The sequence below is a fragment of the Pan troglodytes genome, chromosome 6 (assembly GCF_028858775.2).
Source record: "Pan troglodytes isolate AG18354 chromosome 6, NHGRI_mPanTro3-v2.0_pri, whole genome shotgun sequence".
Taxonomy (NCBI): domain Eukaryota; kingdom Metazoa; phylum Chordata; class Mammalia; order Primates; family Hominidae; genus Pan; species Pan troglodytes.
The window spans coordinates 108,772,301-108,998,386 of NC_072404.2; the positions used below are offsets into that span (position 1 = coordinate 108,772,301).

General features: G+C 48.8%; 11 protein-coding genes, 2 long non-coding RNA genes, 2 other non-coding genes and 1 pseudogene across 108 annotated transcripts; 8 read left to right on the top strand and 8 right to left on the bottom strand.

The window, feature by feature from the left end:
- Positions 1 to 2,131: 2,131 nt before the first annotated feature.
- ARPC1B (actin related protein 2/3 complex subunit 1B) lies at positions 2,132 to 24,041 on the top strand. 5 transcript variants are annotated; one of them, XM_063814784.1, is made up of 11 exons: positions 2,173 to 2,708; positions 5,317 to 5,414; positions 13,697 to 13,773; positions 14,677 to 14,781; positions 16,030 to 16,252; positions 17,895 to 18,002; positions 18,885 to 19,091; positions 19,170 to 19,245; positions 20,661 to 20,866; positions 22,025 to 22,115; positions 22,447 to 22,679. In XM_063814784.1, the coding sequence occupies exons 3-11, from the start codon at positions 13,710 to 13,712 to the stop codon at positions 22,483 to 22,485; spliced, it is 1,119 nt and encodes a 372-aa protein (XP_063670854.1). In that variant the 5' UTR covers positions 2,173 to 2,708; positions 5,317 to 5,414; positions 13,697 to 13,709; the 3' UTR covers positions 22,486 to 22,679. The 5 variants fall into 5 exon arrangements, with proteins under 5 accessions (XP_519230.3, XP_063670854.1, XP_054511995.1 ...); XM_054656020.2 differs by having other exon boundaries at positions 2,612 to 2,708; positions 5,317 to 5,398; XM_063814785.1 differs by lacking the exon at positions 2,173 to 2,708 and adding an exon at positions 4,383 to 4,524 and having other exon boundaries at positions 5,297 to 5,414.
- Positions 23,991 to 36,643, bottom strand: PDAP1 (PDGFA associated protein 1). The gene is made up of 6 exons (XM_001137719.7): positions 36,531 to 36,643; positions 32,853 to 32,944; positions 31,390 to 31,497; positions 28,304 to 28,425; positions 25,862 to 26,013; positions 23,991 to 24,740 (listed from the first exon to the last, which is right to left on the bottom strand). Exons 1-6 carry the CDS (start codon positions 36,541 to 36,543, stop codon positions 24,682 to 24,684), a joined length of 546 nt encoding a protein of 181 aa, XP_001137719.2. The 5' UTR covers positions 36,544 to 36,643; the 3' UTR covers positions 23,991 to 24,681.
- A 212-nt stretch (positions 36,644 to 36,855) lies between these two features.
- Positions 36,856 to 47,611, top strand: BUD31 (BUD31 homolog). 4 transcript variants are annotated; one of them, XM_001138119.6, is made up of 6 exons: positions 36,856 to 37,000; positions 38,029 to 38,164; positions 39,061 to 39,183; positions 44,141 to 44,263; positions 45,440 to 45,606; positions 47,386 to 47,611. In XM_001138119.6, exons 3-6 carry the CDS (start codon positions 39,090 to 39,092, stop codon positions 47,434 to 47,436), a joined length of 435 nt encoding a protein of 144 aa, XP_001138119.1. In that variant the 5' UTR covers positions 36,856 to 37,000; positions 38,029 to 38,164; positions 39,061 to 39,089; the 3' UTR covers positions 47,437 to 47,611. The 4 variants fall into 4 exon arrangements, with proteins under 4 accessions (XP_001138119.1, XP_009451972.3, XP_001138290.1 ...); XM_001138290.8 differs by lacking the exon at positions 36,856 to 37,000 and adding an exon at positions 37,103 to 37,241; XM_009453697.4 differs by lacking the exon at positions 47,386 to 47,611 and having other exon boundaries at positions 45,440 to 45,750.
- LOC112209931 (small nucleolar RNA U13) lies at positions 41,992 to 42,092 on the bottom strand. The gene has a single exon (XR_002944917.1). It is a non-coding gene; the product is annotated as a small nucleolar RNA U13 (small nucleolar RNA).
- PTCD1 (pentatricopeptide repeat domain 1) lies at positions 47,130 to 75,766 on the bottom strand. 7 transcript variants are annotated; one of them, XM_063814754.1, is made up of 10 exons: positions 66,257 to 66,509; positions 65,568 to 66,002; positions 62,699 to 62,813; positions 62,335 to 62,550; positions 60,806 to 60,946; positions 57,114 to 57,332; positions 56,629 to 56,730; positions 52,777 to 53,598; positions 51,753 to 51,935; positions 47,130 to 48,144 (listed from the first exon to the last, which is right to left on the bottom strand). In XM_063814754.1, the coding sequence occupies exons 4-10, from the start codon at positions 62,422 to 62,424 to the stop codon at positions 47,962 to 47,964; spliced, it is 1,740 nt and encodes a 579-aa protein (XP_063670824.1). In that variant the 5' UTR covers positions 62,425 to 62,550; positions 62,699 to 62,813; positions 65,568 to 66,002; positions 66,257 to 66,509; the 3' UTR covers positions 47,130 to 47,961. The 7 variants fall into 7 exon arrangements, 6 of the variants coding, with proteins under 6 accessions (XP_063670824.1, XP_063670825.1, XP_054511982.2 ...); XM_063814755.1 differs by lacking the exon at positions 65,568 to 66,002 and having other exon boundaries at positions 66,257 to 67,163; XM_054656007.2 differs by having other exon boundaries at positions 62,335 to 62,813.
- On the top strand, positions 66,612 to 84,974 carry CPSF4 (cleavage and polyadenylation specific factor 4). Of its 7 annotated transcripts, none has more exons than XM_519234.8 (8): positions 66,612 to 66,747; positions 72,369 to 72,419; positions 75,699 to 75,851; positions 77,855 to 77,950; positions 78,302 to 78,395; positions 79,968 to 80,040; positions 81,562 to 81,732; positions 84,033 to 84,974. In XM_519234.8, the coding sequence occupies exons 1-8, from the start codon at positions 66,645 to 66,647 to the stop codon at positions 84,099 to 84,101; spliced, it is 810 nt and encodes a 269-aa protein (XP_519234.3). In that variant the 5' UTR covers positions 66,612 to 66,644; the 3' UTR covers positions 84,102 to 84,974. The 7 variants fall into 7 exon arrangements, with proteins under 7 accessions (XP_519234.3, XP_001137776.2, XP_009451967.1 ...); XM_001137776.7 differs by having other exon boundaries at positions 81,637 to 81,732; XM_009453692.5 differs by having other exon boundaries at positions 81,640 to 81,732.
- LOC736852 (SAP domain-containing ribonucleoprotein-like) lies at positions 70,366 to 71,219 on the bottom strand (annotated as a pseudogene).
- Positions 84,975 to 85,803: 829 nt separating the features above from the next.
- ATP5MF (ATP synthase membrane subunit f) lies at positions 85,804 to 93,979 on the bottom strand. Of its 2 annotated transcripts, XM_001139119.6 has the most exons (4): positions 93,784 to 93,979; positions 87,750 to 87,857; positions 86,808 to 86,924; positions 85,804 to 85,964 (listed from the first exon to the last, which is right to left on the bottom strand). In XM_001139119.6, exons 1-4 carry the CDS (start codon positions 93,794 to 93,796, stop codon positions 85,936 to 85,938), a joined length of 267 nt encoding a protein of 88 aa, XP_001139119.3. In that variant the 5' UTR covers positions 93,797 to 93,979; the 3' UTR covers positions 85,804 to 85,935. The 2 variants fall into 2 exon arrangements, with proteins under 2 accessions (XP_001139119.3, XP_001138702.3); XM_001138702.6 differs by lacking the exon at positions 86,808 to 86,924 and having other exon boundaries at positions 93,784 to 93,955.
- A 3,383-nt stretch (positions 93,980 to 97,362) lies between these two features.
- On the top strand, positions 97,363 to 97,434 carry TRNAW-CCA (transfer RNA tryptophan (anticodon CCA)). Its single transcript has one exon. It is a non-coding gene; the product is annotated as a tRNA-Trp (tRNA).
- A 170-nt stretch (positions 97,435 to 97,604) lies between these two features.
- On the bottom strand, positions 97,605 to 99,452 carry LOC134810470 (uncharacterized). Its single transcript, XR_010158626.1, has 3 exons — positions 99,212 to 99,452; positions 97,870 to 97,993; positions 97,605 to 97,783 (listed from the first exon to the last, which is right to left on the bottom strand). It is a non-coding gene; the product is annotated as an uncharacterized LOC134810470 (long non-coding RNA).
- Positions 99,453 to 100,479: 1,027 nt separating this feature from the next.
- ZNF789 (zinc finger protein 789) lies at positions 100,480 to 114,985 on the top strand. Of its 10 annotated transcripts, XM_063814782.1 has the most exons (6): positions 100,532 to 100,726; positions 103,786 to 103,863; positions 105,661 to 105,743; positions 107,048 to 107,174; positions 111,115 to 111,519; positions 113,856 to 114,985. In XM_063814782.1, the coding sequence occupies exons 5-6, from the start codon at positions 111,429 to 111,431 to the stop codon at positions 114,866 to 114,868; spliced, it is 1,104 nt and encodes a 367-aa protein (XP_063670852.1). In that variant the 5' UTR covers positions 100,532 to 100,726; positions 103,786 to 103,863; positions 105,661 to 105,743; positions 107,048 to 107,174; positions 111,115 to 111,428; the 3' UTR covers positions 114,869 to 114,985. The 10 variants fall into 10 exon arrangements, with proteins under 10 accessions (XP_003951130.4, XP_009451977.4, XP_003951131.4 ...); XM_003951081.6 differs by lacking the exon at positions 105,661 to 105,743 and having other exon boundaries at positions 100,480 to 100,726; positions 111,406 to 111,519; XM_016957806.4 differs by lacking the exon at positions 105,661 to 105,743 and having other exon boundaries at positions 100,483 to 100,605; positions 111,406 to 111,519.
- Positions 114,050 to 128,035, bottom strand: ZNF394 (zinc finger protein 394). Of its 2 annotated transcripts, none has more exons than XM_024357930.3 (3): positions 127,324 to 128,021; positions 126,397 to 126,523; positions 114,050 to 114,343 (listed from the first exon to the last, which is right to left on the bottom strand). In XM_024357930.3, exons 1-3 carry the CDS (start codon positions 127,777 to 127,779, stop codon positions 114,321 to 114,323), a joined length of 606 nt encoding a protein of 201 aa, XP_024213698.1. In that variant the 5' UTR covers positions 127,780 to 128,021; the 3' UTR covers positions 114,050 to 114,320. The 2 variants fall into 2 exon arrangements, with proteins under 2 accessions (XP_024213698.1, XP_519235.4); XM_519235.8 differs by lacking the exon at positions 114,050 to 114,343 and adding an exon at positions 120,642 to 122,029 and having other exon boundaries at positions 127,324 to 128,035.
- Positions 128,036 to 128,092: 57 nt separating this feature from the next.
- LOC129135543 (uncharacterized) lies at positions 128,093 to 129,242 on the top strand. The gene is made up of 2 exons (XR_010158625.1): positions 128,093 to 128,312; positions 128,413 to 129,242. It is a non-coding gene; the product is annotated as an uncharacterized LOC129135543 (long non-coding RNA).
- Positions 129,243 to 132,276: 3,034 nt separating this feature from the next.
- Positions 132,277 to 161,162, top strand: ZKSCAN5 (zinc finger with KRAB and SCAN domains 5). 16 transcript variants are annotated; one of them, XM_009453252.5, is made up of 7 exons: positions 132,281 to 132,383; positions 133,591 to 134,109; positions 140,101 to 140,239; positions 147,493 to 147,575; positions 147,835 to 147,970; positions 153,506 to 154,111; positions 158,806 to 161,162. In XM_009453252.5, exons 2-7 carry the CDS (start codon positions 133,696 to 133,698, stop codon positions 159,945 to 159,947), a joined length of 2,520 nt encoding a protein of 839 aa, XP_009451527.1. In that variant the 5' UTR covers positions 132,281 to 132,383; positions 133,591 to 133,695; the 3' UTR covers positions 159,948 to 161,162. The 16 variants fall into 16 exon arrangements, with proteins under 16 accessions (XP_054543215.1, XP_009451527.1, XP_054543212.1 ...); XM_054687237.2 differs by having other exon boundaries at positions 147,838 to 147,970; XM_009453255.5 differs by having other exon boundaries at positions 132,284 to 132,383; positions 133,594 to 134,109.
- A 12,825-nt stretch (positions 161,163 to 173,987) lies between these two features.
- FAM200A (family with sequence similarity 200 member A) lies at positions 173,988 to 186,550 on the bottom strand. Of its 5 annotated transcripts, XR_010158623.1 has the most exons (3): positions 186,297 to 186,540; positions 182,323 to 185,467; positions 173,988 to 176,199 (listed from the first exon to the last, which is right to left on the bottom strand). XR_010158623.1 is itself a non-coding variant. In XM_063814772.1 (2 exons), the coding sequence occupies exon 2, from the start codon at positions 176,098 to 176,100 to the stop codon at positions 174,379 to 174,381; it is 1,722 nt and encodes a 573-aa protein (XP_063670842.1). In that variant the 5' UTR covers positions 176,101 to 176,199; positions 180,182 to 180,237; the 3' UTR covers positions 173,988 to 174,378. The 5 variants fall into 5 exon arrangements, 2 of the variants coding, with proteins under 2 accessions (XP_063670842.1, XP_001139775.1); XR_010158622.1 differs by lacking the exon at positions 182,323 to 185,467 and having other exon boundaries at positions 186,297 to 186,550; XR_010158621.1 differs by lacking the exons at positions 182,323 to 185,467; positions 186,297 to 186,540 and adding an exon at positions 177,491 to 180,208.
- ZNF655 (zinc finger protein 655) lies at positions 186,431 to 204,789 on the top strand. 45 transcript variants are annotated; one of them, XR_010158599.1, is made up of 7 exons: positions 186,554 to 186,797; positions 188,544 to 188,706; positions 189,899 to 189,984; positions 190,379 to 190,505; positions 200,042 to 200,146; positions 200,599 to 202,858; positions 203,647 to 204,789. XR_010158599.1 is itself a non-coding variant. In XM_063814756.1 (6 exons), the coding sequence occupies exons 2-6, from the start codon at positions 188,571 to 188,573 to the stop codon at positions 201,936 to 201,938; spliced, it is 1,794 nt and encodes a 597-aa protein (XP_063670826.1). In that variant the 5' UTR covers positions 186,554 to 186,797; positions 188,544 to 188,570; the 3' UTR covers positions 201,939 to 204,789. The 45 variants fall into 45 exon arrangements, 23 of the variants coding, with proteins under 23 accessions (XP_063670826.1, XP_063670829.1, XP_519237.3 ...); XR_010158615.1 differs by lacking the exon at positions 189,899 to 189,984 and having other exon boundaries at positions 186,431 to 186,797; XR_010158607.1 differs by having other exon boundaries at positions 186,431 to 186,797; positions 190,252 to 190,505; positions 200,599 to 203,905.
- The last annotated feature ends 21,297 nt before the right edge of the window (positions 204,790 to 226,086 follow it).

Here is a 226,086-nt window from a genome sequence, read left to right on the forward strand (position 1 = left end):
AGGAGTCTCGCTCTCTCACCCAGGCTGGAGTGCAGTGGCGTGATCTTGACTCACTGCAATCTCCGCCTCCTGGGTTCAAGTGATTTTCCTGCCTCAGCCTCTGGAGTAGCTGAGATTACAGGCGTGCGCCACCACACCCGGCTAAGTTTTGTATTTTTAGTAGAGACAGGGTTTCACCATGTTGGTCAGGCTGGTCTCGAACTCCTGACCTCAAACGATCCGCCTGCCTTGGCTTCCCAAAGTGTTAGGATTACAGGCATGAGCCACCGTGCCCAGCCTATAAAAATTTTAAAAATTAGCCAGGTGTGATGGTGCACACCTGTAGTCCCAAGTGCTCGAGAAGCTAAGGCGGGAGGATCACTTGAGCCCAGGAGCTGGAGGCTTCAGTGAGCTGTGATTGCGTCACTACATTCCAGCCTGGGTAAAAGAGCGAGACCCTGTCTCTAAAACATATTAATTAATTAAGCGGATAACTTGGCTCACATATCTGAATCTTTGGAGGCAGGTTGGGCTCAGACCTGCCAGTCAGAGGTGACCAGAGCTCCGGTTACTTCTCTGACCTTCTCTCGGCTCTGCACTCTCCCTGCAGCTTTCCTTGTTGCTGTTCCACTTCCGCGTTCCACTTACGAGTCCAGATTCCTGCAGCTCGCCCAGAAGGGGCTTTGTGCGCTGGATCATCAGCTGAAGTCCTGGGCTTTGCTTTGATTGGGTCATCTTAGGTCACAAGTGCAGCAGGACAGGGAACACCGTGAGCTGATTTAGACCACTCAGGGCCACTTGGGGTCATTCCCTGGGCATCTACAAAGCGGCAGAAGAGTAGGATGGAAGCCAGGGAAGCAGCAACAGGGTCACCTCAGTTACCCTACACTTGTCCCTGTGGGAAGAGGGCTGCCGGTACAGACCCCTTGAAGCTTTTTATCTGCTTGAACTAAAACCACCGCCTGTGTTTGCTGAGGTTGCCGACATCTGTCTGAGAAAATATGCAGGAGCAGCAAGGTTGGGGGGGCTCACAAAAGTTCGAGCACTTCCTGTGTGCACACTGTATGACCCGATTCACACACTTGGACACATTTAATCCTCCCAACCACCCTAGGGGGTCGAATTCAGTGGAAAAGAGAGCGGCGGCTAAGGGCACCTCCAATGGGGAGGGTGTCGGGGCAAAGCGACCTGAGACCCCCAGCCACATCCTGCAGGACAAACCAATGTCGGCAGGTGAGGACGGGGTGGGAATAGTGTTCCAGGCAGAAGGAACAGCGAGTGTCAAAGCCTCTAAGCCTGACAGGGTGGGAGTCTGGCCTCGGATCTCCAGAGATCCAGGAAGACCCTGCACAAATACTAGAGAGAGGGGTCTGAAGGAGACAAGAGGAGGGAAGGTTTTTGTTGTTGTTTGAGAGGAAGTCTCGCTCTGTTGCCAGGCTGGCGTGCAGGGGCCCCATCTTGGCTCACTGCAGCCTCTGCCCCCGGGGTTCAAGCAATTCTCGTGCCTCAGCCTCCCGAGTAGCTGGGATTACAGCAGCGCTCCATCACGCCATGGGGCTCCTTGCAGCTAATTTTTTTTTTTTTGAAACAGAGTCTCACTCTGTCGCCCAGGCTGGAGTGTAATGGCGCCATCTCGGCTCACTGCAACCTCTGCCTCCTAGATTCAAGCGATTCTTCTACCTCAGCCTCCCGAGTAGCTGGGATTACAGGCATGCGCCACCACGCCTGGCTAATTTTTGTATTTTTTAGTAGAGACGAGGTTTCACCGTGATAGCCAGGATGGTCTCGATCTGAGCTCGTGATCCTCCCGCCTCGGCCTCCCAAAGTGCTGAGATTACAGGTGTGAGCCACCGCGACCGGCCGAGGTAAGGTTTTCACTGGGGTCTCTTCCATCTGCCTGGCCGCCAGGCCACGTATCCACTGAAGAGGCAGAGGGTCAGGATGGGAAGACTCCGGGGACCACCTAGCCCAAGACCCGCAATCAGGCGGCTGCAAGGCTAACCGGGTAACTTAAAGAAGTGAAGCCGATTGACGTGAAACAGAAAGGAAAGAAGTTAACTGGCCGGCCAGCGTCAGCAGGGGCGGCCAGTGTCACCCTGCCCGGGGACAGCACCCCTGTTTCGTGGCGAGGACACGGAGGGCCAAGGGGGCGGGGCCGGGCTGCCCTGGCCACGCCCGGACCGCCTGCTCCCCGCCCAGGGCCTGCACAGTTGGCGCCCACCGGCATCAGCGTGAAGGGAGCTCCTCGCCGGCTGGGGACGGGGCTGCAGGGCTCGCTAGCCGCTCACCTGCGTGTGAGCGCGGAGCCCGCAGTACCCGCCGTCCGGGCTCAGAGGACGTGACTCCCCGACCCTGCGCCCGGCAGTCCCCGGGGGCCGTGCGCCCGGCCCAGGCTCGGAGGTCCAGCCCAGCGGCGGCTCAGGCTGCGCGCCTGGCTCCCAGCCTCAGTTTCCCCATTGGTAAAGCATTGACGGTGGTTGCGGACGGCTTCTGCGGACAGAGCCTTGGGCTCCGACGTCTGCGCGGGTACCGGCAGCACCCCCACCCCGAAGGGAGGGCGGGACCTGGATCTCGCGACCGCTGCCCCAGGTCCCCGCCCCCGGGCCCTACCGGGCTGAGGTCGGCAGGCCCCGCCCCCCGCCCACGAGGAAGTGGCTGCTGCTCCGGCGCGGAGCCCAGAGCCGGTTCGGCGCGTCGACTGCCCAGAGTCCGCGGCCGGGACGCGGGAGGTGAGGGCCGTGGGGGCGCCCGGAGGTGGGGGTCAGGGGAGCCGCCCGGAGGTGGGGGTCAGGGGAGCCACCTGGAGGTGGGGGGACGCGTAGATGTGGGGCGCCGCCTGGGAGTGAGCGGGACTGGAGGGATGAGAGGGGGTGCAAGGAGGGGACCGGGGGGCGCCTGGAAGTGAGGACGCATAGATGTGGGGCGCCGCCCAATAGGGGCACGGGGATGAGTGGGGGCACATGGAGAGGAGGGGGCGCGGGGACGAGGGGCTCACGGAAAGGAGAGGGAGCCCTGGGATTGGAGGGGGCGCGGGGGTGGCCTCAGGGCCAGACTGTGGAAACGCGGGCTCCCAGCGCACCGGGCGCCCTCGGGGCGTCCCCAGCCCCCGGCCCCAAGCTTCCGCCTCGTGCCTTCCGCCCCGGCTCCCCGGCCCCCATCCCCAGCCTTGCCCCGCGGTCGGTCTGTGTCGCCCCGTTACTTCGGGCCGGCGGGGCCCCACGCCCAGTCACTTCCCCTCCATCCCCGGAGCCTTCCGGGTTGCAGCCGCCGGGAAATGAGCTGGCGTCTCCTGCCGCCCCGCCCCTGCCCTCCTGGCCGCTCCCGCTGCTCCCACCCGCCTCCCCCGGGCCAGGTCCGAGGGGTCCCGTACGGGGCGGGCCTGGCTGGCGGGGTCCCGGAACGCACCCCCTCAGCTGCAGGGCTCCGCGGCCAGGGCAGATCCGAGCAGCCCCTCCCTTTCCGGAGGCGCTGGGAGAGCAGCCTGGCCGCCTAGGGCGGGGCGGGGCCGGGCTGCACCCGCGGGCAGTGAAGGGATCAGGAGTGCAAGCCCTGGGGAGTCAGACCTCCCCCTGCCTCCTCTGCCAATGCAGCCCGGAGGCTACCACCACCCATCCCGGCCGGGCGCGGTGGCTCACACATAGAATCCTAGCATTTTGAGAGGCCCAGGCGGGAGGATCGCTTGAGGCCAGGAGTTGGAGGCCAGCATGGACAGCATTGCGAGACCCTTTCTCTATTAAAATAAATAAATAAAATGTAGCCAGGCGCTGTGGCTCATGCCTGTAATCCCAACACTTTGGGAGTCGAGGTGGACGGATCACTTGAGGTCAGGAGTTCGAGACTAGCCTGACCGACATGGTGAAACCCTGTCTCTACTAAAAATACAAAAATTACCCAGGCATGGTGGCACGCACCTGTAATCCCAGCTACTCAGGAGGCTGAGGCAGGAGAATTGCTTGAACCCGGGAGGCAGAGGTTGCAGTGAGCCGAGATCACGCCATTGCACTCCAGCCTGGGCAACAGAGCAAGACTCCGTCTCAAAAAAAAAAAAGCCGCGTAACATGCCTGTAATCCCAGCTACTTAGGAGGATGAGGCAAGAGAATTGCTTGAACCTGCCTTGGCAGTGAGCCAAGACTGTACCACTGCACTGCAGCCTCAGCAACAGAGCCAGACTCCGTCTCTAAATAAATAAATAAAATCTTAGGGACCTAGGTAGGAGTGCCAGCTTCTCCCTTCACTGGCCAGTGACTGGTAAGCCACCCAACTCCTGCCAGCCTCAACTTTCCTTATCTGGAAAATGGGAACCTTAAGGACTGGGAGGCTGAAATGCAATACTGCAAGACACCTGGCAGCGTGTCAGGCGCTGACAGTATAAACGTGCGTTTGTTGCTCACCTTGATCATAGTGTTCCCCCAGGTGAACCTAACTTCCTGGCCTCCAAGATTTGGGGTCAGAGTCCCAAGCTGCGTCATTTAGTAGAAGCCGAGTGACTTTGAACAAATCGTTGCTTTTGTCTGAGCCTGGGTTTCCTCCTGTACAAACTGAAGGTAAAAAGCAAACAGGCTGGGCGCGGTGGCTCACGCCTGTAATTCCAGCACTTTGGGAGGCCGAGGCAGGCAGATTACCTGAGGTCGGGAGTTCGAGACCAGCCTGACCAACGTGGTGAAACCCCGTCACTACTAAAAATACAAAATTAGCCAGGTGTGGTGGTGGGCACCTGTAATCCCAGCTACTCAGGAGGCTGAGGCAGGAGAATCGCTAGAACCTGGGAGGCGGAGGTTGCGGTGAGCCAAGATCATGCCGCTGCACTCCAGCCTGGGGTTACAAAGCGAGACTCTGTCTCCAAAAAAAAAAAAAAGGCAAACAAAAAATGTCTCAGGCTTGCTTCAGGGGGAGAATGGTGAAAGTTCTGGGTAAAATCGCCCTGATAGATGCCAGTAAAGTTTGTTTCTTACATATGTCTGTACATAATCCATTGATAGGTCTTTTTCTTTTTTTCTGGAGTCCGGGTCTCATTGTGTTGCCCAGGCTATAGTGCCATGGCTTGATCATAACTCACTTTAGCCCCAAACTCCTGGGCTCAAGGGATCCTCCTGAGTAGCTGGGATTACAGGTATGTTCCTCCATGCCCAGCTAATTTTTAAATGTTTAGTAGAGGTAGGGTTTTGCTGTGTTGTCCAGGCTGGCCTCAAACTCCTGGCCTTAAGCGATCCTCCTGCCTTGGCCTCCCAAAGTGCTGGGGTTACAGGCATGAGCCTCCACGCCTGCCTTATACGTGTTTTCTTTTTTTTTTTTTCCTTTTTTTTTTTTTTGAGACAGTGTCTTGTTCTGTTGCCCAGGCTGGAGTGTGGTGACACTACCTTGACTCACTGCAGCATCTGCCTCGCGGGTTCCAGTGATTCTCCTGCCTCAGCCTCTCAGGTAGCTGGGATTACAGGTACATGCCAATATGCCCGGCTAATTTTTATATTTTTAGTAGAGATGGGGTTTCACCATGTTGGCCAGGCTGGTCTCGAACTGCTGACCTCAGGTGATCCGCCCACCTCGGCTTCCCAAAATGCTAGGATTACAGGCGTGAGCCACTGCGCCCAGCTTCTTCTTCTTTTTTTTTTTTTTTTGTTTATTTGGAGGTGGTGGAGTTTCACTCTGTCGCCCAGGCTGCAGTGCAGTGGCACAATCTCAGCTAACTGCAACCTCTTCCTCTCGAGTTCAAGTGATTCTCTTGCCTCGACCCCCCGAGCAGCTGGGATTACAAGTGCCCACCACCAAGCCCAGATAAATTTTGTATTTTTAGTAGAGAGGGTTTTACCATGTTGGGCAGGCTGGTCTCAAACTCCCAACCTCAGGTGATCCACCTGCCTCCGCCTCCCAAAGTCTGGGATTACAGGTGTGAGCCACCGCACCCGTCGGCTGATAGGTCTTTTCTAATATTAATAATTACATAGCATCTCAACATGTTAATGTCACAATTTACTCTTTCCATATTGTCACCTGGTTTTTCCACACTGTCACCATTATAAAGACAGCTATTATAAACATGTTTGCTTTATTTTTTAGATGAGGTTTCACTCTGTCACCCAGGCTGGAGTACAGTGACGAGATCTCGGCTCACTGCAACCTCCACCTTCCCAGCTCAAGGAATCCTCCAGCCTCAGCCCCTCAGATAGCCAGGACTACAGGCGTACAGCATCACATCCCGCTAATTTTTTTTTTTTTTGGTAGTTTTTATAGACACAGGGTTTTGCCATGTTGCCCAGGCTGGTCTCCGAACTCCTGGACTCAAGTGATCCACCTGGCTTGGCCTCCCAAAATGGTGGGATTACAGGCGTGAGCCATGGCACCCCACCTGTTTGCTTTTAAAAAAGAAAAATGGGGCCAGGCGTGGTGGCTCACACCTGTAATCCCAGCACTTTGGGAGGCCGAGGCGGGTGGATCACAAGGTCAGGAGTTCGAGACCAGCCTGTCCAACATGGTGAAACCCCATCTCTACTAAAAACAAAAACAAAAATTAGCTGGGCGTGGTGGCGGGCACCTGTAGTTCCACCTACTGGGGAGGCTGAGACAGGAGAATTGCTTGAACCTGGGAGGCGGAGGTTGCAGTGAGCCGAGAATGTACCACTACACTCCAGCCTGGGCGACAGAATGAGACTACATCTCAAAAATAAAAAAGAAAAAGAAAGAAAAATGTGTTGCTGTTTTCTTAGGACCAAATGGGTATATGTGACCAAAGAATGTTAATTTTCTTTTTCTTTTTTTTTTTTGAGACGGAGTCTCGCTCTGTCCTCCAGGCTGGAGTGCAGTGGCGCAGTCTCGGCTCACTGCAAGCTCCGCCTTCCGGGCTCACGCCATTCTCTTGCCTCAGCCTCCCGAGTAGCTGGGACTACAGGCGCCCGCCACCACACCCAGCTTAATTTTTTGTATTTTTGGTAGAGACGGGGTTTCACCGTTTTAGCCAGGATGGTCTCGATTTCCTGACCTCGTGATCCACCCACCTCGGCCTCCCAAAGTGCTGGGAGTATAGGCGTGAGCCACCACACCTGGCCAGAATGCTAATTTTCAAGTTCCTGTTAGTGTTATTCTGTTCTATTAATATTTGGTCCCACCCACTTGTTGAATTGAGTGCCCTTCAGAAGAATTAAACCAATTAGCAACAAATGACAATTTCTCCACAGCTCTGCTAGCATTGAATTTTGTGTGTTTTTGTTTTGTTTGGATGACTAACCGGTGCTTTAATGGTACCTTACGATTGTTTTCATGTGTGTTTCTTGACTTCACTCTGCGTGGTTGGTAAGACTTCAAGAGCAGAGCTGGAGAGGGAAGGATAGGGGTAGCAAGGGCTCTGACCCAGCATAGGAAGTTGAGTAACCGCTTAGCACGGTGCAAATTAGCCTGCTGGCTGCTCTATCCAAGAACTGCCTGAGCTGGGTGGAGACTTCCCGGAGCGCCTGTAATGCTGAGATCTTTCCTCCAGGCAGCTCCTCCTTGGTTTAGCCTCTGATACAGCCAAACCTCTGGATTCAGGGAAACCTAGGGAAGCCAGGCAAGAAGGGTCCCGCAGCCTGTGCCTAGTCTAGCCCCAGCCTCATCTGGATTAAGATAGGAGGGAAATATTGGCTGAGGGCACCCAGCCAGTATGAAGACAGCTAGAATGTAAACCCAGCACAGTAAGGGAGAGAGTATCAAGGCCCAGGACTTTAGAGTGCCTCACCACCACCACCCCGCCGCTGGGCAGCCTGAGGCTTTCTTTGCCTGGCACCACCATGCCTGGCTAATTTTTTTTTTTTTTTTCAAGTGGAGACGGGGATTTGCCATGTTGGCCAGGATGGTCTCGCCATGTTGGCCAGGATGGTCTCAAACTCCTGACCTCAAGTGATCCACCCGCCTCGGCCTCCGAAAGTGCTGGGATTACAGGCGTGAGCCACTGTGCCCGGCTATCCCTTCCTCTCTCTGGTTCCTTAACATCAAACAGGCCCACAGTGCTGGCTCACAGGGCCACAGTGATAGTGGGTTGGTGTCCTGGATCCCTCCCCCAGGAGCCATCACTGAGACCTTATGCTGTCAACACTGGTGGGTGAAGCAGCCCTCGTATTTTTCTCCTGAGACATCCATAGCATAGCAGGGTAATTGGCAGGCGGGGGTGGGCACACGCTGGCTCACGCAGGCTTGGTAGGTGAGAGGTTTTCCTGGGGATGATGAAGTTGGAGTGTCCCCGGCTAGAATCCCTGAGGCAGGAGACTGGAGCCCCGTGGCAGCATTGGCTGAGAGAAGCCACTCCCTTTTTGCTCTCCCACTTCCTCACTGGTAAGATGTGGGGTTTGGGGAGTTATCGCAGAGGCGCTTTGGGTTTCAGCTGCTTTGCAGAAGTTATGGAAAAAGGGAAATGAGTCTTCCTCTCTCTCGCCCCCTTAACACTTCTCCTTTGCCCCATTTAAGGGGTTTGTTCAACAGATTAGGAAGTATTTCTGCTAATTCATGCTGAAGTGTGATTGGCTGATAGGCGTGGTCTCAACCTCCCTCCTCTGCCAGTCACTAGTGTACCACTGTGGCCATCTTTTCCAGCCCCTCCTCTGCCCCTTGAGTATGTCTGGGTCCTAGAAACAGTGGTCAGGGCTCTTCAAGTCCTCTCGGTTGCCCTTGCCCACTGGCACACGTGGGGGTTGCTGTCTTCAGCAGAGCCAGCCACTCCGTCTTCACAGCCAGGGCAGAGATGTGGCTGGGCACACAGCAAGCATGTGACCACTGATGCTGGGATGTCAGAGTCTGTGCATCAACCCAGGGTTCTGAGTCTGGGCTCTCCCACCCTCATCCCCGGAGGTTCCTTCAGTCTGGGCCTCCTGGGGCTGAAAGGGAGGGAAAAATTGGCCTCAGCTGGAGTCCTGGGGCCAACCAGAGCCTGGGTGGAGTGTGAAAGTGGGCTTCTGGCCTTCACCCTGCCCCTGCCCTGCTGGTGACCTTGGACCATGGGGGTTGTCGGGGTGTAGATGAGCACCATGAATCAGTCACAGGCCTTGAGCTTCTCTCTGCACAGTGTTGGCATCAGATGTGGGTGGTGATGTCCCAGCCCGGGAACACAGGAAACGCTCAGGGAAACCCCCATCAGACCTGCTGACATGGCTGAGGGCGCTGAGGTGGTGCTTCCGGGGCCCTCACCTTACACAAAGAGGCCTTATAAGGAGAGAGAGGCTGCAGAGGCAGCCCCAGTGGGTGCCGGGTGCTTGTTCTGGGTAAGGCTGCCCACACGTGCAAAGTGTGCTTGTGGACACAGTGCGCTTGCATGTGTGCAAGGCTGAACATACGTGTGTGCAGGCCTGCAGTGTGCCTGTGTGTGAGGCTGAACACGCATGTGCATGTGGGCAGTATGGTCATGTGTGCAAGGCTAAACGTGCTTAAAGTGTGGGGAGGTGCAGTGTGCATGTGTGTGTGCAAGGCTGAACATGCAAAGTGTGCTTGTGTGTGTGAGGCTGAACACGCATGTGTGTGTGTGTGTGTGTGGCCTGACCCTGCGCTGCGTGTGTCTACTTGCTCAGCAAATGCTGACTGGGGACCCACCGGGGTCCTGTTCTAAGCATGAAGGAAACATGAGGTCCCTGCCCCACGCAGGTACACGTGCACGTGTGTGTGTCCTGTGCTGCTCCAGGAATCTTCCAGGACATCCTGTTACAAGTGAAAGCAAGCGGTTTCGATCTGGAGTGAGCAGGAGGTGGACAGGGCCTTCCAGGCAGTGAGCGCAGGGGGCTTTGTGTTGCGACCTCGGGCAGGCTGGTCACTGAGCCCTGTGGGGCCAAACTGCAGCCCCAGGCAAAGGTTGTTCTGCCTTTCCCTTGTGCCTGGGCCCAGATGCAGTGCAGGATGGGCCGGCCCCTGGGCAGGGCAGTGACGGGGCAGCCACCGGCCTCCTGGGGCATTCAGGGTTCCCAGTCCTGGTTGGCTCCCAGCCCAGGCCCTGAGACCCAACACAAAACTGCCAGTCTGGTGAGGGAGGCAGCCACGTTATCTAATGGCTGTCACTGGTGACTCTGGGCAGGTGGCCTCGGCCCCCACATCTGTCATCTGGAGCTGACCTGGAGCCTGGCATCCCTCCCCAAGTGCAGCCAGGCCTCCCTGAAAGTCCAGGGCTGGTGGGAGTGTTGAAGTCAAGAATGTATACAGAGCACCTGGCCGGGCGCGGTGGCTCACGCCTGTAATTCCAGCACTTTAGGAGGCCGAGGCGGGCGGATCACTTGAGGTCAGGAGTTCGAGACCAGCCTGGCCAACATGGTGAAACCCTGTCTCTACTAAAAATATAAAAATTAGGCATGGTGGTGCGCACCTGTAATCCCAGCTACTCAGGAGGCGGAGGTTGGAGTGAGCCAAGACTGTGACATTGCACTCCAGGCTGGGCAACAGAGTGAGACTTCATCTCGAAAAAAAAAAACAAAAAAGGATACTTTTTTTTCTAGAGCTGGCAAGGAGGGAGTATCCAGAAAGTGCTGGATGGTACGAGTTAATACATTTTATTTTAGAGACAGGGTCTGGCTCTGTCACACAGTGGTACAATCATAGCTCACTGCAGCCTCAAACTCCTAGGCTAAGCAATCCTCCTGCCTCAGCTTCCTGAATACCTAAGAATACAGATGTGCACCACCACACCTGCAAATTTTTTTATTTAAATTTTTTGTAGAGATAGGGTCTCACTGTATCGCCCATGCTTGTCTTGAACTTCTGGCCTGAAGCAATCCTCCTGCCTAGGCCTCCCAAAGTACTGGGGTTACAGGCATGAGCCACTGTGCCTGGCCCTATTTAATAAAATTATTTATTTATTTATTATTTTTAAGTTATTTTTTCACACACATTCATTCCTAACCTTTTTTTTTTTTTTTTTTTTTTGAGACAGAGTCTTGCTCTGTTGCCCAGGCTGGAGTGCAGTGGTGTGATTTTGGCTCACTGCGACCTCCGCCTCTCAGGTTCAACAGATTCTCCTGCTTCAGCCTCCCAAGTAGCTGGGACTACAGGCGTGTGCCACCACGCCCAGCTAATTTTTGTATTTTTAGTAGAGACAGGCTTTCACCATGTTGGCCAGGCTGGTCTTGAACTCCTGACCTCAGGTGATCCGCCCGCCTCGGCCTCCCAAAGTGCTGGGATTACAGGCATGAGCCACCGTGCCTGGCCTCATTCCTAACCTATGTAATAATATTTTTGAGGGCTGGGTAGGGTGGCGTGAGCCTGTAGTCCCAGCTACTTGGGAGGCAGAGGCAGGAGGATCACTTGAGCCTGGGAGGTCGAGGCTGCAGTGAGCTGTGATCACAACACTGCACTCCAGCCTGGGCAACAGAGCGAGACCCTTTCTCAAATATACACACACACACACGTTTCTGAGAATGTACTCTGTTGGTCACTAATGGCAATGAAAAATTTGTTCAGCGGATATTTCTTGAGCACCTACTATGTGCTAAGCATTTAAGCAGTGGAAATAGAAACGAGAACAAGAAAGAACAAAAATGTGTCTCTGCCAAGCTGGTTCTATTCCAGCAGGGGAGGAAGGCAGCGGGCCAGATCAGTGAGTGCATGTCTGATGGTGACTGCTGAGAAAATTTAATCGGAAATAGGGAATTACGAAGTGCCGGACCGTGGGAGGTGCTGCAGTTTCCAATGGAGGGGGTCAGGGAAGGCCTCCCCAGAAGTTGACATTTGAGCACAGACTTGAGTGGCAGCACCAGAGCGAGAGCCGTGTGTGCCGGTATCTGGGGGAAGAGTGTCACAGGCCTAGGGAACAGCCAGCACGGAAGCCCGAGGCAGGTGCATGCCTGTGTGCCCCAGGATTGGCCTCTGGTCGGCTGGGGAGGCCTGCTCCTCAAAGGGCTGGTATATCACATCCATCACAGGCTAAGAGTAACCGCCTCGTGGTTCCTCCTCATAGAGGCCAGGTGCGGTGTGTCATCTGCTTCCAGCTCTCAGCATCTCTGCTGGGAGGCAGGATTCCTGTTCCCATTTTACAGATGAGAAAACTGAGGTTAAAAGAAGGCAGGTGATGTGTCCCGGGGCATGTGGCTGGGCAAGCAGTGCCACTGGGCTCCTCCACTTCCAGGTCCCTGTGATGCTGGGAAACTGAGTCACGGAGGCGGGGAGAGATGTGTTTGAGGAAGTGGGCTGAGACCGTGATCTCACCCCCGTCAGGCCTGGTGGGCTCCTTTGACACTCAGCGGCAGGTGGAGGAGGCTGGGGACAGGCTGGCAGGGGCTGAGCTGGGCTGACGGGAGGATGAGTCGCTTCCCTCTGCCAGGGTTCCCCTTCAGTGCTGGGGCTAGTCTAGGGGGCTGCAGTCAAACATCTCCCTCGTTCTGGCCGAGTGTAGTGGCTCACACCTGTAATCCCAAATACTTGGCAGGTGAGGAGGGAAGATCTCTTGAGCCTAGGAGCTTGAGACCAGCCTGGACAGCATTGTGAGACCCCCCTCTCTACAAACAAATCAAAAATTAGTTGGGCACAGTGGCACATGCTTGTAATCCCAGGAGTTCATGGCTGCAGTGAGCCATGATCACACCACTGCACTCCATCCTGGGCCACAGAGAGAGACCCTGTCTCAAGAAACAAAAATCTCCCTCCTTCAGTTCCCCAAGGCTGGGTCACCCTGGGGCCTCCCCAAGAGCCATCACCCAGGCCCCGCCTAGCCCTGTGCCTCCTCCCAGCCCTGGGTGCAGCCAGTGGATGTCTGGATGGAGAATGGGATGTATCTGTTAAATATCTGCCTTTGCCTCAGCCATGAACCCCTGCAGACCGGCCACCTCCCCTCTCCCCGTCTGAGCAGTGTGGGGGAAGACCAGGGCTCTGGGCACGGCAGGGCCAACTGCCATGTGCTGGACACCTTTCTAGGTGGTTTATGAGATTACTTCATTTCTTTTTTTTTTTTTTTTTTCTGAGATGAGTCTTGCTCTGTCACCCAGCCTCCTGAGTAGTGGGGATTACAGGCAGGCGCCACCACACCTGGCTAATTTTTTTTTTTTTTTTTTTTTTTTTTTTTTTTTGAGACGGAGTCTCACTCTGTCGCCCAGGCTGGAGTGCAGTGACGCGATCTCGGCTTACTGCAAGCCCCGCCTCCCAAGTTCACGCCATTCTCCTGCCTCAGGCTGGGACTACAGGCGCCCGCCACCACACCCGACTAATTTTTTGTAGTTTTAGTAAAGACGGAGTTTCACCATGTTGGCCAGGCTGGTCTTGAACTCCTGGCCGCAAGTGATCCGCCTGCCTCGATCTCCCAAAGTGTTGGGATTACAGGCATGAGCCACCGGGCCTTGCCTGGATGACTTCATCTTCATCCCATCCTTAATGGGGCAGGGGAAGTTGGGTGGGGGTGGGGGGGTCGTCCATCCTATGAGGAAACCGAGGCACAGATGACAAGTGAGGGGCCTGTCCAGCTTGGAGTCCTAGCACCCCACCCCGCCCCAGGGAGCATCTCCCCTGTAGTACCGTCTCCTCCACCCTGTCCCTGGAGCCTCAGAGACATCCTGTGAAAGCTGCCCTTTTATAAGGAGGGAAACTGAGGCCCCAGGAGGGGAAGCAACATGTCAGGCCAGTTGGGAGCCAGGGCTGGCCCCTGCTGCTCCTCTCTGCAAACTGCTGCCCCTCTAAACTGAGGGGCCTCCCTGGTGTGAGGCCTGTGAGGATCATCTGGGGCCTGGTATGGGTGAAGTCAGGGGCAAGGTCGGGGCTGACGTGGATTCTCTCTTCCTCTCTCGGGCACAGGAACCAAGCCGCTATGGCCTACCACAGCTTCCTGGTGGAGCCCATCAGCTGCCACGCCTGGAACAAGGACCGCACCCGTGAGTGCTTGCTGGGGGCCGGTGGGTGGCTGCTTCCACCTCCTGGGATGGGGACCAGCCAGAGCACACATGGGGACTCTGGAGCAGCCAGGCCCCCGGACCATGGGCTCCATGTGGCTGTCCCCTGGCCTCACCCCTGGGTCTTCCAGCTGACCAGGGGCCTCCTGGGTTAAAGTTTAAGGAGGGAATGGGCCAGTTGAGGTAGCTCATCCTGTAATCCCAGCACTTTGGGAGGCTGAGGTGGGTGGATCACTTGAGGTCAGGAGTTCCAGACCAGCTTGGGCAACATGGTGAAACCCTGTCTCTACTAAAAATACAAAAATTACCTGGGCGTGGTGGTGGGTGTCTGTAATCCCAGCTACTCGGGGGGCTGAGGCACGAGAATTGCTTGAACCCAGGAGGCGGAGGTTGCAGTGAGTCGAGATTGCACCACTGCACTCCAGCCTGGGCAACAAAGCGAGACTCTGTCTCAAAAAAAAAAAAAAAAAGAGAAAGAAAGAAAAAGTGACCAAGAAAAAGCCTTTCGGAGGAGATGACATTTTGACATTTACCCAGAGACCCAGAGGAGGAGAGGAAGGGAACTGTGCCCCAGTTGGGGAGGGGCTGGCAGGTGCAGGGGCCCTGAGGTGTCAGCAGGAGCAGCGAAGGGTTCCTGGTTGGCCAGAGCGATAGGGTGGGGAGAGGTCCCAGGGTTCATTGCTGCGAGTAAAGGACAGCCAGTTCCAGGAGAAGAGAGGGTGGCCTAGCAGGGCCTGAAGGACTTCAGGGGGCCCCTGCAAGGCAGAAGAGGAGAGACTGAGTCATGAAAGGTGAGGTGTTGTTGCCTAGGTACACTGTGTAGTGTGTCCTGGCAGAGGGCAGTCATGGAGAGGGCCCCTCAATCTCCCTCCATCTCCCCTTCAGAGATTGCCATCTGCCCCAACAACCATGAGGTGCATATCTATGAAAAGAGCGGTGCCAAATGGACCAAGGTGCACGAGCTCAAGGAGCACAACGGGCAGGTGACAGGTATGTCAGGGTGGCTGGGACCACCGTCCTGAAAGGAGGTGGTGGGTTGGGGGGGTGGTGCAAGGCAGGGCATGGCCACTCATTGTGGAGCATCTACCCACTCACCGTGAAACCCGGATTCAAACTGGCTTCAATTTTAAGGGGACCGTGTTGGCTCATGTTACCAAAAACTCAGAGGGTTGAGGGCTTCAGGAGAGGCTTGATCCAGCAGCTCCACATGACCAAGAACCCATCTTTTCTGCCTCTTGGCTTTGCCCTCCAGCATGTTTGCTGATAGCATGGAGGGCTCTGACACTCCCTCATAAGCTCTAGGAGTGCCCCCTGGTGTCACTCTAAATAAGCACTGGATCTCAGTAAAAAGTGCTTGCTGGGCCGGGTGCAGTGGCTCATGCCTGTAATCCCAGCACTTTGGGAGGCCAAGGCGAGTGGATCGCTTGAGGTCAGGAGTTCGAGACCATCCTGGCCAACATGACTAAATGTTGAAAAATACAGAAATTAGCCGGGTGTGGTGGCACGCACCTGTAGTCCCAGATACTCTGGAGGCTGAGGCAGAAGAATCGCTTGAACCCAGGAGGCGGAGGTTGAAGTGAGCTGAGATTGCACCACTGCACTCCAGCCTGGATGGCAGAGCGAGACTGTGTCGCAATAAAAACAAAGAAAGAAAGAGGCCGGGTGCGGTGGCTTGCGCCTGTACTCCCAGCACTTTGGGAGGCGGAGGCGGGCGGATCACCTGAGGTCAGGAGTTCAAGACCAGCCTGGTCAACATGGTGAAACCTCATCTCTACTACAATACAAAAATTAGCCAGGCATGATGGCGGGTGCCTGTAATCCCAGCTACTTGGGAGGCTGATATGTGAGAATTGCTTGAACCTGGGAGATGGTGGTTCCAGTGAGCTGAGATCGCGCCAGTGCACTCCAGCTTGGGCGGCTGAGCAAGACTCTGTCTCAAAAAAAAAAAAAAAAAAAAAGATTGGTGGTACACGCCTGTAGTCCCGGCTACTCAGGAGGCTGAGGCATGAGGATTGCTTGAACCTGGGAGGCAGAGGCTGCAGTGAGCTGAGATCATGCCACTGCACTCCAGCCTGGGTGACAGAGCGAGACTCCGTTTCAAAAAAAAAAAAAAGTGCCTGCTGGGCAGATACAGCTTCCACCTGGATGGTGGCCTTTCAGCCTCTCCCATGTGGCCACCATACAGCCACCTCTGCCTGAGTGTCATCAGCCTCCTGTGTTCCCTCCATCCCCCCACAGGCATCGACTGGGCCCCCGAGAGTAACCGTATTGTGACCTGCGGCACAGACCGCAACGCCTACGTGTGGACGCTGAAGGGCCACACGTGGAAGCCCACGCTGGTCATCCTGCGGATCAACCGGGCTGCCCGCTGCGTGCGCTGGGCCCCCAACGAGAACAAGTTTGCTGTGGGCAGCGGCTCTCGTGTGATCTCCATCTGTTATTTCGAGCAGGAGAATGACTGGTGGGTACCTAGGCAGGGCCAGAGTGGGCTGTTAGGGACCGGGGGCAGGACTAGAGTGTCCCCGGGAAGCACCAAATGGGATGTCAGGACCCCTGTTCCCATCACCCTGGGGGAGTCCATCCTCTCCTCTCTGGGCCTCATTCATGAGGCAAGGGCCTCTCTGCAGCGCCCGGATGTTCTCACTGCCAGTGACACCCACCACACCAGAAACACATCTGGGGGCACCTCACTAAGCCCTGCACACACATTAGTCCTGACTTCCCTGCAGCTCCGTGGACTGGGCATCGGTCACTGTCCCCACTTTACAGATTAGCAAAGGCCCTGTAGCAGTCACTTTCTCAAGGCACCACTCACGAGCTCGCAGCCACATCTTGTTCCTTTTTTTTTTTTCAGATGGAGTCTCACTCTGTCACCCAGGCTGGAGTGCAGTGGCACGATCTTGGCTCATGGCAGCCTCTGCCTGCCGGGTTCGAGCAGTTCTCTGCCTCAGCCTCCCAAGTAGCTGGGATTACAGGCACCTGCTACCATGCCCGGCTAATTTTTATATTTTTAGTAGAGATGGGGTTTCACCATCTTGGCCAGGTTGGTCTAGAACTCCTGACCTCATGATCCACCCACCTCGGCCTCCCAAAGTGTTGGGATTACAGGCGTGAGCCACCGTGCCTAGCCAATTTTTTTTTTTTTTTTTTTTTGAGACACAGTCTTGCTCTGTCGTCCAGGCTGGAGTGCAGTGGCACAATCTCAGCTCACCGCAACCTCCGCCTCCCAGGTTCAAGCAATTCTCCTGCCTCAGCCTACTGAGTAGCTGGGACTACAGGCACGCACCACCACGCCAGGCTAATTTTGTATTTTTTAGTAGAGATGGGGTTTCTCCATGTTGGTCAGGCTGGTCTTGAACTCCCGACCTCAGGTGGTCGTCCTGCCTCCGCCTCCCAAAGTGCTGGGATTACAGGCGTGAACCACTGCGCCCGGCCATATATATATTTTTGAGACAAGGTCTTGCTCTGTCGCTCAGGCTGGAGTGCAGTGTTGTGATCATAGCTCACTGCAGCCTCAACCTCCTGAGCTCAAGTAATCCTACCACTTCAGCCTCCTGAGTAGCTCGGACTACAGGCCCAAATCATTTATTTATTTATTTTGTAGAGATAGGGTCTTGTCACGTTGTCCAGGCTGGTCTTGAACTCCTGGCCTCAAGCAATCTTCCCACCTCAGCCTCCCAAAGTGCTGAGACTACAGGTGTGAGCCATGATTGCCAGTCCACGTCTTAGTTTTTAATCTCCCCTGCATGGCTGAGGGCAGAGGCCAGCCAGGAGCATCTGAGAGACCCAAATTTGCATCCCACCATGGCCAGTTAGTAGTTGTGTGACCTCTGGTGATGGCATCACTTCGCTGAGCCTGCTCTGAGGGTGACTGTGTGGCCTAAAGGATAGAGGGCACAGAGTTCCCACTCCAGAAGCGACACAGCACATCCCTGCCGCCCCAGGGCCCTGACGGCCTTGTGGGCTGGCAATGCCCAGTCGCCTCTCTCCTGGGTCTTTGGTGGGCTGCAGGGAGCAGTGGGAGCCTGGAGTCCCTGGTGCTGAGGTCCATGAGTCCCACCTGCCTGTCCCTCTCTCCCTGTCTGCCTGACCACCATGCCCAGGTGGGTTTGCAAGCACATCAAGAAGCCCATCCGCTCCACCGTCCTCAGCCTGGACTGGCACCCCAACAATGTGCTGCTTGCTGCCGGCTCCTGTGACTTCAAGTGCCGGTGAGACAGGGCGCCATGGGGGAGGGTGGGGCTGACGTCAACTGACTGCTGACATCATAGCGGGGAGCCGCACCTGAAAGCTCTACACCCCAGCTTCTAGACCCGCTCCAGACCTGCTACCAGTGGACGACCTGGGCGTCAGTTGAAGGTTCTAGTTCCTGGGGAACCCTTCATGTCTCAGCTGGATGGGCCTCTGCCCACCTCTTTTATTTTTTTTGAGCTAGGGGCTTGCTCTGTTGCCCAGGCTGGAATGCAGTAGTGCAATCATAGCTCACTGCAGCCTCCAAATCCTGGACTCAAGCGATCCTCTTGCTTCTCAGCCTCCCAAGCAAGACTACCACGCCCAGCTAGACAGGATTTTTTTTTTTTTTTTTTTTGGAGACGGACTCTCGCTCTTTCGCCCAGGCTGGAGTGCAGTGGCGTGATCTTGACTCACTGCAACCTCCGCCTGCTGAGTTCAAGCGATCAAGCGATTCTCCTGCCTTAGCCTCCTGAGTAGCTGGAACTACAGGCGCATGCCACCATGCCCGGCTAATTTTTGTATTTTTAAATGTAGAGACGGGTTTTCACCATGTTGACCAGACTGGTCTCGAACCCCTGACCTCAAGTGATGCATCTGCCTCAGCCTCCCAAAGTGCTGGGATTACAAGCTTCAGCCACCACGCCCAGGCACCTGTTAACCCTTTAAAAATTTTTTTTTTTTTTTTGAGACAGTCTCACTCTGTTGCCCAAACTGGAGCACGGTAGCGCAATCACAGCTCACTGCAGCCTTGACCTCCTGGGTTCAAGCAATCCTCCCGCCTCAGCCTCCTGAGTAGCTGAGAGTACAGGTGCACACCACCATGCCTGGCTACTTTACCTCTACTTTGCCTATCCCGGTAGGATCTTTTCAGCCTACATCAAGGAGGTGGAGGAACGGCCGGCACCCACCCCGTGGGGCTCCAAGATGCCCTTTGGGGAACTGATGTTCGAATCCAGCAGTAGCTGCGGCTGGGTACATGGCGTCTGCTTCTCAGCCAGCGGGAGCCGCGTGGCCTGGGTGAGCCACGACAGCACCGTCTGCCTGGCTGATGCCGACAAGAAGATGGCGTGAGTCGAGGCCATCCCTGGGGGAGGAGGTGAGTGCAGAGGAGTGGGACACCGTGACTCACAGCTCTCTCCCCTCAGCGTCGCGACTCTGGCCTCTGAAACACTACCACTGCTGGCGCTGACCTTCATCACAGACAACAGCCTGGTGGCAGCGGTGAGGAATAGGGAGGGGAGGGAGGGTGTGTGGTCACAGCAGGCCTCCGAGAGAGCCCAGCAACTCTCATCTCCTCCCTCCTTTCTCCTGCCTCCCTCCTTTTTTTCTTCCTTGCATTCTCTCATGTACCAGAATTGGGCAGAACAGGTTGGGTTATGCTGCAGTAACCAAAAGTCCCTGGCTGCACTTGCTTAACAGAGTAAAGATTTGGCCAGGTGCGGTGGCTCACACTTAAAATCCCAGCACTTTGCGAGGTTGAGGTGGAAGTATCACTTGAGGCCAGGAGTTTGAGACCAGCCCGGGCAACACAGTGTGAGACCCTTGTCTCTACAAAAAGTTAAGAAATTAGCTGGGTGTGGTGGTGCACCTGTAATCTCATAATCCCAGTTACTTGGGAGGCTGAGGCAGGAGGATAACTTAAGCATGGGAGGTTGAGGCTTCTGAACTGAGCTATGGTCGTACCTCTGCACTTCAGCCTCGGCGACACAGAACCTGTTTCAAAAAAAAAAAAAGAGCCAGGCCCGGTGGCTCACACCTGTAATCCCAGCAATTTGGGAGGCCAAGGAGGGCAGATCACCTGAGGTCAGGGGTTGAAGACCAACCTGGCCAACATGGCAAAACCCCATCTCTACTAAAAATACAAAAATTAGCCGGGTGTGGTGGTGGGCGCCCATGGTCCCAGCTGCTCGGGAGGCTGAGGCAGGAGAATTGCTTGAACCCAGAGGCAGAAGTTGCAGTGAGCCAAGGGTGAGCCACCGAGACTCCATCTCAAAAACAGAAAAAAAAAATATATTTACTTCTTGCTCACATTTTATGTCCAGTGTGGGTGTTGTGAGGGGCTCTGATGGAGGCTGTCCCCAGCATGCTGTCCCAGATGCCACGAGGGAGCCGGAACCTGCGGAATCATGCCCTGGGTCTTAACATTTCTGCCCACATTTTATTGGCAGGTGCAATGGCAAGGCCACGCCTAATGCAAAGGGCGAGAGTTCGGGGTGTGCGGTTCCTCCAGGTGTCCAGGAAGGGCACTGCTCTCCCTCCCCTCCGCCCACATCTGTCAAGTCCCTTTTCACCCCTCTGCAAACATAATGGGGGTGCCAGGGCCAGGTCAGGCTTGCTTTTTGCCTAGAAAAGCAACCAGCTGCAGGGGTCTCCCCTAGAGCAGGTGTAACTGGCTGGGCAGGACAGAAGGCGCCTGAGCTCCCAGGGAGTCCCAACGCTGGCCTTGCTGGGGGAGGTGGCAGCCCCCAGCATCACCCCCGGTTTTGATACACCTGCAATTCGGGCCTCCCTCGCTGTGGCCCGTCTGTGTCCTTGAGCTGGCATCTGCCTCCCGGGCGGCCAGACGCCCGCCTGGCCTCCCCTCCGGCCTCGGTTTCCCCTCCGCGGCGCTCCAATGGCCCCCGCCCTCCGCGCAGGGCCACGACTGCTTCCCGGTGCTGTTCACCTATGACGCCGCCGCGGGGATGCTGAGCTTCGGCGGGCGGCTGGACGTTCCTAAGCAGAGCTCGCAGCGTGGCTTGACGGCCCGCGAGCGCTTCCAGAACCTGGACAAGAAGGCGAGCTCCGAGGGTGGCACGGCTGCGGGCGCGGGCCTGGACTCGCTGCACAAGAACAGTGTCAGGTGAGAGCGGGAGCCGGGCCGGCGGGTGGGCGGGGCCTCGGCTCGCCCAGAAACAGCGTCGGGTGAGGAAGGGGCCTGGAGTCTTCCTCCTGGGGCGTTGTGCTGGGACCGTGAGGACTGGGGACCCGGAGGGAGGGTAGGCGTGCCCTCAACTCGCTGCGCCGGAACGGCGTCTGATGAGCGGCGGGCCCGGACACGAGGGGACGGGGCCGATTTGTGGGCGGGGCCTCGGCGCCGTACTAAAACCGCGTGGGGCGGAGGCCGGCAGAGGGCGCGTAGCGGGCCCAGGGTAGGGAGTGGCTTTGACTCGCTGCGGAATAACGTCGTTAGTTGTGGGCGGGGCCCATCTTCATCTCACCATAGCAGCTCAGGTGCTAGTGGAGCCCGGGAGGGACACGGTGCGACCGACATAAGACGGGGTCGACCTCTTTAGGTTGCATAAAAATAGCATCAGATGGGGCTGAGCAGCTAGCCTCGCTCTGCATTTCCGGGACTTAGCTAGGTGGGAACTGTCGTAGGGCTGGCCCCTGCGGTGCTGTGGGGTGGCCAGGCAGTGACCAGCGGGCTTCCTGGGCGGGGTCACAGCTGGGGCGGGTCTATTGCTAGCACTTAGCGAGGTGGGGGCGGAGCTGAGGGTCTCTCTGCAGCCTTCTATGGATCTAGGGTGGGATGGGGAAGAGGCTCTCCAAAGCCCAAAAGCTGCCAGCCACACGTGTCCACCCCGCGGCGAATCAGAGGGAGCGGGAGCTGTATGGCAAGACTGGCCAAGCCCTTCGGTCTGTAAAACCTCCTGTGTCCGCCAGATCCGATGGCTTCCTCAGATGAAACACCTTTGTCCAGCTATCAGCTTAGTCCCTGGCTGCCCCCACCCCCATCTCCTTTTTTGTCCTGTCCAGCTGCACTGCTGGCACTGTGTACACTCCGCAGACACACGTGTCTTTCCTGCCTCCCAGGACTTGAGTGTCCTGTCCCATTTGCCTGCACCTCGCATGCCACTGTCCCCAAGGCAGAACTGACTTCTAAGCCCACTACACCCCCTCTCGGTACTTCTCACTAAAGCCCGCTCCCCAAGAAGTCTGGGAGCGCCTGGTGGACAGGGTGGGCCTGAGCCCAGCGCCAGCACAGGTTGAATTCATAAGCTCCTCTTCCTCTTTGCAGCCAGATCTCGGTGCTCAGCGGGGGCAAGGCCAAGTGCTCGCAGTTCTGCACCACTGGCATGGATGGCGGCATGAGTATCTGGGATGTGAAGGTGAGGCTTGCCCCTCCTGGCTTCCCGCCATGCCCCCCAGGTCAACCCTTTCCCCCCATCCCCACTCCCTGGAGATGACCCCCATCCTTCACTCCTGCAGAGATGGCACTGCATGGGGATGAGAGGTGGGGGCGGCCCCTTGACATCTGGGCCTTGGTGCTCACTGGGGCACCCGTCTTCAGGGCCGGGATTCAAACCCAGTTGACAGACTCCAAAACTGCAGGTTCTCTGCCCTCTGCTGTGCTGGGGCTGAGATGGGTGATCAGGTCCCTGGGAGTGGGGTGCCTGCAGGACAGCTGAGAACCAGCCTGTCCGTTCTGCCTCCCTGCAGAGCTTGGAGTCAGCCTTGAAGGACCTCAAGATCAAATGACCTGTGAGGATTATGTTGCCTTCATCCTAGCTGCTGGGGAAGCGGGGAGAGGGGTCAGGGAGGCTAATGGTTGCTTTGCTGAATGTTTCTGGGGTACCAATACGAGTTCCCATAGGGGCTGCTCCCTCAAAAAGGGAGGGGACAGATGGGGAGCCTTTCTTACCTATTCAAGGAATACGTGCCTTTTTCTTAAATGCTTTCATTTATTGAAAAAAAAAAAAAAATGCCCCCAAAGCACTATGCTGGTCATGAACTGCTTCAAAATGTGGAGGTAATAAAATGCAACTGTGTAAAAAAAAAGAAAAAAAAAACAACAAAAAAAGTAATTATGGACATGCTTGCCTATGTGGAAGGAGAGGTTTTTTGTTATTTCCTTGGGGTCTTGCTAAGTTTTCCAGGCTGCACTAGAACTCGTGGGAGCAATCCTTCTGCCTCAGCCTCCCAAGTAGCTGGGACTCCAGGGAGAGATTGGTGTTTGCACGGCCATAGGTAGATAGCTTATTTTTACTGCTTGCCAACAAAATTGATCCTGAAGCCCAACGGCCTTATGCCAAATGGTTCCCTCCCCACTGCTGTCCATCCTGGGCTGCCACTCCCAAAACTGCCAGTACCAGGTGTCACTGATTGACTAGTCAAATTCCTGGACAAAGGGGCTACACACTCCAGGCTGGTTGTGGAACTTTTGTTTTGAGATGGAGTTTTGCTCATCACCCAGGCTGGAGTGCAGTTGTGCGTTCTCAGCTCACTGCAACCTCTGCCTTCCTGGGATCAAGCGATTCTCCTGCCTCAGCCTCCCAAGTAGCTGGGATTACAGGCATACGCCACCAAGCCCGGTTAATTTTTGTATTTTTAGTAGAGACGGAGTTTCTCCATGTTGGCCAGGCTGGTCTTGAACTCCTGACCTCAGATGATCGACCCATCTCACCTCCCAAAGTGCTGGGATTACAGGCATGAGCCACCATGCCCGGCCTGGTTGTGGAACTTCACGGGAATTTATTTTGTCATTACAATGTTGGCAAGATATTTTTTTCCTGTGCTGTAAACTGAGGTTCTGTCTTGGAGTTGATGTCATGTCACCAGGTCCTGTGCTGAAGGGCATTTGCACATCTTTTGTGGCTTCTCTCAGGAAAATGTGGGCCTTGGCGACATCCAATGCTAGTGCTATTCCCCTTCTCCCCTAGAGTTACAGAATTATAACCACCAGGGGACACCTACAGGCCAGGCCAGGCCAGGATCCTGGTGCTGCTTCAGCCTACTGTGGCCTGGAAGGGTCCCTGCCTGCTGAGGCCTAAGATCCCGACTTGGCTAAAGGAGGGGAGGGGGCAGGCTGTGGTATCTAGGGTCCATCCCCGCATCCTGCTCGGTGCCACCTGACAGATGTCATGCCCCAGGTAGGTATGTGCCCTGAACCTTGCCGGGTGCACGTGCCTGAACGTGGCACCATACCCAGCTGGGTAAAAACGGCTCGAGCACGGAAGCCAAAGGATGGATTGCCAAAACAAAGATTACGATAATGTCAAGTTTAATCTGCCAAATATACAAGTTGAATTTGTGGAGCATGTTTTGCCTGGGTGCCACACAGTAAACAGAGGTTTCTTGAAATGATCAATGGGTAGGGTTGAAAATGGGCACTGGCCCTAGCCAGGTGAGTAGGAACCGGGCAGGGAAGGGCAGAGAGGTGAGGCCCTGAGGTCAGTCAGACAGGACTGACCAGGGACAAGCCATGACCCTCGAGGACCCAGGGGCACAGGCTCCCAGATGACAGCCCCTCTCTGAATGAGCACCCAGGCAACACAGTCCGGGGCTGGGTGTAGCAAACCTGTCAGCAGCTGCCTCCTGGGACAACCACCCCCTTACATGCTATCTATCTACCAGACAAATGAAAGCTCTTCTTACCCCATCTCCCAGGCACCCCCCAGCAAGGGCTCTGAATTCTAAAAACATTCAAATGGTTACATATGAAATGCTGTCCTGCATCTTTCTGTCTCAAAGATAGCAGCTACCCCTCCCCCAGCCCCCCCCCCCCACATCCCCCAAACAATTTCTGTGCCAAGATGAAGAGGAGGCCCCAGGCCATGGGGGGCTCCTGGCCATGAGGGGCTGTTGCAGCGGCGCCAGGGCACAGGGTGGGCGAGACACAGCAGAGGTCCTGGCAGCGCGGCCCAGGTCCCCGGCATCTCCTCCCACGGGTCGCGGTTACTTATTCAGGGAGAGTGACTGCATTCGTTTTCCTGACAATGTGGCATCGTCTTTTGCTGAGGGGTGGGAGAAGGGCAGGGGTTAAAACAAAGCAACCCCCCACCCCCTCCCAACACACGTGCCAGAACCCTAGAACTTTAGGTCTGAAAGGCTGCAGAAAACATTCTGTGCAACAGAGAAGAGCCGAGGCGTGGGAGAGGATTTCTGCTGCAGCTGTAACCCCGGGCCCCCCGACATTCCCGACATGCTTCAGTGGCCAGACCACCTTATAGAAAGCTGTTCCTTCCACAAAGCCCCGCCAACACACACTCTTGTGGACAAACGGAAACTTCTCACCCCACCTCCCAGCAGAACCCTGTAATTCTAACCTCCCTCCACGGGTTCTGAAGTCTAAAATTTAAACATTCCAACAGTTACATGTGAAGTCCTTTCCTGCTTGGGGTTTGTGAAGCAGGGTTGAATGGGAAGTTGGGATCACTGGATTTCTGGTGCGGGTGACAATGTCCCTGGGCAATTGGTTTCCCCTTTCCAGGCCTGCTTCCTCATGGTCTGGTGAGGAGGCAGGACAGATGGACATGTAGGGGCTCTCACAGACCCCCGGGAGATGGAAGGTTGCAAGTTGAATGCTCCTATAAACTGGACCAACTCCCATAGCCACCCTGGCCTAGAGGAACCTCCACCATCTCTGGCCTGCCTGGAGGGGAGAGCACAGGAAAAGGGATGCCTGGGCTGGATGTCAAGCCAGTCTGCACTGCTGTGTATCCAGCTCACCCTCCCAAGCCCTGCAGATGGACAGCGGTGACCTCAGGCATCTCTCCTGGGTTCCCAAGGCACCAGAGACCTTAGTGGGACCTGTGAGCCTCAGGCAAGGTCTGTACTAGGGGCATGGTTTCCTGTGACCTCCCGCTGTTGGGAGCAGAAGTGACTGTCCACCTACTGTGGACGGTGCTCTGCTGAGACTTCAACCTACATCCGACCCCATGATGTCGCTGGACCCTCCTGGTTCCCGAGGGAGTGGCAGGCACAGGGAGGGTGGGCCTCTCCTGAACGACCTCCTAGGCAGCAGTCACTCCTCACCTCATTGTCACCTCGCGGACAACGACACGAGTTCAGTGCTTTGTGGCTGGCCCAGGACCAGAGTTGGGGCCTGTCCCTGTGTGCACAGCCCAGCCCTTACCTTTCCTTTCCTCTTCCTTCTTCCGGGCAGCCTCCTCCCGCTGTTTCCGGATGATGGCCAGCCGGGCCAGGTCAGCCTTGGCTTGCTCTGTCTTCCCGGCCAAGTGCATTTTCATGTAACGCTCTTTTGCCTTCTGCTTCTCAATCTCTTCTCTGTGTGGATAAAATGGTGTCACGGGGACATCTTTCCTACCACTGTTTGCCAAACTGGACGGGAGTCAGAATAAAGGCCAAGGATTCGGCCTAGGGCCGAGGTGGAAGGGGTGCTCTGGCTGTGAGTCCCTGCCTCCATGAACCCCCTGCTTGGTGGACGTTCACCAAGCAAGTGAGCAGGAGGGAGAGGCCCAGGGAGAAAACATCTGCGATGTCCAGAAAGCCTCAGCGGGAAAGGGGACAATGTCCAGCTACAACAGGGAGGGGAGGATGCCTGAGGGCTTCATGATCAGGCTCTGGTGGCCATGGAGAGAAGGGGGACCAGGCCAAGAGTGTTCCAGAGAAGATGACCAGGAGGATGAAAGCAGTGGGGACCACATCCTACAAGGAAGGAAGGGCTGGGCATGGTGGCTCAGGCCTGTAATCCCAGCACTCTGGGAGGCCAAGACAAGAGGATCACTTGAGGCTGTAAGTTTGAGACCTGCCTGGGCAATATAGCAAGACTCTGTACAAAATAGAAAATTTAAAAATTAGCCAGGTATGGTGGCACACATGGCTAAGGCAGCATGGCTCCCAGCTACATGGGAGGCTGAGGCAGGCGGATTGCTTGAGCCCAGAAGTTCAAGGCTGCAGTGAGCTACAATTGCACCACTGTACTCCAGCCTGGGTGACAGAGTGAAATCCTATCTCTAAAAAATACAAACAAAAAAAGGAATGAAGAAGTGGAGGAAGCAGCCACAGGGCATAGGATGAGGACCACAGTGGGAAACAGACACACCCAGTCTCAGGTCAACACCACATGGCCCATTCTTAGAGCAGCTCAGATGTGCACGGTGCTGCCCCCCAAGGGGACAGCCCCCATCAGTAGGGAGATGGGAATAATTGCTGGGCTCCCATGGGACAAAGTGTCAGGAATGAACCCCCTAAGTAGAGTCAGTGGTGAGGGTCATTAGCTTCCTTTTGAGGATCTTCCCAAGCTTGAGATTCTGAACTGGAGTGGATGCCCTTCAGGATGAGATCGGAGGGCCTATTTGCACTGGGTTCCTGGAAGAGCCAAGTGTTGGAGGAGGGGAGGGCCCTGCCTGGCAGGAGGCTGGGAGAGAGACTTGGCCTCCCAGAGGCCTTCAAGGTACACAGAACTGGGGAGTAATGAGAAACCAGGCATGGGAGCTAGCTAGAGGGGAGGGAGAGGGACTCCCAAGTGGGAAGAGCAGATGCCTCACTACAGAGCTGAGGAGATAATACCTAGCGAACCGCAGATCCTAGCTCAGGAGGGATGTGCCACACTCAGAAGCCTCTAAGCTGAGCCTCAGGAATGATGACTAAGGCAGCCCAAAGACTCTGCAGGGCCCTTCAGTGAAAGCAAAATGCCAGGCAGGGTGTCTCTGCAACCCCAAAGGACAGAGGGAGGGAGCAACAGGATCCCTTTTACTGGAGAGGACACTGATGCCCAGAAAGGGCACAGCCTTATCGAAGGCTGCACAGCTGCCAATGGCAGAATACCACAGTGGCAGAACACGCAGGTTGCTGGGTTTTTGAAGTCAATGCCAAGAGGAAGCTACTGAAGGGGGACAGAAGGGTCCTTAGCAGCTGCAATCACACCCAAGCTCATGGCCTTCCCCACGAGGCTTTCACAGACACACCCCTCAGCCATTATCCTAAATGCCCAGTCAGGAGAGAAACCAGCAGGCTTCAACCTCTTGTAAGGCCCTTGAGGTCACCTGGTGGCTGCCAAAAGTCAGGGCACCAGTCAAGGACTGATCCTGTGCCAGGCACTTCAGTACATGATCTTGATCCTCATACGACTCTTGAGGAAGATATTTACAGCTTCATTTTCACACAGGACTTGCAGAGGCCTGGGACAGCTGGCTGAGCTGCGCTGGGCTGGACTGCCTTCTGGCCGGCACAGGCTCGCAGCCCCCTTCCAGTCCCCATGGCCACGACATTACAGATGGATGCAGGTCAGGAATGGTCAGATCAGTGGGGTAAGGGAAGTCTCCCCAGGGTGTGGTGCTCTGGAAGAGGGGAATGGAGGGCAACCCTCTGTATCCTGCACCATTACCTCAAGTGTTATGCTCAGGTCTGAGACTGTTGTCCTATTTCCCCTGATATCATGTATCAATTGGTGAAAACAAATTCTGTGTGGCTTTTTAAAGGCTACTGGAGGGCCATTGGGGAATGAGACAGAAATAAACAGCCACAGCTCCCAGCCACCTGGGGACCTTAGCATCCCACAGGCCAACTGCTAGCCTGTATTCCCCGTGACACAAGGCCCAGCCAGTGATGTTACCGTTCTCTCCTCGAAAGCTCCTTTGGCCCGTCCAGATCCAGTTGTGTGACCTTTTTGGTTGTCTGTGCCACCCGGTTGGGGTTCTCGATGTCGATGAGCCCTTCAACGCCTTTGCGCTTTTGCTAGAACAGGGCAAGAAGCTGGTTGTTGGAGTTCAGGTCCTGTGGAGCCCCTGAGGGCCACTCCTGCCATCTCTCAACAGCCCATCTGGATGAGGACAAACTCCTGCTCCACCCCAGCCCACGTAGTGCTCAGCCCAAGTCTCACAGTGGGTATAGCTCTCTGGAGCATCTTCATCAGCCTGGGAAGAGCCCACAGAACGGCTGCTCGGGGTCGAATAACTTGCCCAAGTCAACCAGGAAGTAGGTGGTAGATGAGAGGTGCGCCCTACCCCGACTTGCAAGCACTCACACAGCAATACTCCCCTACTTCAAGCTTGGCTTCCAAAAGCAGTTTTCCATGGAATCCCATGCCTGATTCTTCTTGCAAAAAGCGCTGGGCTGGAATCCCCAGGGCAGGGTGGGACAAGTGTGTGCTGTCATGACCAATTCCAATTCCCACCCACCTTAGCTGATGGACTGGACTTGTAACCCAAGAATGAGCTACTGGATCACACACTCTACAGGTTTGGGACGCTGGCCCAAAAACCTGGAATCTGCACCTTCCACCTCCCCTGCAGAAGTTCCAGAAGAAGGGAGTGTGTTCTCAATGCAGCAGGTTTGGTCAAAGTTTCAGGCCCTGTCAATTCCATCAATTCTCCTTAAGGGGGCAGGGAGACAGCTTCCACTCCACAGAGCTCCCTCCACACACTTCCAGTCCAGCTGCACACTTACACCTCCACTCAGATGCCTGGCACTGTAAACTTAACATGTCCAAGACAGAACTCGAGATTCATCCTTTACCCAACCGGACCCTCCCTGCAATCCTAAGCATATCCTTGATTCGTCGTTCCTTCAGCAACCCCCAAATACAGCTTAAATTTGTCCACTCTTCTCCACTGCCATTGTCACCATCCTAGGGCAAGCCACGATTTTTTTTCTTTTGAGATGGAGTTTCGCTCTTCTTGCCCAGGCTGGAGGGCAATGGCACAATCTCGGCTCCCCACAACCTCGGTCTCCTGGGTTCAAGCGATTCTCCTGCCTCAGCCTGAGTATTTGGGATTACAGGCATGAACCACCACCCCCGACTAATTTTGTATTTTTAGTAGAGACAGGTTTTCTCCATGTTGGTCAGGCTGGTCTCGAAATCTCGACCTCAGGTGATCCGCCCGCCTTGGCCTCCCAAAGTGCTGGGATTACAGGTGTGAGCCACCACACCTGGCCCAGGATTTCTGATCTGAACACTGCTCTTACTCTCAACATCCTATCATTCACTCTCCATGAAGAAGCTAAAATAATCTTTTTTTTTTTTTTTTTTTTGAGACGGAGTCTCACTCTGTCGCCCAGGCTGGAGTGCAGTGGCATAGTCTTGGCTCACTGCACTCCGCCTCCCGGGTTCACGCCATTCTCCTGCCTCAGCCTCCCGAGTAGCTGGGACTACAGGCGCCTGCCACCACACCTGGCTAATTTTGTATTTTTAGTAGAGACGGGGTTTCACTGTGTTAGCCAGGATGGTCTCGATCTCCTGACCTTGTGATCCACCCACCTTGGCTTCCCAAAGTAAAATAATCTTTTAAAAGCATGTCTGGAGGCCGGGCGCAGTGGCTCACGCCTGTAATCCCAGCCCTTTGAGAGGCCAAGGCAGAGGCAGATCACGAGGTCAGGAGATTGAGACCATCCTGGCTGACATGGTGAAACACTACCTCTATGGTAGTCCCAGCTATTTGGAAGGCTGAGGCAGAAGAATGGCCTGAACCCGGGAGGCGGAGCTTGCAGTGAGCCGAGATCGCGCCACTGCACTCCAGCCTGGGCAACAGAGAGACTCCATCTCCCCGCAAAAAAAAAAAAAAAAAGCATATCTGGTCATGTCTCTCAATCCCTTCAAGGCCTCCCCCAGCTGCCACTACCTACCATAAAGAAACCCCATGCCAGGCATGGTGGCTCATGCTGCTGCAATCTCAACACCTCAGGAGGGTGAAGTGGGAGGATTACTTGAGCCCAGGAGTTGGAGACCACCTGGGCAATATAGTGAGATCCCTATCTCTACAAAAAATTTAAAAATTAGGTAGATGTGGTGGCGTGTGCCTTTGGTCCCAGCTACTTGGAAGGCTGAGGCTGCGGTGCTTCACTGCAGCTTCACTCCACTCCAGCCTGGGTGACAGAACGAGACCCTGTCTCAAAAAAAAACCAAAAAAAACAAAAAGGGGCTGGGCTAGTGGCTCACGCTTATAATCCCAGCACTTTGGGAGGCTGATGCGGGTGGATCACGAGGTCAGGAGATGGAGACCATTCTGGCTAACACAGTGAAACCCTGTCTCTACTAAAAATACAAAAAATTAGCCCGGCGTGGTGGCAGGCGCCTGTAGTCCCAGCTACTCAGGAGGCTGGGGCAGAAGCGCTTGAACCTGGGAGGCGGAAGTTGCAGTGAGCTGAGATCGTGCCACTGCACTCCAGCCTCAGTGACAAAGCGACACTTCATCTCAAAAAAAAAGAAAGAAAAGAAACGCCAACCCCTTCAACAGCTACACAGGAGGTGCCCTTGCCAATTCTCCTCCTGCATCTGGACCACTCCGCTCCTTACCCACTAACTCACAGCTACACTTGGCCCCCTTCTGGTCCTTGAACATGCCAAGCTTATTCCCACCACAGGACCTTTGCACTTGCTAATCCAGTTTCTCAATTGCTCTGCACGCCAATTTTCACATAGCTGGCTGCATCTTGTTTTTTCAGATCTCAGTTTATAAGTTGCTTCACCACCACAACACTTTTCAAAGTCCCCTCAATCACAGTCTGTTTTGTTAGTAACACTTCTCATTACTTGAAATGACACTGTCTGTTTACTTCTTTGTTGTATCTCCCGTAGAGTGTAAACCCTCAAGAGCAAGGACGTTGTCTGCATCTACCTTTGGGACTAGTACTAAACGGTCACTCAACGTTTGTTTGTTGAATGAATGAGTCCAGGCTCTAGGCCCTCAAAAGACTCAGTACCTGGTAGTCATCTTCTTCATCCTCACTCTCATCTGAGTCTAGAGATTTCTTCTCCTTTTTGGGGTCACCTGCAGCCCCATCTCCACCTTCTTTTTGCTCCTCTTCTTCCTGTTTCAGAAATGGACAACCTGCAGAATCAAAAATGCAAAACAAATCCCCAAGACTGTGACCCTATCACCCCCCAGACTGTGGATCTTGAGAAATCAAGCCTCTGGAAGGCTGGAACCAAGGATGACAAGGGTCCTACTGTGACCCTGGCCCCCAGGGAATGGGACCTGGGCCAGACACAGGCAGCCTATGCACTTAGCACCGCAGCTTAGAGGCCATTCCCATAGTCCAGGAAGCCCCTCACACAGCCGCCGAAGGCCCTGCTCCCCTTCCTAACGCAACCACCTCAGCAGCCAGGGTGAGAAGCTTATTTCCTGGGGTCAGAAGGACTCAGCCACCAGGCTGAAAACCACCATCCTACTCAGCTCCCACCTGCCGCATGCAGCTGCCAAATCATGCTGGCATTCCCAGGCGAGTCCTCTCCGCACTCCACTCCCACTCCATGGCAAGCCATCCCCCGACCCACCCACACAGGTGACCTCCTGCACCAGCTCCCCAGAACAACACCTCGGAAGGCTGCTTCCCTCCACCTTTCTTGCCTTCCCACCAAAAATGTCCCTTATAGAAACCTCATGTCCCTTCACCTCTTGGCACCTGCCCACACATTCTCCATGTCCTGCTCAGCTGCTGGCTCCCCCAAGGACCCCTCCCAGACCCCACAGCTGGATGTGGCCTTTCCCTTCTTGAGACTCCTGGGGTACGTCACAGCTGTGTACCCATCTGGCCCTGACTGCTCCCTTAGGCCCTTGATCCAGGCATCAATCTAATGATATGGTAAGATGCAGATGCTGACGATGGGAATGTATTCTATTTCCTAACGGTGGCCTGGACAATGTACTATGGGAGCAGAGGAGAGGGAACTACTAAATCAGCTCTGGCTGGAGGTGAGGCGTGAGTCACAGAGGAGGAGAGGCTAAACAACGTCTCCAGGGATGGAGAGCATGCTGATGCTGGGGGTGTGGGAAGGCAGGGCATATGTCATGTGCAGTGTGGCACATCATCCTGTGTGGCTGCAGCAGACAAGCAGGGGTGCTGGGAGCTCGAGCTGTGAATGGACAGGGCCTGCAGGAGGGAGATCCTCCTGAAAGTAGGTGCACAAGACCAAGAACAGGGCCCCACTAAGGCAGCTGCTGCAGAGCAGCCACAGTTCTTTCTAACCCATCCAGGCAGAGGATGCCCACGCCCCGACTGTCATTGGTTGTTCTGAGACTCACACCTGGGGCTCACTGCCCGCCCGACCCCCACGTGCTGGCTTGTCCCTGCGAATGGGTAGTCCTTGCCTGGCCTCTCTATGAACCAAATTGGCAGAGCGCCACCCTGGGCCACTGGCGTGGCCTGGACAGGCACGTACTCACCCTGGCCTTCTGCTTCTCAGCCTGCAGCTGCGCGTCGATCTCCTCAGGGCTTGTATACTGCCTCGCCCGGCCTTTGTGGCCTCCCTTTCTTCCTGCAGAGACCCGCAGTTTAGGTGAGCGGAAGCAGCTGCCTTGACTGCTCTGACCCCCAGAGGGCTGTGTCCTGCTTGGAGTGCTCTCATCAGAGGCCTCACCTACCCCTCACCCAGCACCACCCAAACCGACACCTCCGCCACCCTCATGTGTTCAAAGGCACGCAGGAAGCAACTCGTGACCATCTGATGCATCACCAAACTGTGTACTAAATGCTGGCTCCTACACAGAAGACCGGAGGGGAGAACATGGCGGACGGTGCACTGCAGTGACTTGCTACATCCCCTGGTCCCTTACAATCCAAGCATAGTGGACTCAGATGCAACCACAGAAACATGTACCACTTACATCCCTGCCGTCACTATAAGGGCTTTTTACGCAATGTTCTGTCACAGCCAGGGGCACTTTTTTTTTTTTTTTTTTTTTTGAGACGGAGTCTCGCTCTGTCACCCAAGCTGGAGTGCAGTGGCGCAATCTCGGCTCACCGCAACCTCCACCACCCTGGTTGAAGCGATTCTCTTGCCTCAGCCTCCCGAGTAGCTGGGACTACAGGCGTGCGCCACTATGCCCAGCTTATTTATTTATTTTTAGTAGAGATGGGGTTTAACCATGTTGGTTGGCTAGAATGGTCTTGATCTCTTGACCTCGTGATCTGCCCACCTCAGCCTCCCAAAGTGCTGGGATTACAGGTGTGAGCCACCGCGCCCAGCCAGCCAGGGGCACAGTTGATCCTCGGAACAAACCTATGGTACAGGAGTGATAGCTGGTCCCATTTCATAGACCAGGAGACTTAGACCAAAGCAGACTGCGAAACACCACGAAGTTTAGAGTCCAACTCCCAGGTTCTACGCTTACTGGCTTGATGACTTTGGGCAGGTATTTAACCTCTCAGTCTCAGTTTCCTCATCTGTGTCCCTACCTTACAGGGTTGTCACAAAGATAGATGAATTAATCAATATACAGAAAGCTGCTGGAACAGTGCCTGCTACTGAATAAGCACTACAAAAATGTTCGCTAATATCCAGGCACAGTGGCTGATGCCTGTAATCCCAGCACTTTGGGAGGCCAAGGCGGGCAGATCACTTGAGGCCAGTTCAAGACCAGCCTGGTCAACGTGGTGAAACCCCCTCACTACTAAAAATACAAAAATTAGCTGGGCATGGTGTCACATGTTTGTAATCCCAGCTACTTGGGAGGCTGAGACAGGAGAATCGCTTGAACCCAGGAGGCAGAGGTTGCAGTAGCCGAGATTGAGCCACTGCACTCCAGCCTGGGCCACAGAGCGAGACTCCGTCTCAAAAAAATAAAAAAATCGCTGATCGTTACTTTTCCCTCTAATCTAGTATTTGGTGGAAAAACAACAACAAAAGCACCACTGAGCACATAAGCAATTTACTGCAGATGTCGGAAACACAATAAAATACCTTGTGTTCACCTTAGTAGTATGGCAAAAAGAGAATACTTAAGGGAGAAAAAAGAAACCCAAACCTACAGGCAAAAACTTTGTGCTTAGACTAAGAAATGACTGGCAAAGTACAGACGAAAACAAACCTGACTACACAGTCTAAAAGTTAAAAATGTGACTAGCAGTTAAAGTGTCAGTTTTATAGTCTGACCCTCTTCAGCCAGAACACCAGGCTGACCCTTGCTTAAGCCATCAGCCAGTTTTAAAGCAAGGTGGCATCCCCCTCTGCTGGTCCCCAAGTATGCAGGGGTGGCTGTGGCCTCAACTTCCACACAGGAAGCTGAGGCCCACCTGATTCCCATAGTCTGTCTCTGTGAGCAGAGACTCTGTAATCAGCCAGAGTTGCTCTGCACTCCAGAGGCGGTAGCAGAGATACTGGCCTCCTCTGATGCCTTACAGCAGCTGCAAAGCCATAATTGGGCTGCTACAGATCACACCACCCATTTTTAATGACTACCTAGGTTCCCAGGGGTGTCTAAGTCTATGCTTATTAAAGTCCTATTGTGAGAGAGCAAGTTTGCCAAGAAAAAAACCAACACCCTTTCTTGCTCTCTTAATACACCAGGCAACAGTAACAACTCAAAATTGATTACTATAGGCTCTCCTCTCATGCACTTGGCTATGGGACCCTGACCTTAGCTTGGTCCACAGTAATTTTATAGTAGACTCTTCAAGACTTTAAAAAACGATTTGCACTTAACATAATGGAAACAAGCGTTGGTCCTTTGCTCTTAGGGAGTTTGATACTTTTAACACCTTCACGGTTTTTTGTGGTTTTCAGATTAACCCAAGAAAATGTAAACCTTGTCTACCCCAAAAAGCTTTTCACAAGCCCAAAGACCATTTAGCTATGAATTCATATTTAAGGTTTTATCGTTGTAACCTCCAACCTTTACCCAAAGTATCCATTAAGTAAAACTTCGGAGGGAGGATGGCTCATTCAGCAACCTCCTTTTACAGATGAAGGGACTGGGGAACAATAGCAGAGAGACTTTTCCAGCCACAGAATAAATCAGTAGAGAGCTAGGTTTAAACACATTTAGCTCTGTCATGCCCAATTATCTCTGGAGTCAGGAAGCGATTTAGGTTTGAAAACGCTCCAGGCAGATGTTTCTGTGGGTTGAGTGCATTAACCAATATAACACATGAGCTACCAATATAAATATATTTGTTCTGTGCCAGGAGATGGCCAGGCACTTTATGAGCGCTATAATTTTACCACCCCGGCCCCAATTCACCAAGCTAAGGATTAGCCCAGTGTTTCAGATGAGGAAGAGGTTAACTTGTTCAGGGCCACAGAATTAGACGTGACATAGCTGGGATTCAAACTGGGGACTATCGATTCTAAAGGGGGAAACAGGATAGAGAACGGGCTAGAAGATAGAGGACGGGCTACAATGGACTGGGCAGTCATGAACCTACTTACAAGACCAAGAGCTGGCAAAGCCTTAAAAATAAGAATAGTTATTGCTTCACTGGGCACTTTTAACGACTGCCTGGCACTGTACTGCGCACTCCACGTGGATTACCTAGTTGAAGCCTCCCAACAGTACTAAGAGGTAGGTACAATTGTTATTCCCATTGGCAAATGAGAAAACGGAGACACAGGAGGTGGAGCGACCGGCTCAAAGGAACACACCGAGCCGCTACCGAACGGGGGAGTCGAAACCAGGTCTGGAAGGCTCATGGGCATCTCCTTAAGTCCTCCTAGGCAGGCCTGGCTGAACCGAAGCCAGAAAAGGCCCACGTTTTACGGGAGAGGCGGGTGGGCCCGGCACAAGCGCGGGACGCGGTGACTCAGTTCCTAGCCAGCCAAAGAGTGGGATAAATTCCAGAACCCCTAGACCCGGAGAAGCGCATCCTAGATCCGGCTTTCTAGGCCGGCGAGGACCCAGAGCTTCCGAAACTCCTCAGACCACTGACGGAGTGACTCTGGGACACCACAGTCCTCAGTTTCCCCATCGGGACAATTGGGCGTCGAGGCCCAGGCCTGGCTCTCAGCCGGTGCGGACAGCCTCCCTCTGCGCTGCTCTCAGAGACGCGCACGGGCTGAGGGGACAGCGGAAGCCGGACCTGGGCCGCCCCTCCAGGCCTGCGGGCAACGCGCACCCGCCCCTCACCTCCTTTAGGCATTGCGGCTCCGGCGGCTGCGGCGGCGGCGGCGGCGCCTCGAACTGACACCGGAACCGGAAATAGCTTGGGCTCGACTTCTTCCTCCTGGGCCAGCCGCCGCCGCCGCTTCAGTGGCCGCAGTGGCCGCAAGGACCCGGACCTCAGGGAGGCCTCCGCACGAAGTCGGACCGTCCTGCGCGCCGCCTAAGTCCAGGCTTGCCCGTCTGCTGCCAGGCAACAACGCCCCCAGTCTCTCCGTTCGGGAAGACGCGTGGCCCTGCCTGCCACCCACCGGAAGTGAGGGCAAATGGCAACAGCGGCTCTGGAATTCTATACAGGCATTGCTGAGGACACCTAAGATGACGCAATCTCCGCGCGGGGGGGGGCAGGGCTCCGCAAGGACCTCATGCCTTAGAGATCGCCTGAAGAGCGGAAGCCTTCAGTCGAGAAGCAGCTACCCAAGGTCCAGGAGCTTCTGGTATGTGTTTTCCCTCTGTTCTCGATTACCTTGGCAACGGCTGAGGCGGGAGACCGGTGGTCTGCACCGTCCTGGAGGGAGATATGAGTGGCTGGACTCTCAGCCAGCCACTGGGATGTGTTCGGGCTTTGGACCTTGAGGCCGGAGAGAGCTCCCGAGAGGAGGCGGCGCCACGTTCGTTCTTCTGAGGGGACGGTAGATTTGGGGGTTTTCCTCTAGGATTCTCGCGCCGTTTCCTCTGGTAGGAACGTCTTCTGTGTTCTGATTGTTTTTCTAAGCTGGGTTCAGATGCTGTCCTTTTTATGAGTTTTCCCTACAATCCTGCACTATCTTCCTTCGCTCCCCCTCGCCTCCTTCCCCTAGCGCCCCAATCTCTCTTAATCCTCCCGGCACATCTTTCTTCTCGATCTGATTACCTCCTACCTCCTCTTTCTCCTCGATCTGGTTACCGCCTACCATTTTCACCTCCGGGAGGCCTCTTCTGACTTCCAGGCTGGATCAGGGCCCTCGAATTTCCCTGGGTCATAGAAAAGCGATCATTCTCTTGTCACAGACTATGCGCCTTGGGGCCGAGACCAGAATTCACCTATTTCTAGCTTCAGCGTAGGGGAGACTAGTGCGAAGACCACTGATTTGGGAGTCAGGAGCCCTCCAGAGTCAGGCTTTGCAAATTCTCAGCTGTGTGACCCTGATTCTACCTTATAGAGTTTGATTCCTCCTCTATATGGTTGTTTTAGAGAGTTCATGAGAGGAGGCTCTGTGGGCGGGGTGGGGGGGGGGTTTGTAAAGTGTCAGTACAGAAGGGAGTGACTGAATGAATTTGAGAGAGATGAATCTGTTATGCTGAAAGGTAAATACTTAACCTGGGTTCTCTCTGGCAGCAAGGGAATGCTGTGTGGTTTGAAAAACTCTTTGCTATTTAGATTGGGATCGGCCTCTTGTATGGGAACTACCTGACTTTATGTAATACGTTGTTTGGTGTGAAAGAGACCTTGGCAATCAGCCAATCCACTGCCCTCATTTTACAGAAGAAACAGGACCAGAGAGGGAAGGTGACCTGAAAGTCACAGAATAATTTTTTAGAGCTGAACAAGAATCCAAGCCTGCAACTGCAGAGACGAGAGATCTTTCTGCTGTCTATACTCTTGGAAAGCACATCCTAAGGTACTTTGATTTTACAGTCATCTTTCCCTTTTTATTTTATGTTTTGTTTTGTTTTGTTTGTTATTGAGACATGGTCTCACTCCGTCACTTAGGCTGGAGTGCAGTAGTGTGAACATGGCTAACTGAAGACTTTCAACCTCCTGGGCTCAAGTGATCCTCTTGCCTCAGCCTTCCGTGTAGCTCAGACCACAGGCACCCACCACCATGCTCAGTTAATTTTTTTGATTTTTTTTTTTTTTTTGGTAGAGATAGGGTTTCACCTCATTGCTCAGACTGGTCTCAAATTCCTGGGCTCAAGTGATCCTCCCATCTCAGCCTCCCAAGGTGCTGGCCAAGACCAGAATTACAGGCATGAGCCACCGTGCCTGACCTTCCATCTTTGCCTTTTTAAATACTCACCCCCATGGCTCCCCGAGTCACAGCCCTCCTTATACTCTATTGTAATTGCTTTTTCTCTTGTCTGTCTCTTTGCTAAAATGTCACCTTCTAAGGGGCAAAGGCTTAACTTTTGTTCTGTGTTCCCAACATCCAGTATAGGGTTAAGCTTTTAGTTGAAGTTAGCTAATGACAACAGCAAATGTCTCTTAGGCACACATTATACACCAGGCATGATAGATACAATTATAATGAAGTCTTTGCAATGACCACATAAGGTAGCTTCCATTATCCCCATTTTACAGATGAGGAAACAGAGGCTTAGGAAGGTTAAGTACCTTTCTGAAGATCACAGCGGGTAAGTAGCAGAGCCAGGATTTGAACACAGTCTGGGTGCTGAGCCCTGTCCCATAGCTGTGACCCTATGCTGACTCAAGGAAGTCAGCCTGTACCAAAATAATGGCTGGCAAAGGCCTTTGGGGATTTGAGACTCAGAAACCAATTCATTTTTTTTCCCCCAGATCTTTGCAGATTATCCTGTGGAAGGAAAATGCCTAAAGTCAAAAGAAGCCGGAAAGCACCCCCAGATGGCTGGGAGTTGATTGAGCCAACACTGGATGAATTAGATCAAAAGATGAGAGAAGGTGAGTAGGGGAGTTCCTGTCTGGGTAGGCTGGGTCCAAGGGTCACAGGCTTAGATGCCCCCAGGGGACAGGCATAAATGCAAATATAAAAAGAGAGTGGTCTACTAACACTGACATGTTGTGTTTGCTTATGAACTTGGGGAAATACTGTAAGTGCCCGAAAATAAGATAACATTAATGAAAAGGTCCTCAGAAAAGGTGTTTTTTTTGTTTTTGTTTTTGCCAACTCGAATATAAAAGGTTATGAAATATAGATCAAATAGTCTACCTATAGTTATTTACTATTTTGGTTAGATATATATTTAAAATCATACAAAACATATTTACTTGGAAGTGCTATTCCTTTTCAGTATCATCGATTAGTCTTTGCCGCATCTGTTTTCTGTCACTTCCTTGTAAATGGCGTGTGATCCTGCTTTGTGAACCCGTGTCCTATGCTGTCTTTGGAAATTTTATCTGAAGCCACAAGCATCTGTTGGCCTTATATGATCACAGTGTGGCCACTTACCAATTGACTTTTTTATTTTTATTTTTTGAGTTGGAGTCTTGCTCTGTCTTCCAGGCTGCAGTGCAGTGGCGTGATCTCGGCTCACTGCAACCTCTGCCTCCCGTGTTCAAGTGATTTTCCTGCCTCTCAGCCTCTCGAGTAATTTGGATTACAGGCATGCGCCACCATGCCCGGCTAATTTTTGTATTTTTAGTAGAGATGGGGTTTCTCCATGTTGGCCAGGCTGGTCTCGAACTCCTGGCCTCAAGTGATCCACCCACCTCGGCCTCCCAAAGTGATGGGATTACAGGTATGAGCCACTACACCCAGCTGAAGTTACTTTTTAAAGTAGCTTTTGAAATGCTTGCTTGTAACTAACCTAATCATGGTTATTATGAGGTCGTACCTCCAGCAGTAATTACTAAATTAAATCAATGTTAAATTACTTTGCCCCTTTTTAAAAAAACTGTTGGTACCAGATAACTTCTATTAAATACTCAGTACTTGTTTTGCAGTTTAGATTTGGATGGGCCTATTGCAGTAATCACGGTCATTTTGGGCTGAGAGATTTCTTCCCGAAACAGCTCTTTATCAAAATAAAGGAAATGGGAGCATGCTGGAATAGAAGAGATTTTGCGAGTCCTTGAAAGTAAATTAACTTCATCTTCTAAAGGGTGACTTTTGAGGGAAGGAGGAACCCTACTTTGTGTTTAGATATTCTTTACCTCCAGACAGAAATATTCTTTGTTCTGTTTTTCTTCTTTTTGTTTTTGTTTTGAGACAAGGTCTCACTTTGTTGCCCAGGCTGGAGTGCAGTGGTTCAATCACAGCTCACTGAAGCCTCCACCTCCCAGGCTCAGGTGTTCCTCCCACCTCAGCCTCCCAGGCAGCTGGGACTACAGGCATCCACTAACACGCTTGGCTAAGTTTTCTTTTCTTTTTTTTCTTTTTTTTTTTTTTTTTTTTTTTGAGACGGAGTCTCGCTCTGTCACCCAGGCTGGAGTGCAGTGGCGTGATCTCAGCTCACTGCAAGCTCCGCCTCCCAGGTCCACGCCATTCTCCTGCCTCAGCCTCTGGAGTAGCTGGGACTACAGGCGCCCGCCACGATGCCCAGCTAATTTTTTTTTTTTTTTTTTTTGTATTTTTAGTAGAGACGGGGTTTCACCATGTTAGCCAGGATGGTCTCGATCGCCTGACCTTGTGATCCACCTGCCTCAGCCTCCCAAAGTGCTAGGATTACAAGCATGAGCCACCGCACCCGACCAACGCTTGGCTAATTTTTTGTAGAGATGGGGGTGTGTTAGTCCATTTTCATGCTACTGATAGGCATACCTGAGACTGGGCAATTTACGAAAGAACGAGATTTAATGGACTTACCGTTCCATGTGGTTGGAGAGGCCTCACCATCATGGCAGAGGCCAAGGAGGAGCAAGTCACGTCTTAACATGTGTACCTGCTGAATCTTTACTACCTGCTTTTCTGCTTGGATCACAGCATTCTGTTTGTTGAGCTGAATTGTAATTCCTAGGTAATAGAATGGCTTAAAAGCTGGAGACAGGGAGGGATAGTCTTCTTGACCACTCTTCGCCCTTCTGTTCTTCCCTAAAAACTGAGGAGGTCATAGACAACGATGAACTTGTGACTGCTAAGAGAGAGAGAACTGCCTTGTGGCAAGTATGAGCGCCACCTGATCCTGCGTGTGTTGAAGGAGCAGCTTCTGCTGTGGCCACTTCCCTCGGAACCTGTAGACTGGTCTAGTTTATTTAGCTTTTCCTCAGCCCTAAAGGACTTTGGCTGGGAGATGAAATTAGAGGTGCCTTCAAGATGATTAGGATGCCCATCTGTGGGCCTAGAATTATCTTGATTAATTATTACGCTGTAGAAATAGATCTGAAAGCATAGGGACCAAGGTTGGTTTTTTGGCTTTTTTTTGTTTGTTTTGTTTTGTTTTTTTTTGAGACAGGGTCATCTGTCATCCAGGCTGGAGTGCAGTGGCACAATGTCAGCTAACTGCAACCTCTGCTTCCCAGGTTCAAGCACTTCTCGTGCCTCAGCCTCCCGAGTAACTGGGATTACAGGCATGTGCCACCATGCCCAGATAATTTTTGTATTTTCAGTAGAGACAGTGTTTTGCCCTGTTGGCCAGGGTGTTCTCGAACTCCTGACCTCAAGTGATCCACCCACCTCGGCCTCCAAAAGTGCTGGGATTACAGGCATGAGCCACTGTGCCCAGCCGGGACCAACCTTTTAACAGAAGTTACCATTGAATGTCTTTAAAAATCTATGTTTTCTAATTCTGTAATTAAAAAGACTTTTTTTCTTGTCACATGGGTAATGTGCCAACGTTGTGACAAGGTTTGAGAGTGGCATGTCTCACACATGGATGTGAACACCCAATCACACTCATGAATTACAAAAGGATCCAAAAATAGACATTTTTAATTTAAAACAATTATGTTTAAATTACTTAGCTTATTTTTTATTTTTTATTTTTTTTTGAGACGGAATCTCACACTGTTGCCCACGCTGGAGTGCAGTGGTGCGATCTTGGCTCACTGCAACCTGTACCTCCCGAGTTCAGGCAATTCTCCTGCCTCAGCCTCTTGAGAAGCTGGGATTACAAGCGTGCACTACCACGCCTGGCTAATTTTTTAATTTTTAGTAGTGATGGGGTTTCACCACGTTGGTCAGGCTGATCTCGATCTCCTGACCTCGTGGTCCGCCCACCTTGGCCTCCCAAAATGCCCGGCGGCTTATTCTGTTTTTAAATAACAGCTTTATTGAGATATTAATCATATACTGTAAAAGTGAACCTGTTAAATTATCCAATTAAGGGGTTTTTAGTATATTCACAAAGTTGTACGACCATTGCCACAGTTAGTTTGATGTTTCAAGGTTCATCTGTGTTGTAGAATATATCAGTACTTACTTCATTCCCTTTTTTTTCTTTTTTTGAGACGGGAGTCTCGCTTTGTTGCCTAGGCTGGAGTGCAGTGGTGTGATCTCAGCTCACTGCATCCTCCGCCTCTGGGTTCAAACGATTCTCCCACCTCAGCCTCCCAAGTAGGTGGGATTACAGGCATGCGCCACCATGCCCTGCTAATTCTTTTGTATTTTTAATAGAGATGGGGTTTCACCATGTTGACCAGGCTGGTCTCAGACTCCTGACCTGAAGTGATCTGCCCATCTCAGCCTCCCAAAGTGCTGGGATTACAGGTGTGAGCCACCGAGTCCGGCCAGCCCTGTTTAACTTCTTGAGGAGCCACCTAACTCTTCTGCAGTGGCTCCACCATTTTACATTCCCACCAGGAATGTAGGAGAGTTCCAATTTCTCCACATTCTTCCCAACACTTGTTATTGTGCCATAATTTTGATTATAGTCATCTGTAGGGTCCAGCCCCACAGGGTCGGTGGGTTTCTCCCCGTGTGTGGAGACGAGAGAGCGTAGAAATAAAGACACAAGACAAAGAGATAAAAGACAGCTGGGCCTGGGAATCCCACCAAGATGCGGAGACCAGTAGTGGCCCCAAATGCCAGGCTGCACTGATATTTATTGGATACAAGACAAAGGGGCAGGATAAGGAGTGTGAACCATCTCCAATGATAGGTAAGGCCACATGGGTCACATGTCCACAGGACAGCGGGCCCTTCCCTGCCTGGCACTGAGGCAGAGAGAGAGAGACAGCTTATGCCATTATTTCTGCTTATCAGAGACTTTTAGTACTTTCACTAATTTGCTATTGTTATCTAAAAGGCAGAGCCAGGTGTACAGGATGGAACATGAAGGCGGACTAGGAGCGTGACCACCGAAGCACAGCATCACAGGGAGATAGTTAGGCCTCTGGATAACTGCGGGCGGGCCTGACTGATGTCAGGCCCTCCACAAGAGGTGGAAGAGTAGAGTCTTCTCTAAACTCCCCCGGGGAAAGGGAGATTCCCTTTCCCGGTCTGCTAAGTAGCGGGTGTTTTTCCTTGACACTAACGCTACTGCTAGACCAAGGTCCGCTTGGCAACGGGCATCTTCCCAGATGCTGGCGTTACCGCTAGACCAAGGAGCCCTCTGGTGGCCCTGTCCGGGCATAACAGAAGGCTTGCACTCGTTTTCTGGTCAGTTCTCACTATGTCCCCTCAGCTCCCATCTCTGTATAGCCTGGTGTTTCCTAGGTTATGATTGTCGAGCGAGGATTATTATAATATTGGAATAAAGAGTAATTGCTATAAACTAATGATGAATGATATTCATATGTAATCATATCTAAGATCTATAGTATAACTATTCTTATTTTATTTATTTTATTATACTGGAACAGCTCGTGCCCTCGGTTTCTTGCCTCGGCATCTGGGTGGCTTGCCACCCACAGCCATCCTAGTGGGTATAAAGTGGTATTTATTCATTATCAGTAGTTACTTACAAAAAGAAAATCCTGCGCAGACCGACCCTATTCCCCCAAACACACTGTTTCTCGCCAGCTGAAACAGAACCGCATGAGGGAAAGAGGAAAGTGGAATCTCTGTGGCCCATCTTCAGGATCCACCACCAGAAAACCCGCTACATCTTCGACCTCTTTTACAAGCGGAAAGCCATCAGCAGAGGTAATTAGTCAGTCTCTCTTGGACTTTGAAGCTCGCGTCACTTTTGGAGTTACTGAACTAACCACAATCCTTATTCTCGCAACCTGTGCAAGTCATGGTTTTTCTTACCACGAAAATTAGGGGGAGCCAACGTTGGCTGAGTTTTGTGTGTGTGTTTTTTGTTTGTTTTGAGATGGAGTCTCACTCTGTCACCCAGGCTGGAGTGCAGTGGCGCAATCTTGGCTCACTGCAAGCTCCACTTCCTGGGTTCAAGCGATTCTCCTGTCTCAGCTCCCAAGTAGCTGGGATTACAGGCACCTGCCACCACACCTGGCCAATTTTTGTATTTTTAGTAAAGATGGGGTTTCACCATATTGGTCAGGCTGATCTTGAACTCCTGACCTCAGGTGATTCACCCGACTCGGTCTCCCAAAGTGCTGGAATTATAGGCGTGGTCCACCGCTCTTGGCTTTTTTTTTCTTTTTCTTTTCTTTTTTTTTTTTTTTGAAACGGTCTTGCTCTGTTCCACAGGCTGGAGTGCAGTGGTGCAATGATGGCTCACTGCAGCCTCAACCTTCTGGGCTCAAGGGATCCTCTCACCTCAACCTCCTGAGTAGCTGTGACTACAGGTGTGCACCACCACACCCAGCTAATTTTTAAATTTTTTGTAGAGATGGGCCCTTGGCCCAGGCTGGTTTCTTAACTCAAGTGATCCTCTGGTGTTGGCTTCCAAAAGTGCTGGGATTACAGGTGTGAGGCACCTTGCCTGGCCTAAGTACTTTTTTTTTTGTTCCTCCTCCAAGGACTGTCCCGTTGCAATACTGAATGCCTTTTTTTTTTTTTTTGAGATGGAGTTTCGCTGTCACCCAGGCTGGAGTCCAGTGGCACGACCTCAGGTCACTACAACCTCCGCCTCCTGGGTTCAAGTGATTCTCCTGCCTCAGCCTCCTAAGTAGCTGGGATTACAGCTGCTACCACGCCCGAGTAATTTTTGTATTTTTAGTAGAGACGGGGTTTTACCATGTTGGCCGGGCTGGTCCCGAACTCCTGACCTCAGGTGATCCGCCTGCCTCGGCCTCCCAAAGTGCTGGGATTACAGGCGTGAGCCACTGCACCCGGCCTGAATGCTCTTTTTGATCAAGGGTGGGGAAGATTTTTAGACCATGGCCTGATGCTCTTTCCCCATCTTTTTGACAGAACTCTATGAATATTGTATTAAAGAAGGCTATGCAGACAAAAACCTGATTGCAAAATGGAAAAAGCAAGGATATGAGAACTTGTGCTGCCTGCGGTGCATTCAGACACGGGACACCAACTTCGGGACGAACTGCATCTGCCGCGTGCCCAAAAGCAAGCTGGAAGTGGTAATGTCTGACACTCAAGCTTGGTGTTGTTTTCAGCTCAAAATTCTGCCTTAGTCGACTGCAAGGGATCTTATGTTATTTGGTTGGGCTGGAATGTCGTTTTGTCCCTGGATGTCCTGCTGGCTCTCCCTCATGGGAGTGGGTCCCTGTATTCAGGAATCCATGTGAGGCAGCGTGTGGCTGTGTGTTTGTTAGGTCTGGGGTCAATCTCAACTCCACTTTTGGGCAAATTACTGAACCCCTTTCCTCACTTAGGAAATGGTGGTGAGGAGCCCTAATCCCAAGGTGGTGGCAGGGTGACATCAGGGAAGGACAACCAGTGAGTTCCTGTCCCTTTCAGTCCTCACAGTGATACTTTAACATTACCATCACTATCTTTCCCGCCCCCCCAAGACGGAGTCTTGCTCTGTCGCCCAGGCTGGAGTGCAGTGACGCCATCTTGGCTCACTGCAACCTCCACCTCCCGGGTTCAAGAGGTTCTCCTGCCTCATCTTCCTGAGTAGCTGGGACTACAGGCATGCACCACCACGCCTGGCTAATTTTGTATTTTTAGTAGAGACGGGGTTTCTCAATGTTGCTCAGGCTGGTCTCGAACTCCCGACCTCAGGTGATCCACCCGCCTCAGCCTCCCAAAGTTCCGGGATTACAGGCATGAGCTACTGCGCCCAGCCCACTGTTTCTTCTTTCAGAACTTTCTGTTCCAAGCACCACTCCTAGGCCAGGCGCCTCAGGAGTGGTGCTGAGGGACAGGAGCTGAGCTCCATCCGGTTCCAAGCCCCTCTGAAAGGCAGCTGTGGCCCGAGGCAGAGTCACAGCAGTGGCCGCTCAGTGCAGCCCCTCAGCACAGTTGTTGGCCCCACCGCCCATCTGCCAGCCTGGCCTTCTTTTCCCCAGCTCCACACAGGGGCCTCTTCACATGAGTCCCCTTTATGCTGCAGTGAGACTGACGATGGAGAGCTGTGGCTGGATGCTGAAGACTTGAGTACTGAGCAGTGGGGGCGAGCAAGGGCCGCCTCCCCGACGGAAGACTGGGGTGTTGGTTTTCTGATGGAGGCAGGGACGGGTGGCAGAGTGGCAGAAGCCCCCCTCCTCTGAGTGCCCAGATTCCACAAGGAGTCCAGGTCAGGGGCTGGTGGGCTGGGGTGCTGCTTCAGCCCTGTGGCCAAAACAGCCTGCTGTAGACTTAGCTGGGTTTCACCAGAGGATCCTGTTTACTTCAACAGGATCTTGCTCCTCCAAAAAAAGAACTTGAAAAAGTAAAATAAACACAAGCCACCGTTCTAGGGCTTTCTGGCTGGCCAAGTGTTGGGCCGCACCAGGCCTGGGGGACAAGACCCTTCTTTCTGGGGGGCTCTGGGCCAGAAGGGTGTGACTCAAGTGCATAGTCTCCTGCCCTCTTCCCCCACCAGAGTGTACCAGCCCAGAGGCCCCCCTGAAGTCCCCAAACAGTAGCAGAGCCACCTCTGCTCATCGCAGGGTCTGTCATGCTCACTTAGCAGAATAACGAGACTCATTCACACCGATTTCTTTTTCTTGATTGGCAAACGTGTTGGATTTGCAGAACATATTATAAATAGACATACAGATGTAATCAACAGCAGCTGGTTCTACCTTCATGAGGGAGCCAAATTTTCCCTGTCCAGAGCTGTCAAGGAAGGGTTTCTGAGGTGTGTCCCTATATGGCATGGTGGCAGGTCCTTCGTGGGAGGGTTGCCACGTATGTGAGTGTGCAGGGGCGAGCGTGGCGCAGTGGCATCGTCTCACTGTCCTCTGTTGCAGGGCCGCATCATCGAGTGCACACACTGTGGCTGTCGTGGCTGCTCTGGCTGAGGCTGGCGCGCTCCACCCTGGACTCTGGACTTCGCAGGTTCCTGCCTGTCACGCCACCCCCTTCCTGGGAGCAGCGAGCAGTGCCCCAGGCCCGAGTTGGAGCACGGTCTCTATGGGGAAGGCTTCGCTGTCTATCAGCTGTGATTTGTAAAAATAAAATCTTTAAACCTCTCGAGCCCCACGTCTCTTCTTTCAGAGCATCAGCCTATGGAACCCAGCGGGGCGGCCCAGGCCCCAGGGACCAGATGCCCCAGCCCCCTTGTGGTGTGCGAGGTGACACACAAAGGTAGCTGGAGCTGGAAGTCCCGTGAAGGTGACACGCAAAGGTGGCTGGAGCTGCACTTGGACCTGCTGGGAGCACAGGCACCTTGGGCCTAGTGTGTGTCCTCACCAACACCCGTGACACGCTGCGGCTGTTCCTCAGGGCCTGGCTCTTCCCCCAGGCAGGAGGTGACACCAGCTCACTTGTCCTGGGGCTCCCACAGAGCACTGGGGGCCGAGCACATTGTTCCAGCTGTGCTCCCATCACCTGCCCCCAAGGGCACATCCGTCATCAGCCTCCTTGCCGGTGTCCTGGTCCCCCTGGGGCTTGGTCCGCAACTTCTGCCAGGGGTGCGGGGTTTCCTCTGCGGGCATCACTGTCAGCCACTGCTTGTAATAGGCTCGGAAGCCGTCAATCTTCTCCAGGTAGGTGTTCTTCCCTTGGTACTAGAATTAGAAAAGCGAGGCTAGAATCACTCCTGTTACCTACAGCTAATCCCAAACCTCGGCAGCTGGCTGAGGCCTCAGGGAAGCTGGTGGCTGCCATTTTCCCTTCCGGTGGCTGCAGAGGACAGGGCAGAAAAGCTGTGAACACGCACTATGGGACTAGCTTACTTCAGAGAAACAGGTCCCCGCTGGGTACCCTGGGGCAGGCCCAGAGCCATCTGCCCAACGGCGTTCTTCCCAAATAGGCACCACTGTGCTCCTCCATCCGCAGTTGCCACCCCAGGCCCCCAAGCCAGAATCACTGGGTCCCACGAGCTCTGCCTCCACAGCCTGCCAAGCCCCTCCCCCTCAAAGGCACCTCCCTCTGACCATCATCTCAACACTGCCAAGATAGGCTCCATGAGATATGGGGAAAAAAGCAAAGACACACCAGACACAAACTGAGAGCTGGTAGGGGAATATACCAAAAAAAAAACAGCCAAAAAGTGCTATCCAACATACAGCTACTACCACACAATGACAAAAGGTTTGGCCGGGTGTGGTGGCTCACCTCTGTAATCCCAGCACTTTGAGAGGCCGAGGTGGGCAGATCACTTGAGGTCAGGAGTTCGAGACCAGCCTGGCCAGCATGGTGAAACTCCATCTCTACTAAAAATACTGGATGTGGCGGTGCATGCCTGTAGCCCCAGCTACCTGGGAGGTTAAGGCAGGAGAATGGCTTGAACCCGGGAGGCAGAGGTTGCAGTGAGCTGAGATCACGCCATTGCACTCCAGCCTGGGCGACAGAGCAAGACTCCGTCTCAAAAACAAAAAACAAAAAAAGGTTTGACTCAAAAGACTGGACAATTCTAAACCTTAAGGTGCCGGATAGAGCCTGAAAGCACAGAAAGCAAAACTCAACAGAATCATGAATATAAACAAGTCCACCATCATGAGGGAATATGAGTACAGATGCTCCTGACAGCAGGGTTCCGCCCCCCAAAAACCCATCGTAAATCAAAAATCAATCTGGCTGGGTGTGCTGGCTCACTCCTATAATCCCAGTGCTTTGGGAAGCCGAGGCAGGCGGATTACATGAGCTCAGGAGTTCCAGACCAGTTTGGGCAATATAGTGAAACCCTATCTAAAAGATTAGCTGGGTACAGTGGTACATGCCTGTAGTCCCAGCTCCTCAGGTGGCTAAGGTGGGAGGACTTCTTAAGCCTGGGAGGTCAAGGCTACAGTGAGCCATAATCGTGCCACTGCACTCCAGCCTGGGCAACAGAGTGATTCCCGTCTCTTTAAAAAAAAAAGAAAAAAGAAAATGCGGCACGGCATGGGGGCTCACAACTATAATCCCAGCACTTTGGGAGCCTGGGGTGGGTGGATCACGAGGTCGGGAGTTCAAGACCAGCCTGGCCAAGATGGTGAAACCCCGTCTCTACTAAAAAAAAAAAACACACAAAAATTAGCCTGGTGTGGTGGCAGGCTCCTGTAATCCCAGCAACTCGGGAGGCTGAGGCAGGAAAATCACTTGAACCTGGGCGGCAGAGGTTGCAGTGAGCCCAGATCGCATCACTGCACTCCAGCCTGGGTGACAGAGTGAGACTCCATCTCATAAAAAACAAAAGGAAAATGCATCTATTGCTGGCAACACAGCAGAGGGTCCTGACTTTATGCAAAAGTGATATACATTCAGTAGAAACTAACCCCGCACCAAGTCGATCCTTACAGAGTTACATCCTGATAAAACCATTGCAAAGTTGAAAAATCCTGTGTAGAATCATCTTTAAGTCTGGGACATCTGTCTGTGACTTAAATATGATATGCTTTAGGCCTATGATAGTCTTGTGACTGTCGAGTTGAACCCCTAGTGAGCCCTACGCCAGAGGGAAGAGACAATCCACTAGGAAGATATGCACAACATGTGATCAACAAAAAACCAGTACCCAGAATATATAAAAAACCCTGGAATCAATGAGAAAAGGCTTGCAACCAACAGTTCAAAGCACAGACACACAGTTCAAAAATGCCCAGCTATGCCTTCAGCCAGACACAATTTCCATTGCTGTCCCACCTATTTGTAGGAAGCCCTCAAAATGGCATTCAGGCGTGATACCTGCACGGCGTTCCTGACCCCGCACCCTCTAGCTGTGTGTGTCCCTGCCCATGTACTTGTTTCCGCCCCATCCAGGCTGTGCTTCAAGCCATAGTGGCTCTCGATGCTCCGGAGATGCTCAGCAGAGTGTGATTCGATGGACCCAAAAGCCAAACCCCAGAGCCTGATAGCCTCAGAACAGCAGGGAGAGGCTGTGGCCATGACAAAGCAGATTCCATGACTCTGCCCTGCTCCTGCTGATACAGGAAGTTGAAAGAAATTATTTAGGCAGATGATAAGGGCAACAGAGTCCTTGGCGAAATTTCCCTTTTAATAAAAAGCAGCCCCCAAATAATTTCTTTTCTAACAAAGAGCAGCCTGAAAAATCGAGCTGCAGACATAGATAAGCAAACTGGAAGCTTGCAGGGGTAAATGCTGGCGGCTGTGCCAACAGAAAAGGGCTACCTGGGAGCCAGATATGTTCAACGTGGGGGCCCCATCTTCCCTTCTTTGTCGCCATGTGTACAGTAAAGAACCAGGCAACATGGCGATGGCCACCTGTCTGCATAATAAAAGGTTAGGGTGGGGCACCAGCTTTTATACACGCTATGTAAATGGCACACCTGGTCCAACTAATCTTTTGCGTCCTCTGTAAATCAGACACCACCTCCCCAAGCTCATCTACAAAACCTCTGCATTACACTATGGAAGTGGCAACCCACTTCTCTGGCACCTCTCTCTGCAAGGAGAGAGCTCTTCTCTTTTTTTTTTTTTCACCACCACACCCGGCGAGAGCTCTTCTTTCTTTCGCCTATTAAACTTCAGCTCTTAACCTCTTTTTTTTTCTTGAGACCAAGTCTCCATCTATCGCCCAGGCTGGAGTGCAGTGGTGCGATCTTGGCTCACAACAAATCTCGGGTATTCACCCCAGACAATGACGCCACTTCACTGCCTGCCCAGTCCCTGAGCAAGCGACAACCTGTTTGGAGTACCCAGCAACGTGCAGGTGCTGGGGACCCAGATGAGCACGGCAGACAGCCTCTGCCTCCAGAAGCCTGATACAGGGAAGGCCAGGGCTGCCCATGAGCACATGATCCAAGACTGTAGGACACGGCATAAAGGAACAGAGCGGGAAGGGGGAGGGGAGACTTTCATCCCAGGTCAGAGCGGCAGCCAGCTGGGCATGTCTGAGGGCCACTTAAGCAGAGACCTCCAGGAAAAGTGGGTGCCACCTGAGGCAGCGGGAACACCAATCCCGAAGCAGGCAAGAGGTTGGTGGCCTCTGCGAACTGACAGAAGGCCACTGGGACAGACAGAGAAAGCAAACGCAAGGCTGAGACATGAGATGAGCCACGCGGACAGGGACTCGCAGGCTGTGGTCTACAGACTTGGGTACTGCTCCTAAGGGAAGCTGCTGGACAGTTTCAAGCATGGCAACACAATCCCAAGGGCCAGAACCGGGGTTGGGTGGTGGGGGGAGGGGGTAGCAATGGTGAAGGAGCTGATGAGCTTTTGAGCTTGGGGCACACACCCGGTCAAAGGTGGGAGGGTACTGGGCTGCAAACTCCAGCTGGCGGATGACCACTTCGTTCACCGGGACCCTGTTCTGCTTCATGTCCTTCAAGATGTTGATGAGATAGGTGTAGTTCAGCTTCCTGATGGCCGCGTTGATGAGGGCACTGTAGATGTGAGTGTTGGGGGTCACCTGGGACTTCTAGAACACAGGGACATCGTAGAATCAGCAAGATGATGGCAGCCATTGGGACCCAGCAGCTCCCACCCTCTGTCAATCAAGCTGGCTCCCGGGACCAGCGGCCAGGGCCAGCAAGGCAAACTTGGCAGCAACAATGTGCTGAATATCCCTCTCCAGCAGGAAAGCCAAGCCCAGCCCCTCTGCTCAGCCCTAAAGAAGCTGCGGAAAAGGACGCTCGTGCTGCTCTCAGACACCGACTGACTCAGGCAGAAAATGATGTGGGAGACACCACCTCCTTGCTCCCTGGGGTGGGCTTCCTGGTGACGCACGGTCACCAGGTGGTGGTTGGCCTAGAAAAGTGCAAGCCTTGGCTGGGTGAGCCCGGTAGGGTCCAGGAAAACAGCCAGAGGATGATGGACCTGGGGACACCGACAACCCAGGACGCAGCCTCTGCTGTGGTCGGATGAAATCCACGCAGCACTTCCAATGGGGGTTAGGTGGGAGGCACAGACCTCGGGGGCTTTGAAAACTGCCCACGGCCCCTCAGGAATTCTGAGAATCCCTGCCATACCCCTAGAGTGTTGGGGCAGAGGCCTCTCCCCAGCCCTGTGTCAACCCACGGCCACCTTCTTCCGGATGGGAACATCCGTGTGTCTCTACGCCCAGCCCTGAAGCACTCGCTGGGGTCTGCTTCCCCCAAAATGGGACCAAAGACCAGAAGGTCATTGACCCCACTCTCTTTGCCCCATGCACAGTTCATCCTCTCCAGGTGGGGGGTCTGCAGACCCCTCAAACTTTCCTCCTGAGCTGCAGAGTGCTCCTGAGCACCACGGGTGTCCTGCCCAGGCCCGAGTCCACTCACCTTCATGTCTGTGAGAAGCTGTAGACCGTCCTTCGGCCTGTGGCACCCGATGGCCAGGTTGCAGAATGTCTGCAGGTTGGGGACGAGGCCCCTCTTTGCCAGGACCGGCAACAGCGCCTTGGCCCCCTCCAGGTCTCCCAGCTTGCTCTTCTTTCTCACCAGCGTGTTAAAGAATGTCAGGTCGGCCTCTACCTGGTGCTCATCCAGGAGGGCCAGCAGCAAGGACTCTGCAGGACTCCCGGACTCCACCACCTCGGCCAGTAGCGTGAGGGTCCTGATGTCGGGCTGCTGCCTGTGCTCTGCCATCTTGCTCAGGAAGCCCTCCAGGCCCCCTATCAAGGCCAGCCGGTCAGCTGGGGTGGTCACTGTTCCAAAGGAGACCACTGTAGGGGGAACGGCCCCGGGGGTCAGGAGGTTGACTTCCAGCTCCACGGGAGGTGGCTTCAGGGCCACTGGGGTGAGGGCTGCTGTGTGGCTGGGCTCTGCCTTAGTATCCACCTCTGGTTGGGCCTTGCCGGGCACTCTGGCTTCCAGAGGCTCTGGAGGCCCAAGTGCCTGAGAAGGTTCCAGAAACAGCTGCCTCTCCAGGGCCTCCACATGCAGCATGGCTGACATGAGGTTGCCTGCCTTGGCCTGGGCTGTCCTCCTTGGCCGCTGCCTGCTCACTGGGAGCTGAAGCACAGTCGCCTCCTCCCTGGGCTTCAGAAGCAGCTCTGAGGCCACCTGGGGGTCCCCTAGGCCACAGTCCCGAGCTGCCACCAACAGCAGGTTGTAGCTGTCCCGGCTCGGCTGTAGCCCCAGACTCAGCATCAGCCGCCACACCTGCCAGGGAAGAGACAAACGTCAGCTGGGTGCTCCCATTCAGCAGCTGGGCGCAGGGCTCACGCCTGGAATCCCAGCACCTTGGGAGTTTTAGATGGGAGGATCCCTTGAGACCAGGAGTTCCAGACAAGACCGGGCAACATAGCAAGACCCTGCCTCAAAAAAATACGCCAGGCGCAGTGGCTCACGCCTGTAATCCCAGCACTTTAGGAAGCTAAAGCGGGCAGACTCCTTGAGATCAGGAGTTCGAGACCAGCCCGGCCAACATGGTGAAACCCCATCTCTACTAAAAATACAAAAATTATTGGGTGTGGTATTGCATGCCCACAGTCCCAGCTACTCAGGAGGCTGAAGTGGGAGAATCACTTGAACCCAGAGATCGAGGTTGCAGTGAGCCGAGATCATGCCACAGCACTCCAGCCTGGGTGACAGAGCGAGAGTGTCTCAAAACAACTGTAAAACATTTAAAAAATCGGCCGGGCCTCTCCCTCTCCCTCTCCCCACGGTCTCCCTCTGATGCCCAGCCGAAGCTGGACTGTACTGCTGCCATCTCGACTCACTGCAACCTCCCTGCCTGATTCTCCTGCCTCAGCCTGCCGAGTGCCTGCGATTGCAGGCGCGCGCCACCACGCCTGACTGGTTTTTGTATTATTTTGGTGGAGACGGGGTTTCGCTGTGTTGGCCGGGCTGGTCTCCAGCTCCTAACCGCGAGTGATCCACCAGCCTCGGCCTCCCGAGGTGCCGGGATTACAGACGGAGTCTCGTTCACTCAGTGCTCAGTGGTGCCCAGGCTGGAGTGCAGTGGCGTGATCTCGGCTCGCTACAACCTCCACCTCCCAGCCGCCTGCCTTGGCCTCCCAAAGTGCCAAGATTGCAGCCTCTGCCCGGCCGCCACCCCGTCTGGGAAGTGAGGAGCGTCTCTGCCTGGCCGCCCATCGTCTGGGATGTGAGGAGCCCCTCTGCCTGGCTGCCCAGTCTGGAAAGTGAGGAGCGTCTCTGCCCAGCCACCAACCTATCTAGGAAGTGAGGAGTGCCTCTTCCCGGCCGCCATCCCATCTAGGAAGTGAGGAGCATCTCTGCCCGGCCGCCCCGTCTGAGAAATGAGGAGACCCTCTGCCTGGCAACCGCCCCGTCTGAGAAGTGAGGAGCCCCTCCGCCTGGGAGTCACCCCGTCTGGGAAGTGAGGAGCGTCTCCGCCCGGCAGCCACCCCGTCCGGGAGGGAGGTGGGGGTCAGCCCCCGCCAGGCCAGGCGCCCCGTCCGGGAGGGAGGTGGGGGGGTCAGCCCCCCGCCCGGCCAGCCGCCCCGTCCGGGAGGTGAGGGGCGCCTCTGCCCGGCCGCCCCTACTGGGAAGTGAGGAGCCCCTCTGCCCGGCCAGCCGCCCCGTCCGGGAGGGAGATGGGGGGGGTCAGCCCCCCGCCCGGCCAGCCGCCCCATCCGGGAGGTGAGCGGCGCCTCTGCCCAGCCGCCCCTGCTGGGAAGTGAGGAGCCCCTCTGCCCGGCCACCACCCCGTCTGGGAGGTGTGCTCAGCGGCTCATTGAGAACGGGCCATGATGACAGTGGCGGTTTTGTGGAATAGAAAGTGGGGAAAGGTGGGGAAAAGATTGAGAAATCGGATGGTTGCCGTGTCTGTGTAGAAAGAAGTAGACATGGGAGACCTTTCATTTTGTTCTGTACTAAGAAAAATTCTTCTGCCTTGGGATCCTGTTGATCTGTGACCTTACCCCCAACCCTGTGCTCTCTGAAACATGTGCTGTGTCCACTCAGGGTTAAATGGATTAAGGGTGGTGCAAGATGTGCTTTGTTAAACAGATGCTTGAAGGCAGCATGCTCGTTAAGAGTCATCACCACTCCCTAATCTCAAGTACCCAGGGACACAAAGACCGCGGAAGGCCGCAGGGTCCTCTGCCTAGGAAAACCAGAGACCTTTGTTCACTTGTTTATCTGCTGACCTTCCCTCCACTATTGTCCTATGACCCTGCCAAATCCCCCTCTGCGAGAAACACCCAAGAATGATCAATTAAAAAAAAAAAAAAAATTTGGCCGGGCGCGGTGGCTCACGCCTGTAATACTAGCATTTTGGGAGAGCAAGGCGGGCGGATCACGAGGTAGGAGAGCGAGACCATCCAGGCTAACATGGTGAAACTCTGTCTCTACTAAAAATACAAAAACAAAATTAGCTGGGCATGGTGGCGGGCGCCTATAGTCCCAGCTACTCAGGAGGCTGAGACGGGAGAATGGTGTGAACCCAGGAGGTGGAGCTTGCAGTGAGCCGAGATCGTGCCACTGTACTCCAGCCTGGGCGACAGAGCAAGACTCCATCTCAAAAAAAAAAAAAAAAATTTAAAAACATTAAAAAGAAAAAGAAAAAAAAAGCTCTCCAGCGGGGAGCTGTGGTTCACACCTGTAATCCCAGCACTTTGGGAGGCCCAGGCGGGCAGATCACATGAGGCTAGGAGTTCAAGACCAGCCTGGTCAACATGGTGAAACCCTTCTCTACTAAAAATACAAAATTAGCTGGGCGTGGTGGCGGGCGCCTGTAATCCCAACTACTCGGGAGGCTGAGGCAGGAGTATCGCGTGAACCTGGGAGGCGGAGGTTGCAGTGAGCCGAGATCGCTCCACTGCACTCCAGCCTGGGCAAGAGTGAGACTCCATCTCAAAATAAATGAATGAATGAATGAATGAATGACTCCTGGGTTGCACCTGCAGAAGTGCTAATGGGGCTGTGGGAGGGTTGAACAAGTCCCCAGGTGAGTGTGTGGCAGGCTTTCAAGGAAGGTGAGTTTAGAGGGGCTGAGCCGACTGCAAAGCAGGGTGGGAGGGGCGGGGGCCACCCTCATTCCATCTCCAAGGGCCTCCTCTCCCTGCCATCTGTAGAATGGAGGCTACAGTGGCTGCTGGGTTTTCAGAAAAGAGCACAGATATAAAAATACTCAGCACAGGGCCATCGTGGGTGCTCACAGGATCACCATTTTGCACCTCTGGCACCGGGGAAGCAGGGCAGGAAGGTGGGGTGGGAGAGACATACCTGGAGGGCGTACCGGAAGCCTGTCTTCTTGTCTTGGATGCAGCCCATGAGCAGGAAACTGAAGGTCTCCTCTGTGACCACGTGCCCTTTGTGGATGATTTCCTGGGGGAGGGAACAAAGACGTCCCACTGAGAACCTGCAGCAGGCTGGGCATGGTAGCTCATGTCTGTAATCCTGGCACATTGGGAGGCCAAGGCAGGATGATCACTTGAGGCCAGGAGTTTTGTGACCAGCCTGGGCAACATAGCAAGACCCTGTCTCTAGGAAGCCTTCCCTCGAGTGCACAAAGCAGGACACAGCACACGGTGGCATACACAACCTCCAGTAAGGTCTCATCAGATCCATCTGTGAACCCCAGGGCCCAATACCGGCTGTCTCATCCTCCCTGAGCCTTCCTACATGAGGAGAGACAGACACCACAGCCCTGCCCCTGACACGTGGGACCAGCCCCATGACGGGGAGCAGGACGGCAGGGGAAGCCCCACCTTGAACACATCGAGGCACATCCTAAGGTCTGCGCACTTGGCAGCCATCTTCAGCAGTGCGTGGTATGTTTTCAAGTTGAGCTCGAAGTTTTTGGCCTGCAGCTGCTGCCGGAGCTTCAGGGCACTCTGTAGAGCTGAGTCCTTCCAGGGGGACTCGGCACAGACGTTGAACAGGGCCGTGTAGGTGGCGTCCGAGGGCTCCAGGTCCCGCTTTTTCATCTGTGGAGATGGAAGAAGCTCAGTGGTGGCCCGGGATCAGCTGGACGCACAGGTGAGCAGCTGCCCCAGAGGAGGCTGAGGCTGGAGAGGACCCCGTCACTGCATCCACCAGGCCAGGCTCTAAGGCAGAGCCATGGACACATCAGAGCCTAGCTCTCCAAACTCAGACACATTGAAGGGACTCTGAAAACTGAGCCCACACACCCAGATGCACCAAACAGGAGCTACCCTGCCCTGGGCACTTGTCAGCCCACTCCAGGCCTGGGGTCCTGGCAGCAAGGTCTTCCTGATGTCCCCACCTTCAGGCCACCCGGTCAAGGGGAAAGGGCCTGTAGTGCTTACTACCTGAGGGCTCCCGGGCAAGTTAGCACTTCCTCGCGAAAATGGGGATGACACCATCACCTTGAAACCAGGCATGCCTGTGGGGAGTGGGAGGATGCACTGCAGTGCTCTAGGGGTGGCCCCGAACCAGTGGCACAATGCACATTCTCAGGGCCACCTGATCTGGTAAGTCACAAGCCCCGGAGCTGAGTGACACTCAGCTTACTGAGCCTCCAGGGGACTAAGGCATGTGCTCAGGGTTGACAATCCGTGGTGAAGCCTAGCACTCGCTATTGGCCAGAGAAGGGCCATCTGGCCAAAGGCAGGCGATAGGCGGCTCAGCGGCAGAAAGAACCCTGCTAGAGTCAGGCCATCTGGGGCTCAAATCCCAGCCCCGGTGCATTCAAGTGGGGTGGCCTTGGACATGTCCCTTCATCTCTCTGTGCCTCAGTTTCCTTATCTGAAAAGCAAAGAGGGCAGTCCCTACTTTGAGGATGATATAAGCGCTGCGTGTATTGCTGCACTCCACAGAGGTGCACTGACAACTCACTACCTGCCCAGCAGCAGCCCTGGGGTTAGCAGAGTGGGCACAGCCTACCCTTACTGAGCTTACACTCAAGAAGGGAGACACACTGCAGGTGAGTCACCAAAAACATTAACAAGGCTGGGTGCCGTGGCTCACGCCTATAATCCCAGCACTTTGGAAGGCTGAGGTGGGCAGATCACCTGAGGTCAGGAGTTCGAGACCAGCCTGGCCAACATGGCGAAACCCCGTCTTCTACAAAAAACACAAAAAAATTAGCCGGGCATGGTGGTGGGCGCCTTTAATCCCAGCTACTCGGGAGGCTGAGGCAGGAGAATTGCTTGAACCTGGGAGGTGGAGGTTGCATTGAGCCGAGGTCGCACCACTGCACTCCAGCCAGGGTGACAGAGCCAAAACTCCCGTCTCAAAAAAATAAATAAATAAAATAAAATAAATAAAAACAATAAAAATATTAGTGTTTTTTTCTTTTTTTTTAAGATGGAGTCTTACTCTGTCGCCAGGCTAGAGTGCAGTGGCGTGATCTCGGCTCACTACGACCTCCCTCCACTTCCTGGGTTCAAGTGATTCCCTTGCCTCAGCCTCTCGAGTAGCTGGGACTACAGGCACGTGCCACCACGCCCAGCTAAATTTTGTATTTTTAGTAGAGACAGGGTTTCACCATGTTGGCCAGGATGGTCTCAATCTCTTGACCTCGTGATCCGCCCACTTTGGGCTCCCAAAATGGTGGGATTACAGGCGTGAGCCACCGCACCTGGCCAAAAATAATAGTTTTTTAAAATAGATGTAATGGGCTGGGTGCGGTGGCTCACGCCTGTAATTCTAGCACTTTGGGAGGCCAAGGCGGGTGGACCACTTGAGGTCAGGAGACCAGCCTGGCCAACATGGTGAAACGCTGTCTCTACTAAAAATACAAACAAAATGAGCCAGGCATGGTGGCATGTGCGCCTGTAGTCCCAGCTACTCGGGAGGCTGAGGTATGAGAATTGCTCGAGCCCAGGAGGCGGAGGTTCCAGTGAGCCGAGGTCGCACCACTGCACTCCAGCCTGGGCGACAGAGCGAGACTCTGTCTCCAAAAAAAAAAAAAAAAAAAAAAAAAGGACTGTAGGGAAAAGAAAGAGAGATCAGACTGTTACTGTGTCTATGTAGAAAGAAGTAGACACAAGAAACTCCATTTTGTTCTGTACTAAGAGAAATTCTTCTGCCTTGAGATGCTGTTAAACTGTAACCCTAGCCCCAACCCTGTGCTTGCAGAGACATGAGCTGTGTTGACTCAAGGTTTAATGGATTTAGGGCTGTGCAGGGTGTGCTTTGTTAAAAAAAGTGCTTGAAGGCAGTAGGCTTGATAAAAGTCATCGCCATTCTCCAATCTCGAGTACCCAGGGACACAATACACTGCGGAAGGCCGCAGGGACCTCTGCCCAGGAAAGCCAGGTATTGTCCAAGGTTTCTCCCCATGTGATAGCCTGAGATATGGCCTTGTGGGAAGGGAAAGACCTGACCGTCTCCAAGCCTGTCCCCCAGCCCGACGCCCATAAAGGGTCTGTGCTGAGGAGGGTTAGTGAAAGAGGAAGGCCTCTTTGCAGTTGAGATAAGAGGAAGGCATCTGTCTCCTTGCTCGTCCCTGGGAATGGAATGTCTTGGGTGTAAAACCAGATTGTGTGTTCTATTTACTGAGATAGGCGAAAACCGCCTCAGGGCTGGAGGTGGGACCTGCTGGAGACAATACTGCTCTTTGATGCACCAGATGTTGTGTAGGTGCACATCAAAGCACAGCACCCTTCCTTAAACTTATTTATGACACAGAGACCTTTGCTCACATATTTTCCTGCTGACCCTCTCCCCATTACCCTATTGTCCTGCCACATCCCCCTCTCCGAGATGGTAGAGATAGTGATCAATAAATACTGAGGGAACTCAAGAGACCAGTGCCTGTGCAGCGCAGGTCCTCCGTATGCGGGATGCTGAGCGTATGCTGAGCACCGGTCCCAGGGGACCACTGTTCTTTCTCTATACTTTGTCTCTGTGTCTTATTTCTTTTCTCAGTGTCTCGTCCCACCTGACGAGAAACACCCACAGGTGTGGAGGGGCTGGCCCCCTTCAGAGGAGCAGATGCGGTGGCTGGGCTGTGACCTGTAATCCCAGCACTTTGGGAGGCTGAGGCGGATGGCCAGGGGTTAGAGACCAGCCTAGACAACGCAGCACAATCCCACCTCTACAAAAAACTTAAAAATTAGCCAGATATGGTGCTACACACCTGTGCTCACAGCTACTGGCGAGGCTGAGGCAGGAGGAACTCTTGAGCCAAGGAGTTGGAGGCTGCAGTGAGCTATGACTGCACTCCAGCCTAGGCGACAGAGTGAGGCTCCCTCTGTTTTTTTTTGAAGGGAAAAGAAAGGGAACATGGGGACCGCCACAGTCCAGGCAGGTGCTAAAGGGCTTTCCATGTCATCTCGTTTATCACCCACAATCACCACCATTTTAAGGAGATGACTCTGAGGCCAGGGAGGTGAAGTCACCTGCCCAGTGTAAAGCACTAGCAAGTGGCACACTTGGGATCCGCCCCCAGCTTTTCAGAGCCTCACCCCGGCTGCCCTGCGCCCACACGCACCTGGTTGTAGAGGTTGAAGGCCTTCTTCAGGTAGCCAACCCGCCCGCAGCCCCCAATCAGCACCGTGTAGTTGCTCTCCATGGGCTGCAATCGCTCCTCCTTCAGCATCTGCCTCTCAAACAGGTCCAGGGCTTCAACCAGCTGCAGGGAAGACGCAACAGGGCAGGGGCTCAGAATGGCCCCAGAGACCCTCAGCAGAGAGAGGGAGGTTGAAGCTGAGGGACCCTCCTAAAATGGTGGAGGACGGCGGCCCTGGGTGACTGCAAACCCCCTGGGCCCCCCCGCTGTTTCTGCCCCATCCCTCACCTCACACCATTTCCCCGGTGAAGCCTCAGTTCATTCCTTTATTCCTTCATTATTTTCATCTGTTCATTCAAACAATAATTACTGAGTGCTTCAATGAGCCAGACAAGGTCTATCCACTGCATATACGGCTGGGAACAAGAGAGAGCTCCTTCTTGGAGCTCATGTTTTGGTGTGGAAAGTCAGACATGAGGCCAGGCGCAGTGGCTCACGCCTGTAATCCCAGCACTTTGGGAGGCTGAGGCGGGCAGATCACAAGGTCAGGAATTCGAGACCAGCCTGGCCAACATGGTGAAACCCCGTCTCTACTAAAAATACAAAAATTAGCCAGGCATGGTGGCGCACACCTGTAATCCCAGCTACTTGGAAGGCTAAGGCAGAAGAATTGCTTGAACCCGGGAGGCAGAGGCTACGGTGAGCCGAGATTTCACCACTGCACTCCAGCCTGGGTGACGGTGCAAGACTCCATCTCAAAAACAAAAACAAAAACAAAAACAAAAAAACAAACCAGACAGACATGAAATGGGATAATTAAGAAAGACACACAGTATATCAAGTGATGACAGGTGGTACGAACAAAACTAAAGCAGCGGCCAGGTGTAATGGCTCATGTTTGTAGTCCCAGCATTTCGGGAGACCAAGGCGGGCGGATCACCTGAGGTCTGGAGTTTGAGACCAGCCTGGCCATCATGGAGAAACCCCATCTCTACTAAAAATACAAAAATTGGCCAGGTGTGGTGGCACATGCCTGTAATCCCAGCTACTCAGGATGTTGAGGTGGGAGAATTGCTTGAATTCCCCAGGAGGCGGAGGCTGCAGTGAGCCAAGATCGTGCCACTGCACTCCAGCCTGGGCGACAGAGTGAGATCCTGTCATAAAAAAAACCTAAAGCAGGGAATGCTAGAAGGGTGTGGAGGATTCACTTTTCTTTTTCCTTTTTTTTTTTTTTTTTTTGAGACAGACTCTTGTTCTGTGACTCAGGCTGGAGTCTAGTGGTAAGATCAGCTCAGTGCAACCTCCGTCTCTACAAAAAAAAAAAAAAAAAACAATAAAATAAAACTGCGGTGGAGGATGGCAAAGGGTCGCGATACTTACAGCCATAAGGCTGGCAGTTCAACAGGGTAGGCCCAAAACTTAGAGGCTGGGAAAGTCAGGTGACCCCTTGCAAAACACTGAGCCGCCAGGGGAAAGAAGCCAGGAGCCACAGAACCCAAAGTGCCCCTTACCTTCCCTTCCTTGATCAGGCGTTTGCACTGCAAGAAGTACCAGTACGGGGTGTTTCTCCGGCCTCGCCATAATTTGGGCTCCGGTTCCATTTGCTCATCTCTCCGTTCCCCAAACCGCAGGTTATGGAACTGGGCTGCGGATTTGCGGAATAGTTTCCGGGAGGAGTATTTGTTAGAGAGGGTCCCAAAACTCTCCTCCTGCTCCTCGTCTTCTTCCTGCGTGGCCGTGGAGTTGGAGTGGCTCGGGTCAGAGCCCAGGCTGCCCGTGTTTTCCTGGCGCTCCTGGCCGAGGGGCAGCTGAGAGGAGGAGCTGCTGAAGGGCGCCCACAGTGGCCGCATCAGCCCCTCCCTGCCTCCTGCCCACCTGGCTCTACAGGGGTCCAGGTGTTGCAGGATGAACAGTCCCATGGGGCGGGCCCTGGCGAACAGTCGAGCGAGTCTCACGAAGTCCATTTCTGGCTTTCCTGTCCCTCCAGGGCCTGGAATATATGAGGAAAACTAAGAGAGTCAACTCAGTTCCTAGTCACAAAAGGCAGAAAGAAAGAAGTGGTTACAAGTATGGACCCAGGCCAGGCGCGGTGGCTCATGCCTGTAATCCCAGCACTTTGGGAGGTCGAGGCTGGCATATCACTTGAGGTCAGGAGTTTGAGACCAGCCTGGACAACATGGTGAAACCCCATCTCTATGAAAAATACAAAAATTAGCCAGGCGTGGTGCTGTGCGCCTGTAATCCCAGCTACTCAGGAGGCTGAGGCAGGAGAATCACCTGAACCTGGGAGATGGAGCTTGCAATGAGCTGAGATTGCGCCACCATACTCCAATCTGGGTGACAGAGTGAGACTCTGTCTCGAAAAAAAAAAGAAAAGAAAGAAAGAAAAAGAACAGGCCAGGGGCGGTGGCTCATGCCTGCACTCCCAGCACTTTGGGAGGCCGAGGCGGGCAGATCAGTTCGAGACCAGCCTGGCGACACCCCATCTCTACTAAAAATACAAAAAACATGAGCTGGGTGTGGTGCTACACGTCTAATCCCAGCTACTGAGGAGACTGAGGTAGGAGAATCGCTTGAACCCAGGAGACGGAGCTTGCAGTGAGCTGAGATCGCGCCACTGCACTCCAGCCTGAGTGACAGTGAGACTCTGTCTCAGAAAAAATAATAATAATAATAATAATAAATAAAATAAGAAGTATGGGCCCAGAGGTTAGAAAGCCTAGGTTCAGGTCAGACATAGCTCACTGCAGCCCCACCCTCCTGTGCTCAAGCGATCCTCCCATTTCAGCCTCCCGAGTAGCTGGAACTACAGGTGTGAGCCACTATGCCTGGTTAATTTTATTTTTTGGTAGAGACAGGGTCTTGCTATGTGCCCAGGCTGGTCTTGAACTCCTGGACTCAAGCAATCCTCTCGCCTCGACCTCCCAAAGCACTGGGATTACAGCAATGAGCCACCATGCCCAGCCTAAAGTATTTTAAAGTCTGGTTATATTAGAAGGTTGCGATTGGAAAAGTCTTACAAGTGATGGCAGATTGAACAGATTAAAAACTAGGCCCAGTAGGCCAGGAGCGGTGGCTCACGCCTGTAATCCCAGCACTTTGGGAGGCCAAGGTGGGTGGATCCCCTCAGGTCAGGAGTTCGAGACCAGCCTGACGTGGTGAACCCTATCTCTGCCGAAAATATAAAAATTAGCTGGGCGTGACAGCGTGCCCCTGTAATCCCACCTACTTGGGAGGCTGAGGCAGGAGAATCACTTGAACGTGGGAGGCAGAGGTTGCAGTGAGCCAAGATCGCGCCATTGCACTCCAGCCTGAGCGACAGAGCAAGACTCCATCTCAAAACAACAACAACAACAACAAACAAAAAACTAGGCCCAGCAAGGGGAGAGACTTGCTGGGGTCCTGCAGCAGTGCAGTGGGTGAGACTGGCCAGCTTGGGCTGGGCTGGCTTTGAACTCAGGTCCATGTAACGCATTGATGATTGTCCTGACCAGCACCTTTTGTGAAACTAGTGCAGGGGGCCTTTATCATTCTGCATCTGGCAAGCCCTGCCACTCCTTCTTACAAGCATGGTGTTTATGTAATTTTCTTTTTTGTGGAATGGGGTCTTCATGTTGCCCAGGCTGGAGTGCGATGGCACAGTGGAGTGCAAATGCACAATCACTGCAACCTCCAACTCCTGGGCTCAAGTGATCCTCCTACCTCAGCCTCTCAATTAACTAGCACTACTGGTGCACACCACCATACCTGTCTAATTTTTTGTATTTTTTTGTAGAGATGGAGTCTCCCTATGTTGCCAGGCTGGTCTAGAACTCCTGGCCTCAAGCAATCCTCCAGCCTTGGCCTCCCTAAGTGTTGGGATTGCAGGCGTAAGCCTCCATGCCCTGCCTTACGTGCATTAATTACAATACACAGAATTACAAAACAAAAAGCAATGATATTGAAATGGCATCAAAATGCTTTAAAAACAAATTTCTGCTATACTAGTATAGATGCTTATTTTCAATGCATGAAATAACAAGACCCTATCATAATTTCTTTTCTTTTCTTTTCTTTTTTTTTTGAGACAGTCTCTCACTCTGTTCTCAGGCTGGAGTACAGTGGCGTGACCTCGGCTCACTGCAATTTCCGCCTCCCGGATTCAAGCGATTCTCCTGCCTCAGCCTCCCCAGGAGCTGGGACTACAGACGCATGCCACCACGCCCAGCTAATTTTTGTATTTTTAGTAGAGACAGGGTTTCACCATGTTGGCCAGGATGGTCTGGATCTTTTGACCTTGTGATCCGCCCGCCTCGGTCTCCCGAAGTGCTGGGATTACAGCCGTGAGCCACCGTGCCCGGCCGACTCTATCATAATTTCAAAGCAGTAATAAATGTAAGTGACAGCTTAAGATACCACCTTGTAGTTGCTGCACAAACTGGTTTTTTTTTGAGTCTCACTCTGTCACCAGGCTGGAGTGGGGTGGTACAATCTCGGCTCAATGCAACCTCTGCCTCCCGGGTTTAAGCCATGCTCATGCCTCAGCCTCCCAAGTAGCTGGGATTACAGGAACGCGCCACTACTCCAGGCCAATTTTTATATTTTCAGTAGGGACGGGGTTTTGCCATCCTGTCCAGGCTGGTCTCGAACTCCTGACCTCACGTGATCCTCTCGCCTCAGACTCCCAAAATGCTGAGGTTACAGGTGTGAGCCACCATGCCTGGCCCTGCACAAACTGTTATCTGGAACTATCATTTACACTCACCCTCACAGTTTCAGGCACTGCTAAGGCTGCTCCAGCAATCAGGAAAGGAAATGCTGTACTTCACATAGAGAAAAATAGGGGTGTCATTTTATTCCTACACAAGCTCATTACCCCACCCTGGTTAAAAAAAACCCTGAATTAGGCTGTATAGTGGCTCATGCCTGCAATTCCAGCACATTGGGAGGCCCAAGCAGGAGGATCGCTTTGGGCCTGGGGCCAGGAGTTCGAGACCAGCCTGGGCAACATAGCAAGACCCGCCACCTGCCCCCCCAACCCCGCCGTCTCTACAAAAATTAAAAATAAAATTTTAAAAATTAGCCAAGCGTGGTGGTGCAGCGTCTGTAGTTCCAGCTACTCGGGAGGCTGAGGTGGGAGGATCGCTTGAGTCTGAGAAGTTGACTGCAGTGAGCTATGATCGTACCCCTGTACTCCAGCCTGGGCCACAGAGCGAGAAAAAACCCTGAATTAGAGACACGCTGCGGCCGTCCTTCCTCGGAGAGACCCGCCCCTCCTCAGAGGCCCACCCGGACCCTCAGGCCAACGCCGACCCCTCTCCACACGGACTTCTGCAGCCTCAGTTTCCCTCCTCAGACGCCCCCAGCTCCAATCCCGGCTCGGGCACTTCCTTCCCCTCTGGCATGTCTTGGCCCGGGTCCCGGGGCTCCTGCGAGGATCACACAGGAACTCACTTGAAGTGTCCGGCGCAGTGCACTCCGACGAGGAGCCCTGCCCGGTCCCCGCGGCGAACCAGTCTCTTCCTCGGGTCACCCTCTCCCCAAGCGCGCAGGCGCAATCCGCGTCGCCGACTCACGCGGCTGGTTTCAGGTTTCTGGCGAGGCCGGCGTTCGGCTGGCGGCTAGCTGGGACTAGCGGAACGGCGGAGTCTCGATTGGCAGTGCCTGGACAGGCGCAAGGGCCGGCGCGGGCTCCGGGCGCTCCCGGCATCCCTCGGGCGGCGGCGGCGGCGGCGAGGCGAAGCGAAGGAGGAGTGTGCGCGGCGGGGCCGGCGGCGGGTAAAGGCGAGAAGGCTGCAGGAGACCGAGGGGGAGCCGGGCCGGTGGGGCCGCCGCCGCCGCCATGCAGGAAATCATCGCCAGCGTGGACCACATCAAGTTTGACTTGGAGATCGCGGTGGAGCAGCAGCTGGGGGCGCAGCCGCTGCCCTTCCCCGGCATGGACAGTGAGCGCGGGGCCCGGGCGGGAGGGCAAGAGCGACTCGAATCCGGGACCCGCTCCTCTGTGATCCCGGGACTCCCTCGCCTCGGTCCTGAGACCTCCCCCAGCTTCCTCTGGATCCTGGGACCCCTCCCCTTTGGTCGCGGGACTCCTCCCTCTAGGTCTTGAGAGTCCCTCCCACCTCCTCCGGGTCCTGGGATCCTCCCCTTTAGTTACCGAACTCCCTCATCTGTGGTCCCGAGACTCTTCCCACTCCATCCTGAGACCTCCTCTTCTGGATCCCGGGACGCTCCCCTTAGTTTCAGGACTCCTGACTCCCAGGCCCCCATTTCCACCGTCTGGGGACTCCTTTTCCCCTCACTCGGACTCAGGAGTTCACTGCCTCGGATCTTTGGCCCTCTGCGGCTGTTCAAAGGTAATCTGTAGGAGGGTAGGACCTTGTCTGTTCGCTTAATTCTTGAATAAGGGTGGGTTATCCTGGATTGGAACTCTCCCTCAACACTCTCCCAACTGCAGGAGAGTACTAGGATATCACACCCGCTACGTTGAGCGTCTCTTCTTGATTTCATCAAAACTAGGCGGTTGGAGGAGACGTGCTGAGGGAAGGACCACCTTTCTGTAGGAGACCCCAGCTAGACTCTCAAATTCCCTTCTAGGACTCACTCTCCTGGGAGCTCATCCATAGTTTTTGGCCCGTCCCTACTTTTTTCTGGACCCCAACTCTGAGTTATTCATCACACCCAGCAGCTGGTGTGGACCCTTGGCCTGAACTCCCTTCACTGCTCCCCTTCATATGGTGGCTCCTGGCTTCCCACTTCCTACTCGGTGGGATATCTTGTACTTTAAAAGAAACCAGTAGTTTTCTTTGTGTCTTCTTTCCTATCTGGACATACTTGAAATCTAATGCTATAACCTTAAAGTTTGGGGGCTTGTGGAAGTCACTGAGTTCAATCCACAGATGGGGAAACTGAGACCCAAGCGGGGGAAGGGACTTGCTGACAATCACTCAGTGCATAGCAGAGGTGGGCAAGCTCTCCAGTGTTGTGTGCTGTCGCCCACAACTACCAGCGGGGTCTCCCACCGCTCCCAGCAGCCTCACTCCCCTCAGGCGGTCACACCTTCTCATGCACATGTGACCTCTGAGTCTGTCCCTTTATGTGTTTTTGTTGTTGTTGTTTGTTTGCTTTTGAGACAGGGGCCCCTCTGTCGCCCAGGCTGGGTGCAGTGATGCAATCATGGCTCAATGCAGCCTCGACTTCCCAGGCTCCAGCAATCCTCCCACCTCAGTCTCCCAAGTAGCTGGGACCACAGGCATGCACCAACACGCCTGGCAAATTTTTTTGTGTGTATTTCTTGGTAGAGACACTATTTCATCATGTTTCCCAGGGTTGGTCTTGAACTCCTGGGCTCAAGTGATCCTTTTACCTCGGCCTTCGGAAGTACTGGGATTACAGGCATGAGCCACTGCACCTGGCATATATATATATATATATATATATATATATATATATATATAATTTTTTTTTTCTGCCTGTCCCACAACTTTACATGGTGATACTTCTGTACAAGATAGTTTCATTGGAAATTAATTAAGTCTTCAAGAAGACAAGATAGTGCTTATAAGGAGACATCATCAGACCACCCTATTTGACACAGGCACAAACACCATCACCACTGTACACCCCCTAAAAAGCAGCTGCTCAAATTCACACACACCCCCTCTTACCTACCCCTCAACTCTTGTGATCATCCCTGCACATGTGGCCTTTTCCTGTCTTTTTTTTTTTTTTTTTGAGACAGAGTTTTGCTTTTGTCACCCAGGCTGGAGTGCAATGGTGCGATCTCGGCTCACTGCATCCTCCACCTCCCAGGTTCAAGCAGTTCTGCTGCCTTGGCCTCCTGAGTAGCTGGGATTATAGGCGCCCGCCACCACGCCCAACTAATTTTTGTATTTTTAGTAGAGATGAGGTTTCACCATGTTGGCCAGGCTGGTCTTGAACTCCTGACCTTAAATGATCCACCTGCCTCGGCCTCCCAAAGTGCTGGGATTACGGGCATAAGCCACTGTGCCCAGCCGGCCTTTTCCTGTCTTGATGGCACTAGCTTGAGACCATGGAACCACCCACGCAGGGCAGCTCTTTTCCTCCCACCCTTCTGCCATCTGACACATCCACAAGCCTGTGAGGGGAGGTACAGTGGCGAGGGGCCCACATACCTGTTCCTGAGGCCAGGGACACGCCTAGCCATGGGTGCTGCCCCAGCCAGGGCTTCAGAGTCGGTAGGCACCCTCCACACTCGCTGCTTGTCCATATCCTGTTCAGTTAAAGCCTAGTGAGGCCACAGCCCTTCCTCACCCATCCCTCCTCTTCATCCCCATCTGAGTTTTGGGAAGAACTGTCACTTTGCCCATAAGGCATACTCATCCCATCCACATGAGACTCAGTTCCCAGAACTGTGGATTTCTGAGCAGAAGCAACTCTAACCTCTAAAGAGAGAGACCAGAAGTACTTTCAGAATTTTTTTTTTTCTTTTCTTTTTTTTTTTTTTGAGACAGAGTCTTGCTCTGTTACCCAGGCTGGAGCACAGTGACGCGATCTTGGCTCACTGCAACCTCTGCCTCTGGGTTCAAGTGATTCTCCTGCCTCAGCCTCCCAGGTAGCTGGGATTACAGGCACGTGCCACCATGTCTGACTAATTTTTGCATTTTTAGTAGAGATGGGGTTTCACCATATTGGCCAGGCTGGTCTTGAACTCCTGATGTCAAGTGATCCACCCGCCTCAGCCTCCCAAAGTGCTAGGATTACAGACATGAGTCACCGCACCTGGCCACTTTCAGACTTTTTGAGATGCAAATGGAGTGACCTCCCTGTGACAGCCATAAGTTCTATAACCTCAGCTGTGTCCTAGCAAAATCTGCTTGCTTCCAAGAAGCCAAGGAATCTTTTGTGATTTAGCAAGGGGAGGCATGTTAAGTGGGCTTCAGAGATGCTGTCATTGGTTTTTCAGCAATTCTAAAATGGTTACTTGTAGAGGAAACTGTTTCTGATGCCAAGGTCAGTTTAGTCTGGCAGCTGGGGCTGGTGAATTCCTGGACTCATCAGAACAGCTGGTCCCTGGAGCCCACTGAATTCCAGCACACTCCGACTGTGGGAATGAAAGGCTGTGCTTTTTTTTTCTTTTCTTTTCTTTCTTATTAACAAGCAACATAATCGGCCGGGCGTTGTGGCTCACACCTGTAATCCCAGCACTTTGGGAGGCCGAGGCGGGCAGATCACGAGGTCAGGAGATCGAGACCATCCTGGCTAACACGGTGAAACCCCGTCTCTACTAAAAATACAAAAAATTAGCTGGGCAAGGTGGCGGGTGCCTGTGGTCCCAGCTACTCGGGAGGCTGAGGCAGGAGAATGGTGTGAACCCCGGGGGGGCGGAGCCTGCAGTGAGCCGAGATCACACCACTGCACTCCAGCCTGGGCAACAGCGAGACTCCGTCTCAAAAAAAAAAAAAAAAAAACAAGCAATATAATCAAAAACAAAAACACAACAACCTTAAAGCTGAAACAGCAATAAGTCAAACTGCCGCGGCAGTTCACAGTTTTACCTGGGGTACCTGCTCCCTCATTGCAAGGCAAGACTGCATTTAGTATATATGTGACCAAGAAGAATGAGAGAAGTGGAAAACACTGGAGAACAGAAAGTATCAAGAACCTTTCATCAGGCAATGCCAAAGCGCTCTGCTCTTTTCCTCTTCTTTGCCTCTGTATCCTCTGTGGTTCCAGTTCCAGCTGAACTTGTGACAATCCCAAATCGCTCCTTCCTCTTTTTCAGTTTCTTATCATCTTCAGACTTTCTGGAGATTGAAGACACATTCAAACCAAATCTTTGAGCTCTTTCCTTCGGCTTATCCAAGTTAACCATAGGTGTGTTCAGATGACAGACTTTTGTTGGAACTGAAGAAATCCCAAACCTAGCTGCCTGATTTTACTTGATCTTACTCTCCAAGCTCACAGGTACACTGAATTGTTCGGCCCTCTTCTGCATTCTCTCAGCCTGTGGTATTTCAGATGTAATTTTCACCACTTTCTTCTCTGCTGCCACATCAACAGTTTTTTTCAGGGGGTTCTTCCTATTTGACAAGGGGTTTGTTTCTTCTTCTGTTTCATCTCCTAGTACATCTTCATTTGCCTCCTCTTCAGCATGTTCTTCAAGATATGCCTGGAGTCTGTGGATAAGATCTTGCTTTATTCCCTTGGTCTCCAAACCACAAGCAAGACATTCTTGCTTTAGTTTAGCAAGCTTCAGCTTACGGAGCTCCACCATCTCAGTTACCATCTTGTTACCCCTCCGGGTGTGCTCTTTTAATAATTGTATGTGGGGTGGGGTGCGGTGGCTCAATCCTAGCACTTTGGGAAGCCAAGGCAGGCGGATCACAAGGTCAGGAGTTCGAGACCAGCCTGTAATAATTGTATGTGGGCCAGGTGTGGTGGCTCACATCTATAATCCCAGCACTTTGGGAGGCCAAGGTAGGTGGATCACTTGAAGCCAGTAGTTTGAGACCAGCCTGGCCAACATGGCAAAACCCTATCTCTACTAAAAATACAAAAAAATTGGCCAGGCATGATGGTACACCTATAATTCCAGCTACTCAGGAAGCTGAGGCAGGAGAATCTCTTGAACCAGGGAGGCGGAGGTTACGGTGAGCCAAGATCGCACCACCACACTCTAGCCTGGGCGACAGAGCGAGACTCTGTCTCAAAAAAATAGAAAAAAAAAATTGTGTACGGATGTTGCATATTAAAAGCAGTCCTCTGTTTCTGCACTTAATGTGCTTCCCCCTGGACTAGCATCTCAGAGGCACTGCCTCTTCCTTGAAGCCTGACCCTCCTCAGAGGCCCTGATTGTCTGTACTTCTGTGAGATCATTCCTTCCCTCTGCCTCATGTTAAGGTATCTGTGAATTCGCCCTCCTGGAGGAAGGTGTGAGCTAGGGGCCATTAATTTATTCCTGTGTGTCAGGCACTTTGGCTCAACGCCTGTAATCCCAGCACTTTGGGAGGCCGAGGTGGGTGGATCACCTAAAGTCAAGAGTTCGAGACCAGCCTGGCCAACATGGTGAAACCCTGTCTCTACTAAAAATACAAAAATTAGCCAGGCGTGGTGGCAGGCACCTGTAATCCCAGCTACTTGGGAGGCTGAGGCAAGAGAATTGCTTGAACCTGGGAGGCAGAGATTGCAGTGAGCCAAGATCGCGTCATTGCACTCCAGCCCAGGCAACTAGAGCGAAACCCCATCTCAAAAAAAAAAAAATTATTTCTGTGATCTCATACTCCAGCCTTCCTTTCCCCACCCACTCTTAACTCCTTGAAAGGATCTTATACACAGGAGGCTCTCAAAGCACTGGGTAATGACTGCTCTCAATGTATGTGTCTCATTTTGTAGGGCATGACTAACTTCAGCAGCTTCTTCCTTGCTTGGTTGGGCTTTGCAAATTTTTTCTACTTTATTTCCTGTACCCTGAACCCTTGGTGGGTCAGAGGTCAGAAGGGTTCCCTCCCACTGTCTTCAGACATCGTCAATAGCAAATTGCACCTCTTTGTTTGATTCCTCTCCTTTTCTCTCCTTTCTACAGAGTCGGGCGCTGCTGTCTGTGAATTCTTTTTGAAAGCTGCCTGCGGCAAAGGTAAGAAACTCCGGGCTCCCTGATGTGCCTCCGGAGGCGCCCTCCCACCTCCTTCTACCCGGCAGACTTGGAGGCCGCCAGGTCTCTGGCTTACATTGCTTTCTACAGACTAACGATCTCTGTAGATAAAACTGGTTTGGACAGGCTAGGACCCTGATGGGGTGTTCCACCTGAAACCTAAACACAGGACTGAACCTGGCTCTAAGGCTGCCTTATCACTTCGCATTCCCCGTGGCCACAAGCTGACCTGTGACATGGAGAGAAGCCCCCGGCATTGAGACACTCAGGAACTTTCTCAATGTCACAGAGTTAATAAGGGGCGGAGCCCAGTGTCTGAACCCAGGTCTTTCTCATTCCATAGTTTCCACTGGCTCATGGTTTTCTGTGGCCTCCCATCGAAACACCCCATGATAACCCATCTTGCGGGGTCTTGTTCTCGATAACCAGCCCCCAACACAGACTACACAAAACTACTGAGGTGCGAGAATCCCTTGAACCAGGGAGTCAGAGGTTGCAGTGAGCCGAGATCGTGCCATTGCACTCCAGCCTGGCAACAGAGCAAGACTCTATCTCAAAAAAAAAAAAAAAATCTTGCTTTATTTCCTTGGTCTCCAAACCACGAGCAAGACATTCATTCTTACTTTAGTTCAGCAAGCTTCAGCTTATGGAGCTCCACTGTCTCGGTCGCCATCTTGTTACCCCTCTGGCTGTGCTCTTTTAATAATTGTATGTGGGCCAGGCTAATCCATCAGAAGTATCACTAGGGGTCAGGCGTGGTGGCTTACGCCTGTAATCCCAGCACTTTGGGAGGCCGAGGTGGATGGATCACCTGAGGTCAGAAGTTTGAGACCAGTTTCAACATGGTGAAACATCGTCTCTACTAAAAATTCAAAAATTAGCTGGGCATGGTGACGCCCGTCTGTAATCCCAGCTACTGGGGAGGCTGAGGCAGGAGAATCACTTGAACCTGGTAGGCAGAGGTTGTAGTGAGCCAAGATCGCACCACTGCACTCCAGCCTAGGCAACAGAGTGAGACTCTGTCTTAACAAAACAAAAAAAAAAGAAAGAAAGAAAGAAAGAAGTATCACTAGGTACAACCTAAACTTTCCATGGTCTGGGCATTTTTCTCCCTGTAGGAAAATTTATTTAGGAGACTTAAATATTAATCAGAAGCTTGAAAAAGAGAGCAGAGAATCAGAGCAAAGGGCTGGTTTTAATGAATCGTTTTGGTGAGTTTTGCTTCTATAACGTAGTCATTTACCACTGAGGTAGGAGACTTTCTGGCAGATCAGCCAGGCCACCTTCACACTGTCCAGTCAGAACGTCATTACCTCCACTGAGTTTCTGGTCTCATTCCCATGTCTTTGCTCAGTAATTCTGCCCTTCTGACCAGCCACCTTCTGTTAGCACAGCCATCCCTAACACAGGGCATTCTGTCTCTCTGTTGACTAATACAGTAGCCACTAGTCACATGTGGCAGTTCAAATTTAAGTAAAATCAAATCACATTTAAAACAAAATTCTCAGACACACTAGTCATATTTCAAGTGCTCAGTAGTCACATGGGGCTAGCAGCTGCCATATTGGACAGCAGAAGTGTACAGCGGCCTCATTCTGGTCGGACCTCCATGGTGGTCTTGCCAGGCCACCCGTTAGAAGTCTCACACATCCCCAGAGGCTGGCTCTGTCCCATCAGGTCCTGTCCCAGAAGGGACACGTCCCTCCATGTGTATACATCACATTTCCTCAATTCTGAAATTGGTCTTTCTTTCCTTTTTTTTTTTTTTTAAAAAGAGGCAGCATCTTACTCTGTCACCCAGGCTGGAGTGCAGTGGCACAGTCATAGCTGACTGCAAGCTTGACCTCCTGGGCCCAAGTGATCCTCCCACCTCAGCCTCCTCAGTAGCCAGGACTACAGGTGTACACCACCATACCCAGCTTTTTTTTTTTTTTTTTTTTTTTGACGGAGTTTTGCTCTTGTTGCCCAGGCTGGAGTGCAGTGGTGTCATCTTGGTTCACTGCAACTTCTGCCTCCTGGGTTCAAGCAATTCTCCTGCCTCAGCCTCCTGAGTAGCTGGGATTACAGGTGCACACCACCACGCCCAGCTAATTTTTTGTATTTTTAGTAGAGACAGGGTTTCATTATGTTGGCCAGGCTGGTCTCGAACTCCTGACCTCAGGTGATGCACCCGCCTCGGCCTCCCAAACTGCTGCGATTGCAGGTGTGAGCCACTGTGCCTGGTCCCCCAGCTTGCTTGGCTGGCTTACTTACTTACTTACTTACTTACTTATTTATTTATGTAGTGAAGACAAGATCTCAGGCTGATCTCGAACTTCTTGGCTCAAGTGATTCTCCTGTCTTGGCCTTCCAAAGTGCTAGGATCATAGGTTTGAGCTACTACACCCGGCCAAGTTCCTTTCTTTTTTTTTTCTTTTTTTTTTTGAGACAGAGTTTTGTTCTTGTCATCCAGGCTGGAGTGCAATGGCGTGATCTCCGGTCACTGCAACCTCCGCCTCCTGGGTTCAAGCGATTCTCCAGCCTCAGCCTCCCAAGTAGCTGGGATTACAGGCACCCACCCCCAAGCCCGGCTAATTTTTTTTTGTACTTTTAGTAGAGATGGGGTTTCACCATGTCAGCCAGGCTGGTCTCGAACTCCTGACCTCGTGATCCACCCGCCTCAGCCTCCCAGCACCTCCCCCCTTTTAATTCCTCCATCTTACAGTAATATCTGTGAGATCATGAGTAACTTTTTTTTTTTTTTTTTTTGAGAAGGTGTCTTGCTCTGTTGCCCAGGCTGGTGTGCAGTGGCGCGATCTCTGCTCACTGCAAGCTCCGCCTCCCGGGTTCACGCTGTTGTCCTGCCTCAGCCTCCCGAGTAGCTGGGACTATAGGCGCCAGCCACCATGCGCGGCTAATTTTTTGTATTTTTAGAAGAGACAGGATTTCACCATGCCAGCCAGGATGGTCTCCGTGCCAGCCAGGATGGTCTCGATCTCCTGACCTTGTGATCCGCCCGCCTCGGCCTTCCAAAGTGCTGGGATTACCAGCGTGATCCACTGCGCCCGGCCATGAGTAACTATTAAAATGTAAAATGTCTGTCAGTGTAGTACCTCAAATCATGTTGCCTTCTGTGAGGGGGACCTCTGCCCCTTTCCAGGACGTGATGCCTTCAGGTGGCTCCAGGAGTTAGGAAGTGAAGGTACCTCAGCTTCTTCAGGCCGTGTCCCCCAGGCTTAGGGTGGCCTCTCTGCTGACGCCCTGTCCCTATCTTGCCGGCAGGGGGCATGTGTCCGTTTCGCCACATCAGTGGTGAGAAGACAGTTGTGTGCAAACACTGGCTGCGTGGCCTATGCAAGAAAGGGGACCAGTGTGAGTTCCTGCATGAGTATGACATGACCAAGATGCCCGAGTGCTACTTCTACTCCAAGTTCGGTAAGGCGCCTGGAGCCCTGGAGGCTCTGCTGAGAACCAGGGTGCAGAGGGGTCCGCTGGCTGCTCAGTGCCCACACTGTCTCTGCCTGCTTTTCCCATCTTTCTATTCTCAGAGGAGAACTCTGGCAGAACCTGCCAGCCTCAGCCAGCTTTTAGGGGACAGTGTGGCTATTTTCTGCTCATCTCTTTTTTTTTTTTTTTTTTTAAAGACACAGGGTCTCGCTATGTTTCACATACTGGTCTTGAACTCCTGGGCTCGAGTGATCTGCCTGCCTCAGCCTCCCAAAGTGCTGGGATTACAGGCGTGAGCCACCACGCCTGGCCCTGCGCATCACTTTGGAGTGCTTAAGTGTTTGGAGCTCTTTCAATCACTCGGATTTGAGGCTAACGAGGGTGACCCGGAAGCAGCGAGTTGTGCAGCTGGCTGCATTATGTCCGCGGTTGGTTTCTGTCCACGTCCACCTTCTCCCTGAAACCCACTTCTCCCTCCAGCGTGGGCATTGCCTCTCAGGCCCGAGCTGGTTCCTTCTCTCCAGGAGCCATGATCCTGGTGACATCTCAGCCATCCTAAATAGCCCTTCAAAATAACAGCCTCAGATGTGTCTTCTGGTAGCAACAAACTTGCCTTGAGCCCTGCTTAGAGAATGCGTGGCCTCAGCTGTCCTGAGTGGCCTGCGTGGAGAAGCGGGAGCCCGGGTGGAGTCAGTAGGGCTGGCACGGAGTCTGGCAGAGATGTTGTGCTCCCTGCTGGAAGGAGTCCCCAGGGTCCCCGCTCAGGTCTGCACTTCCAGGTTTCCCGGGAAGCAGCTCTGTGGGTCAGCGTGAGGCTGGCTGTGGTCCTGTGCAGGGAGCCCGGCAGGAGGCTGGAATCCTGCAGGGAGCCAGGGAGTGCAGGGTATGCTTCATGCTTTCAAAGCACTGCTGTTGGAGGAGACATTAATTATTTCAGCATCCCATCAGGCGTGGCCTGCTGGCTTATCAATGAGGGCTGTGGCTTGTTTTGTGGAGGTGGCATAAGCTGAGAAGAAATAGGACCCAAGCTTCCCAGCTCCCCAAGTGCTGTCCCTGTCATTGTGCAATGTAGCATGTTCCCCCCGATGCCTTGCCCATAGCAGCACTGGGGCAGCACTGGGATGGGGCAGTGGCCTCCCATCTGTCCCCAGAGGCAGCAGCTGGCTCTCCTGGGCAGGCTCTTAAGGCACTGCTATACAAGTGGCCTGAGGGTCGCTCCTTCCTTGCTGACAGCCCTGGTGCAGGACGCACTGTCTGCAGCTTCTGTCACCTGCACCACAGACATTGGGTTGAGGGCCCCCTTTCCAGGCACTGGAGGGACAATGGTGAAGAGGTCCTTGCCCTGTGAAGCCTTCACTCTTGTGGTCCAGGGAAAGAGGTAGCTGATAGGCCATGAGACGAACAGAGAAGAAATTGCTTGTGACAAGTGCTTTGAAGGAAGGAAACCGTGACCAGAACCTTCTCTAGGCTGAGTGGTCAAGGATGAGGGGATTCCTGAGCTGGAAGCGGAAGACTAAGAAGGGGCTGGTCCTGGTACAGGGGGACCCATGTGGCTGGGGGGTGGCAGAGGTTGAGCCTGCGGAGGGGCCTGGGGAAGGAGTTTGCATTTCCTCTGGATCTTGAGCACAGTTGTAAACATGGATTGGAGAAGGTGAGCCTGGAAGCGGGCAACTACTCAGGAAGGCGGTTCTTGGTGCTGGTGGTCCCTGGGGCCCGCTGCTTTGGAGAGGGCCAGGTCCACAAGTGCTTCCCCTACCCTTGTCCCAGCTCTTAGATGTGAAGAGCCAATCAGAATGGAACTTCCTGGTCTCAATGGGTGCATTTCCATCACAGCTCCGCTGCACAGGAAGCTGGGGCTCAGCAACACTCTTCCCTGGCTCTCAGGGCTCGTCAGGCCAAAACTGGACACCAGAACCTCTTTTCCTTGGGTGAAGCCAAGGTGGGCCTGGCCCCAGCCTTCCCAGTGGTCTCACGTCTGAGTTTCCCTGCAGGGGAGTGCAGCAACAAGGAATGTCCCTTCCTGCACATCGACCCCGAGTCCAAGATCAAGGACTGTCCTTGGTATGACCGCGGCTTCTGCAAGCACGGTAGGTGCCAGGGTGGGCTGGGCCCCGGGCAAGAAGCCAGTCCTCCCTTCTCTGCCCACGACCCTGGAGGCTGCCAGCTGGTCTACCTGGGACATCTCCCCCTACCTGTCCCAGCAAAACCTGACATTCTGCAGCTAGCGGCTTTCTCACACTCCTCATCTCCCTTGACTCTCCCAAGAATGCTGGGTGGGTGGTGGTCCACCCGCATTTTTGATAAGTAGGCCAGTGTTGGGAGGTGAGGTCCCTGCCCCCTGTCTCCCATGAATGGGGGACAGCCAGCATTTGAAACCATGCTCCAGCTCTCTAACTGGTAGAGGGGACATCTAAGTGACCGGACACTTGGCTCTGCAGGTCCCCTCTGCAGGCACCGGCACACACGGAGAGTCATCTGTGTGAATTACCTCGTGGGATTCTGCCCAGAGGGGCCCTCGTGTAAATTCATGCAGTGAGTAGCCAGCCGCTCCGCCCTCTACCCCAGCTCCCAGCCCAGGCCCTGCTGCCCTCCGTATCTTCCCTGGGCCAACTGGGCCTTGGTCACTGGGTGATGTCAGTACCAGGGCCAAGGGTGGGGGCAGGAGATGGGGAAGTAATCCCTGCTTATGGCCACCAATGCTTCCTGAGCCCACAGGTGGCTCTGCCTAGACCAGCAGCTGATCTTTCTTGGGTCATGGGCCATCTGGTAATGTAATGGAAGCTGTGGGATACAGACAAACATGTAGCCTTGCATATCATTTAGGGAATTTGGGGACTTCCAGTTAAGAACCTGTGCCCTAAAGGAAGGAATTTCAGAGCCTCCCATGTGGAGGCTCAGGAAACCCTGAGCTTGGGGTTTCACATAGAATAAGTAGTCGTCTAACAGTGAGGGTAGGAGAGAATGCACCCATTTCACACAGCAGCACACTGAGGCACAGGGCTCAGTCCCTGGCCAAGGGCACATGGTAGCAGGTGGTGGCACCTGGTCAAAGGCAAGTCTGGGCTGGGTGTGGTGGCTCACGCCTGTAATCCCATAACTTTGGGAGGCCGAGGAAGGCGGATCACGAGGTCAGGAGTTCGAGACTAGCCTGGCCAATATGGTGAAACCCCGTCTCTACTAAAAATACAAAAATTAGCCAGGCATAGTGGCGCGTGCCTGTAGTCCCAGCTACTTGGGAGGCTGAGGCAAAAGAATCACTTGAACCCAGGAGGTGGAAGTTGGAGTGAGCCAACATCGTGCCACTGCACTCCAGCCTGGGTGACAGAGCAAGACTCCATCTCTAAATAAATAAAATAAATAAATAGCAAGTCTGTGAGCCTCCGAAGACGGGTTTTAATTCTTGCTCTGTGGGGTTAGCACCCCTCTTGTGGCTCCATTTTCTTGTCCTTGGAGCCCAGTGCCCATCTGTCACTTTGGTTGTGGACCTGGGCTTCTGCCTGGGGTGGCACTGGGGCCGCAGACAAGCCTCCCCTCCTCCCAGCTGCCTCGCCCACACTGCTAAACCTATAGCAGGATAACAGTCTCCAGGTCTGTGGGGACCCTGGTCCCTGCTTCTCACTGCAGGGAAGTGGCCGGTGCTGTCACTGGGTCTCACTCCCTGAATGAGAGTGCAGGCACCTGCAGGTGGCTCAGGGGCAGACCGTTACCAAGTGATGGGAGGAGGGGCTGACGCCAGAGTAAGACCCTGCGGGGAGGGGGCCTTCCCTGTGTACAGCTCCTGTGGCGCAGCAGGCATGCACCAGCACAGCCTTTGTCATCTCCGAGAAGCACTGGCCATGAGTCTCCCAGCTCGGTGTAGGCAGGGTTGGGTCTGAGCCCAGGCAAGTCAGTTCTGTTCTCCCCCCCACTCCTGTGGCCTCCCAGGAGCAGAGCTGAGTGCCAGCCACCACCCCATCCATGCAGCTTGTGTCAGTCACTTTGTGCTGGGGCAGCTGTGTGTGATTTTCCTAGGGCTGGAATTTAAGAGCATGGCCTGGCTTCTCTTCTCATCCCCTGACCCCACTCCTTCTCTTGTTCTCATCCCCTCTGGCTGCTGGTGACCAGCCCTCGATTTGAACTGCCCATGGGAACCACCGAGCAGCCCCCACTGCCGCAGCAGACACAGCCTCCAGCAAAGGTACCGTGCCTGGCCTTCCTCGGTAGGAAGGAAGTGCCTTTTCTACAGCGAGAACCTCAGTGTCCCCCAGGGGTGTGGTCTGCCTTAGACCCCGCTGGACAACTTGGGAGAGGAGGGGAGTCTCCCAAGTTCCCGCAGAAAAGTCAGGAGCAAAGCCGTGTGTATCTCCCTCGAGACACCGAGGGCCTCTTGCCCTAGAACCTCAGCAAGGCCAAGCGCAGCAGCAGACACAGTCCAGGCGCCGTGCAACTGGCCACCCGTTGTGAGATGGGGCTGCCTGGTTCAGCAGCGTCTGCCCCCGGGGCTGGCATGGAGGGCGGCCTGGGCACCGTGTCTGCTGCTCTTGCTCCTGGGTCAGACCCTTTATTTTGCAAATAGGGAAACTGAGACTACCAGAGGGAGGGACCTGCCTGAGGTGACACCACTGGGCAGGAGCAGGTGTGGCAGCAGAACTGACCACTCTGGCCAGCACCGCCCCTGCTCCTGTGGAGTGGAGGTTGGGAGGAGGCGCGAGAACAGGCCCGGCTGGCTCCAGTTTTCTAGATGAGGGGCCCCACAGCCAAGCAGCTGGTCCGTCCCCTCAAGCACAAGGGGAGGGGGAAATGCTGTAGACACATGGGGATCTGCAGCAGCCTCTCAATGCCAAGGGCACCCTGAGTTTGGTTATGGGAGTCGGGAGTTGAGCCAAGAGGAAGGGCTGGCATCAAGGCAGGGCGGGCATCAGGCAGGGTTCCCAACAGGCCCATCAAGCGCAACCACCTCCTGAGCCCAATGCCTCACCTCCTACCCTGCTGGGCTCTGGACTGGCTGCCAAAGCCCCACCAGCCCCGCTCAGTGCTAGAGGCTGAACAGCCAGGAGAGGATGCGGAGGATGTGGCTGCGTGGAGGCGCCAATCACATTGAACTCTTGATGGGGAAAGCCGGGAATTCCAGGTGTAGGTGCAGCCGTGCCAACCTGGGGGTCTTCTAGCTCGGGTTCTGCACTTACGGGCCAGAGCCAGGAGCCCACCTGGTGGGGAGGAGGCCCTGCTGTGGAATCCCTACCCCAGGAGCCCTGGCCCTCCTCCTGGTGGGGCTCCCTAGAGGAGGGTCCTCTCAGCCCGAGAACGCAGCTCAGTGTGTCAGGCTCCAACTGTTTTTCTGTGACTTGCTCGCCGTGTAGGCTGCTAAACATCTGGCTGAACCAAGCGTTCATCCTGACCTGAAGCCAGAACCTCAGAAACCAAAGTAAGGCCTGATCATGCCCTCGCCCCACTGCCCCAGAGACCTCCTCTTGTCTCTTTGATGTTTTGTTTTCTATTTTATTTTTCGTTTTTGTGTGTCTGCATGGTGTTTTTCGGGCAGTGGCTTCTGCCATCATCACATGTTTCTCTGCTGCCCACTGTCCTGAGCTGGGCCGTCGTGGAAGCCCTGCTTCCTGCCGTTTGCGGGACGAGTCCCGCCCTCTTTTTTCCTGTCCCCATCGGTAGTCTGCGTGCACGTGTTTTCCACAGTAAAACCGTGTTGTGTAACTCTTTCCAGCAAAGTAACAATCCGCCATTACAAAGGTCGTCCTCCTTGATCCAGTTAACGAGTCAGAACTCTTCTCCCAATCAGCAGAGAACCCCGCAGGTCATCGGGGTCATGCAGAGTCAAAACAGCAGCGTGGGCAACCGGGGACCCCGGCCACTGGAGCAGGTCACCTGTTACAAGGTGAGTCCCTGGGCTGGGGGACAGGGTGGGGTCTTCCCTTACTGTCAGTGGCCATTCCCTCATGCCCCATATGTTTGGTGAAATGAGAAAAATGAAAACATTCATTTTTGCTGATTGTAAGCATAAAGTTACAGTCTAGTTACCATCCACTGTGGTGGGCTAGAGACTGTCCTATTTCCTACCACACTGCACTGAGGCACGGTAAAGGATGGTGAGAACGCCTGCCTAGTGAATGGACGGGGCCTGCAGGCAGGTGAGGGAAGCCCCCAAGAGGCCGGGAACAAAATAGAAACACTGATCCAGGGAAGGGTGAGCCCTTGGAGCCGCTGGCTGTCCTGGGGGCATCCTTGGATCCTGCAGGGCACACCCGAGAAAACAGGACACTGGGTTACAGCACCCCTGTCCCCATCCCCTCCCCCAGTACATAAAATGGGACTCAGGAAGGGTGAGCTTCAAGAAACCTCGAAAACTGTCCTGTTCACTCCTGGCTCTGTGGGAAGCGGGGAAAGGGGAGGAAAATCTCTTGATAGTTTGACATTATTAATGGGCCCTTATGTGAGTCTAGGCCTGTATTCATGTCCTTGGTTAAGGCTGGAAAGTTACAAACTAAGTTTTCTAATCTAAAATCGCCCCAGGATTGGTGTGTCCCTGGCACCTGGCAGGAGCAACCCCAGTACTCTTTGAAGAGTATGTTCTCAACCCAAGGCGCACACAATTCCTACAGCTGGAGTTCTGAAGGATGAGTCCAGATTAAAAATCACAAAACAGGCTGGGTGTGGTGGTGCATGCCTGTAGTCCCAGCTACTGGGGAGGCTTAGATGGGAGGATTGCTTGGGCCCAGGAGGTCAAGCCTGCGGTGAGCTATGACTGCACCACTGCACTCCAGCCTGGGCGACAGACTGAGACTCTTTGTCTCCAAAAAAATAAAAGAGCATGGAAGTGGGGCACTGTGTAGAGCAGACTTAGCTGTTATCTTGCCACCCTCCAGGCCTGTTAAGCGGGGCCACTTCTGTGCAGCAAGCGCCCTTAAGTCCTGGAGCCTTAGAAAAGGTAGGGCTGGACCGCCCCTGTCCACAGCCTGTCACCCCATTAATGTCAGAGACACTTCATGAAAGTCCTGGATTCCCCAGGGTCAGCTGTGGGGTCCGACAGACATGCCAGATGCCATGAGCAGGGTGTGTGGTCCCTCCCCCAGCCATCATGTTAGCCCTACAGCCCATCGGCAGCCTCTCCATACAGAGTCACACCTGCAGATCAGACAAAGTTGAAAACACAGGGACAGCTGGGTGCGGTGGCTCACGCCTGTAATCCCAGCACTTTGGGAGGCCAAGGGGAGCAGGTCACAAGGTCAGGAGTTCAAGACCATCCTGGCCAACATGGAAGAAAGAAAACAGGAATTGCAGAGCCAGGGAATAGAGCTGGCAAGAGTGTTGGGTGCCAACTGGGCAGAGCCCCTCAGGGCAGCAGGGACTCAGGGGTGGGTGTCAGTACAGAGTCAGTGCCCCCAGCTGCCTCCTGACCCTTTTGTTCAGTGCTTGAGGCTGCCGTTTTAGGAGTCATAGAGTAAAGAGAAGCTATGGAAGGGCCTGGATAATCAGGACTGGGATGAGGCAGGGTCAGGGCTGGATTTGTCATGTGGCTCTGCAGGCTCCCCTTACCCAAGTCTAAGCATCGTCCCATCTCTCTGATCCTGTAATCAAAACCTGTCCCCAAGGTAGCTTAGGTGTGTCACAGCCACGAGGGAAAACGTTGGGTACAGTCCACCCTCTGTCCCCAGCAGTGGCTCCCCAAGGGAGGGGAGGCTGGGACACTTCTGATGCTGTTCCCTCCCATCTCCTGCCAGGGAACCCCAGACCTTGGCTCAGAGGTAAGTGACTGGCCTGTGGTGCAGAGGGGCTTGGTCCCCAGACGGGGTGGCGGAGCTCAGGTGCCACGGGCTTCTCTTTGTCCTGCTACCCACTTGGGAGTCCCTCCCTGGGCAGGCCATGTGTCCAGGTGGGAGAGTTGTGGGCCTGAAAGAGCTCCCTGCAGGGTGCTAGCAGGTCGCCTTCTGGCGGCCTTGTTCTCCCTTGCATCTGCGGAGTTGCTGGCTAGTTTCTGCACCACTGCACTTTGCATCCTGAGCTCCCTCACCCTCTAATTTGAAAGAAACTCTGTACCACTGAGAATTTCAGAGTCATGTCCCGACTGGGGACTTGGTGGATGATTTGGGATTTGGTGGGCACTCCCTTAGTTGAAAACTGCATTTGAACAGTGTTGTTGTCTGTCTCTCCTCTTCCCCCACTTCCTGCTGTTCCCAGTGTGGCGAGAAAGGACACTACGCCAACAGATGCACCAAAGGGCACTTGGCCTTTCTCAGTGGACAGTGACAGCAGCTGGAGCCAGCTCCGAGCAGCCCGGGGGCCCCGCTGTTGGGAGTGTGCATTTAACTGTTTCATGCGCTTGTTGGCGCGACTGTGGCTCGAGCTGGCCCGCAGACACGTGGGTTTCATCACTCTGAGGGGCCACGTCTGTTAGTTTCCTATCATTTTGCCGTAGTATTTTTTGAAAAAGGGACATGTGTCCCGTGGGTCCCTGCAGTCGACATCATGTTTGGCTGGGCATCGATGCCTCCTTTCTGGGACTCCCGGCACAACTCCCCTCATCCAGGGAGGGAGGCAGCTGCTGGGGAGGGGCTTGGCTAGGTAGTTCTGTGTGGCGGTGGTCATTCCCCTCATTAAACACCAGTTCTTGGTGATGCCAGGGGCTGGTAGGTCATTCAAAACTGTGGCCAGCTCACGCCTGCTTCCTCCCTCCCTGCCCTGCTGAATCCTAAAGCTGTGCCTATATCTGTGATTTGAATGAGGGAGCCCTTTGGGGCAAATTCAGGTGCCCCCATTGCCTCAGGCTGGCCCTGGTCCCAGGTGGCAGCGGTTGAGGAGGGGTACAGGGCTCTCAAGCCTGAGGTTCTCTTCTCTGGGCTTAATTTTCTCTTGGGGTACGTGCCTGACAGTGTTTAAGGTGTCCGTTGAACTGGAGTTGCAGACTTTTAAATAGATGACCCCTTCAGATCATCTGTGCCTACCTCCTGCCCATCAGGCGTCTACACTGTCACTCAGACACCTGTGGCATGTGGAGGAGACTGCCCTGTCCTGAGCCTGGAAAATGTGAAACTGTCTCCTGCACCCTGCTGGGCATGTGGGCCTGGCCGTGTTCAATTGCAAGAACAATTTTTATGAAATGGATTAAAGCTTGTTTTTTAAGCCATGTCTCATTAATTAAGGGTCTCATGCCAACCCTTTTACACTGGCTGCAATCACGGCGTAGCTTTCTTGTCCCTTTCAACAAATGTCAGCCTCACAAAGGGAAGTGCAGCTGCCCAGAAGGCCTGCAAGCAGCTGGTCAAGTCTGGGAGTCTGACCTGTGGAGCCAGCAGGCAGGTCCTCCACCTCAGCTCAGATGTCTGGTGGCACCTATTTCTGGGGCACAGTATCCCACCCCCAATGAGGCTCTGATGAAGAGGAAGCAGGGAGGGGCCGCCATAGCCCCTCACTTTTCCCCATCACCCCCAACCCACTAAGCCTTCTGTTAGAGAAGCCGCCTCAGCCGGAGGGCCACAATCCCTGCAGCCTGGGCGTAAGTGCTGCCTGAGGTCTCTCCAGACAGTGCCGGGTCACCTCACCCTGTAGCCCTTGATGCCCCAGGGTGATGCAGAAACACAGGATGCGGGCCATCCGAAAATCCCTGCCTGGAGCCACAGGACAGCCGGGGTGGGGTCTGGCACTCTCAGGTACGCAAGCCTTTGTGTTACACCATAAAGGGCCAGCCAACTAAAGGCCAGAATGTCTGCGAATGCACCTGTCCACAGCACTCATGGCAAGGGACGGACTTCGGCACTGCTGCTTCGGGAAGGTCTGGATGACACCCTGCCCTCCAGGGAGCTGGGACATGACCAGAGTGGTGGTCTGGGAAGTCCACAAAGGCCTTCACCAGTCAACGGCCTGGAAAGACGACCTCCCCCCACCTTGTGCCACAGGAGCCCCTGGAACATGGGATAATGGCTACGGCAGACAGGCAGGCAAGCAGCACACGTACCAGTCATGTTTTATTTGGAGGTTAATTCCCATTAGGATATGAAAGGATTCAGCAACGATTGAGATTGTGTTCCTCACGGAGGGGCTCGGGCCAAGGTCGTGGGGTGGGGGGGTGCAGAGCATGTCCTCTTCAGTGGTATTTGCGGAGCCGCTCGTGCTCTGAAGTCAGGAAGGCAAGATGGTAAGTATCTTAAAAGGTTACAGTGAAGGCACAGCATGGCAGGAAGCAGGCTGAGATCACACAAAGCCTTCCTGAGAATTCCCTTCAGAGATGACCCACGACCCGCCTGCCGGTGTCTCTGCAGAATCAGCAGACCCGGGGGGGCACAAAGACACCTCAGGAGCCAACCTGCCACTCAGCAGACCCGGGGGGCACAAAGACACCTCAGGAGCCAACCTGCCACCTGGCCAACCACTTTCTTTCCAGAAGGAACAGAGGGAACACAATGCTCAGACAAACAGCCTCAGAGAACCCGTCCTTCAGAGGCAGGACCGCCCTGGTGCCACAGAATGGGAGTGAGGTGGGGGTAGGGGGTGTACACTACACTGTCAGAAACAGCCTAGTCAGAGGCTGCCACCGACACCTCCCGCCAATCTCCCACCAGACAAGCTCCTCTCAAGCCTCAGAGCCGGAACAGCCATGCTTTTCTGGGGTACCAGATTATCCCACTCAACTCATTTCTCTTTCTGCATTGGCTACTAGGAAAATCGAGCCAAATTTTCACAGAGTGTGCTGTATTTTAAAGAATGCTTCTAAGTACTCTCTTTACCCTGGCTTCATCTTGATTTTCCTGTGTTCTTTTTGTCACAATTTTCTCATTTCAAACAATATCCCACATACTGTACTCTGATAGGTCCCTCCAATTCTTTTAGGTGGAAACATAAGGAACTTTAACTAAAGGTCCCTCAGCCTCAGAAGAAGGTGGGCTGCTGTATCTAATGAAATCAGTCACCACCACCCTCTCATGGGAACTAAAGGCAAGACGCCGCAGAGGCACTCACTGAGATGCTTGTAGGAAAAGGAGTAGCTAAAGAGCACGTAGCATGCCAGCACCATGGTAATCCCCGAGATGCTCCCCTTCTTCACATTGATGTACTTGTTGTAGTACCGGTAGTAACCTGCAAATGCAAGAGGCGCTCACTGCCCTGCTGGGCTTCACATTTGAGTGAAGTTGAGCACACAGTTGAGTCTGGCTGACATTCAGGGACCTAGTCCTGCTCTGGCTGTTTAAGCCCCTCGCCCTGCATTCACTGGCTGATAAAGATGACAAGCACAAATGCCAGTAAGGTCTCTCATCCCCATAGCCTGAACTATAAGCACATACCAGCTCCTGAACTAGGCCTACCTGGATTCCACCTCTCCCCTTTGGCCTTGAGCTTATAGCCTCCTGAGTAGCTGGGACTACAGGCATGCACCACCACACCCAGCTAATTTTTCTTGTGTGTTTTTTTTTTATAGAGATGGAGTCTCTCCATATTGCCTAGGCTGGTCTAAAACTCGGCTCAAGCAATCCTCCCGCCTCGGCCTCCCGAAGTGCTGGGATTACAGGCATAAGCCACCACACCAGGCCAAGATAGGCCATTTCAAATATTTGTCCTGAAGTTCTGGCAGGGAGGAGAGCATCATATTATAGACTAATGCCCACTACAGTTCCAATTCATTTTCCTCTTAAAGAAGTCTTAGGATTTCTCTAAGACAGAGGCAGACATACTGATTCCAAGCAACAGGAAACATGTTCTTGGCTGTAATATCTCAGAGCCAGCCTTTGAAAGGGCCAATCAACCATAGAAGTCCAAGGCCTAGCATCCCTCCCTGTCGTCCTCTACATAACTTACTGCTTTCGGACAACAAGGCCTTCATTGCCCAAATTTAATTCATGGCAAAAAAGAGATCTGAAGACCCAGAGATTTGCTTTCATTTACAGACATCCACAAGGCTCTGACCTCTTTGAAACGCTCCAAAAATGCCACTAGGGCTGAAGTCCCGCATCAAGATCCAGCTTGGCAGCTCCCCCAGTTTGACCTCCAGAAGTTTCTTGTCCTTCACTGGTACTGAAACGGAAGAGTGAGAAAAAATACCCACTGAATAATCTCCCAGTAACACACATGGCATCCTTTCCTGCCACTGCTTCAACTATGCAATAAAGGTGCATAATGCAATTACACAGAGGCTGCACATACACAATATTATGAAGAAATATGTCACATCAAGCCCACTATTTTAAGACTGAGTCTATACAATAGCAGAACTGCTGCAGGGACAGCTTTATTAACCAACAGGACGTCTGAGTAACAGCTTGCTGGGAGTAACTCCAGAAAAGGGTCTCGAAAAAAGCAGTAACGTGGCGGACAGGAAAGATTACTGCAAAGCTAACATTTACTTGACATTATTAGCTTATTTAATCTTCACAACAAGCACTTCATGTCTTTACCTTAAAGGAGGGGAGGGGGGATAGACTCAGAGAGGTTGGGCCACGTGACCAAAGTCACACACACAACGTGGGGTCAGGACTGGCCCTCCTATGTCCCTGAAGCCAATATGAGGGTGCCCTGTCCAACCCTGGGGATGTGTGGCTGGAGAACGTACAAGAGGGGATGTGGAAGGAGAGTGGTGTGACGGTGCCAAGTGTCTCACTCAGACTTGACGCACTTGTTTACTGGGGAAGGGCTTCAAACAGCACCTGGGTTCACACAGCTGGCAGACTCACCAGATGGGCCAGCCCGAGCAAGTATAATGAAAGAAACCCAAGGAATTTCCACCTCCAGCATCCTGGGACCACGGACACCAACAATTTCCAGAGATAAAAATAAGAGATAACACATTCCAAGAAGTCAAGTGAGGAAAAACCACTCCAAATGACTGAACGGCCCCAGATCGTATTCCAATGGGAGTCTGAGAACAAGCAATCAGAAGGGCTCCTGGCTGAGGCTGCACTGTCCTCACATTTGGGCCCAGGAGGAGACTATGGAGGGCCAGGGAGTGGGTGGGCCCGTGGGCGTCAAGGAGATGCATTTAAGAAAGGAATCGTCTCCCCTGTTCTCCCTGCAAAGATTTATTTATTTATTTCTGAGAGACAGGGTCTCACTCCATTACCCAGGCTGGAGTGCACTGATTATTCACAGGTGTGGTCACAGCTCACTGCAGCCTCACTGAGCCTCCTGGACTCAAGTGATCCTCCTGCCTCAACCTCCTGAACAGCTGGGACTACAGGTGTGTGCCACCACACCCAGCTAATGATCAGTTTTAAAAAGCTTTTAGCAGATGTCCTATTGAGGGCAGAGTCTAGGACCACGGTGCCTTCTCAGAGATAACCACAAGAGGAGCCAGATTAAATAATCCCAAGGTTTCTTCTCCATTTTGAGATCAAAGGAAAGACTAAGGCTCTGTCAGGACCAGCCTCAAGAGTCTGCTGAGGGAGGCCGGGGCACAGTAGTTCACACTATAATCCCAGCACTTTGGGAGGCCGAGGCAGGCAGATCACTTGAGGTCAGGAGTTTGAGACCAGCCTGGCCAACATGGTGAAACTGCACCATGAGATCACGCCACTGCACCTGCCCAGGCTGGAGTGCAGTGGCATGATCTCGGCTCACTGCAACCTCCACCTCCTGGTTCTAGCGATTCTCCTGCCTCAGCCTCCTGAGTAGCTGGGACTACAGGCATGCGCCACGACACCCAGCTAATTTTTGTATTTTTAGTAGAGACGGGGTTTCACCATGTTGGCCAGGCTGGTCTCGAACTCCTGACCTCAGGCGATCTGCCCACCTCGGCCCCCCAAAGTGCTGGGATTACAGGCATGAGCCACCGCACCAGGCCAGAAAACTCACTTCCTGATCCAGTGAAGCCATTTTTTCACATTCACATAAACTATGCAGACATATTCTGCATCTCATTACCATGTTCAGGGGCTGGCATGGAGCCTGGCACATCACAGGAGAAAAAAGGCAACAATTTACAACTTGTTTTTCTTCCTAGTTCTATCTCTGTATTATGAAGACAAGGGTGTTTCCTTAAAACCAACACATCAGGGGCCGGGCGCGGTGGCTCACGCCTGTAATCCCAGCACTTTGGGAAGCTGAGGTGGGAAGATCCTGAGGTCAGGAAATCGAGACCATCCTGGCTAACATGGTGAAACCCCATCGCTACTAAAAAAAAAAAAAAAATTAGCCAGGTGTGGTGGCGGGCGCCTGTAGTCCTAGCTACTAGGGAGGCTGAGGCAGGAGAATGGCGTGAACCTGGGAGGCGGAGCTTGCAGTGAGCTGAGATTGTGCCACTACACTCCAGCCTGGGTGACAGAGCAAGAATCCGTGTCAAAAACAAACAAAAACCTAACACATTTGGCAGGGCACGGTGGCTCACGCCTGTAATCCCAGCACTGTGGGAGGCCAAGGCAGGCAGATCACGAGGTCAGGAGTTCAAGACCAGCCTGGCCAACATAGTGAAACCTCATCTCTACTAAAAATACAAAAATTAGCTGGGCATGGTGGCGTGTGCCTGTAGTCCCCACTACTCGGGAGGCTGAGACAGGAGAATTGCTTAAACCTGGGAGGTAGAGGTTGCAGTGAGCCAAGATCGCGCCACTGCAAGGGACTATCCAGTTCATCCAAGATGCATCTATACTTATTCCACGAATTTCTCTTTCACTGGAAGGCAGAGGAAGGCCTCAGTCCTTGGTTGCCCTATTGGAACTCCCACCCCAACTCTACACACACCCGCTCCTCTGCAGCACTGAAGCTTCCATCTGCAATCACTGGGTCACATAAAGAGACCCAGTAGAGTTCAGAGACAGAGCAGACCCTTGGGTCTAGTGCCATTCTGCGTTTAGTGCCATTTTGTAGGTGTGTGCCCTTGGGCAAGGTACTACTCCTTCTCAGTTTCCTCCTTTGTGAAATCCTTGGTTCTTGGCCCTAGGTACTATGTAAATGAGAACTATTACCACCTTTCTGCCTGGTTATGAGCTACCTGAAGGTGCGAATATCCCCACCACTTCTTGGTACACGACAGATTCTCAGTAATGGTTGCAGAACAACAGATCCTCGAGAGGAAACATACTGTTCATTACTATGAAGCCACATGGAAATAGCAAGTCTCTCCTGAGTGCTAAATCCAACCTGGGGGTTGTCCAGAGAATAAAGATTTTTGGATTTGCAGGCCACATAAGGTCTTCATAGCATAGTCTATTTTATTTTTAAACAATCTTTTTAAAAACAGAAAATGGCCCAATGCAGTGGCTCACGCCAGTAATCCCAACACTTTGGCCGAGATGGGAGGACTGCTTGAGGCCAGGAGTTTGAGACCCCATCTCTATAATAAATAAAATAAAAACAAAAAACCATTCTAGGCCCTGTACAGTGGCTCACGTCTGTAATCCCAGCACTCTGGGAGGCCAAGGCAGGAGGATCACGAGCTCAGGAGTCTGAGACCAGCCTGACCAAAATGGCGAAACCCCATCTCTACTAAAAATACAAAAATTAGCCGGGTGTGGTGGCGGGCACCTGCAATTCCAGCTACTTGGGAGGCTGAGGCAGGAGAATCACTTGAACCTGGGAGGTGGAGGTTGCACTGAGCTGAGATCGTGCTATTGCACTGCAGCCTGGGTGACAAAAGCAAGACTCCATCTCAAAAAATAAATAAATAAATAAAAATAAAATATAAAAACAAAAAAAACATTCTGAGCTCATGGCCAGACAAAAACAGGCCACACGAAATCCAACTCACTGGCCATAGTTTGCCAACCCCTGATCTTATCTACTGCTGCTAATTCATATTTCCCTCACTTTATGTGCTCATGAAATACTGTCTTTGTCCTCTGGTGACAGACACTACCTAAAAGATCATCAATACCTAAGAGACATGGACTCCAATTTCTTCACCAGGGGTGATGCTGAATAGGCCAGGCATGTGACATGACCCTGCCTAAAGGTCACAAAGTAAAGGCTGGGATGACCAGCTCACACCGACTGAGTACTCACTGTGGGCCACGCAGCGTTCCAAGTGTCTTTCACATACTAAATCGATTGATCCTTAGTTCAGAGCTCTTGACCACAGCCCTATGCTTAAACAAAATGCCCCAGTGTTCACTTTTCACAGGTTGTCTCCTTAACACAACTACCGTGTACGACGAATGTTATTATGCCCATTTTACTGAGGGGAAAACAGCTTCCCTCTCATCTATTCTGAACCCCTCTTCATTTCTCTAGGCTGAGATTAAGAATACAGAGGCCGGAGGCCGGGCGCAGTGGCTCACACCTGTAATCCCAGCACTTTGGGAGGCTGAGGTGGGCAGATCACAAGGTCAGGAGATCGAGACCATCCTGGCTAACACAGTGAAACCCTGTCTCTACTAAAAATACAAAAAATTAGCTGGGCGGGGTGGCGGGCGCCTGTAGTCCCAGTTACTCGGGAGGCTGAGGCAGGAGAATGGCGTGAACCTGGGAGGCAGAGCTTGCAGTGAGCTGAGATCGCGCCACTGCACTCCAGCCTGGGCGACAGAGTGAGACTCCATCTCAAAAAAACAAACCAGAGGTCAGGCGCAGTGGCTCACGCTGGTAATCTCAACACTTTGGGAGGTCGAAGCAGGTGACTCACTTGAGGTCAAGAGTTTGAGACCAGCCTGGTCAACGTGGCGAAACCCATCTCTACTAAAAATACAAAAAAAAAATTAGCCGGGCGTAGGTATTGGTGCGTGCCTGTAATCCCAGATACTTGGGAGGCTGAGGCAGCAGAATCATTTGAACCTGGGAGGCAGAGGTTGCAGAGACGAGATCAGCTACTGCACTCTAGCCTGGGCGACAGCGTGAGACTCCATGTCAAAAAAAAAGAATACAGAAACGCAGTGGCTCACACCTGTAATCCCAGCACTTTGGGAGGCCGAGGTACATGGATCACCTGAGGTCAGGAGTTCAAGACTAGCCTGGCCAACGTGGTGAAAGCCCATCTCTACCAAAAATACAAAAATTAGCTGGGCATGGTGGCCTGCGCCTGTAATCCCAGCTACTCGGAGGCTGAGGCTGGAGAATCGCTTGAACCCAGGAGGCAAAGGTTACAGTGAGCCGAGATCACACCATTGCACTCCACCCTGGGCGACAAGAGCAAAACGCCATCTCAAAAAAAAAATGATTAAAAAAAAACAGAAACTGAGCTAAGACACACATGGGTTAATCAAAACTCTGCCACTATCAGGCTGTGTGACCTCAGAGAGGCCACACCACATCCCGAACAGTTATTTCCCTCATCTGTAAAATGGAATCGACTTTCCCAACAAGGACTCTCTGACAAGGCTACTATGGAGCATCTAGGGCTAACTATTCAAAAACAAACAAACAAAAATCATCAGTGTGCACAGCGGGATGAATGTAGCGATTTACACATGGGTGTCTCGGAAAAGCCTGCTAGTCATAAGGCCGTCCTAGAGAATAAAGTTCATTTACCACGAATCCTCAGGTTTGAATACCAGCTCAGCCCTCTCACGAGTTGTGACCTTGAACAGGTCACCTCGCCTCTCTGAGCCTATTCAACATATATGCATCGAACCTTACATGGTATCAGGTACAGTCCTAGTCCTGAGCTCCTCCTGGAGCTTCATCTGAGCTTAAGCTTTGGGGAAAAAGGGCAAAAGCTGCGCCTAACATTCAAGTGCAAAGCAACTGGGTCGCAGCGGGAGAGGGAAGAGGCTATTTCTTAGCGGAAAGAGGAACAGTGGCCCAAGGCGGCGCATTCCCAGGCCCAGAAGCGCGTGCCCCAGATGCCTTCACCCTCCACGCCTAACCCGGTTGGCGCAGGCCCTGGGCAGCAGGAAGGCGCGCCTGGGCAGGCGGAGCGGGGTCTGGCGCGCCTCAAGTGAGATCGTGGCGAAGTGCCTGAGCAAAGGGCAGGCAGCTCCGCAGCTCCCTTCTCTCCCAGTGTGGCTTTGGACCCTGGACCCTGGCTCCTGCTTCCACCACGGAGTCCAAACAGCCTTACCCGGGGCCGGACACTCACCAACTGACGCCATTTTGGAGTCCTGGTGTCCGCTGTGCCGGACCGCGCGAGGACTGCTGGGTAGGGAATGCACGCCCCATCCAGGGGCGTAGAGCAGAGGCTCACGGGAAGCAGGTCACAACTGCGAACACCCTGGAACTACTAGAAGGCCATGAAGCGAAGGGCGAGGTGCCTGGACAGCAAAAATCCGAGGGTCCTGCAGTTAGAGAGAGGGGCGCCTCAGCCTGGGCTCCCTACCTTAAGAGGTGGGAAGAGGCCGCGCTGGGACTACAAGCGTGCACCAGCACAGCAAGCTAATTTTTGTATTTTTAGTAGAGACAGGGTTTCACCATGTTGGCCAGGCTGGTCTTGAACTCCTTTCCTCACGTGATCCCCCCGCCTCGGCCTCCCAAAGTTCTGGGGTTACCGGCGTGAGCCACCGCGCCCAGTCTATTTTTATTTTTATTTTTTACTTTTCAGACGAGCATTTACTTTTCAGACAGTGGCTTGATCACGGCTGACTGCAGCCTTGAACTCCCAGAGTCAAGTGATCCACCCATCTCAGCCTCCCATGTAGCTAGGACTACAGGCTCACATCACCACTTCCAGCTTTTTTTTTTTTTTTTTTTTTTTTTTTTTTTTTTTTTTTTTTTGGTGGGAACAGTGTGGTGAGGAGTGGGGGTAGAGGCTCTCTATTTTGCTCAGGCTGGTCTTGAACTCCTGGCCTCAAGCGTTCTTCCTCCGCCTCCGAAGTAGCTGGGACTACAGGTGCATGCCACCACGCCCAGCTAATTATATTTTGTAGAGAAGGCGTCTCCCTATGTTGCCTAGACTGCTCTTAAACTCTTGGCCTCGAGCGTTCCTCCTACCTCGGCCTCCCAAAATACTGGAACTGCCGGCATGAACCACACTGCCCGGGCTACTTCAATTTTGATTATTTTAATTAATTAATTCATTTATTTATTTAGAGACAGAATCTCGCTCTGTCACCCAGGCTAGAGTGCAGTGGTGCGATCTCGGCTCCCTGCCAGCTCCACCTCCGGGGTTCACGCCATTCTCCTGCCTCAGCCTCCCGAGTAGCTGGGACTACAGGCGCCCACCACCACGCCTGGCTAATTTTTTGTATTTTTTTGTATTTTTAGTAGAGACGGGGTTTCAACATGTTAGCCAGGATGGTCTCGATCTCCTGACCTTGTGATCCACCCGCTTCGGCCTCCCAAAGTTCTAGGATTACAGGCGTGAGCCACCGCGCCGGGCCTCTGATTTTTAAAACAACCTCGGGAGCAGGTCTTGTAGTCATAACTTGCCAAATAAATGCCACCCTCGTTCAGTTCATTCTGCTACATTTCTTGTTTCAGAGGTGGCATTGTGGGGCTCCTCCATGTCTGCTTCCCTTCTCCCCAGGCAGTGAAAATCGCATATACAATTATAGGTGTGTGAAAGCACGGCCAGCATCGCCAGTGGGAATTAAAAATGGTTAAAAAAACAAAACAAAACAAACAGGCCGGGTGCGGTGGTTCACGCCTGTAATCCTAGCACTTTGGGAGGCAGAGGTGGGCGGATCACTTGAGGTCAGGTGTTCAAAACCAGCCGGGCCAACATGGTGAAAATACGAAAAAAATTAGCTGAGCGCGGTGGCAGGTGCCTGCAATTCCAGCTACTTGGGAGGCTGAGGCAGGATAATCACTTGAACCTGGGAAGTGGAGGTTGCAGCGAGCGGAGGTCAAGCCACTGCATGCCAGCCTGGGTGGCAGAGCAAGACTCTGTCTCAAAAAAAACAAAAAACAAACAAAAAACAAAAACAAAAAAAACCCAGGCTGGTCGCGGTGGTTCACGCCTGTAATCCCAGCACTTTGGGAGGCCAAGGTGCGCGGATCACCTGAGATCAGGAGTTCGAGACCAGCCTCCTCAACATGGCAAAACCTCATCTCTGCTAAAAATACAAAAAGTAGCCAAGCGTGGTGATATGCGCCTGTCATTCCAGCTACTCCAGAGGCTGAGGCGGGAGAATTGCTTGAACCTGGGAGGCGGAGGTTGCAGTGAGCAGAGATGGGGCCACTGCACTGCAGCCTGGGTGATGGAGTGAGAACTTGTCTCCAAACAAACAAACCAACCCCAGCAAATATAGTAGTGTACTGCAGTAGGAGTGTTCTCAACGGTTCCTTGCGCCCTTGAACTCTCTGTCTTCAAAGTTTATTTCACTTGCTCCTTGCGGTGTGTGTTGACCATCCACGGTATAATGCGGGTATAATGTAGTCTTAGGAGTTTATTACCCGCCTTGGGCTGCGTCGCTAAGCAACTGAACCCCCAGGAAAAACCCTGCCCATTGCACCAGGGCCTATGTAACTCCCACTCCCCAGGGCTGGGGCAGATGCCAGGGCTGGGGCAGAGGGCCCCGCAGGAAGAATCAGGGATGGGGTCTGCCGGACCCCAGGTGTCAGGTCCTCCGTGGGGCAGGAATCGGCCTGGGGACCTTCCTGGTCCACCCAGGGAATCCTCCTGCAGGGTGCGAGTATGGGACCTGGAAGACTACGAGGGACCGAAGAGACCCGACTGCACTGTGTCCGGGCAGAGGCAGCCTCCGGGAGCTGATGGACTTGAGGGCTGGGGCAGGGGAAGCTGAGGGGGCCGCTGTTCCGTGGGACGTGCAGGAGAGCAGCAAAAGGCAGGAGTGGCCAGTGGCACCCGCGCCCCCGCCCCTTCCCCAGGCCGGACACTCGCGGGGACGCAGAGCCGCCGGAGCCCAGGATCCGCACACTGGAATCCTGGGAGGCCCCGGGAAGAGGCCGGAGGGAAGCTACGCCGATGCCCGATCCCCTGCGGTGGATGGAAGGACTGAGGGCGCAGGAGCTGTGATTTGTATGTGTATAAATGCCAACGTTTTAGTTAATGAACTGGGGTTGTTTCGGGGAAGGTGGGGGTGGGTTGGAGGGAGCAGATTATTCCAAAGATAATTTTTTTTTTTTTTTTGGTAAGAGACGGAGTCTCGCTCTGTCGCCCAGGCTGGAGTGCAATGGCGCGATCTCGGCTCCCTGTACCTCCGCCTTCCGAGTTGAAGCGATTCTGCCTCAGCCTCCCGAGTAGTTGGGATTACTGGCGCCCGCCACCACGACCGGCTAATTTTTATATTTTTAGTAGAGACGGGGATTCACCATGTTGGCCAGGCTGGTATCGAACTCCTGGCCTCAGGTGATCCGCCTAGCCTCGGCCACCCAAACTGCTGGGATTACAGGCGTGAGCCACCGCCCCCAGCCTGAACATAGTACTCTTTCGTTGATCTGGCCCTCGTGCAAATTCTTAGTGCTCCCCAAGCAGAGGGCTGGGGAGAAGAGAATCCGGATCCCTGACAACCCCGCCCCAGCCTTCTCTGCTAAGCTGCGCGAAACATTTTCCACTGTGGCTTCCCAAACGTGTCTCCTTAGGAGACTACACAGCCCGAGGCAGGTGAATTTTCCCGAATGACAAGAGGATTATTCCCGAACCCCGTGGTGGCGTCTGCTTCTATCCTGTTTCGTTTACTTTTACACTTCCCTCTGAATTACAAAAGGGAAAAAGAACTCTTTAGGGTCCATCTAAAGCACAAAAAAGTTAGGCTTCCAAGACCTCGTGGCGCAACGGTAGCGCGTCTGACTCCAGATCAGAAGGTTGCGTGTTCAAATCACGTCGGGGTCAAACATGTGATCATCCCTTTCTTTAGCCAACAGGAGTTATATCTTGCCGGTAACTCTCAACCTTGGACACTGTATTTTCTGTTCTTTAGCCCTAAAGATTTATTTGCGTAGGTACTTCAGCAGTGGACCGGCACCTTAGCTAAAGTGTGAGGAAAAATTCAGAACCAATACTTAGGTCGTGCTGTTCACATCTGTAGCAGGGTTTATCAGGACTGTGCCTCAGACAGTACGTTCACAGGACTTCAGACAGGACCTTAAAACAGTGCAGGAGCACTTTGGGAGGCTGAGGCGGGCAGATTGCTTGAGCCCAGGAGTTCAAGACCAGCCTGGGCAACGTATCAAAACCGTCTCTGAAAAAAAAAATAAAAAAATAAACAAACAAACAAAAAACAACAATAAAAGCAAAAGCAAAAATGCCAGGTGTAGTAGTGCATACCTGTAGTACCAGCTGCTGCTTAGGAGGCTGAGGCGGGATGATCCCTTGAGCGCAGGTCGAGGCTGCAGTGAGCTATCATTGTGCCACTACACTCCAACCTGGGTGACAAGGTGAGACACTGTCTCTAAATGAAAAAATAAATAAAACGGTTCAGAGCTCGGGAAATAGTTGCCTTCCCAATCTAAAAACTACCTGCCCACCCTGGGGGCTGCTATCCTTGGAGAAGCATTGGTGGTGCAGCCTGATCTCCAGCATTTGAAGTTCCAGCGCCACTAGGACAAAGCGTTATTCAAAACAAATGAGGAGGAAGTCAGTTGTCTTCCCCGAGCCGCTCCTATGGGACTGCGCTGGCCTGATGTGTCATCCGGCTCCCTCCCCACATTCGTATTCCTGGAACGACCTGCTGGACTGAGTTCCTTGTCCTCTCCCTAGGGGTGGCCAGGCCTGACCTCACTGCCTTCCCTATGTTCAAATGTCTTGAACCTGGAGTACTGAGTGTTCCTGTTTTCTGTTAAAGCCAACAGGAGCCAGGTGCGATGGCTCATGCCTGTAATCCCAGAACTTTGGGAGGTCGAGATGGGAGGATCGTTTGAGCCCAGGAGTTTGAGACCAGCCTGGGCAACATAGCAAGACCCCATCTCTTTTATTTTTTATTTTATTTTATTTATTTATTTATGAGACAGAGTCTCACTCTGTCACCCAGGCTGGAGTACAATGGCACAATCTCGGCTCCCTGCCACCTCCGCCTCCTGGGTTCAAGCGATTCTCCTGCCTCAGCCTCCTGAGTAGCTGGGATTACATACTCCTGCCACCGAGCCCGGCTAATTTTTGTATTTTTAGTAGTGACGGGGTTTCACCATGTTGGCCAGGCTGGTCTCGAACTCCTGATCTCAGGTAATCTGCCCGCCTTGACCTCCCAAAGTGCTGGAATTGCAGGCGTGAGCCACTGCACTCAGCCAACACACATATGTTTATTGCAACACTATTTACAATAGCAAAGACATGGAACCAACCCAAATGCCCATCAGTGGTAGACTGGATAAAGAAAATGTGGTACAAATACACCATGGAATACTAAGCAGCCATAAAAAGGAATGAGATCCTGTCCTTTGCAGGGACATGGATGAAGCTGGTTGCCATCAGCCTCAGCAAACTAACACAGGAACAGAAAACCAAACACAGCATGTTCTCATTCCTAAGTGGGAATTGAATATTGAGAACGCATGGACACAGAGAGGGGAACAACACACACCTGGGCCTTTTGGGGAGTCGGGGGTAAGGGGAGGGAACTTAGAGGATGGGTCAATAGGTGCAGCAAACCACCATGGCACATGTAACAAACCTGCACGTTCTGCACGTGTATCCTGTTTGTTTTGTTTTGTTTAGAAGAAATAAAAAACAAACAAACAAAACTTGGGAGGCCAAGGCAGGCGGATCACTTGAGGTCAGGAGTTCGAGACCAGCCTGGCCAAAATGGTGAAACCCCGTCTCTACTAAAAACACACACACACACAAAATTAGCCGGGAGTGGTAGCGGGTGCCTGTAGTCCCAGCTACTCAGGAGGCTGACGCAGGAGAATGGCGTGAACCCGGGAGGCGGAGCTTGCAGTGAGCCGAGACTGCGCCACTGCACTCCAGCCTGGGCGAGAGCGAGACTGTCTCAAAAAAAAAAGAAAAAAAATTAACTCCTTACTCACATTAAAACTGTATTTTGGGGGTAATTTACATAAGCCACACAATTATCCTTTTAATTAAGATCTAATATTCTTTTTTTTTTTTTTTGAGACAGAGTCTCGCTCTGTCGCCAGTCTGGAGTGCAGTGGTGGGATCTCGGCTCACTGCAATCTCCGCCTCCCGAGTTCAAGTGATTCTCCTGCCTCAGCCTCCCGAGTAGCTGGCACTACAGGCACGCCGCCACCATGCCCAGCTAATTTTTTTTTTTTTTTTTTTTTTTTTTTTGAGACGGAGTCTCGCTCTGTCACCCAGGCTGGAGTGCGGTGGCGCAATCGGCTCACCGCAACCTCCGCCTCCCGGGTTCAAGCGCTTCTCCTGCCTCAGCCTCCCGAGTAGCCGGGGTTATAGGCAGGCACCACCATGCCCGGCTAATTTTATTTGTATTTTTAGTAGAGACGGGTTTCTCCATTGTTGGTCAGGCTGGTCTCGAACTCCCGACCTCAGGTGATCCACCCGCCTCGGCCTCCCAGAGTGCTGGGATTACAGGCGTGAGCCACCGCGCCCGGCATTTTTTTTGTATTTTTAGTAGAGAAGGGGTTTCACCATGTTGGCCAGGATGATCTAAATCTCTTGACCTGATCCGCCGGCCTCTGCCTCCCAAAGTGCTGGGATTACAGGCGTAAGTCACCGCGCCTGGCCCATTTTTCTTCTTTTATCTGATAACCTTACTCCCCTCCACAAACACACAGCCAAAGAAACGAATTGCGTCGCTCTTGAATCATAGAATAATTCTAAATTATGTTAAAACAGGAGGGGCGGGGCCCTGTGCATCACGTGACTCTCTCGGTGCTGTCTCCGGCCGTTGATTGGCCTGGGCGGGGAGGGCGGCCGTTGATTGGTTCGGGCCCACTCGCGCGGGCGCCACTCTCTTTGTCTGACAAGAGAGTCGTGAAGCCTCCGCGGTCCTAGAGGGGCCGCTGGCTGGGACGCTTCGCTCGGCGCGCGCAGGTGGAGCCAGCGAGAGGCTCTGAGGCTGCCAGAGTGGTTGTGTCTGTTGCTCCGGTAAGGGGTGATTCGCCGAGGGGCGCGGACCAGACAGACCTCGGGTCAGGCCCGGGAACCCCGAGAGGAGAGCCCAGCCCCTGGTGGAGGCGGCTTGGCGGAGATTCGGAGCCGTCAGCAGGTTTGGGGAGAAGGAAACGAGTGTTGTGGGGGGCGTGGGTGCGGGGGGGAGGCCACTGCGCACACCCCCGGCTCGCAGGGGACGCTCCGGGCTTGTGCGGCGGCTCTCGGGGCCTGTGGCACCAGCTTTTGAGTATTTTTGGCGGTGTCAAGTCTTCGGCAGCGAGAGGAGCAAAGTCCGAAGAATGAATGGCTGGTGAACGCCTGGACTTGGTTTTGTTAGAGTGGGAGATGAGCCGTGGTTGTTAGTGCAAGGTGTTCACGTGATTGTGAAGCGGCATTTTGGATTTTGTCAAAAGTTAACAGTCCCTTCCAGTTAAAGTTTTAAGAGTTTATTGTGCATGCAGAGGAACAGCTGGCAGATTGTTCCAATGGCAGCTTGGAAAGCTAAATGAGGAAGTGCAGTGATCTTGATTGTAATTGGCCATTATCAACTTGCATTCCTTCTAGGGTAAGTCGAGCTGGATCAGCCTTGCATCTGTAGCTGATTGGTTCAGTTTATCATGCGGACGAGAAAAAAGCTTCTTTCCTGGTCAGCGCACACTTTTCAGGGAAATAAGGAATTGTTGTTGCTGTTGTGTTTGAGACGAAGTGTTACTCTGTTGCCCAATTTGGAGTACAATGGGCCAATCTCGACTCACTGCAACCTCCAACTCCCGGGTTCAAGCGATTCTCCTGCCTCAGCCTCCCGAGTAGCGGCGACTACAGGCACGCGCCACCATGCCCGGCTAATTTTTGTATTTTTAGTAGAGACTGGGTTTCACTATGTTGGCCAGGCTGGTCTTGAACTCCTGACCTCGTGATCCGCCCGCCTCGGCCTCCCAAAGTGCTGGGATTTACAGGCGTGAGCCACCGCGCCCGGCCTGTTGTTTTTAAGAGAGACAGGGTCTCGCTCTGTCACCCAGGGTGGAGTGTAGTGGTGCCATCATAGCTCATTGCAGTCTCCAACTCCTGAACTCAAGGGAGAAATCAATGTATTTTAAATGCCTTACGTGGCTGTGGGTGGTTGGCCTAGGGCCGTACCCAAAACATGGACTCCATTTAATTTTTCATTAGCAAGTCTGACATTCAGATGCACAGCCTTCACAAACACATTCAGTAAATATAGTGCAGGGGTGTCCAATCTCTTGGCTTCCCTGGGCCACATTGGAAGAAGAATTGTCGTGGACTACACATAAAATACACAAACACTAAAAATAGCTCATGAGCTAAAAAAAAATCGCAAAACAATTTCATAAGGTTTTAAGAAAGTTTACGAATTTGTGTTGGGTTGGATTCAAAGTCGTCCCGGGCCATATGCGGTCCACAGGCTGAGGTTTGGACAAGTTTGGTGTAGAGAATGAAAGGGATGAGGCCTTTGCTCCAGCCTTGGAGCCATTGATCAGGATAGTTTTTAGAGTGTACCTCTTTGCTTAAAAGGCAGAGGGTCCACCCTGGGCAACATAGCAAGGCCCCACCTACAAAAGAACTACAAACAACTGGGCGTGGTGGTGCACTCTTGCAGTCCCATCTACTTAGGAGACTGAGGCAGGAGCATTGCTTAAGCCCAGGAGTTGGAAGCTACAGTGAGCCATGATTACACCACTGCACTCCAGCCTGGGTGATAGAGGGAGACTCCTCAAAAAAAAAAAAAAAAAAAGGCAAAGGGTCTTCTAAACTGTTTTCAGGGAAGGTGAACTGTGTTTGAGGGGCATCCATTAAAATGAAAGTGAATTTCATTAAAATTCATCCTGAGTTAGAAAGCAAGTCTGTAGGCTGGGCGCAGTGGCTCACGCCTGTAATCCCAGCACTTTGGGAGGCTGAGGTGGGTGGATCACCTGAGATCAGGAGTTCAAGACCAGCCTGACCAACATGGTGAAACCCCATCTCAACTAAAAATACAAAAAAAGTAGCTGGGCATGGCGGCAGGTGCCTGTAATCCCAGCTACTTCCGGAGGCTGAGGCAGGAGAATCGCTTGAACCCAGGAGGCGGAGGTTGCAGTGAGCAGAGATCACACCATTGTACTCCAGCCTGCACAACAAGAGTGAAACTCTGTTTAAAAAAAAAAAAAAAATCAAGTCTGTAATTGTTACTGTTGCTGAATCCTGCTAGCAAATCACCAGGCTAGAGGTGAGGGTTGAGTGACCCCTTTAGAACACTTTCAGAGGGGGCTTGTCAGCAGGTGGAGCTGGCTGTAGGAGCAGGGTTGGAAATACGTAAGTAGATTTAGAGAAAGAAAAGCTGGTGAACTGGAATCCCTAGGATAACTAGACTCGGACATCCTGTGTGATAGGGGAGGGGAGCATTTGGCTTTCTCCTGTTGGTCCTAAATTAAAGGGAGTGGGGAGCAAAATTTTGGATAAAGCTGTTATTGATCAAATCCTGATTTGGGGCCCATGCCTCAGAGGCTATGGTTTGGCTTCCAGAGCTGGTTGCTGCAGGGTGTGGATCAGAGTGCTATTTTATCTTTTTTTTTTTTTTTTTTTTTTTTTTTTTTTTTTGAGATGGAGTCTTGCTCTGTCACCAGGCTGGAGTGCAGTGGTACAATCTCAGTTCACTGCAACCTCCGCCTCCCAGGTTCAAGCGATTCTCCTGCCTCAGCCTCCCAAGTAGCTGGGAGTACAGGTGCCTGCCGCCTCGCCCAGGTAATTTTTTGTATTTTAGTAGAGAAGGGCTTTCACCATGTTGGCCAGGATGGTCTCCATCTTCTGACCTCGTGATCCACCCACCTTAGCCTCCCAAAGTGCTGGGATTATAGGCGTGAGCCACCGTGCCTGGCCAGAGTGCTATGTTTATATGTGGTCTATCTGCTGTCCCTTTGTATATGAGGTGCAGAGTATGACATGTTCTAGGGAGAAGGGGAGGGCAGGGCTGCAGGTTCTCTTGGATGGAGCTTGGGAAATTGAAATTACTAGACTTATTGTAGCGGCTCATGCATTTCGTCACATGTTCCAACACCAAACACAGGGACTTTGTATTAAGCTTTCTCTGTGGGCCCCGTTGGAATTCCCGGTCCCAGATCTGCCAACCAAGAGAGCTTCAAATTAGGGCTGGCCTTACTGACTTTTTTTCTTCTCCAGCTCAGCCAGACGTCCAGGATCCCACCCCTTGCAAAAGACCACGCCGTGGAAGCCATGTTCCCACCAGCCAGGGGGAAGGTGAGCTGTGCCTCCCCCTCTGCTTCATCAGCATAGTCACTGCCACCAGAAGCTCCTTCCTCAGACCGAGCCCTCTTGATCAATGTGGGGAGTTTTCCTTCTTAGACAGTGCAATGTAGAGAGCTTAGCCTCTGGAGTCACATGGGCTTCCTTCAGTTACATAAATACTCTGGCTCCAGTTTTCTTTTCTGTAAAATGGGTCAGTGAGAGTGCCTATCACAGCGAGTTGTGAAGATTCAATGAAAAACACCCTGTGAAGTCCTTTGTGCAGTATCTGGTTACTCATTTAGCACTGTGTTAAGTTGTTGCTCTTATTACTGTAGTAGTTGCCCATTGTTTCTGTCTGTGAGCATTATTGTGCACCTACTGCTGTACACTCCAGGTACTGTTTTCTGTTCTGGGAGATCAACTCTTACCTGTAGGAGATTACAACCTGATTAGAGAGATAGATGTGTAAGGAACTTCTCATAATAAATTCTGAACTGTTCCTATGAACGGGTATAATGGAAGGTCAGTTATTGAATTTGTAGCATTATGGAGGGTGATTAGAAGAGACTGAGTTGTTTTGTCTTTTTTTTTTTTTTGACGGAGTCTCACTCTGTTGCCAGGCTGGAGTGTAGTGGCGCGATCTCAGCTCACTGCATCCTCTGCCTCCCGGGTTCAAGTGATTATCCTGCCTCAGCCTCCCAAGTAGCTGGGACTACAGGCGAGTGCCACCACACCCAGCTAATTTTTGTACTTTTAGTAGAGACGGGGTTTCACCATGTTGGCCAGAATGGTCTCCATCTCCTGACCTCGTGATCCACCCACCTCAGCCTCCCAGAGTACTGGGATTACAGGCGTGAGCCACTGTGCCCAGCCTGTGTTTTGTCTTTTTTTGAGACGGAGTCTCACACTGTTGCCCAGGCTGGAATGCAGTGGCATGATCATGGCTCATGGCAGCCTTGACCTTCCTAGGCTCAGGTGATCCTCCCACCTCAGCCTCCCAAGTAGTTGGGACCACAGGTACATGCCACCATGCCTGGTTACTTTTTGTATTTTTTGTAGAGACAGGGTTTCACCATGTTGCCCAGGTTGTTGTTGAACCCTTGGCTTGAGCCATCCACCAGCCTCAGCCTCCCAAAGTGCTGGGAATCCAGGTGTGAGCCACTGCGCCCAGCCTAGAAGAGACTGAGTTTGAAAGAAAGGAGAGGACCAGTGGCTCATGCCTGGAATCCCAGCACTTTGGGAGGCTGAGGGGGGTGGATTGCCTGAGGTCAGGAGTTTGAGACCAGCCTGGCCAACATATAGTGAAACTCCATCTCTACTAAAAATACAAAAATTAGCTGGGTATAGTGGCGCATGCCTATAATCCCATCTACTTGGGAAGCTGAGGCAGGAGAATCGCTTGAACCGAGGAGGTGGAGGTTGCAGTGAGCCGAGATCGCGCCATTGCACTCTAGCCTGGGCAACAAGAGTGAAACTGTCTCAAAAAACAAAAACGAAAACAAAAACCCAAACAAACAAAAAATGGAACTTTTAAGCAACATTTGGTGCCCATCTGTCAATGTACAAGTCCTAGCTGTTGATGGGTTCTTGGAAACTGCAACTTTAAGGGAAACTATGTATATCAAAACCGTTTTTTTTTCCATCAGTGTTACAGTGAAACAAAGTTATTCAAGGACCTGCTGCTGTACATACTTTTGCAAAAAATCAGTTTCCAAGAACCTATTGTGGATGTTAGGAGAGGAGTTACCATGCCACAATGACTCTGGGAGATGAAGCCATTTTATTCCCATGCTTGTTAACCTTGTGCAGGTGCGGGAATGCAGATGGCTGAGTAGGTCAGATTGAGGACATGGCAGCGCAGCTCTGGTAAAAGAGTGACACTCTGGATAATGGTGAGAAAGGGCCTGCAACCATAGCAGTGGAACTCAGGTTTGATAGGCAGGAAAGAAAGTCCATATAATTTGGGAGGTTCTGGTGCCTGCCTGCAGAGGGGAGCTACGTGAAGCTTCTCAGGATGGTCTCAGGATGGGGGTGGGCATTTCCTGTTACTGACCACTTATAGGACAGCGAACGTTTGCCCTTTCCCTGAACACATCCCCTCTGAACCCATGCAGTGTCTTGTGAGAGCAGGGAGTGTGTAGACAGCCGCTGGGCCCCTTTGCCCAGAGGGCTGCAGTGGTGTGGGAGGGAGAGTGTGGCAGCTTCAGTGGTCAGCCCACTGGAGGGGGCAGTCACTTGCAGATGTAATGTCCCCTGTGCTCACTGTGCTGTGTCCACTGTTGCCCACTCTGGATATGCTCCCCAGGTGTCTGCGCCTTGGTCTGTACCTTTTATATTCTCCAGCAACGGGCTCCCCTGGTCTCTGGCATCTGCTTGGCTTGTGGCAATGGGATGAAGAGGGTTGGAGGACGGGGGACAGGGCGCCGGAGGCCTGGGGAAAACTGAGGTTGGGTTTCTCTTCCCATGGCTCCCTCCCCACTGGGCTGTGGGATGGGTGTGGCTGCATCCTGTTCGGCTGCAGCTGGTCTTGCTCCCCTTCCAGCAGCCTTCTGGGCTCCAGCAGCCCTCCCCACCTTACCCCTTCAGACCTAGCAGGCCCTGGTTCCCCAGGGTGGCCAGGACCTGTGAGCTTCCACATTTCTTGTTCATGTTCATTGAGACTATTCATCCCTTTGTAAATAGTCTGCACATTAACCAACCCCCCAGTGACCTCATCTCTTTCCTAAGGAACTTGGGGCAGAAGCAATAGGTTATTTTTATAGAGCAGCGGTCAGCAAACTGCCCTGGACCGCTTGGTAAAGTTTCCCTGAAACACAGCTGTGCCCATTCGCTTACTTGTCCACGGCTGCTTTTGTGCTCCAACACAAAGGCTGTTCCTCAGATTGTTGATTTGCTGTTCCTCTAATCAACAGCAGATTTGAGGAACTGGAACAGAGACCAGAGGGCCTGAAAAGCCTAAAATATTTACCATCTGGCCCTTTAGAGATTAATTGTGTCGACCCCGTGGTATGGAAGCCAGCACATGTCTGGCCTGAGGGCCATCAGGCCTGAAAGGAGCCCTGAATATATTCCTTATGAATTGGGTGCCCTTGGCCCACACTCTACCTCCCAAACCTTGGTTTCCTCAGCTGTGGAATAATCATTGAGCGTAAGTTATTTTAAGAATTGCAGTTACCTTTATCAGCTACTTTTCCAGGAGCTGCTCTCATTTGAGGATGTGGCGATGTACTTCACCAGAGAGGAGTGGGGCCACCTCAACTGGGGTCAGAAGGACCTCTACCGAGATGTGATGTTGGAGAACTACAGGAACATGGTCTTGCTGGGTAGGACACGGCTTGAAGATTGGGCTTTGTCTGTGTTCTGAGTGTCTGTGCAAGCCCTTAGTCCCTTATCTGCAATTCCAGAATCAGAAAAAGCGGTGAAAACCGAAAGTTTTTTTCATAACTCGTGTGGCTACAAGCCCTGACCAGACATCACCACAGTGAAACCTGACTTCATCCTATAGGAAACCATTTATTGTCTTTATTTTTCCAACTTGGTGTGCATATCTGTATACCCAACTTCAGAAATAACAGTGTAGGCCAGGTGCGGTGGCTCACACCTGTAATCCCAGCACTTTGGGATTCCGAGGCGGGTAGATCACATGAGGTCAGTAGTTTGAGACCAGCCTGGCCAATATGGTGAAACCCATCTCTACTTAAGATGCGAAAATTAGCCTGGTGTGGTGGTGCACGCTTGTAGTCCCAGTTACTTGGGAGGCTGAGGCAGGAGAATCGCTTGAACCCGGGAGGCAGAGGTTGCATTGAGCCGAGATCATGCCGCTGCATTCCAGCCTGGGTGACAGAGCGAGACTCCGTCTCAAAACAAAACAACAACAAAAATAACAGTGTATTTGAGGGCACCACTCCAAACCCTACTGGGGATGATACGTTATGTAAAATATTTACACCAGGTCACCTTTCTGAAATGGGAAAAATTCTGACTCCTGAAACACATCTGGTCCTAAGGGTTTCACATAAGGGACTGGGGACAGTGAATAGTCGTGTTGTGTTAGGGCTCAGACCGAGACACTTCATGCATTCTTCACTCTCACCTCGTGTTCCTCATCTGTAAGACCTCCAGGAGTTGAGAATTATGGTAGATTTACATTCCAAAGGCTCACTTCTTATGCTCTTAAAAGTCTTTTTCTTTCTTTTCTCTGGAAATGGGTAACTTCTTGGTGTGTAACATTAGTGGGTGCTCAGGAAATGATTTTCAACCAACTTCATTTCTGAACCTTCACTGCTTCCATTCTTTTCAGGAGCCTACCCTGTCCTAGTCCACTGTAGTCTCCCACTGTGGGAGTTGCCTTGCTAAATAGTTTTCTTTCTGGGGTCACATGTTTAACCCTTGCACTGACACTCTTAGCACAGAGTCTTGACCACCTCTGTGGGACTGTCCACCCACCTCTGGATTTTTATAATTTTAATTTTCCCTTTAAAAGCATTACAGGAGCATACATAAGTACATGGAAGGCATAGAAAAGGAGGAGAAGAGGAAAGTGTTCATGGGTAACACTGTTAATATTTTGGAAGGTTTCCTGCCAGTCTTTTTTTCCTATGCCTTTACAAAAGTAGCTGAGCATATTCTATGTGCAATCCTGTAATCTGTTTTAAATGTAACATTATTGTATCAGCATTTCCCCACATAATCAGTAAACGAGCATAATATAATTCCATTGTGTGGTCCATAATAATATTTCATTGTTTTCCCATGTGGGGACATTGAGCTTGGCTTTGTTTGTTCGTTGGTTTGCTTGTGTATTTATAATGTTTGAATAGATGTTTGAGTATAAATCTTTGCATGAATTTTTGATCATTTCCCAAGATACTTTCCCAGAATCAGAATTTTGAAGTTAAATGAGATGGCACTTTAATCTTTATTGATTACTGAATTATTCTTCAACAAACTTTGTACTGTTTTGCATATCCAATAGTAACATTTGAGAGTGCTTCTTTTTTTTTTTGAGACAGAGTTTCGCTCTTGTTGCCCAGGCTGGAGTACAATGGCAGGATCTCAGCTCACCACAACCTCTCCCTCCCCGGTTCAAGTGATTCTCTTGCCTCAGACTCCTGAGTAGCTGGGATTACAGGCATGTGCCACCACACCTAGCTAATTTTTAGTAGAGACGGGGTTTCGCCGTGTTGGTCAGGCTGGTCTCAAACTCCCGATCTCGGGTGACCCGCCCACCTCAGCCTCCCAAAGTGCTGGGATTACAGGTGTGAGCCACTGCGCCCAGCTGAGAGTGCTTCTTTACTATATCACTGCCTTCTTTTATGGATTTTACTAGTTCTAAAAATAATTTTCATTACAGAAATTTTGGAAAATACATCAGTAAATAGAGTAGATAATAAAAATCACCTGCAGGCCTACTTTCCAGAAGTAACTCTTGTTATTAACATTTTGGTTTACTTTTTCCCAGTCCGTCTATGTGTCTATTACAGGGAAAGAATCCCTTATCCAAAATGCTGGGGACCAAAAGTGTTTTGGATTTCGGATTTTTCTTTTTTGGATTTTGGAATACTCATAAATATATAATAAGATAATTTGAGGATCTGACAAGAAATTCACTTATGTTTCATATACACCTTAGACATGTAGCTTCTTCAAGCTACGCTTGATTTAATTGTTCCCTTTTGATATTCAGTTTATTTCCAGTTTGATGCTGCAATACCACTGTGCTGAACGTCTCTGGCACATTCATCTTGGTTGCAATTGTACTTTAGGCTATATTTCTAAGAGTGAAATGACCACAGCCAAAGGTATGAACATTGTTCAGGCTTTCAATAAAGACTGCCAGATATTTACAAAGATTGTGCCAATCTCTGTTTTTCCCTGGGGAAGGCTGAATTAACTGTGTGTTGTGCACCTGCGTTTTGACTGCCACTGGTCACGTGAGGTCAGGTGTGGAACTCTCCACTTTTATCAGGTTAGTGCTCAGAAAGTTTCGGATTTGGGAGCATTTTGGATTAGGGATGTTCAAACTGTATTAATTACTTATACACACACACACATAACATACACACTACATAGTTTTTTAAAACAAAATTTGGGGTCAGGCATGGTGGCTCACGCCTGTAATCCCAGCACTTTGGGAGGGAGGTCGAGGTGGGCGGATCACCTGAGGTCGGGAGTTCGAGACCAGCCTGAGCAACATGGAGAAACCCTGTCTCTACTAAAAATACAAAATTAGTCAGGCGTGGTGGCACATGCCTGTAATCTCAGCTATTCCGGAGGCTGAGGCAGGAGAGAACGCTTGAACCCGGGAGGCGGAGGTTGTGGTGAGCCAAGATTGTGCCATTGCACTCCAGCCTGGGCAACAAGAGCAAAACTCTGTCTCAAAAATAAAAAAAATTTGGATCATGCTATATATGAGTTTTGTATTCTGCTTTAAAATACATAGGCAGTGTTTTTCTATTTTAATAAATAGTTGGGCCGGGCACGGTGGCTCACGCCTGTAATCCCAGCACTTTGGGAGGCCGAGACAGGTGGATCACCTAAGGTCAGGAGTTCGAGACCAGTTGGCCAACATGGTGAAACCTCGTCTCTATTAAAAATGCAAAAATTAGCTGGGCGTGGTGGCCACATGCCTGTAATTCCAGCTACTTGGGAGGCCGAGGCAAGAGAATCACTTGAACCCAGGAGGCGGAGGTTGCAGTGAGCAGAGATGGTGCCAGTGTACTCCAGCCTGGATGACAGGAGTGAAACTCCATCTCAAAAATAAATAAATAAATAAAAATAAACATACAAAAATTAGCCGGGTGGGGGCGACAGAGCAGAGACTCCATCTCAAAATAAATAAATAAATAAATTTATAAATAAATAAATAGTTGGCTAAGTACAGTGGCTCAAGCCTGTAATCCCAGCACTTTGGGAGGCCAAGGCGGGTGGATCACCTGAGGTCAGGAGTTCGAGACCAGCCTGGCCAACATGGTGAAACCCCATCTCTAATAAAAATACAAAACTTAGCAAAGCGTGGGGGCGCTGTGCCTGTAGTTCCAGCTACTTGGGAGGCTGAGGCAGAAGAATTACTTGATCCTGGGAGGCAGAGGTTGCAGTGCGCCGAGATTGTCACTCCAGCCTGGGTGACACAGCAAGACTCTGTCTCAAAAATAAAAAAAAAAAAACAATTGAATACAAGGATTTTTAATATCTGCCTAATACTTATGCCTTCATCGCATTAATGTGCTACGCTTGATTTAATTGTTCCCTTTTGATATTCAGTTTATTTCCAGTTTGATGCTGCAATACCACTGTGCTGAACGTCTCTGGCACATTCATCTTGGTTGCAATTGTACTTTAGGCTATATTTCTAAGAGTGAAATGACCACAGCCAAAGGTATGAACATTGTTCAGGCTTTCAATAAAGACTGCCAGATATTTACAAAGATTGTGCCAATCTCTATTCTCACCACCGCTTTTGATTATTGTCCTTATCTCTGCTTGCCACTGAGCCCCGGGCCATGTCTCTGTAACTCACTAACGGCCACATCCCATTTACTTCCCCATGAGTAGGATTTCAGTTTCCCAAACCTGAGATGATCTGTCAGCTGGAGAACTGGGACGAGCAGTGGATCCTGGATCTACCGAGAGCTGGGAATAGGAAGGCTTCCGGTAGTGCTTGCCCAGGTGGGTGAGGAAGAGACCCAGGCGAGTGGAATCAGGAAGAGGAAGGGAAGGCATGTTAGTGAAGCCCCTTCTGTGTGCCAGACGCTGAGCCAGGTGCTGGGCATATATTATCCCACTTCTTCATCCCTACTGCCCTGTGACGTGGGAGGAAGATCGGCGTCCCCATTTCCCAGATGAAGAAACTAAGATTAAGAAATCTTGGCTGGACGCGGTGGCGCATTCCTGTAATCCTACTTTGGGAGGCCAAGTTGGGCGGATCACCTGAGGCCAGGAGTTGACCAGCCTGGCCAACATGGTGAAACCCCGTCTCTACTGAAAATATAAAAATTAGCCCCGCGTAGTGGCGTGTGCCTGTAATCCCAGCTACCTGGGAGGCTGAGGCAGGAGAATCACCGGAACCTGGGAGGCAGAGGCTGCAGTGAGCCGAGATCGTGTCACTGCACTCCAGCCTGGGTGACAGAGCAAGACTGTCTCAATTAAAAAATATATATATATATATATCACACAGGCCTGGTATGGGGGCTCATGCCGGTAATCCCAGCACTTTGGGAGGCAGAGGCAGGAGGATCACTTGAGCCCAGGCGTTCAGGATCACCCTGGGTGATATGGTGAAACCCCATCTCTACAAAAAATACAAATTTAAGCCGGGTGTGGTGGCGCATGCCTGTAGTCCCAGCTACTCAGGAGGCTGAGGTGTGAGGACTGCTTGAGCCTGGGAGGCAGAGGTTGCAGTGAGCTGAGATTACATGACTGTACTCCAGCCTGGGTGACAGAGCAAGACTGTCTCAAAAAAGAACTCTCACAGTTGGGAGGTGGACACTGGGGTTTGACTTCAAGTCTAGAATGCTTATCCTCTCTCTCCTGCAGGAAAAAGTGCTGCTCTGACGCAGATGCTCTAGTGTTTTCTAAGTGACAGCTCTTAGGGCACCCTGGATGCCCCTTGATTCCACCCTCATTACTTGTCCTCTCTCGGTGCTGCCTCTTGTTCCCTTGCTTTGTTTTGTTTTCATATTACTCCCGTATTTCCTGACATATCTGCATTTTTCTACTTACTGTGTCCCGATGCAGCTGCTCCTGTTTTTCACATCCAAGGTTTCTCCTCCATGGCACTACTGACGTTTTGGGCTGACGAATTCTTTGGGGGCAGGATGGGGCATGCCCTGTGCATTTTAGGATGTTGAGTAGCAGCCCTGGCCTGCATCCACTAGATGCCAGTTGAACCTCCCCAGGTGTGACAACCAGAAATGTCTCCAGACATTGTCCAAACCCTGTTCACCCCTAGTTGAGACCCATTGCTCTATTCAGTTGGCTTTTGTCCCTACTTCCCTCTGGTTCCTTTTCTATGCTATCCTATACTTTGTCCATTTTTAAGCAGATGTTTCACCTAGAGTTATTAAAAACGTGTATCTAGGCCAGGTGCCGTGGCTCACACCTGTAATCCCAACACTTTTGGAGGCCGAGATGGGCAGATCGCTTGAGGCCAGGAGTTTGAGACCAGCCTGGCCAACATGGCGAAATATCATCTCTACTAAAAATACAAAAACTAGCCGGGCGTGGTGGTGTATGCCTATAATCCCAGCTACTCAGGAGGCTAAGGCACGAGAATCTCTTGAACCCAGGAAGTGGAGGTTGCAATGAGTTGAGATCATGCCACTGCACTCCAGCCTGGGCTTGTCTCAAACAAAAAGCATGTATCTTGAAGCATAACATGCTACCTCTTTGATATTTATTTGGCACCACTGAGTACCTAGAGTAAGTTGTTTTTCTAATAATGGTGATGGGCTCTGCTCTCACATTCTCTGGCATACACACTCCTATACATTTATAGTGAGTTTGTTGGTGCCGAGAGCTGTTTTTGTTATGAAAGTGAAGAGTCCAATGAAATTCAGAATTTTGGGCTGGGTGCAGTGGCTCACGCCTGTAATCCCAGCACTTTGGGAGGCCGAGGTGGGTGGATCACCTGAGGTCAGGAGTTCGAGACCAGCCTGACCAACATGGTGAAACCCCGTCTCTACTAAAAATACAAAAATCAGCTGAGCATGATGGCTGGCATCTGTAATCCCAGCTACTCGGGAGGCTGAGGCAGGGGAATCACTTGAACCCAGGAGGCAGAGGGTGCAGTAAGCTATCATGCCACTGCACTCTAGCCTGGGCGACAGAGAGAGACTCTGTCTCAAAAAAAAATTTCAGAGTTTTGGCCTCTTGAGTCTGATGATGTAAACGAGATCACTTCTTAGCTTCATTTGATTGTCCTAGACCCCTAACAGTTGCCTTCTCTTCCTTTTTTTCTTCTGCAGTGGATAGGTCATTTACATCTTTTCTTGTTATTTGGCTAGGTTCTGAAGCCAGACACAAGATGAAAAAGCTAACTCCAAAACAGAAATTTTCTGAAGATTTAGAGTCATATAAGATATCAGTGGTAATGCAGGAATCAGCTGAGAAACTTTCAGAAAAGTTACATAAGTGTAAAGAATTTGTGGACAGTTGCAGGCTTACTTTCCCTACTAGTGGTGATGAATACAGCAGGGGCTTCCTTCAAAACCTTAACCTTATTCAAGATCAGAATGCACAAACAAGGTGGAAGCGGGGCAGATATGATGAGGATGGCAAACCCTTCAATCAAAGATCTTTGCTTTTGGGGCATGAGCGAATTCTCACAAGAGCAAAGTCTTATGAATGCAGTGAATGTGGAAAAGTCATTAGGCGTAAGGCATGGTTTGATCAACATCAAAGAATTCACTTTTTAGAGAATCCTTTTGAGTGTAAGGTCTGTGGGCAAGCCTTCAGACAGCGGTCAGCTCTTACGGTCCATAAACAGTGTCACCTGCAAAACAAGCCATACAGATGTCATGACTGTGGAAAGTGTTTTCGGCAGCTCGCGTATCTTGTTGAACATAAGAGGATTCACACCAAAGAAAAACCCTATAAATGTAGCAAATGTGAAAAAACGTTTAGTCAGAATTCAACCCTTATTCGACATCAGGTGATCCATAGTGGAGAAAAACGCCATAAATGCCTTGAGTGTGGAAAAGCCTTTGGCCGGCATTCAACCCTTCTATGTCATCAACAGATTCACAGTAAACCGAACACCCATAAATGCAGTGAATGTGGACAGTCCTTTGGTCGGAATGTGGATCTCATTCAGCATCAAAGAATCCATACAAAGGAGGAATTCTTTCAATGTGGAGAATGTGGGAAAACGTTTAGTTTTAAGAGGAATCTTTTTCGACATCAGGTCATTCACACTGGAAGCCAACCCTACCAATGTGTCATATGTGGAAAATCTTTCAAGTGGCACACAAGCTTTATTAAGCACCAGGGCACTCACAAAGGACAGATATCCACATGATGTTAACTGGAAAGCAGTCATTGGAGGACTAGAACTTATAAACCTCTACTTCAAGTGTGTATCATGTAATTGTTTCCATGAAAAGCAATAAATGTAACAAAGGGTTTTTCTATGGGAGCCCTCTTTGTGTAGCCAATCTGTAGTGAAGAAACGCTTAAAAGGAAATGTTAGCTTGGGCAACACAGTGAGATCCCGTCTCTACAAAAAATAACAAAGCCAGGTGTGGTGGCTCACACCTCCAGTCCCAGCTACTAAGAAGGCTGGGTGACAGAGTGAGGGTGTCTCAAAAAAAAAAAAGAAAGGGCTGGGCGCGGTGGCTCATGCCTGTAATCCCAGCACTTTGGGAGGCCGAGGTGGGCGGATCACAAGGTCAGGAGATCGAGACCATCCTGGCTAACACAGTGAAACCCCGTTTCCACTAAAAAATCAAAAAATTAGCCGGGCGTGGTGGCAGGCGCCTGTAGTCCCAGCTATGCGGGAGGCTGAGGCAGGAGAATGGCATGAACCCAGGAGGCGGAGCTTGCAGTGAGCTGAGATCGTGCCACTGCACTCCAGCCTGGGCGACAGAGCGAGACTCCGTCTCAAAAAAAAAAAAAAAAAAAACAGAGAAAAGGTTATTAGGCTGTTGTGTCCACTCTCTTGCACCCTCTATGCCCTCATTCCCTCCAGCCTAGTTAAGGCAGAAGGGAGCCAGAGAAGCTGTGCCGTGTGGTTGCCAGGCTGGGGACCATTGCATGGGTTGTGAATGATTGAAGGTTTGAAGACGGCCAGTATGGTGTCGCATGTCTGTAATCCCAGCACTTTGGGAGGCTGAGGCTGGAGAATCACTTGAGGTCAGTTCAAGACCAGCCTGGCCAACGTGGTGAAACCCCGTCTCTACTGAAAATACAAAAATTAGCTGTTTGGGAGGCTGAGGCAGGAGAATCGCTTGGACCTGGGAGGTGGAGGTTGCAGTGAGCCAAGAACACACCACTGCACTCCAGCCTCAGCAACAGAGTGAGACTCCATCTCAAAAAAAACAAAAAAATGATTGAAGAAGAATGCCTTTCCTGTATTACATACAACTATTACATGCTAACGTATAGACTTAAAAAACAAAACAAAACTAAGGGCTACTCACTAGTAACTAGTGAGGTATGAAGAACTAAAAGTTGCCCATAATCAGGCCGGGCATGGTGGCTCACACCTGTAATCCCAGCACTTTGGGAGGCCAAGGCGGGTGGGTCACAAGGTCAGGAGTTCAAGACAAGCCTAGCCAAGATGGTGAAACCCCGTCTCTACTAAAAATACAAAAATTAGCCAGGCACAGTGGTGGGCGCCTATAATCCCAGCTACTTGGGAGGCTGAGGTAGGAGAATCACCTACCTCAACCGGGAGTCAGAGGTTGCAGTGAGCTGAGATTGCGCCACTGCACTCCAGCCTGGGCGACAGACCAAGACTCCATCTCAAAAAAAAAAAAAAAGTTGCCCATAATCTAAAATGAGTATGTTAGATTCTGGTAAGAGTTGTAAGTCAGCCCGGCGCAGTGGCTCACGCCTGTAATCCCAGCACTTTGGGAGGCCGAGGCGAGTGGATCACGAGGTCAGGAGTTTGAGACCAGCCTGGTCAATACGGTGAAACCCCATCTCTACTAAAAAATACAAAAATTAGCCGAGCATGGTGGTGCGCGCCTGTAGTCCCAGCGACTCAGGAGGCTGAGGCAGGAGAATCGCTTGAACCTGGGAGGTAGAGGTTGCAGTGAGCTGAGATCATGCCACTGCACTCCAGCCTCGGTGACAGAGTAAGACTCCATCTCAAAAAAGAAAAAAAAAAAAAAGAGTTGTAAGTCAATATTTGTAATAGGTGCCGTGGGCCCTGCCGAAGTCCCTCTGGCCTTACACCTTCCGTGGGCTTCATCTGACTGTGTCTGCACCTTGTGGCCTGTGGGGTAATAACACATTCTGGGAGCAGCTGTCAACCAATCATCGATGGGAATTTGATAAACACCAAATTCTCCATCTCCCCATGTGTGGAAAACTCTGAAGCATGTGTTTTAGTTTCCAGAGGTGCCCCATGAATTGCACACAGGCACTCACCCAAGGTAGATACCTCATTGGGTGACTTCCCTTCTGTCTCTTCCACCTTCCCTAATAGTGTTGCAACCTCTCCCCAACAAATAAACTACTTGTATTCAAAAAGTGTCAATTATGTTCTCTGAGAAGCCATATCCCTTCTGTTTCCAGTTATTCTAAGCACATTCTGACATTCAGTTTAAATAGGTTGAGCTGAGTGTATTCTCCCTAGAGCTCAACAATATAAGAGATCCATTTAAATTATTTTGATATCCTAAACATCATCCTATGTCTGTATTAAAAATTGCTCTAATTTGCCGGGCGTGGTGGTGGGCACCTATAATTCCAGCTACTCAGGAGGCTGAGACAGGAGAATTGCTTGAACCCGGGAGGTGGAGGTTGCAGGGAGCCAAGATTGCACCACTGCACTCCAGCCTGGGCGACAGAGTGAGACCCCGTGTCAAAAAAAAACAAACAAATATTGCTCTCAGGCCAGGTGCACTGCGTCATGCCTGTAATCCCCAACACTTTGGGATGCTGAGGCAGGTGGATCACTTCAACCCAGGAGTTTGAGACCAGCCTGGCCAACATGGCAAAACCTCATCTTTTTTTTTTTTTTTTTTTTTGAGATGGCGAGTCTCGCTCTGTTGCCCAGGCTGGAGTGCAGCGGTGAGATCTCAGCTCACTGCAACCTCCGCCTCCTGGGTTCAAGCGATTCTCCTGCTTCAGCCTCCTGAGTAGCTGGGACTACAGGTGCCTGTCAGCATGCCCAGCTAATTTTTGTATTTTCAGTAGAGATGGGGTTTCGTTCGCCATGTTGGCCAGGCTGGTCTTGAATGCCTGACCTCGTGATCTGCCAGCCTTGGCCTCCCAGTGCTGGGCTTACAGGCGTGAGCCACTGTGCCTGGCCTCTCTCATACTTTTAAAGTACAAAAATTAGCTGGGTGTGGTGGTTGTATGCCTGTAGTCCCAGCTGCTTGGGAGGCTGAGGTGGAAGGATCGCTTAAGCCCAGGAAGTTGAGGCTGCAAGTGAGCCAAGATCACACCACTGCACTCCAGACTGGGTGACAAAGTGAGACCTTTTTTTTTTTTTTTTTAAAAAAAAAGATAGTTTGTATTTACGATTCTCTCCGATGACCAGTTCAGACATTCAGGCACTTGTCACTCAGGTTAATCCTCATGTTTAAAGAAGGTACAAACAGGAGAGAACTGTTTCTAATTCACTGAGCCACAGGGAACTGCCAAATCTAGAGAGACTCAGCCATAGAAAATGAACAGTCACATCCAAAGCGCAGCCATCCTGAGATGGCTTCAAACTTAGAGGGAGGTGTAGGTGCTGTCTAGGCCAGACACTCTTCAGTTTCCAAACAGTTCCTAGAGGAAGAGAAGCCACTATCACCCAGACTAGACCACTATCACCCAGAAGCCACCTACACCCAGACTAGACCCGGGGCTCTGCCCTGTGTTTGTCAGGGGCCACTAGTGCCCTGACTGCTGTTTCCTGATGATATTCCTTCAAGCAGAGGCCTCTATTACATGTGCCCCAGCTCACCTACATCAGGGAGAGAGTGGTCTCCTGACCGTGATGGTGGGAGCCCCTAGTGGAGCTGAGCAGACACTCTCTTCCCTTCATTTTCATAGGACCTGGAAAGGACAACCACACTTGCTTTACTGGAGATGATTCTTATGTTCTATTTTATTCACTTCTGCAAGAAATACTCAAATTTTGTATAATAAGCCTTGTGATATCATGATAAATATGTATCTGGTCTTCATCCTCAATGACTAGCAGAGAGCTCCCCAAACCTTGGAGAATTCCTGAGGGATAAGGGTGCTAAGAGCATCTTTTCTTATCATATTTGGTCTTTGACACTTGTTCCTGACACAGAGCTGTTAAACCCATTGGAATTTCCTTAGTGATGCATGTCTTTGTTCTAATAAGGCAACTCTTGGATTTCCGATGGGTTCAGCTTGGGGGCTAACTGGGAAGACCAAGGCATGATTAGAAACTTGGAAGCCGAGGCAGGCGGACCACGAGGTCAGGAGATAGACACCATCCTGGCCAACATGGTGAAACCCTGTCTCTACTACACTACAAAAAATCAGCCGGGTGTGGTGGCGAGTGCCTGTAGTCCCAGCTACTCGGGAGGCTGAAGCAGGGGAATTGCTTGAACCTGGGAGGCGGAGGTTGCAGTGAGCTGATATCATGCCACTGCACTCCAGCCTGGGCGACAGAGCAAGAATCTGTCTCAAAAAAAAAAAAAAAAAAGCCGGGCACAGTGGCTCCAGCCTGTAATCCCAGCACTTTGGGAGGCCAAGGTGGGCGGATCATGAGGTCAGGAGATCCAGACCATCCTGGCTAACACAGTGAAACCCCATCTCTACTAAAAATACAAAAAATTAGCAAGGCATGGTGGGGGTGCATGTAGTCCCAGCTACTCAGGAGGCTGAGGCAGAATGGCATGAACCCGGGAGGTGGAGTTTGTAGTGAGCCGAGATTGCGCCACTGCACTCCAGCCTGGGCGACAGAGCGAGACTCTGTCTCAAGAAAAAAAAAAAAAAAAAAAAAAAGAAATCAGCAAGTCATAAAACTGAACTCCTAGGCTCCTAGAATGGGAAAGAAAGAGGGACTATGCAAAATTAGGTTTTCTGGAAAGTGAAAAATAGAGTGCTTCTTTTGAGTACTGAGCTTTACCAGATCTTTTGGGGATTATGAAGTAGTTGAAACCCTCTCTACAATCTAAGGCCAAAGTCAAATTTTAAATGACTAAAATACATTCTTAGGGAAGTATTAATAATTGTAGTGAGCAAGATTTGGTTCAAAAGTGAATAAAAAGGCCAGGCATGGTGGCTCATGTGTGTAATCCCAGCACTTTGGGAGGCTGAGGTGGGCGGATTGCCTGAGCTTAGGAGTTCACCACCAGCCTAGGCAACACAGTGAAACCCCATCTCTACTAAAATACAAAAAATTAGCTGGGCATGGCATGGTGCACCTGTAGTCCCAAGTACTTGGAAGGCTGAGGCAGGAGAATTGCTTGAATCCAGGAGGTGGAGGTTGCAGTGAGCCAAGATCATGCCACTACACTCTAGCCTGGGTGACAGAGCGAGACTCCATCTCAAAAAAAAAAAAAAAAAAAAAGTAAATAAAGGTAGGCTGGGTGTGGTGGCTTGTGTCTGTAATTCCAGCACTTTGGGAAGCTGAGGCAGGAGGATTCCTTGAGCCCAGGAGGTTGAGACCAGCCTGGGCAACATAGCAAGACCCTATCTCTTAAAAAAAAAAAAAAAGCTGGGTGTGGTGGTGTGTGCCTGTGGTCCCAGCTACTCAGGAGGTTAAGGCAAGAGGATCACTTGAGCCCAGGAGGCTGAGGCCACAGTGAGCCATGATCACACCACTGGGCTCCCGCTGGAGGGCTACAACGAGACCCAGTCTCAAAAATAATACATAAAGGTAGAGCGCAGATAACAAGGACAGAACCCAGTTACATGTCAGCCTGGCTCTTATCATCAAAAGTCTCTTACCTGGCATCAGCTCACATTTCAGAAGGCCCCCTACTTCCTCATTCCTCACTCACTGAAACTATCAGTCTGTAATGAGGCTCAGGACAGACTGAACCTATCTTGTAGGAGATACTCAAGGAAGATCCATAATTGACTGATATACTCCAAATGGCAAGGAATGTGGTTCTGGACAAGAAAAGAACAGGCCAAGTCACATAGAAACATATCAAAATGACAGCACTTTATTTCTTTTTTGAGATGGAGTCTCGCTCTGTTGCCCAGGCTGGAGTGCAGTGGCGTGATCTCAGCTCACTGCAACTTCCGCCTCCTGGGTTCAAGTGATTCTCCTACCTCAGCCTCCCAAATAGCTGGGCTTACAGGCATGCACCACCATGCCCGGCTCATTTTTGTATTTTTAGTAGAGACAGGATTTTACCATGTTGGCCAGGCTGGTTTCAAACTCCTGATCTCAAATGATCTGCCTGCCTTGGCCTCCCAAAGTGCTGGGATTATAGGCGTGAGCCACCACGCCCAGCCGACAGCACTTTATTTTGATGAATTCTTTGGTGTCGGATAAGGTGTGTACTTTGTCTAAATCTTTCCCCACATTCAAGACATTTGTAAGGCTTTTCCCCAGTGTGAATTCTCTGGTGTTTAATGAGGGTTGCACTCTGATTGAAGCGTTTCCCACAGACGGAACATCCATAGGGCTTCTCCCCAGTGTGGATTCTGTGGTGTTTAAAGAGGTCAGAGCGCTGTTTGAAGCTCTTCTCGCATTCTTCACACTTATAGGGTCTTTCCCCTTTATGTAGTCTCCGATGTCTAAAAAGGTTGGAAATATGACAGGTTTCCCCGCATTCCTCACATTTAAAATGTTTGTCTCTACTGTGGGTACTTTGATGACGATTTAGGTGTGAATTCTGCCTGAAGCGCTCCCCACATTTCAGACAGGTGTACGGCTTCTCGCCTGTGTGTGTCCTCTGGTGCTTGGTCAGGGCAGCACTCTGGCTGAAGCTTTTCCCACATTCTTGGCAGCCATAGGGTTTCTCACCTGTGTGGATTCTCTGGTGTCTAAAGAGGTCAGAGCGTTGTTTGAAACTCTTCCCACAGTTACCACATTTATAAGGTCTTTCTTCATGGAGCTGCCTCTGGGTCTCAAAAAGGCTGGAATGATGGAAACTGTCTCCACTGTCAGACTTGTGAGGTTTCAGCATGTGCCACGTCACCATGTGGAAACTTTGCTTGCACTTGTTCCCGTGTTCCTCACTGTCAGTGGGCCTCTCTGCTTTCGGGATGTGCTGACATAGAACAAGGTTGGAACACCTGGCACTGTTCTGCAATTCATTATTTTTAGAGTCTTCCCCTTCTATGGAACCATTCTTATTGACATCTGAGATGCTGTTGAGTCCTTCTGCTTCAGGAGAATTTTCAAGTTTCAGGGGCAAGGGGTCTCCGGACTGCTTTTCCACCCTGTCCTCATGGGTACTGACACACTTAGAAAACAGGGGGCGCTTCCCCTGGAACGCTTCTTGTAGTCGCCCCTGTGGCTCCGCTTCTTCTAAAATTTGTTGCACTGGAATCAACTCTTTGTTCTCCACTCTGCTTTCCAAACCTGAAACGTGAAAATACAAATTCCTGCCAGTGCATCCCTGTGCAACACAGAAATAAGCAAGTGCTGGCAGAATGTTAAACCCTCAAGCCCCTTTTACTTTTTATTTTAATTAATTAATTTATTTTTTGAGACGGTGTCTTGCTTTGTCACCAGGCTGGAGTGCAGTGGTCCGATCTCAGTTCACTGCAACCTCTGCCTCCCGAGTTCAACTGATTATCCTACCTCAGCCTCCCGAGTAGCTGGGATTACAAGTGCACACCACCACACCCAGCTAATTTTTGTATTTTTATTAGAGATGGGGTTTCACCATGTTGGCCAGGATGGTCTCTATCTCTTGACCTCATGATCCACTTGCCTCAGCCTCCCTACTTATTTATTTTGAGACGGAGTATTACTCTGTTGCTATTTATTTATTTTGAGATGGAGTCTCACTCTGTTGCCCAGGCTGGAGTGCAGTGGCATGATCTTGGCTCACTGCAACCTCTGCCACCTGGGTTCAAGTGATTCTCCTGCCTCAGCCTCCCGAGTAGCGGGGATTACAGGTGCTAATTTTGCTAGTTTTAGTAGAGACGGTGTTTCACCATATTGGCCAGGCTGGTCTTGAACTCCTGACCTCGTGATCCGCCTGCCTCGGCCTCCCAGACTTCTGGGATTACAGGCGTGAGCCACAGCACCCAGCCTATATTTTATTTTATCGTATCTTATTTTATTTTTGAGATGGAGTCTTGCTCTGTTGCCTAGGCTGGAGTGCAGTGGCATGATCTCAGCTCACTGCAACCTCTGCCTCCCAGGTTCAAGTGATTCTCCTGCCTCAGCCTCCCAAGTAGCTGGGATTACAGGCACCCACCACCACACCCGGCTAATTTTTTTGTATTTTTAGTGGAGACGAGGTTTCACCATCTTGGCCAGGATGGTCTCGAACTCCTCTGACCTTGTGATCCACCCCACTCGGCCTTGCAAAGTGTTGCGATTACAGGCGTGAGCCACCACACCCAGCTATTTTATTTTTTTGAGATGGAGTTTCGCTCTTGTTGCCAAGGCTGGAGTGCAGTGGAGTGATCTCGGCTCACTACAACCTCTGCCCCCCAGGTTCAAGCAATTCCCCTGCCTCAGCCTCGAGAGTAGCTGGGATTACAGGCAACGTGCCACCACACCTGGCTAATTTTTGTATTTTTAGTAGAGATGGGGTTTCACCATGTTGGTCAGGCTGGTCTCAAACTCCTGACCTCAGGTGATCCACCTGCCTTGGCCTCCCAAAGTGTTGGGATTATTGGCATGAGCCACTGCACCCAGCCTATTTATTTTATCTTTTTGAGACAGAGTCTCACTCTGTCACCCAGGTTGGAGTGCAATGGCGTGATCTCGGCTCACTGCAACCTCCACCTCCCAGGTTCAAGTGATTCTCCTGCCTCAGCCTTCTGAGTAGCTGTAATTACAGGTGCCCATTAACTGGCCTGGCTAATTTTTGTATTTTTAGTAGGTATTTTAGTAGGTATTATAGTAGGTATTTTAGTAGGTATTATAGTAGGTATTTTAGTAGGTGTTTTAGCAGACGGGGTTTTACCATGTTGGCCAGGCTGGTCTCGAACTCCTGACCTCAAGTGATTCACCTGCCTCGGCCTCCCAAAGTGCTAGGGTTATAGGTGTGAGCTACCTCGGTCTCCCAAAGTGCTGGGATTAGAGGTATGAGCCACCACACCCGGCACAAGGGAGCAATTTGAGCAAAGCCCTGAAACTTTGCTTCCTACAGAGTAGAGTAGAATATTCCAGGCAGAGCGGTCACATAGCACAAAGACCAGGAGGCAGCGGGGCCTGGCATATTTTGGAGCAGCAAGGCAGTGTGGCCAGAGTAGGCAAAGGGCAGCAGAAGGGATGGGTGGGTGAGCAGGGTGCCAGGGCCCCTGCACATCAGGCATCAGAGGTCCGGCTAATTTTTGGTATTTCTAGTAGAGACGGTGTTTCACTATGTTGGCCAAGCTGGTCTTGAACTCCTGACCTCGTGATCTGCCCACCTCGGCCTCCCAAAGTGCTGAGATTTACAGGCCTGAGCTATCACGCCCAGCCAAAATGTATTACTTTTTTTTTTATTAATTTTTTTTTTAAAGAGATGGGGTCTCGCTATGTTGCCCAGGCTGGTCTTGAGCTCCTGACCTCAAACAATCCTCCCATCTGGGCCTCCCAAAGTGCTAGGATTACAGGTGTGAGCCACCGTACCCAGCCAACAGCAAATGTTGACAAGAATATGGAGAAAGAAAAATTATTAGTATTGCTGGTGGCATATACATTAGTTATGGGCTCTTTGGAGAGCAAGATGAACATACAGTTGTTCCCTCTTCTCTGTGGGGACACGTTCCAAGACCCCCAGTGATGCCTGAAATTGTGTATAGTACCAAAGCCTATATATATATGTGTATATATATGTATATACATACATACGTGTATGTGTGTGTGTGTGTGTTTTTTATTTATTTTTATTTTTTATTTTTATTTTTTGAGGCGGAGTCTTGCTCTGTCGCCCAGGCTGGAGTGCAGTGGCGCGATCTCGGCTCACTGCAAGCTCCGCCTCCCGGGTTCACGCCATTCTCCTGCCTCAGCCTCCCGAGTAGCTGGGACTACAGGCGCCCGCTACCACGCCCGGCTAATTTTTTGTATTTTTAGTAGAGACGGGGTTTCACCGTGTTAGCCAGGATGGTCTCGATCTCCTGACCTCGTGATCCGCCCGCCTCGGCCTCCCAAAGTGCTGGGATTACAGGCGTGAGCCACCGCGCCCGGCCTGTGTGTGTGTATATATATATGTATATATATATAATGTTTTTTCTTTTTTTTTTGAGACAGAGTCTTGCTCTGTCACCCAGGCTGGAGTGCTGGAGTGCACTGTCACGATCTCGGCTCACTGCAACCTCCGCCTCCCAGGTTCAGGTTCACGCCATTCTCCCGCCTCAGCCTCCCGAGTAGCTGGGACTACAGGCGCCCGCCACCACGCCCGGCTAATTTTTTTTTCTGTATTTTTTAGTAGAGACGGGGTTTCACCGTGTTAGCCAGGATAGTCTCGATCTCCTGACCTCATTATCTCCCCGCCTCGGCCTCCCAAAGTGCTGGGATTACAGGCGTGAGCCACCGTGCCTGGCCTATAATGTTTTTCCTTATATGTACATCCCTTTAATCAAGTTTAATTAATAAATTAGGGACATTAAGAGATTAACAGTAACTATTAATTATAACAATATACTTAGCTAGGTTTGGTGGCTCACACCTGTAATCCCAGCACTTTGGGAGGCTGAGGCAGGAGGATCACCTGAAGTAAGGAGTTCAAGACCAGTCTGGCCAACATGGTGAAACCCCGTCTCTACTAAAAATACAAAATTAGCTGAGCATGGTGGGGCATAACTGTAATTCTAGCTCCTCGGGAGACAGAGGCAGGAGAATTGCTTGGCTTGGGAGGCAGAAGTTGTAGTGAGCTGAGACCACACCACTGCACTCCCCCTGGGCAACAAGAGTAAAACTCCATCTCAAAAAAACCCCCAAAGATAAAAAATGAAAAACAAATGCTATACTGTAATAAAAGTCATGTGAATGTGGTCTCTCCCTGTCTTAAAATATCTGATTGTACTGCGTACTGTGGGTAAGTGAAACCGCAGAAAGCAAAACCAGGAAGGGGGGACTACTGCCTGTCTCTAGGCATATTCTCTTCAAAAACTCCAACACAAGAACAAATATACAAAGATATGCAAGAATATACAAGAATGTTCGGTGCAATGCTGTAATGGTTAAAAACTTAAGACACCTAAATGTCCATCAACAGAAATGGAGAGAATTCTGGAGTATCTGGACCGTGAAATAGGTAGAGCTCCATGCATTAACATGAGTAAATCTCAAAAATGTAATGTTGAGTAAAAAAAGCCATACAGTAATGATATACAGCGTGGAGCTACGTGTCTATGTAGAGACAATATAAGACATGCATGGAAGTCATGAACACAACAGTCAGCTTACTGGCTACCTCTGGAGAAGGATAGAGGGGAAGGGTTTCAGGGAGGCTATGTGGGGGCCTCACCTACAGCTGTAACATACTATTTCCTTGGCAATATGGCCAAGTATTAAGATCTGATAAACTTGGGTGGTAGACACAGGGGATGGTCATTATCTTTTTTTTATATAGTTTTCTGTATGTATAAAACATTAAAAATGAACCAAAGTAAAAAGCTGAATCTAGCACCTAGCAGTACAGAGGCTCCTGCTTGCGTTACAGAAGGCACCTGAAGGCTCTCAGCCCAAGTCTGGGAATGGCATAGTGGCTCAGGGATGGTAGTGAACCAGCCCTTCACAAACCACACACCGTAATAAACCAGCAGAGCAACAGCACTCACTCGGCGGAACTGTGCTCCCGGAATCCTTCTGCGCACTCTCTCTGCAGAAGTCCCTCCGTGCTGGGTCCAGGCGCTCCCACTCCTCCCAGGTTAGAGACACAGCCATGTCCTCGAAAGTCACCATCCCCTGGAACAACACAAGAGCCCCATTCAGTACCTGCTGTCCCTGTACAGCACTAACACTCTTCTTGAGTCTTGTACCGACAAGGGAGTTTGGAGAGATCAGAGATAGAGGCTGACATTCTCTTGTAATCCTGAAAAGCCTTTCTGTGGACTATTTACACTAATTTTGGAGGTAGGTAGGAGCAAAATATTTCTTTAACTTATATCACTTTGATGTATGGGAATGGAAATATGATACAGATTAAAAGTAAACAAGGCCGGGCGCGGTGGCTCACGCCTGTAATCCCAGCATTTTGGGAGGCCGAGGCGGGCGGATCACCTGAGGTCAGGAGTTCGAGACCAGCCTGGCCAACACGGTGAAACCCCGTCTCTACTAAAAATACAAAAATTAGCCGGGCGTGGTGGCGGGCGCCTTTAATCCCAGCTACTCGGGAGACTGAGGCAGGAGAATCGCTTGAACCCGGGAGTCAGAGGTTGCAGCGAGCCGAGATCGCGCCATTGCACTCCAGCCTGGGCAACAAGAGTGAAACTCCATCTCAAACAACAGCAAGAACAACAACAAGAAAAAAAAAAAAAAAGAAAAAGAAAAAGAAAGAAAACCAGTAATCCGTGTTCGCTTTATGCTGAGGTCTATAACAAGTCATTTCCTGGATGGATCTGTCACTGTGGCCTACAGAAAGGAAGTCCATACACACCCCAATGTTCACACGAAATGTAATAAGGAAATAAGTTCCGAAACGCAGAGCACCCCTAAACGCCTATTTTCCACACTCCCACCTCCAGAACGTGCCTTTCGCTTCTCACCTGGGATGAGGTTCCATCGAGCGCTCGCTGCAGAGCCCGCACCACGGCCACCGCCTCCTCCCCGCTCTCTGGGCAGTGCTCTCGCACCCAGGCTTGAAGCTCCTCGGGCAGGATGGTGAGGAACTGCTCCAGCACCAGCAGCTCCAGGATCTGCTCCTTGGAGAGCAGCTCGGGTCTCAGCCACCGACGACAGAGTTCTCGGAGCCGGCTCAGCGCCTCTTCCGGTCCAGCCACCTCCTGGTAACGCAGCTGCCTAAAGTGCAGTCGAGAAGTTTCGGGGTCCGGCGAAGCCGCGGGATAGCTGGGCTCCCAACTTCCGAGTGAGTCTTCCTCCACTTTCACGGGCAAAAGTCCGTCGCGTTGGGACGGCGCCGCGTCCTTGGACCTCGCAGCCATCACCCAGGGTCCCAACTCGGCGTCACTGCCGCGCCTCTGGGCGGTCAAGCTGGAATTCATCTTTCTCCGGCATGTGCTGCCCTTCCTGGAGTCTTCTTTTCAGGTGAAGAAAGAGCAAACCCAAGGAACTCATCAGCCGTCAACACCCTCCGGTCCCAAACACCGGGCCCCACCACACCAGGCCTCTCTCCACACTTTCTCCTTTCCTCAGCTTTGCGCCTACAACTCTCTCGGTCAAACAACCGAAAACATCCCGTGCCGGAAGCACGTCATCGACGCCTTGCGGCACCCTTCCCTGCATTTCCGGGGCCTCTCTAGGCGCCTGATGGGGTGAGGTGCATCTCGCTGGTTTATCGTCCTAGCCCCGCCCGACGCAGAGGGTCTGGACGGTTTCCCGCATCCCGGGGAAATACGGGCGTCCGAGCCGGTGGCCGAGCTCCGGCAAGGGCGGGAACCTTCAGGATTAAATAGACAGGGTCTGGCTCTGTCGCCCAGGCTGGACTGCAGTGGCGCGATTTCGGCTCACTGCAACTTCTGTCTCCCGGGTTCAAGCAATTCTCCAGCTTCAGCCTCCCAAGTATCTAGGACTACAGGTGCGCGCGACCACGCCCGGCTTTATTAATTTTTCTGTGGGGATGGGGTTTCATTATATTGCCCAGGTTGGACAAAGTTGTTTTTTTTTTCTTTTTTCAGGCGGACTCTCGCTCTGTCGCCAGGCTTTCTTAGCCTCCTGAGTAGCTTGGACTACAAGCGCGCGCCACCATGCCCGGCTACTTTCGGTATTTTAGTAGAGATGGGGTTTCACCATGTTGGTCAGGCTGGTCTGGAACTCCTGACCTCGTGATCCGCCTGCCCCGGCCTCCCAAAGTGCTGGGATTACAGGCGTGAGCCGCTGCGCCCAGTTGGAAAAAGTTTTGTTTTTTTTAAAAAACTAAGTGCTTCCATGTACATCAGATGTTAACGACCTTGATCCTAACAAACAAACAAAAAAGATGAGGAAATTGAGGCTCAAAGATGTGTCCTGGCCTGGCTCAGTGGCGTATGCCTGTAATCCCAGCATTTTGGGAGGCTGAGGGGGGAAGATCACTTGAAGCCAAGAATTGGAGACCCCAATCTCTACAAAAAATAAAAAATTAGCTGGGTGTGGTGGTGCACACCTGTAGTCCCAGTGAGAGGTGAAGCTAGTTGGACTTCCTGGGTCCAGTGGGGACTTGGACAACTTTTCTGTCTTACAAGAGGTTTGTAAAAATGCACCAATCAGTGCTCTGTAGCTAGCAAGAGGTTTGTAAAGTGCACCAATCAGTGCTCTGTAAAATGGACCAATCAGCAGGATTCTAAAAGCAGCCAATCGCAGGGAGGATGGAAAAAGGGGCGTTCTGATACGACAGAAACGGACATGGGAGGGGACAAATAAGAGACTAAAAGCTCCCACCCCAGTCAGCGGAGGCAACCGGCTGGAGTGCTCTGCCATGCTGTGGAAGGTTTGTTCTTTCGCTCTTCACAATAAATCTTGCTGCTACTCACTCTTTGGGTCCGTGCCATCTTTAAGAGCTGTAACACTCACAGTGAAGGTCGGAGGCTGCATTCTTGAAGTCAGCGAGAGGATGAACCCACTGGAAGGAACCAACTCAGGATACACCACTTACTTGGGAGGCTGAGGTGGGAGGATCCTTTGAGCCCAGGAGGTAAAGACTGCAGTGAGATATGATCGCACCAGTGCACTCCAGCCTGGGTGACAGAGCAAGACTCTGTCTCTAAAACAAAGTGTCTTGGTTGATGTCAAGCTGCTGGTGATTTGCAACTTGCATAAAATGAGACGATCGCTTGAGACCAGGAGTTCCAGGCCAGCCTGAGCAACATAGTGAGGATGTGTCTCCATATAAAATTAAAAAAAATTTTTTTTGAGAGGGAGTATCGCTCGGGTTCAAGCGATTCTCCTGCCTCAGCCTCCCAAGTAGCTGGGATTACAGGCGCGTGCCACCACACCCAGCTAATTTTTTGTATTTTTAGTAGAGACGGGGTTTCACCATGTTAGCCAGGATGGTCTTGATTTCCTGACCTCGGCTCACTGCAACCTCTGCCTCCTGGGTTCAAGCAATCCCCTTCCCCACCCCACGCCCAAACAAACCGAACACTATTTATCAATCCAGGTGTGTTTAATAACTAGACATAAAAATATCTCTTATGGAGCCAGGTGCGGTGGCTCACGCCTGTAATCCCAGCACTTTGGGAGGCTGAGGCGGGGGGATCACCTGAGGTCGGGAGTTCAAGACCAGCCTGACCAACATGGAGAAACTCCGTTTCTACTAAAAAATACAAAATTAGCCGGGCATGGTGGCGCATGCCTGTAATCGCAGCTACTCGGGAGGCTGAGGCAGGAGAATCACTTGAACCCAGGAGGCAGAGGTTCACTAAGCCAAGATCGTGTCATTCACTCCAGCCTAGGCAACCAGCAAAACCATCTCTAGAGAGAAAAATGAATGTAGAATGAGAATGAGAGGAAGACTTTAAGTGCCTTATTGAATTTTGACTCATGCAAATGTGTTATCTATTTAAGAAATAAATTATTGAAATGCAAAAGGTGTTTATAAATAATTCAAACCGGTTGCGGTGGCTCACGCCTGTAATCCCAGCACTTTGGGAGGCCGAAGCAGGCAGATCACGAGGTCAGGAGATGGAGACCATCCTGGGTAACACGGTGAAACCCCATCTCTACTAAAAATACAAAAAGTTATCCAGGTGTGGTGGCACACACCTGTAATCCCAGCTACTCAGGAGGCTGAGGCAGGAGAATCGCTTGAACCTGGGAGGCGGAGGTTGCAGTGAGCCGAGATCATGCCACTGCACTCCAGCCTGGGCGACAGAGTGAGATTCCATCTCAAAAAAATAAATAGATAAACAAACATAAATAAAATAAATCATTTAAATGGAGGTAAATATATTAGAAAAGAATGGGTATCCACCAAACATTTTTTTTTTTTGAGACGGGGTGTCTCTGTCACTGAGGTGCTGAAGTGCAATGGCACAATCATAACTCACTGCAGCCTCAACCTCTTGAATTCAAGTGATCCTCCAGTCTCAGCCTGCTGAGTAGCTGAGACTATAGGCATGCGCCACCATGCCTAGCTAATTTTATTTTATTTTTTGTAGAGACGGGGTAAAAAGGCCAGGCTGGTCTTCAACTCCTGGATTCTAGTGATCCTCTCACCTCGGCCTCCCAAAATGTTGGGATTACAGGCGTGAGCCACCATGCCCATCTGGAACAACTTTCATAGACATTAAACAACTTTATACGAGCAACAAAATTAAGCCATAGGTGCAAAATTCTATACCAACTCACTAACACACAAAATACAGGCATTGCAAACATTCACCAGGGGTTCGGTCCTAGATAGGAAGCTACTTAAAATGCAAGATTTTGGGCTCCCTGAAAAGAGACCTTTAACTTCTAAATATCTTCTCATCTTTTTGCAGATGCTGCAATTTCACAGCAGTTCCTTCCTTCGCGCCCGTAAAACAGTGGCAACAGTAACTCTTCTCCTGCCTGCCCATCAACTTTGTAAACTGCGCCGGGCGTAGGGGGAGGGGAGGGCTGGGGCTTGGAAACTATAAAGCACCATATGAAAAGGAGAGCACTGGGAGGTCGATGCGGGCGCATCACCTGAGGTCAGGAGTTCGAGACCAGCCTGGCCAACATGGGGAAACCCCGTCTCTACTGAAAATACAAAATAAGCCGGGCGTGGTGAGTGTGCCTGTAATCCCAGCTACTCGAAAGGCTGAGGCAGGAGAATTGCCCGAACCTGGGAGCAGAGGTTACAGTGAGCCGAGATCGTGCCATTGCACTCCAGCCTGGGGGACAACGAGACTGCGTCTCAAAAAACAAAACAAAACAAAAACAAACAGGAGAGATTATTACTAAGAGATGGGGTCTCACTATGTTGCCCAGGCTGGAGTGCAATGGTGTGATCCCGGCTCACTGCAACCTCAGCCTCCCGGGTTCAAGTGATTCTCCTGCCTCAGCCTCCCAAGTGGCTGAGATTACAGGCTCGCGCCACCAAGCCCAGCTAAGTTTTTGTATTTTTAGTAGAGACGGGGTTTCACCATGTTGGCCAGGCGGGTCTCGAACTCCTGGCCTCAGGTGATCCACCCACCTCGGCCTCCCAAAGTGCTGGCATTACAGGTGTGAGTCACCGAGCCCGGCCAAGGGAGGGTATTACTAATAGACAGGGGTCTCGCTATGTTGCCCGAGCTGGTCTCGAACTCTTGGGCTCAAGCGATCCTGCTTCCTCAGCCTGTCCACTAGCTAGGCTTACAAGCGTGGGACCCCGCGCCTGGCTGAAAAGAGGTATCATTAAGGACGAGACCCCCTTGGCCAGGGAAGCCCTGCGTAAGCAACGCCCCTCTCTTCAGAGGGATGCCCCGCTCCCTCCGCCCACTCCCAGCCTTCCAGCCTTGGCTCCCGAGGACACGACTCCCGGCCCTGCCACCTTCTGATAGGCTCGCGAGACCGAGGCTGCAAAGAGAGCCGCCCCCCCCATTGGCCAACCGGCGAGTCCCGCGCGCCACCTCCTGGGAGATGTAGTCCCGGGAACAGCTGGCCCCTGCGACTCGCGGGCGTGACGTTGAAGATGTCGGCCTTCTGAGCCGACTGCGGTGGTCAAGAGGTGGGTGTGTTTGCAAAGTGGGTGGTGAGAGTAGCGAGGATGCGGGTGAAGAAAACCTAAGGGCCCCAAATTCAACATAAGCGAGGTTTGCGGGTTGTCAGCAAGGTACAGACCTACTTCAAATCGGGGCGCAGAGCGTTGGGGGTGGGGGAAGGCGCAAGCTCCCCGGCCAATCAGACACGAGCAACCTCAGCCCAACTCTGGAGGCCCCGCCCCCTTCCCCGCCCCACGGAAAGGGGAGGAGCTTGGGCTGTTTGAATGGCTTTGGGATGGAGCAGGGGAGAGAGTGGCTCCGTTTGCCTCCCCGCTTTGGTGATGCTGTGCGAGCGGCTTCGGGGGCCCTGGAGACGTCCGAGTCACTGAGGGTGGGCTGGGACTCGGGGCCCGCGTCCCATCTCCCCGCCGATTGGTCTGCCCCCTCTGCGAGGTGAGGTCCTCCGGGATTCCTAGAGAGGACGCGGAAGTGCTTTGGGGGGGGGGGTGGGATCTAACGGTTTAACCCCGTTGGACAGGGCAAGATTGGACTTGGTTACTTCCGGCGAGGAAGTGTTGGGAAGTGTCGGCTTCGGTTTCTCTCCGTGGGAAGAACCGCATCTTCCCAGCCTCGGCTGCGGGGAGCTTGATGTTCCAGGAGAGCTCCCCTAGAGTGGGGCCTTGAGGGGAGGGGGCAGGGGCTTCGTGACTGGACGGGGGTCCTGTCCCTAACCTTGACCGGGCCACAGTCTCTGTATCTCGGGGTCAGGGGCCATTCTGAGGAATCCAGGTCCAGATCTGTACCTTATAAACGCTGCTTCTCTTTGGGACCGATGGAGTCTCCCCTTGGCCTGTCAAGCTCTTGTAGCTTAGAGAACAGGCTCAGTTTTGACCATTATAATGATTTTCACCCTTATTCCGACTTAAGTTCGTCTTATGGTAGAGAGAAAGAGCGGCTGCGTCTGGACTAGTTAGTCTCGTCCCGTTATTTATATGGAATGTAAAGTTCTTCACTCTAAAACTGTGTTTTAGGTTGGGCCTGATGTCAGATTTGTATGGCTCTCTTTTACACTTTTAAAATGTTGGGGATATTCCTTATTATCATTTTGTGGGTGAAGTGATGGCTACCTTGTAGTACCTATTTTTAAGTAAATTACTTTGTTGAGTGGTCGTCTTTAGTATAGATGACCTCTTTGCCATCTGTCTTTGCTAATAATGATGCCCAATACATCAGTAGGTTGCATGCTACTGAAAGTGTCCTTCAGAAGATCTTAAAGAGCAGAAAACCAATTGGTTCAGTGTAACACAGCCAGCCTCGAAGACTTCCCTCTGAGTTGGAATGATAATGACCGAATCCCGAGAAGTTATAGACTTAGACCCCCCAGCTGAGACTTCCCAGGAGCAGGAAGACCTTTTCATAGTGAAGGTGGAAGAAGAAGACTGCACCTGGATGCAGGAGTACAACCCGCCAACGTTTGAGACTTTTTACCAGCGCTTCAGGCACTTCCAGTACCATGAGGCTTCAGGACCCCGGGAGGCTCTCAGCCAACTCCGGGTGCTCTGCTGTGAGTGGCTGAGGCCCGAGCTGCACACGAAGGAGCAGATCCTGGAGCTGCTGGTGCTGGAGCAGTTCCTGACCATCCTGCCTGAAGAGTTCCAGCCCTGGGTGAGGGAACATCACCCTGAAAGTGGAGAAGAGGCGGTGGCCGTGATAGAAAATATACAGCGAGAACTTGAGGAACGCAGACAGCAGGTGAGTCAAAGAGAAGCTATATGAGCAATGAAGGAGAGGAGTGAACGATCTGCTGAGCAGGGGTGAGATTCTTCGTCCTCTGCTGCTTCATTCATATTCTTTTGTTCTCCTGGGATTAGGTACCCTGTGACTTCCTGCCACTCCAGCAAAGAGAAGCAATATCCAGTGTGTTAACCTGTAGAAGACAATCTGCGATCTTATTTATTTTTTAAATTACTGTATTTATTTAATTATTTATTTTTGAGACGGAGTCTCGCTCTGTCGCCTAGGCTGGAGTGCAGTGGTGCGATCTCGGCTCACTGCAAGCTCCGCCTCCCGGGTTCACGCCATTCTCCTGCCTCAGCCTCTGGAGTAGCTGGGACTGCAGGCGTCCACCACCACGCCCGGCTAATTTTTTTTGTGTGTGTGTTTTTAGTAGAGACGGGGTTTCACCGTGTTAGCCAGGATGGTCTCGATCTCCTGACCTCGTGATCCTCCCACCTCGGCTTCCCAAAGTGCTGGGATTACAGGCGTGAGCCACCATGCCCGGCCACTGTATTTATTTTTTGAGTGACATGATACAAAATTCAAAGAGGTACATAAGGTTGTAATGAAAAGTAAGTTTTCCTCCTCCCATCCCCAATTTCTCTCAAGTGCCTAGTTCTCACCTGTGTATTCTTACAGAGCTGTACCATATTCTGTATGTATAAGCATATATACGTCTCATACTTTGGAAAAACGCAAATGTCTTTTAAGTCACTGTGCACTTCTGCCTCTTTTTTCTTATATCTTGGTTTCTTCCACGCCACTGCCATTGCAGCTATCTCACTCTCTGAAATTGCATTGTATTAACTTTTATGGAAGGAGTTTGAGTTGTTCCATTTAAATTGTTCCTTGAGATTGTTTCTAAATTTGTATTATAACAAACTTTGCTGCAATGACTATCTCACATATATGTGTATGTATATATATGTGTGTATGTAATATACATATGTATGTGTGTGTATATATGTATATATATGCGTATATATGTGTATATATGTGTATATATGTATATATGTGTGTATATGTGTGTATATATGTATGTGTGTATATATATGTATATATATGTGTATATTTATGTGTGTGTATATATATATATGTATATATATAGGCTGGGCACAGTGGCTCACACCTGTAATCCCAGCATTTTGGGAACCTGAGGTGGGAGGATCACTTAAGACCAGGAGTTCCACATCAGCCTGGGTAACATAGCGAGACCCCATCTCTACCAGAAAAACCAAACAAAAAATTAGCTGGGTGTGGTGGCATGCACTTATACTTCCAGCTACTCAAGAGGCTGAGGCAGCAGGATCCCTTGAACCTGGTAGTTTGAGGCTGCAGTGAGCTGTGATTTTGCCACTGTATTCCAGCCTGTGTGACAGAGGCATACCCTATTTCAAAAAAAAAGTAAAAAGTTAAAAAAATTTAAATTGAAAAAATATATGTATATAAAATTAACTGTAGAAGGAATGCTTGAAACTCAAAATTTTTGGCTTAGAAATAGATGTGTAGGCCGGGCATGGTAGCTCATGCCTGTAATCCCAGCACTTGGGGAGGCCGAGGTGGGCAGTTCATGAGGTCAGAAGATCGAGACCGTCCTGGCCAACATGGTGAAACCCCATCTCTACTAAAAAATACAAAAATTAGCCGGGCGTGGTGGCACGCACCTGTAATCCCAGGCACTCGGGAGGCTGAGGCAGGAGAATCGCTTGAACCTGGGAGTCGGAGGTTGCAGTGAGCCGAGATTGTGCCACTGCACTCCAGCCTGGCAACAGAGCGAGACTCCATCTCAAAAAAAAAAGTACATTTGTAATTTTGATAGCTGTTGACAGGTTGGTTCCCTCATAGAGGGTATAACAATTTAGAGTACCACCAACAATGTATGAGAGAAATTTTGTGGCCATAGCCTGGTAGAACAATGTTATCAAAATTTGTCATGATTGCCAGTACATAAGATGCAATATTGGCCGGGCATGGTGACTCACGCCTGTAATCCCAGCACTTTGGGAGGCTGAGGCGGGTGGATCATGGGGTCAGATCAAGACCATCCGGGCCAACATGGTGAAACCCCGTCTCTACTAAAAATACACAAATTAGCTGGGTGTGGTGACATGCACCTGTAGTCTCAGCTACTTGGGAGGCTGAGGCAGTAGAATCGCTTGAACCTGGGAGGCAGAGGTTGCAGTGAGCCGAGATTGCGCCACTGCACTCCAGCCTGGGCGATGGAGCGAGACTCCCATCTCAAAAAAAAAAAAAAAAGATACAATATTTTATTTCTGTGAAATTTTTCTTTCTTTCTTTCTTTCTTTCTTTCTTTTTTTTTTTTGGAGACAAGGTCTTACTCTGTCACCCAGACTGTAGTGCAATGGTGCAATTTTGGCTTACCCTCCACCTCCCAGGCTCAAGCAATTCTCTTGCCTCAGCCTCCCAAGTGGCTGGGATTACAGGCATGTGCCACTACCGCCTGGCTAATTTTTTTAGTTTTTTTATTTTTATTTTTTTGAGGTGGAGTCTCACTCTGTCACCCAGGCTGGAGTGCAGTGGTGCGATCTTGTCTCACTGCAACCTCAGCTTCCTGGGTTCAAGTGATTCTCCTGCCTCAGCCTCCCGAGTAGCTGGGATTACAGACATGCACCACCGTGCCCAGCTAATTTTTGTATTTTTAGTAGAGACAGGGTTTTGCCATGTTGGCCAGGCTGGTCTTAAACTCCTGACCTCAGGTGATACTCCTGGCTCTGCCTTCCAAAGTGGTGGGATTACAGGCGTAAGCCACATGCCCGGCTTAATTTTTGTATTTTTAGTAGAGATGGTGTTTCACCATGTTGGCCAGGATGTTCTCAAACTCCTGACCTCAGGTGATCCACCTGCCTTGGCCTCCCAAAGTGCTGGGATTGCAGGTGTGAGCCACCACGCCTGACCATATCTGTGAAATTTCAATTAAATTTCTTTTGTTTGACCACAGCATTTTTTTTTTTTTTTTTTGAGACAGAGTCTCACTCTGTTGCCTAGGCTGGAGTGCAGTGGCGTGATCTCTGCTCACTGCAAGCTCCGCCTCCCGGGTTCATGCCATTCTCCTGCCTCAGCCTCCCAAGTAGCTGGGACTACAGGCACACGCCACCATGCCCGGCTAATTTCCTGTATTTCTAGTAGAGTCGGGGTTTCACCGTGTTAGCCAGGATGGTCTCGATATCCTGACTTCGTGATCTGCCCACCTCGGCCTCCCAAAGTGCTGGGATTACAGGTGTGAGCCACTGTGCCCGGCCACAGCATATATTTTTAAAGATTATTTGTATACCCTTTTATGGTGGTGAATTGTCTGTTTATATTCCTTATCTATATTTTTTTACCTTTTGGAAACAATAAGCATTGTGTCTGTCATAGGAGTTGTAAGCGTTATTTATCCAATTTGTTGTTTGTGTTCGCTTGTGGAGGTTTTTGTTTTTCATGTTTTCTTTTTTTAGAGATAGGGCCTCACTCTGTTGTCCAGGCTGTAGTGCAGTGGCACAATCATAGCTCACTGCAGCCTCGAACTCCTGGCCTCAAGTGATCCTCTTGAGTAGCTAGGACTACAGGCACTTGCCACCACATACAGCTAATTAAAAAAAAATTTTTTTGTAGATGAGGTCTTGCCTAGTCGCCTAGCCTGGTCTGGAACTCCTGGGCTCAAGGGATCCTCCTGCGTTGGCCTCCCAAGGTGCTGGGGTTACAGGTGTGAGCCACTGTGCCCAGCCAGGTTTTAAATTTTTTTTTTTTTTTAAGACGGAGTCTGGCTCTGCCACCCAGGCTGGAGTGCAGTGGCCTGATCTTGGCTTACTGCAACCTCTGCCTCCGGGTTGATTCTCCTGCGTCAGTCTCCTGAAGGTTTTAAAATTTTTATACAGTTAGTTAAGTATTTCATTTTATGGTTAATGGATTTTGTTTATTTTTTATTTTTATTTATTTAATTTAATATTTTTTTTTGAGATGGAGTTTCACTCTTGTTGCCTAGGCTGGAGTGCAATGGCACGATCTCGGCTCACTGCAACCTCCACCTCCCGGGTTCAAGCGATTCTCCTGCCTCAGCCTCCCGAGTAGCTGGGATTACTGGCATGTACCACGACACCAGGCTAACTTTGTATTTTTGGTAGAGATGGGGTTTATCCATGTTGGTCAGGCTGGTCTCGAACTCCTGACCTCAGGTGATCTGCCCACCTCGGCCCCCCAAAGTACTGGGATTACAGGCATGAGCCACTGCGCCTGGCCTATTTATTTATTTTTTTGAGACAGAATCTTGCTCTGTCACCCAGGCTGGAGCATTGGTGCAATCTCAGCTCACTGCACTCTCCGCCTCCCAGGCTCAAGCGATCCTCCCCACCTCAGCCTCCCGAGTAGCTGGGACTATATAGATGTATGCCACCAGGCCTGGCTAATTTTTATATTTTTAGTAGAGGTGTGGTCTCGCCATGTTGCCCAAGCTGGTCTCCAACTCCTGAGCTCAAGTCATCCACCCGCTTCTGCCTCCCAATGTGTTGGGATTATAGGCATGAGCCATCATGCCCGGCCTGCAGCTGTCTCTTAATGGAACTCCTGCACCACATTTTGCCAGTAGCAGGAGGATTCGAAAAAAAAGTGCTTTGAAATGTAAGGGAGGGAGAAAAGGGGAAAGGAACTTACTACATTCCAATATGTTAGTAGTGAGCTAGTACCTTCCAGAATTCCAGGTTCTAGAGAGTGGTTGTGGCAGAGTAATTGTGTATATCTAGGGCTGAGCAAGAACCAAAAACAGAAGGGGTGTGAGGTAGCCTCAGTCTCAGTGTTGGTCTGTCCAGTGTGACTTCCTGAGTGCTATGATGACCATTCCAATCTCCCTTCTCACCTCTGTTTCCTCTTCACACACTGGCCTTCTCATGATTCCTGACTGTACTAGACATCCTCTTTCTGCCTGAGAATTTTGTTTTCTTTCTTTCTTTCTTTCTTTTTTGAGACAGGGTCTTGCTCTGTCACCAAGGCTAGAGTGCAGTGGTGTGTCATAGCTCACTGCAGCCTTGACCTCCTGGGCTCAAGCAATCCTCGCACCTCAGCCTCCTAAGTAGCTGGGACCACAGGGACATGCCACCATGCCTGGCTAATTTTTTAATTTTTTGGAGAGACAGGGTCTCACTGTGTTGCCCAGGCTTGTCTTGAACTCCTGGGCTCAAGCGATCCTCCTGCTTCAGCCTCCGAAATTGTTGAGATTATAGGCATGAGCTACTGCCGCCTGGCCCTGAGAGAGTTTTTCAGTGTTCTCTCTGCCTGGGTCACTTCTACGTTTTTCCCGGCTGGCTTCTTCTCATCCATTTTTTTTTTTGAGACGGAGTCTCGCTCTGTCACCCAGGCTAGAGTGCAGTGGCGCAATCTCGGCTCACTGCAAGCTCCGCCTCCCAGGTTCATGCCATTCTCCTGCCTCAGCCTCCTGAGTAGCTGGGACTACAGGCGCCCACCACCACACCCGGCTAATTTTTTGTATTTTTTTAGTAGAGACGGGGTTTCACCGTGTTAGCCAGATTGGTCTTGATCTTCTGACCTAGTGATCCACCTGCCTCAGCCTCCCAAAGTGCTGGGATTACAGGCGTGAGCCACCCCGTGCGCCCAGCCCTTCTCAACCTTTAAGTGTTTGCTTACGGGACACTTCCTCCAGAAAGCCTTCCCTGGCCTCCCAGTCTAAAATAGGTCTCCTGTGTTCTGTCTCATGGAATTAGTTTCTTCTCCTTTCCAACATACAGCCCAGTTTGTAATTATGTATTTATTTGTGTTTTGATGTGTTTGATGAACGTCTTCTCCAACTAGAAGTAAACCATGTTTATTAAGTAACTGCATAATCAGTGCGTGGCTCATTGTAGATGCACATTAAATATTTGGCAAAGGAATGAATGAAAGTCCACCATGATTCTACTGATTTCTTTCGTGGCCTTCTCTGTAACTGTACTGATCAGTTTTGGTTGTGGTTGTTAGATTGTTGCCTGCCCTGATGTGCTTCCTCGGAAGATGGCACCACCTGGAGCAGTGCAGGAGTCCTGCAGCCCCCAGCCCCTGACCGTGGACACCCAGCCTGAGCAAGCGCCACAGAAGCCTCGTCTCCTGGAGGAAAATGGTGAGGCTCAGTGATTCAGTGGAACTGATATAGCTCAAGAGTGGGTGCCTTGGCCATGTGGCAGGCACTATCTGCAGGAGAGAGACTCTAGGCTGAGCAGCCTCTCTACAGCCTGCAGGGTCTAGAAGCAGGGAAAGGCCAGGGACCTGGAGTTGAGTCCCTGGTATTCAATGAAAGCCATTCCTAGAATGGCTAGGAATTACACCAGCTTCTTTTTTTTCCTTTTATTTATTTATTTATTTATTATTATTATACTTTAAGTTGTAGGGTACATGTGCACAATGTGCAGGTTAGTTACATATGTATACATGTGCCATGCTGGTATGCTGCACCCACTAACTCGTCATCTAGCATTAGGTATATCTCCCAATGCTATCCCTCCCCCCTCCCCCCACCCCACAACAGTCCCCAGAGTGTGATGTTCCCCTTCCTGTGTCCATGTGTTCTCATTGTTCAGTTCCCACCTATGAGTGAGAATATGCAGTGTTTGGTTTTTTGTTCTTGCGATAGTTTACTGAGAATGATGGTTTCCAATTTCATCCATGTCCCTACAAAGGACATGAACTCTTCATTTTTTATGGCTGCATAGTATTCCATGGTGTATATGTGCCACATTTTCTTAATCCAGTCTATCATTGTTGGACATTTGGGAAAGACACATGCACACGTATGTTTATTGCTGAATTACACCAGTTTCATTAAAAACCTACAATGCAAATGATGACAGCTCTGGGTACAGGGACTGTTAAAAGATCTACACGTCTTTTAAAAAAGTATCACAGATTTTTGCCTTTCTGTCATAGATTGTCTTTCTTTTATTTTTGAGACAGAGTCTCACCCTGTTGCCTGGGATGGAGGGCAGTGGTGCGATCTTGGCTCACTGCAGCCTCTGCCTCCCAGGTTCAAGTGATACCTCCACCTCAGCCTCCCGAGTAGCTGGGACTACAGGTGCCTGCCACCATGCCCAGCTAATTTTTGGATTTTTAGTAAAGATGGGGTTTCACCATGTTAGCCAAGCTAGTCTTGAACTCCTGGCCTCAAGTGATCACCTACCTTGTCCTGCCAAAGTGCTGGCATTAGAGGTGTGAGCCACTGCGCTCAGCCTCCCTCATAGATTTTCTTGTCTTAATGCTTATGTTAAAAAAACAGAAAAACAAGGCCGGGCTCAGTGGCTCACACTTGTAATCCCTGCACTTTGGGAGGCAAAGGTGGGTGGATCACCTGAGGTCAGGAGTTCAAGACCAGGCTGGCCAACATGATGAAACCCCGTCATGATGAAACCCCGTCTCTACTAAAAATACAAAAAATTAGCTGGGCATGGTGGTGCGTGCCTGTAATCCCAACTACTCAGGAGGCTGAGGCATGAGAATCGTTTGAACCCGGGAGGCAAAGGTTGCAGTGAGCTGAGACCGTGGCACTGGACTCCAGCCTGGGCAACAAGAGCAAAACTCCGTCTCAAAAAAGAAAAGAATACTGTCACACAATGCTTTTAGCAAATTTAGTCCTTCTAGCAAAATGTGATGGTCCAGAATCTCTTATTATCTTATTATTACAAAATACTGTGTGATGAAGTCCTTGCTGTTGAATGACTCACAAGATAAGAATGCCATTTTCCTTTTTGAAATTAGAAATACATTGTTCATCATTGATTCTTGAGTTTAAGAAAATTTATCTAGGATGTTATCATTTGAAACTCATTCTAGAATCTCTGTTACACTTTCAGTTTCATGATTCTCATTAGAGAGTACAGCTGTCTTTCTGTGTCATCTACTGAGTTGCCTAATAATAGTCATCCTCTGCAAATTTTCCTCTCTTTGCCAATGTGGGCAGCAAATGAAAAATTCGGAATTCTCAACCGTGTTCAATGAAAGCTAAACAAAGGTGTTAGCGATCTTTTTGGTATAAAAGAAAGTAGCTTCATGCCTGTAATTCCAGCATTTTTGGAGGCCAAAGCAGGTGGATCTCTTGAGCCCAGGAGTTTGATACCATCCTGGGCAATGTGGCGAAAACTCACCTCTACAAAAAATACAAAAATTGGCCGTGTGCAGTGGCTCATGCCTGTAATCCCAGCACTTTGGGAGGCCAAGGCGGGCAGATCACCTGAGGTCAGGAATTTGAGACCAGCCTGACCAACATGGCAAAACCCCATCTCTACTAAAAATATAAAAAATTAGCCGGGCGTGGTGGCAGACGCCTGTAATCCTAGTAGCTACTCAGGAGGCTGAGTCAGGAGAATTGCTTGAACCCGGGAGTTGGAGGTTGCAGTGAGCTGAGATCACACCACTGCACTCCAGCCTGGGTGACAAGAGCAAAACTCTGTCTCAAAAAAAAAAAAAAAAAAAGTATTAGCTAGGCATGGTGGCACATGCCTGTGGTCCCGGCTATACCAGAGGTTGAGGTGGGAGATTGCTCGAGCCCAGGAATTTGAGGCTGCAGTGAGCTGTGATTGTGCCACTGCAGTCCAGCCTGGGAGCCAGAGTGAGACTCCGTCTCCATAAAAAATAAATAAATAAATAAAATTTAAAGCTGCTCAGAAAAGCCGGGGGTGGTGGCTCACGCTTGTAATCCCAGCACTTTGGGAGGCTGAGGTGGGTAGATCACCTGAGGTCAGGAGTTTGAGACCAGCCTGGTCAACGTGGTGAAACCCCGTCTCTACTAAAAATATGCAACAGTTATCCAGGCGTGGTGGTACATGCCTGTAATCCCAGCTACTTGGGAGGCTGAGACAGGAGAATCGCTTGAACACAGGAGGCAGAGGTTGCTGTGAACCGAGATTGTGCCACGGCACTCCAGCCTGGGCAACAGAGTGAGACTCCGTCTCAAAAAAAAAAACAAAAAAAACTGCTCAGAAAAGAAATGGAAACCACTAGGATTGTGTGCAGGACACCTGGGTATGCCAACAGGTAATCCTTACAGTAGCTCAGTGGAATAGCTGTTACTGTTATCCGTCTGTTAGAAATTAAGCTCAGGGCTGGGCCTGGTGGCTCATGCCTATAATCCCAGCACTTTGGGAAGCCAAGGCGGGTGGATCACCTGAGGTCAGGAGTTTGAGACCAGCCTGGCCAACATGGTGAAACCCCATCTCTACTAAAAATACAAAAAAATTAGCTGGGCGTGGTGGCAGGCGCCTGTAGTACTGCTCCTTGGGAGTCTGAGGCAGGAGAATCACTTGAGTCCAGGAGATGGAGGTTGCAGTGAGCAGAGATCGTACCACTGCACTCCAGCCTGGGCGACAAAGCAAGACTCCATCTCAAAAAAAAAAAAAAAAAGAAAGAAATTAAGCTGAGTCCTCGAGAGGTTAAGTTGATTTGTCCAAGGTCACAAAGATATGGAATAACAGAGCTATGATTTGAACCCAAGCAGCCTGACTGAATCCATCCTCCTCCCCTCTTCTGAGCCATCTCATCTTTGCTTTTTTTTTTTGAGACAGGGTCTCACTCTGTTGCCTAGGCTGGAGTGTAGTGGCGTGACTGCAACCTCTGCCTCCCAGGTTCAAGCGACTCTCCTGCCTCAGCCTCCCGAGTAGCTGGGTTTACAGGCATGTGCCACCATGCCTGGCCACATCTGGTCTTTGCTTCAGCAGCAGCTTCTCTCCTAGGCGCACAGACTGCTCCCTCCTCGAGTCACTTGGGTTCTGTCCACTTTCAGGATTTCTCTCCATCTGGCTCTTGTCCTCTGTTTCTAGCTGCTTCTCATCCTCTCTGTCCTGTTAACCAGATCCTAGCCGGTTTATTTTAGCAAAATTACTCTTCATTCGGACATAGACCGTATTCACCATTTTCATCAACTTCTGTTTTCAGTCTTTAGCCACTCCCGGTTTCAGATCCCTTCTCTGCTTTTGGCTTTCATCTGTAACCATTGTCCCGTCCTTTTTGTGTCATTGCTCCTTATTTCCTAGTCATTGGAAATCAGCAAGCCACGGATGCCCCCAGATCTCCAGGACTCCAGATCTAAATACCAACAGGGTCTAAACTGTCCGGTTACAGCTTAATCCCAGGCAGGTCTGTGCAAGTCAAGGCACATGTGGATGGTGAGATCCAGACATGCCGTGGACCTTAGACAAAGAGCAAGCAGAGGTGACCTCGGGGTCAGGTGGTCCCTAGCTTCCAGAGGTGAGATGTCCGGGTGTTGCGCATGCTGTTCCTGCTGTGGGGAAAGCACCCTGTCTCCCCGATCTCCATTCCTACTGCCCAGAGTCACTTTCTGGGAAAAGGCTTTGCTGCTGCCGCTGCGTCTCCTGCTCCACTCTGTAAGTGCTCCTGCCTCTATGGTCCCACGGGAACTTGGGTCACCTTTCGTCATGGCACTCTTCACGCTGTGCTGTAAGGCTTACCTGTGTGCCCTTCCCATTAGACCAGGGGTGTCCAATCTTTTGGCTTTCCTGGGCCACACTGGAAGAAGAATTGTCTTGTGCCACACATAAAATACACAAACACTAACCATAGCTGATGAGCTTAAACAAAATAAAAATTGCAAAAAAAACCCCTCATGTTTATTTCTTTGAGATGGAGTTTTGCTCTTGTTACCCAGGCTGGAGTGCAATGGCGTGATCTCAGTTCAGCGCAACCTCTGCCTCCCAGGTTCAAGCGATTCTTCTGCTTCAGTCTCCCAAGTAGCTGGGATTACAGGCATGTGCCACACACTCAGCTAATTTTGTATTTTTAGTAGAGATGGGGTTTCTCCACGTTGGTCAGGCTGGTCTTGTACTCCCAGCCTCGGGTGATCCACCCTCATCAGCCTCCCAAAGTGCTGGGATTACAGGCGTGAGCCACTGTGCCTGGCCCTTCATAATGTTTTAAGAAACTCTACAAATTTGTGGGCCAGGCATGGTGGCTCACACCTGTAATCCCAGCACTTTAGGAGGCCGAACCAGGTGGATCAGTTGAGACCAGGAGTTCAAGACCAGCCTGGCCAACATGGCGAAATCCCGTCTCTACTGAAAATACAAAAATTAGTCAGGCATGGTGGCACATGCCTGTAATCCCAGCTACTCAGGAAGCTGAGGCAGGAGACTCTCTTGAACCTGGGAGGCGGAGGTTGCAGTTGGCCAAGATCGTATCACTACACTTCAGCCTGGGCAACAGAGCGAGACTCCATCTCAAAAAAACAAAACAAAATTAGCCGGGTGTGGTGGTGGGCGCCTGTAATCCCAGCTACTTGGGAGGCTGAGGCAGGAGAATCACTTGAACCTGGGAGGCGGAGGTTGCAGTGAGCTGAGATTGCACCACTGTACTCCAGCCTGGGTGACAGAGTGAGACCTTGTCTCAAAAAAAAAAAAAGAAAGTTTACAAATTTGTGTTGGGGCACATTCAAAGCCATCCTGGGCCACGGGCCATGGGTTGGGCAAGCTTGCATTAGACAGTAGTTTTCCAAGGTAAGAATTGTTTTGTCTATTCCTGAGATGGGCAGAGAGAGAGAGAGTAGATTTAATACATATTTCTTGACTGAATAGAAACTAACCATGGAAATTCTGGAAGGGATTTCTGAGGCTGTGGTAATCCAACAGTGGTCCAGGAAGCCGTGGCACTGGCATCACCTGGGAGCTTATTAGAAGTGCAAACTAGGGGCCAGGCACGGTGGCTCACACCTGTAATCCCAGCACTTTGGGAGGCCATTGCAGGTGAATCACCGGAGTTTGAGACCATCCTGGACAACGTGGTGACACCCTGTCTCTACTAAAACTACAAAAATTAGCCAAGCTTGGTGGTGCACACCTGTAATCCTAGCTACTCGGGAGGCTGAGGCAGGAGAATTGCTTGAACCTAGGAGGCGGAGGTTGCAGTGAGCTGAGATCGCGCCACTGCACTCTAGCCTGGGCCACAGAGCGAGACTCTGTCTCCAAAAAAAAAAAAAATTTAAATTAAATTAAAAAATGAAAAAGAAATGCAAACTCTCAGGCCTCACCCCAGGCCTTTTGAGTCAGAATCTGCAAGTACCAAGATCCCCTAGGGGATGTAGGTGATTTATTTGTACATTAAAGCTCGAGCAGCCTTGGACTGTTAGGAATGCTTCAGTTTCATGGAAGATGTGGGACTTTGGTGGTTCTTTGAGATAATAAAATTTGATCTTGGCAAAGCAGAATGCATCCTTTTTTTTTTTTTTTTTTTTTTTTTTGAGAGGGAGTCTTGCTCTGTCACCCAGGCTGGAGTGCAGTGGTGTGATCTCGGCTCATTGCAACCTCCGCCTCCTGGGTTCAAGTGATTCTCCTGCCTCAGTCTCCTGAGCAGCTGGGACTACAGGCGCCTGCCACCATGCCCAGCTAATTTTTGCATTTTTAGTAGAGATGAGGTTTCACCATATTGGCCAGGCTGGTCTGTAACTCCTGACCTTGTGATCTGCCTGCCTCGGCCTCCCAAAGTGCTAGGATTACAGGCGTGAGCCACCGTGCCTGGCCCCCACTTTTTTTTTTTTTTTTGAGATGGAGTCTTGCTCTGTCGCCCAGGCTGGAGTGCAGTGGCACGATCTTGGCTCACTGTAACCTCCACCTCCCAGGTTCAAGCAATTCTCCTGCCTCAGCCTCTTGAGTAGCTGGGACTACAGGCACCTGCCACCACACCCGGCTAATTTTTGTATTTTTAGTAGAGGTGGGGTTTCACCATACAGGCCGGGCTGGTCTCGAACTGCTGACCTTGTGATCCTCCTGCCTCGGCCTCCCAAAGTACTAGGATTACAGGCGTGAGCCACCACGCCCAGTATTTTTTTTTTTTTTTTTTTTTTTTTCTGAGACAGTGGCTGACTCTGTTGCCCAGGCTGGAGTGCAGTGGTGCAATCTTGGCTCATTGCAACTTCTGCATCCTAGGTTCAAGCGATTATCATGCCTTATCCTCTCAAGCAGCCAGGATTACAGGCGTGCATCACCACATCTGGCTAATTTTTGTATTTTTAGTAGAGATGGGATTTTGCCTTTTTGGCCAGGATGGCCTTGAATCCTGGCCTCAAGTGATCTGCCCCCCTTGACCTCCCAAAGTGCTGGTATTACAGGCGTAAGCCACTGTTCCTGGTCACAGAATGCATCCTTTATAGCGGAAAGGCAAGCAGGGATTAGCCTGACCAAAGTAGGAAGTCTAGGGTAAAGGAGGAATAAAACAGAGTGTGAGAGGATCCAGAAATTAGAGGGTCTTGACAGCCAGGCAGAAGAATTTGGCCTCGGTGCAGTAGGGGCCATTATGGATTCCTGAGCATAAGAGGAACATGATGGCAATGAGAACCGGGCAAAGATGTTCTCACTTAAACCTCTTTTTCTCCTCCCTTAGCCCTTCCTGTTCTCCAAGTTCCTTCCCTTCCCCTGAAGGACAGCCAGGAGCTGACAGCTTCACTTCTCTCAACTGGGTCCCAGGTGAGCTGGTGCCCCTTTGCCCTCAGAGAGGACCCATCCTGAACCTTCACCAAGAGTTCTGTTTCTTTAGCCAGTGACTAGGCCCATCTTGGGTTGGTACCTTCATTCCTTTGGCCTTCTTCCTTTCTGCCTAGTACTTCCCCATCCTCTTTGAGGCACAGTTCCTCCCCCTGTTTCTTTTCTTAATGAGCCCAGTTCTTCCCCTCACTCCAAATTTGGACATAGGGAATGAGAATTTAGTGGAGATCTCCTGTTTCAGAAGTTGGTGAAAATTGAAGAGGTGGCTGATGTGGCTGTATCCTTCATCCTGGAGGAATGGGGGCATTTGGACCAGTCCCAGAAGTCCCTTTATAGGGATGACAGGAAGGAGAACTATGGGAGTATTACTTCCATGGGTAAGGATTATTTCATCTGCATGGATTAGGACATGTTTATTTTGTTATCTTGTAAAGAGTATTTCTGGCACATCTTATAATGGCATTTATGTTTTATGTGCTATGACTTTGCTTTTTTTTTATTTTTTGTAAAAGAATAAATCAGCCTTCATTTTTTTTTCTTATTCAGCTTATTCTGATCATTTCCATCTTAATAAGAGTATGATTAAACACTGATAGTACTTGGGGGGACTGTTTTTGCAATCCAGCAGATGCTAACTTTTTACTGCTTTAAAATAAGAGTGGGTCGGCTGTGGTGGCTCACGCCTGTGATCCTAGCACTTTGGGAGGCCGAGGTGGGAGAATCACTTGAGTCCTTTGGACTTTAACAAATTTTTGGTAGTTACTATACTGTTTAATAGATTGGATAATTTTGCCAGGTGTGGTAGCTCATGCCTGTAATCCCAGCACTTCCGGAGGCTGAGGCGGGTGGATCACCTGAGGTCAGGAGTTCAAGACCAGCCTGGCCAACATGGTGAAACCCCATCACTACTACAAATACAAAAATCAGCCGGGCGTGGCCGTGGGCGCCTATAATCCCAGCTACTCGGAGGACTTCATTACCATTCTTAAGTCACTGATACCTATTTTATGATGTTCGCCTTGGCACCTACATTTTACCTGTCATATCGCTTCTTGAATTTTCTGGCCCTATTTCTAACTAAGTTATAATCCTGGAAGCTAATATTTAATTGTACTGTCTGGAGCAGTTATAAAAATCTCAGCACTCCTGCAAACATTTTGGAGATCATAGCTTTTAGCCTTTTTTTAGTAAATTCTTTTAGAAGAACCACTCTATCAGGCATACTGGAAGACTTCAGATGCAAACATACACGCTACAAAATATATTTATTTTATTATTTTATTTTTTTGAGATGGAGTCTCACTCTCTCTCCCAGGCTGGAGTACAATGGCGTGATCTCGGCTCCCTGCAACCTCTGCCTCCTGGTTTCGAGCAATTCTCCTGCCTCAGCCTCCTGAATAGCTGGGGTTACAGGCATGTGCCACCACACCCAGCTAATTTTTGTATTTTTAGTAGAGACAGGGTTTCACCACATTGGCCAGGCTGGTCTCAAACTCCTGACCTCGTGATCTGCCCAGCTTGGCCTCCCAAAGTGTTGGGATTAACAGGTGTGAGCCACCGTGCCCCGCCCACAATGCAAAATTTCTTTTGAAAAACATTATGTCAGTTTACATTGTTTAACCGTTTTAGTTCACTCACAAGCTTTTATTTAACAGGTATACAGCTGACTCTGCTCTTTTAAATTTTCAATTTTTAATTACTATTGATATTATTTATATTTATTTCCTTTTTTTGATTTATTTGTGCATGCCTCTGTTCATTAATCTATTGGGATCTTGGTAGTCTTTTTTTATTTTGATGTTTTAATTTTTGTGGAAAAAAATCAAATTTATGCTTTAAAATTATTGATTAAATCAATAATTTTATGATTATTGATTTTTCATGGGGCCTTTTATCTCAGTGAATTACTCATATAGTATAAATGTTATATTTAATGCAAAATTTAAAAATTCTTTTCTTTTTAAATTAATTTCCAATAGCTTGCTTGTTTATTTGAGCCTGTTACTCTTGCTTTATCTTTTTCAGTTACTTTATAGGTACCTAATGGATTTCAGAGTTTGAGGTTCTTGGCATAGTTCTCTCTATGGTATTCTCTAAGCAGTTTTAAATGTGTAGTTTCTGATGTTTTTCTCATTCTCTATCTCTTCATTATAACATCTGTATTTATCACTTCAATATACTATTCTACATTAATTACATGGCCAGTGGTTTCTGCCTCCTTTACTTCTCTCGGAAGGCCATGTTAGATTCTTTTCACATCTGCGGATTTCTATTAATAACAGCATCACCAAAGGTCAAAATCAAAGAAAGTACCCATCAGATTTGGAAGTGAGATTTTTACAACATAAGTAAATGAGTCTTGGAGGCAGCAGTTTCCGTGGAGTGGCAGAGGTGTTGAGGAACAAGAGATAGTTTCTTTGAAGATTGCAAAGGAGTGGAATTTGAAAAAGCTATCGTAGATGAATGTAAGGACTTTGTCTCTAAAGGGGAAGAGAGGCCTGGTCACTGAAAGAGTAATGGGTTGGATGGGTGGATTGTTTTTTGTTTCCCCCCTTTTTTTTTTTTTTTTTTTTTTTTGAGACAGTGTCTCGCTCTGTTGCCCAGGGAGGAGTGCAGTGGTACGATCTTGGCTCACTGCAACCTCTGCCTCCCGGGTTCAAGCTATTCTCGCACCTCAGCCTCCCGAGTAGCTCCCGAGTAATTTTGGGATTACAGGCACCCTCCACCACAGCCGCCTAATTTTTCTGTTTTTAGTAGAGATGAGGTTTCACCACCTTGGCCAAGCTGGTCTCAAACTCCTGACCTCAGGTGATCCAACCACCTCGACCTTCCAAAGTGCTGGGATTACAGGCGTGAGCCACCATGCCTGGCTCGTATGTTTTGTTAATGGGAGAAATTTTCAGCATATTTAAATGCTTCTGGAGAAGAACTAGTAGAGTAGAATATGGAGGCAAGGAGGAGCAGACAGGCTGGGCGTGGTGTCTCATGCCTGTAATCCCAGCACTTTGGGAGGCTGAGGTGGGCAGATCACTTGAGGCCAGGAGTTTGAGACCAGCCTGGGCAACATGGCAAAAACCTGTCTCTACTAAAAATACAAAAATTATCCGGGCATGGTGGCACGCATCTGTACTCTCAGCTACTTAGGAGCTGAGGCAGGAGAATTGCTTGAATCCGGGAGGTGAAGGTTGCAGTGAGCTGAGATCATGCCATTGCACTCCAGCCTAGGTGACAATGTGAGACCCTATCTCAAAAAAAAAAAAAAAAAAAATGGAGGGGCAGTTAGCTGATGTTGGGAGATCCCTGGAAAGCAGGAAGGTATGGTGAGATCTGGGGTACAGGAAGGAGGAAGGACTGACCTTGGCTCGAGAGACATGTCTCCATTGAGAGACAAGGGGAGGAGGAAGTGAGTAGGCTGCCTGCTGAACGCAGGAACTCATGCCTGTAATCTCAGCACTTTGGGAGACCAAGGAAGGAGGATCACTTGAGGCCAGGAGTTCGAGACCAGCCTGGGCAACATAGTGAGACAAACCCTTACAAAATATACAAAAATTAGCTAGGCGTGGTGGTGCATGCCTGTAGAGGCTGAGGTGGGAGGATCGCTTCAACCAGGGAGTTAGAAGTAACAGTAAGCTGTGATTGTGCTGCTGTGTTCCAGCCTGGGTGACAGAGCAAGACCCAGTCTCAAATCAATCAACCAATCAATCAATCAATCAATCAATCAATGTGTGAGACCAGTAGATATGAATAAAAGAGAAAAAAAATACTATAGTAGCTGGGATTAGCTGCATAGTTAAATGAGGGAGGAAAAAACATAAAAAGTCTGGTTTTGTGATAGGGTTTTTTGTTTATATCCCTGTTTTTACTGTTTCAGTGTCTTTTTAGGAAGGTAAGTAAAAGTAGCTATATGGTAAATTAAAATTAAAATTGTCTTCATAGTTTAGGAATTATAACTTCTGACTATATCAAAAAAGGATTATGGTAGCTCCCTTAAAGGTCATTGTAAGGATTAACTATACCATAAAATTGTAAAGTACTTAGTGTAGTGCTGGACTCATAGCACTCAGCAAATGTTTAGCTCTTATTACTAATATAATACAGAAAACTCTCCTCACGAAAACATCTTGGGACATTCTTAATAGGCCATGATACTCCCTGGGTTTTTTTTTTTTTTTTTTGGGACAGAGTCTCGCTCTGTCACCCAGACTGGAGTGCAGTGGTGTGATCTCAACTCACTGCAACCTCTGCCTCCTGGGTTCAAGCGATTCTCGTGCCTCAGCCTCCTGAGTAGCTGGGATTACAGGTGTGTGCCACGACGCCTGGCTAATTTTTTTCGTATTTTTAGTAGAGACAGGTTTTCATCATGTTGGCCAGGCTGGTTTCAAACTCCTGACCTCAAGTGATCCGCCTACCTCGGCCTCCCACAGTGCTGGGATTACAGGCGTGAGCCACCACACCCGGCTGATAATTTTTGTATTTTTTGTAGAGACAGGGTTTCGCTGTGTTGGTCAGGCTGGTCTCGAACTCCTGGCCTCAAGTGAACCGCCCGCCTTGGCTTCCCAAAGTGCTGGGATTACAGGCATGAGCCACTGTGCCTGGCCAATACTCTATTTTTTGTTAACTACTGAAGATTTGTCTCTGCAAACCATATTAAAACATCAGTGTTTTGAGTAAAGTATCTTGCTGATACAGTTGAACAAAGGAACTAATTATAGCCACTGAAACATCCACGGTTCTATCAGTGACTGCTGAACATTAACCTAGCTCTTGAAAGTAGTAGGTTTTTCTCAGGATATAGAAAGAATGTCTTTTTTCCTTTAGATTAATTCATACCAAACTGAAATCCTTTGGGCATTGAGAAACCTAGAAAGATCACCTTTCTTTTCTAGGCTATGAATTCACAAGAAGAGGAAGGTGAAGATGGGGTTAGCTGCATAACCTGCTATCCAGTTTTATTAAGAATATTGCCCAGTCGTTACCGGGCGCGGTGGCTCACGTCTGTAATCCCAGCACTTTGGGAGGCCGAGGCAGGCAGATCACTAGGTCAGGAGTTCGAGACCACCTGGCCAATATGGTGACACCCTGTCTCTGCTAAAATTACAAAAATTAGCTGGGCGTGGTGATGTGCGCCTGTAGTCCCAGTGACTTGAGAGGCTGAGGCAGAAGAATCACTTGAACCCGGGAGGCAGAGGTTGCAGTCAGCCGAGATCGTACCACTGCACTCCAGCCTGGGTGGCAGAGTGAGACTCCGTCTCAAAAGAAAAAAAAAGAATATTGCCCAGTCACGTTGGCTCACGTCTGTAATCCCAGCACTTTGGGAAGCTGAGATGGGAGGATCACTTGAGCTCAGGAGTTTGAAACCAGCATGGGCAACATAATGAGACCCTCATCTCTACAAAAATATAAAAATTAGCTGAGCATGGTGGTGTGCAACTGCAGTCCTAGCTACTTGGGAGGCTGAGGTGGGAGGATCGCTTGAGCCCGAGAGGTTGAGGATGCAGTGAGCCATGATTGCCCCACTGCACTCCAGCCTGGGTGACAGAGTGAGACCCTGTCTCAAAACACACACATAAACGCACGCTCGCACACACACACACGCGCGCGTGCGCACACACACACGAGAACATTTAACATGATACAGGTATTTGTAAGTGCCACACTGAGAGGAGACCCTCTTCGTTCAGTGGAATGACTGATTTTCAGTCTCCTTCCTCTGAACATTTTTTGCCAGCTCTTCCTTCCCTAACCTCCCTCACTTTTCTGCTTGAATATTTTTCATCCCATCCCTGTACTGTAAAAGTCCCTTTACAGAATCATGGATCCCTAGCACATGTCAGTTTCTCTTCATTATCCTCTCATTTTATTTCTTCAAATTCAAGGAAAAGCTCATTTTTTAATTCTCCCTGTGATTTCAGGTTATGAGTCCAGGGACAATATGGAGCTCATAGTGAAGCAGATTTCTGATGACTCTGAATCACGCTGGGTGGCGCCAGAACACACCGAAAGGAGCGTTCCTCAGGATCCAGACTTTGCAGAAGTCAGTGACCTTAAAGGCATGGTACAAAGGTGGCAGGTCAACCCCACTGTGGGGAAATCAAGGCAGAATCCTTCCCAGAAAAGGGATCTGGATGCAATCACAGACATCAGCCCTAAGCAAAGCACACATGGCGAGAGAGGGCACAGATGCAGCGATTGTGGCAAATTCTTCCTCCAAGCCTCAAACTTTATTCAGCATCGGCGCATCCACACTGGAGAAAAACCGTTTAAGTGCGGAGAATGTGGGAAGAGCTACAATCAGCGGGTGCACCTCACCCAGCACCAGCGTGTCCACACAGGGGAGAAACCCTACAAATGTCAGGTGTGCGGAAAGGCTTTCCGGGTGAGTTCCCACCTGGTTCAGCACCACAGTGTCCACAGCGGAGAGAGGCCCTACGGCTGCAATGAGTGTGGGAAGAACTTCGGTCGCCATTCGCATCTGATCGAACACCTAAAACGCCACTTCAGGGAGAAATCCCAGAGATGTACGTGTGAGGAGTTTATACCCGGGGGATAAATGGAGGCGAAAAGCAAAAGGTGTTTTATTAGTACGGTACAACAGGACAGATGGGTGGTGATACTGGGGGGGGTAGGAAGAAGCAAAGGTTATCGTTTATTTGGTTCTTATGTATTTATTTTTTGAGACAGTCTCGCTCTGTCGCCCAGGCTGGAGTGCAGTGGTGAGATCTCAGCTCACTGCAACTTCTGCCTCCCCGGTTCAAACGATTCTCCTGCCTCAGCCTCCCAAGTAGCTGGGACAACAGGCGCGCACCAGCATGCCCGGGTAATTTTTGTGTTTTTAGTAGACACAGGGTTTCCCCATGTTGGCTAGGCTGGTTTTGAACTCCTGACCTCAGGCGATCTGCCTGCCTTGGCCTCCCAAAGTGCTGGGATTACAGGCATGAGCCACTGTGCTGGCTGTGCTCTCAGCTGTTAGTGGTTCCTTCTGGTAATTCTGTATTTTAAAATAAAACTATTATTAGTTGGCTCATCAATTTTAAATGTTATCTATTGACTTTCTATGGTAGTAAATGAGGATTTGGCTCTCTTATATGCTTTTCTCTCTTTCCCCTTTTCCCAATTTAGTTATTTTACTTATTTTAAAACAATAGCCTGGGTACAGTGGCTCACACCTGTAATCTCAGTGCTTTGGGAGGCGGCTGAGCTAGGAGGATTACTTTAGGCCAGGCATTCAAGACCACCCTGGGCAACATAGCAAGACCTTGTCTCTACAAAAAAATTTAAAAATTACCTGGGCATGGTGGCATGTGCCTGTAGTTGCAGCTCCTCGGAAGGCTGAGGTGGGAGGATCTCTTAGCCCAGAAGTTCAAGACTACAGTGAGCTATAAATGTGTCTGTGAATAGCCACTGCACTCCAGACTGGCCAACAGAGTGAGACTTCTCAAACAACAAACAAACACAAACCCAATAAAATAACAGTAGTACAGGAAGCTTGGAGAAAATAAAAAGAAAAAATAAATCACCCATAATCACATCACCCTAACTAATAGAACTGTTATTACTTAGTATGTTTCCTTTTTTTTATAAGTCTGTTTCACGTAGTCGTACTCAGAATTAAATATTAAGCGTACACATTTTCCAGGGCTGTTCAGCCCTCCTTTTTATTTCTGACAGTCTGCCATTGTGTGGTGGCATTGTAATTTACTCAAGTGTTCCCAGTTGTTGAACTTCAATTTTTTTCTCTTTTGTCCCGATAACTGTTTATGCCTGTGACTTTTTCTTTTTTTCTTTTCTTTTCTTTTTTTGAGACGGAGTTTCACTCTTGTTGCCCAGGCTGGAGTGCAATGGCACGATCTCAGCTCACTGCAACCTCTGCCTCCCAGGTTCAAGCGATTCTCGTGCCTCAGCCTCCCGAGTAGCTGAGATTACAGGCATTTGCCACCATACCTGGCTAATTTTTTTTTGTATTTTTAGTAGAGACGGGGTTTCACTATATTGGCCAGGATGGTCTCAAACTCCTGACCTCAAGTGATCCACCCGCCTTGGCCTCCCAAAGTGCTGGGATTATAGGTGTGAGCCACCATGCCGGGCCAGTATTTTTAAACATCTGTTCAAATGACAGTAAATTTATCTGTGAATGAGATCGTCATAAACTCTGCTGTGAACTTAAAGGCCCTTACTAATATTCTTCAGACGATTCTAAGACCAGCCAAAAGGTTTTTCTTTCTTTTTTTTTTTTTTTTAAATTCTGCCTTTGATGTTTACAGCCACGCTGCATCTTCCACCATGGCACAGAAGTCAGTAAAGTGTCTTTAAAGTTCTGGGTTGAGCTGAGCTATCCTCTCAGCTAGTGTTTTCCCGTTCTACTCGATGATTCCCTCATTTGGAAAATCCACCAATAGCGCTTTGGACTTGAAAAAGCAATCGCTTTAAAATAGTTATCTTTTGTTTTATACCTTCCCTGCAATTGTTTCTATGGCTAGTTTCCCAGTGAATACTCACTTGCCTTCCACATTTTTTTTGTGGGGCGGGGGCGTTTTTGTTTTTTGAGATAGGGTCTTGCTCTGTCACACAGGCTAGGGTAAAGTAGCGGGATCTCAGCTCACTGCAGCCTCCACTTCCTGGGCTGAACTAATCCTCCCACCTCAGCTTCCTGCATAGCTGGGACTACAAGTGTTCACCACCACACCCAGTTAATTTATGTATTTTTTGTAGAGAAGGGGTCTGGCTCTGTTGCCCAGGCTGGTCTTGAACTTCTAGGCTTAAACGATCCTCCAGCCTTGGCCTCCACAAGTGCTAGGAGTTACAGGTGTGAGCCACCATGCCTGGTCCTCCCTCATTTTTCTGGATCAAAGGGGGAATACATGTTTTGCACATCCAGCCATATTATTGAGAGTCTGTGTTGCTAGTTGCACAGGATCTGCAGTGACCAGAACAGAGATACAGTCCATGCTCTCATGCAGCCGATGGTCTGGTGGGGGTAGCAGATAGTAAAGGTGATGAGCATTCCCAAAGGAGAAGGATGACATGCCGGGGGAGGAAAACTGAGGCTAGAATGTTGGCTAAGGGTGAAGGGGGCAGGGATTGCTATATCACCCACCCTCTGACAATGCTTCTTGTTGGCTCATTTTGCCTTATTTCCTGACTCCTAGTCAGATATTCCCTGACTGCATACCCTCTTCATCATCCTTCACTCTCATTCTTCCAGTTTTTGTCAGTTCTCACCACCCAGTTATGTATTTGTTTTTTGTTTTTCTTTTTTGAGATGGAGTCTCACTCTGTCACCCAGGCTGGAGTGCAGTGATGTGATCTCAACTCACTGCAGCTTCTGCCTCCTGGGTTCAGGCGATTCTTCTGCCTCAGCCTCCCGAGTAGCTGGGACTACAGGCACCTACCACCATCCCTTGCTAATTTTTGTATGTTTAGTAGAGATGAGGTTTTACCATGTTGGTCAGGCTGGTCTTGAACTCCTGACCTCAGGTGATCCACCTGCCTCAGCCTCCCAAAGTGCTGGGATTATAGGCACGAGTCACCACACCCAGCCTGCTACATTTTCTTTATCAACTCATTGCTCAACGGGCACTTAGATTGGTTCCATATCTTTGCAGTTGTGAATTGTGCTGCAGAAGACAGACGCTTACAGTCTTTTTGGTATATTGTCTTTTCCTTTGTGTAGATATACCCAGTTGTGGAATTGCTGGATCAAATGGCAGATCTACTTCTGGTTCTTGAAGAAGTCTCCATACTGTTATCCATAGAAGTTGTATTAATTTATCTCTCACCAGCAATGTATAAGCGTTCCCTTTTCACCACATCCATGCCAACATCTATTGTTTTTTGACTTCTTTGTTTTTTTTGAGATGGAGTCTCGCTGTGTTGCCCAGGCTGGAGTGCAGTGGCGCAATCTTGGCTCACTGCAACCTCTGCCTCTTGGGTTCAAGCAATTCTCTGCCTCAGCCTCTGGAGTAGCTGTGATTACAGGGCACCCACCACCATGCCCAGCTAATTTTTGTATTTTTAGTAGAGATGGGGTTTCACTGTCTTGGTCAGGCTGGTCTTGAATTCCTGACCTCGTGATCCACCCACCTTGGCTTCCCAAAGTTCTGGGATTACAGGCGTGAGCCACCTGCACCCGGCCTTTTTTTTTTTTTTTTTTTTTTTTTTTGAGATGGAGTCTCGCTGTTGCCCAGGCTAGAGTGCAATGGCGCAGTCTCGGCTCACTGCAACTTCTGCCTCCTGGGTTCAAGCGATTCTCCTGCCTCAGCGTCCTGAGTAGCTGGGATTACAGGCGCCCGCCACCATGCCCAGCTAATTTTTGTATTTTTAGTAGAGATGGGGGTTTCACCATGTTGGCCAGGCTGGTTTCGAACTCCTGACCTCAGGTGATCTGCCCGCCTCGGCCTCCCATAGTGCTGGGATTACAGGTGTGAGCCACCACGCCCGGCCTTTTGACTTCTTAATAATGGCCATTCTTGCAGGAGTAAGGCAGTACCTTACTGTGGCTTTAATTTGCACCTTCCTGATGATTAGTGATGTTCAGCATTTTTTTCATGTTTGTTGGTCATTTGTATATATTATTTTGAGAACTGTCTCCATGTCATTTGCCTACTTTTTGATGGGATTTTTTTTTTCTTGTTGACTTGTTAGAGTTACTTGTAGATTCTGGATATTAGTCCTTTGTCTGATGCATAGTTTGCAAATATTTTCTGCCATCCTGTGGATGAGTCTTGCTCTTTTCGTCAGAAAATTCCAAAAGTTTGTTGTTTACATTCCTGTTGGCATCAAGTACACACACACATCCACCTCTGTTACTCCCGTTACATCATAGTTTCATCTGATGAACATTTTTTATGACAGTTTATTTTTCCTTTATAAAAGAACTGATGGGCCAGGCACGGTAGCTTAAACCTGTAATCCCAGCACTTTGGGAGGCTGAGGCGGGTGGATCACCCAAAGTCAGGAGTTTGAGACCAGCCTGGCCAACATGGCAAAACCCCATCTCTACTAAACATACAAAAATTAGCTGGGTGTGGTCATGCACGCCTGTAGCCTCAGCTACTTGGGAGGCTGAGGCAGGAGAATCACTTGAACCCAGGAGGCAGAGGTTGCAGTGAGCCGAGATCGCATCATTGCACTCTAGCCTGGGCGACAGAGCAAGACCCCATCTCAAAAAAAAAAAGAACTGATCACATTTTCACTTGCTCTTTATTTTTTTTAGGCAGTGACAAAAGAAGTAAGAACACAAAATTAAGTGTTAAGAAGAAAATTTCAGAATATTCGGAAGCAGACATGGAACTATCTGGAAAAACCCAAAGAAATGTTTCTCAAGTTCAAGATTTTGGTGAAGGCTGTGAGTTTCAAGGCAAGCTGGATAGAAAGCAGGGAATTCCCATGAAAGAGATACTAGGACAACCGTCTTCAAAAAGGATGAACTACAGTGAAGTCCCATATGTCCACAAAAAATCCTCCACTGGAGAGAGACCACATAAATGTAACGAGTGTGGGAAAAGCTTCATTCAGAGTGCACATCTTATTCAACATCAAAGAATACACACTGGGGAGAAACCATTCAGGTGTGAGGAATGTGGGAAAAGCTACAACCAACGTGTGCACCTAACTCAGCATCAGCGCGTCCACACAGGTGAGAAGCCCTACACCTGTCCCTTATGTGGGAAAGCCTTCAGAGTGAGGTCCCACCTTGTTCAGCATCAGAGCGTGCACAGTGGGGAGAGACCCTTCAAGTGTAACGAATGTGGGAAAGGCTTTGGGAGGCGTTCCCACCTGGCTGGACATCTTCGACTCCACTCCCGAGAGAAATCCCATCAGTGTCGTGAATGTGGGGAAATCTTTTTTCAGTACGTTAGCCTAATTGAACATCAGGTGCTCCACATGGGTCAGAAAAATGAAAAAAATGGCATCTGTGAGGAAGCATATAGTTGGAACTTGACAGTGATTGAAGACAAGAAGATTGAGTTACAAGAGCAGCCTTATCAGTGTGATATCTGTGGAAAAGCCTTTGGTTATAGCTCAGACCTCATTCAGCATTACAGAACTCATACAGCAGAGAAGCCCTATCAATGTGATATATGTAGAGAAAATGTTGGCCAGTGTTCCCACACCAAACAACATCAAAAAATCTACTCCAGCACAAAATCCCATCAATGTCATGAATGTGGCAGAGGCTTCACTCTGAAGTCACATCTTAATCAACATCAGAGAATCCATACTGGTGAGAAACCTTTTCAATGTAAAGAATGTGGAATGAATTTCAGCTGGAGTTGTAGCCTCTTTAAACACCTGAGAAGCCATGAGAGGACAGATCCCATAAATACCTTAAGTGTAGAGGGGTCTCTGTTGTAGAATAGCTCTTAATTTTAGAGAAGCCTTCCTGGAGGGAAACCATACTCCTATAATGAGCAAAGTAACAACTTCAAGCATTTTTCCAGCGTTACCATCAAACTCACAAATAGGTTGAAATCCTTTAGTTAGAACTCAGCCTTTAGGAACACCGGAGAACCCACAATAGTAGAAATCTTTTCGTGTTCCCCATTGAGAAATGCTTTAGTTAGCATCTTCATGCTTGGGAATCTAGACAAGAAGAGAATCTATGGATGGACATGGTCGAGGAATTCGGAAAGCCTGCAGTTGACATTCAGTCTTCACTTGAAACTCAAAACTGACACTAGGAACAGCTTCACGAGTTCAGTAGAAGTAAGATTTATTTGTAGCTTCTGCCTTGTTTGACGGCGTATCTATTCAGGGAAGCGCACAGTAAAAGAATTCTTTAGCATGATGTCTGTTTAGGTACCTCAGCAATGAACCTTTTCTAGAAATTATTATTCCAACCACTAGAATACCCTAGTCACTATTCCCACTTTGAGCATTAATCCCTTTGAAAAGAAATGGACTTAAAGTATCTCTGTTTTGGCAAAATTCAGGTTCAGGGGCTGGATGGTATGTGTTTCTGCTGCCTTATTCAATCCACCACTTCTCTGTGAAACACTCTACCTTGTTTTTGGTTTGATTCTACTGATGTCAGGGTTTAGCCGGTAGAAGGAGGAGTTCAGTTTGTCAATTCAGGAGAAACTGTGCTGGTCAGTCACATCTTACGGCAAAGGGAGAGGGACCTTAGGGGAACAGAGAAGACAGGCAAAGCTGTGGACTGTTTGATCTTGTATTACCCACAGGAATGAGGGCAGCTAAACCCATAGAAGGAATTGGACCAAGGTGAATTATGAGTCCTGGTCCCAGCAGTATGTGTGCTGACTTCTGGGTGCCCCAGAAATAGACCTCTCCTGTAGAGTGGTGATATACAGAATGAGTTTCAGTTTGCATTGCAGCTGGGATTGAAAGTAATCAGTCATGAGCAGGCAGGCAGGAGGTCCTGTTAGCCCTGCCTTCCAGGAAGGTTGGGGTGGGAGTTTTGAGTGGGAAAGAGGATGACATGCGTGAGAGAGTTCTCCTGAGCCTGTTTGCTAGGGAGAGTGAGTGAGTGCTCTTGGGCACTGCTCAGGCCCTGTTTCTGCTGACTTGCCTGGCTTACAATAAATGCCCAATAAATATTTGTTGACCGTATGTGTTGTACACTGTGGTGCCCTGTCCAGTCCCCTCTACCAAGCTGAGACCCCCATCCCCAGCTGCTCTGAGTTTGGGCTGCAAGTGCTCACAGCTCTTGTTCTCCAGAAACTGGAGAATTGCCCTCAGGAGATGAGAGCCATCTCACCTCACCCAGGAGTCACTTCCTCTCTACACCCCAACACCTGGTTCATTTGATTAAAGCGGAGAAAACTCCAGGGTGCTATGACTGCTCTGGCACCCTTGGATCAGGCCAAGCTAGACTTTTTCTGAGCCTTCATCCGTGCTAAGCTCTCTCCCTTCTCTATCCTGTTTCATTCCCTCCCTCAAAGGCGTTTCCCAAATAAATCACACTGTCAATCACATGGTTCTGAATCCCTGTCTCAGGCTCTGCTTTAGAGAACCTGATCTAAGACATTTGGTGCCACAAGTGGTCCTAGGAAGCTGCTGTGAGAGTGGATTGTGGAGTTGGTCACTTGCCAGGAGGGAGTGAAGACCCGCATCACTGTTAATAGTCCTGGCATGTGGTACCTGTCCAGTCACTAAGTCATTCACTTGTGGGGAACTGGGATGAGATACAGGTGGAAAGCGATCTATTGACTTGTAGAGGTTTGGGACAAACAGGAAAATAAAGATTATGGAATTGGGTGGCTCTTGCTGAAAGTCACTGAATCCTTGAAGAGAAGAAAATGACAGGGCAAATAACCACCAATTTAATGCCAAGTGTGTGTCAGAGGACCTTCTTGGTAGCTTTTTAATTTTTTTATAGACAGGGTCTTGCTCTGCTGCCCAGGCTAGAGTGCAGTGGTGCAATCACAGCTCACTGCAGCCTTGACCTCCTGGGCTCAAGTGGTCTAGCCACCTCAGCCTCCTGAATAGCTGGGACTACAGGCACATGCCACCATGAGTGGCTAATTTTTAAAAAACATACTTTAGCTGGGCGCGGTGGCTCATGCCTATAAACCCAGCACTTTGGGAGGCTGAGGCGGGCAGATCACGAGGTCAAGAGATCGAGACCATCCTGGCCAACCAACATGGTGAAACCCGGTCTCTACTTAAAATACAAAAATTAGCTGGGCATAGTGGCGCATGCCTATAGTCCCAGCTACTCCAGAGGCTGAGGCAGGAGAATCGCTTAAACCCGGGAGGCAGAGGTTGCAGTGAGCTGAGATCACGCCACTGCACTCTAGCCCAGTTGACAGAGCGACACTGTCTCAAAAAAAAAAAAAAAAGAAAAAATATTTTTTCTGGAGAGATGGTATCTCCCTATGCTGCCCAGAGTGGTCTCGAACTCCTGGGCTCAAGTGATCCTCCAGCCTTGGCCTCCCAAATGTTGGGATTACAGGCATGAGCTACTGCACCTGGCCTTGGAGTGATTCTTGAAAGCTTAGAAAAGTCAGTGGCCCACATTAAATGACGTAGAGATGACAAAACCATGGCAGACTTAACAAAGGGATCCAAAGATTCATACATACACAAACTAGGATGGAACTAGAAGATAAGACCAAGCAACCCACCTTCACTTATGTTCCTTAGGAGGGTCTGGAGAGCATTCTGTTTACCAAGGTTCCAAGGAATGCCCTGGTTGGGGGGCCATCAGCATCACTGAGAAGCTTGGTAGTGGCTATCCTGGTTTGCAGGGGCTGGTTATATAACATCACCCCAGACCATTCACATTACAGCCAGAGGTGCAGCAGTGGGCATGTGGCCATGGGGACCATTGTTTGTTTTTTGAGACAGGGTCTCGCTTTGTCACCCAGGCTGGAGTGGAGTGGCATGATTACAGCTCACTGCAGCCTCAACTTCCCGGGTGCCAGTGATCCTCCCACCTCAGCCTCCCAAGTAGCTGGGACCAGAGGCATGTGCCACCATACGTGGTTCATTTTTGTATTTTTGGTAGAGACAGGGTTTTGCCATGTTGCCTGGACTGGTCTCAAACTCCTGAGCTCAAGCAGTTCACCCGTCTCAGCCTCCCAAAGTGCTGGCATTACAGACATGGGCCACAGCACCAGGCTATTTATTTTCTATTTTTGGTAGAGATGGGGTCTCACTATGTTGCCCAGGCTGGTCTTGAACTCCTAGGATCAAGGAATACTCCTGTCTCTGCCTCCTAAAAATGTTGGGATTATAGGCATGAGCCATCATGCTTGGTTCATACACTCTTTAAACCAACAGCCATTAAAAGGTGCTGTCTTTAATAGGCAGAATAAGGCCAGGCACTGTGGCTCATGCCTGTAATCCCAGCATCTTGAGAGGCCAAGGCAGGAGGATTGCTTGAGCCCAGGAATTCAAGATCAGCCTGGGCAACATAGTGAGATCCTCCCTACTCTGCCAGTGCCCCACCGTCTACAAAAAATAAAATAAATTAGTTGGATGTGATGCTGCACGCATCTGGACCTAGTTACTTGGGAAGCTGAGGTGGGAGGATCACTTGAGCCCAGGAATTAAAGGCTGCAGTGAGCTATGATCACACCACTGCATGCTAGCCTGAGCAACAGAGCAAGACCCTATTGCAAAATAAATAAATAAATAAATGAAATAATGGAATAGTGTTTCAGAATTCTTCTGCGGCATTGTGCCCAGTCTCTTTAAAACATTGGGGTGGGCCAGGCACAGTGGCTCATGCCTGTAATCGCAGCACTTTGGGAGGCCGAGGCATGTGGATCACTTGAGGTCGAGAGTGAGGACCATCAGTCTTGAACTGATGAAAAAAAAAAAAGAAGATGAGGTCTTACTGGGATGGGATGAGCCCCTAATCCAAAGTGACTGGTGTCCTTATGAGAAGCTGACTGTGTGGCCAACGTGGTGAAACTCCATCCCTACTAAAAATACAAAAAATTAGCTGGGTGTAGTGGCAGGCGCCTGTATTACCAGCTAATCAAGAGGGTGAGGTGGAAGGATCGCTTGAACCTGGCAGGTGGAGGTTGCAGTGAGTCGAGATCATGCCACTGCACTCCAGCCGGGGCGACAGAGTAAGACTCTGTCAAAAAAAAAAAAAAAAAGGAAAGAGAAAGAAAAATAAGAAAAAAAAAAACATTGGGGTGAAGGTGAAAGCAAAGACTTTCAACAGGAATTTTTGCCTCCTTAAAAATGAAGTCCTACTTTACTTCAAGTTTGGCTTGAAGCCAAACTATGCCCCTTCTTACCATGTTTCGTATAAATTCATATTGGCCGTCCCTTATCAGGATACTAGCCTCTTTTTGACAACTCTTTCAGATCTGTTTGGTGTGATTAGATAGGTGCAAATTACAAGTTGTCATAAACTGTGTTCTCCACTTCTCCCCAGCCAGAAGGAATTATTGAAGTCCCAGCCCCTAGTACCTCAGAATGTGACCTTATTGGAGATAGAACCATAGCAGATATAATTAGTTAAGACAAGGTCTCGGTCGGGCATGGTGGCTCATACCTGTAATCCCAGCACTTTGGGAGGCCGAGGCAGGTGGATCACTTGAGTTCAGGAGTTCAAGACCAGCCTGGCCAATATGGTGAAACCGCGACTCTACTAAAAATACAAAACTTAGCTGGGCGTGGCGGGCGCCTGTAATCCCAGCTACTCTGGAGGCTGAGGCAGGGAGAATCGCTTGAACCCGGGAGGCGGAGGTTGCAGTGAGCTGAGATTGCGCCACTGCACTCCAGCCTGGGCAACAGAGTGAGATTCTGTCTCAAAAAAAAAAAAAAAAAAAAAAAAAGAGACAAGATCTTACTGGGATGGGATGAGCCCCTAATCCAGTGACTGATGTCCTTATGAGAAGCTGACTGTGTGGACACAGGCACACAAGAGAGAAGGTCACGTGATGGCAAGGGCAGAGACTGGGGTTATGCAGCTGCAAGTCAAGGAATGCCAAAGATTGCCAGCAAACCACCAGAAGCTATGAAGAGCCAAGGTTTCCCTTGCAAGTTTCAGGGGGAGCATAGACCTGCTGACACCTTAGTTTCTGACTTCTAAACTCCAGTACTGAGAGACAATACATTTTTATTGTTTTAAACCACCCAGTTTGTGGTACTTTGTTACAGCAGACCTGGGAAATGAATGCACAAGTGTATTCTCCTTTGTGAATATTAGCAAATTAAGGATTTTTTTTTTTTTTTTGAGGTGGAGTCTTACTCTCTCGCCCAGGCTGGAGTGCAGTGGCGCGATCTCGGCTCACTGCAACCTCTGCCTCCTGAGTTCAAGCGATTCTCCTGCCTCAGCCTCCTAAGTAGCTGGTATTGAAGAGCCAGCCGCACAGCTGTGTGTGGGAGCCACCTGACTAAGCAGCCGAGACAAGGTGGACAGTGTAAGAGAACTAGTGTAAGTGAGCTGCTGATGAGAGCTGCTAAATAAAACTACATTTCACCTGCCTACGGCCCCCTGAGTGTTTTCAGCTATCTGCTCATCCACTCACTCCCTTTGGACCTCAGCATGAGTTGGAACCTGACCCTGGGCATGACAGTTGGCGTAGTCGTGAACCTGACACCGATGGAACAGTATAGCTCTAAGGCGATCAATTGGAATATGAAACAGTTAATTTTTACATTGAGTTATTTCCATTTGTTAAAAGTGAAAAAGGGGGAAATGATTAAAATCTGCTTTTTTTGTTGTTGTTGTTAAGACAGAGTCTCACACTGTCACCCAGGCTGGAGTGCAATGGTGTGACTATGGTTCACTATACCCTTGACTTCCTGGGCTCAAGTGATCCTCCCACCTCGACCTCCTGAGCAGCAGGGACTACAGGTGCTCACCATCATTCTTGGCGCTCACCATCATTTTTAATTTTTTTGTGTGAGGAGACGGGCTCTCACATGTTGCCCTGGCTGGTCTCTTAACTCCTGACCTCAAGCAATCCTTCCACCTCAGCCTCCTGAGTAGCTGGGTCCATAGGCACACACCATCGTGCCTGGCTGATTTTTGCATTTTCGTAGAGATAGGGTTTTGCCATGTTGCCTAGGCTCATCTCAAACTCCTGGGCAACAGATCAAGCGATCCTCTGACTTCAGCCCACTTCGGCCTCCCAAAGTGTTGGGACTACAGGCATGAGCTGCTACACCTGGCCCTGCTGTCTCTTTAGGAAGAAAAACCCATAAGAACATTAAAGACTTCCTAAAGCAATTGGTCTTAACATTTTGGGGATAAGGTAGCCTTCTTAGAATCTGTTGAAATCCACTAGCCTTTCCCCCAGAAAAGTCCATATTTTGAGTCTGATGCACAATCTCAGAATGTCTGTGGACCCACTAGGGCTATCTGAAAATTCCAAAAGAAGGGACATAGAGGAAAAACTGGCTGAGGGGAATTGCATTAGGAGCACTGGGGGTAGTGAAAACAATCATACCTAAAGTAAGAGAACACCAAAGCATTACCAGGCATGGATGGCATGTTAGAGAGTGGGGAAAAGGCAGGTTTACAGAGTCTGCACTACAAATGAGAAAGTAGGCAAAAAGAAAAAAAAAAGTACTTTGGCAGCTCAAAGTAATAATAAAAAAGAGGGAAGAAAATTACCTTTTTTCCTGTTTTTTGAGACAGGGTCTCACTCTGTCCCCCAGGCTGGAGTGCAGTGGCATGATCTCAGCTCACTGCAATCTCCACTTCCTGGGTTCAAGCGATTCTCCTGCCTCAGCCTCCCGAGTAGCTGGGACTATAGGCACCCATCACCACGCCCAGCTAATTTTTGTATTTTTTTGGTAGAGATGGGGTTTCACCATGTTTGCCAGGCTGGTCTTGAACTCCTGACCTCAGGTGATCCACCTGCCTCAGCTGCCCAAAGTGCTGGAATTACAGGCATGAGCCACCACGCTTGGCCTTATTTTTTTTCCCTTTTGCTTTGATGATATACATTCTCTACATAATGATCATTCAGTACTAGTACAGAAAACACTTGTATTTCTTAAAAACCTAAGCATGATTGTTAACCTCGATGATATTTCCCTGAGGGAGCCCACGTGCTTAGCCAGGGCCAGCAAATAAAGCCAAAGAGTGATGAGTGGAGGTCAAGAGAAAACTCTCAGAGGTCACCCTAAAATCAGCATTTGTGGCTTAGATAACCCTGTTATATTTCAAGGGTTATGTCCCTTCCTATCAGGGAATCTTCCCTTGGTCTTGACATCCCTGACCCTTGCTCAGTATTTTTTCCACTGGCTGACATGTGAAGATAGAACATGGGAAGTGAAAACACACACTCTCTCCCCTGCCTGGGCTATCTATTCAACGCCATGTAATTAACCCTGGGGTGAAGGAAAACACCAGATGTCTTCGCTCATGTGGTATTTTATTCACAAGACACACACCTTTGGAATAGTGGTTTCTTTCCTTTGCTGGGTATTGTTGCTTATGACCAAGGAAATCTAGTCTTTTTTTTTTTTTTTCCCCTGAGACAGGGTCTTTCCCTGTTGCCCAGGCGGGAGTACAGTGGCACAATCACAGCTCACTGCAGCCTTGAACTCCTGGGCTCAAGTGATCCTCTTGCCTCAGCCTCCTGAATAGCCAGGACTATGGGTGCACCACTGAGCCTTCCTAATTTTTAAAATTTTTTGTAGTGTTGAGGTCTTGCTATGTTGCTCAGGCTGGTCTTGAACTCCTGGCCTCAAGTGATCCTCCCATTTTGACCTCTGAAAGTGCTGGAATTACATGTGATAGCCACTGACCCCAGCAGAAACCGAGTCCTTTTTTTTTTTTTTTTTGAGACGGAGTCTTGCACTGTCGCCCAGGCTGGAGTGCAGTGGCATGATCTTGGCTCACTGCAAGCTCCACCTCCTGGGTTCATGCCATTCTCCTGCCTCAGCCTCCCGAGTAGCTGGGACTACAGGCACCCGCCACCACACCCAGCTAATTTTTTGTACTTTTAGTAGAGATAGGGTTTCACTGTGTTAGCCAGGATGGTCTCGATCTCCTGACCTCATGATCCGCCCGCCTCCGTCTCCCAAAGTGCTGGGATTACAGGCGTGAGCCACCGTGCCCGGCCAGAAACCTAGTCTTTTAGAGCTTTTCTCTGTCACGTCACTCCTGAGATGTGGGTTTTCTGGCATCTTAAAAGATGAGGTCTCCACCAAATCTCTTCTCCCATGCATGACACTCGTAAGGTTTATCTCTCAGGTAGATTCTATAATGTAAAATTAAGCTAATGCTGTGGCCCAAACTTTCCCACCTCCAGGATTTACAGGGCTTCTCTTCTGTCTACCACAAATGTCATGCTGAGGCTGGAAGCCTTTTCACACCCATTACACTGTAGGGTCTCTCCCCAGGCGGATTCTTGGTGCACAGTGAAGCATGAGCTTGACGTGAAGCTTTTCCCACACTCGCCGTAAGGGTGGAATTGCTCTTCAGTGGAGCTACCTGGTGGTGATGAGAGCTGAGCTTGGCCTGAAGCTTCTGCCACTCTCACTACATGTTACAGTTTTGTTTCAGTGTGGATTCTTCCATGCACCATCCCAGTGGTGCATGTAAAGTGTTCTCACAGTCAAGGCAATGATATCACCTGTCCCTGGTGCAATTCATGGTGAGGCCTGAGCCAGAACTAAAGCTCTTCTTGCACTTGCCACATGTTTGGGGCCTCTCCTGGGTATGCACTCTCAGCTCTGCTCTGGCTGGAGCTTTTCCTACATTCTTTTTTTTTTTTTTTTTGAGACGGAGTCTCGCTCTGTCACCCAGGCTGGAGTGCAGTGGTGCGATCTTGGCTCACTGCAAGCTCCGCCTCCCAGGTTCATGCCATTCTCCTGCCTCAGCCTCTCGAGTAGCTAGGACTACAGGCACCTGCCACCATGCCCGGATTTTTTTTTGTATTTTTAGTAGAGATGGGGGTTTCACCGTGTTAGCCAGGGTGGTTTTGATCTGCTGACCTCATGATCCACCTGCCTCGACCTCCCAAAGTGCTGGGATTACAGGCATGAGCCACTGCGCCTGGCCTACATTCTTTACACTGGTAGGGCTTCTCTCTGGCATGTGTCCTGTGATGACACACCACGTTAGAACTCTGCCCAAGTTTTTTTCCACTTTCCCCTATATGGGTTATGAAGACTATTTTTTCTGGGCTTATTTTCCAGATATCTCTGTGCACATCTTCACATCGGACCTCTCTCTCCCGATCTCCTCTTCCTGGCTTTGCCCACCTTGCAAAACCATGGCCAGTTTATTTTTTGGTTTCTCCTTATAAGGTCCTGGCAGGTATTTTTTTTTTCACCGTTTTCTGCATTGAAGGACTTTTCCTTCTTCACGTTAGAATCCAAAGGCAAAAGTACAAAGTGAAGGTGTTAGACTTAAAATAGGGTGTGGAACTGGGAAAAAAAATAACAGGAACAATTGCATTAGATTCAGTTTAAGTGTAAGTTTCTTTGAAGTAATTTACAGAGCTCAAAGGCAAAGCTAGAAGGAAGGTAGCTTTGGGTGACTCTGTCGAAACAACCCGAGCAAGGTGTTTTTCATAGGCTCATATGGACTTCTTTTTTTTTTTGAGATGGAGTCTCTGTTGCCCAGGCTGGTGTGTAGAGGCATGATCTCAGCTCACTGCAACCTCTGCCTCCCAGGTTCAAGCGATTCTCCCACTTTGGCCTCCCAAGTAGCTGGGATTACAGGTGCCTGCCACAGCCCTCGGCTAACTTTTTTTTTTTCTTTTTTTTTTTGAGATGGAGTCTTGCTCTGTCGCCCAGGCTAGAGTGCAGGGGCTTGATTTTGGCTCACTGAAACCTCTGCCTCCTGGGTTCAAGTGATTCTCCTGCCTCAGCCTCCCAAATAGCTGGGACTACAGGTGCCTGCCACCATGACCAGCTAATTTTTTATTTTCAGTAGAGATGGGGTTTCACCATGTTGGCCAGGCTGGTCTTGAACTCCTGACCTCAACTGATCCTCCCACTTTGGCCTCCCCAAGTGCTGGAATTACAGGCGTGAGCCACCACACCCGGCCTGAACTGCTTGTGAATGATCATTTTACAGCCTGCCATGTATTTACTTCCTCTACAAAGACCTTTGTGCTTAATTCTTCGCCAGTCTTCTCTACAGTCCCTCATTTAATTGAAATTACTCATTTATAAGCCTCTTTTAACATTTATTTATTACTTGTGTAGCACTTACTAAACATCAGGCAGTCTCCTAAGTGCATTACATGTATTAATTCAGTTATTTCACACAGTAACTGCATTAGGTAGGTACTATCATATATGTGTTTATTTATCAATAGGTATTTTTCATCCATGTAGAAAAGAGTGGTTAGAAAAAGACTGGGGGCTGGGCACAGTGGCTCAGGCCTGTAATCCTAGCACTTTAGGAGGCTGAGGTGGGAGGACTGCTTGAGCCCAGGAGTTCAAGAACAGCCTGGGCAACACAGTGAGACCCCATTGCTACAAAACATACCAAAATTAGTGGGGTGGCATACGCCTATAGTCCCAGGAGGCTGTGGTGGGAGGATCACTTGAGCCTTGGAGGTTGAGACTGCAGTGAGTTGTGATCATGCCAACCTGGGCACCAGAGAAAGGGTCTGTCTGCCATCCTCCCACTCCAGGCCCCGCCAAAAAAAAAAAAAAAAGAAAGAAAGAAAAAAAAAGTATAGCCTCACAGAAATCTTAGGCCACTTCGGTTAGGGAGTGACAGTCCCACGACTAACTTGGGTCTCCTGACTCCTGTCTATGGGACTTTCTGCTAACACTCACCTTCTAACTCCAATTCCACCTGTCCCACGTCAAAACCCCTAATTTCAGCATCTCCGGGTCGGGGTCCAGGTGCCTCACCGTCCCTTTTGCTTGTGCCCCACGCTCCAGACTCCGCGCGCGCCCGGGCGAGGCTGTTGGGTAGGGCGCGCGCACGAGGAACCCAGGATGGGGGACGGAGGTGTTCACTGCAGGCGCCAACCGCATGCTCACAATGCTCACCTGCAGGCCTTGCCACCCAGGGTGGGTATGGAGCACTGGAGTCTTCTGTATAACTACAGCTCTGGCTCTGGATTTTCCGAGATCGCGACTGTGGCCGAGGCAGGGGCACCAGCTCCCAATGGCGCTCAGTGAAGGGCAGGCTGGGTCTGTTCCGCCATTTGCCGGACCGGGGTGGCCGAGCCGAGGACCTGGAGGAGAAGCGCCCTGCGCCCTCGGTCCGCCCACTCCCAAAGCCTTTCTTCGCTATCCCAGGAAGCAGCCCTGAGTAGTGGTTTGCGCCCGGGTGTGGGTTCTGTTCTGCAGCCCAGGCTCTGTCCGTGGTCTATGAAGGAGCCACCTAATACCGAGGGTCTGTGAGCTGGAGTGCCCATTGGCCAGGAGTCCCCAGCTCTGGGCAGAGGGAAGGCTTGGGCCTCAGGCGGGCTCAACACACCCTTAGCCGGTCAGCGTGGGGACCAAGTGTGGTGGGGCTGCAGAGGGCCTAGGAAAAGGAGAAAGGGGTTGAAGAGCAGCTACCTCCCGTTTGCTCTGTCTGGCACAGGGGCACCAACCCCTGGAAGTGGATAGAAGCACTTTAACTTCAAGTTTGAAGTTTGGAAAACTTCAGGCTTCACCTTGTACCCCAGTGAATGGCTAAACTAGCAAATCTATGGCCACTGTCTGATGTGTCCAACAGACGTGCCATTTGTCCCTCACTATGTTTTCGGTATCTTTGAGGCAACATTAAAAATTGGATTTCAGGCCAGGCTCAGTGGCTCACGTCTGTAATTCCAGCACTTCTGGAGGCTGAGGCAGGAGGACCACCTGAGGCCAGGAGTTCAAGGACAGCCTGGGCAACACAGTGAGACCCCTGTCTCTACAAAAAAATAAAAACGATGAGGCAGGAAGATCACTTGAGCCTGGAGGAGGCTGCAGTGAGCCGTGATTGCAAAGTGCATTCCAGCTGAGTGATGGAATTAGACCCTCTCTAAAACAAACAAACAAACAAACAAATCACCATCATCACTATCTTCTTTCTTGTGTCCTGATTTTTTTTTTTTTTTTTTTGAGGAGTCTCGCTCTGTTGCCAGGCTGGAGTGCAGTGGTGCGATCTCCGCTCATTGCAACCTCCGCCTCCCGGGTTCAAGCAATTCTCCTGCCTCAGCCTCCCAAGTAGCTGAGATTATAGGCATGCGCCACCACACCCAGCTAACTTTTTTGTATTTTTAGTAGAGACAGGGTTTCACCATGTTAGCCAGGATGGTCTCGATCTCTTGACCTCATGATCTGCCCGCCTTGGCCTCCCAAAGTGCTGGGATTACGGGTGTGAGCCACCGTGTCTGGCCTTTTTTTTTTTTTTTTTTTTTGAGACAGAGTCTCGTTCTGTTGCCCAGGCTGGAGTGCAGTGGCACAATCTCTGCTCACTGCAACCTCTCCCTCTCAGGTTCAAGCGATTTTCCTGCCTCAGCCTCCCGAGTAGCTGAGATTACAGGCACACACCACCACACCCAGCTAATTTTTGTATTTTTTTTTTAGTAGAGATGGGGTTTCACCATGTTGGCCAGGCTGGTCTCAAACTCCTGACATCAAGTGATCCACCTGCTTCGGCCTCCCAAAGTGCTGAGATTACAGGTGGGAGCCACTGCACCTGGCCTCTTGTATCCTTTTTGAGAACAGGGGAAGTCACAGAAATATCCCGATAGATGGCCTAAATGTCTCATTAGCTGAATTATAACACATGCCCATCTAAAAAAACCCAGCATATTGCTAAACCAAGACTGGCATTAAGACTCACTTCCGGTGGTGTGTGGTAGCTCACGCCTGTAATATCAGCACTTTGGGAGGCTGAGGTGGGTGGATCACCTAAGGTCAGGAGTTCGAGAACAGACTGATCAAAATGGTGAAACCCCGTCTCTACTAAAAATACAAAAAATTAGCCGGGTGTGGTGGTGGGCACCTGTAATCCCAGCTACTCGGGAGGCTGAGGCAGGGGAACCCCTTGAATCCGGGAGGTGGACATTGTAGTAAGCCGAGGTTGCACCACTGCACTCCAGCCTGGGCAACAAGAGTGAAACTTCATCTCAAAAAAAAAAAAAAAAAAAAAAAAAAGACTCATTTCCTGGAATTAGAACAAAAAAGGAAAAGTACATAGACAGGGAGTAACAGAACATCAACAAGGCTCTGATGGAAAAGAGGAAGCAAGGCGATGGCTGTGGACAGGGGAACAGATTTGAGTATAAAAATAAGTGTTAAAAGCGCTATTTAGGCCAGGCCTGGTGGCTCATGCCTGCAATCCCAGCACTTTGGGGGGCTGAGGTGGGTGGATCATCTGAGGTCAGGAGTTTGAGACTAGCCTGGCTAACACGGTGAAACCCTGTTTCTACTAAAAATACAAAAAAAATTAGCTGGGCATGGTGGCGCGTGCCTGTAATCCCAGCTACTTGGGAGGCTGAGGCAGAAGAATTGCTTGAACCCCAGAGGCGGAGGTTGCAGTGAGCCAAGATTGTGCCGCTGCACTCCAGCTTGGGCAGTAAGAGTGAAACTCTGTCTCCAAAAAAAAAAAAAAAAAAAAAAAGCAGTATTTAAAAAAAATTTTTTTTTCAAGACAGGGTCTCGCTCTGTTGCTCAGACTAGAGTGCAGTTGCACGATCACAGCTCACTGTAGCCTCGACCTACTGGGCTCAAGTGATCCTCCCACCTCAGCCTCCCAAGTAGCTGGTACTACAGGTGCACACCACCAAGCCTGGCCAAATTTTTGTATTTTTTGTAGAGACAGGATTTCAATGTGTTGCCCAGGCTGGTCTCAAAACTCCTGGGCACAAGCAATCCACCCACCTTGGCCTCCCGAAGTGCTGGGATTACAGGTGTGAGCCACTGTGCTGGCCTCTTAGTTTTTAAAATTCTTGACAATAATTCACAGAAGGACATATATTTTATATAATAACCTTGTACACATACACACATTCATGTAACTGAGTTTCATGAAACATACTATGTAGAAAAATAAAATCCTAGTTAATTACAAATATAATTTTATTAACGTTTAATTACAACATACTGCAAAATCCTTTTAAAAGTACAAATACAATTTTTTTTTTTTTTTTTTTGAGATGAAGTCTCACGCTGTTGCCCAGGCTGGAATGCAGTGGGATTATCTCAGCTCACTGCAATCTCTGCCTTCCTGGTTTAAGAGGTTCTCCTGCCTCAGGCACCCAAGTAACTGGGACTGCAGGCATGTGCCACCACGCCTGGCTAAGTTTTCTATTTTTAGTAGAGATGGGGTTTCACCATGTTGGCCAGGCTGGTCTTCAACTCAAGTGATCTGCCCACCTCGGTCTCCCACTGCTGGGATTACAGGCGTAAGCCACCACAACTGGCTAAACACAGAATTTTGTAAAGATTTTATTTAATGTGATGGGTGTGCTTGTCTGTTCATAAGTTCCTTCCAGTCAGGAACACACGAAGATAATGCTACCCGCATATCTGGTGCACTATTGAGCCTATTTCTCTTCTTTGTTTTTAATCGTGTCAAGATTGAAAATCCTAGTTCACACAAATACGTAGTTGTGAATGGTAGTAACAGCAATATACTCTTCCTACTTAGCAGTGGAAAGTCATCTTTAATCTTAATCCAAAATGCTGATAAACTTAATATCTTATAATAATTCTTTAGTGTGAATGATGAACTGAGCTGCAATAATTCATTCTCTTCTTCAGGCTCCAAGTTTAACTCAATTATTGATTCTGGGTTTTGAAAAGCAAATGGATCTTTCATCCAAATATTTTCCTTTAATGATTCAAATTTCTCTTCCGGAAAGTAATAATTAAAAGTTTGAGACAAAGAAGTGAGATGAAACAATATCTCTAATTTTATTTCTTTTAAGCAGTCTTCATTAATAATGTTCTCTTCGATGTGTTGCAATAATGTTGGAAACATATAGTAGCTAGGGCGGTTACTTTTAAGTCTTGCTTGCCACAATAATAACGTCTTTTGGAATCCTAGAATATGTTCAAGATACTGAAATATATCATTGTTTTTCCCCTGCATTTTCAGGCTTAATTCATTAAGAATGCCAAAAATATCACTTAAATATGCCAATTTTGTTACCCAAATGTCATCTTCAAAAATATTTGCCAAATGAGATTGCTTTTCAACGAGAAAAATGTAAATCTCGTTCCTGAGTTCATATACTCTGCTCAATACTTTTCCTTGAGAAAGCCAACGAACTTCTGTATGAAACAATAAGTGGGTGTGGTTCACTCCAATCTCTGAACAAAATATTTCGAGAAGTCGGCTATTCAGTGAGCTTCCTTTAATAAAATTAACAATTTTCACTGCATTTTTCAATACATCCATTAGACTTGGTGAAATTTCTTTGGATACCAAAGCTTCTCGATGAATAAAACAGTGATTCCAAACAGCATTGTTGAGGGTTGCTTCTAACAATTTTTCAGTAAGTCTGCTGTGTTTTCCGGTCATATTTGCTGTTCCATCACTTGAAATTCCTTTACAATGTTTCCAGTTTAATTTATACTGACCAACAAGGCAGTTTTCTAATTCAGTAAATAAATCTAATCCAGTTATATGTGAATTTAAATTTAAACAACATAAGAGATCCTCTACAAAATCATCTTGCCACACATATCTGACATAAACCAACAGTGTGGGACAACTTGCAATATCAGTGCTCTCATCGAGTTGGATTGCAAAGTCTATACCGGACTGCAGCCGTGTAATAAGCATTGCTTCCAAATGTTTTGCAATCGTACAGATTCGACGAGATATTGTATTATCACTAAGAGGTATAGTTCTTAGTTTATCAGCTGATTTGTCATCAAAAATTGTCCGTACCATGTCCATACATGCTGGAAGGATAATTTTTTCAGCCGCTGTGTGAGCCATTTTCTCTTTTGCCACTCTATATGCAACTAAATACGATGATAATAAGGCTCTCTCATTCATAGTTGTAGAGCGACTGAGAACTTGTGGCGATGACTCTACTTTGTTTCTTTCCTTTTGAAAATGGTCTTCTTCATCTTCCTCCTCCACCTTCACTATCACGATGCCTTCCATCTCCTGGGTACCCCCTGGAGACAAATCTGTAGTATCCCTTGATTCAGGAGTCATTATTCAGGTTCCAGGAACTGGTTCACTTGATCCAAATAGGGTCTGTTTTGCAGGGCTGTCCTTTGTGACCTAGGTTTTATGAGATCAGGTTTTGCTATCCTGCAGGGTAGAAAAACGTAACAGCAGTATTAAAAAGCAACATGGTATTGCTGGGCTAACAACTCATACAAAACAATTCACTAAATCTAGTGGTGTGACATGGTAAATGATGAGCAACTGTCATTCATGTTGGCTGTGTGTCAGGGAGATTTGGTGTACTATATACGCCACTCATTTAATACCCAGGGAAACCTAATGAGGTTCACATAATTACTATTCTTATATTACAGATGAAAAATAAAAGTTCAGAAAGATTAAATGTGTCTAACAACCCACAGTAAGTATAGAACCAGCACTCAAATCCAAGTCTGAAGCGAGTGTCCTAAATATGCTGCTACACTGCCAACTTTAAAAAGTGATCTGGTCATTCTTTTTTTTTTTTTTTTTTTTTTTGAGATGGAGTTTCGCTCTTGTTGCCCAGGCTGGAGTGCAAGGGCACGATCTCGGCTCACTGCAACCTCCACTTCCCAGGTTAAAGTGATTCTCCTGCCTCTGCCTCCCAAGTAGCTGGAATTACAGGCCATGTGCCACCACGCCTGGCTAATTTTGTATTTTTAGTAGAGATGGGGTTTCTCTATGTTGGTCAGGGCTGGTCTCGAACTCCCGACCTCAGATGATCCGCCTGCTTCAGCCTCCCAAAGTGCTGGGATTACAGGCATGAGCCACCGTGCCTGGCCGATCTAGTCACTCTTATAAATGATCATCAAGGCCAGGCACGGTGGCTCACGCCTGTAACCCCAGCACTTTGGGAGGCTGAGGCAGGCGGATCACGAGGTCAGGAGATCGAGACCATCCTGGCTAACATAGTGAAACACTGTCTCTACTAAAAATACAAAAAAATTAGCTGGGCGTGGTGGTGGGCGCCTGTAGTCGCAGCTGCTCGGGAGGCTGAGGCAGGAGAATGGGAGGCAGACTTTGCAGTGAGCCGAGATTGGGCCACTGCACTCCAGCCTGGGCAACGGAGCAAGACTCTGTCTCAAAAAAAAACAAAAACAAAAAACAAAAAAAACCATCAGGTAGGGTACATAGGGTACACAAGATGATCCACTGGGGCATAGGGAAAAAAATGAGAACTTGTATTTCTTAAAAATAAGAAATTAAGCTGTATAATTATTCAGTATTATGAATACTGAAACATGTTCATGTTACATAGATCCATGAATTATTCTGGAGGGAGAATGAGACTTCCACAACACATGCGATTGACAAAACACCCTCATTTGTTTGTTTGCTTTTAGTACACTGCAATATTTCACCATTCATGTGAGTTTAGTGGATTTAAAGATATTACCTGACTTAGGAAACAACAGGTGCCGGAGAGGATGTGGAGAAATAGGAATACGTTTACGTTGTTGGTGGGACTGTAAACTAGTTCAACCACTGTGGAAGACAGTGTGGCGATTCCTCAAAGATCTAGAACTAGAAATACCATTTGACCCAGCCATCCTATTACTGGGTATATACCCAAAGGATTATAAATCATGCTGCTATAAAGACACATGCACACGTATGTTTATTGCGGCACTATTCACAATAGCAAAGACTTGGAACCAACCCAAACGTCCATCAATGATAGACTGGATTAAGAAAATGTGGCACATATACACCATGGAATACTATGCAGCCATAAAAAAGGATGAGTTTATGTCCTTTGTAGGGACATGGATGAAGTTGGAAACCATCATTCTGAGCAAACTATCGCAAGGACAGAAAACCAAACACTGCATGTTCTCATTCACAGGTGGGAATTGAACAATGAGAACACTTGGACACAGGGTGGGGAACATCACACAGTGGGGCCTGTCATGGGGTGGGGGAAGTGGGGAGGGATAGCATTAGGAGATATACCTAATGTAAATGATGAGTTAACGGGTGCAGCACACCAACATGGCACATGTATACATATGTAACTAACCTGCACATTGTGCACATGTACCCTAGAACTTAAAATATAATAAAAAAAGTAAATAATAAAAAAAAACTTTAAAAAAGTTATTACCTGACTTTACTAAATGAACCCCCCCCCCTTTTTTTTTTGAGACGGAGTCTAGCTCTGTTGCTGAGGCTGGACTGCAGTGGCACGATCTCGGCTCACTGCAACCTCCGCCTCCAGGGTTCAAGTGATTCTTCCGCCTCAGCCTCCCGAGTAGCTGGGATTATAGGCGCCCAACACCATGCCCAGCTAATTTTTGTCTTTTTAGTAGATACGGGGTTTCACTGTGTTGGCCAGGCTAGTCTCAAACTCCTGACCTCGTGATCCACCCACCTCGGCCTCCCAAAGTGCTGGGATTACAAGCCTGAGCCACAGCACCTGGCCAACGAACCCCTTTTCTTTGGTACTGTGTCACTTAGCCTCTCTCAATAATGCAAGTAACTTTCTGTATGTTGGTGGCACAAATGGAAATGAATGTGGGGCCATAGGTTTTGCTTCGCTGAATGTTAAATTCAGTCTATCGGCAGATTCCAAAATTGGAAGAGACCTTGAGATAATCTATTTTACTTTACTTAGGACACATTTGAGACTTGGTGGGTCTATGTGTTTCATCCAAGAACATCAATGGCAGAACTGGTACCAGTCCCCAATGGTCCGCTGCACCGTCCACAAATTCCCTTCTCTCCTTTATCCCTCGATGTCAAGCATAGATACCTCCCACAACTGAAAACCCCCCATGTCCGAAATTGCTCATTTAAAACCCTTCCTGGCAGGGCGTGGTGGCTGACCCCTGTAATTGCAGCACTTTGGGAGGCCGAGGCGGGCGGATCACCTGAGATCAGGAGTTCATTTTCCCAGCCTGGCCAACATGGCGAAACCCCGTCTCTACTAAAAGTACAAAAATTAGCCGGGCATGGTGGCAGGCGCCTGTAATTCCAGCTACTCAGGAAGCTGAGGCAGGAGAAGCTTGAACTCGGGCGCTGGAGGTTGCAGTGAGCCGAGATCGCGCCACTGCACTCCAGCCTGGGCGACCCTGTCTCAAAAACAAAAAAACCAACCAAAGAAACAAAAAGACCCCTTCCTAAAGTCTTGAAAGGAAAGGGTGAAGTGTAAATGAGCTTTTCCTATTATATCCAAATCACTTCTTTATTCAGTAGGCTTCAAACATTCTCTTTTTTTGTTTTTGAGACAGAGTCTCACTCTCTCTCTCTGTCTCCCAGGCTGGAGTGCAGTGACGCGATCCTGGCTCACTGCAACCTCCGCCTCCCGGGTTCAAGCGATTCCCCTGCCTCAGCCTCCCAAGTAGCTGGGATTACAGGCGTGTGCCGCCACGTCTAATTTTCTGTATTTCCAGTAGAGACAGGGTTTCTCTAGGTTGGCAAGGCTGATCTCAGAACTCCTGGCCTCAAACGATTCGCCTGCCTAGGCTTCCCAAAGTGCTGGGATTACGGGCGTGAGCCACTGCGCCCGGCCTTCACTCTAATCACCACCATAATGGTACTGGGTTTGAGGGTGAACATATCATCCGCGGACACTGGCTTAACGAGCCCATCCGAATAAAACAAATTATAAGGCCAATGGCACTTGGTATCGTGTAAGATCGCCAGAATTTTACAACTCGGGGTACCCAGGAAACCAGAAAAGCCCCCACCACAAGAAAAACCAGTGGGCACAACTGGGGAGCACAGATATCTGACTGGGGTCATTTTGTCCGCGCGTCTTTGGGGTAAAACACCAGGACTGGGGGTCCAGAAGGGACACGCAGACCGCCTCTCTCCAGTCCCAGGGGTGTCTCCAATCCGGAAACCAAAACTTCGTTCCCTTCCCACCTGTATCCAGGGACACCTCTGCTGGGGGACAGCGCTTGCCACCGCCGAGGCTGGCGCGAGGAACGGGGGCACGGACCCGCTTCCACTCCGTCCCGGGCGGTCGTGGCGAGGGGATTGCAGGACACAGCCGTGCACGTCCAACTCTGTCCCCGCCCGGAGAAGTCTGGGATGCTGGGATAGAAGGGGTTGTGACTTTGGGGACCAGGAGCACTAGACTCACATCCAAGGCCCCTGGCCTTCAGAGCCCAGGGAAAGCGTCACAAAAGCCGGAAGTGCGTCACACCCGCCTTCCGGAGCTGCGCTCCGCTTCGGGGTCCTCTCTAGGATCGCGGGAGGACTTTGCATCCCTGTGTAGGGCTCTAATCTCGGGTTTGGGGATCTTGCTCCTCAGCTTGTCCGCTCCGAGGAGGTGCACAGGGCGGGGAAAAAGGGATGAATTTCCCTTTATGCCGCCCTGCTCAGATATTTATATGTTCCTTCTATTTTTCTTTTGACAATAATTGTAATAGTTACAATAAAAATAGTGATTGTGGCAGAGGGGCTGAATGAAACGAGGGTGGAGACAGGAAGATCAAGAATAAATGGTTTCACAAATCGAAGGGATTGTCTCTTGAGACGCTGATTATGTACGTATTGCCAGTTGAATGGGCAGTATTTTCAAATACTTGATCTATAGGCAACAGACGTTCTTTCCAACACTAGATAGTTATAAAATTCTGAGTTTGCCTTATGTTTCCAGGGAGTTTTCAGATTAGCAACGGTGAAATAAGTTGAATTTGAGGCGTTTTGGCTGTCCAAGTGTTATTGTAATAATTAGGGCTTCTATGATTAGATCAAGAATAACTTCACCTTTTATAAAACAGTAACTGAGACCTTGAATGGCTGGGGCATGACTCTAAAAGTTCTGGGCAAGTCTGTGGTACAGCCCAATAAGATAAAAGCCTACAAAAGGAACGGCTACCTGATACAGAGCCTATGATTACGTGGTATCCCGAATTACCTTCTAGACCCTCACTAATGCTCCATTCCTTAGGGGGTTTGATCTTCCTATGGTTGCCATTTTCTACCTACCCACGAGTCTTCTCAATAATCCACTTAAGTGCATCTTTGCTCCATATATATATATATATATATATATTTGTTTTTCCTCCTAGGGCACCGTCAAGTCCAATCTTTGCTCCTTTATCACTGGCTGGCTTTCTAACCTACAGTCCTCCGTGATGACATCATAGTCTCAACTTATTCCTCCAGATACATCCTCATATTTCCTTCCAGGGTTCCAAGTCATCGCTAAGAGTCATTACATTGCTACACACTGTATTTTTCTTCTTTGTCTAAAGTCTCTCCTCCCCACCCGTCCCCATTCCTACACTGAAGTGCCTAAAGGGTCCAGGAAGGCAGATTACTGAATGCAGTTGACTGGGTATATGATTTTGTATTTATGTTGTGTGTGTGGCAGGAATTGTAGGCATCTCTATAACGACTCCTTTCTTTGCCTACAGACCTACTGGCACAAGAAACTCAAAGTGGCCTGGTGGTATTCTGTTTTCAGTTCAGTGGCACGATTTAATGTTTCCTAGAGGAAATGTTCTTCCTGGAAATGAGGATCATAACCCAGCTGGCTCCAGATTTCGGAGCGAGGAGGCACAAATTCTACAGGTGAGTGGCTGGGTGTGATAGTAATAGAGGCTACTCCTGTATGCACATAGTCCTACTGGAGACACAATACTATATATCCATTTTGGCCCAATGCATTTCAGTGCATATACCATATCCTGAAGAACTGCTCCCAACTTTGCAAGGCATTACATCTTAATCGCAATTTAGCCCAGTCTTCAACAGGCCATTCCAAAACCCTATCTGGCTAGCTGCTTCTGGATGATGAGTATGCACCATGAATTTTGTAGCTTCGAGTTCACTGTCACACCTCCTTGGCTATCGGTGGGTTCCTTAGTTTCAGGTATGTCAATGGATAAGGCACCCTGTAAGCTCTCAGATGGTGGTGCTGCTGGAGGCAAAGTAGTTGGGGAAGACAAGCTCATTTAGAGCATATATCAATTCTGGTAAGAACAAATTGATGCCCATTCCAAGGTAAAAGGGATCTGATGCACTCAACCTGGTGGTAGCTGGTATCTCTAAGACTCAGTGTTGGTCTCTAATGCTGGCAGGCTGGACACTCCACCATGGTGAGAGTTACATCAGCCTTGGTAAGAGGTAGACCATATTGGCCGGGCACGGTGGCTCACACCTGTAATCCCAGCACTTTGGGAGGCTGAGGTGGGTGGATCACAAGTTCAGGAGTTTGAGACCAGCCTGAGCAACATGGTGAAACACCGTCTCAACTAAAAATACAGAAATTACCTGGGTATGGTGGTGTGTGCCTGTAGTCCCAGCTACTCGGGAGGCTGAGGCAGGAGAATTGCTTGAACCTGGGAGGTGGAGGCTGCAGTGAGCTGAGATCACACCACTGCACTCCAGCCTGGGCAACAGGGCGAGACTCCGTCTCAAAAAAAAAAAAAAAAAAAGAAAAGAAAAATAAGAGGTAGCCCATATTGTTGGGACCACGCACAGCCTCTATCCCTGCTACCATGGTCTCTGTTCATAAGCCTATTGCATAAACAATAAGATGGTCCCTAACCAACAAGCCAAGCCATTCATCACTGCCTAGGAGTCAATGCATATCCGTACCTTAGGCTACCTCCTCCAAAATATGGCATGGGTGACCAAATGTACCATTGCTCACTGAGATAATTTTTCTTCACCAGTATGCTTCAGGGCAATGCGAATGGGGCTGTAATGAAGAACAGTCTGTTTCTGGAAGATGCCAACATGCTGAACTGACCCAATCCCCAATCTGTGCAGAGGCCAAGGCTCTTCTGTCTCCATCAGTTAGTTGTAGGGAACTTCTATAAGGCCATAGGAGTAAGTTTATGGGAGAGGTGGCAGTAGAGCAGAGGTAAGTGACCTGGGAGTTTGGAAACGTGGGTTTTGTTTTGTTTTTTTGCCTTAGAAGGCATGACCTTGCTCCAGAATCTTAGGTATTTGTGCTGTGACTCTTTATGATGGGTTGAATTGTACCTCCACCTCATCCCCAATTAACAGGTTGAAGTTCTAGCCCCTAATACCTCAGAATGTGATCTTATTTGGCAATAGAGGCATTGCAGATGTAATTACTTAAGATGAGGTCATAGTGGATTAGGGTGGGTCCCTCATCTAATGACTGGTATCCTCATAAAAAAGGGAAGTTTAGAGATAGTACACAGGGAGAATGCCAAATGAAGATGAGGGTAAAGACTGGGAAAATGCTTCTTACGACGCCAAGGAATGCAAAATATATCCAGCAAATCCCCAGAAACTAGGAGAGAGGCATGGACAGATTCCTTCTCACAGCCTCAATAGGAACCACACCTTAATTTCTGACTTCTAGCCTCCAGACTGTGAACCAACAGATTTCTGTTGTTTAAGCCACCCGGTTTGTGGTACTTTGTTATAGGAGCCCTAGCACACGAATGCACACTCTTATTGGGGTTTGCCAGCAACTCCATACAGCACCTGTATCCATCAAGGATATTTCTGGAACCACTGAATTTGCAAGTAAGCTTGCACTGTTGCTTGGATTTACTATAGAGTGCTCTCTTGCCCCAATAAAAAGTGGAAGCTGGCCGGGCATGGTGGCTCACGTCTGTAATCCCAGCACTTTGGGAGGCGGAGGTGGGTGGATTGCTTGAGGTCAGGAGTTCAAGATCAGCCTGGCTAACATGGTGAAACCCCTCCACTACTAAAATACAAAAATGCTGGGCGTGGTGGCGGGCGCCTGTAATCCCAGCTACTAGGGAGGCTGAGGCAGGAGAATTGCTTGAATCCAGAAAGCAGAGGTTGCAGTGAGCCGAGATCACGGCACTGTACTCCAGCCTGGGCTACAGAGCAAGACTCCGTGTCAAGAAAAAAAAATAGTAATAAATAAAAAGTGGAAGCTTTTTAGGTCACCTAATACATGTGTTGGAACAGTTTTCTCAGGTGCAGAATATGCTACCTCCCAAATCCAAAGGGGCCCACCAGGACCTGTACTAATTTTTTTGGGATTAGAGGGTGCAAGGTGGAACAACTTTCTTTTACCTTTGGGTGATGTCCCCAAACCACTGGGCCCCACCAAAACTTCATCCGTTTGATAAGTGCCCATATCTTCAGGTTTCTGTACTGCCTTAGTAAGAAGTCTTACTAGGATATCTATGACCCTTGTCACTTGCTACTCACTGGGTACTACTAGCATTTGTCATGAATATATGGACCATCATGATGGTTGGGTAAAGTTCCTGCGGACTACACTGTGACAGAGAACAGGTCTCAGGATCCCACCCTCTCCCTGTATGAGCCACGACTTTGACTCAGGGGACCTGCCGAGTCTGCACAATTGGTCTCCTTTACATTACTGTCACTGTTACAAACAGATCCTCGGCCTAATTTTCAGCTTAGCTAGATGCAGAATTACCTTAGTAATTTATAAAAAATCAGCTATTGTATGTATCTAGATCTATTTCTGGACTTTTTTTTTCTTTAAGAAATTCAACCTCATATTTCTGGACTTTTCTGTTCTGCTCTGTTGATCTATTTGTCTCTATGCTGATACCATACCATCCTGATTACTGTACCTTTAGGAAAAAAATCTTAAAAAAATACAAGTATTCCAATTTTATTCTTTTTCAAAATTGTTTTGGCAATCCTAAATCCTTAGCATTTCTATATAAACTTTAGAATCAGTTTGTTAATTTGCACTAAAAAAAACAAAACAGGCTCGGTGCAGTGGCTCACGCCTGTAATCCCAGCACTTTGGGAGGCCAAGACGGGCGGATCACCTGAGGTCAGGAGTTAGAGACCAGCCTGGCCAACATGGTGAAACCCCATCTCTACTAAAAATACAAAAATTAGCTAGGTGTGGTGGTGCCCACCTGTAATCCCATCTACTCTGGAGGCTGAGGCAGGGAAATTGCTTGAACCTGGGAGCTGGAGGTTGCAGTGAGCTGAGATCACGCCACTGCACTCCAGCCTGGGCGACAGAGCAAGACTCTGTCTCAACAACAACAAAAAGACAAAAAAGAAAAAAGGTAACAATTTTTTGAGTTGTTTCCACCTCTGTCATCTGGCAAACTGTTAAAAGAAAATTTTGCTCAAAAGCAAAATAGCAGCTGCTGTTTCTTAACACTTTGTTATGTTTTGATGAGTACTGGTGGGAAGTGGCCTCTTTAAGTGGGTACCTTTTGTGGTCCTCTCCCTGGAGCCAATTGCCTGAGTCAGCTAAAACTTGGACGCGATGTGCCTCACTGCCATAGCTCACTCACCTTTGCTGCTGAAATGGTTTCCCATCACATTGCTAATAGGTACAACCTGTGAAGGGTTCTAGGTGGGGAAATGGCAACTCAGGAAGAACTCCAAACCTTTAGCTCTCCTAGGATATTAAATGGCCGTTATGAAGAGGAAGAAGTACTGTGTCATCTATTGTCCTGGGGACCTGTCAACAGGAACAATAGATAGACATCACCAGGGGTGTATTTCTGTTCAACACAAGGAAAAGTTTCTAATTGGAGCTGTCCAGCATGAAATGGACTAAGCAGTGCATTTTCTTTCTCCGATCCTGACTCCACTGTGACGGGCACTGCAGACTAGAGAGATTGTGTCCTAGTATGAATTTAGGTTGGATCAATGGTACTTAGGGATAAAGAGAGGAAAGGAATATCAGAATCTCCAAGAAGCTGACACATTTTGAAAAAATATATAAAATGCCACACTTCAGGTTTTCTTGTGTTTAATTTGAAACGTCCAGTAACATTAAAGAACAGCATTTGATTTGCTTAAACAAAGTAGTAACAGCTGAAGTTCCTTCCAAATCACTTTTCTGATTCTCTAAGAGGCTTGCCTATGCCTTGCAGATCTAGCTTCACCTACAAGACATATTCTGTAAGGATCCAGGTTCAGCAAGGTGTCAGAATGTCCTAAGGGTTTCTGTCCCGGCGCTCTGCCTGTCCCGCTTGTGCACCATGCTTTTGCCTATCCCTGTTTCTGCATAGATTTTAGTCTTCCCACCAGGGACGCAACTGTCAGTTTCCTCCGTCTCTCTCGGTTCCATTCCAATCTGCTCATCTCCCCTCCCGTCCCCGCTTTCTCCAAGGACCTACTGAGATTTCGATCCCACAACTTAGTGGGTCCCATCTCACCCAGGCCCCGCAATCCTCGCCTTCTACTTGTCAGCGTTGTACTACACTCTGAGCAGGCACCCCTGTGCTACTCACGGAAGCGGGGCCATTAGGTCGGCCATTCCTCCTCACCCCAACGACACGCACCCACTGGGTCGGGCCGCCTCCTTGCAGGGAGTCTCAAGGATGGGCTGGCGTCAGGGAGGGGCCCCGGGGGCGCTTTCCCAACACTGGTCGTAGTCATTGTTGGTATAACGGCTAGAGACGCCCAGTGAGTTAGCATGGAGGGCAGTGGGACCGGAAAAAGACGTGGAAAAGCTGCGAAAACGAGCCTTCGAATCATGGACGCGCGGGCCCAGCTCCTCCTCCGAGTTCCTCATCCGAGTTCCTCATCCGGGGCCGTCACTCACATCCGGGGCCCTCACTCACATCCGGGACCCTCATCCGGGGCTCTCACCCACATCCGGGACCCTCATGCCTGGGCGGAGGAGGGGGGGCCCTCATTCGGGACCCTGCACTCCGTCGCCGGAAGTGCCACCGAGAAGCGCCGGCCTCGGGGCTGTCTACAGCGGCCCGGGAGAGGCTGTGGTGGCCCCGAGCGCGAGTGTGTAGGTGACAGGACAGCGGCCAGGCCCGCCCCTCCCCTCGGTGAGTACCCGGAAGCCGTTCTGGGGTCGCAGCGGGGTGGCAGCTTGTTTTGCCTTCACGGGAGTAGAAGGAGGCGGCGTCCGGCCGCGGCCGACGGTAGTTCGCTTCCCCGAGAGTGCGCGGAGGCCCGGGTGCGAGGAGGGCCTGTTTCTCTTCAGCCCTGGTTCATTCACCTCGCGGACCGAGGGCCCCGCCGTCAGGAGCCGGCGACCGTGCCCTGGTGCGAGCTGGTCTGTATGTCCCCACTGGTCCTTTTGGGACTTTGCCTTGGCCTAAAAGGGAAGTGGGAGGAGGGCAGCGCCGGGCAAGGCCTTCTGAGGACCGAGCTGGGAGCCGGGCAGGGGCCCAGGGCGAGGGTGGTGGGAGGGGGACGGTACCCTCATGCGTCCTTGGGCCTGAAGGACGCCGCTCAAACCTGTTCGAACCGCAGCTCTTACCTGCGTTGCTCTCAGGATTCCGGGAAAAGGCCGGTCTAGCTGGTCTGAGTTAGCGAAGGGCCTGACCCCAAAAGTGGAGTTTTATTCGCCAAGCCCGTGTTGTAAATCGGAGTGGGCTGACGGTGTTACCAAGATATTCCTAGGGGGCCTGCTGTTTTATTTATTTAAATGAGTTTATTTACGTAAACGCGGGCCTGTCACGGTGGTTCACGCCGTAATCCCCGCACTTTGGGAGGCCGAAGTGGGAGGATCGCTTGAGGCCAGGCGTTCGAGTCCAGCCTGGGCAACATAGCGAGACTCCCATCTCTGCTAAAACAAAATTAAAATAAAATGAGCAATCATAACTAGCATGTTTCTCTGGGCACCAACTTGAGCCTCCAAAGACGATTGTAAATTTTAAATATTTTGTTTTGTTTATTTGAGGTGGGCTGTCACGCTGTCATACAGGCTGGAGTGCAGTGGCGCAGTCATAGCTCACTGCAGCCTCTACCTCCCAAGCTCAAGCGATTCTCCTGCCTTGGCCTTTGGAGTAGCTGGAACTACAGGCCTGGGCCACCTAATTATTATTATTATTATTATTATTTTTGTAGGGACGGGGTTTCACCATGTTGTCCAGGACGGTCTGGAACTCCTGAGCTTAAGGGATCCACCCGTCTGTGCCTCCCAAACTGTTGGGATTACAGGCTTGAGCCACCGCACGTGGCCAATTTTAAATATTTTAAAGTTTCCACAGAAAGCTTTACACTATTAAATTGTACCGTGTTAATTTTTTTAATGCCACAAATTCCAAATTAGAGACTCTTCTATGATTTGGTTCTTAAGTATTTAAAGCTGAAGCATATCCATATTTCTTTTTCTTTTTTTTCTTTTTTCTTTTTTTTTGGGACGGAGTCTCACTGTGTTGCCCAGGTTGGAGTGCAGTGGCGCGATCTTGGCTCACTGCCACGTATGCCTTCTGGATTCAAGCAATTCTCCTGCCTCAGCCTCCCGAATAGCTGGGATTACAGACCCGCACCACCACGCTGGCTAATTTTTGTATTTTTAGTAGAGAAGAAGTTGCACCATGTTGGTCAGGCTGGTCTTGAACTCCTGACCTCAAGTGATCTTCCCGCCTCAGCCTCCCAAAGTGCTGGGATTACAGGCCACTGCGCTTGGCCCCATTTTTCTGTTACTTATTTAGGGTGGTTAATCATTATCAACTAATTTTTATTGAATATCCATAGTGTGTAAGATCCTTTGTAAAGTCCTGACGATATAAAATGAAATGCTTTAACTTATTACAGTAATTTCTCTTAATCTTACCTTGCAGTGATGGTCATTGTCCTCCAGAGCAGTGATGGAGGAAATACCAGCCCAGGAAGCAGCAGGGTCACCAAGGGTCCAGTTTCAGTCTTTGGAGACCCAGTCTGAGTGTCTGTCCCCAGAGCCTCAGTTTGTGCAGGACACCGACATGGAACAGGGACTCACTGGGGGTAAGGCAGAGAAAGCACTTCCGTCTGGGAGAGTGGGAGTGTGGAGGGGCTCCCGAGGGGGCTCCTGGGCCTGGTTTGAGAGAGGCCAAGAACTGGAATAAGAACATGGTCCCTAGAGGGAGGAATGAAAGAGGGGGCAGATGTGACTCAGTTCAGTCCTAGTCTGAGCCCCTTTATTAAGGATAGCTCATCTTTCTCAAATAAGCAGAGTGATGGCTGCTTACTCGCTGTGGTGGTTTTTCCTTCAGGCAACCTTCACTTCATCCCAGTTCTCACATCCAGAATAATTTCTAAGATATGCTGCTTTTGCCACATCTCACAGTCCTTTCCTGGCTCTCACTTCCTCTTAGGTTCAGGACCTTTCTTTCCCCTGTTCCCTTCACTTAGTTTTTCTTTGCTTTGTCACCTGCCATCCATTCTGTTGTAACTGCAGTGTTTTGTGACTAGACTAAATTTGGTCAAGGAAGCAACCATTTAATTCCTTGGTTGAACACAATGCCTGTATGAATGTATATATACTGTATTTTGACTACGCAGTCACACTTTGCTGTATCGTATAGGTAGGTTGGTCTTTTTCTTCCTTTGTTTTGTAGGAGCTGTGTCTTAGATTGCCTGTGGTTAACTCTAGTGCCTGAAATAACTTGTGTGTCACACACACAGATCAAGTGCCACAATGTGTAGAGTGCTGTGGGGGATTGTGGGACTGTGGAAAAGATGTCGAGGAAACAGATGACCCTTTCTTGTTCTTGGGGGCCTTACACACTGGTTGAGACAGCACCCATTCACAAGAGAAACGCTGATCAAGTGTCTAGAACAGTGCCTGGAAAGGGTCAGAAGTCTGCTAAATAACCCTAGCCCAGGACAAGTCCTCACAAGTCTTTATGCTTTGCTTTGCCCATCTGCAAAACAGGTATAGTCTTACTCTTCTGTAAGAGGACTGTCATGTGATGAAGATAAAGTGAAATACAAGCTTTCCTAAGAAAATCCTGCATCACAGGTCAAAACACGCATAAGGCATGCAAGTACTGAGACGAAGCAGAGTAGACACACCCAATACCTGAAAAATGTTCATTGGTTTTAATAGAGTATTGAGGAGGGTCCTGCTGACACCCCTTGGGCTGGAGAGGCCTCCTCTGAAAGGGAGCCCTGGGAAAGGGCTGCTCTCACTCTTCACTCCTTTCTCCTCCCTCAGCTCCACCTGTTCCTCAGGTGCCTGCTCTTCCCCGTGAGGGAAGCCCAAGAGACCAGGCAGCTGCGCTCTTGACAGCCAGGTACCAGGTGAGCTGAGGAACCCTCTGCTTTTCCTCAGGGACTATTGCTACTGATGGAGTGTGGCCTCTCTCTCATCCCATCTGTAGACCTTGCCTGGAATTTTTTTCAATAGCAGACTCCATTTTGGGAATTGATCCTCTTCGGAGACCTGGACTTCACATAAACCAACTTCCCATCTCCCCAGTGCCATGAGCAAACTCTGTTTTCTCTTTGTCTGTGGTTGTGTGATGGGTGCTTATTAGATGTTTAAGGGTTATGGGCTTTATTCCGTAGGTTCTAATCTGTTCTCCCTCCTCCTCAACGTAAGTACACAGTGGATACCCTCTCTATGATCTTCATTCTCTGGCCATGGTGCTACAGTGTTCTCATTCCTCAGAGCAGCCAGGATGTGTTATTTCAGGAGTTTGTGACATTCGAGGATGTGGCTGTGCACCTTACTCGAGAGGAATGGGGATACCTGGACCCTGTTCAGAGGGACCTCTACAGAGAAGTGATGTTAGAGAATTATGGGAACGTGGTCTCACTGGGTAAGGACTTCCTTATTATTCGGTTTATCTATTTGAATTTCTTTACTTTCTTGTTTCTTCCTAAGTATAAGGTCTCTGAGAAGGTCTGTAGAGTGTGGCTTAGATTCCAGGACTTAGAACCTCTGAATCCTTATCTTTCACATCTTCTTCTCCGGGAGGGGTAATTAACGTTTGTTTGGGGGTGCCAAGAAGAGACATTCTCCTCCTTATCCCCAGTTCATGTTTATGGCCATTGTGGGGCATCTTTTCCCTTTTAGCAAAGGGAAACTTTCTTGTGCTTTGCTTGATTTCTCACCCTTCTTTTCTTTTCCATTTTTGTAGGAGAGACCCCAGGGTGGCCTCCCAACCTCCAACCAGACACTTTCCTCTTTGTTATCTCAGTGTCCCTGTATTAGAGAATTGAAGAATTTCCCATTTTTCTAGGAAAAAGAAATGCTGTTTAAAAAGACAGGCTAAATTCCTTCTTGTTGAGTAGTCCCTCACCCCTTAAGATCCCCAGATGTATCTCCAAGCAGGCAGAACTTGAGATGTCATTTGAAGGCATGACTCACTGTGAGTACATTTCAGTGAGTCACCCAGAATGGTAATCCCACGTAACCACACCCAGGGCAGCAGAAATCTCAGACGTTTACCCCATGCTGAGGTGGGGTCAATGCTTAACTCATGTCTCTCCCTTGTCATTTTGAAAGGTACAGTGGGAAGCTGGGATTAGCCAAGCTGTAGTGCTGCCGGGAAGCATCAGTGGGGTTTGTCGGCAGCTCCCTTGGTGTGAGCATTGTTCCTTTCTCTTTAGTTTATTTTTTATATTATATTATATTTTTTATTTTATTTTATTTTTAGATGGAGTTTCACTCTTGTTGCCCAGGCTGGAGTGCAGTGGTGCAATCTCAACTCACTACAACCTCTGCCTTCCAGGTTCAAGCGATTCTCCTGCCTCAGCCTCCCAAGTAGCTGGGATTACAGGCATGAGCCACCACGCCTGGCTAATTTTGTATTTTTAGTAGAGACGGGGTTTCACCATGCTGGTCAGGCTGATCTCGAACTCTTGACCTCAAGTGATCCACCTTCCTTGGCCTCCCAAAGTGCTGGAATTACAGGCATGAGCCACCGCACCCAGCCTCCTTTTTCTTTAGTTTCTTGCTTGCTTCTGCACTCTTCTTTTTGTGTGTGTAAATACTGAATCATGCATTTTCTTTTCTTTTTTTTTTTTTCCGTTGGCTTTGTCTATGCTGGTGGCATCCAGGGCATTGCTTTGTCTCCCTGATTATGCTCAGGATTCAAGGTCTTCTTATTTGTGGGGAGGCAGCCTGCCCACTGGGACGGTTTTTAGTGTGTTTTCCATTCCTGGCTCTTTAATCTTTGTAGGCATACTTCTCCGCCTTCCCACCACCCGGATTCATAGTGTGAATTCCTGCCCGGCCCTGAGTCATACCCAGGCAAGTGCTTTCTCTGGAGAAACACTTGCCGTCCTTACAGCAGGAATCTCCAAGAGATGGCCCAAGTATCGGCTTCCCATCGATATTGCTCGTCCCTGCTCGGAAACTCCTTTTCCACGATTGTGAGATATTAAAATTGACTGATGGAATAGAAGCTCCCCAGGATGCCACCACTGTGTAAAATCGCAGCTCCTCAAATTACCTCTGTTTAATTTCAAATGTTAGGGTCCAAGGAAGCCGTCTGTTGCAACCAGATGTGTTTTGAACCCAGTTCATTCAGAAACCATGGTTGGTGGTCATCATCTACTTGTATTGTGAAAAACCAGAAATTCCAAATTCAGCTCTTCAGTTATGGTCTTTTCATATTATTTTAGAATGTGAAACTTATGCTGTGTGCCCCTCCTTTTATGTGGCGAACACAACCTGCCCCATATGGTGCCTAACTCTCCTGTGAACCCTGGGCTTCCCTCATGTTTAACATTCTGGTTTCCTCCTTCCTTGAAGTCCCTGTGGCCCTCTTCAAGGTCCTACCTTCCTCCCCTTTATTCTTTGTGGTTCTGTACAGATTGATGCATTTATATTGCCTTTCCTGATTAAGTGTTCCTTACTCTGTCCTTGATGGAGAGGAGAAGGGAGGGCAAAGAAGTTAAATTTATTTCAGGGCATCAAATTGAATATCTACTTAATAACTTTGTAAACTGTAAAGTGACATACATATAATTGTAAAGTACTGTTAATTTTATCTAATAATTACAGAGTTTCCAACAGTTAACCTGTCTACTTTTTGGAGTAAAGAAACTTTGTAGCAGTTTAATGCAGTCTAATAGCATAGTATGCTATAGACTGAACTTTATCCCATTTCCTCTCTTATCTCTGCACTGCACACTCGACATGCAGTCGACATGCATACACACTTTTACACATACAAGAGACACACGCACAGTGCAAGAAAGCCTTCTACTCATCTTGCTTTTGTGATCAAGTTAGCAGCATCTCCTTAGCAGTTATTTTTACAATCCTTGGGAAATCATTTTCATATTTTTGGGTTCAGCAGACTTCATCTGAAAATTAACCCATTTATGCCTAGTGTTCCATTATTGGAACACTAAGCTTGCGGGAATTATTTATGTCCTGCTGCTCAAGGTCATCGCCAAGGTCTGATTTTTAACAAAAATTGCAACCTCCAGCATAACTGGGTTAAGTTTATACATTTATTAATTTAACTTTTTAGGGTTGTAAGACTTTTTTTTTTTTTTGAGACGGAGTCTTGCTCTGTTGCCCAGGCTGGAGTGCAGTGGCACCATCTCTGGTCACCGCAAGCTCCACCTCCCGGGTTCATGCCATTCTCCTGCCTCAGCCTCCCAAGTAGCTGGGACTACAGATGCTCGCCACCATGCCTGGCTAATCTTTTCGTATTTTTAGTAGAGACGGGGTTTCGCCATCTTAGCCAGGATGGTCTCGATCTCCTGACCTCGTGATCCGCCTGTCTCGGCCTCCCAAAGTGCTGGGATTACAGGTTGTGAGCCACTGCGCCTGGCCTCCAGATTGTATTTGTCACAGACATCAGAACGTTGGTCCTTTGCTTAAGTGCTTCCACTATGCAGCAGTAAATATACAGAGTACAAATAGCTGAGTAAAGAAGTCGGTAATAAGTAATTTTCGTTACCACATAATTGAAAAAGGAACATACTCCATTGATGGTGAATGAACAATTTGCCTCTGGGTCACTATCCATAGGGAAGTTACCTGTTACTTAGTGTGGTAGATTAAGACCCAGAAAGGGGACCGGGTTGCTTTTCACATGGGTAAGTGTGGCAGGTGCCCTATTAGATGATGGCCTCAGAAGCATGCTTGTTAAAATTCTAATTGATATTAACTGGGTCAGTAGATTGGGAATGTTTGGCACATACTCTCTGCTTTTTTAACTTGATGTCATAAAGGACTACAGTTATTTTGCACAGAATGTTTTCCATTGTCACAGCTATTTAGTATTTATTGAGCAGCCAATATGTTATTGGGTACTATATATATGTGTGTATACACACACACACACACACACACATATGTATATACACACACACAGACATAGGACATTTGTGTGTGTGTGTGTGTGTGTATATGTATATATAAAGGATATGTGTATATATCTCATTTAATCCTTACCATAACCCTGTGAGCAGATGACACTGCTCCTATTTTATATCTGAGGAAACTGAGGCTCAGAGAAGTTAAGTGATCTTTGCAGGATCAGTGAGAGGCTTGGGACCCAGATCTGCCTCTGAAGCCCCTGCACTTTTTCACTACTTTGTGCCCTTAGGACAATAAGTTCAACTACACATGGAGTTTTTAATATTTTTAGTGAGTTGTGTGTACTCTGATGACAAGAAAAATTCAAAATGCCATGACAAATTGGACAGACAGGCCAGTATATAGTTTGGGACCAGAAAGGACATGCATTCAAAAAGTAAAGCTCTCTAGGGACACATTCCAGTCCAACAGGTATCTACAAAAGAATGATATTGCTAAGGAGAGATATTATTTGTGTATTAAGGACCAGGAAGAAAAGCGTGAAGCTTTCAGATGGCTAAAAGCATAGCCGTAGTAAAAGCAGCAAACCATATGATAAGGCAAATTTTAAATATTATTATTTTTGAGGCAGGGTCCCCTCTTGTTGCCCAGGCTAGAATACAGTGGCATGATAACAGCTCACTGCAGCCTGGACTTCCCTCCAGGCTCAGGTGATCCTCCTACCTCAGCCTTCTGGGTAGCTGGGACTATAGGCCTGTACCATCATGCTAATTTTTTTCTATTTTTAGTAAAGAAGGTGTTTCGCTATGTTACCCAGGCTGTTGAACTCCTGGGCTCAAGTGATCTGCCTGCCTCAGCTCCCCAGAGTCCTGGGATTACACATGTGAGCCAACACCATGCTCAGCTTTAACTGTTATTTTTGAAGACCAGATTAAAATAAATTTTATTAGAAAACTCTCAAGATTTAAATAAAATAATTTTTTTTTTGGAGACAGAGTCTTGCTCTGTCGCTCAGGCTGGAGTGTGGTGGCACAATGTCAGCTCACTGCAACCTCCGCCTCTCAGGCCCAAGCCATTCTTGTGCCTCAGCCTCCAGAGTAGCTGGGACTACAGGCATGCACCACCATACCCAGCTAATTTTTGTATTTTTAGTAGAGATGGGGTTTTGCCATGTTGGCCAGGCTGGTCTTGAAGTCTTGGCCTCATGTGATCCACATCCAGCCTTAAAATCAAGAGGTTTTAATAACTTAATTTTAAAAGGAAAAAATGTAAAGCAAGTGCATATTTTGAAAGCATAGAGTCAGCCAGGCGCTGTGGCTCACGCATGTAATCCCAGCATTTTGGGAGGCCAAGGCAGGCGGATCACCTGAGGTTGGGAGTTCGAGACCAGCCTGACCAACATGGAGAAACCCCGTCTCTACTAAAAATACAAAATTAGCCGGGCATGGTGGCGCATGCCTGTAATCCCAGCTACTCTGGAGGCTGAGGCAGGGGAATCACTTGAACCCAGGAGGTGGAGTTGAGGTGAGCCGAGATGGTGCCATTGCACTCCAGCCTGGGTGACAGAGTGCAACTCCGTCTCAAAAAAAAAAAAAAAAAAGCATTCACGTCAATGTCAAGAGAACCTGCTACTAATGCTTTCTTTGATAGGCAGTATGATAGGTTGGAAAGAATATAAACTGGGAACAAGCTTGGGTTCCACTTACCAGCTGTAGTATGTTGAACAAATTATTTAATCTGACACTCATTTTCTTGGTTTATAAAACATGAAAAATAATGTCTACCTTCTGGGTACAGGATTGAATTAGATTATGCATATAAGTACCTGGCTTGTGTCGGGTGCGGTGGCTCACGCCTGTAATCCAGCACTTTGGGAGGGTGAGGTGGGCGGATCACAAGGTCAGGAGTTCGAGACCAGCCTGACCAACATGGTGAAACCCCGTCTCTACTAAAAATACAAAAATTAGCCGGGCATGGTGGTACATGCCTGTGATTGCAGCTACCCAGGAGGCTGAGGCTGGAGAATCGCTTGAACCCGGGAGGTGGAGGTTGCAGTGAGCCAAGATCATGCCATTGCACTCCAGCCTGGGCGACAGAGCGAGACTCCATATCCCCCGGCCAAAAAAAAAAAAAAAAAAAATTAAGTACCTGCCTTGTGCTAGTTACTTTAATATTTTGGAAAGAATAGCAAGCGATATGAGCTATAGCCCAGATTTTTTAATACAAATAAAAATTTCAGGAGTGTGTTCAAATTATTTATTTATAGTGGAGTTTCCTCAAATTTATTATTGTTTGGACTATTGTCTAGGGATTTGGATTTTTTTTTTGAAACGGAGTCTCACTCTGTCGCCCAGGCTGGAGTGTAGTGGCGTGATCTCGGCTCACTGCAACCTCTGCCTCCCGGGTTCAAGCGATTCTCCTTCCTCAGTCTCCCGAGTGGCTGGGACTACAGGCACCCGCCATCACGCCCGGCTAATTTTTGGTATTTTTAGTAGAGACAGGGTTTCACCGTGTTAGCCAGGATGGTCTCGATCTCCTGACCTTGTGATCCGCCTGCCTTGGCCTCCCAAAGTGCTAGGATTACAGGCGCGAGCCACCGTGCCTGGCTGGGGTTTGGATTTTTATTGTAAAGGATTTCCATTTCCTTGATAATAAATCATCTTTTAGATCCCTTTTAATTTTTAATTTTAATTTTTTGTAGAGATGGAGTCTCACTGTGTTCCCCAAGCAGGTCTCAAATTCCTGAGCTCATGAGATCCTCCTGCCTTGACCTCTCAAAGTGCTGGGATTACACGTGTGAGCCACCATGCCTGGTCCATAGGTCCTCTTGATTCGTTTGTTGGTTGATTGACTGACTGACTGACTGACAGGATCTCACTCTCACCCAGGCTGGAGTACAGTGGTGTGATCTTGGCTCACTGCAGCCTCGGCCTTCTGAGCTCAAGCGATCATTCTGCCTCTGCCTCCCAAGTAGCTGGGACTACAGGCGTGTGCCACCATGCCTGGCTAATTTTTGTATTTTTTGTAGAGGTGGGATCTCACTATGTTGCCCAGGCTGGTCTCAGACTCTTGGGCTGAAGTGATCTGTCCGTCATGGCCTCCCAAAGTGCTGGGATTACAGGTGTGAGCTTCTGCGCCCAGCCATAGATCCCTTTTAATTAACACTTCTGCGACTCCAATTATTTAGGATCCTGGTTCACCGTATGTTACTCTAATCACTTTTTCTCTGTTGTTTGTATTTAACTTTTACTTCACTGTCAATATTTTATAAATCATATTAGAAAACTCAAGATTTAAATAAAATCAAAAAGTTTTAATACATTAATTTTAAACAGGAAAAATGTAAATAAAGCAAGTGCATATTTTGAAAGCAAAGTTTTTTTTTTTTTTTTTTTTTTTTTTTTTTTTTGAGACGGAGTCTCGCTCTGTCGCCCAGGCTGGAGTGCAGTGGCGCGATCTCGGCTCACTGCAAGCTCCGCCTCCCGGGTTCACGCCATTCTCCTGCCTCAGCCTCCCGAGTAGCTGGGACTACAGGCGCCCGCTACCACGCCCGGCTAATTTTTTGTATTTTTAGTAGAGACGGGGTTTCACCGTGTTAGCCAGGATGGTCTCGATCTCCTGACCTCGTGATCCGCCCACCTCGGCCTCCCAAAGTGCTGGGATTACAGGCGTGAGCCACCGCGCCCGGCCTGAAAGCAAAGTTTTGAGTTAAATTTAGGAAATAGGCATTTAGGCTAGTGCCAAGAAAACTTACACGTTCTTTCTGTGTGTAATTTGGAGGAAGGGATGGATTTTGTTCACAGTCATTATTTATTTTTTTTCAGGGCTTGTTAGGAGGCAAAATCATAATTTTTTTTTTACTAGCAGATTGTTTAAAGGCTAGGTTCTGAAATAAGACTGTGCGGGTTTGAAAACTAAGCATTACCAGTTATTGTAACCTTGGGCAAGCTACTTAACCACTCTGAATCTTAGTATTCCCATCTGTAAAATGGCTATAATAATAGTTTCTACGTTTTAAATTTATGGTATTAAATGAGTGAAAACCTAGAGAGCTCTTGGCATGGTACTTTGCACCTACCAAGTACTTAGTAAAACTTAATAATATTTTGATGGTACTGATGATACCCTGTTCTCTCTTCTAAACTGTGATATTGTATCTTTACCTGCTAGGCATTTTCTCTTTTAAAAAAAAATTATTTCAGTAGTTTTGGGGGGGTACAAGTGGTTTTTTGTTACATGGATGAATTCTAATACATAGTGGTGAATTCTGAGATTTTAGTGCACCTGTCACTGGAATAGTGTACATTGTACCTAATATATAGTTTTTTATCCCTTGTCCCTTCTCCCACCCTTTCCCTTCTTAGTCTCTGAAGTCCATTTTATCACTCTGTATGCCTTTGCGTACTCATCTGCTGGGCATTTTCTCTTATACCTTCCTACATTACGTTAAACACACATCTAAAATCAAACCCCTCATCCCACATGAAGACCACCTTTTTTGTTGTGCATATGTGTTTTAAGTGTAGATATGGAGTAAGCAGCCAGAATTTCTTTCAGTTACCAAATATCGACAGACACTTTAAATATCTCAGAGTTAAAAGTTGCAAATTATGTTATTGGAATTCTGAGAACAATATTGATTGCTGCTTCATGTTACACTAACTTTACTTTTTAAACTTCTGAAACGATTTCATTTGACAGGGCGGACCTTAATTAAATATATGTCCACAAGGAGAATTGACTCTAAATGTCCCACAGGATTTCAGAAACACAGTAAATACCTTTCTTCTATCTATTCTGATCTCCTTGCTCATAGGCTCTCACATGGAATCTTTGGGGCAGCTGTCAGTTCTTCATATTTTCCAGCCCCAATGCCCTTTTTATAAAATTGGGTAGCTGTTAATACATTGATACTTGGGCGCACAGAGTTGGCACTCAATAAGTAGCTGTTAAGTAAATTAATCAAAAGAATTGCAAGATACAAGATACCTGGTCCCTTCTATCAAAGAGTTTATAAATCAAGTATGAATGACAATACCTGAAACCACTTAAAAAAAAATCTATGTAAACACCGTTATATGTGACATGTCAGGATAAGAGGGAACAACTAATAAATTTTGTACACATTCAGTAAATGGAGAGAAAGGTTTTTGGAGATGAGGGGCTTGAGCCAGACCTTGTATGTGTGCTATTAGAAGCTTTCTGGGCTGGACACATTTAAAAACTGCCCTTTGATACTAATAGTATTAAAATTCTGTCTCCTTGGAAGCAGACTGCCTGTTGCTTTAGCTTTAAAAGAGATTTATATCCAAGCATTGCATTATGCAAGCCATAGAAAGACTGTTTTATGTGAAGATGCACTGATTGCACTTCCCTCTCTATATTTTATTGTAGTTAGTTGTTTAGAGCTGTCTCTGTGTAGAGTGTGAGGTCCTCGAGGGAAGGGACCTTCTTGGCCTCTTATCCCCTGCATACTTTGCATAGAGGAGGCACTTCATAAATGTTTATTGAATAAATGCTACACTCCTAATGGGTAAGAATGTGTCATATTACTCTTTGTTTTCTTATGTGTACTGAAACAAATTGTTTCTTGAGATTGGTCCTTAGAATATTTATTCAGTTTTCACTGATTCTCTTGCTACAGGTTAGCTAACCATGCAGCAGGTGCTTGAGTTTCACCTTTCTCCAGTCCAGCAGAATTATATTTTGATGACCTCCATTTTGATACTTGTAGACCAGATCTAATCCGAAGATTAATCTTTAGGTAACAGATGGAGAGTGATAATGATAACTTCTGTGAAGACAAACCCATGCACACATTCTGTTGTCTGAATAATATTTAAATGAATCCTTCTGCTCCCAAGTCATCAACTTGCCCCTTAACACACATCCCTCTAGAGCACAAATCTGAGCTCCTTGTAGATCTTTGCCCTCTTCACTCTCCAGACCTTCCTAATTAATGTCTTCTCAGAATCGACCTTCTGTCTCTCTTAATCATTAGTTAAAAGAAAAAGTGGCAGATGTAGGACCTGGGGATACATTGCCACATCCCATTTCCTTCTCTATGAGCAGGATTTCCAATTTCCAAGCCTGATGGGATCTCCCAGCTGGAACAGGATCTACAGGTCTTTGATCTGGAAACTAAGACTAGAGAAGTCTTAAGAGATAACTGCTCAGGTGAGTAAGGCAGAATCAGATAGAATTAGTAGGGAAGTAAAGTTCAATTGTTGAGCCAAGTTGTAGCTGCTTTGGCACTCAGAATGAAGAGCTCTGTGTGTGTCCTAGCATGGAGAGTTCCCTCCTTTTCCCTTCAGTTAGGTTGACCCTTCCCATTTGTTTAGTATCCGTGCACATGTCGTACTAGACCCCAATCAAGTTGCTTATCTAAAATTCTTTCAGCTGTTTCCCTATTATTTCCTTACTCTGCTGAACATGTCCGCTGTTTTACCTCACTGCTCCTGTTTATGCCCTTAACTTCTGCTGCTGAGATTTTGTGCCTGTTTTTCAGAGTAAATAAACTTTTCTTGTCCTTGTAGATACTACATTGTTTAGTTTTCTCATCTGAGTTTTCTTTTCCTAAGCACAGGGTACAGATTACATTTGCATTTTCTATTTATATATTGTATCAGATGGAGAGACCAGAGAAGAGAACAAGCTGTTGATTCCTAAGCAGAAAATTTCGGAAGAAGTGCATTCATACAAAGTGAGAGTAGGAAGACTCAAACACGATATTACCCAAGTTCCTGAGACTAGAGAAGTGTATAAGTCTGAGGACAGATTAGAAAGACTTCAGGAAATTCTAAGGAAATTTCTGTACCTGGAGAGAGAGTTTAGGCAAATAACAATCAGCAAGGAAACCTTCACCAGTGAGAAGAACAATGAATGTCATGAACCCGAAAAAAGCTTCAGTCTGGACTCTACTATTGATGCAGATCAGAGAGTTCTTAGAATACAGAATACCGATGACAATGATAAGTATGACATGAGCTTCAACCAGAATTCAGCCTCTGGTAAACATGAACACTTAAATCTAACAGAGGATTTTCAGAGTAGTGAATGTAAGGAAAGCTTAATGGATCTCTCCCACCTTAATAAATGGGAGAGCATCCCTAACACTGAGAAATCCTATAAATGTGATGTATGTGGGAAAATTTTCCATCAGAGCTCAGCCCTTACTAGACATCAGAGAATCCATACTAGAGAGAAGCCCTACAAATGTAAAGAATGTGAAAAGTCTTTCAGTCAGAGCTCAAGTCTTAGTCGACATAAAAGAATACACACTAGAGAAAAACCTTACAAATGTGAAGCATCTGATAAATCCTGTGAAGCGTCTGATAAATCCTGTAGTCCAAGCTCAGGCATAATTCAGCATAAGAAAATTCACACCAGAGCCAAATCTTACAAATGTAGCAGTTGTGAAAGAGTCTTCAGTCGTAGTGTCCACCTTACTCAACATCAAAAAATTCACAAAGAGATGCCCTGTAAGTGTACTGTATGTGGCAGTGACTTCTGCCATACTTCATACCTACTTGAACATCAGAGGGTCCATCATGAAGAGAAAGCCTATGAGTATGATGAATATGGGTTGGCCTATATTAAACAACAAGGAATTCATTTCAGAGAAAAGCCCTATACGTGTAGTGAATGTGGAAAAGACTTCAGATTGAATTCACATCTTATTCAGCATCAAAGAATTCACACAGGAGAGAAAGCACATGAATGTAATGAATGTGGAAAAGCTTTCAGTCAAACCTCATGCCTTATTCAGCATCACAAAATGCATAGGAAAGAGAAATCATATGAATGTAATGAGTATGAGGGCAGTTTCAGTCATAGCTCAGATCTTATCCTGCAACAAGAAGTCCTCACCAGACAGAAAGCCTTTGATTGTGATGTATGGGAAAAGAACTCCAGTCAGAGAGCTCATCTAGTTCAACATCAGAGTATTCATACCAAAGAGAACTCATGAATGTAATGAAGATGGGAAGATATTTATCAAATTCAGGCTTCATTCAGCATCTGAGAGTTCACACCAGGGAGAAATCATGTATGTACTGCATGTGGTAAAGCCTTCAGTCATAGCTCAGCCATTGCTCAGCATCAGATAATTCACACCAGAGAGAAACCCTCTGAATGTGACGAATGAAGAAAAGGTATTAGTGTTAAACTCTTAATCGACTCCTGCAAATCTATACCAGTGAGAAATCTTATAAATGTATTGAATGTGGCAAATTTTTCATGCTATTAGTATTTTCATACCTTAGTCACATTTGGAGAATTCACATGGGAATAAAATTCCATTGCTGCAATGAATGTGAAAAAGCCATCAGTCAAAGAAACTACCTTGTTTAGTATCAAATTCACGCCATGCAAAAAGATTATAAATGTAATAAGCGTGTATGTGTGTGAGGAGATTCAGTCATAACCCAACGCTCATTCAACATCAAAGAATTTATACCTAAGAGAACTTATTTGGGTGTAGTAAATGGCAGATCTTTCAATAGGAGTTTAACTAGTCTTTGTCATATCAGAATATCCATAGTAGACAAGAATTTGATGTAACGCAAATGGAAAAACTCGACACCACATTTCAGGCTTTACCCAACATCGAAATAATGGAGAGAAAATTGTTGATTATTTGTTTATGAAATTGTTAATACATAGTCCCAATCTTTTTCATTGCACAAAAATCTAGGGTTGACTTGGTAAATGCAGTGACATTTTCTCATGGAGTTCCTTTATTTAATATGTATTCTAAGTAGGTACATTTATTTTTACTTTTTTATTATAATTTTGATATTAAAAAGAACAGAGATGGGGTCTTGCTTTGTTGCCCAGGCTGGTCTTGAACTCCTGGCCTCAAGCGATCCTCCCACCTGTCCTCCCAAAGTGCTGGGGTTACAGGCGTGTGTCACTGTGCTGGGCCTATTTTATTTATAGAACTCATTTAAGCTGTTTTTATTTTAATATGCCCTATAAACATTTTTATATTTTTTGAAATTGGTTCTTAGTGTTCACAACTTCCATAAGATACTGCTAATGCACCAGTATTAAAACACATCGACGTAAGTAGCTCATTTAGCTTTTTCTGCTGTTCTTGGCCCAAGTTCTTTCCAAAACCAACTCTTAGGCCTGCTCTTTACTAGGGATCTTATGTCGTATTGCTTTACAGCCACAACACTTGGATTCCTGTTGATTAACTTCTCCATTCTCTTAAGCACCTTTAGAAGATTTAGAAGTTTCCTAGTTTTAAGTGTTTCACCAGCAAGTATTCCATACCTACTTGATGTTGCTGGTCTGGTGTCTTATTTCCTAAAGTGAAGCATCTTTTTTTAAAAAAGAATTTGATTGAAAATATATCCAGTCCAATATAAGTATGAAGGATTCTCTCTCCTGAGATTGTAGCAGGCAGCCAAACATTTTCAAATGATGCCCAAGGTTTTAGCTGTCTTGTGTGCATCCACAGTCTGCTAAGAAGACAGATGATAAGGACATCAGGGAGCCAACAAGACTCCTAATAGCCTCACTACATTCATCCAGTGCCTATTCTGCATGCCTAAGCTTAGAGTTCTTTTATATACCTCTAAGGCCAGCAAAATGCTCAGGTCTGCTCTTGGTAGGGTAAACATAAAGAAGATACACAGGCCGGGCGTGGTGGCTCACACCTGTAATCCCAGCACTTTGGGAGGCTGAGGCGGATGGATCACGAGGTCAGGCAATCGAGACCATCCTGGCCAACATGGTGAAACCCCGTCTCTACTAAAAATACAAAAATTAGCCGGGTGTGGTGGCACGCGCCTGTAATCCCAGCTACTCAGGAGGCTGAGGCAGGAGAACTGCTTGAACCTGGGAGGCGGAGGTTGCAGTGAGCCGAGATTGCACCACTGCACTCCAGCCTGGGCGACAGAGCAGGACTCTCAAAAAAAAAAACAAAAACAACCATACACACACACACACAAATCAGCATCATAAGGGAATGTAGCCTTCCAACAGAGATGATGCTGTTCGTATGTTAATCTCAGAGACAGTATTTCAAGAGAGTGGCAGGTCTGTTCCTGGTAAAATTTTAACCATTAGGATTGCAGATAAATGTTTGAATTCTGCTCCTCCCTCATCAATCCAGGACAGTATTTAAAGTGTGAGGGCTTTGTGTATAGTTGTTTATCCATTACCACATTTTTGTATTTTAATAGTCTACAGGCTATATAAAAGAACATGGCTTTTTGGCTGATAAAAGTGATTACAGATGTTGGCTCAAGTTCAGGGCCACCATCATATACCTAACAAGAGTTCATGATTCTTTAGGTAATGTCAAAACATTTTGTATTTTTCCATCTTAAGCTTTATAACATTTTGTGAGTAAGACAAATGTTATTTAAAATTCTTGTTGTCAGTCCAGCAATTGAGGCTTTCATAGTTCAGTGTTATAATACTCAGTAGGGACCCTTAACAAATATATAAAAATATATTGCTCACTCTATAATCCTCCTATGGCTAACCTCTAGGATAGTTCTGCCACTATATTTTACTTCTTTGCCATCAGCAAGAGTAGGATTTCATCAAGGCAAGGTAGGAATCTAAATGAAATTGATATATAAATGAATTGATCTAAATGTAAAAGCAAATGAAAAATGCATGTGTTTTTTCCTATCAAACATGTATACCCTTATGTATAGAGACCAGTAGTCACGTATGGTGACTGAAACAGGATTATGTAATCCCTAAAAAGCAGAATATGTAAAAATCACATGTATGCGTTTGGTTTAGGAATGTGCTTTTGTACTTCCACTTGAATAAAGGTGTGTTTGGTATTCTGAGAATTTGTTTCAAACAAAATCTGAAGGTCTCAGACAGAAGCGTTTGGGAATGTTGGAATCACATCTCTGGCTGCAACTCCTTTCCTCCCTGGAACTTGCTTCACAGCAAGAATGGGTCACTTTCCTTTGCATTGATACAAAGCTTGCTTTTCCACAGACCTCTGGAACAAAAGCTGAATGTTTGGGACTTAAAGGGGATTTGATTGGGAAGTTGTTGGTATATAAAATAAGACTAAATAGTTCGAGGTTTCAGTAGAACTAGGAATAACTTTTTGTTTGTTTGTTTGTTTGTTTTTTGAGACAGAGTCTCGTTCTGTCACCCAGGCTGGAGTGCAGTAGCGTGATCTCGGCTCACTGCAACCTCTGCCTCCTGGGTTCAAACGATTGTCTTGTGTCAGCCTCCCAAGTAGCTGGGATTACAGGCACCTGCCACCTTGCCTGGCTGATTTCTGTATTTTTAGTAGAGACCGGGTTTCACTGTGTTGGCCAGGCTGGTCTCAAACTCCTGACCTCAGGTGATCTGCCTGCCTCAGCCTCCCAAAGTGCTGGGATTACAGGTGTGAGCCGCTGTGCCCAGCCATATTTTTTAAATAAGTAAAACACTTTAAAAAAGGCAGACTCAAAATAGTCCTTTAGGGCAATCCTTTAAGCAGATATTTAATTGGCCTGATACATGAGTTTGTGTTCTGAGTCATTTTGGTCTTGAAAGGGGAGAGAAGAGAAATACGATAGTAGAGGGCACTTTTATCCTCTGTCTTTCCACCTACCTACACACACGTATGTTTGTACATATCTAAACTTTATTCTCAATTCTGCAAAGCAGCTAGCTTCATTTTACAAAGGAATATTTTAGTAAACATACCCCAGGCCAGGTGCAGTGGCTCACACCTGTAATCTCAACACTTTGGGAGGCTGAGGCGGGCAGATCACTTGAGGTCAGGAGTTGGAGACCAGCCTGGCCAACGTGGCGAAACCCAGTCTCTACTTAAAATAGAAAAATTAGCCAGGCATGGTGTTGCGTGCCTATAACTCCAGCTACCCGGGAGGCTGAGGCACAACAATAGCTTGAGCCTGGGAGGCAGAGGTTGCAATGAGCCAAGATTGTGCCACTGCACTCCAGAGTGAGACTCTGTCTCAAGAAAACACAAAAAAACAAAAAACAACAATATACCCCAAAGTGATGTTGGTATTACACAGATCTCAAAACCCAGAGAAGTTTGATAGCTCTTCATTCCCTAGTACATCGCTGATGACTCACTGTCATTAGTTTGCAACTGATCTCAAGTGCTCCGAGAGCTCTCTGGGATACTAGGAGAGAATATCCTGAGATTTTTTTAGGGAGCTAGTCAAACCCCTGCTCTGAAACAGGGTTGGACAGTTTTGACAATGGCAGGTCACAGGTCAAAGCTCTCAAATTTCATATCTCCTGTCAAGATACCGCTGCTGCCATCACCAGATTTGCATTTCCATTACACCGTGACCAAATTTACTCTTAATATTTTTCTGATAACCAGAACTTGCTGGTGGGCATGTATCCTTGCTAAGAGTCACTATCACCTCTGGTTATAGCAGTGGAGCAAAGTGGTAATGGGAAAATTCCTAGGTTTTTGGCCTGAGCAAAAGGGTGGATAGAAGTAGATGACAGGTGGGGAACACGGGGAGAGGGGCACGGAGAGTTTTAGCAAAAGATCTAGCATGTCAAAGCCTGCATGTGAAAGTATGGCACTTTCCAGGTAATAAGTGAGGTATGGAGAAATGCTTCACTGTAGGATGTAGTATGTGGGCAACTGAGGAGGTTGAAGAACCAAGTTCAAAGGAGGCCCCTAGGGATTAGAGAACCAAGCACTATAGGATTCCCACATCTAAAAATGTTGCCTTCATTCATCCATTCATTCAGTAAACATTTAGCAGTGTAGGACTGGCATTGTTTCAGGAGGGATGCCCTGGATTTGGAGATCTTAACATGTAACTAGAGAAAACATTGGCATCCTGGGCTGTGGTGGGAACTAGCACCCAAAAGGTAACTCTGCTGGAGTCAGCAAACTGACATCTGTCCTTTTTCTAACATTTGTATCATATGAAACCACTTTTTTATTTCTTTTTCAAACAGAATCTTGCTCTCTCGCCCAGGGTGGAGTGCAGTGATGCGATCTTGGCTCAGTGCAACCTCTGCCTCCCAGGTTTAAGTATTTCCTGCCTCAGCCTCCTGAGTAGCTGGGACTACAGGCACCTGCCATCACACCTGGCTAATTTTTGTATTTTTTGTAGAGACGGAGTTTCACCATGTTGGCCAGGCTTGTCTCAAACTTCTGACCTCAGGTAATCCACCCGCGTCAGCCTCCCAAAGTGCTGGGATTACAGGTGTGAGGGAATCACATTTTATATTCCCTTCAAAATACAAGTGTGTGAAGGAACCGGTGTTTTAATCCAAGAGTGTAAGAACGATTTCAAACAAATGGCACCCTTTACAAATAAAGAAACTACATACATTTAAAGCTTTATTTTGTGGACACTTCCTATTTACTCTCTTTGTTTTTAGAAAACTGTTAGCTATGGCTGGGTGTGGTGGCCCACGCCTGTAATCCCAGCACTTTGGGAGGCCGAAGCGGGTGGATCACAAGGTCAGGAGTTCAAGACCAGCCTGGCCAACATGGTGAAACCCCGTCTCTACTAAAAATACAAAATTAGCCAGGCGTGGTGGTGCTGTAATCCCAGCTACTCTGGAGGCTGAAGCAGGAGAATCGCTTAGAACCTGGGAAGCAGAGGTTGCAGTGAGTCGAGATTGCGCCACTGCACTCCAGCCTGGGCGACAGAGCGAGACTCTTGTCTTTAAAAAAACAACAACAACAAAAAACAAAAAACGGTTAGCCTCTTGTATGTGTATTTTATTTATGTTTATACATTTACAACCTGGGCATAATAAAAGCATTTGTTTTGTCTTTTCCCCATTTGCTCATATTACAATGACACAGTCTTCCTCCATTGTCCTTTGTGGGTGCAGTTAGATGCCCTCGCTCTGGTATGAGCAGGCCAGGGTTCAAATGCTGCCTTTGTTACATACCAAGTGCAGCTCTGGCATTTAGGATGGTAAAAAACAAAACCACCACCTGCACAGGACCGTTGTGAGGATTAATGAGATAGTGTCAGTTTAAGTGCTCCATAACTGGTAGTTGCTGTTTCTGAGTTTATCAGGAAACCCCTTATCACGAACAATTTGTCTCCTTAATCTTTTTTCTTCCTTTTCTGCTTCAATACATCTCATGCCTCTGGCAAACCCATACTCCTGGCCGGCTAGGTGGCTGGCTCTTGGCCCCTTCTCTAAGACTTTTCTTGCCCGTTCCCCCTGCCTATTTATAGGTGGTGCAAAAGTAATTGCGGTTTTGCCATTTAAAAAATTGCAAAACAGCAATTACTTTTGCACCAACCTAATACACGCTCCAGGCCAAGCTGGGAGGTGTTGGGGTGCACACAGGGAGAGGACAGGCTGGCCTGTGGGTGAAGAGCGCGGGCCCCGCAGGGTCAACCCGGCCAGTGGTCACGAAAGGAGGTGGAGTGGGGGGAGGCGACATAGGGCAGGAAGAGGGGAGGACAAACGGGGTTCACATGGGGACCGTGGCGATGACACGGAAGGGACAGCCAGTTAGAGTCTAGGCCCACTTAGGCGATGAAGGGCAGGTGAAGAAATCCCGTTCCATCTTCCTGCAGTCCTCCCTTGGGGAGTCCACATCCTATCCTTCTCTGGACCGGGGCGGCTCCTGGAGGGACCGCGATCGAAATGAGGCCTCCGAGCCGCCCAGAGACTCCGAAGTGCGCGCGGCGGACCACGCGGTTTCCATGCGCCCCCTAGGGTGGGTGGGCTAGCTGTGCGCCCCAGTGCGGAGAACGGAGGAGGGGTCGGCCCCGTAGCGGCTGGAAACGCAGTTGGCGGCGGGGCCCAGCTTGCGGGGCTTCTGGTCGCAGGGGCGGGGCCCGCCGCCGGTTTCTAAGGGCCTGGCAGAGTTCCTGCAGTCACCATCAGGGGTCTTAGCTTTCGTCCATCCCCTCCTGGAAAAAGAACGCAGCTTCTAACGCCTTCTCGGTTGGGCACCCTTCTTGGGAAAGCTCCGCCTACCATTGCCCTTGTACCTGCCCTCTCTCTCCCTTTCCTGAAGTGACTGCCCGTCTCTAGCATCGTGTTGTGAATGTGTCGAGATTTTGGCGCTGCAGCAGCATCGGAGATTGGATCCAGCCCACGGAGAGGTCCCCAGACTCCATTTGTCCGCCCCAGGGCAGGGGCCTCGGAAGAGCAAGGGGGAGGAGCTAATCTAGCCGGCTGATCTTTGTGGCTTAGACAAAATTTAGAGTTTATTTGTCCCTCCGACCATGCTCTCAGATCAGATGGACAAGATTAGCCTTACACTTAGAAGCGTTGTGGTGCAAGACTAGTGACTTTTTTTTTTCCTTCCTTCCTTCCTTCTTTCCTTCTGTCCTCCCTCCCTCCCTCCTTCCCTCTCTTCCTTCCCTTTCTCCACCCCCCACCTTTTTTTTTTTTGAGACAGGGTCTCACTCTGTTGCTCAGGCTGGAGTGCAATGGCATGATCATAACTCACTGCAGCCTCGACCTCATGGGCTCAGGTGATCCTCTCACCTCAGCCTCCCAAGTAGCTGGGACTACAGGCCCACACAACCACGCCCGGCTTTATTTATTTATTTATTTATTTATTTATTTATTTATTTCTAGAGACAGGGTCTCACTATGTTGCCCGGGCTGGTCTTGAACTCCTGATATTAAGCTATCCTCTCCCCTTGGCCTACCAAGATGCTAGGATTACAGGTGTGAGCCACTGTGTCTGGCCATGACATTTTGTTTTTTTCTTCTTTGTAACCTCAAGCTGTAGCCCATGTCAGTAAAGCCTGTTTCCTCTCTCGCTGTGTGGAACAAATCTGCAGCAGTGCTGTCTAGCTCTATTGTGAGGATCTGTTATACCAGCACCTGTTAACTTGCTTGGCATTTGGAGAAGCTAGGTAAATGTGTGAATGAATAAATGCACGAACCCAGCCAAGTATGTCCCATGAGCCAAGTACAAGAAGAGTGGACTCTTGTCCTACTCACACTCTCCTTCATCGTTAGGAAAGTGGCATTTTTCTACCCAAGGCATAAACTCTGAGAGTGGATACAATGGACAGGTCAGCCACCTGTTAAGAGAAATGGAAGTTAAAAGATTCATAACATTTTGATTTCAGTCTGCTGTCCCACCATTATCAGGTGTATGGCCATTTAAAGAAAATGAAGTTGGGGCCAGTCACGGTGGCTCACGGCTGTGATCCCAGCACTTTGGGAGGTTGAGGCATGCAGATCACTTGAGGTCGGGAGTTTGAGACCAGCCTGGCCAATATGGTGAAACCCTGTCTCTACTAAAAATGAAAAACAAATTAGCCGGGTCTGGTGGTGTGTGCATGTGGTCCCAGCTACTCGGAGAGGCTGAGGTGGGACAGTTGCTTGAACCTGGGAGGTGGAGGTTGCAGTGAGCTGAAATTGTGCCACAGCATTCCAGCCTGGGCGACACAGTTAGACTCCATTTCCCGCCCCTCTGCCCCACAAAAAAAAAGTACACCGATATGATAGGGGAGTGTACTCCCTCTGCGATATTGCGAATAATATTGTCGTCTCCCTTTCTGGATATTAGGAGCAATATCAGAAGGAGGATACCCTGCAATATTGGAAGTAATATCATCCTCTACCACCCTGGATGTGTGTACATCTTTTGCAAAATTGGGAGTAATATTGTCTCCCCCCCCAATATTAAAAACAATATCACAGGGTGGGTGTACACCCTGTGATATTGGGGTTAATATCATCCTCTCTTTCCCTGATATTAACCACAATGTCAAAGTAGGGGTGTACACCCCCTGCGCTATTGGGAGTAATGTCATCCTTTCTCCCCCTGGATATTAGGAAATGTCTCAAGTGAGGTTTATACCCCCTGCAATATTGGGAATAATATCATCCTCTTCCCCCTGGATATTAGAAACAATATCACGGGGGGCGAGGTGTACATTCTCTGTGATATTGGGCATAGTATCATCTTCTCCCATCCTTAATATTAGGAATAGTATCACGGGGGGGTGTACACCCCCTGCGATATTGGAAGTAATATCATCCTCTCCTACCCTGGACATTAGTTATAATATCACAGTGCGGGTGTACACCCCCTGCGATATTGGGAGTAATATCATCCTCTTTTTTCCTGGATAGTAAGAACAATATCACAGTGGGGGCGTACAACCCCTGTGATAATGGAAGTAATATTGTCCTCTCTTCTCCTGGATATTAGGAACAAAATCACATGGGGGTTGTACACCCTCTCCAATATTGGGAGTAACATCATCCTCTCCTACCATAATTATTAGGAACAATATCACAGGGGTGGTGTACACCTTCTGCGATATTGGGAGTAACATCATCCTCTCCTACCATAATTATTAGGGACAATATCACAGGGGTGGTGTACACCTTCTGCGATATTGGGAGTAATATCATCCTTTCCCCATCTGGATATTTGGAACAATATCATGGGGGAGGGTGTATACCCCTTGTGATATTGAGAGTAATATAATCCTCTCCCCACCTAAATATTAGAAACAATATCATGGGGTGGGGTGTACACCTCCTGCAATATTGCGAGTAATATCATCCTCTTTCCCCCTGCATATAAGGAACAATATCACGGGGTGGGGGGTACACCCCCTGCGATTTTGACAGTATTATCATCGCCTCCCCCCTTGGATATTAAAAACAATATCACAAGGGAAATATAACCTCCCTGGGATATTGGGAGTAATATCATCCTCTCCCCCCTAGATATTAGTAACAATGTCACAGGGGGCTACACGCCCCCTGCTATATTGACAGTAACATCATCGTCTCCCCTCTTAAATATTAGGAACAATATCACAGGGGAAGTATACACCCCTTGTGATATTAAGAGTAATATCATCCTCTCCTCCCTAAATATTAGGAACAATATCTCGAAGTGTACACCTCATGCGAAATTCTGAATAATATCAACCTCTCCGCCTCTTATTATTAGTAACAATATAACAGGGGGTGAACACCTTCTGCCATATTTGGAGTAATATCATCCTCTTCCCACCCTGGATATTAGGAACAATATCACAGGGTGTGATACACCCCCTGCGATATTGGGAGTAATATCATCCTCTCCCTTTCTGGGTATTAGAAATAATATCAGAGAGTGGGTGGTCACCCCCTCCGATATTGGGAGTAATATCCTCTCCCCTTCTGGATATTAAAAGCAATATCATAGTGAGGGTGTACACCCTCTGTGATATTGGGAATAATGTCATTCTCTCCACCTGTGGATATGACAAACAATATCACAGTGGGAGTGTACAGCCTTTGGGATATTGGGAATAATAACATCCTCTCCTACCCAGGATATTAGGAATAACATCAAAGGGGGGTGTACATGCCCTGCGATATTGGGTTTAATATCATCTTTTCCCTCCCTGGATATTAGAAACAATATCACAGGGGAGGTGTACACCTTCTGCGATATTGGAAGAAATATCATCCTCTCCCAACCTGGATATTAGGAACTGTATCACAGGGGAGGTATACACCCCCTGCGATATTGGGAGTAATATTTTCCTCTCCTCTCTGGATATTAGGAACAATATCACGGGGGTGTACACCCCCTTCAATATTGAAAGTAATATCCTCTTTTCCCCTGGAGATCAGGAACAATATCAATGGAGGGTGTACACCCTCTTCAATATTGGGGTAATATCATCCTCTCCTTCCCTTGATATTAAAAACAGTACCACAGGGATGTGTACAACCCCTGCGATTTTGAAAGTAATATCATCCTGTCCTCTTCTGGATATTAGGAAGACTATCACAGGGGTGTGTGTACACCCTCTGCGATATTGGGAGCAATATCATCCTCTCCCCCCTGGATATTATAAACAATATCACAGGGGTGGTGTACACCCCTGCAATATTGGGAGTATATCATCATTTCCCCCGCTCCCAGATATTAGGAACAATATCACGGTGGGGGGGTGTACACGCTCTGTGATATTGGGAGTAATATCATCCTCTCTCTTTCTGGATATTAGGAACAATATCACAGGGAGGGTGTACACCCCCTCGATATTGAGTAATATTTTCTCCCCCACTGGAAATTAGGAACAATATTACAGAGGGGGTGTACACCAACTGCGATATTGGTGGTAATATCCTCTACTTCCTGGATATTAGGAACAATCTCACTGGGGGTTGTACACCCCCTGCGATATTGGGAGTAATATCATCCTCTCCCCCTCTGGATACTAGGAACAATATCACATGGGGGGTGTACACTTCTCACACTATTGGGAGCAATATCATTTCCTCCCCCCCTACATATTAGAAACAATATCACAGGGGTGTTGTACACCTTCTGCGACATTGGGAGTAATAGCATCATCTTTCCCAGTGGATATTAAGAACAATATCACAGGCAAGGTGTACATTCCTTGAGATATTGGGAGTAATATCCTCTCCTAACCTGAGTATTATGAACAATATCACAGTGGGGGTGTACAACTTCTACGATATTGGGAGTAGTGTCATCCTCTCCACCCTTGTATATTAGGAAGAATATCACACTGGGGGTGTACACCCCCTGCGATATTGAGAATAATGTTATACTCTTCACTCCTGGGTATTAGGAAGGAAGAACACCTACAAAGGGGGTGGACACCCCCTGCGATATTGGGAGTAATGTCATCCTCTCCTTCTCTGGATATTATGAACAAAATCACAGAGTGTGTGTACACTTTCTTTGATATTGGGATTAATATCATTCTCTCTTCCACTGGATATTAGAGGTAATATCACATGGGGAATGTACACCCTGTGATACTGACAGTAATATAATTGTCTCCCCACCTGCAAATTATTAACAATATCACAAGTGGGGTGTACACCTTCTGTGATATGGGAAGTAATATCATCCTCTCTTTCCTGGATATTACGAACAATATCACAGGGGGGTGAACACTCCCTGCGGTATTGGGAATAATATCATCCTCTTTCCCACTGGATGCTAAGAACAGTATCACAGGGAGGTGTACAACCCCTGAGATATTAAGAGTAATATCATCCTCTTTTCTCCTGGATATTGAAAAAAATATCACACTGGGGTGTACAACCTTGCTATATTGAGATTAATATTGTCATCTCCCGCCCTGGATATTAGGAACAATATCACAAGGAGGGTTCACACCCCCTGCGATATTGGGAGTGATATCATCCTCTTCCCTACTGGATAGTAGGAACAATATCACGGGGGAGTGTACCGTCTTTTCGATATTGGAAGTCATATCATTCTCTTTCCCTCTGGACATTAGGAACAATATCACAGGGAAGGTATACTCCACCTGTGATATTGACAGTAATATTATTGTCTTCCCCATTGGATATTAGGAACAGTACCACAAGGGGTGTGTACACCTCCTGCGATATTGGGAATAATACCATTTTCTTCTCCTTTGATATTAGAAGCAATATCACAGTGGGTGTGTACACGCTTTGCCATATTGGGAGTAATATCATCCTATCCCCACTAAATATTAGGAACAATATCACAAAGGGGGTATACACCCCCTGCGATATTGGGAGTAATATAATCCTCTTCCCCCTGGATATTAGGAAAAATACCACAGGGTGTGTGTACTCCCCCAGTAATATCAACCTCTCCCCCACTGGATAATAGGAACAATATTACAGAGGGGGGGGTACACCCCCTGAGATATTGAAAGTAATATTATCCTCTCTTCCCTTGGATATTAGGAACAATATCACAGAAGGGGTTTACACCTCCTTTGATATTGGGATTAATATTCTCTCTTCCACTGGATATTAGGAAAAATATCACACGGGTGGTGTACACCTGCTATGATATTGACAGTAATATAATCATCTCCCCTTTTGGATATATTAATATAAAAAGGGGAATGTACACCCCCTGCGATATAGTGATATCATCCTCTCCCCTGTGGATACTAGAAACAATATCACAGGGGGATGTACACACCCTGTGATATTGGAAATAATATCTTCCTCTTCTTTTCTGGATATTAGGAAAAATATCACCGGGGGGTATACACCCCCTGCCCTATTTGGAGTAATATTGTCATCACCCACTTTGGATATTAGGAAGACTATTACAAGGAGGGTATACATCCCCTGCGATATTGAAAATAATATCATCCTCTCTCCCTCTGGATATTAGAAACAATATCACAGGGGTGGTGTACAACCCCTGCAACATTGGAAGTAACATCATCCACTTTCCCCATGGATATTAGGAACTATATTACAGGGTGGGTGTACACCTTCTCTGATATTGGGAGTAATATCATCCTCTCCCCCCCTTGATATTAGGAACAATATCTCACGGGGGTGTACACCCCCTATGCTATTGGGCGTAATATTGTCTCCCCTTCTGGATATTAAAAACAATGTTATAGCAGGGTGTACACCCCCTGCGATATTGACAGTAATATCTTCTACCCCCTTGGATATTAGGAACAATATCAAACCGGGGGTGTACACCCCCTGCGATATTGGGGGTACTATCATCCTCTTCCCACCTGGAAATTATGATCAATATCACAGGGAGGACGTACACCCCCTATGATATTTGGAGTAATATTATTCTCTCTCCAGCTGTATGTTAGAAACAATATCACAGAGGAGGTTTACACCCCCTTTGATATTGGGAGTAATATCATCCTCTCCCCTCCCGGATATTAGGAACTATATTACAGGGTTGTGTACACCCCCTGCGACATTGAAAGTAGTATCATTCTCTCCACTTCTGGATATTAAGAACAACATCACAGGGGGGTGTACACTCCCTGTGGTATTGGGATTAATATCATCCTCTTCCTCCGTGGATATTAGAAACAATATCACAAAGGGTTATTCCCCCCACCTGCGATATTGGTAATAATATCTTCTCCCCTCATGAATATTAGGAATAATATCACAGGGGGTGTGTACATCCCTTATGATATTCGGAGTAATATTATTATCTCCCCCTGCATATATTAGGAACAATATCACAAAGGGGGTGTAAACCCCTTGCAATATTGAGGATAATGTCATACTCCCTCTCTTGGATATTAGGAGCAATATCACACGGGGGGTGTACACCCCCTGCGATATTGGGAGTAATATCATCCTCTCTCCCCCTACATATAAGGAACAATATCACAGGGGGGATGTACACCCCCTTCGATATTGGGATTAATATCATCCTCTGTTCCACTGGATATTAGGAACAATATCACACGAGGGGTGTACACCCCCCTGAGATATTGACATTATATCGTCTCCCCCTGAATATTGTTAACAATATCACAAGGGGGATGTACACCCCTTGCTTTACAGGGAGTAATATCCTCCTCTCCACCCACGATATTAGGAGCAATATCATGGGGGGGTGGTGTTGTACATTTCCTGCGGTATTAGGAGTAATATTCTCTCCTCCCCTGGATATGAAGAACAATATCACAGGGGGGTGTACACCCCCTGCCATATTTGGAGTAATATCATCTTCTCCGTTCCTGGATATTAGGAACAATATCACAGCATGGGGAGTATACCCCATGCGATATTGGGAGTAATATTGTCGTCTCCCCTCCATTACATTAGGAGCAATATCACAAGGAGGGAATACACCCCCTGTAATAATGGGAGTAATAATATCCTCCACCCCCCCTGGCTATTAGGAACAATATCACAGGGGGGATGTACATCCCCTGCAATATTGGGAGTAATATCATCTTCTGCCCCTCTCGATATTAGAAACAAAATCATGGGGAGGGGGTGTACACCACCTATGATATTGGGAATAATATTATCCTCTCCCCCTGGATGTTAGGAACAATATCACAGAGGGGTGTACATCCCCTGCAATATTAAGAGTAACATCATCCTCTCTTCCACTGGGTATTAGTAACAATATGATAGTGGGGTGCGATATTGAGAGTAATATCATCCTCTCTCCCACTGGCTATTAGGAACAATATCGCAGGCGGGGTGTACAGTCCCTGCAATATTGGCAGTAATGTCATACTCTTTCCCCTAATATCAGCCTCTATTTCACTGGATATTAGGAACAATATCACAGGGCGGTGTACAACCCCTGTGATATTGGAAGCAATATCATCATCTCCCCATCTGGATATTAGGAAGAATATCACAGTGGGGGTGTATACCTCCTGCAATATTGGGAGTAATATCATCCTCTGCCCCCCTAGATACTAGGAAAAATATCACAGCGGGGGTGTACATCCCCCTGTGATATTTGGAGTAATATCATCCTCTCCAAATTTGAATATAAGGAACAATATCACAGTGGGGTGTACACACTGTGAGTTGTTGGAAGTAATGTCATTCTCTCCTCCTGTGGATATTAGGAACAATATCACATGGGGGTTGTATACTCCCTGCGATATTGTGAGTAATATCATCCTGTCCCCTCTTGATATTAAAAACAATGTCACGGGGGTTGTACACATCCTGTGATATTGGGAGTAATATCTTCTCCCTCCCTGGATATTAGGAAGAATATTACCTCCCCTTTTGGATATTATGAATACTATCAGAGAGGGTGTACAGCACCTGCAATGTGAGGAGTAATATCACATCCTTCCTTGGATATTATGAATAATATAGCAGGGGATGCACACCCCCTGCGATGTGAAAAGTAATATCACCTCCCCCCTTGGATATTATGAATAATATCACAGAGGGTGAACAGCTTCTGCTATGTGAGGAGTAATATCACCTCCTTTGGATATTACGAATAATATCACATAGGTTGTACACCCCCTGCGATGTAAGGAGTAATGTCACCTTCCCCTTTTGATATTATAAATACTATCACAGAGGGTGTACACCCCCTGTGATGTAAGGAGTGATATCACCTCTCCCTTGGACATTACTCCTCATGTCACAGAAGGTGTACAGAGCCTGCATTGTGAGCAGTAATATGACTTCCGCCCTTTGATATTACAAATATTATTACAGAGGGTGTACAGTCCCTGCATAGTGAGGAGTAATATCACCTCCCCTTTTGGATATTACTAATATTATAACAGAGTGTGTACAGCCCCTGCGATGTGAGCAGTAATATCACCTCCCCCCTTGCATATTATGAATATTATCACAGAGGGTGTACAGCCCCTTTGATGTGAGGAGTAATCCCCAGTTGGATATTAAGTATATGATCCCAGAGGCTGTACAGCCCCTGTGATGTGAGGAGTAATATTACCTTTCCCCTTGGATATTACGAATATAATCACAGAGGGTGTACACACAGACTGTTTAAATATTGCAAGTAATGTCATCTCTCCCCTTGGATATTACGAATATAATCACAGAGGGTGTACAGCCCCTGTGATATGAGGAGTAATATCACCTCCTCCCTTGGATATTACAAATATTATCACAGGGGATGTATACTCAGGGTGTTTACAATATTACAAGTAATGTCATCTCTCCCCTTGGATATTACGAATAATATCACAGAGGGTGTACACACAGGATGTTTACAATATTAGGAGTAATATCTCTCCCCTTAAATATTACTAATAATATCACAGAGGGTTTACACTTCCAGTGATATTAGGAGTAATATCATCTCCTCCATGGGAGATTATGAATAATATTTGGAGAGTGTACACCCACTGTGATATTACAGGTAATATCATCTCCTCTTTTGGATATTATGAATAATATCACAGAAGGTGTACACCCACTGCTATATTACAGGTAATATCTCCTCCCTTTAATATTATGAATAATATCACAAAGGGTGTACACCCACTGTTACATTAGGAGTAATATCTCCTCCCTTGGATATTACAAATAATATCAGAGAGCTGTACATCCACTGAGATTTTAGAGGTAATATCATCTCCTCCCTCCGATATTACAAATAATATTACAGAGGATGTTCACCCACTGTGATATTGGTAGTAATATCATCTTTTTTCTTTTATATTGTGAATAATATCACAGAGGGTGTACACCCACTGCATTATTAAAGATAATATTATCTTCTCCTTTGGATATTATGAATAATATCACAGAGGGTGTACCCCCACTGCGATATTAAGAGTAATATCTCTCTTAGATATTACAAATAATTGAATAATATCACAGAGTGCACATCCACTGTGATATTAATAGAACTAGTTCCCTAGGATATTACAAATAATATCACAAGGTGTACACCCACCGTGATATTAGAAGTAATATCTCTTTTAGATATTATGAATAATATCACAAGTTGTACACCCACTGTGATATTACGAGTAACATCTCCTTTAGATTTTATGAATAATATCACAGGGTGTACACCCACTGTGATATGAGGTGTAATATCTCCCTTACATATTACGAATAATATAACAGGGTGTACATCCACTGTGATATTAGGAGAAATATCTCCCTTAGGTATTATGAGTAATATCACAGCCTGTACACCCACTGTGATATTAAAGGTAATATCTCCTTTAGATATTATGAATAATATAACAGGATGTACACCCACTGTGATATTAGGAGTAATATCTTCCTTAGATTTCACGAATAATATTACAGGGTTTACACACAGTGTACACCCACTGTGATATTATGAGTAAGGTCTCCCTTAGATATTATGAATAATATCACTGGGTTTACACACAGGATATACAGCCACTGTGATATTAGAGGTAATATATTCCTTAGATATTACAAAGAATAACTGTGATATTATGAGTAATAGCTCCGTTAGATATTACAAATAATATCACAGGTTGTACACAAAGGGTGTACATCCACTGTGATATTAGGAGTAATATCTCCCTTAGATATTACAAGTAATATCACTGGGTTTACACACAGGGTATATACCCCCTGAGATATTAGGTGTACTGTCTTCTTTAGATCTTATAAATAATATCACAGGATGTACACTCACTTTGATATATGGAGTAATATCTTTTTTAGATATTACAAATATATCTTTCTTAGGTATTATGAATAATATCACTGGGTGTACACCCAGGTTGTACAACCAGTGTGATATTAGGAGTAATGTCTCCCTTAGATATTACTAATAATATCACCAGGTGTTGACCCACTGTGATATTAGGAGTAATATCTTTTATTATGAATAACATCACAGGGTGTATGCCCACGGTGATATTAGGAGTAACATCTTTCAGATCTTATGAATAATATCACAGGGTGTACACACAGCGTCTTCACCCACTGTGATATTATAAGTAATATCTTTTACGTATTATAAATAATATCACAGGGTGGACACCCATGGTGATATTAGTAGTAATTTCTTTTAGATATTATGAATAATATCACAGGGTGTACACACAACGCCTACACCTATGGTGATATTACAAGTAATATCTTTTACATATTGTGAATAACATCACAGGGTAGACACCCACGATGATTTTAGGAGTAATATCTTTTAGATATTATAAATAACACCACTAAGTGAACACCCATGGTCACATTAGTAGTAATATCTTTCAGATAGTATGAATAATATCACAGTGTGTACACCAGCGCTTATATTAGGAGTAATATCTTTTAGGTATTATGAATAATATCACAGGTTGCACACCAAGGGTAATATTAGCAGGAATATCTTTTACATATAATGAATAATATCACACGGTGTACCCACATGGTGCACATCCATGGTGATATTATGAGTAACATCTCTTAGATATTGTGAATTAGATTACAGGGTGTACACCCTCGGTGATATTAGGAGTAATATATTTTAGATATTATGAATAATATCACAGGGTGTAAACACAGGGTGTACATCCACAGTGTTATTAGGAGTAATATCTTTCAGATATTATGAATAACATCATCACAGGGTGTACACACACTGTGATATTAGGAGTAATGTCTTTGAGATATTATGAATAATATCATCATAGGGTATACGCCCACAATGATATTAGGAGTATTATCTTTTACATATTATGAATAATATCACAGGGTGTACACACAGGATGTACTTTCATGGTGATATTAGGAGTAATATATTTTAGATATTATGAATAATATCACAGAGTGTACACCCACGGTGATATTAGGAGTAATATCTTTAGATATTATGAATAATAACACAGGGTGTACACCCACGGTAATATCAGGAGTAATACATTTTAGATGTTTTAATGTCACAAGGTGTGCACACATAGTGTACACCCACGGTGATATTAGAAGCAATATCTTTTAGATATTATGAGTAATGTCACATTTTGTACACACAATGTCTACACCCCCGGTAGTATTAGGAGTAATATCTTTTAGATATTGTGACTAATACCACAGGGTGTATATCCATGGTTTTATTAGGAGGAATACCTTTTAGATATTGTCAATAGTATCACAGGGTGTACACTCACGGTGATATTAGGAGTAATGTCTTTTAGATATTGTAAATAATATCACAGGGTGTACACCCACGGTGATATTAGGAGTAATATCTTTTAGATATTGTGAATAATATCACAGAGTGTACATCCATGTTTTTATTAGGAGGAATATCTTTTAGATATCGTCAATAGTATCACAGGGTGTACATCCACGTTGATATTAGGAGTAATATCTTTTAGATATTATAAATAACACCATAGGGTGTACACCCATGGTGATATTAGGAGTAGTATCTTTTAGATATTATAAATAACACCATAGGGTGTACACCCATGGTGATATTAGGAGTAATATCTTTTAGATATTATGAATAATATCACAGGGTGTACACCCACGGTTTTATTAGGAGGAATATCTTTTGGATATTGTCAACAGTATCACAGGGTGTACACCCATGGTGATATTAGGAGTAATGTCTTTTAGATATTGTGAATAATATCATCACATGGTGTACACCCACTGTGATATTAGGAGTAATGTCTTTTAGATATTATGAATAATATCATCACAGTATATACACCCACTGTAAACACTCTGTGTAAATACTGTTACATGATAAATATCAGAAGCGACATTTCATCAATATGACAGTATGTAAACCTGTGTAAACACTTTGGTATGACATATATCAGAGATGATATTTCATCAATATCACAGTGTGTAAACACTGTGATGTGACAAATATCAGAAGCGATACTTCATCAATATCATATGAGTAAACCCTCTGTAAACACCATGATAGGCAAACATCAGAAGCGATATTTCATCAATATCATAATGTGTAAACCCCCTGTAATCACTGTGATATGATAAATATCAAAAGCGATATTTCATCCATATCACAGTGTATACCCCCTCTGTCAACACTGTGATATGATGAATATGAGAAGCGATATTTCATCAATATCACAGTGTGTGAACGCTCTGTGTGAGCACTGTGATATGATAATTATCAGAAGTGATATTTCATCAATATTACTGTGTGTAAACACTGTGATATGATAAATATCAGAAGGGATACTTCGTTAATATCACAGTGTGCAAATATTGTGATATGGTAAATATCTGAAGCGATATTTCATTAATATCACAGTGTGTAAACACTGTGATTTGATAAATATGAGAAGAGATATTTCATTAATATCACCCTGTGAAAACACTTTGATATGATAAATATTAGAAGTGTTATTTCATTAATATCACAGTCTGTAAATGCTCTGTGTAAACACTGTGATTTGATAAATATCAGAAGCGATATTTCATTAATATCACACTGTGTAAACACTCTGTGTAAACACTTTGATACGATAAATATCAGAAGCGTTATTTCATTAATATCACAGTGTGTAAACACTGCGATATGATAAATTTCAGAAGCGGTATTTCATTAATATCACAGTGTGTAAACTCTGTAATATGATAAATATCAGAAGCGATATACCGTTAATATCACAGTGTGTAAACACTCTGTGTAAACGCCGTGATATAAAAAATATCAGAAGTGATATTTCGTTTATATCACACTGTGTAAACACTGTGATATATCAGCAGCGATATTTCATGAATATCACTGTGTGTGAATGGTCTGTGTAAACACTGTGATATGATATCAGAAGCGATATATCATTAATATCAAAGTGTGTAAACACTGTGTAAACACTATGATATGATAAATAGCAGCGATATTTCATTAATAACAGTGTGTAAACACTGTGTAAACACAGTGATATGAAAAATATTAGAAGCGATATTTCATTAATATCACAGTGTGTAAATACTCTGTGTAAACACCATGATATGAAAAATATCAGAAGGGGTATTTCATTAATATCACAGTGTGTAAACTGAGAAATATCAGAACCAATATTTCATTAATATCACAGTGTGTAAACACTGGATATTATACATCTTACAGTGATATTTTATTCATATCACAGTGCGGAAACACTGGATATTATACATATCACAGGGATATTTCGTTTGTATCTCTATGTATAAACAGTGGATATTATAAATATCATCGATATTTCATTTATAGCCCTATGTGGAAACACTGGATATTATATATATCACAGCTATATCTCATTTATACCTCTGTGTGGAAACGCTGGATATTATAAATATCACAGCAGGATTTCAACTTTATTCCTGTGTGGGAACAGTGGATATTATAAATATCACAGCGATATTTCATTTATATCCCTTTGTGGAAACACTGGATATTTTAGTATTTCATTCATATCCCTATGTGGAAACACTGGATATTTTAATACTTCATTCATATCCCTGTTTGGAAACACTGGATATTTTAATATTTCACTCATAGCACAGTGTGGAAACACTGCGTAGTATAATATTTCATTCATATCCCTGTGTTGAAACACTGAATATTATAATATTTCATTCGTAGCATAGTGTGGAAACACTGGATATTATAATATTTGATTCATAGCACAGTGTGGAAACACTGAATATTATTTCATTCATAGCACAGTTTGGAAACACTGCATAGTATAATATTTCATTCATTGCACAGTTTGGAAACACCGGATATCATAATATTTCATTCATAGCATGGTGTGAAAACACTGGATAGTATAATATTTCATTCATAGCACAGTGTGGAAACACTGGATAGTATATTTCATACATAGCACAGTGTGGAAACACTGTATATTATAAATGTAACAGCGATATTTCATTAATATCACAGTGTGAAACACTGGATGTCAGTAGTGATATCGATGATGTTACAAACATAACACAGTGTGTTAACACTGCATTATCATCCTGGATGTCAGTAGTAATATCATGGATATTATGAATAATATCACAGGGTGCTAACACAGTGTGTTCACACCCTGGATATCAGTAGTAACATCATAGACATTATGAATAATATCACAGGGTGTTAACACAATGTGTTAACATCTTGGGTATCAGTAGTGGATCAGTATCAGGATATCATCCTGGATATCACAGGGTGATATTATTCATAATATCATGGATATTAATTGTATTAACACCCTGGATATCAATAGTAATACACTGGATATTATGAATAATATCACCGTGTGTTAACAACAGTGGATATCAGTAGTAATATTGTGGATATTAGGAATAATATCACAGTGTGTTAACACAGTATGTCAACACTGGATATTAGTGATATCATGAAAAATATCACAGTGTGTTAACACTGGACATTAGTAGTAATATGAATATTCTGAATAATGTAACAGTGTGTTAACACTGGATATTAGTATTAATATCTAATATGTGTTAGTAATAATATCACAGATACTATGAATAGTATCACAGTGTGTCAACATAGTGTGTTAACACTGGATATCAGCATTAATATCATGGATATTATGAATAATATGGTATGATAACACAGTGTGCTAACAAACACTGGATATTATGAATATCATAGATAATATTAATATCACAGTGTGCTAACACTGGACACTATGAAGATCATAGATATTAATATCACATTTTGCTAACACAGTGTGCTAACACTGGATATTATGAATATCATATAAATTATTAATATCACAATGTGCTAACACTGTGTTAACACTGGATATTATTTTCACAGTGTGCTAACACTGGATATTATTAATATCATTGATACTAACACAACACAGGGTGCAAACACTGGATATTATTATTAGCAAGTCACAGGGTGCTAATACTAGATTTTATTAATATCATATTATTATTAACACATCACAGGGTGCTAACACTTGATATTATTAATATCATAGACATTATTAACACAACACAGGGTGCTAACACTGGATATTTTTAGTATCATAGATATTATTAACATTGCAGTGTGCCAACATTGGAAATTATTAATGTCACAAATATTGGTAATAGCACAGTGTGCTAACACTGGATATTATTAATATCACAGATATTAGTAATATCACAGTGTGTTAATACAGTGTGCTAACACTGGATATCACTAATATGGTAGATAATATAGATATTAGTAATATCACAGTGTGTTAACAGTGTGCTAACGCTGGATATTATTAATGTCACAAATATTAGTAATATCACAGTGTGCTAACACTGAATACTATGAATATCATAGATGTTAGTAATACCACAGTGTGTTAACACAGTGTGCTAACACTGAATATCATTAACATTACAGATATTAGTAATATCACAGTGTGCTACTATTAATATAATAATGTTAATACTATTGACACTATATTAGTAATATAATAGTGTTAACACTTATTAATATGAGAGTTAATACTACTAACACTATATTTTTAATATGATAGTGTTAACACTACATTACTAATATGTGTTAACACTATCTTATTAATATAATAATGTTAATACTATTAACACTATATTATTAATATAATGGTGTTAGCACTATATTATTAATATAATAGTGTTAACACTATATTATTATTATTATTTGAGGCAGGGTCTCGCTCTGTCGCCCAGGCTGGAGTGCAGTGGTGCCATCTCTGCTCACTGCAAGCTCCGCCTCCCAGGTTCACACCATTCTCCTGCCTCAGTCTCCCGAGTAACTGGGACTACAGGCGCCCCCACCACGCCCGGCTAATTTTTTGTATTTTTTAGTAGAGACGGGGTTTCACCGTGTTAGCCAGGATGGTCTCGATCTTCTGACCTCGTGATCCGCCTGCCTTGGCCTACCAAAGGACTGGGATTACAGGCGTGAGCCACCGCGCCCGGCCTAACACTATATTATGAAACACTATATTATTATTATAGTG

Coding starts and splice junctions, on each gene's coding strand:
- ARPC1B (XM_519230.8), top strand. CDS start 13,710: ATGGCCTACCACAGCTTCCTGGTGGAGCCCATCAGCTGCCACGCCTGG. Junction 13,774..14,676: donor CTGGAACAAGGACCGCACCC/GTGAGTGCTTGC, acceptor TCTCCCCTTCAG/AGATTGCCATCTGCCCCAAC. Junction 20,867..22,024: donor CTGCACAAGAACAGTGTCAG/GTGAGAGCGGGA, acceptor TCCTCTTTGCAG/CCAGATCTCGGTGCTCAGCG.
- PDAP1 (XM_001137719.7), bottom strand. Junction 26,014..28,303: donor GAGCTTTCGAGGAGAGAACG/GTAACATCACTG, acceptor TTATCCACACAG/AGAAGAGATTGAGAAGCAGA. Junction 24,741..25,861: donor GAAGGAAGAGGAAAGGAAAG/GTAAGGGCTGGG, acceptor CCCACCCCTCAG/CAAAAGACGATGCCACATTG.
- BUD31 (XM_009453697.4), top strand. CDS start 39,090: ATGCCTAAAGTCAAAAGAAGCCGGAAAGCACCCCCAGATGGCTGGGAG. Junction 39,184..44,140: donor AGATCAAAAGATGAGAGAAG/GTGAGTAGGGGA, acceptor GTTTCTCGCCAG/CTGAAACAGAACCGCATGAG. Junction 44,264..45,439: donor GCGGAAAGCCATCAGCAGAG/GTAATTAGTCAG, acceptor TCTTTTTGACAG/AACTCTATGAATATTGTATT.
- PTCD1 (XM_009453695.5), bottom strand. CDS start 62,787: ATGGACTTCGTGAGACTCGCTCGACTGTTCGCCAGGGCCCGCCCCATG. Junction 56,731..57,113: donor TGTGCCTCGATGTGTTCAAG/GTGGGGCTTCCC, acceptor TCCCTCCCCCAG/GAAATCATCCACAAAGGGCA. Junction 48,145..51,752: donor ACCCTCCCACCTTTGACCGG/GTGTGTGCCCCA, acceptor TTCTAATTCTAG/TACCAAGGGAAGAACACCTA.
- CPSF4 (XM_519234.8), top strand. CDS start 66,645: ATGCAGGAAATCATCGCCAGCGTGGACCACATCAAGTTTGACTTGGAG. Junction 77,951..78,301: donor CCGCGGCTTCTGCAAGCACG/GTAGGTGCCAGG, acceptor TTGGCTCTGCAG/GTCCCCTCTGCAGGCACCGG. Junction 81,733..84,032: donor AGCAGGTCACCTGTTACAAG/GTGAGTCCCTGG, acceptor TGCTGTTCCCAG/TGTGGCGAGAAAGGACACTA.
- ATP5MF (XM_001139119.6), bottom strand. Junction 86,925..87,749: donor TTTTGGAGCGTTTCAAAGAG/GTCAGAGCCTTG, acceptor TTGCATTTGCAG/GTTACTACCGGTACTACAAC. Junction 85,965..86,807: donor CTTTTCCTACAAGCATCTCA/GTGAGTGCCTCT, acceptor TCCTGACTTCAG/AGCACGAGCGGCTCCGCAAA.
- ZNF789 (XM_054656016.2), top strand. CDS start 103,102: ATGCCTCAGAGGCTATGGTTTGGCTTCCAGAGCTGGTTGCTGCAGGGT. Junction 103,864..107,047: donor TCCCACCAGCCAGGGGGAAG/GTGAGCTGTGCC, acceptor CTACTTTTCCAG/GAGCTGCTCTCATTTGAGGA. Junction 111,520..113,855: donor TTCCGGTAGTGCTTGCCCAG/GTGGGTGAGGAA, acceptor TTATTTGGCTAG/GTTCTGAAGCCAGACACAAG.
- ZNF394 (XM_519235.8), bottom strand. CDS start 127,779: ATGAATTCCAGCTTGACCGCCCAGAGGCGCGGCAGTGACGCCGAGTTG. Junction 126,524..127,323: donor TCGATGGAACCTCATCCCAG/GTGAGAAGCGAA, acceptor GTGTTGTTCCAG/GGGATGGTGACTTTCGAGGA. Junction 122,030..126,396: donor CGGGAGCACAGTTCCGCCGA/GTGAGTGCTGTT, acceptor TTCACGTTTCAG/GTTTGGAAAGCAGAGTGGAG.
- ZKSCAN5 (XM_009453252.5), top strand. CDS start 133,696: ATGATAATGACCGAATCCCGAGAAGTTATAGACTTAGACCCCCCAGCT. Junction 147,971..153,505: donor TGGGAGTATTACTTCCATGG/GTAAGGATTATT, acceptor CTGTGATTTCAG/GTTATGAGTCCAGGGACAAT. Junction 154,112..158,805: donor CAGGGAGAAATCCCAGAGAT/GTACGTGTGAGG, acceptor TATTTTTTTTAG/GCAGTGACAAAAGAAGTAAG.
- FAM200A (XM_063814772.1), bottom strand. CDS start 176,100: ATGACTCCTGAATCAAGGGATACTACAGATTTGTCTCCAGGGGGTACC.
- ZNF655 (XM_063814756.1), top strand. CDS start 188,571: ATGGAGGAAATACCAGCCCAGGAAGCAGCAGGGTCACCAAGGGTCCAG. Junction 190,506..200,041: donor TGGGAACGTGGTCTCACTGG/GTAAGGACTTCC, acceptor CTCTATGAGCAG/GATTTCCAATTTCCAAGCCT. Junction 200,147..200,598: donor CTTAAGAGATAACTGCTCAG/GTGAGTAAGGCA, acceptor ATATTGTATCAG/ATGGAGAGACCAGAGAAGAG.